The sequence below is a fragment of the Sapajus apella genome, unplaced genomic scaffold (assembly GCF_009761245.1).
Source record: "Sapajus apella isolate SASKATOON/1434 unplaced genomic scaffold, GSC_monkey_1.0 scaffold32, whole genome shotgun sequence".
NCBI lineage: Eukaryota > Metazoa > Chordata > Mammalia > Primates > Cebidae > Sapajus > Sapajus apella.
In genome coordinates this window covers 6,319,424-6,607,781 of record NW_022436972.1, presented here as the reverse complement: position 1 = coordinate 6,607,781, position 288,358 = coordinate 6,319,424, and the positions used below count along the sequence as shown (strand labels likewise).

The 288,358-nt window shown below is 38.0% G+C and overlaps 1 protein-coding gene, 2 long non-coding RNA genes and 1 pseudogene across 8 annotated transcripts; 2 read left to right on the top strand and 2 right to left on the bottom strand.

Annotated features, from left to right (window-relative positions):
- Positions 1 to 93,406: 93,406 nt before the first annotated feature.
- PDS5B (PDS5 cohesin associated factor B) lies at positions 93,407 to 283,194 on the bottom strand. Of its 6 annotated transcripts, none has more exons than XM_032294443.1 (35): positions 283,035 to 283,194; positions 228,578 to 228,704; positions 225,148 to 225,351; positions 217,210 to 217,296; positions 216,996 to 217,093; positions 216,225 to 216,351; positions 207,592 to 207,672; positions 202,195 to 202,335; positions 199,265 to 199,380; positions 196,574 to 196,668; positions 184,129 to 184,274; positions 180,700 to 180,851; positions 179,434 to 179,547; positions 173,950 to 174,031; positions 171,014 to 171,062; positions 168,003 to 168,142; positions 166,424 to 166,539; positions 160,871 to 160,976; positions 157,496 to 157,656; positions 139,451 to 139,574; positions 136,330 to 136,488; positions 129,949 to 130,017; positions 128,326 to 128,462; positions 124,944 to 125,067; positions 116,664 to 116,868; positions 114,266 to 114,380; positions 112,052 to 112,184; positions 111,612 to 111,731; positions 110,689 to 110,751; positions 109,961 to 110,106; positions 106,147 to 106,252; positions 100,997 to 101,436; positions 100,796 to 100,906; positions 98,215 to 98,353; positions 93,407 to 96,188 (listed from the first exon to the last, which is right to left on the bottom strand). In XM_032294443.1, the coding sequence occupies exons 2-35, from the start codon at positions 228,683 to 228,685 to the stop codon at positions 96,153 to 96,155; spliced, it is 4,350 nt and encodes a 1,449-aa protein (XP_032150334.1). In that variant the 5' UTR covers positions 228,686 to 228,704; positions 283,035 to 283,194; the 3' UTR covers positions 93,407 to 96,152. The 6 variants fall into 6 exon arrangements, with proteins under 6 accessions (XP_032150334.1, XP_032150337.1, XP_032150338.1 ...); XM_032294446.1 differs by having other exon boundaries at positions 106,153 to 106,252; XM_032294447.1 differs by having other exon boundaries at positions 100,796 to 100,903; positions 106,153 to 106,252.
- LOC116562295 lies at positions 125,130 to 128,318 on the bottom strand. The gene is made up of 2 exons (XR_004273865.1): positions 127,585 to 128,318; positions 125,130 to 127,529 (listed from the first exon to the last, which is right to left on the bottom strand). It is a non-coding gene; the product is annotated as an uncharacterized LOC116562295 (long non-coding RNA).
- LOC116562296 lies at positions 231,326 to 254,788 on the top strand. The gene is made up of 3 exons (XR_004273866.1): positions 231,326 to 231,401; positions 233,562 to 233,566; positions 254,764 to 254,788. It is a non-coding gene; the product is annotated as an uncharacterized LOC116562296 (long non-coding RNA).
- Positions 257,792 to 258,900, top strand: LOC116562293 (annotated as a pseudogene).
- Positions 283,195 to 288,358: the final 5,164 nt, after the last annotated feature.

Here is a 288,358-nt window from a genome sequence, read left to right as displayed (position 1 = left end):
AATAGTGGGAGACTTTAACACCCCACTATCAATATTAGACAGATCAACCAGACAGAAAATTAACAAGGATACCCAGGACTTGAACTCAGACCTGGACCAAGCAAACCTAATAGACATTTACAGAACTCTCCACCCAAAATCCACAGAATATACATTCTTCTCAGCACCACATCACACCTACTCTAAAATTGACCACATAATTGGGAGTAAATCACTCCTCAGCAAATGCAAAAGAACGGAAATCATAACAAACAGTCTCTCAGGCCACAATGCAATCAAGTTAGAACTCAGAATTCAAAAACTAACCCAGAACCACGCAGCTTCATGGAAACTGAACAACTTGCTCTTGAATGTTGACTGGATAAACAATGAAATGAAGACAGGAATAAAGATGTTCTTTGAAACCAATGAAAATGAAGACATAACATACCAGAATCTCTGGGACACATTTAAAGCGGTCTCTAGAGGAAAATATACAGCAATAAGTGCCCACATGAAAAGCAAGAAGAGATAAAAAATTGACACCCTATCGTCAAAACTGAAAGAGCTAGAGGAGCAAGATCAAAAAACCTCAAAGTCTAGCAGAAGACAAGAAATAGCTAAAATCAGAGCAGAACTGAAGGAGATAGAGACACAAAAAACCCTTCAAAAAAATCAATAAATCCAGGAGCTGGTTTTTTGAAAAGTTCAACAAAATAGACCACTAGCCAAATTAATAAAAAAGAAAACAGAGAATAACCAAATTGATGCAATAAAAAACGATAAATGGGATATCACCACAGATTCCACAGAAATTCAAACCATCATCAGAGATTATTACAAACAACTCTATGCACATAAACTAGTGAACCTGGAAGAAATGGATAAATTCCTGGACACTTGCCAACTCCCAAGCCTAAACCAGGGAGAAGCCGAAACCCTGAACAGACCCATAACAAGGTCTGAAGTTGAGGCAGCAATTAAGAGCTTACCACCCAAAAAAAGCCCAGGTCCAGATGGGTTCACAGCCAAATTCTACCACACATACAAAGAGGAGCTGGTACCATTCCTTCTGAAACTATTCCAAACAATACAAAAAGAGGGAATTCTTCCCAAATCATTTTATGAGACCAACATCATCCTGATTCCAAAACCCGGCAGAGACTCAACAAGAAAAGAAAACTTCGGGCCAATATCCATGATGAACATAGATGCAAAAATCTTCAATAAAATACTGACAAGCCGATTGCAACAGCACATCAAAAAGCTTATCCACCATGATCAAGCAGGCTTCATCCCGGGGATGCAAGGCTGGTTCAACATACGCAAGTCTATAAACGTAATTCACCACATAAACAGAACCAAAGACAAAAACCACATGATTATCTCAATTGATGCAGAGAAGACCTTTGACAAAATTCAACAGCCCTTTATGCTAAAAACCCTCAATAAGCTAGGTATTGACGGAACGTATCTCAAAATAATAAAAGCTATTTACGACAAACCAACAGCCAATATCATCCTGAATGGGCAAAAACTGGAAGCATTCCCCTTGAAATGTGGCACCAGACAAGGATGCCCTCTCTCACCACTCCTATTCAATATAGTACTAGAAGTTCTAGCCAGAGCAATCAGGCAAGAAAAAGAAATAAAGGGCATTCAAATAGGAAAGGAGGAAGTCAAATTTTCTCTATTTGCAGATGACATGATTGTATATCTAGAAGACCCCATCATCTCAGCCCCAAATCTCCTGAAACTGATAAGCAAGTTCAGCAAAGTCTCAGGATACAAAATCAATGTGCAAAAATCACATGCATTCCTATACACCAATAACAGACTTAAAGAGAGCCAAATCAAGAACAAACTTCCATTCACAATTGCCACAAAGAGAATAAAATACCTAGGAATACAACTAACAAGGAACGTAAAGGACCTCTTCAAGGAGAACTACAAGCCACTGCTCAACGAAATAAGAGAGGACACAAGCAGATGGAGAAACATTCCATGTTCATGGTTAGGAAGAATCAATGTTGTGAAAATGGCCATACTGCCCAAAGTAATTTACAGATTCAATGCCATCCCCATCAAGCTACCATTGACCTTCTTCACAGAACTGGAAAAAATCACCTTAAACTTCATATGGAACCAAAAGAGAGCCCACATAGCCAAGTCAATTCTAAGCAAAAAGAACAAAGCGGGAGGCATCACACTACCGGACTTCAAACTATACTACAAGGCTACAGTAATCAAAACAGCATGGTACTGGTACCAAAACAGAGATATAGACCAATGGAACAGAACAGAGGTCTCGGAGGCAATACAACATATCTACAACCATCTGATCTTTAACAAACCAGACAAAAACAAGCAATGGGGAAAGGATTCCCTGTTCAATAAATGGTGTTGGGAAAGCTGGCTAGCCATGTGCAGAAAGCAGAAACTGGACCCCTTCCTGACACCTTACACTAAAATTAGCTCCGGATGGATTAAAGGCTTAAACGTAAGACCTAACACCATAAAAACCCTGGAAGAAAATCTAGGCAAAACCATTCAGGACATAGGTGTAGGCAAGGACTTCATGACTAAAACACCAAAAGCACTGACGACAAAAGCCAAAATAGACAAATGGGACCTAATCAAACTCCACAGCTTCTGCACAGCGAAAGAAACAGTCATTAGAGTGAATCAGCAACCAACAGAATGGGCAAAAATTTTTGCAGTTTACCCATCTGACAAAGGGCTGATATCCAGAATTTACAAAGAACTAAAACAGATTTACAAGAAAAAAACTAACAAGCCCATTCAAAAGTGGGCAAAGGATATGAACAGATACTTTACAAAAGAAGACATTCATGAGGCCAACAAACATATGAAAAAATGCTCATCATCACTGGTCATCAGAGAAATGCAAATCAAAACTACATTGAGATACCATCTCTCACCAGTTAGAATGGCGATCATTAAAAAATCTGGAGACAACAGATGCTGGAGAGGATGTGGAGAAATAGGACCACTTTTACACTATTGGTGGGAGTGTAAATTAGTTCAACCATTGTGGAAGACAGTGTGGCGATTCCTCAAGGACCTAGAAATAGAAATTCCATTTGACCCAGCAATCCCATTACTGGGTATATATCCAAAGGATTACAAATCGTTCTACTATAAGGACACATGCACACGAATGTTCATTGCAGCCCTGTTTACAATAGCAAAGACCTGGAACCAACCCAAATGCCCATCGACGGTAGACTGGATAGGGAAAATGTGGCACATATACACCATGGAATATTATGCAGCCATCAAAAACGATGAGTTTGTGTCCTTTGTAGGGACATGGATGAACCTGGAAACCATCATTCTCAGCAAACTGACAGAAGAGCAGAAGATCAAACACTGCATGTTCTCACTCATAGGTGGGTGTTGAACAATGAGAACATATGGACACAGGGAGGGGAGCACTACACACTAGGGTCAGTTGGGGGGAAATAGGGGAGGGAGGGTGGGGGTGGGGAGCTGGGGAGAGGTAGCAGGGGGAGAGATGCCAGATGTAGGTGATGGGGAGGAAGGCAGCAAATCACACTGCCATGTGTGTACCTACGCAACAATCTTGCATGTTCTTCACATGTACCCCACAACCTGAAATGCAATAAAATAAATAAATGGGGGGGGAAAAAAAGGAAATGGTACGTAGGGAGATCCCTGGCCAACACTGAATTTAAGGAAGAAGCTGAGGAATAAGACTACATAAAGGAGGCAGAGAAGGAATAGTCTAATTGGTAGGAGGTGATCCAAGAAAGAGAAAGGAGTCACAGGACCAAAGTGACCCTAAGTTTAATCAACTGGCCCTTGGCATCTCACTCCCTGCTATTATTCTGTATTACAGAGGCTAAAAGACTAATAGCTGTATTTTCAGACTCCCTTGCAGCTAGATTCTATGTAACTTAGGTTCTGCCAATAAGATATACCTGGAAGGTGGATGGGAGACAAAGGCCTTCCTTCAGCCCTGGAGCTGGCTGACGGGCAAGCTCTAACACGTGCCAGTGTGGCAGAGGCCAGATTTTCCTGTCTAGGCACTGGCTTTGTGGGCCTGGGTGTCTGTGAAGGTGGTAGTGATGACAGCAGCAATTTTCTTGCTCTGATTGCACCTGTAGTGGTAACTTTTAAGCTCCATCCTGGCAGTGGCATCCCTACTTCTGCTCCTGCAGCTCTCCCAGTGGCTTTGCAGGCATATGATTCCCTGTATTTCTAAGACAGACAATTAGGTGGTATTTCCTAAGAAAAGTAACTACAGAATTTTCTGCAGCTTACACTGCCTTCTGATGGATACAGCTGGAAGGAAGGAGGGAGTCTATAGTAGTCCATGCTATGAGTCCAGTATGACAAGAACTGGGAAATCCCAGAAGTCCCCATTGATTTTGATGAAAAAGTGGTCAGTGAGAGTGATTTCCATAGATTGGTGAGGGTGAGACCTCAACTGTTGCGGGGGGGCGGTTAGTCAGGTAGAGGGTGAGGTAGCAGAAACGACTAAAGCTTTTAAGATGCTTGGCTGCCATGAAGGCTAGTTGGAGGAAGGTACAGGGCTGAGGAAAGATGTTTAAGGCAGTTGAGATGTGTGCCTAATTGTATGCTGAGGGGCAGAAGTTGCTGGGAAAGGTGGGTGTTCGTTCACTGAAACAATGGAATCTGCTGGAAAGTGAGTTGGAAAAATAGACTCAAGGCTGCTTCTGGAACAGTACCAAAACCATGCTGCAGAATTAGCCTGTTGAGGAAACCACCATCAATGTCACCATTAAGCACCAGGCACCAGAATCTCAGCCTCCTTGTCCCTGACATTGTCACCACCACGGAGGCTTTTGCAGATGTTACCAGGGCAGTCCCCTGGAGAAATAGCTCAAAATGTAAAACAGCTGAAAAAGCTCATTATTTTCTTAAGCAGTAGGTAGCTGAGAGGCTCAGTATTGTTTCTCAGTCTGTTTTAGTCCCTTAATCTCTAGCTATGCTCATTTACATTTAAAAGGACATCAGATGGGCCGGGCACTTCAGGACCCTTCATCACCATCAGAGGAAGAGAAGGCCTGCTCAAAACCAGAGCAAACCAGAACCAGCAACTCCTGTGACCTTCAGATCATTAACACGTCATTATAATATTAAAATCCCTACGTGTAGAAAAACATGGCCGCCATTTCCTGAACATGCATCCTAGGAAGAGGCATGCTCATGATCTGCGCCTGCACATCTAAAGTTCCTCCCAGCACTTACAAACTGCCCGCCTCCTATTTAACTCCTTAAAATTCCCCAGCTCCCCACAGCTGGGAGAGGAGGAGGTGACTTGGGAGCAAGTGCTCACTCATTCTCCTTCTCTAGCCATAGAATAAATCCTGCTTGCCTTTTTTTCCCTGTTGGATGTTCTTTCTTTGCGACCAATAAAAAGCAGGGAAATAACTCAGTTTAGCGATGACAAATGAGGCATCCTGCACAGGATGGAGGAGCTGAAGATGCAGGAGAGGACCATGCTCCTGGAGGTGATGGATTAGGGCAGGGAGGTCTGAACCACAGGTGGAGTGACTACCCTTGGCGGGTGGGAGGGACAGCTTTCACTTGATGAGCCAGGAAGAGGAGGCGTGATAGTAATAATAGTGATGATAACAGCAATGACAAGAAGGCAGAGGAGCCGCGGCCGTGATGCAGTCTATTTGGCGATGTCCAGACTCTACATTAAATATCCAGTTAAATTAGTCGCCCATCAGTTGGTGTTTCTGGTGATTGATTTGCTCTTTCCACGAGTCGCTGAGGTGTAATTTGGGCAGAGTCTTACATGCTGACGCCAGGCTCTGGATGAAACGGCACTTGCCTGGCCCCTAAATTGGCATGTGACTATGAGCCAGGAAAAAGGGTGAAAGCTGTTAGGCTTTTTTAAATGAAGGAGGGCCAGGTCTCAGAGCCCCGAATTTGTTCTAATGGACTTCTCTGATCAGAACCCCACCGAGGGGCAGTGACAGGCCAGGGGTGAGTCTCAGATTCTCCACCTGCCCTAGGGAAAAGCTGTAGGCTGGATTTAGAGCACAGGCAGTGAAGGGCATTTCTGCCCCCAGGCCCACAGTGCCAGAGGCACCCTCCTAGGGGCCATGGGGCTGGCTCTAGAGCAGATAATATGGTTGTGGGTCCTTTCTATTGAAAGACACAACGAAAACTCAATGGGCCCAGCACCCTCTGTAAATAACTCCTTACAGAAATCCTAGCTTCTACCCAAAACGTCCCACAGAGAGGGCCCCCTTCCTGCAAGGTCTGCCACAGGCCTCTTCCCAGGCCTGGCCTGCACCCTTCAAGCCCATTCTCTGCCAGCCTGGCCCTGCTCACTAGAGCCATCCCACGGAACCCAGTTTCTGCCTTCTCGGGATGACAATTCATTTCGGGTTTTTTAGATTATTTATAGGCTTATTAATAAATAATTTTAAAATGCCACCATCTTGTAATTCTCAGCAATAGCTCTGACCTAATTTTCACCACAAATTGTTTTCCTGGAGCTTTGGAAAATCAACCATGTGAAGACTGGGTTATTTATTTACGTGAACACTAGAAACTGTCTTGCCATTGTTCCTCAAGGAGTCTTGATTGCTTTCGTGGAGAGAAAGGTATATTAAAATGACCGTGGGGGGGACACGCTTGACTTTGACCCCAGATGGTCAGCCCGGCATTCTCGCAAGCAAGGCATGGGAGGAGAATGATGCCGCCACAGAAGAAGCCTAACCCAAGGGCTGGAAAGTGAAAGAGAATCTCATTTGGAATTACCAAGGTCACCGACATCAACAAATAACTCCCAGCTGCCTCCCGTTCTTTTCAAAAACTCATCTAGTTTTTCTTAAGCTTTGATGAAAAAGTTGTCTCCCTAGCGGCTCTGCATGACTGATGGGCAAACCTCATTCTTACCTGCAATGGAATAAAATTGGCTCTCCTCGAAGAGACACTGCCTGGGGCGTGGGCAGGCCCTCGTCTTGCCCCCCTTCTCCGTGTTCTGGAGGGGCACGCAGGCTGGCTCAGAGGCTGACGGGAAGAAGTGCTCAAAGTAATTGCTGAACTGAATTTGAATAAGTTCCCCCATTTTCTTCTAAAGTCCCCAAAGATGGTCCAACTCAATGACAAGCCTTGGGACTCCAGGACTCCTAAGACAGTGCTCCCTTAAACCTTGCTGCTCAAAGTGTGACCTGCAGACCCGATGCTTCCCCTGGGAGTTTATTAGACATCCAACATCTCAGGTACCATCCCATACCTGGAAAACCAGAAATCCCACTTCTAACAAGAGCCCCGGGTGGTCTCAGGCGTTTCAAGTGCAAGAAGAAGTACTTTAGGAAGGTCGCCCTTGATCTCCCGGGCACAGGTCCACAGCCTCGGCATTGGGTCACTTGGAAGGTGTTTACACAGCACTGCCTTCCTCAGCTCCAGCTGCCAGGAGCAGAAACCACAGATGGGGCGGCTTCAACAACAGGAATGTATTTTTCCACAGCTCTGGCGGCTGGAAATCCAAGAGCAAGCTGCAGCAGCGTCGCTTTCTTCTGAGACCTCGCTCTGGGCTTGCGCAGGCCTCCTCTGGCTGTGCGCTCCCCGGATCTTTCCTCTGGGCGTGCCCCTACGGTGGCTCCGTGTGTCCAAATCTCCTCAGCAGGAACCAGTCTGATTGGATCGAGGACCCCACTAGGGGCCTCGTTTTAACTTCATCACTTCTTTAAGGCCCTATCTCTAAATACAGTCACATTCTGAGGTGCTGAGAGTTGAAGCTTCCACATGTCAACTTAGGGGGAGACATGATTCCACCCATAACAAGCATTTACCACACCGGATGCTGTGCTAGACCTGAGGTTACAACCATGGAGGAAGCAAATGTGGGTCCTGCCCTCATGCAGCCTGAAACTCCTCACTGGCCGTGACTGCTTCTTGCCTTAGCTGCCCTGACCATGGCGTCCAGCTGGCCTCGCACTCATTGCTATGTCCTGCAGGTCTGACGGGTTGAGCCGTCTACACTGGCAGTTTCCCCAGCCCGGAGGAGAAGCAGCTAGTTCCCTCACTCCTCAGCTGCGGGGAGTGTGGAAGTCTATGCAGACATCACACAAGGGGAAGATCCCCTCCCCTGTGAACAATGGCTTTCAAGCTTTCCAGCTTGGCCAGTTCTGTCCTACAAAGCCGAGCATACACCAGGCCGAGTCTTATTTATCACATCCCCATGCCCAGCACACACCTGGTGTTCACTCATTCACACACCTCGCACTCCTGAGCATCAGCTCTGGCCAGGCTCTGAGTGAGCAAAGCCCAGCCCTTACCTCATGAAGCTTACAGACTATGAGAGAGTCATTAATCAAAAACTCACAGGCTCTCACACATTTACCCAACAGATATTACCCAGGGTCTACCCTTGCCAGGCATGATTGCAGTCCCTGAAGATACAGTGGCGAAGAAAACCAAGCCTATTCCCTCAAAGCTTATGTTCTAGAAGGATGTAAATGTGTCTGCTGTGTCATTAAAATAATTAATAACTAAAAAAAGCCCACTTCCACAAGAGCACCTAATGAGAATCTGACTCCATCAGAGGTCAAGAAAGGCTTCTCTGAAGAAGTAAGCATCTTCCTATCCACCCCCTTCATTTTTTTTTTTTAACATTTTAAGATAACTTTTATTTTATAATAGTTTTAGATTTATTTTTAAAGTTACAAAGATCATAATAGAGGGTTCCCATATAACCCACACCCAGTGTCTCTATTGCTGACATTAACATATACATTTATTATAATAAATAAAACATATTGCTCTGTCATTATTTAGCTAAAGTTCATGCTTCACTACATCATATCAGAAATACACAACAACAACATGAGTCATGACTGTTGAGGTTGCTCATCACCTGGTCAAAGTAGTGTCCATCAGCCTTCTTCACTGTAAAGTTACTCTTTCCCCACCTTTCCAAATTGTACTTTTTGGAAGGAAGTCTCTCTGGGAATCCCACACTTAAAAACTTAAAAGAGTGAGGAGTTACATTCCACCTTCTTGAGGGTGAAGTAGTTACACAAATTACTTGGAAGTATTCTGCATGGGAGATATGTCTAGCCTCTCCCCCGGCATTTAACTATATAGCATTTATTCGCTCTGGACCCGTGGATAGCTCTTTTATGCTTTGGGTTACACACTGATCTTGTCGCTCAAGTTGTCCCAGCTTTGGTTATTGGGAGCTCTTTCCGTCAGCTCCTGTGGCTCCCTGACACCCTCACACACCCACCATTGTGAGATCTTTTTTTTTCCTTTACTTTCTACTCCAGTCATAGAATCAACCGTTTCTCCAAAGAGCCCTGGTTCTTTTACTGGAGAATGCTAGTAGAAACCAAGACCTGGATTGCGGTCCTTCAATGCATATTTCCTTCTGTTCATACTACAGATTCAGCTACTCCTATATTAGAGTTCCTTTAGCACAATTGCCTAATTGAGGATGAAATTTGTTTTCCTTATTTTTTCTCTTGATGAGAAGGACAAGCACCTTTTCTTATAATTTTAGAAGCTGCTTATTTAGCTGGAAAGAACAGTGAAACTATGAAAATGAACCTCCTATACTAGTCTGGGAGTTTCAGATTTTAATATAATCAATTAAAATAGATGGTTTTGTACATGAAAGTATGCATAGGTCACTTAAAAAGATATGAAAATAAATAATAACTTAAAACTCCATCAAAGATTTTATATTCAAAAGAAGAAAAATGTTAAAGTTGTTTTAGATTTCAATTAAAAGATGACATTTGGAAAAAGGGAAAAAAGAAAGAGAGAAACGGATATCTGAGGCTAGATATGCTCATTGCTGCTGGGGTGTCATTGTTTCTAGGCGCCTGGCCCATTTATTTTTCATAACATTGATTCTTTTAAAGAGTCAGCCAGTTATCTTGTAAAAATTCTCATATTCTAGATTCATCTACTATTTCATTATTATTAGATTCAGTTTAAACATCTTTGGCAAGAGGACTTCATTGGTGAAGCTGTGTCTTTCTTATTCATGTCACCGGGAGGAACACCATGTCAGGCTGTCTCCGCTAGGAAGACTAAATGAGATCACTTGGCTAAGGCGGTATCCACCAGGCCTCTCCATGTAACAACACAGCTTCTTTTGGTAATATGAGGTGGTCTGTGGGGAGATACCTGGAGACCATGTATATATGTATTTGTGTGTGTATGTGTGTGTGTGTGTGTGAGTTCATAATTATGACTCTAATTCTATACCACATAAATTCTTCTTCCCTAACTTTTCATTTTGAAAAATTGCAAACAGGAGATATATATATAGACAGATAGATAAGATAGAGATACACATTCTGTTTCTCAATAACCCTTCCCCCAATGGTTTTAGCATCCATTGAGGATCCATAGCTTGAATCAATTACTATATCAGCAGTTGCAGAATGGTCTTTGACTAATTCTATCATTCCTTAGAATTAATTCAATTATTTATATGTCATTAGCTGGTCCTCTTCTAGGAAGTAAGTTCTGAGGTAAAAGCTAAAAGATGAGTAGGTGACACAGGCCTGCAGTCCTAGCTACTCAAGAGACTGGGCAGAGGGTATTACGTAAGCCCAGGAGTTTGAGACCAGCCTGGGCAACATAGCAAGACTCCATCTCTTTAAAAAAAAATTTTTTTTTAAGATGAGTAGGCCTTGACCAAGTACATGGTCAAGAAGTGATGCATGTGCAAAAGCTAATGCATTTGCAAGAGAAAAATGGTAAATTTGAAAGACTGGGCGAAAAAGACCAATGTGCTGCCACACGAGAAGCAAAGAGTGGTGTGTAAAAATCAGGCTGGAGTCACAGGCAATAGTTAGAGCCCGGGGGGTCTCCTAAGCCATATTAGGATGCTTGATTTTTATATTAAGAGACATAGTGAACCATTACATACTTTTGAGCACTGGAGTAACCTGATCGCATTTGAATTTTTAAAATATTTTGTCTGGAGGGTGGAGAATTAATTTGAGTGAATGAGGAAAGAGGGGAAACCAGTTAGGAAGCCACTATAGTAGTCCATACAAGAGGTAAGGTAGCTTGAAGTGTAGTGAAAGAATTAAGAGACAACCAAGAAGCCAAGTTAACAGGTTGGTTAATGGATTACGTATGGGAGGAGGGAGAATGATTTCATGGAAGCCCAGGGAAGAGGTTGTTGAAGAAGAAGGGAGGAGTCAACTGGGTTGAATGCTACTGAAAGCCAGTAAGATGAAGATAAAGAAGTTCTGCTGGATTTGATGATGTGGTGATCTTAATGAGAGCTGTTCAGGCTGATTAAAGCGGGCTGAGTCATGAATAAAAGGTAAGAAAATGGAGATGTGCGGGTAAGTCATTCTTTGAAAAAGTTTGGCTTTTAAGAAACTTTTAAGTTTCTGTTTTAAGAAAGAGAAGCAGTTGGAATGAATGTGGGACCAAGGCACTGTTGGGAAAGTGTTTAGTAAATACTTGTGCAATTCCAAAATTAATCCATAAAAAGAGACAGCCTGAGTAATAGCACTTTGTGTAACTATAAAACAATAAATATAAATGCACTGGTTTGTTTTTAACATTGGGAAGACGACACAGAACTATCTGTTACTGAAGTGGAGAAAAAGAGTCCTACTGTTTGCTGGTGAGTCACACATAGTCAAGAAAGCATTTTGAGCATTACAGTAACCTGGTCATATTTGAATTTTTTAATATTATTGAAAATATTTAAACAGTATTTAAAATTATACACAGCAGCTCTTTCCCGCATACACAAGTTCCCTCCAGGACATTTTTGCATCCATTCTTGCAAAGAGTCCTAGCTATATCCTCAATCTAGGACGAGTTTTTATGAAAAAAGAAAAAAATTTTGGTTTGGCTGCTGGGTAGTGGTGGTTTGGTTTGGACCATATGGGTCATGTGAATTCACTACCCAAAACTCGGGTGAAACATGCTCTTGTGGTTATGGATTTGGGGGAAGGAGGGTCTCTTTTTATCCACTCAAAGACAAACAAGCTTCCTTCATCTTTCTGTGCCAGTGCACAGATTTTCCTACTCAAACCTTTTGCTGAGGGCATAGCCATTTAAGCATCTGGATTAAAGGGCGGGTCTGGCTCATTTGAAGCTCTGTCTTTTTCATCAGCTCATAGCCTCAAGCCCTATCACCAAATGGACATTAAAATCCAAGTTCCTGGGCTACAGAGACCGACAGCCTTCTTGGCCGTCCTCTTTCCTAACCCAGGTAATAAAGAAGAGTTTGCCATTCTTGTTTTTAGTTTTCTCTTGCCATTCTCGTTTTTAGTTTTCTAGAACCAAAAGATTTCTTCTGTTTCTCAAAAAGCTAGCTAGTCATTCAAAAAAAAAAAAGGATTATTTGCTATATTTTTTCCAAATATCTGGTTATTTGCAGAAGGATTTGAGATTTTCTAGCTCTATATATTTCTAGACCCGGCGTGTTTATTGAAACAGGCCTGTTCACTCCCTGCCTCCACTTCTTCCCATTCCTTTCAGTTCCCAACTGTGACAATCTGGCTTTCTCTTTCCTCTCTCCGAACCACTCCATTCTAATAACACCAAACCACGCACCCAACTGATCTCCCTGCCTGAAATGCACCTGCACCCCTCTTGACCTGTTTACTGAATTTTTAGCATCCTTTAACCTGCAGGGCATATTTCATCTTCTCTAAGAAGCCCTTCCTTTGAATCTCTATAATCCCACAGATCCTGGTGGTTTGCCTAACTCACTTATTATATTATAATATAATGAATGTATCTTAGTGCCTCTCTCCCCACTGTAAGGTACTTGAGGTCTGGGACCATAATTCACTTGTCAAATCCCTGAAGCTAACATAGTATCTGACCCACAGTAGGTGTTTAATACATTAGTTAGCCAAATAAATAAACACAGATCAGTTCCACAACGATTGCCTTTAAAAAGTTTAACAATACCCTCAGACACAGAAAAACTCCAGTTCCCTGGAAAACATTTATGCAAAACCATCATATGGGGAAAACAAGGTAGAATACAGAGCTCAGAACACTACACGTCCGGGAGAGATGACACATCGTGCTCCCTCTCCCTCCCAGTGGGCAGCCTGAGATAAGAAAGACATGAAATCCCAACTAAACAGAGTGTTCAAAGCCCTCCGATGAATTACCATAAGAATGACTACAGAGCCTCAGCCTGTCATTCAAGGTCATCCAACTTCAAACACCTAGTCCATCTTTCCAGTACTGACTTCTGCTATACAGACCCTCAGTCACTTCCCTGAAATTATTGTGCCTCTCATATCCTACACTGCTCCTGGAACCTACTTCACTAGTCATGTTATGTACAAGAGCTCAAAAAGACATGATATTGTTGCAAGCATACTGTTTATTCATTTTATTACTTGCTTACTTTATGAATTTTAGGTATATATCAAGGGAAATTGAATGTATTTAATTCTGTTACTCTTAGCTGTAATAAAATCCCTCACTCCTTTTGCCCACGCGACCATAAACTTTATATTAGAGTTGGCTCCTTGTCTGAGTCACCTCCCACGCCCCACTCCCACGGCTCAGCTCCAAAGGAGAGAAGAGTGGGGAGGAAAAGAAGGCTGATTTTCAGGTCTAGCGTGGCTCAAATGGCAGGGTCATCTCCGCCTTTCCCCTGCCGCCCCCTAAAGTCAAGGACACTCACTGGTAAGCTCCCTGATTTGTGGTACCCCAGAGTAACTGTGTTCCTGAGATGTCACCTTTCCCAAGGAAATTTGCTATCCTGTCGAAAAGGTTTGGAATGAACTGATTACTTCAGAATAAGTATGCAATTATTTTTGTGGTTAACTGAGACAACTTCACATGGGAAATAAGAGCAGATGTTGCCCAAAAAAGAACTCAGTTTGGCAGATGCAGGAGCATGGCGGGGAGAGAACATACCCTGCCTGGCTAAGTAATTGCAAACAGCTGCTGGGCTGCACAGAGCTCAGACAGAAAATGTCACTGCAGAAAGGAATATTTGTGCCTCATTGGTCCCACCCCACCTTGGTACAGATGAGAAAACTGAGGCCAGAGAGGAGGTAGGATCAGAACCCTCATCTGCTTCTTTCATTTCAGGATGCCTTTTTCTGAAAAATGCAGAAAGCACTCACAGCCCAAAGCACTGTTTTCTCTGGATTTCTCTACAAGAAGAGTGGAAGTAATAATAAAGCATTGTCAAATATTCTTAAGCTACTGAGAAGCTTGTGAACTCCATAAACCATTAACATCTCAGACTGTCTTCTGTCCTCCAAATGAGAATGGAGTGCTGGCCACTGAGCTCCCAGCACTGAATATTCAGCATCAAGTGCTGAGTACTGAGCACCATGCCAGCGCCCCAGGCTCCAGAGCTTATCAGCTTTTCTGTAGAAGGAAGGCAGTCAGTCAAAGGATCCTGCCTAGTGCTCCAGCTCCAGTGGAACGTCTCAATGCTGCCAAAGATTATATAGATTTCCTCTACATTCAGAAAATATTCTGAATATATTTTCTGATCTCTATTTATAGTTTGTGACAGTCTCCATATGCCAATAGTATCCTGAATTTGTTTCAAGTCCCTGGAGCATTCCAAAAAGAGTTCTATTCCTCCCAGTCTCCCCCAGCTTTTCATCCGAGAGGAGAATGCAGGCTTAGGTAACAGCCTCCTGCAAGAACTCAGCTTCCTTCTCCTCCCTGAAGGCTTTCTGAAATTCTGGTCCCAGATATAATTACTCTCTCCTTCCTGCGGTTTCCCAGAGCGCTTATGAAACCTCTATTATGATACAGTGTTCCATGCATTCAGAGAGTTGCGATCCTCACTCCACTCCTCCACTAGACTCTAAGAAGCAGGTGGGAGGGGCTGAGTCATGGCATCATTGGACCCCATGGAGCCAGCACTTCACTCGGAACATTCAAGATGCTCAGTAGCAAAAGGTCTGAAGACAACAATGGAGGTGAACCGCTGAGTCACTCTCTCTCCTCTACCCACTCTTCTGCTCCTGCTTTCCATACTGTTCTCTGGGTCCCAGGCTTCTTCCACATCTGCACACCTTCCTCCCAAGACTCTGAATCAAGGGTTTGATGAGCACGTGCTCCTATGAGATCATCTAAGCCAGTGTTTCGGGCACTCATTGTTTTTCCCACCTTGGCCGTGACCCTGACCCACCAGAGATATTTTAGAAATTGTTTTCACAGATGATGAGAAAGAATCAACCTCATGTTCCATTTAAATATTTCTAGGCTCACAAATAGACTTCTAGGCCCTTAAGAAGATTCTTTAAAATTCAAATCCAAGGGATCCAGAAGTTTCCTAGAAAGCAAACTCTGGATGAGTAGGGTCTCACAGCTGAATGGAGCAAGTGTTTTATGTAAGGACCAATTTAGGGCTGCACGTCTTAGATGCACCTGCTTTTCTTTTTTGAGATGGAGTCTCACTCTGTCACCCAGGCTGTAATGCAGTGACACAATCTCAGCTCACTGTAGCCTCTGCCTCCCAGGTTCAAGCGATCCTCCCGCCTCAGCCTCCCGAGTAGGTGGGATTATAGGTGCCCACCACCACACCCAGCTAATTTTTAATATTTTTGGTAGAGACAGGGTTTCACCATGTTGGCCAGGCTAGTCTTGAACTCCTGACCTCAAGTGATCCACCCACCTCAGCCTCCCAAAGTGCTGGGATTATAGGCTTGAACCACCATGCCCAACATGTATCTGCTTTATTAATTAAAGGAATGCCCAGGAAGAAATCGCCATCATTTTTCTGCCACATATACCTACACACAAAGTGCATATCTAGGCCAATTTGAGGAATGACGCCATAGACTTGGCTTTCTCACCTTTCTGTCACTTCTTCCTGAATTGCAGAGAGAGCCATGTGCAGCCTGGGCTATAAGCCACTCAGCCCTGCTCTGAGAGTTTCTAACCCCAGCCAGCCTCATTTGCATCTGAAAACTCGTCTTTCCTGTGCTCTCTGTTCCAGCTGCTGCTTTTTCTTTCCTTACTGATAGTTACAGACTCTAGAATTCTGTAACAAGCAGCATCCTGCAGTCTTTTTGGTAGGTTTTTAGAAAATACAATGAATCAAAAACAGTTTGTTAGGAAAAATGGTCAAAGATGGGAAGGGAAGCTGGAATACCCATTCCCCTTGATATGCTAATCCTTTATCACCAAGTTACCTCAGAGTTAGAGGCCCTGTGGCCCAAACGGTGCCAGGGTACCCGTCTTTTATAGCCTCTGCTATTGTTAGGCACTGCCAAGGGAGAGAAACTGCTCACGTTTGGTTTGTAAAGAATTAGAGGCCAGGCATGGTGGCTCACACCTGTAATCCTAACACTTTGGAAGGCTGAGGCAGGTGGATCACTTGAGGTCAGGAGTTCAAAACTAGCCTGGCCAACATGGTGAAACCCCGTCTCTACTAAAAATACAAATAAGTTAGCGGGCAAGGTGCTGGGCTACTCCCCAGCTACTCAGGAGTCTGAGGCACGAGAATCACTTGAACCCAGTAAGCGGAGGTTGCAGTGAGCTGAGATCACATCACTGCCCTCCAGCCTGGGCGACAGAGTAAGACTGTGTCTCAAAAAAAAAAAAAAAAAAAAAGAATTAGGCTCCTTTTGAGGAGTAGTCTGTTAGTTCTAGTGATAGGCAAGTCAAAAAATTCTCAAAAATTGGCTCAACATTAATCTCTCCCTCTCCCTCCTTTGCACGTGCATGCACATGCATACACACACACACACACACACACACACACCCTCACAGACAAGCCTATAGTCTTTATTGTATTTTGGGGGGGAGGGGACAGAGTCTTGCTCTGTCACCAGGTGCCAGGCTGGAGTACAATGGCGCAATCCCGGCTCACTGCAACCTCCATCTCCTGAGTTCAAGCAATTCTCCTGTCTCAGCCTCCGGAGTAGCTGGGACTACAGGCACACACCACTACACCCAGCTAATTTTTGTGTTTTTTTAGTAGAGATGGGGTTTCATCATGTTGGCCAGGATGGTCTCACTCTCTTGACCTCATGATCCGCCTGCTTCAGCCTCCCAAAGTGCTGGGATTACAGGCATGAGCCACTGTGCCCAGCCGACAAGACTATAGTTTTTTAACTGGAAGAGCTACCAGAAGCTTTTTTTTTAAGCAGGCGTAAGAGGCACTATGGAGAGAAAATCATTTGTCAAAGTGAACCCTGCAAGTTAAGCAATGATTACATGATACGCACATGACACGAGGACACTTGTGTGACAAAGTCCATCCAGGTGTCCAAGCACCAAGCAGCACCAGAATTAAGAATAACAGCTTGGTGAAGGGAAGAGGCAGAAGAAGATGAAGGAAGACTGTACTTATTCCAGGAGTACGGTCCTTAAGCAAAGCCTCATCTGGCTATGGAGCTGGGACTGTGAAACCCTGAGTACCTATTTCTTGTTAGTATCCCGGTGTTCATCTCTCTAAAAACACTGCTGACAACATGATTATTGGTCTTATCCTTCACTATTGCCCTCACCTAATTGTCACATTCTGATTTGTATATTGAAATATGCATGACATACAATGCTATAAAGTGTTATTCTCCTGCTTTCTCCTGGTCTCCCATATGCTAGGTTCTTGTAGAAGGCTTCTGCTTCTGCTCCTGCCTCACGCTCTCCCCACAGGGAACCCCACTGAACTGTAGTTTGCTCATGAAAAGCCAGAAGCATGGAAGATAGCAGAGCTGAAGTCACCCCAGCTGTGGTTCAGAAGGTAACAGGTGTCTCCTGCTCCCCGGAGACCTGCCTGTCCATGCCTGGGAAGTTAATGACCAAAGAATCTTTAATGACCAAAGAATCACCCCTGCCCACTTGTCCCATTCATTTGTAATTCTCAGCCCTCCCAGATGTGTGCATGGTAAGTGCTCCATAGATACTTCTGGCTCAGGCTGCTGATAACGAATTCTTGAACGAGAAAATAAATTAGGTCATTCCTATAGCGCTGCTTGATTCGATGCAGATATGACTAATTAGCTCATAAGTCAGAGCCAAAAGTGAGAGCACCTTGAATTTGGATCTGAAATGTTTGCACACGGAGGAGTTGGACATTTTCTGCCCACTCTGATGCCACAGCACATTTCCCCCTGAGCTGTGAGCCTCCTGTCATTGAATCAATGTCACAGATGATTTGAGTCACACTCAGCAAAAGGCTGCAAGGAAACTGTGAATCAACAGTTCGGCGATGGAATTACAAAAAGAGTCAGGTTGTCAGCAAGGTCATATCTGCTTGACACGAACTGTTCCGTGAGTGGGAACAAGCCTGCTGCACAGGACGTTCTCACGGAATCATGTGGGCCAAAATCAAAGGTCCCCCACCTGCACCGCAGTGGGGTAGCTCACTCATGAAGGTGGAAACGGTCTGTTCTGTGTATTTGGACCTCTGCCTGCAGCTGGCTGGCGCCCACACGCAGTGGCTCTTCAGCCACATCACCGAATTAAGACCTACACTGGGAGCTGCAGGAGACATGCACCATCGGGCCTCAGGCCAAGCAGCTGATGCCTTTTATTTTAATCCACTCTGTCCTTCTCATTGTGCTTCAGTGCCCTAAAGAAAAAATAATTATGAGATATGGTCGAAGCTTCCAGTTTAATTGGGAAGACAAGGCTAATCAATGAAATGTCAGAGAGAGAAAGACATGAGGCTAATTGCTAAATGTTGCAGTGCAGAATTGATTGTTTGTGGGGAATCAGAGGAGATGGGGACAAGAAGTGAGAGACTTACTCACTCATGCTTCAGAGTCTTTGCATGTGCTGTTCCCTATACCTGACATGCATTTCTCATCTCTTCATCTAGTTAACTCTTATCCTCCACTGGGGTTTCTTTCACTGCCTACTTCCTCAAGGTACCTTTTCTGATCCTCTATTGTGTCTTTCCTCCAGACACTTTGACACAGTTTTCGGAATTGATTTATTTTGAGTATTTGCTACTTTCTCCCTCTTCCTGCTGGACTGTTAACACCTTGAAAGCGGGGATACGTCAGTTTTGCTCATGGCTGAATTTCAGGCCCTCAGCACACAGCCTGCACACAGAAGGTGCTCCAGTGAGATCTGCTACTGAGCATAGGCGATGGAGCTTCAGCTGGGCTTCCAAGAAAGTACAGGATTTGTATCCCCTCAGGTAGATTTCAACATGAATGAACACCTGATTTGTCTTATTTTTAAAGACAGGGTCTCACTCTGTCATCCAGGCTGGATTGCAGTAGGAAAATCATAGCTCACTGCAGCCTTGAACTTCTGGGTTCAAGTGATTTTCCTGCCTCAGCCTCCTTAATAGCTGAAACTACAGGTGCCCAGCACCACACCTGCCTAATTTTTTTATTTTTTAATTTTTTTGTAGAGATGAGGTCTTGCTGTGTTGCCCAGGTTGGTATCGAACTCCTGGCCTCAAGCAATCCTATTGACACAGCCTCCCAAAACACTGATTACAGGCATGAGCAACCACCTAAATGTTGGTGTCAATGAGGCACATGTGTGAGTGGTGAGGAGAACACCCTCAGGGTAGAAGGGACAGTGGGGGAAGGCGGTATTGTGAAAGGGGGTGGACCTGGGAGGACCTTAGAGACGGGCCAACATTGACCACCGATGGAGGAAAAGAAAATAGGGAGCCACTGAAGGGCTGTAATAAAAATAATTGCTGGCCAGAAGTGGTAGCTCACGCCTGTATTCCCAGCACTTTGGGAGGCAGAGGCAGGTGGATAACCTGAGGTCAGGAGTTTGAGACCTGCCTGGTCAACATGGTGAAACCCCGTCTCTACTAAAAAATACAAAAAAAATTAGCTGGGTGTGGTGGTGCATGCCTGTAATCCCAGCTACACTGGAGGCTGAGGCAGGAGAATCACTTGAACCTGGGAGGTGAAGGTTGCAGTGAGCTCAGGGCACGCCATTGCAGTCCAGCAGCCTAGACAACAAGAGTAAAATTCCATCTCAAAAAAAAAAAAGGAAGAAAAAGAATTGCCTAGAGAAAGTGATACTGAAAGGCTCCTTTGGTATCTTGCTTAGAGGAGGAAGCCTCTGGAAGGAGAGGAGCCCGATGATGGAGGCCTGGCCTGGGAAAGGGGAGGGAGCCTTCCACCTGGCAAAGGCCTTCGTGGCAGGCACTCTGCTCAGGAGAAAATAGGACCAGCACAAGAAGAATGAAGAGGACCCGAGATGTAAAAACACAGACGAGGGAGCAGGCGTGAGAAGGGCCTCCAAGCCTACAGACCGGGTGGATAGGAATTGAGAGGCCAAGAGCCAGGGCGGGGAGATTAGCAGAAGGAGCTGGTCAGGGGAAACTAGGGCAAAGGTGATGAGTTCAATCTTGATATTCCAGCAACAAAAGTCATGGCATATTGTGAAAGTTGTCAGAATTAAACTGGAGTCACCGATGTTTTTTTGTTTTTTGGTTTTTGTTTTTTTAACAGGAAAAGGTCTTTATTGCAAGATAAAAAAATTTCTTGGCATGCAGACTTTTTTCCTTTCAAATAATCAGCTCTTAATGGGTTTTCCCTCCACTATGGCAGTAAAAAGGAGTATTTTTGTCATTTTGATAAGGCACACACCATAAACCAATGAGTGCTTGAGACCACACAATCCTTGGCAGTGACACCTCCCCTGCGGGATGCTGCAGCCTTGGGAGGGCTGTGTGGACCTTGGAAAGCCACCCACACTGTTTCTCCATCAATATGATTTGGGTCTGTGTCCCTGCCCAAATCTCATGTTTAATTGTAATCCCCAGTGCTGGAGGTGGGGCCTGGTGGGAGGTGATTGGATCTGGGGGTGGTTTCTCATGGTTTAACATCATCCTTCCTTGGTGCTGTCTTCATGATAGTGAGTTCTCATAAGATCTGGTTGTTTAAAAGTCTGTGGCACCTTAAAAAAAAAAAAAAAAAAAAAAAAAAAACCTGACAGGAAAGGCTATGATGAGAGGATTTTCAAAAAACTGCAAAAACCACAAATTTGCACAAAGACCATCACAACGTCACACACAAAAATACTTTTTTGAGGACATCTGCCCAGCAACTGCCTGTGCAACCTCGAACTGGCATCACCCTTGTTATTGATCCTTGTACCCAAGGATAATTCTCTCAAAACAATTATGTAATCCCCCTGATTTTTCTTTAAAAATCTTTGTCCTCCTTTACCTCCCTGGACACACACATAGTTTGCAAATACATGTCTATTCCCACTGCAATGCCCTACTCCAGAATAAATATATTTTTCTTTTATAGAGCTTTTGTTTGGTATTTAGATTGACAGTATGTATTAGTTAATTGTTGCTGTGTAACAAATTATTTCAAAATATTAGTGGCTTAAAACAATACTCATTTATTATCTACCAATTTCTTCAGATCAGGAATTAACCCAGAGAAACTGGTAGATAATAACGGTTATCTACCATTATCTTCGGTTAACCCATTGGTATGGGTTAACATTATCAAATGCTTTTGTTCCGGGCTCTTTCACAAAGCTGTGATCAAGATGTCAACTGGCACTGCATGTTCATCTGAAGCCTCAGCTGGCATTGGGTCCACTTCCAAGCCAGCTCATACGGTTGTCAGGATATAATTCTTCATGAGCTGTTGGCCTGAAGACCCCAGCTCCTTGCTGGCTTTTGTCCAGAGGCCACTCTCAGTCCCTTGCTGTGTGGGCCCCTCCAACATAGCAGCTGCATGGAAGCGTGCAAGCCAAGGAGGCCACAGAAAGTGTCTTCTAACAAAGGGGACATTACTGTCTTTTGTAACCTAATCATGGAAGTGACATTTCTCATATTGTCATATTTGTTAGAAGCCAGTTACTCAAAGGGAATACAATCTTACAAAGTCATCAATACTGGGAAGCAGGAATCATCAGCATCCATCACAGAGGCTGCCAGCCACGGGGTATTTAGAAATGTGAAATTGAAGTTTCGGAGCACGGGAGAGTCATCTAAACATTGGTATGGGTTAACATTATCAAAGGAAAGAGGATTGTGTGTGTGTTGTCTGTGTGTATGTCTGTGTGTGTATACAGACTGAGTATCCCTTATCTGAAATGCTTGGGACCAGAAATGTTTCAGATTTCAGATTTTTTTTTCAGATTTTGGAATCTTTGCATATACATAATGAGATGTCTCAGAGACAGATCCAAGCCTAAGCACAAAATTCATTTGTTTCATATGTCCCTATGTGCGTAGCCTGAAAGTAATTTTATACAATATTTTTAATAACTGTGCATAAAACAAAGTTTATGTGAAGTCCTTATGTGTGGAACGTTTTACTTGTGGTGTCATGTTGGTGTTCAAAAAGTTTTGAATTCTGGATTTTATTTTTTCAGATTAGGAATGTTCAACCTGTTGTGTGTGTGTGTGTGTGTGTGGAGATGGAGGATTAGTCACATTTAAAAAATAGAACAGGGAGGTAGAGAATAAATAAAATAGGGAAAAGCAGAACCTAGGGAATAATTCAACAAATCCAAGACCACTACTTTCTTCAAAACCTAGGAGGAAAGTCCTCTCCTCCAGGGAGCCTTCTTAGATTGACTGGGCCCTATCTAATCCTCCACTAGTTATTCACTCAAAAGAGCACCAGAGTCTATTATGTGCAAAGGCTACTGAGTGGAGAGGGACCTAACTGAGTCTCCAAGAAGTTTAGAAGTTAAGAAGTAAAGATGAATTGGTAAATAACTTTTTTCAGTTGGAAAGGCAGTGTGGGCAAGGCAGTGTTACACAGAAGAGAGAGGAATCACCGCATTTCATGGTGGGAGACACTGTTTCCTGTAGGAAATGAGACTGGTGTGTGGGTCAGGCTGGTCTCTAGTTTTCACTCCTGTGAATGTGCCACATTGGCTGGGGTCCCAGGACATTTGGCATGGCTCCAATTTGTCTCCCCAGCTGGGTCATGTAGCCAAACTAAAGCACACCCAAGTTTTCTAGGCCTGTGCTACCTTCTTACAGGACCCAGATGGTGGCCTCAACTCCCTGGAACTGCTGAGGGTAGAGTTTCCCCTCAGGTGGTCGCAGCAGAAGCACAGACATTGCAGACCACCAGGAGACAACGGCAGCGCTTATGATATGCCTTCCACATTCTCAACTCATTCATTTCTTAGCAGACACAGGGCTTCATGGAAGGAGTGATTTCATTCCCCTCGCTGGTCAAGAGATGCTTTTGATGAATCATTTCTTTATTTGGTTTTTAGACTGCATTTCACCTTAGGGGCAAAGCTCTCCAAATGAAACCATTCATAAGACCTGGTAAAACTGCAACAACTGTGAAGGTCAGCCACAAGCCAGGGCTCAGAGTTCATTTAGAAATCTACCAGAAGGGATGTTCCTGGTTGCTGCATGCTACCCACGGGGTCCTCCTGCCTCTCTCTGGCAAGCCCCCTTGGGTACTACCTTGAAGAGAACAGTTTCTGAAAATATAAGAAGGAATAAAACTGGTCAGGCGCAGTGGCTCACGCCTGTAATTTCAGCACTTTGGGAGGCCGAGGCGGGATGGATCACTTGAGGTCAGCAGTTTGAGACCAGCCTGGCCAACATGGCAAAATCCCATCTCCACCAAAAAATACAAAAAAAAGTTAGTTGGGTGTGGTGGTGCACGCCTGCAGTCCCAGCTATTTGAGAGGCTGAGACAGGAGAATCACTTGAACCAGGAGGTGGAGGTTGCAGTGAGCCAAGATCGTGCCACTGCACCCCAGCCTGGGCAACAGAGTGAGACACTGTCTCCAAATAATAAATAAATAAATGAAGGGGGAAAACTGGACAAAAGGAAAATAGCCATCAAGGGTCAAATTTCCCATGAGAAAGGATTTTCTGCTGACCAAGGGCAGGATAAGGCAAGCGCTCCTCACAACTCCACAGAGGAGGAAGGACGGGGAGTCACTTGCTCTAAGCCCCAAGCAAAGTCCCAACTGTCCCCAGTGAAGCCAGCCTCTGAGCTGACCATTCTGATGACCTGCTCCCCATCTGCAGCCTGGAGGGGCACTATTAGCAACTGCCATGTTGCCAGTATCCATTTATTGGCTGGTTAATAATTCCTCTGGGTTCCTAGAGCAACTATTTGACTCCAAATAGATCACAAAATTCGCCTGAGATATCTTTACCTTTCCTGACATTTCATAAGGGCAGAGGCAGAAATTCACACTGGAGAGTCTTGGGGTTGATACTGGAGACTGGGGGTCAATTTTCTCCTTTCCCCAAATCTACAGGGGCCCATTTGCTTTAAGCTGCCTCCAGGAGGTGAGCCGCCACCCTGGCTGGGCTCTGCTCCACTTGCTTATGGTGTGTCTGGGTCCTTGCATCTTGAAGTGTGGACCCCAGACCAGCAGCACTGCCACATCTCAGATGCTTATTAAAAAAGCAGACTTTCAGGCCCCACCCCAGACCTGTGGAATCAGATCCTACACTGAACTAAGACCCACCCCACCAAGTAATTTATACACCCTAAGGTGCTCTAATTTATTTGTAAGAATAAATGAATTTTTCCTGAGGAAGTAATCAGATGTATGCCCAGCTTGCAGGTATACCCATGGGTCGAATGCATCATGGCTTAAAAAAGACAAAAACTGAGGCCAGGCCTGATGGCTCATGCCTGTAATCCTAGTGCTTAATCCCAGCAGATCACGTAAGGCCAGGAGTTCAAGACCAGCCTGGCCAACATGGAGAAACTTTGTCTCTACTAAAAGTACAAAAATTATCCAGGTGCAGTAATGCACACTTGTAGTCCCAGCTACTCAGGAGGCTGAGGCAAGAGAATGACTTGAACCCCGGAGGCGGAGGTTGCAGTGAGCCGAGATGGCGCCACTGCCCCCCAGCCTGGGTAACAGGGTGAAACTCTGTTTCAAAAAAAAAAAAGAAGACAAAAACTGAAAACAAACCAAACATACTAAAGCAACATTTATTTGAGGGCCTTCTATGTGACACTGAGAAAATAAGAGTGACAAAACAGAGAGTCTTAAAATTATGGTTCATTCTGGGGGGGATGGAAAATTGCATAGCCATTTTTAAATACCTCTTTAAAAAAAGAAACCAAAACCTACTCTTAGAGCTCTATTTCCTGCCTTCCAGGTTGGCTCAATTATCGTGACTGTCTCTCGGCAAGCAGTTCATGCTGGCTGCTAGGCTGGGGACATTTCCCTTTGCTAAACAAACAAGCAAATGCAGAAAGCGCTCAGCTGCTGGAGCACATTGGAATTGCGTGTGAAATGAATCAAGATCCATTTCCGGGGCTGCGCTGTCTGAACGTGACTCTGGCTTACCTTTCCCATCCCCCGAGGCATAGTTCGTTCAATCTCTGGGGCACCTGACCCCCTGGTTCTGATATCCGAGGTGCTCAGTGGATTTACATCGCCGTATCCATTATTTTCCTAAAAGGAAGACAGCTTAGATAAATGCCTTCCTTTAAGTCAAATGTCAACTACAACCACATGAAGGGTAGTAAACTCTGGAGAGGGGCCTTCTGGGGAACACAGCAATATTATCTTGCTGGCCCAGGGATGGGGTTTACACCTGCTCTCAATGGTTGCCATATATCATCACTTCACTGAGTATTGGCCAAGCACAGCAAAATTACTTAAGCAATACTTCTTATAATCAAGGCAATTGGTCAGTGGCTGCCTTAAAAAAAAAAAATAAATAAATAAAAGCCTGGAAATACAGTCCCCAGTCAGAACAAAGATCCTCCTTTGTGTCCTCACAGACCAGCTGGATGGGACCCTGCAGCGCTCTCACCTCTCTGCTCAGAAAAACGTGGCTGCTGCATGTATCAGCCCAGCCGAATCTGATCTTGTGGATTTCGTATCCAATCCCTGCCTTCATCACTCGGACTTGTCTGGCCTGTTCTAGTACGCTTAGCCTCGTTATTCCCTCTTGATTCTCTCCCATCCTTATTCATCCCTCACTGGTTGATTGATTAATTTAACAACCAAGCCCCACCCCCACCCCCACCCCGCTGTGCTGGATGTCATCTGTTCTGGATGTGCTCAAATGAAGGCCCTTTTCCTTTCCGGGAGGAGTTCACTTCCCATGTGGGGAGAAAGTAACATGAACAAATCAGGCTGCCTCGGTGTTCACGATGTCACCAATGTAGTATTTTAATAAAAATGGCCCTTCTGAGCTCAACTCCCTCCTCCTACTCATCTTTGGCTCTTAGTTTCTGCACCTTCCAAATTCCCTCCTCCGTAACTCACCTGGCCTTGTCACTTTCACAAACTGCTCTTGCCTACATCCTGGATCTCACTCTGGAAACCACTCTGCTGGGGTCATTCTGGCAGAGTACCCAGCTTCGCCTATCTCTCTGGCAGAAAAACCTGACTCTCTCTCATTTTGTTGTGAAAAGTTCCTTCCTTGCCCAAGTATCTCTCCAGATCTTACCTTGTAAATTAGAAGGCTCATTCAGTTGACTGCTAACCAAGAACCATCCAGTGGAAGACTCCAGGTTTTGGCAGTGAAAATTACAGTCTTTTAACAGGATCAGATTCTCAGGCAGCTCCTCCCTTTAATAGCTCCTCTGAGCAGAAAGATGCAGTCAAGATTTATTCCATGTATGCTTTGACTCGACACACACATACGTGCACACTCACACCTTTTCATGTACTCATTTACACATGCATTTACATACACACACATACACAAACAATACAAACACACACTCATGTACACACACATGCACTCATGCATATGAACATCTTTTAGAAGGAGAAAGCAAATTGTGTTAGGTTTCTAGTCTTTCCCTTCCTGCCATAGACAATTGCAATGCAAATACAACAAATGATACAGTCAGAAACAGATTTATCACGAAGATAAGGAAGCTTAAGCATCTGGGCTCTTCACTTGCACCAGACTGGTTCCTGGGGTGGTCTAGGTGGGGAGTGGAAATCACGTTGCAAACAGAAGGCATTTCTGAAAATGTGCCTAAAAATATCTCTGAAGAATGAGACCTGGATATGTAAAACTCCAGTAGTTTGTTAGGATTTTTTTCTTATGCTAGATAAATATATTTGCATTCCCAGCTGCTATATATGAATGTCTGTACCCCAACCCCCAACACATCACATTCATATGGTGAAACCTAATCCCCAAAGTAATGTGACTTGGAGGTGGGACCTTTGGGAGATGGTTAGGCCATGAAGGCAGAGCCCTCACAGATAGGATTATTGCCCTCATAAAAGAGGTCCCAGAGAGCACTCTTGTCTCTTCCACCTGTGGGAACGCGGTAAAAAGCCATTTACGAACCAGGAAGCAAACTCCCACCAGACAGCAAAGCTGCCAGCACCTCCATCCTGGACTCCCCAGCCTCCAGAACGATGAGAAGTCAATTTCTGTTGTTCATCAGCCACACAGTTTGTGGTAGCTTGCTATAGCAGCCCAAACAGACTAAGAATCTAGCCAATTTTCGGCCAGGCATGGTGCCTCACACCTGTAATCCCAGCACTTTGGGAGTCCAAGGCAGGTGGATCACTTGAGGTCAGGGGTTTGAGACCAGCCCGGCCAACATGGTGAAAACCCTGTCTGTACTGAAAATACAAAAATTAGCCGGGCATGGTGGCATGTGCCTGTAATCTCAGCTACTCAGGAGGCTGAGGCAGGAGAATTGCTTGAATCTAGGAGGTGGAGGTTGCAGTGAGCCAAGATCACACTGCTGCACTCCAGCCTGGGCCACAGAGTGAGACTCCATCTCAAAAAAGAAAAGAAAAGAAAAAGAATCTAGCCAATTTTCTATTTGTGATTTTATATTTTTTGCTTAAAGAGGGCCCCCCAAGTTTTTTTATTGTACTTTAGGTTCTGGGGTACATGTGCAGATCATGCAGGGTTGTTGCTTAGGTACATACATGGCAATGTGGTTTGCCGCCTCCATCTGCCCATCATCTATATCTGGCATTTCTCCCCACGTTATCCCTCCCCACCTTCCCCACCCCCACTGTCCCTCCCCTAGCCCCCGACAAATGACCCCAGTGTGTGATGCTCCCCTCCCTGTGTCCACGTGTTCTCATTGTTCAACCCCTGCCTATGAGTGAGAACATGTGGTGTTTGATTTTCTCTTCTTGTGTCAGTTTGCTGAGAATGATGGTTTCCAGATTCATCCATGTCCCTGCAAAGGACACGAACTCATCATTTCTTATGGCTGTGTAGTATTCCATGGTGTATATGTGCCACTTTTTTTTGTCCAGTCTATCGTTGATGAGCATTTGGGTTGGTTCCAGGTCTTTGCTATTGTAAATAGTGCCGCTATGAACATACGTGTTCATGTGTCTTTATAATAGAATGATTTATAATCCTTTGGGTATATACCCAGTAATGAGACCCCCAAATTATATTTGCTTCAGCTGCTACAAATTCTGAACTTGTTCCTTCTTGGATTAAAACAGAACTTCTCAGTCTTGCCACTGTTGACATTTGTACTCGGATAATTCTTTGCTGTGGGGCTGTCCTGTGCGTTGCAGGATGTTTAGCAGTATCCTTGGACTCTACCCACTAGATGTCAGTATCACTTTCCCCTACCCGCTTGCCAGTTGTGACTATCAAAATCTCCAGACATTGCCAAATGTCCCCAGTTGAGAGTCACTGTGGTAAAAGGTTACAAAATGGCTATAAAAGCAGAGGAAGAGAATCAAGATAGAGAGGTGAGTGTGAAAGGAGGGACAGGCGCATTGGAAGAACAGAGATGCTGTGAAGAACATAGTGAGCACTGGTATAGGGAAGACAAGGAAGTAAAGCAATAAAGGAATATGTGCAGATATATCGTCTGGGATGGATCGGGGAATGCCATGGCATAAATTTTAAAATTAGGAAAAATTAGGAAAGGTAATGAATTTGCCATTTTGTGTTAGGTACCCTATGGGGAGGGATATACAGGAGGAGTTGTGTAGTAAGTTGATGGCTATGGGGATCAAAAGAGAAATCAAGACTGAAAATTAATATACAAATTTGGTCCTTGTCAACTACGTGGAGATTGAAGCCATGGGAAAACAAATTTTTGCTCAAAGGCAATGAAGAAAGCCAAAGACTAAATCTTAGGGAACATAAACTCTAGGTGGGCAGAAGAGAATCAACCAGTGAGATACTAAAAAAGAGTGGACAAAAAAATAAAGAAATAAATAAATTAATTAAATTAAATTAAAAAGAGTGGACAGATTATGACTAAAAGCAAGTGACCACAGGCAGTAATTCAAATCTGCAAGAAAAAAACAGAGAGCAACAGTAAAGATAATTATGACATTATAAAAGATGGTATAAAGGCATTTTTTTCTCCTTTCTTCTCTAAACTGATTTTAAAATCAATTGTATAAAATAATATGTATATTATTATTATTATATGAGGGGCCTTCAGAGAGTTCATGGAAAAATGAAATTAAAAGATAAAAATGAAAAGTATAAACTTTGCCTTTCAACATGTGCTCCATCAAGCTCAAGATACTTTTGTAAGTGATGATACTAATCATTTAGTCCATCCCTAAGGAACTGTAGTCCCTGGTTAGTTAAACATGTCTCCACTTGAGAGCCAGTTTTTTACATTATAACTAAAGAAAAATGGATGCCCTTTAAAGATTTTTTTAAGATTAGGAAACAAAAAGAAATCAGAAGGTGCCAAATCAGAACTGTAAGGTAGATGCCTGATTTCCCATCAAAACTCCCCAGACTGCCCTTGTTTGATGAGAAGAATGAACAAAAGCATTCACAGTAGCTGAGAAGGACTCTGGTGAAGCTTTCTGGGCATCTTTCTGCTAAAGTTTTGGCTAACTTTCTCAAAACACTCTCACAACAAGCAGGTGTTACTGCCTTTTAGCCCTTCAGAAAGTCAACAAGCAAAATGCCTTGAGCATTTCAAAAAACTGTTGCCATGACCTTTGCTCTTGATTGGTCTGCTTTTACTTTAACTAGGCCACTTTCACCTCTTGGTATACATTGCTTTGATTGTGCTTTGTCTTTGTGATAGTACTGGCAAAGTCATCTTCCATCTCCTAATACAATTCTTCAAAGAAATGCTTCAGAATCTTGATACCACTTGTTTAAAATTTCCATTGGAAGTTCTAGCCAGAGCAATCAGGCAAGAAAAAGAAATAAAGGGTATTCAATTAGAAAAGGAGGAAGTCAAATTGTCTCTATTTGCAGATGACATGATGGTATATTTAGAAGACCCCATCGTCTCAGCCCAAAATCTCCTTAAACTGATGAGCAACTTCAGCAAAGTCTCAGGATACAAAATCAATGTGCAGAAATCACAAGCATTCTTATCCACCAATAACAGACTTAAAGAGAGCCAAATCAAGAACGAACTACCATTCACAATTGCTACAAAGAGAATAAAATACCTAGGAATACAACTAACAAAGGATGTAAAGGACCTCTTCAAGGAGAACTACAAACAACTGCTCAAGGAAATAAAAGAGGACACAAACAGATGGAAAAACATTCCATGCTCATGGTTAGGAAGAATCAATATTGTGAAAATGGCCATACTGCCCAAAGTAATTTATAGATTCAACACTATCACCATCAAGCTACCTATGACACTCTTCACAGAACTGGAAAAAACTACCTTCAACTTCATATGGAAACAAAAGAGAGCCTGCATAGCCAAGACAATTATAAGCAAAAAGAACAAAGCTGGAGGCATCACGCTACCTGACTTCAAACTATACTACAAGGCTACAGTAATCAAAACAGCATGGTACCGGTACCAAAACAGAGACACAGACCAATGGAACAGAACAGAAGCCTCGGAAGCAATACCACACACCTACAACCATCTGATCTTTGACAAACCTGACAAAAACAAGCAATGGTGAGAGGACTCCATGTTTAATAAATGGTGTTGGGATAACTGGCTAGCCATGTGCAGAAAGCAGAAACTGGACCCCTTTCTGACACCTTACACTAAAATTAACTCCAGATGGATTAAAGACTTAAACATAAGACCTAACACCATAAAAATCCTAGAAGAAAACCTAGGCAAAATCATTCAGGACATAGGCATAGGCAAGGACTTCATGACTAAAACACCAAAAGCAATGGCAACAAAAGCCAAAATAGACAAATGGGATCTAATTAAACTCCAGAGCTTCTGTACAGCAAAAGAAACAATCATTAGAATGAACCAGCAACCAACAGAATGGGAAAAAATTTTGCAATCTACCCATCTGACAAAGGGCTAACATCCAGAATCTACAAAGAACTAAAACAGATTTACAAGAAAAAAACAAACAAACCATTCAAAAGTGTGTGAAAGATATGAACAGACACTTTACAAAAGAAGACATTTATGAGGCCAACAAACAAATGAAGAAATGCTCATCATCACTTGTCATTAGAGAAATGCAAATCAAAACCACATTAAGATACCATCTCATGCCAGTTAGAATGGCGATCATTAAAAAATCTGGAGACAACAGATGCTGGAGGGGATGTGGAGAAATAGGAATGATTTTACATTGTTGGTGGGAATGTCAATTAGTTCAACCATTGTGGAAGACAGTGTGGCGATTCCTCAAGGACCTAGAAATAGAACTTCCATTTGACCCAGCAATCCCATTACTGGGTATATAACCAAGGGATTGTAAATCATTCTATTATAAAGACACATGAACACATATGTTCATTGCAGCACTGTCTACAATAGCAAAGACCTGGAACCAATCCAAATGCCCATCAGTGATAGACTGGAAAAGGAAAATGTGGTATATATACGCCATGGAATACTATGCAGTCATAAAAAACAATGAGTTCATGTCCTTTATAGGGACATAGTTGAATCTGGAAACCATAATTCTCAGCAAACTGACACAAGAACAGAAAAACAAACACCGCATGTTCTCACTCATAGGTGGGTGTTGAACAATGAGAACTCATGGACTCAGGGAGGGGAGCATCACACACTGGGGTCTGTTGGGGGGGAATAGGGGAGAGACAGTTGGGGGGTAGGGAGGTTGGGGAGGGATAATGGGGGAGAAATGCCAGATATAGGTGATGGGGGATAGAGGCAGCAAACCACATTGCCATGTATGTACCTGTGTTTTTTGCACAAAAAATCCTGCATGTTTTGCACAGGTACCCCAGAACCTAAAGTGCAATAAAATAAAATTTTTTTCAAAAATTCCAAATTAAAATAATAAGAATAATAAAATAAAATTTCCAATGCTCTGTTGCCTGTAGCTGATGTGGACACAACAGTTTTTGGCATTCACCAAGGAGAAAGTTTGCTCAACTTTAATTCTTCCTTCAGAATTGTGTAATCTGAGCCAATTGAGATGTCTATGGTGTTGGCATTATTTACAGTATTATTGTTAGTTCTCCTCAATCGGTGCATAAACTAGGGCATCAAAAATTGATGTAGATAGTCTGCCACCATGGTGGTATCATGGTCTCCCTCTTTGACATCAACTCAAACTACATCTTATTCAGACATGTAATAAAACATTAATAGAAGTTTATTTTGGTAAAAATAAGTTTGAAATCTATGCATAGTTTTTCATAATATTCATTTTCATGAACTTTGTGAAGATGCCTCATATTATCAGACCTATAACATACAGAAATGTAATATCTATATTAAATTTTCAAAATGTAACGCATTTATGTGTAATGTATTTGTCAATGACAGAGAAAAGGAGGTGGGTGGAAGCAAAGCTATATAAAAATGATTACAAATGATAAAATCTTTATAGCAATGTATATTGGGCTTGTAACATGAATAAATGTAACATGTATAATAATAATGCTACAAAAGGGAGAGGAAGAGAATAAAACTATACAGAAATAATGCTTCCATATCTCACTAGAATTAGCTAGTGTAAATCAGAAGCTGATTCTGATAAATCAAGGTGAACATGGTAAGCATTAGAGATACCACTGTAAAGATATTTTTTAAATATAGTGAAAACACAATTAAAGAAACTTAAATATATCACTGGACAATATTTATGTAATGCAAAAGAAAGTAGTAAAGGAGGAATTGAAGAATAAAAGACATGAGACGCATAGAAAAAAGGTACAATGGCAGATGTAAATCCAACTAGAAACATTAAATGTGAACGGATTAAACAATATAATCAAAAGGCAGAGATTGTCAGATTGAATTTTTTAAAATCCAACTATATGTTAGCTATGTATCTGAGACATACTTTAGATTAAAATATACAAATAGATTGAAAATAAAAAGATGGAAAACAATATATCATACAAACAGAAACCACAAGAAAACTAGAATGACTATGCCAATATCAGACAAAACAGACAGGAATATTTTACAACAATAAAAAGTTTAATCCAGCAGGTAGATACGACAATTATAAACACATATGTACCTAATACCACAGCGCCAAAACATATGAAGCAAAAATTGTCAAAAATGAAGGAAAAAATAGACAATTCAACAATAATAGTGGGAGAGTTCAACACCTCATTTTCAACAATAGATAGAACACCTAGGCAACAAATGAGAAAAAGAGATAGAAATTTGGACAACACTATTAACCAGTTAGGTCTAACAGCTACAAAACACTCCACCCAACAACAACGAAATATACATTCTTCTCGAGTACACATGTAACATTGTCCCATATACACCATATGCTAGACCATGAATCAAATCTTAATAAATTTAAAAGAATAAAAATAATATAAGATATATTATCTGACCATGATGAAATGAAATTAGAAATCAGTAACAAAGTAATTTAGGAAATTCACAAATCTATGGAAATAATACAATACACTTCTCAATTAAAAAAAAGGGTCAAATAAGAAATCAAAACCAAAATTAGAAAATACTTTGAGCTAAATGAAAATGAAGACACAACATACCAAAACTCATGGGATGGAGTGAAGGCATGCTCTGAGGGAATTTATAACTCTAAATGTCTATATTAAGACAGAAGAAAAATCTAAAATCAATAACCTAACCTAAACCTCTACCTAAAGACACAGAAAAAAGAGCAAAATAAACCAAAATCAAGCAAAATGAAGAACATAATAAAGATCAGAGTAGAAATTAATGAAAGAAAATAATAGAAAAATAATAGACAAAAACATGAAACTGAAACCTGGTTCATCAAAAACATTGATAAACCTTTAGCTTTATTGACCAAGAAAAAAAGAGAGAGAAGTCTCAAGTTACTAGAATCAGAAATAAAAGAGGGGACATTACTGCTAGTCTTACAGAAATAAAAGGGAGTATAAAGGAATACTACAAATAATCGTATGCCAACAAAGTGGATAACTTAGATAATGAAATGGACAAATTCCTAGAAAGACACAAACTACTACAATTGACTTGAAAAGAAATACAAAATCTGAATAGACCTATAACAAGTGAATAAATTAAATTTGTAACTGATAAACTATACACAAAGAAAAGCTCAAGCCTAGATGGCCTCACCACTGAAATTATACCAAACATTCGAAGAACTCAAACCAATTCTTTACAAACTCTTAAAAAACAGAGAAGAGCATGGCGGTTCACACCTGTAATCCCAGCACTTTGGGAGGCCGAGGCAGGTGGATCACTTGAGGTAAGGAGTGAGACCAGCCTGGCCAACATGGTGAAAACCCGTCTCTACTAAAAATACAAAAATTAGCCAAGCATGGTGGTGTGTGCCTGTAGTCCCAGCTACTCAAGGGGCTATGAAGGGAGGATTGCTTGAACCTGGGAGGTGGAAGTTGCAGTTAACCGAGATCAAGCTACTGCACTCCAGCCTGGGCAATAGAATAAGACTCCGTCTCAAAAAAAAAAAAAAAAAAATAGAAGATGAGGGAATACTTCCCAACTCACTTATGAGGCCAGTATTATCCTGTAACTTACTTATGAGGCCTGTCATCAAAACCTATGAGCTATGTTAAAATCAAGAAATTTTCCCCAAAAGATATCATTACGAGATGAAAATGCAAACCACAGAGTGGGAGAAGTTACTTGCAATATAAATATCCAGTCAAGGACTTGTGTTCAAAATATACAAAGAATTCCTACAAACTGTTTTTAAAATGGCAGTCAATTAACAGAAAAAAACACCTGGGCAAAAGATTTGAACAGGTACTTCACAAAAGTAGATTTCCTAATAATGGCCTACAAACACGAAAAGGTGCTTAACTTCATGAGTTATCAGGGCAATGCAAATTAAGATCACAATGTGATACCACTACATATACATCAAAATGGCTAAAACAATACAAACTATTCCAAGTGCTGACAAGAATATGGAGCAACTGGAACTTCCATTAAATGTTGGTGGGAGTAAACTGATATAAGCGCTATGGAAATATTTGGCAATATTTACTAAGTTGAACACATATATGACCCATGAACCAGCAATTCCACTTCTAGGTTTATTACACTCAACAGAAACACGCATATATATATATATATATATATATATATATATACCAAAAGACACCTAGATGAATGCTCCTAGAAGCTGTATTTGTATGTAATACCAAAACTGGAAACAATCCTAATGGATAGACAAACTGTGGAATATTCATACAATGGAAAACAGCAACAAGAATGAACAGTTTTAACCCACAACATGAAAGAATCTCACAACCATAATACTGAATGAATGAAATCAGATATAAAAGAGTACATACTGGATGATTCCACTTACATAAAGTTCAGACCATCTTTCCAGAAATCAGTGGTTCTCTGTGGGGAGGGGAGGGTGACTGAGACAGGGCATTAGGGTGGAGCACTGGTGAAATTCGATTTCTCACTCTGAGTACTGATTACACAAATGGAACACAGACACAAGTGCTGTGTCTATGCACTGAGGATTTTGTATGTTTCTGTGTTGGTTATGCTTCAGTAAAAATTTTACTTTTTAAAGTCCCATATACTAAAAAAGAATAAAAAACCCAAATGCAAAAATTAAAATGAAATGACGTAAAATCCAGGTCCATAAGTAGTCCCCACCTTGCACCGTCTGGCCTGGCTCTCTGACCTTCATGATCTGCAGAGGCACCCTTGCTCCCTAAGCTTGGTGACACTGCCTCTTCGTTGTTCCTCAGACACCACAGACAGGCTCCTACATCAGGGCCTCTGCCCTCACTCAGGGATTTCCTCCCCCCAGTAACCCGCACTCACTCACTGATGTATTCAAAATTCTACCCAAATGCTGAATCTTCAGAGAAGCCTTTCTGATCACCCTGCTTCCTATGATGTATCACTGCCTGCTATGATGGTATTTCCTGCCCCTGCTATAATGGAACACCACGTGGGCAGGAACTTTTTCTATTTTATTCACTGTGGTGTCACCAGTGCCTAGACTGGTATTTGTTGAATAGAGGAATGAATGAAACTCACAGTGAAGGATGGTTTCTTATTCATTACTGCCCTCCCACCACCACCTCGTGACTAACCATAACAGATACTTCAATATGTTTAATTGTTTTGGAGTTGAATTAAGAAAATTACATTGCCAATAAACTATTCAGTGGGGAGACCACAAGGCCTTCTATGGACAGTATATGCTTGTTACCATTGCCATGCAGTGCTCTGAAAAACAAGGCAAAGCTCTAAAAGATTTGCGGTTAGGCTATGTATCCCCTTCTCACTTAAAAGACACAAAGCCAGGCAAAAGAAGACAGATTGATGCAATTATTCAATATTGCTATCACCTAAGGGAGTAAGGAAACAACCCTTTTGTTTGGTTGAGAGTTTCCTGCAGGGAAGAATCTTGAGTGATAGGGGAGTGAGAACACACTGGAATGCTTGTTTGTCAGATGACACGGGCTGCCTTGCCGTCCACGCAATATTAACTCTCGGTGTCTTCAGGGGAAATGATAGAAAATCCATTTCACACCACAGCATTCGATGACTCACCTAGCTTTCTTTATGTATTGCATCACAGGTATACATAAGACTTGTGGAAAGAGGGCTGATGAAGGTGCGTGCAAGGTGTGTGGCTGCAGAGGCCACCTAATTAGCAGCGTTCAGACCCAGCAGAGGCTGTCAGTGGCTGACTCACTGCGTGTCTTCCAAGGGAGGTGCTGGAGATGGAACACAGCTTCTCAGGGACCTGCAAGTCACCCAGTAGGCATAGCTCTTGCCCAGAGGAAAACAGGAGCATGCCTGGCCCCTGACTCTTCCTCCAGGGCAGCCTTGGGCTCATGGTGAAGGGGTCTCCCCCTCAGCCACCCTTTCCCTACACCAGTGATGCAGAGAGCTCCCCACTCCTGCTGTTCTAAAACCTGCTCTGTGGAAAATGAAACAATGAAACTCATTCACAACGAGGCAGACATGCTGATAATCGCTTAAAGTTCTTCATCAAAGGCCGAGGCTGTAAACCAAAAGTAAAACTCTAAGGGCCCCCAATTATCTGAATGGATCCCTCTTCTTGGCCAAGGGCATTCCAAGGTTAACCTGAAAATCTAGCTCAGGCCATGATAAAAGATGACGGTGGCCATGCCTCATTACCTCCCTCTAGCCTTAACATCAACACAGACCTTAAGTCTGACAAGAAACACTTATGATCTAGTTTCTCTGGAGCCTGCTACCTAGAGGCTTCATCTACATGATAAAATTTTGGTCTCCACGACCCTTTGTCATAATCCAGACATTCCTTTCTACTGATAATAACTCTTCCCTGCCAGCTTCGAGTTGTCTCAGCCTTCCAGATCAGATCGAACCAACGTACATCTTACATGTATTGACTGATGTCTCACGTCTCCCTGAAATGCATAAAAGCAAGCTGCACCCCAATTACCCTGGGCACATGTGGTCAGGATCTCCTGAGGATAAACTTTCTAAACTGATTGAGACCTGACTCAGATACTTTGGGGTTCATAAGACAGTACAGATTTCTTTGGGGAGCCTAATTGAACTCCTCATTTAGTCTCTTAAACCATGTCTCTATCTTATCTGCCTTTACTGTGGTCCCATCCTTCGGTTCATTCAGACTCAACATTTGACACTTTGAACCTAGGGCATATCAAAAGCTTCACTCATTTTTTTTTTTTTTTTTTTTTTGAGACGGAGTTTCGCTCTTGTTACCCAGGCTGGAGTGCAATGGCGCGATCTCGGCTCACCGCAACCTCCGCCTCCTGGGTTTAGGCAATTCTCCTGCCTCAGCCTCCTGAGTAGCTGGGATTACAGGCACGCACCACCATGTCCAGCTAATTTTTTGTAGTTTTAGTAGAGACGGGGTTTCACCATGTTGACCAGGATGGTCTCGATCTCTTGACCTCGTGATCCACCCGCCTCGGCCTCCCAAAGTGCTGGGATTACAGGCTTGAGCCACCGTGCCCAGCCAGCTTCATTTTTATGTACAGTATGGAAAGCCTGGTGCCAGGTATGCATTCCCCACAAACGTGTGCTCCTCCTCTTCCTCATACAGAGTCGAAGCACTGACTGGGTGTGGTGGACCTGCTGTCTTTAATCCACTCACAGCAGAGAGAACCTCCCACCAGGGACTGAATGGGCAGTCTTTAGGTAGACCAGAAGAGCAGTCACCCTGAGTTAGGCCATCAGCAATTCCTTCAGGGTTCTCTTCCGCACATATAAACACACACAGACACACACACACACACACACACACACACACACACAGAGAGAGAGAGAGAGAGAGAGAATAAAATGAACAGAAGGCATTCAAGACACAGATTCCAGACCCAGTTTCAAACCAAGAGTATTACTCCAAACAAGTCCTTTATACTCCATCCAATCAGATACCCTGTAATGGGGCTACAGCTACAGACACCCGTAATGGGACTACACATGGAAGATGGGGGCCAGGCGCGGTGGCTCACGCCTGTGATCCCAGCACTTTGGGAGGACAAGGAGGGCAGACCATGAGGTCAAGAGATCGAGACCATCTTGGCCATGGTGAAACCCCATCTCTACTAAAAATACAAAAATTAGCCAGGCGTGATGGCCCACTCCTGTGGTCCCAGCTACTCGGGAGGCTGAGGCCGAAGAATCCCTTGAACCCAGGAGGCGGAGGTTGCAATGAGCCGAGACTGCGCCACTGCACTCCAGCCTGGCGACAGAGTAAGACTCCGTCTCAAAAAAAAAAAAGAAGAAGAAGAAAATGGGGTGCAGAGATACACCCCAAGAGGCTACCAAGAGACAGCAGCACCTCCAGAGAGGTCAACATCAGAAGAAGAAAGGGGCTGTGGGCAGCACCTATAATATCACCAAATCAGACACCCACCATGGGGCTACAGACAGACACTCTGCAGTGGGGCTATAGACAGACACACCCTGTGATAGGGCTACAGTGATGGATGTTTCCCCAGGACTATTTCTCCATTGCAATTTAATCCATATACATTGGATCAGCATTGCCCTGCCAATAGAGACGGTACCAGAGTCAGCCCCCAGTCCAAAAGAACTAGGCAGCCACTTGAGCTGACCTCTGGATCCATCGCCAGAGGGCGGGCTACAAAACCACAGTCAGGTAGCCACAAGTGCAATCTGGGAAAGCCCCCAAATTGGTAACCACCCAGTGGGTTCACCTTGCCCGCTGCCTAGACAGAGCTGATTTATCAAGACAGGGGAATTGCAATGAAGAAAGAGCAATTCACACAGAGCCAGCTGTGTGGGAGACCTGAATTTTATTATCACTCAAATCAGTCTCCCTGAGCATTTGGGGACCAGAACTTTTTTTCTTTTTTGTTTTTTGTTTTTGAGACAAAATCTCCCTCTGTCGCCCAGGCTGGAGGGTAGTGGCACAATCTCAGCTCACTGCAACCTCCACCTCCTGAGTTCAAGCAAGTTTTGTGTCTCAGCCTCCTGAGTAGCTGGAACTACAAGTGTGTGCCACCACGCCTGGCTAATTTTTGTGTTTTAGCAGAGACGGGGTTTTGCCATGTTGGCCAGGCTGGTCTCGAACTCCTGATCTCAAATGATCCACACGCCTAGGCCTCCCAAAGTGCTAAGATTACAGGCACAAGCCACTGGACCTGGTGTAGAGTTTCTAAAAATAATTGGACAAGTAGAGGTCGAAGTGAGGTTTTCTTGCTGTCTTCTGTTCCTGGGTAGGACTGTAGAACTGGTTGAGCCAGATTGCCGTCTGGATGGTGTCAGGTGATTTATCGAGTACTGGGTCTGCAAAATATCTCAAGCACTGATCTTAGGTTTTACAATAGTGATGTTATCCCCAGGAGCAAGTTGGGGAGGTTCAGACTCTTGGAGCCAGAGGTTGCATGACTCCCAGACTGTAATTTCTAATCTTGTAGTTAATTTGTTAGTCCTGCAAAGGCAGACTGGTCCCAGGCAGGGAGGGGGTCTTTTCAGGAAAGGGCTATTATCAATTTTTTCAGAACAAAAACAGTTGAGGAATCCATAAACTGAATTCCCTCCTAAAGTTAATTCAGCCTGTCCCCTGGAATGAACAAAGACAGCTTAAATGTTAGAAGCAAGATGGAGTCGATTAGGTCTGATCTCTTGCACTGAGGAAATTATAATTTCCTCCGTTATAATTTTTGCAAAGGCAGTTTCAGTCCTCCCTCAATATCTGAGGGAGATTGGTTCCAAGACCCCCAGAGACACCAAAATCTGTAGATGCTCAAGTCTCTGATATAAAATGGCATAGTGTTTGCATATAACCTACGCACATCCTCCCATTCACTTGAAATCATCTCTATGTTAGATATGATATGGTGAACTCCAAGTTTTTCCTCAAAGAATCAGGATGTCAGTATGTTCAGTTCTTTGTCCTCCATTTTAAAGTTTAACTTCCTTGTAGTTTCAGTAAACAGCCTTTTCTACCAGTTCTAATCAGTAGTTCACATCTGTTCCCCCAGTCCCTTGTCCATCCTAACTCATCCTGGTCACCTGCTCCAGTCACCTCTTTCCACCTAGGTCACCCGTAGCCACCTGCTCTGTCCTGTCCCATAACTGTCCTTCCCACCGAACTACCCACCCCACCACTCCCGCTGGTACCCCTGCTCTCCTTAAAATAGCCTATCGGAATTAGACTAGACTGTGTGGTCTAACCCTAGCCAATAGGGGAATGACACAGCAGTAGGGGATGCCTCCATCAGGAATAAGAACCCCTTCCCCTCCCTTGTCCAGGTGAGCAAAGATTGCCCAGAAAGAAAGTGTGTTCCAGGGACACAAGTCATCACAAAGCGTCCTTCGGGACAGAGTTGGTGTGAAGCAGTGGCATACCACAAGGCTGGAAAGGGAGACCGTTTTGCAAAGCCCACAGAGTTGCTGTCATAGTTCATCAAACCTAGAGCACCGTAGGTTATAAAGCACACCATTATGTTATGTCCCAACACCACCAATTGAACTATGACAGGCACTGACTGTAAGAGGCATCCTCATTTCAAAGATGCTCAAGTGTACCCAAAACGTGTCCTGGAATTGACAAAATACAGGAAGTGAAGAGACCGGAGCAGTGCAGTGGGGAGGAGAAGGCACGAAGGATGTTTTAACAAAGCAAGCTTGGTTGGTTTAGGATAAGGAGAATTTGCTCTGATATCACAGGCATGAGCAAGGCAAACATTTGTGGGAAATGGGACCCTAAAATTTCAGCATCCTACTCACAGACTGTTAGCACCATGGAGAATGGCACCGCTGCCCTGGAGCTGTGCAGCTTGACTCTGCCTTCTCCACCCCGCCCCAACCGTAGCAAACGCTTCACAAGCTTTTCTGCCGAGGAGGGAGAGGGCGAAATTGCAGAAGCACCGTCTGTCGCCTTCTCCCCAGGCCGACAGCCCACGCCTGGAAAGCTCACCGACTCTCCGGGCTCTGCTCCCTTGTCTCACTGTGCACAGCTTATGAAAACTGAGGAGGACAACGGGCTGTTTCCCAGTCATGCATTTCCTAAGAGAACAAAAGGGGCTTTCTTCTGTTTTCTTTCTTATAATTTTTAAAAAGGACCTTAGCGTTCTGGCTTCATAGCCCAGAGAAATCTAAGGGTTGAATTGTCAAGAATTATTGGTAGGCAGAAAGGGGAGCTGTGGAACTTAAGATCTGAACAGAAAACGCCGCCTATGAGCCCCTACTGCCCCACTCAGCCCCCCACACACAATATACACACACACACACACACACACTCACCCACCCATATACATACACCCCAAACACACACCCACACACACAAACTCACCCACACACATACAAACTCACCCATCTACATACACACACACCCCAAACACATACACATACACACATAAAAACTCACCCACCCACACATATGTGTGATTGAATAGGCAAAGAAAACACCATAATTGTGTGAAATGGTCTGATTTACAAATGAATTATAAGGAATGTAATTATCTACTAATGAAATATGCATGTAAGTCCTTGATTGGCTGCTTCTAGTGTCACTGTAGACAAATGTGTAGCCAGGAGAAAACTTGCATACCCATACAAACACACATACAAACTCACCCACAAACACATACACACATATACACATTCACCCACCCACACATACATATACACACACATACATGTGTACACATACATACACATCATATGCACGCACACATGTAAACACATGCATATCACATCTATACACACAAACATACACATATGCACATACACATTACATACATATACACACACATACACAGTGAGACACAGGTGAAAAATAGGTATTCTTTTTGATTCTGAAATGCTAGGTGTCATAAGATTTTCAGTCATAATCTAGAAATGGGTGATTTTCAATTTACTTTATGCAAGTTTTCTCCTGGCTACACATTTGTCTTCAGTGACATTAGAAGCAGCAAATCAAGGACTTACATGCATATTTCATTAGTAGATAATTACGTTCCTTATAATTGGTTTCTAAATCAGACCATTTCACACAATTATGGTGTTTTCTTTGCCTATTCAGTCAATTGAAAAGATAGTAAGAAAGTTCTTTTTTATCAAAATGCCATATTCTTAACCTCTATTATGGAGCGGAGGAGATAAACAAAAATGAAAAACAACTATTTTGCATACATAGAAGACTCCTCGTTAAAATGCATCCTAGATGCAAAAGAAAGAAGAACACTACAAAGGTGTTTCTAAATATATCTGGACTAACAAAATGCCAAGAGGGGAGTTTGATAATAGGGGCATATTTTTTAAAAAATAATTAATAATGAAGTCATGCTGTTTAAATGCCAAAATCATTTTTCACCCAAATGAAAAAAGAAAATTGGGCCATAATCATGGCCACAAAATAACTACTAACGAAGCAGCTACAGGAGCCCTGTTCTTAGAAAAATCTAAGTGTATTTATTCCTGCATCGATTCCACAAACATTTCCTGAGCACTGTGCTAGCTGCTGAGGACAAAGCAGTGAGGAAAACAGTCTCAGCTCAGCACCACCGGAGCTTAGTACTCACCCCAGGCTCACACACACATGCGCACGCACACACACTCACACACATACACAACCTAATGAATCGGCATGCTGGTGGTGTATGGAGACATTCTCAGCAAGATGGTGTAAGGCAGCAGTGGAAAGCATAATTCCTGTGAATCCCACCTTTACTAAGTAACGTTGGGCAACTAACTAACTCCCTGTGCCTCAGTTTTCCATCTGTAAAATGGAGATAACACAAATACACAACTACTCACACGGCGTCATAAGGACTCCACAAATTAATATATGTAAGCACTTAACACAGTGCTTGGTGTAACATACACAGTATTATACGTGTTAGCTCTCACAATATTATCCTTTCTGGCTTCTTACCAGCTCTCCTCCAGGATATGAAAATGCTGGCATGGAGCTTCCTAGGGACCCCCTGGCCACTTTTAACTCTCTCCAGTGCTTTGGGCCCCCTGCAATGACTCCTGGGTGAAAACTCTAAAGCCCTGGGCTTGACCAATGGCAGGTGCTCAATCCATGTTATTCTCACCCCCTTTCTACTTCTTCCTATAAATACCGTCTCCTCCCCACAGCAGCCCGCAAGTCTCTACTGCCAGAATTTCATCATCCCTCCATACCCATTTGGGGAAGGGGGACTATGTTCATTGATAGAATTTTCTTAATTTCAATTTACCCCCCTCGTGCCTGTAAAACCAGCACTTTGGCATTATATAAATGATATAAGTAAGATGTCATCATTTTCCAGATACGTTTGAGGACGCTTGTTGAAAAGGGTAGTGGTGGATGTCAGGGGTGTGATTCCCGTGGGCATTTTATGCTACAAAGAAAAGAAGGAGGGGAGAGCTAAAATACATCTGACATTTTGAAAAGCAGCCACATTTTGGGGTGTTTGAAGAAGTGAGGAAAATTTTAGGGATCAAAATTTTAGGGACAGGTGAAGCTGGTGGGTCTAATATGGACTTCCAAAATGCCTTTACCAGCCAGCGCTCAGAAAAGGCAACCGACACTGAGCAAGGCTGCGGCCGAGCCCCCAGGGATGAACCGCTGGTGAAGATGAAATACCCTCCAACAGCCAGGGACGGACTTGTCTCTGTTCCAAGCTCTCTTGAGCACTCCAGGGAGACTCCTTGTCAGGTTCTCAGTCCCCTGCATCCACTACCCAGAGAAGACACAAAGACACAGTGAGAGCGCCCTGCCCAAAGGATGAAGGAACTGAAGAATGAAGTTGCAACGTCAGGGCATTTTGCTCTCAGGATCCAGTGCAGACAATACTGCAGCTTGTCCAAAGACAAAGCTTGAGGTTCAGAGAGAGTAAAAGAGCCCACAGGAAATACACACAGCCGTGCTTTGAAGGCTCCCTTCAGAGGTTCCCCGGGGTCAGGACACTGCTGTGGGTTTGGAGAATGTCTGGTGTTGGCACACCGGCTCCCAGTGCCTGCCTTGGGGCATTTACTTTGCCCTTCACCTTGGCACAAGGCACTCTGGCCACCTCCTGCCATCAAAGGTTCATCGTCCCTTTAAATGCCACCCAGCTTCCTCCACTCCAAAAGGCTGCTGGCTTCCTCTGACCCACCACGGCCCGCTCTTGCCGCTCTTTTCCCTACCCTACCCCCAATCCTGACCCATGCTTCGTTTGTTTCTCAGCTCCTGTTTTAGCCCAGGAATGAAATCGAGACTCTTAATTAAAAACCAAAGAACCAAAAAGCCCCACGTCTTTGTACACTTAGGTGCGTCTACCCACCCTAGCCCTTTTGCAATGACACTCTTATTCCTGTGATGTTGTACTTGCCTAAAGCAATGTCAGCTGTCCTCTGTGGATTTGCCTTCAAATGTGTATCAGCCACAAAAGAACATGCATCTCCACAGGGCGCGGTGGCTCACGCCCTTAATCCCAGCACTTTGGGAGGCCGAGGTGGGTGGATCACCTGAGGTCAGGGTTCAAGACCAGCCAGGCCAACATGGCTAAACCCTGTCTCTACTAAAAATACAAAACTTAGCCAGCGTGATGGCAGGTGGCTGTAATCCCAGCTACTTGGGAGGCTGAGGCAGGAGAATCTCTTGAACCCAAAAGGTGGAGAGTATGGTGAGCCAGGACCATGCCATTGCACTCCAGCCTGGGCAACAAGAGTGAAATTCCATCTCAAAAAAAAAAAAAAAGAACATGCATCTCATTGTGTTGTATTAGAAATATCAGAAACACACTCACCCTGGGTGGATGCAAAAGGCACTGCATTTGGAATTACTTGGCTTTTTGTCTTAGATTTACTACCTGCTAACTTCGTCAGTCTAGACTCAAACCCACGGAGACTCTGGCCATTCATGTCTGAAAGGAAGTAGTGTTATCTGCTCCCATTTGTAGGATTTTGTTAGGATCAAATGAGTAATTATATAAGGAAGCACATGTAATGCCACAGAGCATCCTCTTAGATTTTTAAAATATTTAAAAAATATTTTTCTCACCTCTTCTCCGAATTCACTTGCCAACTCTCTGCTCACTTCTTTCTCTGAAGAAAACATTCATTCATTCATTCAAGAAAGATGTATTACATCCCCACTATGTGCTTGGAACACAAAGAAAAAACACATTTATTCTGTCCTCAAGGGGCCCATAAAAGAAAGAAGTAGCAATGAGTGAGGATTGAATGAGAGCCTTAAGAAAGGTATTTACACATGTGCTAGGAAGTGCCTAGTTGTGCAAATGTATGTATGGGGGCAGGAGAGTCAGTGAAAATTTTAAAAAAGAGAGACGTGATAAAACTGAGTTTATTCTTTTTTTCCAGCTTTACTGAGGTATGACTGACAAAAATTGTGTATATTTAAGGTATACAACATGATGTTCTCGTATATGTATACATGGTAAGATGATTACCACAGTCAAATTCATCACTTCTGGCCAGGCTCATGTCTGTAATCCCAGCACTTTGGGAGGTCAAGGCAGGTGGATCACCTGAGGTCAGGAGTTCGAGACCAGCCTGACCAACATCAGGAAACCCCGTCTCTAATAACACAAAAATTAGCCAAGCATAGTGGCTGGTGCCTGCAATCTCAGCTACTTGGAAGACTGAGGCAGCAGAATCACTTGGCCCTGGGAGGGGGAGGTTGCAGTGATTCAAGATTGTGCCGTTGCACTCTAGCCTGGGCAACAAGAGCGAAACTCCATCTCAAAAAAAAATTAAAAATTAAAAAATTAAATAAAATAAATCCATCACTTCACATAGTGTCCTTTTTGTGTGTGCCTGGTAAGAAAATATCTACTCCTTGAGCGTATTTCAAGTGTACAGTACACTATTATTAGCTGTAGTCATTGTGCCGTACTTTAGGTATCTAGATCTTATTCATCTTAGGACAAAAAGTTTGTACCCTTTATCCCAGCCCTGGTAACCACCATTCTACTCTCTGTTACCATGAGTTCTTTTTTTTTTTTTTCTAAGATTCCACATGTAAGTGAAATCCCATAATACTTGTCTTTCTGGATCTGGTTTATTTCACTTAACATAACATCCTCATGTCAATCCATGTTGTCAAAAATGTCAGGGCAGCATTTTTAAGGCTGAATAATATTTCATTATATATACAAAACATGCATGTATATATAAAATGAAATATACACACACACACACTACATTTTCTTTATGCATTCATGCACTGACTACCATTTATGTTGTTTCCAAATCTTGGCCTCTGTGAATAATGCTGAGATGAACATGAGGGTGCAGATATTTCTTCAAAATAGTACTTTCATTTCCTTTGGATATATACTCAGATATAGGATTGTTGAATCACAGGGTAGTTCTATTTTTAAGCTTCTGTGATATCTCCAGGCTATTTTTCATAAGGCCTGCACCAATTTACGTTCCCACCGACAGTTTATAAGGGTTCCCTTTTCTCTACCTCCTCACTAACGCTTAACTTTTAATGTTTTTACAATAGCCATCCTACAGGTATGAAGTGACACATCACTGTGGTTTTGATTTCTATTTCCCTGATGATTAGTGGCATCTTTACATATATCTCTTTGCTATTTATGTCTTCTTTGGAAAAATGTCTACTCAGGTCCTTTGTACATTTCTTACTGGGTGATTTGGTTTTTGTTACTACTGAGTTTTATGAGTCCTCATGTATCTAAAGATATTAATTCCTTATGGAAACATGGTTTGCAAATATTTTTCCCATTCTATAGGAAATTTCCCATTCTTTGCTGTGCTTTATGTGCCCTTTGCAACTTTTTAGTTTAATGTAGTTCTATCTGTTCAGTTTTGCTTTTGTTGCCTGTGATTTTGGTGTCAAACCAAAGAAACTCATTGTCAAGACTGTTGTCAAGGAACTTTTTCCGAATGTTTTCTCCCAGGAGTTTTACAGTTTCAGGTTTTACCTTCAACTCCTTACTCCATTTTGAGTTGATTTTTTTGTGTATGGTATAAGATAAAGGCTCAATTTCATTTGCATGTGGATATTTCATTTTCCCAGCACCAATATTTATGGAAGAAATTATCCTTTCTTCATTTTGTATTCTTTGTGCCTTTATTGATAATTCGTTTATTGCATATTTATAAATTTATTTCTGGGCTCACTATTCTCCTGGTCTATATGTCTGAGGATTTTTGGGGGGTGTAGCAATAGGATACTGTTTCATTATAGCTTCATAACATAATTTAAAATCCAGTTTTTTTGTCAAAATTGTTTTGGTTATTTGGGGTCTTTTGTGGTTCCATATCAATTTAAGAATTTTTTTCTATTCCTATGAAAAATGTCATTGGAATTTTCATAGAAATTTCATTGAATTTATAGATATTTTTCAGTTGTATGGCCATTTTAACAGTATTAATTATTTCAATCCATGAACATGATATCTTTCCTTTTATTTGTGTCTTCGTCAGTTTCCTTTATCAATGTTTTATAGTTTTCAGTGTACAGATCTCTTGCCTCCTTCATTAAATTTACTCCTAAGTATTTTATTCTTTTTAATGCTATTATGAATAGGGTTGTTAATTTCCTTGTTGGATACGTCCTTATTAGTGTACAGAAACACAACTGATTTTTTATGTTGATCTTTGAATCCTGCAACTTTACTGAATTTGTTTACTGGTTTAACAGTTTTTTGCTGGAGTCTTTTTATTACTTTTATTACTCGTCGATCTCATCACTTGTGATTGGTCTGCTGATTGTTTATTTCTTCAGCATTCTGAGTAGGTTATGTGTACCTATGTGGGTACATATAGAAACGTACCTTAAGAAATCTATCCATTTCTTCCAGGTTGTCAAATTTGTTGGCATATAATTGCTGAGAATAGTCTCTTATAATCTTATTTCTGTGGTGCCAGTTGTAATGTCACCTCTTGCATTTCTGATTTTATTTGAGTCTTCTTTTTTTGTTTCTAAGTCTAGCTAAAGGTTTGCCAATTTCATCTTTTCAAGAGCCACACCCTTGATTTCACTGATATATATATATATTTTTTTGGTCTTTCTAGTCTCCATTTCATTTATTTCTATTCGGATCTTTATTATTTCCTTCCTTCTGCTGATTTTGGGCTCCTTTGGCTCTTCTATTTCTAGTTTCTTGAAATGTAAAGTTAAATTGTTTTTTTCTTTTTTCTTAACATAGGCATTTATCACTATAAACTTCCTTTGTAGAATTGTTTTTGCTACATTTCATAAGTTTTGGTGTGTTGTGTTTTCATTTTATTTCAAGATTTTTTTAAATTTCCCTTTTGATTTCTTCTTTGATCCATTGGTTATTTAGAAGTGTTTTTACTTTCCATGTATTTGTGAATTTTCCAATTTTCTTCCTGTTGTTGATTTCTAGTTTCATATCATTGTTGTTAGAAAAGATATTTGATATAAATTCAATTGTAGCCTAAAATATGATCTATCCTAGGAATACTCCACATGAGCTTGAGAAGAACCTGTATTCTGCTGCTGTTGAATGGTATCTTCTGCATATATCTGTTAAGTACATTTTTTAAATCTTGTGTCTATTGATTAGAGAATATAATCTATTCACATTTAAAGTAATTATTGATAGGGAAGAACTATTGCCTTTTTTTGTGCCAAGAGATCCCTTTGGCCAGAACCTCCCCCATAATCTTCGCTGATGCTCACCTCAGCTGACAGAACTGTAAAGAGACAGGGGTCCTCAGCGGCCAAGGCTGCAGGTGTCTACAAAGACAGCAGTGGCTGCTGGGGTAGTGAAGGATGCTGGGCTCTTCCTGATCTCTTCTTCTCCCACAGATGAAGTTGGACAGATCCCTCTTGAACCCAGATCCAGCTCGCAGGCATGCTCATGGTTGCAGTGGCACTATGTCCAGTGTGCAGCACCTGTGAGGTCACCACAGAGCCAGGATTGGGAATTCAGGTACCTGTGGAAGAACCATGGCCCCTGGGTTTGAGGCAGCAGTGGCACTGGTGCCTGGGATGCAGGCACCACCCCCATCCCCGTTGCAGTGTTGGTGATGGTGTGCCAGGAGTGGGCGTTAGTACAGCAGCTGTGGAACCAGGGTATGGAGTCTGGGCTATTTATAGTAGTAGCCATGGGTCTGGAATGCAGCCTATAGCCCACTGCGGCAGTGGTTCTGTTGTCTGAAGCACAGGAATGCATAAAGTGCCCATCATTCTGGGACCCAGGGCATGCGTGGGGTGTGGTGCGGGAGCAGTCTCAGTTCAGGAGGGTGTAACACCAGTTTCTTTGGGGCGATGGTACAACACCAGTTGCTTTTCCTCTCTTGGAGTTGGGGGTGATCCACTATACCACTGGCTGTTGGCTACTTCCGTGGCAAAAGCTGTCAGTGTCCTCTTTGAAGCAGGCTGCTGGGGACTATGCAGCAAGCACTGTCCCTCTGCTGGGAAAACTTCCGGGCATTCACAGCTGCTGCAGGAACTGTTAAGGTCCTCAATGGTGAAAGCTGTCAGTGTCTCCACAGAGCACAAAGCCTGGAGACCACAGTGGCACCCACGGGGGGCTGATACCCACAGCCCCTACCCTTCTTCTTTATTAATAGTGATCTCCAGCTGTCTCCCGCATACCGATCTCCCCACCCATCTTTTCTGTGTGGTTATTCTTCATTTTTCACTCCACTATGTCGCTGCAGGTTTTTAATTGGACTCTTGAGCCCTGCCGGTGCTATTTTTGTTCATGGATAACCCTCTAATTATTGTTGGAGGGCAAAGGCCAGTATTGCCTACTCCACCATCTTTATGACATCACCTCCTATTTAATTTTTCAACAAATATTTATTGAACATTGACCACATGTCAAGACTTTCCAAGGCGTCAAATACAAAAGGAAGCAAGACAGGCAAGATGCCTGGTCTCATTGAGTTTCCCTCTTGGGCAGAGAAACAGACAATAAATATGTAAACAAATAGCTCAGAGAACTTCTGATTGTGACAAGAGATAAGATAGAAATAAAAGGAAAATATGGTAAAGGGTGACTGCAGCTGGGGGTGTGGGGCCACATTAAACGGGGTGGTCAACAGTGACTTCTGAGAAATGCAAATCAAAACCACAATGAGACACCATCTCACACCAGTCAGAATGGCTATTACTAAAAAGTCAAAAAACAACAGATGCTGGCGAGGCTGTGGAGAAAAGAGAATGCTAACATACAGTTGCAGGGAACATGACTTACCTTAGCCAATGTGTAAAGCAGTATGGAGATTTCTCAAGGAACTTAGAGCAAGCTCACGACTAGGTAGATATCCAAAAACAAATAAACTGTCTACCAAAAAGACACATGCACTCGTTATGTTTATTGCTGCACTATTCACAACAGCAAAGACATGGAATCCACCTACGTGTCCATCATCGGTGGACTAGATGAAGAAAATGAAGTACATATACACCAGGGAATACTATGCAGCCATTAAAAAGAATGAAGTCACATCCTTTGCAGCAACATGGATGCAGCTGGAGGCCATTATTAATGCAGGAGCAAAAAGCAAATACCACAAAGTCTCACTTCTAAGTGGCCGCTAAATGTTGGGCACTCATAAAAATGGCAACAATAGACGCTGGGGACTAATACGGGGAGAGGAAGAAGAAGGACAACGGTTGTAAGACTAACTATCGGGACTATGCTCACTACCTGGGTGACAGGGTCAATTATGAACCCCAAACATCAGCATCATGCAATATACACAGGTCACCAACCTGTACATGTACCCCTGGAATCTAAAATAAAAGTTGGCTTTTTTTTTTAACTATCACCTCTGAAAAGGTGTACTTACATGTGAGCTGATACTTGACTTTTGCTGAGAGGGTGGGATTGTTTTTTTGTTTTATGTGTGTTTTTCTGAGAGTCTCACTCTGTCACCCAGGCTGGTGTCCAGTGGCTCACTGCAGCCTCCACCTCCCAGGCTCAAGGGATCCTCTACTTCAGCCTCCCAAGAAGCTAGGACCACAGGTCCATGCCACATACCCACCTAATTTTGTAGTGAGGGGGCTTCTTCGTATGTTTCCCAAGCTGGTCTCAAACTCCTGGTCTCAAGTGATCCTCTAGCCTTTGCCTCCCAAAGCACGGGACACTGGGATTCCAGTGTGAGCCACGGCACCCAGCTGAGCTGATATCTTAAGGGTGAGAGGCAGGCACATGAAGAGCTGAAGCTCTAGGAAAAGAGTTGCGAGCAAAGGGAATCACGAGGGCAATGGCCCCGAGGCAGAAAAAGCCTGGGGTGTTCCAGGAAAGAGAGACAGAACTGGAGCTGGGGGCCAGGGAAAGGACGTATAATGAGGTCTGAGAGTAGAAAGTGCCAGGTTGTGCAGGGCCGTGAGCCCATGGCAAAGAGTGTGAATTTATTCCACGTGCAGTAGGCAGCCCCTGAGGAAATCAGGGTGGGGGTGAGAGTGACAGAATCAGATCTGCATTTTTAAAATATCAGGTCTTTTAAATCTTCCCTATTTCTGTGGGATGGATTTATTAGTAAAACCACGAAACACGTTAAAAGGCTATGGCTGTGCTTGCCTTGGCAGTACATGAACTAAAACTGGAACAAGACAGAGATTAGCATTTCCAGAGCCAACGCCCTTTCCACCTGCTCTGGAAGACGGAGCTCCTTGCAGGTAATTCCAACCTAAAAGTGTGACCGCCCATTTATACGTGCTGGACAAAAAATGTTACTCTTATTCCAAATCAGAAGAATAAAAACTGCTACACAGGCAGGAACAGGGTTTTTTGTTTGTTTGTTTTGCCTCTACTTTTTAACATCATCAACGCAATATGCTCAAAAGCCTGCAAGTCTCACCAGAGGTACTTTCTGGTGAGCACATAGATGGTTTACTCTGCTGCACAGAGCAATGTTGCTTGACATTTGCAGTATTGGCTCATCTTCGCAAACGAATCGACATGGCAGTTATGTTTAAGTGTCTGTGACATGGTGGTCTGCATGGTGTTGGGCCGTCTAGGCTGGCTCTGATCCTCTGGATGTAAGAACATGACTTTTACATGGGACCAGAAGATCAAGATAGGTAAGTCCTACCAACTCACAAGAGGCCATTAGTCCACAAGAAAGGGCACAGAGCAGGGTAGGAATCCAGGAGAAAGGCAATCTTTAAAGTGTCCTTTGCTCCTGGACCAGCCCAAACTATTCTGGGTATTTCTTTTTCTTTTTTTTCAGTAGAGGCAGCTTTGTGATGCAATCTTCACTGGTACAAAAACATTCTTGTGTGTTGTTGAGCTTGAGTGATATACTATATGGAAAAGCCACCAGTACAAGGAGGGTACTAATTCTTACACACCCTATGAAGCAATTTCATGCTTTTATAAGTTTAATGTTCTTACAATTGGGTCCAACTTTTGCTGTGATTCTTTTCTCAGAAGGGGCATTATAATGTGCGATCTGGGAGCCTATTTTCTCCTGTAGCCATTATAAGCTAACTGAACTACATTAAGATCCTGTTAGGACTGTATCTAGTGACTTCCCCCACGATGGACAAATAGGAACAGCTCCGGAGCGCAGTTCCCAGGGAGAGCAATGCAGAAGGTGAGTGATCTCACATTTCCAACCAAGGTACCAGGTTCATCTCAATAGGGCTGGTTGGACAGTGGGTATAGCCCAAGGAGGGCAAACTGAGGCAGGGTGGGGTGCTGCCTCACCCGGGAAGGACAATGGGCTGGAGGGCCCTCCCTCTTACCCAATGGAGGATATCAGGGACATTTCTGGCCACTCTGGAGCTCCAGAGCAGATGCTGTGCTCCTCCCACACTCTTTGCAGCCCACAGACCCGAGGTTCCTGCCTGCTGACAGGTGCCACAGATTTCCAGGGCAAATCTGAGCGGCTGATTCAGCTGGCACTGTGAGTTCCCAGCACAAATCTGAGCAGCCGTTTTGACTGGCGCCTGGAGCACCTGCGAGACAGAGTCGCCCACACCCCTGAGAGAAAGGGAGCTGAAGGCAAGGAGCCAGGTGATCTGGGCTGTGGGTCCCATCCCCATGGAGACCAGCAAACTGAATCCCACTGGCTTGGGATTTTCGCGGCCAGCACAGCAGTTTGAGCTGGACCCTGGATGGTCGAGCTTGGTGGGGGGAGGGGCATCCACCATTAAAAAGGCAGCTCTAACCTTACCTGTGTAAACAAAAGCACAAAGAAGTTTACACAGCAGCTGGGGGGAGCCTGCGGCAGCTCAGCAGTGCCTCTGCAGGAAGACTGTGACTAGGCTCCCCCCTTGCTGGGTGGGGCATCTCTGAAAAAAGGCAGCAGCCTCTCAGGGACTTATAAATAAAGCCCCACCTTCCCAGGACAGAGCACTTGGGAAAAGGAGCAGTTGTGAGTTCCACTGCAGCAGTTAAACGTCCCTGCCCAGCAGCTCTGTAGGCAACAGAGGTCCCAACACGGCAATTGAGCTCCGACAAGGGACAAACTGCCTCCTCCAGCAGCTCTCTGACCCCCGTATATCCAAAGAGTCACCTCATACAGGAGAGCTCTGGCTGACATCTGGTGGGTACCCTTCTGGGACGAAGCTACCAGAGGAAGGAACAGGCAGTAATCCTTGCTGTTCTGCAGCCCCCGTAGGTAATTCCCATGAAAGCAGGGTCTGGAGTGGACCTCCAGCAGTCCTGCAGCAGAGGGGCCTGACTGTTAGAAGGAAAACTAAAAAACAGAAAGAAATAGCCTCGAAATCAACAAAAAGGACATCCACTTAGAGACCTCATCCGAAAGTCACCAACTTCAAAGACCAAAGGTAGATAAATCCATGAAGATGGGAAGAAACCAGCTCAAAAAGAATGAAAACACCAAAAACCAGAATGCCTCTCCTGCTCCAAGGTATCACAACTCCCCACCAGCAAGGGAACAAAACTGGATGGAGAATGAGTTTGACGAACTGACAGAAGCAGGCTTCAGAAGGTGGGTAATAACAAACTTCTCTGAACTAAAGGAACATGTTCTAACCCAATGCAAAGAAACTAAGAACCTTGAAAAAAGGTTAGATGAAATGCTAACTAGAATAACCAGTTTAGAGAAGAATATAAACAACTTGATGGAGCTGAAAAACACAGCACAAGAACTTTGTGAAGCATACACAAGCTTCAATAGCTGAATCTATCAAGCAGAAGAAAGGATATCAGAGACTGAAGATCAACTCAATGAAATGAAACGAGAAGGCAAGATTAGAGAAAAAAGAGTGAAAAGAAATGAACAAAGCCTCCAAGAAATATGGGATTATGTGAAAAGACTAATCTACATTTGATCAGTGTACCTGAATGTGTTGGGGAGAATGAATCCAAGCTGGGAAACACTATCCAGGATATTATCCGGGAGAACTTCCCCAACCTAGCAAGGCAGGCCAATATTCAAGTCCAGGAAATACAGAGAACACCACAAAGATATTCCTCAAGAAGAGCAACCCCAAGGCACATAATAGATTCACCAGGGTTGAAATGAAGGAAAAAATGCTAAGGGTAGCCAGAGAGAAATGTCAGGTTACTTACAAAGGGAAACCCAACAGCTGCACAGCAGATCTCTTGGCAGAAACCCGCCAAGCCAGAAGAGAGTGGGGGCCAATATTCAACATACTTAAAGAAAAGAACTTTCAACCCAGAATTTCATATCTAGCCAAACTAAGCTTCATAAGTGAAGAAGAAATAAAATCCTTTATGGACAAGTAATTGCTGAGAGATTTCATCACCACCAGGCCTGCCTTACAAGACCTCTTGAAAGAAGCACTAAACATGGAAAGGAACAACCAGTACCAGCCACTGCAAAAAAGTACCAAATGGTAAAGACCATCGAAACAATGAAGAAACTGCATCAACTAATGGGCAAAACAACCAGCTAGTATCAAAATGGCAGGATCAAATTCATACATAACAATATTAACCTTAAATGTAAATGGGCTAAATACCCCAATCAAAAGACACAGACTGGCAAATTGGATAAAAAGTCAAGACCCATCAGTGTGCTGTATTCAGGAGACCCACCTCATGTGCAAAGACACACATAGACTGAAAATAAAGGGATGGAGGAAGATTTACCAAGCAAATGGAGAGCAAAAATAAAAAGCAGGGGTTGCAATCCTAGTCTCTGATAAAATGGACTATAAACCAACAAAGATGAACAGAGACAAAGAAGGTCATTACATAATGGTAAAGGGATCAAAGCAACAAGAAGAGCTAACTATCCTAATTATATACACACCCAATGCAGGAGCACCCAGATACCTAAAGCAAGTACTTAACAACCTACAAAGAGATTTACACTCTCACACAAAAATAGTGGGAGACTTTAACATTCCAATGTCAATATTAGACAGACCAACAAGACAGAAAATTAACAAGGATATCCAGGACTTGAACTCAGACCTGGACCAAGCAAACCTAATAGACATTTACAGAACTCCCCACCCCAAATCCAGAGAATATACATTCTTCTCAGCACCACATCACATCTACTCTAAAATTGACCACATAATTGGATGTAAATCACTCCTCAGCAAATGCAAAGGAACAGATATCATAACAACCAGTGTCTCAGACCACAGTCCAATCAAATTAGAACTCAGGATGAAGAAACTCACTCAAAACCACACAACTACATGGAAACTGAACAACATGCTCCTGAATGACTACTGGATAAATAATAAAATGAAAGCAGAAATAAAGATGTTTTTTGAAACCAACGAGAATGAAGACACAACATACCAGAATCTCTGGGACACATTTAAAGCAGTGTCTAGAGGGAAATTTATAGCACTAAATACCCACATGAGAAGTGAGGAAAGATCTAAAATCAACAGCCTAACATCAAAATTAAAAGAACTAGAGGAGCAAGATCAAACAAATTCAAAACCTAGCAGAAGACAAGAAATAAGTAAGATCAGAGCAGAACTGAAGGAGACAGAGACACAAAAAACCCTTCAAAAAATCAATAAATCAAGGAGCTGTGTTTTTGAAAACATCAACAAAATAGACCACTAGCCAGACAAATAAAAAAGAAAAGAGAGAATAATTGAATAGATACAATAAAAAATGATAAAGGGGATATCACCACCAATTCCACAGAAATACAAACTACCATCAGAGGTTACTGCAAACAACTCTATGCACATAAACCAGTAAATCTAGAAGAAATGGATAAATTCCTGGAAACTTACACCCTCCCAAGACTAAACCAGGAAGAAGTTGAATCCCTGAATAGACTAATAACAAGGTGTGAAGTTGAGGCAGCAATTAATAGCCTACCAACCAAAAAAAGTCCAGATCCAGATGGGTTCAGAGCCAAGTTCTACTAGACGTACAAAGAGGAGCTGGTGCCATTCCTTCTGAAACTATTTCAAATAATACAAAAAGAGAGAATACTCCTAACTTATTTTATAAGACCAACATCATCCTGCTACCCAAACCTGGCAGAGACACAACTTAAAAAGAAAATTTCAGGCCAATATCCATGAGGAACATCGATGCAAAAATCTTCAATAAAACACTGGCAAACCAAATGCAACAGCACATTAAAAAGCTTATCTATCATGATCAAGTAGGCTTCACCCCACAGATGCAAGGCTGGTTCAACATACGCAAATCTATAAATGTAATCCATCACTTAAACCAAACCAAAGACAAAAACCACGATTATCTCAATAGATGCAGAGAAGGCTTTCAACAAAATTCAACAGCCCTTTATGCTAAAACTTCTCAATAAACTAGGTATCGATGGATCGTATCTCAAAATAATAAAAGCTATCTACAACAAACCCACAGCCAATATCATACTGAATGGGCAAAAACTGGAAGCATTCCCTTTGAAAACCGGCACTAGACAAGGGTGGTGTATCTCACCATTCCTATTCAACATAGTATTAGAAGTTCTAGCCAGAGCAGTCAGGTAAAAAAAAAAAAAGAAATAAAGCGTATTCAATTAGGAAAAGAGGAAGTCAAAATGTCTCTATTTGCAGAAGACTTGATTGTTGTATATTTAGAAGACCCCATTGTCTTAGCCCAAAATCTCCTCAAGATGATAAGCAACTTCAGCAAAGTCTCAGGATGCAAAATCAATGTGCAAAAATCACAAGCATTCCTGCATACCAATAACAGACAAAGAGAGAGCCAAATCATGAGCAAACTCCCATTCACAATACCCACAAAGAGAATAAAATACCTAGGAATACAACTAACAAAGGATGCAAAGGAACTCTTCAAGGAGAACTACAAACCACTGCTCAAGGAAATAAGAGAGAACACAAACAGATGGAAAAATATTCCATGCTCATGGTTAGGATGAACAAATATCATGAAAATGGCCATACTGCCCAAAGTAATTTACAGATTCAATGCTATCCCCTTCAAGCTACCATTGACCTTCTTCACAGAACTGGAAAAAAAACACCTTAAACTTCATATGGAACCAAAAAAGAGCCTGCATAGCCAAGTCAATCCTAAGCAAAAAGAACAAAGCTGGAGGCATCATGCTACCTGACTTCAAACTATACTATAAGGCTACAGTAATCAAAACAGCATGGTACTGGTACCAAAACAGAGATATAGACAAATGGAACAGAACAGAGTCCTCAGAAGTAACGCCACACACCTACAACCATCTGATCTTTGACAAACCTGACAAAAACAAGCAATGGGGAAAGGATTTCCTGTTTAATAAACGGTGTTGGGAAAAGTGGCTAACCATGTGCAGAAAGCTGAAACTGGACCCATTCCTTACACTTTCTTACAAAAATTAACTCCAGATGGATTAAAGATTTAAACATAAGACCTAAAACCATAAAAACCCTAGAAGAAAACATAGGCAATACCATTGCCGACATAGGCATAGGCAAGAACTTCATGACTAAAACACAAAAACCAATGGCAACAAAAGCCAAAATAGACAAATGGGATCTAATTAAACTTAAGAGTTTCTGCACAGCAAAAGAAACAATCTTTAGAGTGAACCAGCAACGAACAGAATGGGAAAAATTTTTGCAATTTACCCATCTGACAAAGAGCTAATATCTAGAATCTACAAAGAACTTAAATAAATTTACAAGAAAAAAACAAACAACCCCATCAAAAAGTGGGCAAAGTATATAAACAGGCACTTTACAAAAGAAGACATTTATGCAGCCAACAAACATGAAAAAATGCTCATCATCACTGGTCATTAGAGAAATGCAAATCAAAACCACATTGAGATACCATTTCATGCCAGTTAGAATGGTGATCATTAAAAAATCTGGAGACAACAGATGCTGGAGAGGATATGGAGAAATAAGAACACTTTTACACTGTTGGTGGGAGTGTAAATTAGTTCAACCACTGTGGAAGACAGTGTGGTGATTCCTCAAGGACCTAGAAATAGAAATACCATTTGACCCAGCAATCCCATTACTGGGTATACACCCGAACGATTACAAATCATTCTATTATAAAGACACATGCATACGTATGTTCATTGCGGCACTGTTTACAATAGCAAGGACCTGGAACCAACCCAAATGCCTATCAAGGATAGACTGGATAAAGAAAATGTGGCACATATACACCATGGAATACTATGCAGCCATAAAAAAGGATGAGTTTGTGTCCTTTGCAGGGACATGGATGAATCTGGAAACCATCATTTTCAGCAAACTGACCCAAGAACAGAAAACCAAACACTGCATGTTCTCACTCATAGGTGGGTGCTGAACCATGAGAACACGTGGACACAGGGAGGGGAACATCACACAGCAGGGTCTATTGAGGGGTGGGAGTCTAGGGGAGGGATAGCAGCGGGTGGGGAGGTTGGGGAGACATAACATTAGGAGAAATACCTAATGTAGGTGACGGGGGGATGGAGGCAGCAAACCACCATGGAATGTGTGTATCTATGTAACAATCCTGCAAGATCTGCATATGTACCCCAGAACATAAAGTATAATTTTTTTTAAAAAAAAGAATATAAAAAAAAAAACGAATGCATCTAGTAATGTGAAAAACAAAACCAATAGCAGAAAACGTCTGCTCTAGATACTGAAAGTTACCATGAAGTACTTTGCCACCTCTTTCAGCAAACACACACATACACACACTGCAGGGGACTTTTACTTCCATTTCATCAATAAATTGAATAATGAATTCAGTATTTCCAATAAATTGAAAAGTAAATTATAATGAAACTGGGTATCTGTTCCCCCAAAGGTTGATGAGTACTCACTTAGAAGAGGCCACTTAGTTCATCCTCTGCCTCCAGAGAGAGTTCCTCCATGTCTAAGGGTCTCAGTTTCCATCATTAATCTGTCGGCCTTTGCTGAAAACCTATGACGTGACTCTCAGGCCCTATGTGGTCCCTGTCCCACCTGTGCCACAGTAGACAAGCCATGATGAGTGAGCACCGCTGGCTACAGGAGCTGCAGAGATGCCCACGGGGACATCCCCCACGAATGACAGACATTGCGATTCCCTACAACAGAAGATCATTAGGAAGTTTTTGTTTTGTTTAATTAAGGAAAAAATGATGCTGAACACAAAGCATCCTTCCTGTGGCTAAAGCAGGTATGCCATAGAGAGGCAGCTGAATGTGGGTCAGAGATGAGAAAGGAGTGGCAGGCCCCAGGAACGCGTGTTGTTTTATTTGTAGAGCCATTCCCAGGTTATGCGACACTAGCAGCAGCCCTGGGCGGTTAAGTCAGTGAACAAAGATCGAGAGTAAGTGGAGGCCGAGACTTTAATACACATGACAACAAAGGCTCGAAAGGAGGAAGCAACTTGCTGTGTGAGATCAGCACAGAACAGGATCGCTCCCAAGTCAGGGAGCTCGGGGAGGAGCAGGCTCAACAGGATCTAGCCAAAAACCATGCCCAGCCAGGATGATGAAGGCGCCCTCCAGCTCCCTCATGAGAGATGGAAGGTGACATGCAAATCCCACTGTGTGTTATGGTTTGCTGTGTCTAATTATGCTTGAGAGTGTGCGTGCGTGTGTGTGTGTGTGTGTGTGTGTGTGTGTGTGTGTGTGTGTGACAGAAACTGCAAAGAGATCTTATTTCCTAGTGTGGATTCTGTCACACTGAAGTAATTTTTCCTGTGACTTTATAGAGTTCTGAGGTTAAAACCCATCCAGGTACTGTGATAAATGACTGCCTGACCTTGGGGACCTGCAGGGGACCCTGGTGATGGCAAGCCTGTTTTTCTAAGAAAACCCACACAGCTAGATGTGTCCAAAGGGATGGTTCCCACTGGTCTGAACCATGGTAGGTTACCATGGTATTAAGATGCCAAAAATACAAAAAAAAGACAGGTAAACTTTATTAAAACTAACAACTTTTGTGCTTCAAAGGACAACATGAAGAAATTGAAAACACAATGTAAAAACAGGAGAAAATGTTTGAAAATCCTATTATCTAATAAGGGACTTATTACTAGAATATAGAAAGAACACTTAGAACGCAACAAAATAACCTAATTTTAGAATAGGCAAAGGATCTGAATAGACATTTCTTGAAAGACACATATAAATGACCTATGAACCCATGAAAAGATGCTCAACATCATTAGTCATCAGGGAAATGCAAATCAAAGCCACAGCGAGACAACACTTCACATCCACTGAAATAGCCATAATCAAAAAGAGAGACGATAATAAGTGCTGACAAGGATGTGGGAAAATCGAAACCCTCATACACTGATAGTGGGGATGGAAAATGGTGCAGCCTCTTTAAAACGGTTTGGCAATTCCTCAAAAATTAAACATAAAGTTTCCATATGACACAGCATTTCTACTCTTAACGTATACACTCAGGAGAACTGAAGACATTTGTCGACACAAAGCTTGTAAATGAATGTTCAGAGCAGCCTTATTCATAACAGCTACAATGTAGACAAACCAAATGCTCATTCATTGACGAAGGATAAACAAACTGTGATTCTGACAGATTGAAGAGTGGCCTCAGTGGCCCTAATTCCTGGAACCTGTGGTTATTATCTTATACGGCAAAAACCACTCTGCAGATGTGATCACATGAAGAATTTTTTTCAGACAAAATACTCTGCCACCCAAGGCTGGAGTGTGGTGGGGCCATCTTGGCTCACTGCAGTCTCAGCCTCCTGGGCTCAAGCAATCCTTCCACCTTGGCCTCTCAAGTTGCTGGGACAGCAGTTGCATACCACCACACCTGACTATTTTTTCTTTCCTCGTAGAGACGTTTCCCAGTCTGGTCTTAAATTCCTGGACTCAAGTGACCCTCCTGCCACAGCCTTCAGGCATGAGCTGCCATGCCTGGCTACCTTAAGGCCCTTAAAATAGGGAGCACATCCTGAATTATCCAGGTGGAACCAATGTAATCTGAAGGGTCCCCATATGAGGGAGGTAGAGGAGGGTTTGACTACAGAACAGAAGGCAATGTGACAACTGAAGCAAAATGCTACATGCTGCCTTGGAGGATGGAGGAAAGGGCTGTAAAAGCCAAGGAATGCCGGCAGTCACTGGGTGCTGAAAAAGGTGAAGAAATGGACTCTTCCTCAGCCTGTAGAGGAAGGATGGCCCTCTTGACCCTTGATCTCAGCCAAGAGAAATTGATTTCAGATTTCTGACCTCCAGAACTGTAAGACAATAAATGTGTGTTGTTTTAAACAACCAATTTTGTGGTAATGTGTTCTAACAGCCATGGGAAACTAATGGAATGGTACATCCATACAATGGAAGTATTGATACAGGCTATACAATACGGACGAATCTTAAAAATATTATGCTAAGTGAGAGAAGCCAGACACAAAAAACCATGTATTTTATGATTCCATTTATATGCTATATTCAGAGTAGGCAAATCTATAGAGGCAGAAAGTAAATTAGTGCTTGCCACAGGCTGGGGGAAGGGGGAAGTGAGTGTGAGTATGAAGTTTCCTCTACAGGTGATAAAAGCGTTTTGAAATAAAACTGTGGTGATCAATGCAGCATTCTGTGGATACATGAAAATCTACTGAACTGTATATTTTTCAAAAAGTGAACTTCATGATATTAAACTGTTATGAAAAAATCAAAACACACAGGTTGCCCATCCCACGCTCAGCATAACAAAAATTAACTAGGACTAATTGGACTAAACAAACTGTTTTCATTATGATTAATATTTTATTTGAATCTACATTAGAAAAAAGTTTTTAATCTATCCTTCACCCTCAATTTAACAGGTTATACCTACTCACACACTGGAATAAAGCTCTCTTTACCTGGTATTTTGTCCCAAAGCAACTGTCAAAATTCAGAAGAAAAAAAATCCTATGAGTGATCTTATTCCGTGACATATAAATTATAAGCTAATATGTTATCAAGACAATTTTAAAATAACAATTTTGTAGAATATGACATATATTGATTGGCCTTGTCAACAAAACAGTAACAAAGGTTAAATAATATGAATAGTGCCCTTACTAATGTCTTCATTTTTCACAATGAAATTTTCTATTTCATAAATTTGAAAAAAATAGCTGAAGAAATTGATATCGCTTATTCACCGGAGGAGATAATTAATACTTATGATCATTTCCTTTCTTACCAGAATATAATTGGGTATTGCCCATGCCAAAAATTCCTTTTAATTAGATGTGATAAGCTCACTATTAAGGAACAAAGCCTATATTTTACATGTGGGAATGACATCTACAAAGTCTTCCTAGGAAACTCATCTACTTGATGACCTGTGACATTAGGCCTCACAGACAGTAAATTCATTTCCTAGCAGGCCAGAAATATTAACAAATATGAAGATCTCAGAGAAAATCATGCTGATAACAATGATAAAAATTCTTCTCACACATATAAGTAATTTACTCCTCTAGGGGCTATGCAAAGCCTCCAGAGAGAAGTTCATTCCAAAGCTTTAATATCATGTGGCTCTAGCTTTATCAGCCACACAAATAAAAAAAGGTTTTCAGGTATTAGTCAACACCTCTTATTATGCCTATATGAATAAACTGGTGACACAAAACAGGACAGCAATTAAATAGGAGCTTACCAGTAACTGGTAACTGGTGAGGGTATGGGCATCAAAATACTAATAAAAACCTGGTCATCAAAATACTAATAAAAATCTGGTGGTCGGGGAAAGCAATACAGAAAAGGATTTTTTTTTTTAACCACACACACACACACACACACAGGAAAATTGCCCTTCTTCTGCTGACATGATCACAATTACATGTGATGACTGAACTGCTGCAGTCATTTTGCAATGATGAGGACAAGCAAGGATGCTGAGAGGTTTAAACTTGGATTATTACTTATTAGCCACCCGGGGTTCTAAAGGATGTCTTTAGCTCATGAGTCAGTCGACACTGGAGCCAGACTTCTTGCTATATGTGATACATCTTCTTTTTGTGTACGCCAATTGAGCTGGGAGTTGTCTTTTTCTTGTAGCCAAACCAGACTTTCTATTAAAGACCCCAGTAACTACTCTATTACCATCAAGATTCTGGTGCTCAGAGCATGCAAGCCAGGTAAAGAGCACCAATAATATAAAGTGTCCTGGATATTTATACATGCTCTTGGAGATTTTACAAAAGATAGATATGGACATAGATATAGAATTAAAAGGAGAGAGTGTTTCCGGATACATATATGGCGTTAAAATAGTGTGGTCCAAAAGACAGCCAAATCCATGTAGAAAAGATTCCCAGCATCCCCAGGGAAGAGGGAAGAGGAAAGGTAAACTAACAAATTATCCCAAGGGTCGTGGTTAGAGGAAAACTTCTGATGAGAAAGTCATGCTACAGAGAGGCATCTTCAGAAACATATAGCACTTCAACCCAGGTCATGAGTCATGAATGCCAAGGTCATGAGTGACACGAAGCTGCACCTCTGTAATGCATGACAGCACGGTACAGCCCAAAGCCTGAGGTTCCCACATGGTATAACAGTTTCACTCCTCAGGATAGCCAACACATTGAGTGCCCAATGGCAAGAAGGTGAAATGTAGAAATGTTCAGCAACTCTTGAAGACGTCCGCCCACATCATTTTTCATCCACAGGATTGAAGAGCAGAGTGATTCAGAGGGACACAAGTGGGCATCTAATGAAGAGAGTTGCCGTATGGCTGCATCTCAGCACAAGAACAATCTTCTTTTATGTGATGTGGTCATCTCGTGTACCACTAGGAACCCTAGCAATTCTTCTGTATTTTAATGTAATGAATCCTTTCTCTGTTTTGCTTCGGAGAAATCATTTTTTCTTACTGGGAAGATACATTACAGACTACCAGGTCTCATCAGCCATTTCACACATAAGGAAACTAAGGCCAAGAAAGGTCTGGCGAATTTTTCAGGATCTTTTCACTCTTCATCCATGGCTCTTTTCACTACCTTAGGCTTTCCACTCAAATATACTCTTGTTCCCAATAAACATAATTTAACTTGTTTTGCCAACAATTCATCTTTTTGATATTTTGAATGTGAATTTGAATTTTATATTCAAAAATGCTAACAACTCTACTTCTAACCCACTGGAAATTAGTTTGTTTCCAGATCTTCTTTTTTTTTTTTTTGTTCAGTAATAAAGCAAAGAATGAAAACCTGATAAATAAACACAAAGCAGCTAAACCTAACAAAAGCTCTAACTAGAAAGAAATGTGTATTCTCTTTGCTATGCTCTCACAATGTCAAGGTCTTTAAAACTGATTTTGAAGGTTTAAAACCAGAAAATATTCACAGCAATTATTCCTATTAACAGCAGGGTTGTTCTGACCACACATGTACTATTTGTAATCAGAACATTAATTCTCTGGGTCCACAGAGATTAGACAGCAATCAATGTTCATATCATGTTGACACAAACTTAATATTCTAATAAGTAGCCCAACAGAGTTCATGTAATTAACCAAGCTGTTGCTTTCTGCTAAAATCTAAGGATGTCTCCAGACTTCCTGTGGTAAAAAGGTGACCTCACAAAAGGCAAGTTTTAAACAGCCAGCTATAATTGTCTGAATGGTGAGACTGCCATTTCAGAGTTTCACTGTATTGATCTGACGATCTCAGTTCAAACTGATCTAAGAAAACCGAACTCTGAAAGGCCATGTTGCCTGTTGAAGACAGTAGTGCATCCTTACATTATAGGACAATCGATGGCAACAATCTCTAAAAAATGCTTCAAAATTTTCATATTTAGATTATCATCGCCTGACATAAGTGACTATTGTTAAGGCTTGACAATCATTAGCTATGCAGAGATTTGCATTATTCAATCAGATTGAATCTGCATCGTTTGAATGGAATGACACACTTAAGCTTTTGCCATCAGAATCAATTAATATGTGCTCAGCCTCTCTTGGGGTCTAGCATCACATTATGTTCTCTTTATGTGTAAATATATTGAGGAGCAAATAAAATACCACTTTCAATTTTCAAATACGCTTACTCAGTTTATAATTAAATTTTCTCAGAGCAGTTTGTCAACCTTGGCATTTACACATAAAACACTAACAATTGTGTAAAGATTCTTAAGAGATTTGTTTAGAATATGTTAAGAAGCACAATACCAGAGAAAGGGCAAAATTAAAACACTAAAATAGTCGTATTCACATCACAGCTCTGGGAACAAAAGCGGTACAGCGGAGCATACGCCAGCAGACGTGATTCATGCCCACTGAGGCCGAGGCAGCGTGAGGGAGCCAGAGGGGAGAGAGGGCACGGGGAAACCAAGGCCAGCACAGTCTTCCTACTCAAAGGACGGACGGAGATGGGAAGAGAGGGAAGAAGAGCTAGATACAGAGGGATAGAAACAGACAGAGAGAAGCAGACAGGGAGTTATGATTCATGCTGACACTGTATGACCCAGTAAACAAAAATACAGCATTTTAGAAACCTCATTCTCTTAAACAGAAACGTAACCTGGGTTGTGGATATAGACAAGGACAGAAGATTAACTGTCACCAAGTAACTCAAAGCATTTCCAAGGGTCTTTCTCTTTTCTTGTTATTATTTTTTCTCCAGCTTTATTGGGGTATACTGGACAAATAAAAAGTGTATACCGTTGAAGTGTACAATGTGATGTTTTGACATATGTATATATTGTGAAATGGTTGCCATAATTAAGCTAATATATCCACGCGTCATCTAGTTAGTGTGTGTGGTGACAGCACTTCATCTCTGCGCTCTTAGTAAATTTCAGAATATATATAGCACAGTATTATTAACTATAGTCACCATGCTGTATAATGACTCTCCAGAAGGCATCCATCCCACGCAACTGAAACTTTAGATCATCTGACCAATGTCCCCTTATTCCCCTCTCACCCATCCCCTGGCAACCGCCATTCTGCTCTCTGCTTCTGAGTCTGATTTCCTAGATTCCACATATAAGCGAGATCATACAGTATTCACTTTTCTGAGTCTGGCTTATTTCATTTAACATAATGTCCTCCAGGTTCATCCATGTTGTTGCAAATGGCAGGATTTCCTTCTCTTCTGTGGCTGATTAGTACTCTGTTTTGTGTGTGTATATACATATATAAATTAATTGTATATATGTATATATTAATTGTATATATATATGTGTGTGTGTGTGTCACATTTTATTTATCCATTTATCCATCAACAGACACTTAGGTTGTTTCGATATCTTGGCTGTTATGAACAGCACTGCAATGGGGGTAGAGATATCACTTTAAGATACTGATTTCCTCTCCTTTGAATATATGCCCAGAAGTGGAATTGCTGGATTATATGGTAGCTCTGTTTTGAAGTTTTTGAGAAACCTTTATACTGTTTTCCACAGTGGCTGTGCTCATTTACATTCCCACCAACAGTGTGCATTTCCTTTGCCACACACCCTCACCAACACCTGCTATTGTTTGTCCTTTTGACAACAGGCATTCTAACAGGTGGAAGGTGTGTCTCATTGTGGTTTTGATTTGCATTTCACTGATGAATAGTGATGCTGAGCACCTTTTTATACACCTGTTGGCTATTTGTATGTCTTCTTGAGATAAATGTCTAATCAGGTCTTTAGTCTTTTTTTTTTTTTTTTTTTTTTTTAGCTATTTGGGTTTTTGTTTTGTTCTGTTTTGCTATTAATTTTAGGTTTCTTATATATTTGAACATTAACCCTTTATCAGATGTATGACTTGCAAATATTTTCTCCCATTCCCTAGGTTGCTCTTTTGTTTTGTTGATTATTTTCTTTGCTGTACAGAAGCTTTTTAGTTTGATGTCATCCCACTCACTTATTTTTGCTTTTGTTTCCTGTGCTTTTGGTGTCACATCCAAAAAATCACTGCCCAGGCCAATATCAAGAATATTTATCCGTATGTTTTCTTCTAGTCATTTAGTTTCAGGTCTTATGTTTAACTCTTTCATCCATTTGAATTGATATTTTTATGTGCTGTGAGATAAGGATCCAATTTCATTCTTCTGCGTGTGAGTATCTGGTTTTCCTAGCACCATTTATTGAAGAGGCTGCCCTTCCTCCATCGTGTGTTCTTGGCACCCTTGTCAAAGATCAGTTGGCCATATATAAGTGGGTTTCTTTTGGGGCTCTTTATTATATTCCAATGGTCTACATGTCTGTTTTTTATGCCACTATCACACTGTTTTGATTAGTGTAAGTTTAAAATCACAAAGTGTGATGCCTTTATTTCTCTTACTTGTTCTTGTGGATACACAGGATCTAGTCTCATGCAACACTACCTGGGCACTGAGCCTCTACCCAGCAGAGTTCCATTGGCACCTAAAGTGTCCAAGGGGTACTGTCACACGGAAGAGGCATGAGGGCCACTTCCCCAGACCTGTGCCCTCCTGTTAGGGCACTGTGGGTTTCCACTTCCACCTCAGAGACCTCACAGTGCACTCAGAGCTCTGCAAAGAGAGGGAAGCCTGTCTTGTCTTTTAGATGATATTCAGTTAGAGGTGTTCCAAATCAGGCCAGCTTTTACCCCAGAGACTTATGAGGTTTTTGACAACAGACCTTTTTCTCTTTGCTTATAGGCCTCTCTCTCTTTAGGACACAGATATGGGCTAAGAGCAGATCAAGTGAGAGAAAACTATAAGCCTTACTGAAAATGCCTCTTTGCTTTTGGAACCCTAGGCTCTGATGTGAGGGTGCAGGAGGTGGCTCATTCTTCTTCGGGTGGAAGGGCCTCAGACCCTAACGCTGAGGGTCTGAGCTCTTGTAAGCTGCCTTCCCCGTTCTACCCACCAAAGCCACCTGATATGCACAGTTACATCTGTGTCCAGAATTAAAGCAAGCATTTGTCACATGTATCTTATTTAATGCATTTAATAAACAAGAATATATGCAATGTGTCACACAGCCTAATAATAAATGAAATGCCCATTATTAAGCCATGAAATTTAAGCAGCAGAACAGAAACACTACCGTTGCTTCTATGTATGTAGTCCTTTTATATCCCAATCTTATGATCCCAGCAGGTATAACCTCTTTCTTGAATGTTAAGTTTTATCATTTCCTTTTTTATATATACATATACAAAGTCATATACATATACACTTACATATATAGTTTTATAACATATGCATCACTAAACAATATAGGGTTTCGTTCTTCTTGTTGAACTTCATAAAAATCTCTCCTTAGGTATGCAGTCTTCTGAGACTAGCTTTTCTGACTCAACATTCTGGTCCTAAGATTCATCCATGCTCACTCATTTTCACTATTTCATGCACAGGTTGTATTAAACATTCTCATATTTCATGATGCTCAGGTACAAGAGTTTCTCTAGAGTGTATACTAGGAGTTGAACTGCTCTGTCACAGGATATACAAATGTACAACTTTACAAAATGATGTCAAGTTTTTCCAATGTACCAATTCATTTTCTCACGGGTAATGCATGTGAGTTTCTTTCATTTATATCATTTCCAAAACTCAGATTGGCAAACTTCCTAATTTTTCCAATCTGCTGGGTATAAAATGTTTTCCCGTTGAGATCTAGATTTCCCTGATTTCTGATGAGGTTGAGCGTGGTTATTTACCATCTCTGTTTCCTCTGCGTGAAACATCTGTTCAAGTTTTTGGCCTGTTCTTATGCTGGGTTGTTTTGCCCTTGCTATACAGGAGTTCTTGATAACTTTGGATGTTAATCTTTATCAGTTATATGTGTTGCAGTTGTATCCAAGATTGGGGCTTGATTCTTCCCTTTATGGTGTCCTTTAATAAACAAATTTTTAACATTAATATAGTCAAATTTAATATTTTCCTTCATGTCTTAGTTAAGAAATCCTTATTCCAAGGTAATAAAGACATTGTCCTCCATTTTCTTCTAAAAAATTTTTTTCACTTTTTTTCTTTCTTGAGGCAGGATCTTGCTCTGTCACCCAGGCTGGAGTGCAATGACACAATAACAGCTCCCTGCAGCCCGGACCTCCTGGGCTAAAGCAATCCTCCCACCTCAGCCTCCCGTGTAGCTGGGACTACAGGCACACACCAGCTGGCTAATTTTTAATTTTTTTTGTAGAGACAAGGTCTCACAATATTTCCCAGGCTGAAAGTTTTAAAATTTTTATTTTCACACTTAAACACTTAATCCACTGGGGATTTATATTGATGTATGATGTGAGAGATACAATTTCACATTTTTCTATGCGGATAGCCAATTGTCCCAGCATCACTTACTGAACAGCTCCTTCTCTACCACTGTCCTCTCCATTACAGATCAAATTTCCAAAGACTGACATGTGCATTTCTAAGTACATTAATCTGTTCCATTAGTCAATTTTCTATCCCTGCACTACACCATATTGTCTTAATTAGCAAAGTTTCATCCTAAGCCTTGATAGGGCAACCATTCCCATCCTTTTCTTCTTCTACATTGCCTTGGTTATTTCTCTTTGTTCTTCTACCTAAATCTTAGAATTGTCAAATTTCCTGAAAATACAAATGAAATTTGGATTCAAATTGTTTTGAATTTGGAGACAAATGACATTTTTTGTTATTCTTCCTATCCATTAATATGACATATTTGTAATTTACATCTTAATGTTTTTAAATGAATTATATTATTTTCTCCATATTTTGGCAATTTTTCTTAGATGTATTCCTTAGAATTTCTGTTTGTGTGTGTGTGTGTGTGTGTGTGTGTGTGCGCGCGCATATACAGCTTTATTGAAGTATAATTCGTATATCGTACAATTCACCCATTCAGTGTGCAATTCAATGGATTTTAGTGTATTCACTAGTTAATTGCCTGAACTAGAGACTAAGTGTCCTCTTGGGAGACTTCTTTGGTGGTGACCAGAAATGAGCAGAGAGGATGATGAGCTACCCCTGGACAAGAATGCTGATGAATGCGTTCATTCTCCCACTGGACACCTATTTCTCCTAGGCCTTGGTAGAGTAGGCATTTGCCTTGGTGGGGTTCTTTCTGGAGATTTCTGCCTTCTAGGAATGATCTTGATTGGGATCTCTGGCACCATCTAAGTTCAGGATGAGAAGGTGAGCCAGCTGTGTGGGGGATCTTGATTTGGAGTGTGACTGACATCTTGGTGGGGGTATTTTCCTTTCTTTTTTAGGATTTTTTTTCATTTAATCTTCTAGCTGTGGCTCCATGTCCTTGAGCTCAAAACAGCTCTATATCACTGACTGATCTTTAAACACATACATCTCTGAAGGAAGCTCCCTATTTGAAATCCTTCTGCCAAGTAAATAAACCTCATCAAATACAAACCATTTTCTTTTTCTTTTTTTTTTTGATATGGAGTCTCACTCTGTTGTTGCCCAGGCTGGAGTGCAGTGGTGCGATCTTGGTTCCCCACAGCCTCTGCCTCCCAGGTTCAAGCAATTCTCCTGCCTCAGCCTCGTGTGTAGTTGAGATTACAGGCATGCGCCACCATGCCCAGCTAATTTTTGAATTTTTAGTAGAGATGGGGTTTCACCATGTTGGCCAGGCTGGTCTTGAACTCCTGGCCTCAGGTGATCCACCTACCTCCCACCTCTCATAGTGCTAGTATTATAGGCGTGAGCCACCATGCCTGGCCTCAAACTATTTCCTTTTAAATTAATTGCTGTAAAGACGCAGATGAGGTTACTGAGCCAGAGAGACTTACCTTCAGATCCAGCCTTGACATTTTCTGTGTGGCCCTTGGCAAGAGTAACAGTATTAGGTGCAGCTCTTCCAGTTGTCCCAGAGTTTTGTCTAAAACTCCATGGCAGAACAAAGTATTCTGTGTCCCATGAACCATCTGGAAGGCAGAAAGCACCTACCGGGATCCCTAAGAAGCCCAGGTTCACACACTTAGGCTGGTAGGGAGAGGACACCATGTTCCATTCTCTGCAAGTCAAGTGGGGGACGGAAGGGGAAGAAGGAAGGGAAGGGAGCTCTAGTGGTGTCTAGGAGTTAGAGGCACCAGGGGACCAAGCTGTGAAGGTGAGAAGGAGCCTCTCTGTGTGACCCAGGAAAACTGTGGGACCTGTAACATACCCTGGTGGGAAAGAAGAGAGTGGGTTTGAAGTGACAGGGGAGGAGAAAAAAACAAAGTCATTTTCTCCTTGTTCCCTACTAAGCTTGGAACCTGCGATAAGCCTATCACATTTGTTACTCAAAACCCATTGAGACTCAGTTTCCTCATCTGTAAGGTGGAGATAAGAACAGTAGCCATCCCACAGGGCTTCTGAGTATTTGAGATAATAATGAATTTAGCACGCAGAAGGCACCCAGTTGTTTCTTCCCTTCAAAATTAGAGTATTGTATTGTAGAAACAGTTTGTATTCTGTTTGCTAATGGTTTTCTTCCATTTATTACTGGATTAAACCATGTGAAATTGCTGATATTCAACCATTTTGTCATACGAAAACAGCAGTTTCATGTTTTGACATCATGTATCAGGTGTGCTTTTCATATTATCAAATATCTTCGAAAACACAATTTTTAATGACTGCATCTTGTTCCATCATATGAATAAACTCCGACTTACTCAGTTCTACTCCCTGTTCTGTACATTTAGGTTGTTCGAATTTTCCATTGTTTTCTACAGGTTTCTGACTTGAACATATGTCATTTAATGAGATTTAAAATGTGTTGTGTAATGTATGTATGCATCATAGAAATTTCCAGAAGTGCTAACATTTTCTTTCTAACCCATATGGCCTCTATTAGTCTGCACTCTCCCTTCTTGGCCCTGGCCCACCACTGCACAGAGCACTGGACTGGCCCTTCCCTCTGCTTCTCTCCAGCTTCACTGAGTCTTTCCTGAGAACCATGGGAAGTGGGACTGTAGGAGCCCAAGGGTCTGGGTGCAGCCATAGAACAATCTTACCAAAGTTCTTGTTACCAGTACACTGATGTGGCGTAATTCCTGAGGTGCACTCCAAATCCATGTTTATTCTTCTTGTTTTCCACTCTGCATTATAACCTAGACAGTGAGGGGAGCATTGCCCTAACCTCAGAATGGGAGCAAGCCCATGGCCTTTCTCACCACTACTAGGTATACAAAACTCTACGGTTACTTGAAGCCCTCCATCTTCAGTTCAAACTTGCAATGTTTGGTCCAATATATTAATGAATATTTCACTCACCTCCCTTCCCTTTGCCGTCCTCCATCAAGCTAAGGCTGGCAGGTGGGTGGCCTCCTTTGGGGAGACGATGTGCTGTTTTCTCTCTTCCTACACACGTCCACAATGGCTGAAAGCCATTTCTGAAGGCTCCATGGCAAATCCAGAGGGTGAGATAAGGAAGGAATAGATCCGGGAAAGAAGGCTCCTACCTGTGTCTTGGTGGTGGGCAAGCTTTCTGGGCTGGGCAGATGCTTCTGGCAGATTCTTTCCCTCTTAGGCTTTCCTTTCTCCCCTGCTGGGCCATGTACCCACCCCCAACTCCCCTCCAGGGTGGCTCTCCTTCAGTCAGCCACTCTAGAATCCCCTCTTAATTTGGGAATCCCCCACAACTCTGAGCAGTCCTCATCCTGAAAGGCCACAGTCTGGGACAACATCTCTTTCCAGTGACCCCAGGACTTCCTCTCACCCAGGTTCCACATCCACTGCACAGGATCCAAGATTGCAGACCAGTCAGGCCAGCAGAGGGGAGGGTAGCACTTCCCAGGCACTGCCCAGACTGGCTGCTCTCCCTCCACCTTCATGCCCACCCCACCCCGGCCCCTCTCCCCTGACCCCTCAGATCTTGCTAGGTAGGCCAGGCAGCAGGATGCTGAGCAAGCCACTCAGCACACTATGGGGGAGAGGGGGCTCACAGCACAGCATTTTCCCAATATATCCCCTCCCCTCTCCATATAGTCAGCTACTTTACATCTTCCCTTATGTGGAAGATCCCTTATATCTTCTCTAACCAGTTCTCAAATTCATTCACACTTTCCAATTCACAATCATACCATCTTCTACTGGCTGTGGCTCCACATCCTCCAGCTCTGAACAGCTCTGCCACTCACTCGCTTATCTCTAAACACGTAAATCTATGGAGGACGCCCATACTTGAAATAATCCTTCAGTCAACTAAATAAATCTCTTCAAATGCAAACCATTTCCATTTAAATTCATTGCTCTTTGTATTATAATTAGCTTTAGGTTTTGTGGGGGTTTTTTGAGCAGGAGTAGGGGAAAGTTGTCTGCCTGTAGAAACTTTACGGGCAGAGGGATGAATTACTTCTGTTGTACTTTCCTTTGTATTAAATTACTGTAATTGCAAGCAATACTTTTCCTTCCTAAGATCTTTGGGTGTATTAAAGTGTCCATGATGCATGAACTGAGGGTAGCAGCAAAGTTCAAGAAAGAAAGTCACAGGGAAGGGGGCTGCCACTGGGATGGGACAGGAGCCAGTGGCTCTGTCCCTTTTCTGACAGGGTCAGAAAAGCCAACATTTCCAAAGGCTATGAAGAGCACACAGGACAGAGGGAGTGAGGAATCAGAGGCCAGGCAGGGAAGGAGGGCCACGCAGCTGAAGGAGGCAAGCCCATCTATTTCGTCACTCACCTGTGGCCAACTGAGTCCTCCAGGGAGCCACACCACTGTTACTGGCACTTCTTAGAGAAATGGGGTCTGCGCTCCCAGCCAAATAACAATCAAGTGTGAATGTAGAATAAATGTATTTTCTGACATCCAAGTACCCACAAAATGTACTTCCCGTAACCCTTTCTTAAGAACTTACTTGAGGATGAGTTCCAGCAAAATGAGGAAATAACCTAAGAGGGAGACATGAGATCTAGGAAACAAACAGTAGAATCGACGCAAGAGAGGGAAGGTCACAGAATGAGAGCCGTGTATCGGTCCTGGAACAGAAAGACAGAAAGCTGAAAGAGCCAGGTTCAGGGGAAGGCATGGGCGGGGCTGGGGTGGGGGTAAGGATTCAATAATATACTATCCTTGAGAGTCTGGGACATTTCATTACAAAACATTTTATTTTTTCAATCCTATGAATATATTACTTCATAAAAATTATAATTATCTTAATAAAAAATAAAGCACTATTGGTGTCACTAACAGTCCAGATGCAGCCACTGAGTCAGCAGAGAAACGCTTTGTATTTGGGGGCCTTGTTAATGATACTGGCAATGCAGGTTAGGATTAGACTAGACTAGTGATGCAATGATCTAAATCAGCTATTAAGATAGAAACAGGCTATGCGCAGCGGCTCATACCTGTAATCCCAGCACTTTGGGAGGCTGAGGCGGGCGGATCACTTGAGATCAGGAGTTTGAGACCAGCCTGATCAACATGGAGAAACCACGTCTCTACTAAAAAAAAAAAAAAAGAAAATACAAAAAATTAGCCGGGTGTTGTGCATGCCTGTAATACTAGAGAGGCTAAGGCAGGAGAATCGCTTGATCCTGGGAGGTGGAGGTCATGGTGAGCTGAGATTGCACCATTGCACTCCAGCCTAGGCAATGAGAGCAAAACTCCACCTCAAAAAAGAAAAAAAAAGAAGCAACCTTAGGAAGGAGAAGACAGACTTTAAAATGAAAATTAAAATCTGTATCTTAAGCTTTAATTAGCATATATAGATGTCACTATAGCAAGGAAAATATTTATGGTCTGGTTACAACACAAAGAGCTTTGAACCAAGAGGGCTCCAAGGTTCTACTCCAAGCTCTGTCACTAACTTACTGTGTAACCTGGAAAAATGCCTAACTTCTCTGTTCTCCAGTTGCAACATTTCTAAAATAGAATTCTTTTATTTAGCTTATGTATTGACTGTCTGCCAGTAGACAGTGTGCTAGACCCTGAGATTGCAACAGAGAGCAAACCCACTGGGCCACATTCTAATGGAGGGGGCAGACAATAAGCACAACGTGAGTGTCTATTTTACTGTACCAGAAGTAGGTGAGTGCCGCGCAGAAAAGTAAAGCATAAGAGAGCAGCACAGAGTGCTGGGGTAGGGGGTCATTTTAAATAAGAAAGTCAGGAAGTCCGTGTTGAGTCAGAAACATCTGATCGGACTTGATGGAAATGAGAACAAGACTCACCTCCACCTGGGTGAGGAATATTCCAGAAAGAGGAAATACTACATATAAGCACTATGATATGGAAGGAAACTAGCCTGGTAGGTTAGAGGGGCCGTGAGGAAGCTTGGAAGCTGAAGCACAGCATGTGAGGGGGCAGCACTGGAGATGAAGTCAGAGATATCATGGAGACCGGGTCACAGAGGCCATTGTAAGGACCTTGGCTTTCACTCCAATCTTGATGCATTGGGGAATTTTTTTTTTTTTTTTTTTTGAGACGGAGTTTCGCTCTTGTTACCCAGGCTGGAGTGCAATGGCGCGATCTCGGCTCACCGCAACCTCCGCCTCCTGGGTTCAGGCAATTCTCCTGCCCCAGCCTCCTTAGTCGCTGGGATTACAGGCACGCGCCACCATGCCCAGCTAATTTTTTGTATTTTTAGTAGAGACGGGGTTTCACCATGTTGACCAGGATGGTCTCGATCTCTTGACCTTGTGATCCACCCGCCTCGGCCTCCCACAGTGCTGGGATTACAGGCTTGAGCCACTGCGCCCGGCCGCATTGGGGAATTTTAAGCAAAAGAGAGATGACCTGAATTCTATTTTACAAGGATAACTCTGGCTGCTGTGTGGAGAATGGGCTCTGGGAGACAAGAGAAGCAGCAGAGAAACCAGGTAAGAAGCTTCTGCAACAATCCTGATGTTATGGGTTGAATGTGCCCTACTCACCCAAATTCATACATTGAAGTTTTAAACCCCACTACCTCAGAATGTGACTTATTTGGAGTTAGTCTTTACAGAGGTTTTAAGTTAAGGCAAGGTCATTAGGGTGGGCCCTAATCCAGTATGACCGGGGTCCTTATAAAATGGGGAAATTTCAACACAGATACCATAAGATGATATAAACAGATGCATGGATGAGACGGCCATCTACAACCTAGAGAAACCTGGAATAAATCCTACCCTCAGAAGGAACCAACTCTGCCAACACCTTAATTTTGGTCTCCGGAATTTCTGGCCTCGAGAATTGTGAGATAATAAGTTTCTGTTGTTTAAATTATCCAGTTTGTAGTACTTTTTATGGCAGCCCTAGCAAACTGATAAACCAGGTAAGACAAAACAGTGGCTTGGATGGAAATAGCAGCGGAAGCAGTTAGGTCCTGGATATGGTCTGCAACAAGAGTCAACAGGATTTCCTGACAGATTAGAAAGGATGTGTGAGGGAAATGGAGTGGACTTCAGGGTTTGGGCATGAAACACTAAAAGGATGAAATTGCCCCCGATGGAGATGGGGAAAGCTGAGGCTGGAGCGGGTTTGGAGGTGGGCATGGGTAGAAAGCCCAGGAATTCAGTTTTGGATATGTTATTAGAGATTGAATCAGGGATGATTACGACACAATTGTGAGAATCAGATGAATTCAGTACATACTTGTTTGCTACATGCAAAGCACTGGGGCAGTTTTATGTAGTATACTTAAATGTTTAAAGTCTCTGTTTCATATACAGAAGCATAGGCAACAAATTGCTTGCGTATGATGTTCCACCTCAAAATGGTGAAAACACCAAAATTAAGTGGCATAGGCTATGCATGGGCTGGCCATAAAGTAATCAGTTTCTTTACTGGATTGTTAACTTCCTCTACAGATAATTTCACAGCTGTAGTTAGCAGGATGATAATGACAAGTCGTTACAGTTAATACTGAGGTATTCATTTAGAGTCATATGCTCTAATATGGCTGGTTTTCTCAGTTCTGTTACTATCAAGATATGCATGCTTTGTGGGCTCAAGAATCAGAAAGATCGGGGAAAAAAATAATAATAAAAACAGACATTAAAAAAAAATCAGAAAGATCTAAATCCAAATTCTGGCTTTGACGCGAGTCGTCTGAACATGGCAAGGTACTCTCTGAGGGTTGGTTCCTTTATCCGTAAAATGGCGATAAAAATACCTCATTGGATTGGTGAGAGGAGTAATTACATGACACACATAAAGTGCTCACTCTAATGACCAGTTCACAGCAAGTACTCAATTAAACTATTACTATTCATTTCTCATGGGGCTATCGGAATCCAGGTTGAGGCGAACCACTATCACTGTATGGTCAGAAAAAAATATAATGGGACAAGTAACCCCTAGGCTAGGACTTAAAGCAGAAGGGATATTGGCACAGACAGCAGAGACCAAGGCTTCTCAAGTTTTAAGCAGAATTTCAATTATCCAGCGATCTTACTGAAAATCAGATTCTCAGGAGGTCTGGGATTGGCCCTGAGATTCTGCATTCTTAACAAGCTCCCAGGTGATGCCCATACCGCTGCTTGACTCACATTCTGAATAGAAAGGGCCTAGATCACTGGCAAGTAGAATGATGTAAACCAGGCCTAAGGGTGTAGATATACAGTGTGTTAATGACAGGTACAGTCAGTCTGCCAGAAGTAAAGGTAACAGAAAATACCAAGAAAAGTTTGGAAAGTAGGATGAAACTATATTCAGCAGGCTGTGAAGGGCTTGTTGATTTTATATTTCATTGTGTAGCAGACAGCTGTGAGCAGGACAACAATAGCTTGGTGGAGGCCAGGCATGGTGGCTCACACCTGTAATCCCAACATTTTGGGAAGCTGAGATGGGAGGATTCCTAGAGTCCAGAAGTTCAAGACCAGCCTGGGCAACATAGTGAGACCTGGTCTCTACAAAAAATACTGAAAAATTAGCCAGGTGTGGTGGCACGCACCTGTAGTCCCAGCTACTCAGGAGACAGAGGTGGGAGGACTGCTTGAGCCCAAGAGTGCAAGGCTGCAGTGAGCTGTGATCATGCCTCTGCACTCCATTCAGGGCGACAGAGCAAGACCCTGTACCAAAAAAAGAAAAGAACAGCATGGTGGAGACAGCACCTTCACATACTCTGGTATTTACCTGTACAACACATCTGAGCAAAAAGGGGCCAAAGATGAAGAGGTCCAAGGAAAATTGCTCCAGGCAGAGTCCTTTCATCTGGGAAAAAGTGAAATCCTTTCAAACCAGTTTGAGTAACAGTAAGGGAAGAGGTGGTTACTGCAAGGCCACAGGGCTCAGAAGGCGCAGGGGTGGATTCAGATCGAGGCCTCTCACAGAATCTCTAGGGGCTTCTCTGCTTCTCTCCACACATCTGCTGCACCAGCCTTTGTCCTGCAGTGGGCTTTCCCTTAGCTTCCTCTCACATATGGCCCAGAGTAAGCCATGGATTTTGTATTTACTGTCCACAACTCACTGGAAATGGTTGTCTGTGTCTTTTGATTCAAATTCCTAAAGGAAAATCCAAATGGGCTTAGCTCATCTCTTGAGACAGGTCACACAGTGCATAGGTCATGGTGAACGGGCTACTCTTCCCTGTGAGGTAGGATCAGAGGGAGGACAGATCATGCAATGCAGTAGAGGCAAGAGGCCAGGGCAGAGTTTTTAAAAAGGCTGTGGGCAGGTACCCCAATATATGTATAAAGGGAAAAAATGTTCAAGTATAGTTTATCCTTTAAAAAAAAAAAAAAAAAGACATCTTGTCCCTCCTCCTCAAGACTTCTCCAAATCAGTCTCCACTACCTCCATTTCCTGACTTCACATTTGCTCACCACACTGCAGTCTGGCTTCTGCTTTCTTTTTCCCGACCCCAACAGTGCCCTAAATCTGTCCTATCAAAAGTCACCTGTGATTTCACGAGTTAATAAATACCAAAAACCACAATGCCAGTGTCTCTGTGGCTCCGATTCTGCCTTGTGTCTATTAGCACAGAAAACCTAGTTTCTCTACCAAATATGCCCAAACAAATCCAATCACATCAAATATATCGTTTGAATGATGTAGTAATAAGGTGAGATTACACAATGAACATAATTTCATTTGACAAATTCTTTCCTCTGACATTTGCCTTTACCCAATTTGCTCCTCTCCATATTCACCAAGGATAGCTCCTAGTCCCTCTTTGAAAGCTTGAGGCCAGCTGATCCCCAGAATCAAGGCTCAGTATTCTCCAACTTGAATGGCGATCTCACAAGGAGGAGTTCTCATCCCATACTCCTACCAATGGAGAAAGTGTCACCTCTTGGTTTCTTATAGCACCATCTGCCAGATGCGCATGACTGTCCACTGTCCAATTATTTGAAGATTCCTCTAGGCTGGGGGCTATCGTCTCATGAACAAGGTGAATAGAGGTTCCCTGGAGTCAGCTTAGGCTCCGGTCCCACTGAGGTCACCTATGAGTTAAGTCCAGCTCATAACTCCTTGGAGATTTCAGAATCCAACCACATTTAGGGAAAACTATTTATTCTCTTACTTTGGTTTAGCCTTGTTTTCTGGTAGTAACAGGTATCCCACAGTTGATGGCAGCTCCTCTCTCCAGTGCTTGGACGGTGCTTTCTCTCAGTCCATAGCCAATGTATCAGCAAATTCTGTTGGCTCTACCTTTAATATATATCCAGAACCTAACCACTTTTCACTACATCTATTACTATCATCCCATCCACCAAGGCCATTCCAGTCACAGATAACCCAGATTAGTGCAACCACTTAACTAGTCTTTCTGCCTCAGCTCTCCTCCCTCACACTAGCCAGAGGACCCTTTTAAAATGGAAGTCTGAGAATATGACTCCTCTCTTCAAAACCTCAGGTGGCTTCCCATCTCACTCAAAAGCCCAATGGGTTTTGCTTACAGTCCTTGTAACAGCCTAAAGGTCCTTCATCTGTGCTTCCATGCCTCTGACTTCACATAAAGCTCTCCCACCTTTACTCCATTCTAGCCACACTGGCCATCTTGGAAAATAGTAGCCATGAGTAATATTTTTTGAACACTTACTACATGCCACGTACTTCTTTACATTTACATAATCCATTAGAACTGAGACTCTGAGGGGTTATACAACTTGCTCAAGGTTGCACAACTGGTAAGCAGCAAAACTGAGGATGAAACTGAGTCAGAGTACGGCTGTAGAGCCGCAATCTCAACTGTATTTATAGTATAGCTATGTAAGTGACATGCAGTATTTTTATTAGAGTCACTTTCTAAATATTTATTTTTCCTTAACCTGAGAACATTTTTAAAAATTCCAGGTAGGTATTTTATTTTTAATTTTGGAATCTGAGATTCTTTTGGCTTCATAGTCAATTTCCATACATGACTTAGAGTTTCTTGAAAAGGTGTGTTTCAAAATTACGATATTTAACATCTCTATTAGACCTACCTTATTTTGATCCCTTATATACTTTAACTTTTTGCAGAATCAGTTCTCATCTTTATCTCATCATTAGTTCTTTGAGGTCTTTTTCAGAATTCAAGTTCTCCAATTTCTTTGAAAGTATAGAGAATATCTGAAGTCTTTCCTGGGATATTGTTTTGATACCTATTCTTATTTTTTTTTTTTGTAAGGGGACAGAAGTGGGTAGGAGGGCAGACATATTGGCTTGTGGTGACCATTCATAGTTCCCCTGCTGGTTCCTTTTTGCCATTAGTCACCTCCTGAGAAGGGCAAGTCTGTCCAGGCCCTCTGTTTACAATATCCACGTTGCAAGAGATACTGGCCACCTGAAACAGCTAGTAGCTTCAATTTGGGTTTTATGATATACTCTCATTGAGGAGTAGGGGGCAGATCCCATCCTTAGTTTTTGCCTTGCCTCTGCAGAGCAAGAAGCGGGCATGGCTGGCAGTGAAGTCTGTCATGGGTTCTCTAGAGACCCATCTGGTGTTTCTCTCAGCTGAATTCAGTCTCCACCTGCAAGTGGTTTGTGCAGCTGTGTTTTCCTTAGTGATTTCTCACTTCAGGATCTATTTGAAGGCTAGAATGCAGAAAGTGCAGTGTTTCAATGAGATTTCTCATCAATTTCACATCCCTTGTCACTAATGAATGAATGGAAGTACTGCAGGGGTGTCCAAAATGTGTCTTGGGCCCAGTGAAGCCCTCTAATAATCTTTGTCACACCTAGGAGAGGATCTTGGGTTTTTCAGGGTGGTGACACTTTCAGAGAATTCATTCTCAAGCTTGTAAGTTCTATCCCAATTGATTTTGGTTTTAGTCCAAAAATATTTAGTGGATATTCTTCCTACTTTGTGGTATGAACTTAAAGAGTTTTGTTTGTTTTTGCCCTTAACTGAAGTTTCCTACTTATTTAAATCCTCCTGTTTTCAACAGTTGCAATATCATGGAAAGTTAAATATCTTCTGGTTTAAATGTGAAATAATCAGGACTCTTTGATATTCTATATCCCAGGTAATTGAAAAAATGATGTATCACAATGATGATGGTGGGCAGAAAGGCTATAGTGGGAAGAGAAAAGGAAAGTGAAGTCACAGGAAATCCAAATAATCAGTAATTAATCCAGGCATGCTGGCTTATGTCTGTAATCCCAGCATTTTGGGAGGCGGAGGCAGGAGGACGGCTTGAGGCCAAGAGTTTGAGATCAGCCTGGGAAACAAGAGAGATACCCTGCCTCCATGAAAAATATTTTAAAAAATTAGTTGGGCCTGGTGGTATGTGCCTGTAGTTCTAGTTACTTGGGAGGGTGAGGCAGGAAGATCGCTTGAACCTAGGCATTGGAGGCTGCAGTGAGCTATCATCACACCACTAACTCAAGACTCTGTGACAGAGCAAGACTGTCTCTAAAAAATAAAAATAAGTAAAATAATCAGTCACTAGAGATCATAATTAAAGTGCAGAAGTCAGTAAGGGACATAGACTGGGAGTTACTCATCAGAGTTGAAGCTGCCAATAATTTGTAGCACAAATAAAGTTTATTTTTTCTAAGAGTCACAGTAGTCTTCTCTACAGTGTAATCAAGTTGGGCCATTTAAAATGATATGCTCAAGTTTAAAAGGTCCTAAGTAGAAGAAGGTAAGGCAAGGAGACACAGAGCTTGGTCTCAGAATCAGGTTTGGATGAGATTACAGCCTAAGACATTATAAATAGAAATCAAAACCAAACCAGTTGGCAAGAAGAACTGCAGTTTAGGCGATCAGCAAAGGTCCAATATTTGAGAGCCAATGAGAAGTGGATATTAGAAGATGGTAACATGGCTTGGATATTCTCTACCTTTCACTCACATAAATCTCAGTGAGATATATCTATACCTACATATCTGTATCTTACCTCTGCAGTTAATGTTTTCTTTAAAGACCAACTATTACCCTCTTGTCCACAAGTGGGCAAGGATCCCATGAATTGAATTCATGACATATGTTTTGATAACTAAAGGCTAACAATTTTAACTGTTATTTGTAGTGTCCTTTATCCTTTAGAAAAATTTTTTACACACACATTTTAGTTGACGGCTCTTAAGTATTTAAAAGCTATTTTTGCCTATCTGACAGGTGAGGAAACTATAGTGCGGGCAGGTAAATGCCTTGCCTGCGATCGTACACCTTTTACATATGCAGAGCCAGGAGAATGAAGGCTCCATCGGCTATTTACACTTTCCTTTACATCTGGAGTTAACACAAGTAATAAACACATACACCGATATGAAGTGTCAAATATTTTTCCCATAATGTAATATCAGTCAAATGTACGTGGAGAGGAGTAAAAACTTTACAGACCATGGCAAATCTAAAGCTACTGCCTAAGTTTAGGTACAGTCAAAAGTACCCTTGAGGCCAGTGCAGTGGCTCACGCCTGTAATCCCAGCACTTTGGGAGACTGAAGTGTGCAGATCACTTGAGATCAGGAGCTTGAGACCAGCCTGGCCAACATGGTGAAGCCCCACCTCTACTAAATATACAAAAATTAGCTGGGCATGGTGGTGCATGCCTGAAGTCCCAACTATTTGGGAGGCTGAGGGACGAGAGTCGCTTGAATTCAGGAGGCAGAGGTTGCTGTAAGCCAAGATCCTGCCACTGCACTCCAGCCTGGGTGACAGAACAAGAGTCCATCTCAAAAAAAAATAAAGTACCCTTGAGAATAGGTAGATTTATAAAATGTTATTGCTTCTTTGCAAGATTTACTTCATTTTGTTATTTGCTTTATATACTTATCCGATCATACTATATGTTATGATGATTCAGATCTTTCAAAGGAAGTGTTTTCAAAATCAGTGCATATTAATTATATGGCTCTACCAAAGTATTATGACTATATCTATATACATATATATTTTCTAGAGGGATAATAAAAGTACAATTACTATTGTACAAAAGTCAGCAAAATTATTTTTTACCTTTAAAAAGAGGACGAAAGGCTGATGATTCTTATCTTAAGCTGCAATGCCAATTAAGTTATGAGTAAAGAAAAACCACCAGTGAAATAAGGGGCATTCAGAAAGGAAGAACACTCTATTAAAATAGTGTCGCAGGGGCCAGTAAAAAGCAAGTGATATACAGAAGTCATGAACAGAACCTAGAAAAAAGGACAGGACACAGTCACTGAAACACTCCAAAAACAGCTCCAAAAAATGAGCTGCTCTGCATCTGCGGTGGCTAGCAGAGCCCTGAGGAACTGAAGTGACTCCAACTTATGAGATGAACAGTAGTAGCATAATGACACGCTATAAGGTAAAAGCCTTTTAAAAAGCAGCTCAGGAAGGCTCAAAGATGATGGATTGAATACAGGTTTATGAAACTCTTGTTCCCCAAACAAAATAGGTAAGAATAAGACCTAAGTGCTGGAATCAGGGAGGGACACCAAAGGATCGAGACAGAACAATGATTACTGGCAACTACCCTCCCTCATAAAATGATGGGAGATAATACAAAAACATAGACATATACTAGATAAATCTACTATGGTAAGAAAAAGAAATGTAAAAACCTTGACAAATTCTGGGGGGGAAAGTATTTCTTGAGAAAGAATTACAGCCCAAACCACACACTGGCTTAACCAACCATAAAAGCAGCTAAAAAAAAATAAAAGTTTCAGCTCCTAAAAAAAATCTAAAGTGTTGCCAATGTAAAGCTGAGATGTGGAAGACAGCTGGCTCTAAAATCTCGAAAACTCCTAAGACTTCCAGAAGAAGAAGAGAGAAAATGGAGGCAAAATAATAATAAAAATAGCTAAGTGCTATTTTCAGATCAATGGAACACAAAAAAAGGAGGATCAAATACTAATAATAAGTGTAGCAAGATTAAGACCAAACATAGAATTCAATGAAAAAGCATTCAAGAGAAAAACAGGTATTTAAAACTGCCGACATGACGCAATGCATCAAGAATGGATATCAGCCAAAGGACTCCTAAGATCAAAACTTTGAAATATATAAAGTAAAAACTGATACAAAGAGAAATATTCATAATCTTTATGGGAGACATTAACAGAACTGTCTCCCCTAAATCAGAAAGTTTGAAAGACAATAAAAACAAGATATAAAAATTTAAATTACCCAAATAAACAAGCTCAATCTAAAATACAGATACACGCAAACTGATATAAGACACTGTGAATAAAACTTCTTTTCAGACATACATAAAAATACAGAAAAATCTCAGTAATATAAACAACCAAAATTACACAAGTGACATTCTTAGCCCATAGCTATATCAGAATAACAAAAGGATAATAAAATAAAAAATACGCCCCTCTCTTCAAGTCTATCCCCAAATTTTTAAAGTCCTTAGGGAGGAAAAAAAAAAAAAAAACCACTAGGCTTAATAATCAAAACATTTAAAATAACAAACTATTTAGCAATGAGCAAAAAGAGGAACACCACCAGACAATACCTATGTGATATAACTAAGAAGTACTTAAAAGAGGAATGCATATATTAGAAAATAAGAAAGACCAAGATGTAAGTGAACTAAGCATTCAACCCAAGAGACTAAAAGAACTACTAAGTACAATTGACATTAAAAAAAAAGAAATAAAGATCACTGCAAAAATTATAGAAATAATAAATGCTCAATCAATAAAACCAAAAGCTGGTTCTTGAAAATTTGTAATGAATCCAATGATAAAGGAATAAATGTTGACAAAAAACTTAGACTCAAGAAAACAAAATATATAGAGATGTTGCAGATATTTATGAAATAAGACACCCTATGTTAAAACTTTTCCTAACAAATTTTCAAACCCAGAAATGCATGATTTCCAAGAAAAACATGATTACCAAAATTGAACCAGGGAAAAGTAACAATATGGCTCAACCAACTATAAAAGCAGCTACAAAGACAGTAAAAGTTTCAGCTCCTAAAAAAATCTAAGCACCAAAGGAGTCTCACAGTTTTTAGTAAGATGATATGGAGACGGAAATGGTTCTTATCCACCAACAACAAACAATTAGAAAGGTACTTTTAAAGATAAAAGTTACAATGTACAAAACTGTTATAAAGAAAATTGTAAAACTTTATTGATAGAAAAAGAAGTAAGATCGGTACAAAGAAACTGACCGACTAACCAGCCATATTCATATATAGGAAGATTCAATATCATAAAGATGGCCATTTTCTCCAAATACATATTTTTAAATTCAAAGTAGTTCTAATAAAAATCCTAAAGATTTTTCCCCAGAATTTGGCATCCGGATTTAAAAATTCTTCTAGAGGTATAAAAAGGCAAGAGCCAGGACAATTTTGAAGAGTATTAAAAAGGAAATGCCTTACTATAAAACTACAGTAATTAAATATACTGGTTCAGGAGTACATGCATAAGCTAATGCAATAGGAAAGTAAGCCTAGAAACAGATCTCAATCTATAACTGCCTGCATTTGTAACATGGCAGATAGAGCATTCTAAGTCAAATAGAAAGAATAAACTTCTCAATAACTAACGGTACTGAGGTGAATGGCTACTCATCTGAAAAAGAGAAAATAAGATCCTTAGCTCACAACATAGTTTCAAATTAATACAAATCTAAAAATGAAAAGCAAACAGGAGCTCTTATACATTGTTGGTAGAAGTTTATTATAAAGTAATATAACTACTTTGGAATGCAATTTGGCAATACCTAGGAAGCAGAATACCCATATACACAAAATTCAACATTTCCATTCAGAATAATTGTTTGTAAGACAGGAAGACTGCTTACTTTGGAACTGGTTATAAAAGTGAAAGTACAAATAACCTGATTATCCACCAATAAGAAAAATGATTAATTGTGATAGAAAAATGGATTATTAACTGTGGTATATTCAAACAACAGAATGCTTTACAGCAATTAAGAGGAATTAACCACTGGATTTAATCAAATCTAAGATGACATTAAATAAGGTACAGCATTATTCTGTCATTAAGAAAGAAAATGCTGCCAATTTTAAGACACCACTGGTTTAGGAAGCATCCCAATTTTAAAAGATGTTATATTGTGAAGAAATAGAGATAAACATTTGTCAACATGGCTATAGTTCAAAGACACAGTGTTGGGTGAAAAATAGGTTTCAAAATAACTATAATGTCTTTTTTCCAAATTTAAGAACACAAAATAGTCCTATGTATTTTAAATACACATATGTAAAACGAAGATGAACATATGCATAAGAAAGATATACATTATTCTTAGGGTAAAAAAAGGACTGCAGCTTGTGCACAGCTTTTGTATATGCTAAAAGTGAGCTTATCTTCACCAAGGGACAGAGACAAATCAATCACTCCACAGCCTCTGTGACACACACAATTATAGAATATTTGTCCTTCAAACACAGTGAAGAAACACAGCTTGCTAAATGTTCCTGAGATTTTACTGCTCACTCACAGAAAGTGGGTAGGGTGTGGGTGTGGGTGTGTATGCCTGTGTGTGTTGAGGGGGAGAAGTTCATGCAAACTGAAACACAGCATTGTTATTATCTTTTTAACTTGGGAAATGAGATCATGAATATCTATTAACGAGATCATCAATATCTGCTGTATTATTTACTGCATGTCTGAAACACTTTTGTACTTATAATTTTAGAAGGCATCAAATAAAATTTTTAAAAATTCTATTAAAATTTCAGGAAGCAAATAACTCCTGCAACTACATAAGCATTCATAGAAAAATACAAACACCTTTCCAACTTATTCTAGAAGGCTAGCAAAACCCCTTATATCAATACTGGAATTTTGCTAGTATGACAAATTATAAAGCAATCTCACACAGACATGAGAATACTAAGTAAAATGTTAACAAACTGAATCTAGTAGCAAGACCAAGATGAGTTAGTCCTATGAAAGCAAAGATGATTCTATATATGAAGTTTAATAATATAATTCATTAAATTAATAATTATATATCTTAAAAAACATAAACTTCCAAACATGGAATTCAACACATATTCCAGATTTTATTTTTTAATAACCCTAATTAGAAACTTTCTTAAATTAGAAAAGGCAGAATGCTTTCTATTTAACAATGTTCTAGAGGAGCCAATCAATGCTAATTAGACTAGAAAGACATTTTATATTAAATATCAGAACAATTTGAAATAATACTGATAAAACCATTTGCTGATTCTATTATCTATCTAACAAATTTAAGAGAATTAACTGAAAAACTATTAGAATTAGAGTTCAACAAAGCAGCTAAAAACAAAATAGCAGCTGAGCTCAGTGGCTCACACCTGTAATCCCAGCACTTTGAGAGGTCAAGGTGGGTGGATCAACTTGAGGCCAGGAGTTCAAGACCAGCTTGGCTAACATGATGAAACCCCATCTCTACTAAAAGTACAAAAAATTAGCCAGGTGTGGTGGCATGCGCCTGTAGTCCCAGCTACTCGGGAGGCTGAGGCAGAACTGCTTGAGCCTGGGAGGCAGAGGTTGCAGTGAGCTGGGATTGCTCTACTGCACAGAACAAGACTGTCTCAAAAGGAAAAAAAAAAAAAAAAAAGCATAGCAGCCATACCAATTAGAAAATAATGGAATAACAATGTTAGTAGTAATAAACCCATAAAATATTTTAAAAGGTGCAAAGCCTATGCTTATGAAGAAAATAAAAACTGTATTAAAAGGAAAGCCTTAAAAATTTTCAGTGTAAGACTCAATGCTGAATAAGCAAAAATAACAAGAAGAGCCAAGGAATGACCACGACATTTTTTAAATTAAGACTTGGAGAGTTTTGGGACCAAATATAAAAACTTATGAGTATAGCAAATTAGATATTGGTACAGACAAAAGAGGAAAACTAGAAAAAGAGATCAATGAAATAAAGCACAAAAATATGAAGGAAGAATTAGCTACACTGGAGTGACCCACGATGCAGAGGTTCATAGGGCACATTATCCTAAAAGTGACGGTAAATTATTGAAGGAATATAAAGTTTATATTATTTGCTGCTGCTGCTGCTGTTGTTGCTGCTGCTGCTGAGGGGTAGATGAAATAATGGTATTTCACAATCTGGCTATGTTATGAAAAGGAATTTGAGGTGGAGCAAGAGTAAATGTGAGACCAATGCAGAGGCAAAGAAATGACGAGAAGGGAGACTGGTGAAAAAAAGTAGAAAAACTCAAGGCATAATCAGGAGGTAAACTCAACAGGACTTGATGACAAACATACAGAAGTTAGGGACAGGAGTCAAAACAAATTTCTAGGTTTCTGGTTTGCATTACCAGTTGGATACCAATTCCATTTTTAGACATAGGAAGATGATCAGATTTGGGAAGGGAAGGTTATTCATTTAGTTTCAGACATGCTGAATTGGAGATATTTTAATAAATTTCTTAATAGTTACATGCTTTCACATTTTGGAAATGCCAGATGATGTAAAATGTCTACGTTTTTAAGAAGCTGTTTCCACCTTCAAACAAAAATTAACATAAAGGACTGGAATGCAAATATCTAAAGTGCCCAAAGACTATGTAAATATTGTAATAAATCACATGCGAGATAGATGAACCCTGACACTAAATATTTTATCCTGAAGAGTATGTCTCACCTAGCTTCCCCCATGTCAGTAAATGACACCACTCACTCAGTTTCTCTGGCTCAAAGCTTAGGAGTCATCTTTGATTCATCTCCCTAATACTTCCATATCCATCAGCAAGCGCTACTAACTATAACTTCAAAATACATCGTGAATCCAAGTACTTCTTACAATTTCTATCACTCCCATCGTCAAATGAATGACCAAACTGTCTAGGCTACTACTATAACTTAATAAAACTGGGGGCTTCCAGTCTCACACTCTATTAGCCATTCTCAACAATATCCAGAGTAGTATTTTAAAAAATTAAAACAAGCAAACAAACAAACAAAAAAACTTGCCACTCTCCTACTCAAAGCCTACAATGGATTCCCTCAACCTTTGAACAAAATTCCCCAAAGACATCACAGGTGTAGTCTGGCTCTTACTTATTTCCTGACTATCCTATTCCTTTTCCCTTGTTCAATTCCACTCCAGAAACATCAACGTTCCTGAAATCCCTGAGGCACAAAGTTCATTCTTGCCTAAGGACTTCTGTACTTATCTCTCTGTCTGGAATACTCTTCTCCCAGATATTCATATGGCTTGATGTCTCACTAATTGAAGTCCATCCTCAGATTTCACCTTCTCAAAGAAGCTGCCTTTGACTACCCTGTATCAAACAGCATTCCTGCTTGGGGGCTGGGTGGAAGAGCCTGAATGAAATCTGCAGCAGGCTTGCTATGCTAGTCTATAATATTAATCATGTCTTATCATTAAGACATTTGAAACAAGCGGATTAAGTCTAACTAAACTTGCAACCCAGGCTCAACAATCTCTATTAAGCAAACAACAACAAAAAAAGGCAAATCTTCTCTTTGGAGAAAAATCACATCAACTTCAACCCTTTAGTAGTTTTCATTCAATGTCGTCAAATTTTTTAAAAAGTTACAAGATCCTTAAGAGGAAGGAAAAACAAATGTAACTAGAAAATTTTGACTGACACTCAATCGAAAAAAGAAAGAATCAGATCCAAAGATGACTGAGAAGTTGTAGTTAATTGGTAAAGATTTGGACTACATAATTAAGTAAAAAGAGGAAAAGATGAGTAAAAAGAGACTTTCAATTGAGAACTGAAATTTATAAAATATTTTAACCAGACATTCTAGAACGGAGAAGTACAATATTTGGTTTTTGTGTTTTTTTTTAAAGACAGAGTCTCACTCTGTCCCCAAGGCTAGAGTGCAATGGTGCAATGATTTTGGCTCACTGCAACCTCCACCTGCCAGGTTCAAGTGATTCTCCCACCTCAGCCTCCTGAGTATCTGGGATTACAGGTGCCTACCATCATGCCCTGCTAATTTTTTAATTTTAGTAGAGACAGGGTTTCACCATGTTGGCCAGGCTTGTCTCACACTCCTGACTTCAAGTGATCCACCCACCTCGGCCTCCCAAATTGCTGGGATTACAGGTGTGAGCCACCACACCCAGCTTGAAAAATACAGTATTTGAAATTAATAACTAATTGAAAAATTAACAGGAAGATCTTACATAGCAAAAGAAATCTGAAGATGGATCAATAGAAATATCCAAAATGAAGTACAGAGGAAAAAGAAAGTAGAAAAGAACAGAAAATAAAGGCATATGGATACAAGCAATCTAACACATTTATAATTGGAATGTCAGAAAGAGAAAATAGTGTAGAATATGTGAAGAAATAACAGCCAAAAATATTTCAAAACTGATGAAAGACATGGACCTACAGATACAACCGGTCAGTAAACCCCAAACAAATTAAATGAAAACCATATCTAGGCATATCATAGTCAAACTGCTGAAAACAAGAAATTTTTTTTTAATGAAGAAAAATGAACTAAGATGACAGCACAAAATGATTCTTAAAAAATGAACACAGAGAAAATGAAAAATCTACAGGTAAATATAAGAGAACGTCAACTATTCAACAAGAATACTGTGGCATTTTTATACTGAAAATATACAACAACTATAGCACAAAGGATACAGAAGCAGATAGAGTTGAATTGTTTTAAGCTTTTTGCATTGTTCTGATGGTGGCAAAAGCATTAATCACCAACTATAATAAGCCAAACATAAATACTGTACTTCTAAAAGAATAACACAATCGGGTTTAACTAAAAAGCTAATGGAAGAGATAGAATAATAAAAAATACTTTGAGCCAAAAGAAGGTAGGGAAGGAGAAAATAGGCCTTAAAAAAAAATAACAAAATGGTAGATTTAAAATCAACTATATAAGTAACTACACTAGAGCTTAAACACTGTTAAAGAACAAAGATTCTCAGATGGCCGGGCACGGTGGCTCAAGCCTGTAATCCCAGCACTTTGGGAGGCCGAGGCGGGTGGATCACGAGGTCAAGAGATCAAGGCCATCCTGGTCAACATGGTGAAACCCCGTCTCTACTAAAAATACAAAAAAAAAAATTAGCTGGGCATGGTGGCGCGTGCCTGTAATCCCAGCTACTCAGGAGGCTGAGGCAGGAGAACTGCCTGAACTCAGGAGGCGGAGGTTGCGGTGAGCCGAGATCGCGCCATTGCACTCCAGCCTGGGTAACATAAGTGAAACTCCGTCTCAAGAAAAAAAAAAAAGATTCTCAGATGAAAGAAGGGCCAAGTATGTTTACATGATACACATTTTAACCATGAGAACACAAATAGGTTGAAAATAAAAAGCCAGAAAAAGTTTTATCATGCAAACAATAGCAAAACAAAACTCATATGGCTACATTAATATCAAGCAAAGATTAAAAATATTCATGAAGATACCAAGTGGCATTTTAAATTATAAACATATCACTTCATCATGAAGATATAACAATCCTAAATTGTATGTACCAAATAACAGTTTCAAAGTCTATAAAGTAACTTTTCCACCAATCATTCATACTCTCTATCCTGCTTTTCCTTTTTTTCACTGCATTTTTCACAATCTGACGTTTAAAAGAAAAAATTTATACATATATATATTATATGTATAATATATATATATATATGTATGTTTTTTTGGCTTATTCACCCACCTATAACACAATGAAAGTACCACAAAAGCAGGGACTTAATCCTGATCACACTTTATCCTTTGCAAAAATACGTAAAAATTTTGAGTGCTTAGTACACAGTAGGCATTCAATAAATGTTTGCCGAACAAATTAATAAAACTGTTACTGGCAACTTATTTATTTAGTGCTTATTTTTAAAGTTTATAGTATACATTAATTTTGTTCGGTTATGCAATTATTTAATTTAAATAGTACTTAGAAAAATCTCTGTCTGCCAACATTTTGCGTGAGAAGTTTAAACAAAAGGTTTGGAAAATGTTACTGAGACATGTTTCCACTTCATTAAACAAAGGCTCCAAAATTAAAAATCATCAAATGTGCCTTTCTCCATTTAGTATTTAAATATATATGTTGATTTAAACAAAATAATACAGTTATATTAGCTTTCACGTTTATTCAACTTCACAGAAATCCAAAAATGTGTCTGAAAATTGGTTATCTATTTAAATACCAATTGTTCATTATGGTGACATAATACTATGTGGTGGCAGAGATATGCCTCATTTAAACAAACTCTTAAATTCCTGACATTCTTGCAAGTGGACAACAGGAAATCTTAAAAATCAAACTTACAAGTTATAAGAAGATATAGAAAGTAATTTAACTTTTAATACCTGGAATAAGTTTTACAGCCACATTTGTAATTTACATATACAGTGGAGATCACTGAAAAAGCTTCCTGTTGCACTGCAGCAAATTTTATTATAATGTAGATTAAACGAATTTGCTACAGAGTGCAGCAAGATAACCTCACCGAGGAACAGGATTTTCATAATGGAACTTGTACAGGGAGTTAAATATTTTTTTAATGTTATACAGTACATATTTTCAAAATGAACATTATCACTGAATAGTTTGCTAACAATTGTTAGCAATTAATGTTTTATAAACACTTAATTCTGCTGTAAAGTATGTGGCTCTCCAAATGTTAGTACATGAAATGTTAAGTTTAAACGTAAAATAATCCCCTAAGATGGAGACTCAAGACATCCAAACTTTGATCATTATTGCACCTATTTTTCTACCAAAAAAAAAAAAAATTACATTGTAATCCACCCAAAAAAAGAACAGACAGGTTGTAAAATTACAGACTCATTGGCATTGAACATAACAAAATCTACAATGAACATTTTTTTTGTGAACTAGCATTACAAAAATGTGCAATGAAATCTGGTTAACTATGATCATGCAAATAAAAATCCTTCACAATCATTTTATCGTATGTTTTATAAAATGGTCTTAAAGATATATTTCCATAAACATTTCTGATGCAATTTAATCAATGACAAAAATACAAAGCTATTCCTTATTCTTTATGTTATAGATTTTAAAACATGCCTTTGTACTGCTGAAATAGAAATTATGTGTTTGGGAGAACCGAGCCAAGGAAACATTTAAAAACCAATGTATCTTGATCCAACCTGAGCTGCTTTGATATACAGCAGTCTCTCATAATTACTGTTATCAGTATTGTTGTAAATGAAGAATAGCTAAATATGGAGAGATTAAGACACAATTTAAAACACTTTTTTAAAAATAAATGGCTGTTTCATAAGCTCGAAGAAATCTTTAAAAGAAAAATAATCACATCAATTGCAATATACATTGGCAAATAGTAAAATGTCATTTTCCAAAATAGTAGCTTCTTTATTATATGCCCCATCTATTCTAACCAATCTTGGAAATATACCTTAAACATAATGGTGTATCATATGAAAATGTTCCACTATTCAATGTGATAAATCTAATAAGTTAGAATATGATTTTTTCCCTCTGGTGTTAACCGTGAAAAAACATAACAGCACCTAAAACACTAAAATGAATTTAGGTAAGCATTAAGTAGTAACCTATATGTTTTGGTTCAAAATACAGTTTATACAACTGTATAAATGATACTGCTGTAAGTAATTTATTTCTATATTTTGCAGATTACAATGAAGAAAAAAAAAGACCTGCTCTAAACCCAAATAAATTTCCTCTTCTCCCAATCTGAACAAAGTGGAATTTCATTCAAAGTTCACAAGACTGTGACAACTACAGTAGCTGATACAGTTGGATATACCACTTCTACCCTGCCCCCACCCCCCAGAATCAATTTTTTGGCTCCAAAATAAAGTACAATAATAAACTCTTGATGAAAAACTATGTTATGGGGCAATCTATCATATACTATGGCTAAACATGAATTTACAGAAAAGAGCACATCCCATTTTCAGCACTTTTTTTCATAAACATGCAACTCACTATAAAATACAAAACACTTGGCTTTCAAGAACAGCTTTATAAAGACACACTGCATCAATAAAATTTTTCTTTCTGATTAACTTTACACTATTATGGAGAGCTGAAATTTTTCTAAGTGTATATATCAGATTTTATATTATAGTGTAATAATTTGCATTTTCTGAACATAATGTTCAAGAGGAAATATCTATACACAATAACATTCTAGACTATTAAAAACTCATTCAAATTACAGAATTTTATTGATACAGTAGATTAATAAAAACTGAAAGGGATAGATAAAAGGGGATAAAGAATTCAGTACATTATTTTATAACACACTCTTTAAAATTAAAATACTTTAAATCATTCTTCTTAAAATTTTCATTGCCATGAATGGCCAGAAAATTCTGGGACCAATCAATACTGAGGTGTAAAGTAATCAAACAACTTCTGGACTATTTCACAATTTGCATGGTTGTCCTCCTATCAGAGGCATCTTTCCGGGTGTAATGGCAGACAATTTAGCACCTCTGAAGATTAAGGGTGCCCAGGAGTAAACACTAGGTAAGATACACAAGGGGAGGAGACCATTTAACTCTCCAACAAATAGTGACATCAACAAAATGACACCAATTGTTGGAAAAAAAAAAAAAAAAAACCTTTTTTCACAGTAAAATTGCAGAGAATACAAATACAAACACTGACAGATTACTGCTTAAGATCTATCCTAACAAATTCTTTTCAAATTAATAGATCCAATAAACAGCTGGGTACTGTCAGTTTAAAGCCGCAGATAAAAGCTATACAAGCACTTTAGAAGTCAGAAACATTAAAAAAAGAAAAAAATATTTACAAGTTTCTTCTTTATGTCTACATAGCCATCGCACATTACACTTTCACAAGACTCCAAAGTCAATGTTACCAAGCGTATGGCTAAAGCATGTGACCACAAATGTATGGGGTCACCAAAGTAAGGTCCAACTGTCCACTCTTCAGCAGTCCCATTTTGTGCATCAAAGGCTTTATTCGGCCTCAAGCTTGACCCAAAAAAAGAAAAGATTTTTCCAAAGCTTTTACAGAGAAAGTTATTAATTACATTTGTTCATCGCCGTTCCCTTTTAACACTTCGCCGTCGTACCTTAAAAGGAAAGTCATCAGATGCTTAATTAAAATGTGTATATGTATATAAGACATGTAGTAATCATTTTTAACCAATCTTTTTTCTAATTTGTTCCTGATTTCCTTTGCTTTCCTTTCCCTGAAACTTTTTGTATTTGCTTTCTGCCCTGGCATCATATATTTAGACTTCTATAATATTTGAACCCTTAAATGCTCATAGATTTTCCCAGAACAGCAAAAGAAAAAATTATTTTACTTTCCTATCTAATAATTTTAAAGAGAAATGAACAGAAGTCAATGTCCACAGCAAGAAAAACAGCTGCAAACAGATTAATCATCTTTCTACTTATATTTCATGTGGTAAATGAAAACATTTCAGATTTATGAACTTACACTACCTTTCTGGAAAAGTAGTTACTGAGTTTGGATCTTAACCAACTATCAATACAGTAAAATAACCTAAATTTCAAACATACTAACTGGCAAGCACTAATGAAAGCATAAGACTTTAGATCAAAAAATGTCAGTATTAACAAGAATATAAAAAAGGCAGGGTTTTAATTTACTTTGTAGTTTTTTTCTGATGAAGACATCAATCGTTGACTCTTCAGCCTTACTTTGATGTCCCCCTAAAACCCTTAAAGAAACAAACCAAACTAATTTGAGACCACAATTGAGCATTTTTTCCTGTTTACTTAATTTACTCACTCACAAAGATGAATCCTGGTACAGACAGGAGTTCTGATTCCATTAAATAGGACAGAACAGCAGAGACCAATTCTGAGACTTGATTACAGAGCTTGGGTTTCTCAAACAAAGATGGCTGGCTAAGCAGATCTAAAAGTTCAGCATTAGTACACCAAAAGAGGAGCTCCTACTTAAATGTATTATATTTTTTCCTAAGAGAACTATCTGAGTTGTATTAACTGGTAAAGTTATTTATTTGTTTATTATTTTAGAAGTCAGGAAGGGCCGGGTGCAGTGGTTCATGCCTGCACTTTGGGAGGCCCAGCAGGCAGATCACCTGAGGTCAGGAGTTCGAGCCTGACCAACATGGTAAGACCCGGTCTCTAATAAAAATTAGCCAGATGTGGTGGCAATGGCCTGTAATCCCAGCTACTCGGGAGGCTGAGGCAGGAGAATTGCTTGAATGTGGGAGATGGAGGTTGCAGTGAGAGCAGATCGTTCGCCACTGCACTCCAGCCTGGGTGAGAGTGAGACTCTGTCTCAAAAACAAAAACTTTTTTAAAAAAGTCAGGAAGTAACACATCCCTATTTTTGCAAAGTAAGTATGTATTACCAATTTTATGGATTCTCATTCAGCTCATACTTCAATTCCAAAGGCTGATTTTATTCTGTGTAACTAACTTGTAATTTTTATTATGAAACCCCAATAGAAATACGGAACAGAGTTGCAAAATATAAACAACGGTATACAGTTATCAGTACCCTAAAATCAAGGTACAACTTAAATGTTTAAAGTGTCAACATTGGAATGCTTCACATTCAGTTCATACTTAACATGTACATTCTCACTAAGCTACACCTATTCATTTAGTTTAGGTTTCCATAAAAGATGTTCTCCATTATCTAAGCTGGTAGATAAAATAATGCTATAAATTAATGAAGAAAAATACACAAATATTTACAATTATAACAAACAACAAGTGCTAAATGATCTAACCAAATATTTACCAACTCAAAAAAAGTTTTTTTTTGTTTTTTTAAGATGGAGTCTTGCTCCGTCACCCACGCTAGAGTGCAGTGACACAATCTCGGCTCACAGCAGCCTCTGCCTGACGGGTTCCAGCCTTTCTCCTGCCTCAGCCTCCTAGGTAGCTGGGACTACAGGCACACACCACTATGCCTGGCTATTTTTTGTATTTTTAGTAAAGATGGGGTTTCACCATGCTGGCCGTACTGGTCTCGAACTCCTAGCCTGAGGTGATCCGCCCGCCTCAGCCTCCCAAAATGCTGGGATTACAGGTGTGAGCCCAACTCTATTTTTATATTCCACACCACTCACAGAGACTTTAAACACATACATTTACTGTGGAAATTTCCTCTTCCTCTGTTTCTTCCTGTGGAATATCATCATTGACAGGAGAGCTACCCTGAAACACATCTACTTCTTCACTTGAATCATTTTCCTTAGTAGCTGCTTGTTTGGAGCGTCCTACACGGCTAGAGTAAAACACACATAAAATACAATGAACGTTCCAATCTTTCAGTAGATTACCTCATTAGAAGAAATGCTTCAAGTATTTCATCAACTGTCATCATGTTTACCCTCAATACCTTATGAAACAAGAAAATTTCTTAATATTCTGAATCCTAAACCAACGTTTAATCATAGAATTTCACAAATTATCTACCAAGTAACAACAACAACAACAAAAACTGTAACTGAGACCTTCCCATAAAGGAATGCAAAACACAACTCAAAGTTGCTTTTCCTTTCCATCTTTCCTAAGGCAGTAAAAGGCATCAATGTCTAATGAGCTGCTCAAAGCAGAAAGGAATTCTAATTTGAATATAGTGTACCAGTCTTTGTCTGGCCTGACAGATTCTTAAAGACAGCTCAAATCGATTCACTTCTCTCCACATCTCCATTGCTACCAACTAATTCAAACCATTCCCATCTCTTACATCTTCTCTTTACAAAGTTATCTTTTAAAAGTAGAAGAATAGATGATTTTACTACCACTACAGTAAGAATAATCTTGTAAATCTCCTTAACACAGTATACAAGGATCAGTAGATGGTCCTTGCCTACTTGTTCATTCTCATCCCTTTCTGGTCCCTAAGTCCCCACAACTACAATCCAGCAAACCCTTGCCTTCCTTTAGCTTTCTGATTTTGCCAAGATTTTTCTCACTTCAGAAAATTCAAATACAGTGTTCTTGCCAACTGTTCTCTTTCTGTCTGACCCCTACTATTCTCAAGATATCAATTCATTGTTACTTTCAAAAAGTAACAACTCTTTGAAGTTGTTTGGAGTTACCTCCTCACTCCATTAGACAGTGGAAGACAAGAACCATGTCTGTTTTGTGTCCCTAGCACCTACTACTCTCTGAAACACAGGAGGCATCAAAAATATGTAATGGAACCATCGAGTCAAATGGATCCCTCTTGAAAAATATTTATTTTTAAATTTGAAATGTAACTTATCACTTCTATAAGCAATCCAAAATATGTATTATTTAACTCATGCTCAAACCAAACAATTTTTTTACTTGGTTTGGTTTTTCAGGATTAATGAAACTATAGAAATTACATGAAAAATAATGACAATCTTTTTCAATTTCATTGAGGTCAGAACAAGATAAAGAGACAAATCCTAATATATGTTATCATACTAGCTCTAAAAAGAGCTTCCCAGTGAAAGGAAGATAGGCTTCCAAGACAGACTTCAGAATCTTCTTCTGTACTGATTTTTGCTTTTTTTTTTTTTTAAAGCAATACTTGTTTGGTTTAGAACTTTCATAGGAGGATTTGTGTAATTTTAGGAGAACACAATAATCATTTAAACCCTGAATTTTATCATGTTCAAATATAAACAAACTAAAGTTATGAGGTTTGTTATTTCATTGTTACATCATGTATATTTTATTAAATAAAGGATTCCTTAAGAATCTTTTGTTTAGAAATAGTGATTTCCTTTGGTTGAATCCAAACACAGTCATAAAGCTGCCACAAAAATGTACTTACCTTTACTTTTAACCTGACAGAAAAATTACATGGAAGATGGCTAGACACCCAGGCAACTTTTCCTCTTCCTGTGGAATACACAGGAATAGGAAAATCTCTAAGATAATTGAGTATTTAAGGACAGTATGTTGGTAACTCTGAAAAGTCGGGCCACTGATGTAATTATGTATGGGTGGGAATATGCTCAGAAAAAGTATGCTAAATTTCCAAGAAATAGAAGACATAACTAAGGAGAAAAAATGCTGTCAAATCCACAAATTATAGCGCTGATTCTCTTGTGACCTTAAAATTTGGGGTAAAGATTGTTACTATACCTCTCTTATAATTGTGTTTGTGTGAATATCTAAAACTATATACATGTTGATATAGATAAATGAATTTGATTAGAAAACAAAACCTTGAGACCAACATGTCAAACACCTGAGACCAACACTTGAGACCAACATGTGATAATTTCTATGGACACAGTTTAGGAAAAATGGTACCTGTTACTTTCCTACTACAAGTTCAAAGAACAAAAGCAGAAGCGTAAGACCTGTTTTCTTTTTTTAAAGGAAAAGGTGCTAATGAGAAACATTTTTTAAAAATTATAGCATGGAATGATGAGGCAACCTGGTCAATGTGTGGTGATTTTTTTTTTTTTAATGCCTTATCATTTCTTTAGATATCATCAAGTCTGTATAGGAAATAAACTATTTGTTATTCATTTATAAAGATTTGCCTACACCTATAAAAATGTACAAAATAGTTCATTGGGGTATCAATCACCAAGGTAAGTTTATAAAAATTTTATCTTACCTAGTGTAATGGGTTTAAGTATATGGAATTTAAATACAGCAGTATGTATGTTTATAAATTTAGGAACTTTTGCAAAATAATTTGAAATTGGTTTGAAATTTAATATTTACAACTTACACATTTTTTTTTGGTTGTGATGGTGATGGCGTTTTTGATGGTCTTCCTCGTCCTTTCTGTGGGGTGGATTGTGTGGATTCAATTGCACTAGATTCAGGAGATTCTGCTCTGCTTTGGGGAAGACCCAAATGTGGATAGCATCAAATTATGATTTATAATATAGTAACGAAATAGATGCAGTTTAGAGTTACACATGTTTACCTCTGCTGTGCTCTCCTTGACGCTCGGTGCTGTTTGCTTTTGGACTTCTGTTCTGTATTTCCACTTTGTCTTTCTTCTTCTTCTTCCTCCTCTGTTGCTGGAGGTCCAGATTTTTTTTTGCTTCCTTTTTTAGAAGTTTTCATTATTGGCTCTTCTTTTGGTGTACCTCCACCAAGAGGTTTTGGTGGTCGGCCTCTCTTACCCTTTTTTGGTGGACTATTCTGTTCATCCTCATTTTCTAATATATCTTCTTTGAGCCTCTTTTCCTCAGGCCACTGCTGTTCATCAGATTCTGAAGCTGTATGGCCTCTTTTCCGACCTCGCTGATTGCCTTTAGGTTTCTGTTCCTGTACCAACTTAGTTAAGTCATCCATACCTAATTTCTCCTCCTGTTCTGTGGCGGGTGTTTTCTTCCTGCTTCGAGGTTTCTCCAATTCAGACTAGGGGAAAAAAAAGTCACAATTTATGTTTATGAAGCTGTGAGTGTACATATTTTGAGGAATGAAACAAAAAAAAAATCTGGTATCTACTCTTGTCCTAAACATGTACCTCAAGTATACAGCTCTTAAATACACCAGAACTGTAACTATTTTAGTTATAACTGATTAACAACAGAAACAACAAAAATACAGTGGCTTTCACATTTAAAGTAAAATCCTAGTCTATACTCAGAGAATTTATTCAAAATAAATTCTAGAATTCTCCAAAGACCCAAGAATAAATTTTATGTTTCAACACTTATGATACAAAGTTAATTTCCAAAAAGTCTGTAGCAATTGGTATTTTCAAAAATCACTGGAAAGAAAAACAAAAACTATCAAATTATCTGTAACTTTTTCTAACTTTAAATTGAGTTTCCTGTGTGTGAACTGCCTAATTACATCCTTGGTATTGTGTCCTTTGCCAGCTTTGATTACTGGGGTGTTAGTGGGTTTTCTCTATATTCATCTATGCTTTTGTGTATGCTTCTATGCTTATTTTTAAGTGTTACTTCATCATCATTATTATTACTACTACTACTATTTGAGATGGAGTCTCGCTCTGTCACCCAGGCTGGAGTGCAGTGGTGCAATCTCGGCTCACTGCAAGCCTTCTCCTGCCTTAGCCTCCTGAGTAGCCAGGACTACAGGCGCGTGCCACCACACCCAGCTAATTTTTGTATTTTTAGCAAAGATGGGTTTCACCATGTTGGCCAGGCTGGTCTCAAACTCCTGACCTCAGATAATCTACCTGCCTTGAACTCCCAAAGTGCTGGGATTACAGGCGTCATTGCGCCTGGCCTTTAAGGGTTACTTATTTGCTATGGACTGAATTGTGGCCACCACCACCAGAAAAAATTTGTATGCTGAAGCTCTAATCCCAGTGTATTTGGAGATGGGGCCTTTGGGAGGTATTTGGTTGAGATAAGATCATGAGACCAGGGTGGAACCATCATGATGAGATTAGTGTCCTTATAAGAAGAAACATCAGAGAGCTTGGGTGCCTTTCTTCTTCCCCTCACCCCACATCTCCCCTGTGAGAACACAGTGAGAAGGTGGCCAACTGTAACCAAGGAAGAGAGCCCTCATCAGGAATCAAATCTGCTGGCACCTTGATCTTGTACTTCTAGCCTCCAGAATGGTAAGAAAATGCATTTCTGTTGTTTAAGCTACCCAGTCTGTGGTATTTTATGATGGCAGCCTGAGCTGACTAAGACATTATTGTGTATTGTTCTAGAATAGACTGTGAGATGAGATTCTAAACTGGATTCTCCACTCCCAAAGACACATCCAACCATTTCAGAATCGTTGACTTGTAATGCTTCATTTTGTATGTTTTAAAAAAGCAAAATATTTGTAGGCTATTATAATAGAAGCACAATCTTTTACTAAGTATAACTATGTATCTGGTAGGGCTGATCCTACCTTTATTTTTCCTCCTTTTATATCTATTTATTCCTCCACATAGACTTGAAACAAAATCACACTGGAATTACACACTGGAATTTACAATTATATATTCACTTGGAAAAAACTGTCATCCTTTTTTATTCCTTTTTCCCATACAGGAACGTGGCCTGTCTTCTCTTTCTTCAAGTCTTCCAGTTTTGAGATTTTCTACATATAGGTCCTCCCTATTTCTTGTTAAGGTTATATTTAAATCTATGAATCTATCAATCTACCTAAGTCTGTTGTTGCAGTGGTTCTTGTAATGAAAAAAAAAATCCCTTCTCCCCTAAATGTACATCTGATGCAATGCAAAATTATCAGAGTAATGTTAGTTATAAACATAAATATATATACATAGGGATAGATTTTCAATGGCTTCTTTTATTTTCCTAAGATTACAAAAATAACAATTGGTCAAACATTTTAGAAAAATTTTTTAAAAAACAGTGGTGACAGCAGGCTGCTAGTTTTGTTCCTGATTTTTTAAAAGAATGCTTCAAGTATTTTGCCTTTAAGAAGAAAGGCACTGACTACTGATTTAAAACAGACAAAACTTTTAGCACGTTAAAGAAGTATCCTTCTGGTACTAGTTTACTAAAAGTACGTATTTGTCAAGAATGAATTTTAAGTTTTATTTATGTCCTCTTGGCATGATCTGAAATTATTTTGTTTTAGTTTTCCCTTTTTTATCTATTTATTATTATATTAAAAGACTGGTAACATTAAGCTCTCCTTACATTCTAGGGAGGGGAATATCTACACATGACTGGATTTAGTTTATTTACTTAAGAATTTTGTGCAAAAATTAAAAATTAACTATTGTTACTCAAAGATGAGAAGGCAAAATAAATGTTACATTAAAACTAAATTTAAAATGTCACTTATTTTAATTGCTACAATTCTTTTTGATGTCCAAAGATCTAAAAAAGTTGATGATTTCCTTTATGCTTTGGAAAAGGTTGGTGGTAAAAAACCCAATGTCCTCTTTCTTGACAATATTAATCTAGCTTCCTAAAGCACCACTACCTCTCATTTCTTTTTTATTTTGCATTGCACTGTTAAGAATAGAGGGAGTATAAAATTGAGGTGAGAAGCAAAAGATAGGGAAAATATGTTATAAAGCTAAATATTTAAATACAAATGTATATGGAAAATAATTCCTGTGCTGTGAAATTTCAATGTGAAGCTGGTAACAAGCAAATGAGACCATGTTCTTTCATTATAATCTACTGGTCTTTAAATTCACTTTGTGTCTCATAATGCTCATCTCTTTGAGGGCACTTCCGTTAAAATTAGCTTATTAATAAGGTTCTTCTAGTACCTCCAAAACTGGACCTACTGTTACACACTATACATACCACAACAGACAGCAAAAGGCCTCCATTACAGTTATACCAATAGATCTGAAGAGCTCAAAAATTCAAAACGGTTCTTTGAAGAACAGAGTAGACTTTGCTCTGCACTATTCCAAAAAGTAGACATAGATGTCAAATTTATAGGATAACAGAATATTAAGAATTAATAAAAACCAGGTTTCCCAATTTTTAGGGGGTGGAAATACCACGTGGGTATGAGTGTAGTACACTAAGGATGTGGGTATGAATGGCCTAGTTGACTTTTCCAACAAATAGAATACATCATGAGCTCTCCACTTAAGGCATTTTCAAGCGCGTGGTGACCAGCTCTCATAAATGATATTAAAGGAATTTCTGCACTAAGTGAGAACTAGGACTAGAAGACAGAAATATCTTTTCCAATTCAAGGATTTTTCTTCTGTAAATCCAGATAACAAGATTCTTTTCAGGCTAAGTGATCAATTCTTAATTTTACTCATATGAAATTTTTAAACAGCCAATAAACATCATAACTTACAGTATACACAGTGAGAATTTAAAAAGATTTTAGAATAATTATTTCTTGGCCGGGCGCAGTGCCTCAAGCCTGTAATCCTGGCACTCTGGGAGGCCAAGGCAGGCGGATCACCTGACGCCAGGTGCTTGAGACCAGCCTGGCCAACATGGTGAAACCCCATCTCTACTAAAACTACAAAAATTAGCCCACATTCTGGTGCACATCTGTGGTCCCAGCTACCCAGGAGGCTGAGGCAGGAGAATCACTTGAACCCAGGATGAGGAGATTGTAGTGAGCCAAGATCGCGCCACTGCACTCCAGCCTGGGTGACAGAGCAAGACTCCATGTCAATAATAATAATAATAATAATAATAATAATAATAATAATAATTCCCAGTGGAAACAAACACTCTGCCAAAATAAGTTACTAGAGAAAATAAACTTCTTAGCATATGTAATGTTGGGCCAGTGGGAGACAAGACAGGCAGTAATATTTCAGAGAAAATAAAAGTAATAATTTTAGTGATAACCTCTCACCTCTATTAAAGTAGATTCAAACATTTTAACTTTTCTTATTATGATAACCATAATCAAAAGTCCTAACAATAAACAGCAGCAACAATTCACTTGGGCTAAGCCACTTTTCTGATAAAGCTTTCCAGCTAAGTATCCATAGTTTACATACAAACAAGAAAACTGATTCTGATAGCCTAATTAGTTACGAAGGAAATGATCTGAAGCTGACGTAAAGTCAAAATGAACCCAGTTAAGTCCACTGGGCTGTGTTGGAAGACATAACTGTGTTTTGTGACTATACTAAAACTTTAGCAAACTTGTCTTAAAATAACACTTACAAACTGTGTCTATCATGCAAGTTATCATTTTATCATTTCTATTAAGATTTAAAAACTGAATAAGGACTTTACAAGAACTATAGCATTTTCTACCTTTAATAGCAGCTTATTTAGTAAAGGCTCAGGAAATAAATGAAAGAACCTTTAAGGATCTTCATTCCATTCCCCTTGTCTATGGCTAAGTCTAAATATACTATGTAAAAAAATAACAACGACGAAACCCCAAGCAAAGGAGGAAAACAAAAAAAACACCAAGAAGCTGAGTACACAACTGGCAAGCCTAATACCAAAAGCCTGAAGAATTGAGATTACTTATTACAATGACAAGAAGCACAGATTCAATATACTTAAATTACATAGTAAAGGGTAATTGTAAACTGAAGTTTGTGATTAAAACCACTAAAATAAAATCAAATGTCAAATTTGATAGTCTGTTAACTAGTTTCAGTGTAAACATTACTATTTACAAAGTAAAATTATTATTAATATTATTATCAAATCAGTGCAAATATCTCACCCTTACAAGATCAGAGTCGTCTCTCTTGTCACTTTTTTTCCCAGGCAAAGGTGAAGACATTGTGTAATCTTCATTTTCACTGTGATCCATTTCAGAACTATCAAGCCTTTTAATACAGACATTTGTAATGTTATTATAATCAAATAACCTTAAAAGCTTTTTCTATTCCTAGTGTAGCTTTACAGATTTGTGGCAAAGTTTCATTCTTTTCAAAAATGAACCAGTTTTATTCTACTATATTTAATACCAACTCAACAAGCAATGAAGCTCATTTAATTTAATATTGTGAGAAAATTTAAAACAACACAAATTTAAATCTAGTTTTTTTCTAAGTCTTTTTAAAACCTAAATTCTATTTAGACTAGTCTATACTGCAACCTGCCCTGGTCCCTTACCCTATTCTATTTTTTCTTCTCTCTGTAGCATTTAACACCCCAACACACTATAATTATTACATTTATTACTTACTGACTGCCTTCCCCTGTTACAATATAAGCATGAATCTTTGTCAATTTTACTTACCAATGTATGCCAAGCACCTGAATCAGTGTCAGGCATAGAGTAGGCATTCATATAAAGGTCCAGGCTTCTGTCCTGGGTGGTCTCATCTTTATCTAGCTTTTAAAACTAATCATACATTGTTGAACTCTAAATCTCAATCTCCAGTCCGGCTTACTCTGAGTTCTAAACTCACATATCCAATTGTCTACTCAACACCTCACATGAAATTCTAACAGGCAACTGATCTTTAATGTAGCCAAAACAGTTAGCTGAACACTCTTCTTATTCCCACCTCCCCAAAACGCACACATACAAACACAGCCTGTTCTTCCTCAAGGCTTCTGTACCTCAGTAAAAGGTACCACCATCTCTCCAGTTATTCAGGTAAAAAGCCCAAGATACACTCTTAAATCCTCCCTTTCCCTAACTGTTCACATCTGATCCATAAGCAAGATCATTTCCATCTAACATCAAAATAAATCTGAGGCTGGTCTAAAGGTAGTTATTCTCAGCTGATTGTTTACAGTTAGTTAGATTGTTCACAGTTAGTTACACATCAAACTCCTTGTTCAACTCTTTCCTCCTTCTCACTACTACACTTGACTACTCTTTAAAAAAAAATCTGGAATTTGACATTTACCATCTTCTTCCCTCTTCGTCCCTGTCATATATTAGAATTTGCTGACCCCTAACTGGTTTTTCTATCTCAATTCTAGCTCCTCTATAGTACATTCTGCACAAATCATCAGGGCAATTTTTTTAAAACACCACAAATTAGATTGCTAGACTCCCTGGCAAATCTTCCAGTTGCTTTTAAAATCAAACCCAAATTCCTTACGATGGTTCACAAAGTCCAGACATAATCTGGCTACCTCTCAACTTCCTCTGATAACTTTTCCCTTATTCTCCAACCAAACAGGTTTCTCAAACATACCTACTTTATTCCCCTGGAAACAGTCCCACTGAACTGAAGGAATTTGGAAGAAAAAAAGTAACAGAACAGATTGGTCAAAAGTTAAAAGTTTAAAGAAAATTATATTGAAAAAGTATAAATTAGGAAACTTTTGTGTTGAATAACAAATTGATGATAAGGAGAGGGTAAAACTATATTGTCTTGAAAGCAAACAATAGAAGCCAATTAAGATCTCTGAGCAAAAAAATAACATCACAACAGTAGTATTTTTAAAAGATTATCTAGCAGTGATACAACATACACAGTTGAGATAATAAGGAAGGAAACTAGTCAAATAACAAGGATAATTAAAGAAAGGAAATGAACTAAATGATGACAGTAAAAGAGAAGCACAAAACATTGCGCAGAAAAGAGTTAGCAAAACTTAGCAACTGAACAAATATAGAGGGAAGAAGAGTCAAACACAATTCTGAGGCTTTCTGCCTAGCTGACTGGGTGAATCAGATCATCTTTGATTATAACCAAGAATTCAAGGAGAAAAGCCAGTAATTTAGAAAATGAGTTGATGGAAATATTTCTGGTCATGTTAATTTTGAGGCCACTTGCTAGAAAACGTCCAACTGATATAACTAAAGAGTCACTTAGGTATTAGCCACTAATGTGCAGTAATACAGGAATCTAGAACAAACAAAAGTTATAAATGCAATTTCTTCCATTTCTATCATACTATATATCATTCAACAATTAATTCATTATAAGAAATTTAGTAAGATTTTAAAATATCACCTATCTTCTTCACTGATTGGTTATGAGCAGTGAAAAACACAGCCTAGTCTTTTAATAACTTGGCAAAAATCAATAAATAGTGGCAGTTTAGCCCTATACAATGCTCTGTGCTAACAAATGTACCCTAAGCACTTATGCTAAAATGAGTGAAAGGATGAATTAACTTTCCTTTTATTTTTTTCTCAAAGAAGAATCATTTTAAAAACTAAATGAGCAAAGGACACAAACAGACACTTCTCAAAAGAAGACATACAAATGGCTACCCATGAAAAAACGCTCATCATCACTGATCATCACAGAAATACAAATCAAAACCACAATGAGATACCATCTCACATCGGTCAGAATGGCTATTACTAAAAAGCCTAAAAAACAACAGATGCTGGTGAGACTGCAGAGAAAACAGAATGCTTATACATAGTTGGTGGGAATGTGAATTAGTTCAGCCACTGTGGAAAACGGTTTGGAGACTTCTCAAAGAACCTAAACCAGAACTACAATTTGACCCAGCAATTCCATTACTGGTTATATTCCCAAATGCAAATAGATCATTATACCAAATAGGCACATGCACTCATTTGTTTAATGCAGCACAATATCAAAGATATGGAATCAACCTAGGTGCCCATCAATGGTGGATTGGATAAAGAAAATGAAGTTCACATATACCATAGAATACTATGCAGCCATAAAAAAGGATGAAATCATGTACTTCACAGCAAGGAGTCCAAGTCCAAAGCAAATTAACACACGAACAGCAAACCAAATACTGTATGTTCTCACTTATAAGTGGGAGGGAACATTGAGCACAAATGGACATACACATGGGAACGATAGACACTAAGGAATACTTGGGGGGGGGGGGGCAGAAAAAGGAGGATGTGGGCTGAAAAACTACCTACTGGGTACTATACTCAATACCTGGATGCAATATACCCATGTAACAAACCTGCACATGTACCCTCTGTATCTAAAATAAAAGTCAAATTTTTAAAACCCCAAAAAGCAAAAACACGCTTTTAAAACAAAAAAGTTTATACATGTACATGGTACTATAGAAAGAAATCAAATGATATCAAAAAGTATAAAATAACCTCCCTTCTATACTAGGTTATCATAAACACTGTTAAGATTTTGTATATTCTTCAAAAAACTTTCTATGCATATGAAAACAAATGTTAATATAAATCTGCTTTCAAAACTTAAGAGTCCATAATGCTGTTTTATATACTCTGCCTTTTTCACTCAATAATATACTATGGAAACTCTTCCATGCTAACTCAGACCTCATCATTTTTAATGACTATGTATTCCATTGCATAGCTACATTATAACAGTCTTAAAATTGCTATACTCTGAGATTGGAAACTACTTTATGTGTACTAACACAGATTACCCCCAACAAGCTAAAGAATGAAAGGCTAAGATGGAGCACCCACCCAATATAAGCAAGCAAATGAATATGAACTTTTGACTACCAATGTTAAATGGCAAAATTAAGTAATGTATTACTTTCCACTTACTGACATGAAACATTTTGGATTATGTTATTTCAGATCTCACAGCTTTGCTGGAATCCTTAAATGGAAATTATGGCATTTCTTCTGCACTTACCTCCCCTTTATTCTTCCAGGAGAGCTTGGATTTGAGCTGCTGCTTGCATTGCTTACAGTTTCCATTCGTGATGATTTGGTCTGAGATTGTTTGCCTGCTGATGAAAGTGGCTTATTAACAGCTCCCAGAACATTGGTTGTTTTAGGCTGAAATGAGAAATGCACATCTCTTTTTATTTGGTTAAAGCCAAAAGAAAGCTACGTGTAAAGAACCATAAATAACATCTCTATCAAAGTATTTACTTACAAATCATGAAAAATGTGTCTACCTTAAGCAAAATAAGTATAAACTGAATATCACTTTAACAAATTAAAAACGATACAGATAGCATAACAGTAGAATTTCTTAGTTATTTGGAGAAAATGGCTTACACAGAGAACAAATGAAATGAATAATCAACAATAAAAACGGATCATTAGACTTGCCATGGAAAGACATAAGAAGATGCTTTTTATTTTTAGACTTTTCATCTTGACATTAGCCTAAGAAGTCTAAGAATCAGGTCTCCTGGGACTTTATTACAAGCTAAAAAATAAGTTTGTGTATTTCAGCTTGCATATATCTAGTAAATATAATTATTTCTTACTAGCAAATGGAATATAATTAATACTTATATTTTCTAGTTTGAATATACAAATTTTTGAAGAAATACAAAATAACACAATTCTGCCAATAATCACACTAAAATAAGCTATCACATAAAAATTAAAATGATTCTCCAAACATACTTTTCCAGGAGTGAAAAATGATTTCATTTCAGGAGGCAGATAATTTTTGGTGTTACTGAAATTCTACAAGCAAGAGAAAAAGTAGTAGTCAGTGGATATTAAAACACTATGTATGAAGTGGTTCAAAAGCCAACAAAGCAAAGAACAATTTTTAAATTTAAACTAAATTATCATTTGAAACACAAAATTTCAGTCACTGATTTTAACTACTGTAATAAGCTTAAACTAACTTCATGCCAACTCTAATATTAACAAAACAAATTTGAGCTCTAACATGTTAGAGCAATCCTATGGGGCTGTTCCAAATCTCTATACACTAGTAAGGTCTTAACTGACATTTTGATTTAAAGCAAAAAGAGGAGAGTGGTCATTTCCAGACTCTGTTACTCAATATGCTCAGCTAAATTATGAGGAATTAAATAAATAAATTATGAGGGAGTAAGAGGGATTGTGAAAAATATTTTTTACATCTCATATCACACTTGAGTTTTTTGGAAAGTGGGAATAATACTCCTGTAGTATTCCCAGGGTCTTAGGCATGTTCCAGTGTCTGTTCTCTGCTTGTTTCCTCAAACCAATAATAAATCCCAATAAAGGGCTTTTAACTTCAGACTGTAACTCTATCAGCACTCTCCTTCACATTTTGAAAAATGGCCATTAATTCGCAAATTCACATGCTTTGATCACATTTCTGCCTGTGCTCTAAGACTGTCTTAAAACTGAACATAAACACTAGATCATCCTAATAGCTGAACCTTAAGTGTGTCCTCCAGTTTGACTCATATTCTAGTTCTGATCTTAAATCACATTCTTAAGACTCACAACAATCTTTCCATGATCCTTCCTGGTCTTCCTGCAATACATTTCTCTTCCTGAGAATACATTTTATTTCAACTTACAAAAACAAACTGTAAAGTAACTACCTTGTCAGGTTGAGTGAAAAAACGAGCTGGCAGAACTGGGTCTTTAGGAGATTCCAAACTGTATGTGGTACTCTTTGACATGATGATATTCATGGCAACATCACACACGGTGTACAATTTCTGCAATAGTATTTTTTTAAAAAACAGATACTTAAGATAGCAATCTAGACTCTGTAAACTAGGAATAATTTTAGAACATGAATCCAGTCTAAACAGTAAACTAATCAAAGCAATAGTCTGTGTAAGCATTTTAGCTTACACTATTGGTTTTGTTCATTTACTAGTAATAAAATTACTGCTAATTCTACGTTAGTAATTTTAATTTCTAATTACTAATAGAAAAATCTGATGCTGTCTATAAATACTACAGAAGTTTCATACCTTACACCTATATTTGAAAATCAACATGGAACCATAATCATTTACAAAGAATTACATACTTCATTCATTTTTGCATCATCTGGTCCTTGGGCATCTTTTGTTTGTTTAATATTTTCTACCATCTTTCTGATAAATGCGTGACTGTTATTTTCATTTTTCGCCATTAATATTTCCAGAACAAACCACAGACATCTAAAAATAAAGGGTGGGGGGGGGGGGGGGGCAGAGAAATATAGAAGAAAATCACCCTTTGCTAAATATAGACACAATAATTCTAAATATAACAAACTTAGATTATAACTCCAGGAAGAAAAAAAACAATTACAAACTAGCAGGGAAAAAGAATATGTCACACATATATATAACAACAGGTCAACAATGCAGACATGAGCTTATAAGATCTCACTAGATTTCCAAGGAGGCAGGTTAAAGAAGAAAGATATATGGTAGAAAGGATGAAGTCATCTTAACCCCAGCTATGACAGGGAGTTAAAGACTGTCAAAGGAATAGTCGAGCCATGGATCAAGTGAGGCCTCAGATACTTAAGACTGACTACAGTTCTGATAGGAAGTCTTCAAGAGAATATAACTGTCTTATTAAATGTAAACAAATTTTCATTAATAGAGAGGACAAGGTCATGACTGACAACTATAAGCACTGTCTTTGCTTAAAAAGAGAAAAATTAAAAGAAAGTTTTAGTAGCTCAGTTTTAAAGTTAATTACATAAAACTCTATTCAATAAAAAATGAAAAGTGCTTTGTCTATGTACTACACAGAGAAAAAGGAACAAAGTTATAGTTGATACACAGAGGAGAAAAGTAATGGGAGAAGGAAGAGAGAAATGTGAAGCAAGGGATTATTCTAGAACAGAAAAAAATAACCTTTAAAAACTTAGGTATAGGATAAGTTCTTCGAAGTGGCTCCCTGATATGAGGCAGATCATGCATGGCTACACTGGGGCAACTTAGAAATACAATCACAGGTGTCTAGTAAATTCCAAAGGATGTTTTATTTATTTTTAAAAACCCAATGTTCTCAAAAAGAGGTGACTAGAAGTTTTCAACAGTTATAATCACTCTAACAACAGAACTAATTTCTTTTTCTTTTTTACTAGAGATGGAGTTCTTGCGCTGTCACCCAGGCTGGAGTGCAGTGGCACTATCTCAGCTCACTGCCAATCTCTGCTGCCCAGGTTCAAGGGGTTCTCTTGCCTTAGCCTCCTGAGTAGCTGGGACTACAGGTGCACACCACCACGTCCAGCTTATTTTTTTGTATTTTTACAAGAGACAGGATTTTGCCATGTTGGCCAGGCTGTTCTCTAACTCCTGACATCAGGTGATCCACCCACCTTAGCCTCCTAAAGTGCTGGGATTACAGGTGTGAGCCACCACGCCCGGCAGAACTAATTTCTTATTTTTTAAAAAAAGGAAACTGCAGTGGGAAAAAAGGGCGTCTTTTCTATTGCCATGAGAATTTATTAGTAACTTGATTTTATTCTCCTAAGGCTTCTCAAATTATTTAACTATAAAATATTTCTATGAATTGAGACATTAAGAATTATTTTAGTGTTACAGGAAACTAAAAGCATCATAAACTAGCTGATTCAAAACCACAACGGTAATCTTTTATTGTAACTGAGAGAGGATCAGGGTCTCTAGCTTATTTAAAGAATTATGCTGGTCTTAAAAAGACTTCTCTAAATATCACTATATTCCTATTCCCCATACAGATACGTACAGTGTTTTCAGTCTTTAAGCAAAAATCTCTGAAAGAATTGCAAACACTTTAAACTCTAGTTAGAGAGTCACCAAGGAAGTAATAACTGGGAGTAGTTCCCCAGTTATAAACTTGGCTCATCGTTAAATCGACCATTCTCTTTCTACAGAGGAAGACAGTTATTGCAAAGAAAAATGTGCTTACTACATGAGTAAAACAGACATTATTAATTCACCTCACATGAAAATCTACACAGTTTCAGAAGGAAGAAGGAAAAGAAATGAAATGGAAATTTTAATGAATTACTTTAACAGAAAAGGAACACCAGGCTGCTAAAGAAACATAACTAATTATGATTACGTTTTGGGAAACCATATTAAAAACATAATATAAAGAAATGGTATGAAAAAAGAAAGACAAGAGAGCAAATAAAGAACCTTAAATGCCTAAGAAATGAAATATATCAATAAACTAATTATAATTGAGATCCCACTATCAGCATTAAGGAGAAAAATAACTTTCAGAAAATATGAGAATGTGATGGAAAAAGGCTTACTCTTTAACATCTTTAAGCTGTTCAATATCCTGTACTTTGACATAATCTGGGTCATGTGCCAAAAGGTGAATTGTATATGGAACAACATACTCTGGTAGAAGAGACAATAATTTTTCTGAAAAAGAAAAAAAAAAAAGATAAAAAAGAAAAAAAAAAAATCCAGGTTAGAAGCCAAATCTTACACACTCTTTCTTTGATACTATATTTTCTGCATCCCAACAGTTTACCACAATGACTTGAAGAAAAATATATTGAAATACCCTGTGTTGAGGTACATGATAAACGGTCTACCATTCATCCACCATGTTCAATACTGAAATGGCCTAATAAATACAATATGGGCTAAGGGTACAAAAACAAATATTACAGTTTTAAAATGCATATGGAAAAAGTGACCCAAACAAACTATATTCAAGAGTGGGAGACATAACACCTATTTTTCCCATTACAAGTGACCCTATGTTTAACAGTCTCTTGCAAGCTGCTGAGCAAAACAGTAACATCTCATATTTTTCAGAGTCAGTATGGAACTAAAACAAGAGGTTGATACTATTTGTAATAGAAGAACAGAATAAAGAAACAGACAAGAGTTTCTAGGGCATTTTAAATAAAGAAACAGCTATTTAGTTTAAATTCAATTATTTTTGTATATTGGCTGACAGTAGTATATTCTGTTAGAGAGGTCAGAATGGTAATCCTAATTGGTTTAATACAGGGTACACACAGACTGGGACTCAAATTCTGGACAATTTCCAACTATATTTCATATTTCTCAAATATAAATATAAATTGGATGTTTTAACCTCGGGTATATGTGTCAATAAAGCACCAAATTTTCTTTATTTCCATTGCTAAATCTATAGAGAATAGTTTGTGTGTAATGTCATTCATTTCAAGGCAGACATGGAAGGAAAAAAGTAACACAGTTCAAAATTCAGTGAAATTAAAATTAAATTCTATCAAATAGCTATTTAGTGCTTACTATGTTCCAGGCCTATATTAAAATCTAAAAATATAAAGATGAGTAAGACTAGGTAAAGAGCTTACACTAAAGCATAAACAGAGGCAGAAGCTACACTTCAATGTGGAAGTACACCAAAATAAGCATGGCTAACACATACTGAGTACTTCTTTGGGTCATACATTATGCCAGGCACTGTATATTATTTTTTAATTCTCACAACAATCATAAGCAATTAGCATAATTATATCAATTTTGCAAATAAGGAAACCAGGGCAAAACTGATTAAGTAACCTGCAAAAATACAACCTGTAAACAGCAGAGGTGGGATGTGACAGCAAAACCCTCACATTTTCCAAAGTAAGGAAGGAAGAAAAAGAAAGAGCTAACAGTGATGTGGTAACCTCAAAAGTGTATTTTAAATGATTCAAAAGGTGCCAACCATATTCCTTGGTTTTGTTCATTTGTTTGTCTGGAAGTGGGAAGCAATTTCCAGATAGAGTTGACAACAGAGAAAAAAGACTGTTATACAAATTTCAAGTAATCCAGAGTTCATGAAACACAGAATGCATGACAGGGAGCAGACAGAAATTTTGAAACTCAGGCTGAGAGCAAACTATAATGGGCTATGATAAGGCATTTTAACTTTATCCCATGAGCAACAGAGAATCAATGGGAAATTTCAAGCAAGGTACTGATGTGCTCTAATCTGTTTTAGAAGGATAATTCTAACAGCAATGTGACACAGCAGGTGGTGAGTCAGAGGCAAGGGAACAATTACAACAGGGAGGCAACATATACAACAATCTAGGTAAAAATACAGCAAGGTCAGAGAGTAGAAGATAAATGTTCAAGACATTTGGAGAAAGAATTAGGAGAATTTGGTGACGGATGAGAGGGGGGAAAAACAGTATGAATAATGCCTCTGATTTCTGACTGAAATAACAGGATGGATTTTAATGCTGTTTGTTAAACAAATCACAGAAGTCAAGAGGCATACCAACTAACCTCAATGGGGTAAAGTGAGTAGATGAAAAGTAGGCACACAAACACCTGATATTAATGTCAGCTACAGGTGAGAACAACAAAGATCAAAGACTTGTAATTTTTTTCAACTAAAAAAAGATCATGCTTAGACAATCTATATACATGTACAGATTTTATTATTCTATTAAAAGTACCTCTAATGTCATTGTTTATTTTCCTTGGCCATTTAGTCCTTTACATAAAGAGATATAGGTTGATATTTAAGTATCCATGCATTTATATTTTTTAATGACCTTTATATTAAATGAAAAGCAGTTATCAAAAAATGGTAACTTAATGAGTGTCAGTTACAAATAATAATTAACAGTAATATCATATGTCATGTTGTATTCTATAAAACTAAAACTAGCAGGCTGAAAAAGTATCCTTTTCATTTTCTTATATGCTTACCACTAACAGCTGCATGCTGCTTCAGATACTCCCGCCTTACATTTATATTTTTCACCAAACATTGCCTAGCATGAGCTCTTCTCTCCTTTACAGGATCTTTTGCACAAAGTGCACAGATTGCCATATACTCAAGTGGAAGCCGTAAACGGGAAAGGCCTTTGTGAAGTTTCTGGGCAAACACTTGTCTTACTTGATAGCATTCATCCTGTAAAGACAGAATTATTCCAGAGATTATTCACATGGCAACAAACAGTAACTTCAGATATAAAATTTGCTATTTTATAAAGAAACGAGTAAATAGTATCAAGTTTATCTAAAATCATTGCTTCACTGCTCACAAGTGAGATGTTGTGACTCAAGTTCATTTCAAAGCTGCAATATTCATCTGGTACCAATCAGATGTGTTAAAAAACATCTGACAAAGGGCTGATATCCAGAATTTACAAAGAACTAAAACAGATCTACAAGAAAAAAACTAACAAGCCCATTCAAAAGTGGGTGAAGGATATGAATAGACACTTTACAAAAGAAAACATACATGAGGCCAACAAACATATGAAAAAATGCTCATCATCACTGGTCATTAGAGAAATGCAAATCAAAACTACACTGAGATACCATCTCACGCCAGTTAGAATGGCGATCATTAAAAAATCTGGAGACAACAGATGCTGGAGAGGATGTGGAGAAATAGGAACACTTTTACACTGTTGGTGGGAGTGTAAATTAGTTCAACCATTGTGGAAGACAGTGTGACGATTCCTCAAGGACCTAGAAATAGAAATTCCATTTGATCCAGCAATCCCATTACAGGGTATATATCCAAAGGATTATAAATCGTTCTACTATAAGGACACATGCACACGAATGTTCATTGCACCACTGTTTACAATAGCAAAGACCTGGAAACAACCCAAATGCCCATCGATGACAGACTGGACAGGGAAAATGTGGCACATATAAACCATGGACTATTATGCAGCCATCAAAAATGATGAGTTCGTGTCCTTTGTAGGGACATGGATGAACCTGGATCATCATTCTCAGCAAACTGACACAAGAACAGAAAATCAAACACCGCATGTTCTCACTCATAGGCGGGTGTTGAACAATGAGAACACATGGACACAGGGAGGAGAGCATCACACACTGGGGTCTGTTGGGGGGAAATGGGGAGGGACAGCGGGGTGTGGGGAGTTGGGGAGAGATAGCATGGGGAAAAATGCCAGATATAGGTGAAGGGGAGGAAGGCAGCAAAACAGGCTGCCATGTGTGTACCTATGCAACAATCTTGCATGTTCTTCACATGTACCCCAAAACCTAAAATGTAATTTTTAAAAAAAGTGAAAAAAAAGAAAAAAGAAAAGGAAGAGAAAAAAAAACATGCTTTTAAAACAGAAAAAATACTAGTAAATATAAATCCGCCCTAACTTAAATAAAATACAAAAATCAAGGCTTAAACATCAACTCGTATATATCGTTTTCATTTAATGGGCAATATAAAACTGTTCAATTTTTATTAGTTCTATCGCTGATAAAAACTATTCACATGAAAATGTACAACTCTAGCTGGGCATGGTGGAATACACCTGTAGTCCCAACTATTTGGGAGGCTAAGGCAGACAAACCAAGATCCTATCTCTTAATAAAGAAATAAGAAGCACAACTCTGAAGGTAAGAATTACTAATCCATTTCAGAAACATCAAATTACTTCAACTTCTATAATTAAACCAGGCTATTATTACCACCCATGTGCCTGCTTAACTCATACTACTCCCCTCTCCTAAATCACCCACCCTACTGTCCTAGCTAACTCCTACTTAACCAAAAAGACAGCTCACATACCTGCCAGAAAGCAGTGTGTAATTTGTATCCAGCATCCACCTCTGTGCTCTTAGAATTCTGTACTTATCTCCAGCATAGCGTTTTGTATAAAGTATTAAAATGATGGGTTTAAATGTCTGTCTTACCCATCAGTACTTGTTCCTTGAAGAAAAGAATTATGTCTTTATCTCTCTAAGCCTAACACAAAACCTGGCACACAGACGATCAGAACTTTTTCTGAACTACCGTAGTTCCCCTTTATCAGCAGAGGATACATTCCAAGACCCACAGTGAGTGCCTGAAACTGAGGACAGTACCAAATCCTATATATACTATGTGTTTTTCTATATATATATATATATATATATATATATATATACACCTCTGATAAAGTTTAATTTATAAATTAGGCACAGCAAGAGATGAACAACAACAAATAATAAGATAGAACAAGTATAATAATATACTATAATAAATGTAATGTGAATGTGGTCTCCCTCATTCTTAAAATACCTTACTGTGGAAAAGCAAAACTACAGATAGGGGAAACTACTGCATAGGGAAAAGTTAAAACTTTTGATTACACCTTACTTTCCACCAGTTAAATAAGGTATGGTGTTTCTTACTGTTGTTAACAATTTCTTCATGTAGAATGATCATTTAGTTTATCTTCCCCAGGAATCTTAGTCATAACATTTTGCCCTTATCTTTAAATCCTTATTTTATACATCTTCTTTCATTGCATTTAAATTTTGGTTTATGAAAATATCAAACATCTACTTTAAAGTAGTAGTCTAAACTAAAGAGCTTCTGCACAGCAAAAGAAACAAACCATCAACAGAGTAAACATACAAACTACAAAACGGGGAAAATTCTGGCAAACTATGCATTCAACAAAAGTCTAATATCCAGAATCTGTAAGAAAATTAAATAAGAAGAAAAAACCAAACAACTCCATTAAAAAGTGGGCAAAGGACACGAACAGACACTTTTCAAAAGAAGATACACATAAAACTGACAAGCATATGGAAAAAATGTTCAACATCGCTAATCATTAGGGAAATGCAAATCAAAACTACAATGAGATACTATATCATATCAGCGAGAATGGCTATTACTAGAAGGCCAAAAAATAATAGATGCTAGTTAGACTGTGGAGAAGGGAACACTAATACACTGCTGGTAGGAATGTAAATTAGCCATTGTGGAAAGCAGTTTGGCGATTTCTCAAAGAACTGAAAGCAGACTACCATTTGGCATAGCGGTCTCTTTACTGAGTATATACCCAAAGGAATATAAATCATTTCTACCATGAAGACACATGTTTGTATATGTTCATTGTAGCACTAGTCACAATAGTTAAGACATAGAATCAACCCAAATGTCCATCAACAGTAGACTGGATAAAGAAAATGTGATACAGATACACCATGGAATACTACATGTGCTTTTTCAGCAATATGGATGGAGCTGGAGGCCATTATCTTTAGCGAATAAAGGAACAGAAAACCAAATACTGCTGTTCTCACTTACAAGTGGGAGCTAAACAGTAAGTACACATGAACACAAAGAAGGGAATAACAGCTACCAGAGCCTTCTTGAGGATGGAGGTTAGCAGGAGGGTGAGGATGGAACTACCTTTTGGGTACTATGCTTATTACTTGGGTGATGAAATTATCTGTACACCAAACCCCAGTGACAAACAGTTTACCTGTATGACAAACCTGTACATGTACACCTGAACCTAAAGTCAAAAAATAAAAATAGGCCAGGCCCGGTGGCTCACTGTAATCCCAGCACTTAGGGAGGCTGAGGCAAGCAACCTAAGGTCAGGAGTTTGAGACTAACCTGACCAACATGGTGAAACCCATCTCTACTGAAAAATACAAAAATTAGCTGGGTGTGGTAGCAGGTGCCTGTAATCCCAGCTACTCCGGAGGCTGAGCCAGAAGAATCACTTGAACCTGGGAGGCGAAGGTTGCAGTGAGCTGAGATTGCACCATTGCTCTCCAGCCTGAGCTACAGAGCAAAACTCCGTTTCGGGAGGGGGTGGAAATTAGCTGTGGAGAGGCAAGGGGAAGAAGCAGTCTAGCTCACAGAAAGTTATCTACCCTCATACTCAACAAAGCAAAGTTAACGTTAACTCACTCCTCCCTCAGTATCAGTCTCACAGAGGAGTCTCTGTTACAGAATTATTATGAAAATACTCAATTTCAAAGTGGGTAAGTAAAAACCCACATATCACAAGTGTATTCACAAATGAACAGGACATTCATTAAAACCCCAATCACATCCAGATTTTTGTCCCTCTCTGACTAATCATTCAGGGTGCAAAAATACAATACAAATTAATTGCAATGTTAATCCTTGAATCATCACACAAGTAGCAGGTTTTCAAAAAGTCATCAAGGTGATGTTAGAGAACTGGGAAATCACAGGCAACTCAACTAACACAAATAATTAACAACTGAAGAAGAGAAAATTGACAGGAATAATGACACACACATAGGTACTTTAAGAGAATCATGTGAATAAATATAAAAAGTGCTAATGGGAACTGAGGGAGTCGTCAAATGTTTTTCTGCAAAGATGATTATCCTTTTGACTGCTACTACAAAAGTTAACTGTGAAGTAAGGAACAGAGTAATACAATTCTATCCGAATAAAATGTCCCCTCAAAAAAGCAAACACTGGTTACTTTCATGATCATGGTTATAAAAAATAATTGGTTAAATATAAGAAAAAAACAGATGGTGTCTAATACTACAGTTTTCCCCCAAGACAAAGTTCCAATCAAAGCTTTTATTCACTACTGACTATGAAATTAGTTTTGTCTGCAACTTAAGTAAATTCACTTTTAGTAGCCTTTTCTAGTACAAATTATCCTCAAAACTACCATTAGTACCATGTAAATGGTTCAATTACTTTGCGTATCTCATTGCATTATTGACACATCTCTATTTTCTGTTTTCCTAAGTAGCAGCTTCTTTGGGCTACAAGCAGACTTACTCATCTTTGTATCTCCAGAACTTAGAACAATGTACAGCACACAGAAGTACAGAATACATTTTTCATGAAGTGATTTCCATGTTCTAAAATATCTAAGCAATTATTAAATTATGTTAAAATTCATAGTTTTATTAAATTTCTCCAAATGTACTTTCTGTTCAACTATATAACAGCCTCCCAGATACAGTACTGCCTTTAAAGAGCCTCAGCTCAAGTAAAAGAAATAAAGTACATGTAGTAAAGCGCAAAGCATAGCCTTGTATGTATCAGAGGACTGCAGATGAAATCCACAGGAAATCCATAGGAAAAGAGACTACTTCCAGCTAAAAGAATCAGAGCAAGTTTTGTGGAGAAGGTTGTGTCTGAGTATTAATTTGCAGAAAGGGTTAGATTGGATGTGTGGAAATGGGAGAGTAAGGAGAAAATTAAAGGCAGCAAAGTACAAGGCACATAAAAGAAAAAAAAACTGTTCAGCTACATGAAATGAGTTTAAGTAAAGGAGAGTGTGCTCAACAAGATTTTTATAGTTGGGTATAATATAAAAATATTAGAGGGGCTCAAACACCAGGTTGTAAAATATGTGCAGTTGTTTTTACAAGTATAAACCCCCTAAATATTTTTTGAAAAGAGAAATAACATGATCATAACTGTAACTAGGGAATTTACCAGCAATAAACAAGACTCAAAGTAGTCTTGGTGAGAGCTAATGATGGTTACAGCAATAAGAATGGTCAAGAACATATGAACAAAAATGATATAATAGATATCAAAGAATATAATTATCTGTACTTTGCAACAAGGTGCAAGGACAAGCCAAAAGTCAAATATAAACTGTTTTTAGGTATAAGAAATGCCATTTGAATTTACTTAACACTTATATAAGCTCTACATGTCAAGAAAGAATAGACCTGGGAAACATTATAAATCTCTGTATTATATTCACAGAACATAAAAGTGTAAAGTTTCTGTTTAGCATTTGAAGTGGGACCAGAGTCTTGAAAAAAACTTAATGTTGCTGATGTAATAGTCACTTACAGAGATGATGAAACAGCCAAAGAAGACTGTGTAAGTGAAGAAGTTGATCCCAGACAGATCCTCATAAAACACATACATTTGAAGAAAAAGAGGAAGAGTAGAAAATATAATCAGAGAAGTAAAGCAATAATCAAGAGACAGAAACCAAATAAGACAGTTTTAAGAATAAAGGAGCAATGAGCTGAGTTAAATAATATAAAAAGGATAAGGAAGACCGGTATCATTGGACTTGAGGAGTTCAACAGGACATTTTTGGAAAACAACGAAGGCAAATGACAAACTATGAGTAGAGAAGAGAGGATAAGAGAGTAAAAGAGACAAAGACACAGATTATTCTTTCTTGCGGCTTGGAGGTTTGAAAAGAGGAGATGGGCATGTAATTTAAAGGAAGAACAGAATGAGAGAAAAGCTTTGTTTCAAACAGGGTAATTTGATATGTTTATAAGTTGTGAGAAGATGCTAATTATTGATTTTTAACCACTGACAAATGTTCCATAGTCAACAGAATTCCAAGGCAACCTTAAAGCTTAGGCCATTTGAACTTTCACCTTGGGAATTTGGTGCTTGAGGTGGCAATGTTTAACAAATATTGTGCTAGAAAAGGAAGTCCTTAAAAGTCAGTAACTGTGGATGCTTTTAACTCATAGTGGACATCTACCTAATGGCTGACACATACTTCTTATACACTGTAAGTTTCAAATAAAGTCCATTTCTTGTATTTCCATACTTTGTGCTTTTTAAACATCTCCACTTCAATAATGATAACAGCAAATGCTCTAAGAAATATCATATCAAGAACCTGATAAACAGACTGCAAGTCTTAACAATTTAATAAAATAATTACATATGTTGCTTTCTTCTAAGAAATATAATAGATACTTTTTAAACAATTTTCAGTTTCTTATAAAATAAGATTATCTCCAAAAGTAAGTGGGGAAACTAAACCAAGGAAATTATGGGCTCCCCAAAACATCATTTCTCAAATGGTTTTGTCTGAACAATAAAACTAAAATCATAAACAGAATCTGAAACAGCTATTTTTCAAAGACTGAAGTACCAGTCTTGACAAATCATTTGACAAAAATGATCACTATTTAAAAATAGATAACTGTGTCTAGAGAGTTATATGTAAGTGGCAATTTTAAAATACATACTAAAGGGTGGGGAGGAATAATTACAATGATCCCTGAAATAGATTCTTAAGACTTCTTGGGGAAAAAAACAGAAAAACTACATGTAAAATAATCAAATTATTAATGAAAAACTCATATTGAGATTATCTTATTTACTAATGTGAAAGTCCTTTTTACTTTTCTCAATGATGCTAAAGACTTCTAAAGTTGTACAATCCAAATATAAAGTTACTCTAATAAGAAGCCTATAAAACTGGAATAGGAATCTGAAAGTTTCACTGCTTATAATCTGAAAACTTAATTCACTGAGTAATAAGGAATGCTTCTAACATGAAATTAGTTCTGTATCAAGTCTTTATAAAACTATAAATTTCTATACTGTTATTTTCCTTTCAGGAACTGAATATATACAACCAGTCTTCATTATTTGTGGACTCTATATTTAGGAATTTGCATACTCATTAAAATTTATTTGTAACACCAAAATTCATACTTGAAGCAATTTCTTGGTCATTTGCAAAGTAAATGCACAAAGCAGCAAAAAATGTGAATAGCCAGATGTGCACATTACAGCTAATGTCAAAGAAGGCAACACCATGCCTTCTTGTTTTAGCTTTCATACTGTAAACAGTGTCCTTTTTGAGGTCTATTTAGTGCCACATTTTTCACAGTTTTGTGGTTGATGTTTTTGTTATTTCATGATGAAGTATTGTCTGGTGCTCCAAAGCACAAGCATAGTGATGAACTGCTCTCTGGCGTTCCAAAGCACAAAAAGGGTATGATATTCCTTACAGAGAAAATGTGTGTGCTAGATAAGCTTTGTTCAGTAATTTGTAATTCACTGCATGAATTACAGTGCTATTGGCTGTGAGTTCAGTGTTAATGAAACAACTATATATTATAAATAGGTTGTCTTTAAACAGAAACATACATAAAACAAGGTTGTATATTAACTGGATGATGAAAATGTGGCCAGGGGCTTGAAGGAACCTATCCTTGTAGTTCTCCTAAGAGCAATTGTTCAGGATATGCTAACTGAATGCCTGTGATAACATTATAGAACAAAACTATCGCAAATAACAAGTGTCAACTGAACCATGTTACCAAGCCAAAACTTAATGACAGTTTCAGAACTCTGAAATATTTCTCATGCATAAATTTTTCAAAAACAAACAAACCAGAAACATTCAAAATTTTAATCTCTGTATCACAGTGGATTTTTTCCTTCCTAAAAGTCAAAGGCCTTCTATAGCGGTTGTACACAGCCATTTTCCTTACATTGATAGCTAACGCGCATAGCTGATATTGTTCTAATGTGATGATTTCATGGTAACAGGGTTCTTGTGCCAGCTTCACAATAGCACTCCCAGCAGCAAGTCTCAGACGTGACATATCTGGTTTACTGAAAAATGAGCAAGAATGAATATAGATTAGAATTTAAAATGTTTGTACAAAATCTTCTGTACATCTAATTTTATTAAAAATTCTGGCAAAAAAAAAAAAAAAGTAAAAAATGTTGCAATCTGAATGTTTGTGTCCCCCAAAATTCCTATGTTGAAATGCAAGTACCTAGAAGATAGTATTAGGAGATTGGGCCTTTGGGGAGGGAATTAGGTCACAGTGGGGAACCCTCATGAATGTGATTAGTGCCTTATAAAGGTAGCTGGCCTGAGCAGGCTCATTTACTACTTCTGCCATTTGAGGACACAGCAAGTAGTCAGCAGTCTGCAACCCTGAAGAGGGCCCTCACCAGAACCCAACCATGCTGGCACCCTGATCTTGGATTTCCCAGCCTCCAGAACTGTGAAATATAAATTTCTCTTGTTTATAAGCTACTTAGCCCATAATATTTTATTGCAGTAGTCTGAGCAGACTAAGATAATAATTTAGTGGTACTGAACACCACATTATGCTCATTTAACTTTGGAAGATGTTGTCTAATACTACAAAATTCTTCTTTTAAACATAAGTCAATGCTAGCGTCACTCAAGTCATTTAATTCCCTCATTCTAAATAAAACAGGTCTTAATCAAGCATAGAAGAAATCTGTATGTTTAGTTGTTAGGTTTTATGTATTCTACCATGGATTTTGTTGAAGATATGTTTATGTATACATGAGGCACCAAATATGTTCTAGCTTGCTAATAAATCAACCACAACTACTGTGCTAAGCACAAAAGAAGTAGAATGAAAGCAGGTATGGTAAGGAAAACATTACTATTCTTAGCTATAATTCAACTTTTCAAATATTACCAAGAGGATTTAAGTTCGAGGAAAGACAACTGCTAAAATGAAGCACAATTCATAGAATTCTAGATTAGTAAATACATCTAAACAATACTTCCTAATATAGTAATATATTAGCTGAAATGCAGGCGGATCTTGAACAAATATAAGAAAGGAAAAGTTCTAACTCCTTAAATAGAACCCCCTTTGTAGCTCTATAGTAAAAGATTGTTATTCAACATCCATGCAACAAATCTATGTCTATTGTGTATATATAGCACTGCAGGGTATTTAAAATAAAAGACACAGTCTTAGTTTTCCAAGACTTAATAATTAAGTAGGCCATGTAAAAATATTCACTGAATGCTAGCCAACATTAGTAAGGTTCTAAAGTTGTAGGACCTTGTCTCAGAGGTGTGTCTCATCTCACCAACAATATTCCAAGTAGCTACTAATAGGGAAATTATAGTTCTTAATGCAAAGAGTACAAACCACCTGCTGGATGTTCTCCTCATAGATTATGGATAACAGATGCTTCCTGTGTATTCATCCTTAAAATTTCCTGTCTAGACGAGAAGTTTCTATTTGACCTAGTAAACATTTTTGTTGTTTTTGTTTTTAGCTTTATTAAGCAGAGGAAACTTTTCTTCAAATCAAGTCTTACACAAAAATTTAAGGTGTAAACACAAAAAATCACTTTTGCTTAAATAATACAAGCTTCCTATTTAAGGAAAGGACAGAGACCCCCACCTACCAACTCCCAAGACTCTCTCTGTTCTGTTTCTACCAGAAATAATTCTTATTCAAACTCTAGGCAGCCCCTAAATATTCCTGAATGTCATTGGGTTCCACAAAACACAGCTTAAGTGACATTATATACTGGGTATCATTCCAATTACATTACATATTTTAATACATATAATCCTTACATAATCTCTATAAGAAGATATTATTATCCTCATTTTACAGATGAAGAATCTAAGATATACAGAAGTTAAATAACTTGCTGAAAAATAAAAGCAGCTGATAAATGGTGAAACCTGAATTTGAACTTGTGCAGTGTGTCTTCAATCTGCCTCCTTGTCCTAAACCACCAAAGTATTTTGCCTCTCTGATAAAAGTTTATATCGCTGAATATAACTGGGCAAATAAGAAGTATAAAATAATGTAATTAATAAATTGATTTATAAGACAAAACGTATTAACACTGAGGAAAATTTCTTTACCAGGCTGAGCTGATCAATACAAAAGTATTTCAAACGCAGTAAAAATTCTAAATCAAAACATACTTATTATTTGTAGCTCCTAAAAACTGGCATATATAAATTATGGGAGAGATGAAAACAATTTATTAGAATTAAAGAAAGTAGACAGATCAGTTGTATATACAGAATGAATACCAAGTTTTTTTTTTAATATGTTTGGTTTAAGAAAGATGTGTTTCTGTTAATATTCTATGAAAAGAATATAGTATAAGCAAAATATACAAGATGGAAAGGCAGACGGTAGCAGGTAGTCATCTTTTTATGTTGTCTTATCAAAGTCTTTAGATATACTAAGGAGGTATAGAGCTGTTCTCCTATTTTGTATTACCAAGAAGGGGCGCTAAATGGCACTTGGTTTACATAGAGGAAAAACCTCTAAATTTTAATTAACAATGACATAATAACCACTATTAACATCAATGCTTAACCTCTAAATTTTAACTAACACTGACATAATAACCACTATTATCATCAATGCTTCTAATTATTATGTGCTAAATAGTGTTTTTAAAACCTTCGATATCCTAACTTACCTAGTTATGTCATAATAGCTAGATGAGCTGGGTACACATAATTATTACCTCTACTTTAAGGAAAGTGAGGGACCAAGAAGTTAAAACAACTTTCTGAAGTTCACCTGACTAGTAAGTGGTGGAGCCAGAATTTGAATCCAGGCACCAGAGTCCAGTAGTTTTCAATCACTGCACTATACTACATCTTTCAAAGAAAATAAAACAAAATAAAATAACAAAAACCAAAAAAGTGTGTTTGTTTTCAATAATTTACTTCAAGTAAATTTTTAAAGTATGCATTTATTATAGTTCTGGAAATAGATTCAGTAAGTTGCCTTCCACCCAGTCTGTTTTTCCCCTTAGATGTTTAACAAGAATGTGAAACACCAGTTACTGACTGGTACACTCACACTTTCATATGAAATATTCTAAAATATAAGACTCTATTATTTAAAATATTTACAATGTATAATAGTATCCTGCACCAGACATGTGACTGCCATTGTAAAATAACCACTGTACAAAAGCACACTACAGTTAAAATATATGCACATGTACAAATACTATTTTTTAAAAAAAGAAAAGCACCATTCAACAGTTACACCAAGAGTTGAAATATCGTGCAATCCGAAGAACTGTGAAATAGTAATTGCATACCTAATTTTCCCCTGTTCTGTCAAGTCTCCATCACTATGCAATATTGTTGTTAGCAATCTTAAGGTAGAAGTTCCTGATTTACTGTGATTATTTTTCATTCCAAGTAGCCATCGAACCATCATTTTAATAGCCTGAATCTATTTAAGAGACAAGTTGAGAGATAAAACATTGGTACATTTTGAAAGAATTTCTGTATCAACTTTTTTGAAAAATAAAATGTATTTAATGGATGCTTTTTAAGAAAAGAAAAAAATTCTTTTCTTATATATGAAGATAATCTTGAACATTTTGAAGATGCTTCAAATCTCCAAGAAAGTGGCAAAAGAATGATTTGACTAAAGACTAGTTTGTTCTTTGCTGCTGTTTTAAAATGTTTCCCCAACATGCATTTGATCCTTTAGAACGTACAGTAAAATTATGCTTAACCTCTCTAATCAGAAAAGTTAAGTTCCCAACTACAAATTACATTTATTCTTTTCTGCCTAAAAAATTATACCACTCATATTTATGCTACATTTTATAATTATGAAGTATTTAAAGTATTTTTACACACATTACTTCCTTTAATGTTTCCAATAATTCTTTTGAGGAAGTATATATTACCTCTTTTTAAAATGATGTACAAATTATCTGTTTTTCACATCTTATCTCAGCTTTTTACAGAGATAAGACTCAGGTGCAAAGAGTGTCTTCGATAATGTCTGGCTCACAGCAGACACTCTGAAGATCTCTTTCCTGGCCAGTTGGTAAGTATGACTTACCTACCAACTGGTAAGTTGGTAACTGGCAAGTTGTTAAGTGCCCTACCTTCTAGTCCAGTGCTGCTCTCAAGTATACAAAAACTGCAGCTTGAGACTAATGCTGAGAAAAACAGGTTTATACTGAGACTCAAAGTATCAAGCATCATTCACTGATGTAAAGGTGGGGCTACTAATATAAGTCTGCAAAACTAGCATCATAACCTCAGCTAAAATAATGTGAAAAGATAGTTCTTAATACGAACTATAAACACACACACACACACACACACACAGAGAGAGAGAGAGAGAGAGAGAGAGAGAGAAAGAGAGAGAGAGAGAAAGGGTTTATAAGAAATTACAGCTAGAAAATAACAATATTTAATATACTTATTCCTGGCTTTCGTATCTTGGTAGTGGACTGAGATGAGGTCCACTACAGACCAGAGATGGTTTTAATAAATCAAGTGTCTATACCCATGATGAGCAATCTTATAAAACTCCTAATTCAATAAATTATAGGTTGAATTTTTTAAAGATAAAAAGTTTTATTAAATCTCATGGAAAAGATGAACAGGCTTAAAATTCTGGATTCTCATCTTTAAGGAACAGAGGAAAGTCCATAAACTAGCATTGCCTTTTGCCATCAGGGAAGCAGCTTTTAAATCTTTTTTTCCCCTCAAAGTACATTATGTGCAGCTGTCCACAAAACCTAGCTTTCTCATTATTATCCTATAGAGTCACAGCACATGATAATGCCATACAATAAATATAAATACACTTGACTGATTTTAACATCTTTTCAATAGAAATAGAAACTTTAATACCTCAAATATTATAATATGGAAAGTGTATTAAAATCAATAGATCTATGCATATTACTCACTTTGACCATTGTCTCAGGTGACACTTCTTCATCTGGAACCCAAAGTTTAGTTGTCTTTTTTCCTGGAAGCTAAAAAAAAATCAAGGTTTTTAAAACATAAATATAAATTCTCCTTTTCAATCAGCACTTAGAAAATGAATGAAATCCCTATCTTCTGCAATGACATTTGTTATGTATGACTAAAGTACCTCATCTAACCCTATTTACCTTTTTAAAAAAGGTTGAAAGGCATACCTTCACTAGCACCTATGTACAGCACTTATAGACCATCTCGACTGGTTCTTTCTAGGTGTGTGTAGGACTAACTCTAACTTCTTACAAATCACTCCCTTACTTAGCCCCTTTTGAGATTCAATTATTTAATACAGGTGGCAAAAACTAGGATTTAAAAAAAAAATCCATGGAGCCAAAAGGTATACATCTTAAACAAGAGGAAAGGTACTTAAAAAAAAATCTTGAGTTGGAGGGTTTTTGTTTTTGTTTCAGTACAACCCCAAACTAATTCTGAGGTAATTGGAGTTGGATGTTTATAGTGGTAGCCAGGAAATTAAAATAAGTTGGCAAAAGAGCTGAACCCAATCTTGGAACACTTGAGATCCCATTTTTACCCTCAGGTCAAAGAACAGAAATTGAGTATCACCTCAGGTAATCCTCTGGCAACAAAACTGGTAGCCCCAACATCTAAAAAGGCAAACTCCCTCAAACACAAAGAGCTACAGATTCACACATAGTTTAAGACTCATTTCTTCAGTTGAGAAGTGCCTTCAAAGTATGAAATAAAAATAATAAAAAAGGAATCACATTAGGCACCTTGCAATGAAATTTCTAAGGATGTCAAGATCCTAAAAGCTTCCATAGAGAAGCTACCAAAAAGGAATAAGAGTCAGATTAACTTCAGGTTTCTCAGCTGCAAGACCAGATGCCAAAAGCAATGCTCTGAATTTTCAAGTGACTTGAAACACAGAATTCTAATATCCAAGAAACAATATTGAAGAATGAAGACTAGAATTTCAAGACAGAAAGTTTCTAAATTACAATCCATGCTGAAAGAATTACTCAAAGATACACTAAAATACTTAATTCACAAGAAAAAACTAAGGTAGTATAAGCTATTACAAAGAAAAATGAAAACAAAAACCTTTCATAAATAAGAAACTATTAGATACTACCAGAAACAACAGAGACAATCAGATAGATTTATAAATAATAAAATTACAAAAGATATAACAAAAACAAATTACATGAAATCTCAAAATTATGGGATGGAAAAATATACCAGTCAAGATAAAAAGCATTAAAGAGGATATGGACTTAAATGGGATACTGATATACTTTATCTTATAACACCAAATAAAATACAAATTCATGAACATTTATACAACTAGCAGAAAAACACCAAAATAAACCAGAATAAGGATGATTAAAAGGAGAAGACTGGAAATTTCATCATAGCAAAAGATGTGAATATATCTCTTTCAAAAACTGATAAGTTCAGATGAAAAAGGATAAATATCTAGAATGTTAGTAAATATACAGAAATAAAATACACAAGGATTAGAAAATAAAGCTATCATTCTTTATAATTGATATAATGAAAAACAGAATTTAGCAAGAAAGATGGATATAAATCGGAACTACCAAATAATTCGCCTCATCAAGCATAAACATAAAACATAATCTTAAAAACTTTAGTGCCTAAACTAAGGGTGTGAGAGAAATTTAGAATTTTTCCTTTTACAGAAAACTATAAAACTTTAAGGAAAGACATCTTGTGGATGGGCAAAGGAACTACTGAAAAAGAATAGAGGCTCTATAGGAGACATGAGTGGTAGAACTGCAGATAACTAAGAGATGGTAAGATAGTTAATAAACAGTACTGGTAAATTTGGTAACCCTAACTTGGAGCAAAAAGAAACAAACTCCTTATATCATAGCATATAAAAAACAAATCAATTCCAGAGGGATTGATTTTTAAAAGAACATATGGGAGGCTATTTTTATGACATTAGAATTGGAAAAGGTTTCTTAAGTAAGATGTAAAAAGTATTATCTACAAGAGAAGAGTGATAAATACAGCTACCTTAAAAATAATAAATTTGTTCAGGCTAGGTGCGGTGGCTCACGCCTGTAATTCCAGCACTTTGGGAGGCTTAGGTGGGTGGATCATGTGAGTTCAGAAGTTAGAGAGGAGCCTGGCCAACATGGTAAAATCCCATCTCTACTAAAAATACAAAAATTAGGCAGGCATGGTGGCAGGCACCTGTAGTCCCAGCTAGTCGGGAGGCTGAGGCAGAAGAATCACTTAAACATGGAAAGTGGAGGTTACAGTGTGCTGAGATTATACCACTGCACTCCAGCGTGGGTGATAGAGTGAGACTCCGTCTCAAAAAGAAAAAAAAAGGAGTAACATTTGTTCAAAGGATCAAAGGACACAATAAAGGAGTGAAAAGACACACGTAAAAGGTTTTACACATTTTATGATGATACTGCAACATTTACTGGATAAAAGATTAATGTAGGTAAAGATTACCTATGGGGGAGAAAACACCTAGGGAATAAAAGGCAAAATACACCAAAAGGCATTTCAGAAAGTAGGCAGCATGAATGGTGATGAGATATACAAACTTAACTAGTAACCACAGAAATGCAAATTAAGACTATAATGAGCTATAGTGAGATACTATGTCTATCAGATTGGCAAAAACTAAGAAATCTGACAATAATGTTATACACTGTTAGTAGGAAAATAAGTTTTAACAAACATTATAAAAAATGGTTTTTAAAAGGGAAAAGTTAAGTATGTCTATACACTGTGATTCATCAACTTCACTCATAGGAATAAAACCTAGAGAAATTCTTGCTCCTATGTAGCAGGGGGCTTCAATAGAAACATTCATAGCAGCACTGTCCAAAAGAGTAAAGAAATTGAAATATTCCATAATCTGGTAGGAGAATAAACAAATTATGAAATATTTTCCACAGTCAAATTATATAGTAACAAATGAATGAATCATAATTAGATTTATTAACAAAGATTCTTAGAAATAAATATGGAGTGGCCGGGCGCGGTGGCTCAAGCCTGTAATCCCAGCACTTTGGGAGGCCGAGGCGGGTGGATCACCAGGTCAAGAGATCGAGACCATCCTGGTCAACATGGTGAAAACCCGTCTCTACTAAAAATACAAAAAAAAAAATTAGCTGGGCATGGTGGTGCGTGCCTGTAATCCCAGCTACTCAGGAGGCTGAGGCAGGAGAATTGCCTGAACCCAGGAGGCGGAGGTTGCGATGAGCCGAGATCGCGCCATTGCACTCCAGCCTGGGTAACATGAGTGAAACTCCATCTCAAAAAAAAAAAAAAAAGAAAGAAAGAAATATGGAGTGATAAAAGCAAATCATCCAATACTATACAGGATGTGATATAACTCTAATAAACCTCAACAACAAGCAAAACTAAACAAGTATGTGGTAAATTTTGTTGTTGTTAGAGAAGAAGTCAAGATTCAAGAGAGTAGATACTAAGGATGGGAAGGAAACAGAAAGGATTGAAGAGTAATAAAAGTCCAAGAACTCTAAGGAACTGAGTTCATGGGTGTTCACTGCATTATGAAACAGGTATACAAATGTTATATATATTTGTACATATCAAATACATAATAAAACAAGACAAATTAATGGATTAAAAATGGTGAGGAGTTCTATTTCTGGGAAGATGTAACTAGGTTGTTTTGAACCAATTTTCATACTGAAACAAACAAAAAGTCTAGACAAAATATTTTTTTTAAATAGTCTGAAGGGAACAGACAGCTACCAAAGCAGTGAGAATTTGAAGGACAAAGTTTCAAATGTGGAGAGAAAGCAAAAGATTTGAGTGTGGCATTGAGATTAGTTTTTTCACATAGACGATTAATGATTCTAAAAGTGAAGAAAAGAGGATAAGTTGGACAAAGCTTTCCTGTCACAGAGCTAGAAGAACAAGATTAAGAATCCTGGGCCCATTAAGGAGTAAAGGCCTTGTTAAACAACCTAGACTTCTGGGTGGATCCCAGACAAATATACTCTAGACATAAGGTGACTAGAAAAAAAATAAACTTGTCAAAAACTGAAGCCAAGTTTTCACTGGATGGAGGTGATCTGACGACAGTTTAACTGCCTGACAGAAACAAAAGCAAAACTCTGGAAGAATATAAACTCATCTGAAGCCTCAAATTACCTCAACAACTTTTCACACACAAAGTCTATCACTCGATCAAAAGCAACATATGAACAAGATAAAACTTCACCAAAAATTTAGAGAAAAAAATAGACAAGAGAAAAAGTTACAAGAGACCCAGATGATGAGCCTAACACATATAAACTTAAACATAATTAAGATTTTTCAAGATTTAATGACAAGCAAATTCTGCAGCAGAACAAAGAGCTATGTTTAAAAACTATAGAATTACAGAATTGGGCCGTGCATGGTGGCTCATGCCTGTAATCCCAGCACTTGGGGAGGCCAAGGTGGGCAGATCACCTGAGGTCAAGAGTTCTAGACCAGCCTCGCCAACACGGCAAAACCTCGTCTCTACTAAAGACACATAAAAAAATTAGCCGGGCGTAGTGGCGGTCGCCTGTAATCCCAGTTACTTGGGAGGCTGAGGCAAGAGAATCACTTGAACCCCGGAGTCAGAGGTTGCAGTGAGCCGAGATCATGCCATTGAATTCCAGCCTGGACGACAGAGTGGGACTCTATCTCAAAAAATAAAAAAAATTACAGAATTGAAGTATGTGTACATATATGTGAAATTAAGAATTCAATGCATGAGCTTTACATAAGATTAGACAAAACTGAAGAGAGTGAACTCAAAGATAAGTCAGAAAAAAAAAAAAAAAAAAAAAACTGAAGCATGGGGAGGCTGGCAGAAAAATACAGAAAAAGTGTGCCAGACAGCTAGGTCATAAAAAAAAAAAAATCTGTGTTTAAAATGTGTTAACAGAACTGCTGTAAGAGAGGAAAGAGAATATGAAATAGAAATCATATATGTAAAGATAAAGCCTGAAAATTATTTAATATTTGTAAAAGACTATACATATAAGAAGAGCTACAAGTTCCAAGTACAGTAACTATAAAGGAAAGAATACCCAGAAACACTAAAGTAAAACTGGAAACCAATGGAAAATAGAAAAGACAAAAAGCATTCACAGCAAAAAGACAGAAGACCTTCAGAGGAACAAAACTGTCAGTAAACTTCAAGAAAAAAAATTGGAAAATAGAGTAATATATTCAAATCATTGATGGAGGAAAATAAACCAGTCTAGAATTCTAAACCCAAAGAAAGTATCCTTTAAAAAACTGAGGTAAAATAAAGATCATTCCAGACAAACAAAAACTGAGAAAATTCATCAGTGGAAATCCAAAATAAAAAAAAGTACTAAAGTAGTTCTTTAGATAGAAAGAAAATCATTACATAGAAAGGAATGAAAAACAAAAGGAGAAAATATGTTGGCAAATCTAAATAAATATTAATTGTATAAAATAACAGCAGCAATAGTATTGTGTGACCAAGAGCACAAAAAAGCACCAGGGAATAAAGGGGATTTAAGTATTTTAAGGTTCCTTGAACTGTACTCATGAGTAAAGTTCAAAGCAGATCAGTTGACACTGGCTTTTAATAAGTCAAAAACGCATGTTGTAATTTCTAGGAACACTATTAAAGGAATAGTAAAATATAAAACTAACAGGCCAGTAAGAAAAATGAAATAAAAATATTTAATGAAAAATAAGAAAAGAGAAAAATGAACAAAACTGACAGAACAAATTGAAAATAAAAAATCAGGTGGCAGAATATCCCTACTTACATTATGTTTACTTTTTAGAGGAGAAACTGTATCTCATGTTTCTTTTAATTCTCCAGGAAACCTAGTACTGTGCTGAGGTCACAGCAGATAGAAACTAACTGGAGACTTAACAAAATCATTATTTCCTCTCCCAATGTTTTCTCATTCTTTTCAAATGTAGGAAAAAGAACTTTACATAGAAAAAAGAACAACTACAATCATGACAACTATACTGTGAACTGGTTTACCATTTCTGCCTATTTTTTAAAATAGATGTCCTGTCAAAAATTAAACCTCTTTAAATCCGAAACAGATAGCATCAGGTTATAGTTTATATTCATCAAGGAATGTATTAGAGGTCATATGCCTATTCTCAACTAAAAAGATGTTTCAATATAGTTTGGCTTATAATGGAGACAAGGCTTATTTTTTTTACAATAGGAAAACCTAAAATAAAGGCAGTCAAAAGGAAGTATTATTGACATCATTTCACTTCTTTCCTTGTTGGGCAAAATTCTAAAAGTTAAAATTACAAAGAACATGAATCTAAAAAGTATGAATTACCCGATCATTCATGAGAAGATCTTTCACAATGAAAGTAGCTACCAAAGATTTCAAAGGAGCAGCAAATTGATCAGGTGCAAGGAGAGCAATATGACCAATAGTAACCAATGGTGTTATGAGATGTTCCAGGTTGCTTGGATCTAGGCTCTTATGCAGAGGCTGAAAATGAGGGAAGAAAAATATATCAGCTCTATACATACGTAAATAATGTTTACATATTTCATTTTTAAATTACAAAAATTATAAAAACAAAAATTTCAACAAATATATACAGTATAAGCAGTAACTCAAGATTTTTATATTATCTATGTCCAAAAGGCATCAGGTTCAAACATTTTCAGTTTTGCCCAATTCACAGTTTAGAGGTAGGGTAAAGAAACATTTCAGCATGGACAATCATTATGAAGCATATGGTTTATGACCATATATATGAATATGTTAGAGACTGCTAGGGCTCACCAATATCCACTTCTCTTCTATTTCCTGGGGATAAGGTGACTCCACTTGCAGTTTCCTGTGCAGTTAGGTGAGGATATATGAATGAGTTCTGGTCAAGGGAGTGGGAGTAAAATGAAGTATGTCACATATGCACTGAGGTAGGTATGAGCGATGTGTCTTCTCCACAGGCTCTACTCACTGGCTGGCTTAATGCCAAGGATCCCGTGGGATTTAGAGAGAAGTCACTAATCAGAATCAGTCTGTGACCCTAAGTCACTGATTAGAGGGTCATTCAAATACCAACTGGACTTTTCAGAAGCAAGAAGTAAGCTTTTACTATGTCTAGTCACTTGAATTTGGAGAATCTTCATTATAGTATCAAATATTAAATAACTTAACAAATAAGATGATTTTTATTATTCTGATAGGAAACCCAACCATTAATATGCATTTTGCCATGACAAATAAAGAAACTCTTCGTATACTCATCTAAAATGATATCAGAAATACATTGTTAAGGCTGGGCACGATGGTTCACACCTGTAATCCCAGCACTTTGGGAGGCCGAAGCAGGCGGATCACCTGAGGTCAGGAGTTCTAGAACAGCCAGGCCAACATGGTGAAACCCATCTCCACTAAAAATACAAAAATTAGTCAGGTGTGCTGGCATGCACCTGTAGTTCCAGCTACTCAGGAGCCTGAGGCAGGAGAATCACTTGAATCCGAAAGGTGGAGGTTGCAGTGAGCAGAGATCACGCCACTGCACTCCAGCCTGGATGACAAAGCGAGACTCCATCTCAAAAGAAACTAACTCTCTCTCTCTCTCTCTCTCTCTCTCTCTGTCTCTCTCTCTGTGTGTGTGCGTGTGTGTGTGTGTGTGTTTGTGTTTTAATTCTTGAAATTAGAAGGGTGACTAAAATAATTCATTGGCATAAGGGGATAAGGGGGAAACAAATTGTGTGTGTGTGTGTGTGTGTGTGCGCGCGCGCGCGCGCGCATGCATGCATGCATGCATGCATGCGTATTTATATGCCCTTACCTGTATATGAATAACATATCTCTGGAAAAGTACATTTAGAAACTAATAACACTGGCTCGGCCTTTGGGAAAGAAAACTAAGTGGCTGGGGATACATCAGGGGGGCGAGGAACTTTTCACTGTATATTCTTTTTGGCATCCTTCTGATTTTGAAGCAAGTGAATATATTTTCTATTAGACATTTTGATGCCACATTTTAATGAAAAACTGGTGCTCTATTCTCCCACACTGAACACCAAGAATTGTAGGCTTGAAAGGCAAAGCAAAACTGTTCTTTCCCAACACATTAGGGCAATATGAAGCTTCATTTAGTCAAAAATATGTTTAAATGAGTTTACTTCTTGCTTTTCTTGATGACTTCCCTCAATACTTCCATTGCACATCTTGCCAGCTTATTATTCATATTATAAACAAAAATATCATAGTGTAGTTTTTTCACTTAGTATATTGTAAGTTTGATAATTTTACATAATAAAATCATTTCTAAAAAGTAAAATTAATTGCCAGGCCCTAGATTAGTGGAACCTCAAAAAGGCCAGTTATCTCTATGAAACCACTTCTCAGAAAGCCAGCTAACCACATGCTATAGTAGGACTACAGAGGTTCTTGTAAAGATAAAACAGCAGGTACAATATCAAAATGAAAACAAAACAACTCTGAAATTCAACTTATATCATGGTTACTCTTATCATCACTGTAAGGAACAAAAAGAAGAGCAACCAAGAAAAAAAAACTTTCCTAGAAATTAACATCAATTTACTGAAGCCATTCTCATACACAAACACAGACTACAGAAAATACCACTCTCCTCAAATACACAAAAATTAAAATAATTATTTGCTATCTACAGAAAAGACGGTGTTTAGAAGATAAACTACTTTTCTTCCTTCAGGTCTTTAACATAATACATGAAAATATGACAAAAATACCATAAGAGTTTCTTAAAAAAGATATTAAGTATTTATGGCAAAGAGATTCAGAGTAATTTCTAAATTGTTTTGACTTTACTCAAGGCTCTTCAACTAAAATTACAAATTAGGATTTTATGAATTTTCTGCTTAGCTTTTATTTGCAATAACAGTATTAGCATTAGGTCCTAATTACAATAGACAGCAATATAACTGCAATGCCTGGGTCAAGGTTATTTAAAATGTGGGAAAAAAAAACCGCAAAAAATATATATTGAAAAGACACTTTATACCTGACACAAAATTAGGTCAGTCATAAAAGCATAAACTGTATATTGCCAATTAGTACTGATTTACAAAACCTCATACTTCAATAGTTTCTCAAACAGAATTCAAATTTTTTGATCCTGTAAATTGAGACAATAATCATCTATTACCTACTATCTGTAACTATGATTTTATACTTTACCTGTTAACAAAAAATAGTCTCCAAATCCAAATATATAAAGTAATGTACAAAAATATACAATGTTTGATTTCTGAATCTGAGTTATCATTAAACACCTGAATACTCAGATATTTTTATATTTTAACCCTTATCAATGCTGATTTTATTGATTCAAATTCTGAAAATATATTACAATATAATGCATCACCAAATGTGAACATTCCATAAACTCATCAATATTTGTTTTGTAACTACAACATATGGAACAAGAAAATTTTTTTCTCATTACCTCAAATATCTGTGCAAACTGGGTCTCTTTACTAGAAAATATCGCATGGATACAATGAATGGCATATTTGGCTTGACGGGGGGGTCCTTTTTTAGATTTGTGATGTAAAACAGGAAGCAAGGCTCTATAAAAAAAAAAAAAATCAAAGAAAAACAAAACAATAAACCAGAAAAATCAAGAAGACTTCTGATAGATATTTTAATATTTGTATTTTTAAGTAATGATTTACAAGAACAAAAAAAAGTCATCAAGATTTACTCAAATTCACTTTCAAAGGCCTGTGATTTTGCTTTATAAATATTTATATTAAAAACGTAATCCAAATACAAGTGTTATGTTTTTTACTTTTTAATCAGCAATAGCAAACATTAACAAGGCTGGTGACCCACACTCTCCTGTTAATGTCACTCCCATTAGGCCTTTCTCTTTTATTCTTACTGCTATCATTCTGGCTAAGCTTCTGCCATCCTACACATGTATTAAAAACTGACACTGTTTCTTCTTTCTCAAGTCTCTGCCTCTTCCAATTCACCTTTCATTTTGTGCCAGAACAAGCCACATAAAGGAAAATCTGATTAAACAATGCTTATTAAGCAGTATTACATGCCAGGTACTATTAAAAGGCTCTAATACTTAACTTCATGCTACTAGCATTTTACAGTTAAGATAAATAATAACATATAAATTAACAAAATATATGTTACGTTAAATTGTGAGAACTGCTACAGAGAAAAATTTTTTAACAGGAGGAGGATAGAGATAGGAAACAGGAAGAAAAGTATAAGAGAATTACAATTTTAAACAGAAGATCTCCCTGATGAACATGTGAGCAGAGTTCTGAGGGAGGTACTGAGTATGTCATGTAGCCACCTGGAAAAACATTCATGCATCATATTATTTTATAACTCAAAAATTTTAAATGAATACTGAATAAAGGAGCTCTTAGTTCAACTATTATACAAACATCTCACAGCAAAAGCAACTTCCATATCTTCCTCATTGCCTGATACTAACCATCATTCTCAGCAAATTAACAGAGGAACAGTAAACCAAATACCACATGTTCTCACTTATAAGTGGGTGTTGAACAATGAGAACACATGGACACAGGGAAGGGAACATCACACAGCAGGGTCGGGGGATGGGAGACAAGGGGAGAGCATTAGGACAAATACCTAATGCATGTGGGCCTTAAAACCTAGATGATGGGTTGATGGGTGCAGCAAACCACCATGGCCATGTGGTATACATCGTATACCTATGTAACTATGGTATACATGGTATACCTATGTAACAAACATGCATATTCTGCACATGATCCCAGAATCTCAAGTTTAAAAAAAAAAAAAAAAGACATACAAATTACCCTAAAATGTATGAAAAAATGTTTGTCTTCACTCATTGATGCTTCAGATTACAATAGTGTAAAAGACTATTTACTCTCCTACCTTAAACACCCAGAAGAGATAAATATGCTAAAAGTTTCAGACACTATGGCATGGGCAGCAGAGAAATGTTATCCCTAATAAATGAGAAACAAACTAGAAGAGCTTTACACCTGCCCAGCTTACTGCATGGAAATATTAGTTTCCAGGCTGTAGTACAAGTGACCCAAATAGAGCCTGAGTTGAGGGAGATAAAGATGAGAGTTCAGGGAGGCCAAGGAAGCTCTGATTTCTAGAGCACAATACCAGAAAGGCAGGAGTTACAAAGAGAAAGACAGTATGAACTCTGCTAACCTGCAGAGGCTATCCCTGAGTCTTTGACTGGATAAATGATCCTCACTCGTGTTATGAGGCAAAAACTACCTGAGACCAGGAAAAAGACCATGGAAAGTAAGAGGACAAAAAAGTTCCCTCGACATACACAGGGCAGGTAATTACTCATTCCTACCAGTCATAATAGAAAGCCCTTATAATATACAACCAGGAGAAAAATTACTCAACAGAAATAGACCCAGAAATGACATAAGCGATGGAATTAGTGTAGACATTAAAACAGCTGTTACAAAGATGTTCAAAAAACACTATACTGCATAGGCTTAAGAAGGTAGAGTAAAATCAGGAATATAGTGCTAGAAATGAAAAATATTTTTAAGAAACACAAACAGAATTACTAAATATAAGAAATAAAATAGAAATAGAAAATAAACTGATGGGATTAAAAGCAGATTATACAATGTAAGAGAAAGGTATCAGTGAACTTGAAGACGTAGCAATAGAAACTATCAAACTAAAATGAGAAAAAGGGGCAAGAAAAAAATAACAACACGGCAGCTGTGCTATATAAGACAGTATCAAGTAGTCAAAAATATTTGTAATTGGAGCCCCAGAAAACAAGAAGGCAGATGGAGAGAACAGAAAAAAAGCACTCAAAATAATAATAGCCAATTTTATTCCAAATCTGATTAAAATAAACTTAGAGAACCAACAATCTCAATAAATATCAGGCAGAAAAAAGCTAAACCATTTCAAAGCATATTATTATTCATTTGGTAAAAATTAATGAAAAAAATCTTAAAAACAGTGCAAAAATCATATATATATAGAAACAATGATTGACAGAACACTTTTCATCAGAAACTAATGGAGTGATATCTTTTAAATACTAATGAAAATAAATGTCAATCTAGAATTCTATTCCAAGCAAAATTATCTTTTAAAAATATGGAGAAAATAAAAATTTTTTCCAGACAAAAAATTAACTATAAGCAGAATTCACTATAAAGAACTATACAGCAAGAAATATTAAAGAGAGTTCTTCCAGAAGAAAAATGATACCAGATGAAAATATGGAACGACATCCAACAAATGCAAAGTGACAGAAATGGTTATTATGTGTGTAAAAGAAATCTGTCGTTATTAATCTGAGATACACTAGAGTAAAAATCTCAAAAACATGGAGTTTATAACATATATAAAAACAAAATATAAGACAACAAAACATAAAAGACTAGAGGAAATAGGCATGGAAATATAGTGCTGTAAAGTTTTTACACATGAAGTAGTATAATTTTATTAGATGTAGATAAAACAATACTAAAGAGAAAAATCATAATACTTGATTAATCTCAAGGAAAGCAGACATAGAGTAAAAGAAGAACACAGAAAAGATGAAAACTATCAAGATGGTAGATTGAAACCCACCATATCAATAATTACAGTTAAGTGTAAATGCTCTAAGCATCCCATTGAAACAGCTTGTCAAACTGAATTAAAAACAACCAAAATAAAAGCAAACAAGGAAACAAACAAACAAAAAAAAAAAACAGAAAGACAACTAGGACATTTATTTTTTAAAAATTATAGGCAGTGGCTCAAGCCTGTAATCCCAGCACTTTGGGAGGAGGAGGCAGGCAGATCACATGAGGTCAGGAGTTTGAGACCAGCCTGGCCAACAACATGATGAAAACCTGTCTCTACCAAAAATGCAAAAATTAGCTGGGCATGGTGGCAGGCGCCTGTAAACTCAGCTCCTCAGGAGGCTGAGACAGGAAAACGGCTTGAACTCAGAAGGCAGAGGTTGCAGTGGGCCAAGATCACACCTTTGCACTCCAGCTTGGGAGACAAGAGTGACACTTAGTCTCAAAAAAAAAAAAAAAAAAAAAAAAAATTAAATTAAATTAAATATATATGTCTTTTTAGGATCTTGCTCTGTTACCTAGGATGGAATGCAGTGGTATAATCATAGCTCACTGCAGCCTGAAACTCCTGGGCTAAAGTGATTCTCCTGCCTCAGATTCTTGAAGCACTGAGATTTACAAGTGTGACCCACCGAGGCCAGCCATTTTAAATACCAAGTCCCAGGAAGACTAAAAATGGAAAGGAAAAACATATGCCTTACAAACATTAGCACCAAAGAAAAGTACAAATGGCTACACAAAAGCCTGCAGAACAAGGGAGATGACAGTTAGAAAGAGATATATTTCATAACAACACTGTCTATTGGCAAGGCTGTGGGGTAGCAGACATTCTTATATTCTGCTAGTGAGAATCCAAAGTAGTATAACCGCTATGAATAGGAATGCAATAATACCTAGCAAAATTGTATACGCATTTACTCTTCTATTTCTAAGAACAGTTCCCAAAAGTAACTGTCAAAAAACACAAAAGGTGCAAATACAAAGCTATTCACTATAAGACTATAATACTAGAAACAACCCAAATGTCCGTAAATAATGAACTGATTAAATAAATTATGATACAACCACACAATAAATGGAGATCTCTTTGTATTTAAATACAAGATAATTGCCAGTACATGTCATTAAAGAGATAAAAGGTGGAGAAAAGTATATATAGCACATCTTATCGTTCATTTATCAGATGTGCATACATGTACATATGCAGACAAATATGTGTATGGAAGGGTACTTTTTTTAAAAGTTTATGGGGAAGAAGGGAATAGGTTGGAGGGTTGTGGAACAGAAGCTGCAATTACTGAAATTTATATTGCTTCCTTTAGGTATTTTAAAAACCATTTAACATTTCATATAATTAAAAAACAAAATTAAATTTTAAAAGAGCAACCTCTCAAAAAGAATGAAACACATGAGGAAGGGTATGTATCCAAGTGGTAGCATAACCACCCAAAGAAGTATTCCAAATAACTTTAAATGGGAATTTGACTGCAGATCTCTAATATGATACATGCTAAACAAAAAACAGAACTAGCTAAAAAAGTAAACAAATTTCTACTTTTAGGAATCATATTGGTGGCACTATTGCTATTATGAGACTGCTATGGATGTATAACGGGATAAAGCAATTGAGTTATTTTGTAATATTTTAGTGTTATAATCCTGTGCCATGAGGGAAAAAAGAGATGCAAATGTAAAATTGAAGTTTAGTAAAAACCCTGTAATCCTGAATTTGAACTGGAAGAATCAGTATAAACAAATATAAATTTCACCTTTCAAAAAAAGCTATGTCTACTAAATTATCCTAGAACAACGACTTACACCATTAGCAGTTAGTACCCACAGGACTCATGTTGTGATTTATTAATACCATTCCCATTAAAAGGAACCAGAGCCCCTCAGAGAATTGGCCAATTCCAGGTCTGGGACAGAACAAGTACAAGATGGTCTTAGAATAGCTTGTCATACCAGATAGCAAAGAAATAACACAGATTACTGAGACTGTTCCAAGGGAATCAGGGACTAACTTGAAGAGGCTCCCAAGATTATACATGGAATAATCTGGATATCAATGCATGCGATCACTGAAACTGACTGAAACACAAATATGTGTAAATACGTGAGTTTACTATGATTTTTTTAAAAAACAACAATCACTGGTCACCTTTGAAGGATACTAGTAAACCCAATCTTTATTTTGAATACTACTAAATAACACTCAAAACAAAAAAATCAAGCATTTATCCTGCCTTCCCTAAACAAATATAACATTGGGAAATCAAAGAATAGATAAGAATTTCCTTTTTACAAAAAGTATTCAGCTAAAAATTGAAGAAGAATGACAAAAAGAATATCAAGACTGATTACTAATATCAACAGTTGCAAACATCATAAATGAGAGATGGCCAGCTATTAAGCATCTCCTGACAGAAAAGCATACCAATCTTACAAAATAGTCCTGTAAAAATAAAAAAGTTGAGCTGGAATTCAATCAGGCATCTGGATTCAATCATCATTTTAGAGAAAATAAAGAAATATGGCCAGGCACAGTGGCTCACAACTGTAATCCCAGAACTCTGAGAGGCTGAGGTGGGCAGACTGCTTGAGCCCAAGAGTTTAAGACCAGACTGGTCAATAAGGTGAAACTCTGTCTCTAGAAAACAACAACACAAAAATTAGCCAGGCACGGTGACATGCACCTGTAGTTCCAGGTAATCAGGAGGTTGCAGTAGGAGGATTGCTTGAACGAGAGGTCAAGGATGCAGTGAGCTGTGATCACGCCACTGCACTCTGGCCTGGGCAACAGAGCAAGACCGTGTCGCAAAAACAACAACAATGACAAAGAACAACCTATCAAATTATGTCTAAGAGATACAGTTATCAAAAATCAGTCTACGAGAAACTCTTCAAGAGAAGCCACCTGATTCCTACCGCAAGCAGAGTGAGAGCTGAAGAGAAAGCCCACAAGAAACAAGGTACTTAAAAGACACAGCAACCAATCACAATGTATAAACCTTACTTGCATCCTGAATTAAACAAACAATTTTTGAGGAGGGAGGATAGCTCAAGCCCAGGAATTTGAGACCAGCCTTGGCAACATAATGAGACTCCATCTCTATAAAAAGTTAAAAAAGCCGGGCGCGGTGGCTCAAGCCTGTAATCCCAGCACTTTGGGAGGCCGAGGTGGGTGGATCACGAGGTCAAGAGATCGAGACCATCCTGGTCAACATGGTGAAACCCCGCCTCTACTAAAACTACAAAAAATTAGCTGGGCATGGTGGTGCGTGCCTGTAATCCCAGCTACTCAGGAGGCTGAGGCAGGAGAATTGCCTGAACCCAGGAGGCGGAGGTTGCGGTGAGCCGAGATCGCGCCATTGCACTCCAGCCTGGGTAACAAGAGCAAAACTCCGTCTCAAAAAAAAAAAAAAAAAAAAAAAAAAAAAAAAAAAAAAGAAAGAAAGAAAGAAAGAAAAAAGCCAGGTGTGGTGGCATGTGTCTTTGGCTCCAACTACTGAGAGGCTGAGGTGGATCACTTCAGCCCAGAAAATCAAGGTCACAGTGAGCTGTGATTGCACCACTGAACTCAGCCTCGGCAACAAAGTGAGATCCTGACACAAACAACAAAAACAACAATAATACATTTTTTGAGAAAACCAATTGGATACTAAGTCATTAGTGTTAATTGTGTTTGGGATAAAGATATATAGATGAAACAACAACATATGAGATTTGCCTTCAAATAAAAAGAACAGGGAGTGTGTAGAGGCACAGACAAAATAAAACTGGCTATAAGTTTATTCATTGTTAAAGCTGGTTGGTGAATACATGGGGATTTGCTATAGTATTCTCTCTTCTTCTGTGTAATGTTTGAGATTTTCAATAATAAAACATGGAGAAAAAATTGTGTAACTAAAACAGTAATCTTTTAGTCCACGGTTTGTGGCTTCTTTGTGAAATAAAAGATTATTATTCTGTGGTTACTTCAGTAACTAAACTTCAGAGATAAGACCCATATTCTCACAAATCAGATTCGATAATTCAAACATCCATAATCTCTTTCCCCAATAATCAAGAGAAAAATTATAGTTCATGCAAGAAGCAACATTAGTTGAGATTTTTAAAGATAGTTAAGTGAAACTTTAAGTTCATTCAATGTGTTACATACAGTTATTTTAACAGAAAAGAAACTGAAATAATGAAACTAGAGAAAAAACAATTTTTGGAATTCTGCAGTACTAAGTCAATGAAAATAAATAACTACCTTTGCTGACTGCTTTTCCTATTAAAAAGACTTTCTTACTCCTTTATTAAATTGACTTTCTTCCTTCAAGTTCAAGTTTTTTTCCTTGATAACAATCACACAAATATTCAAACTGAAAAGTAAATGAAAATTCTAAAGAAAAAACTCAGCATCTCGCTACCCTAAAACAATACTGTCAAGATTTTGGTGAACACTCCTAAAATTTCTCTAGACATATTATACACACATTAATAAGTGAGGATATAAAATATATATTATCTGGAAACATTTTTTTCCACCAACAATGTATGCAGAACCTGATTTGTCAAATATTGCTAAGCACTATTCTTTTTAACAGTCACATAGCTCTTAGTGTATATATAGTGTATGGCTATATCAAACTAATCTCATACTGAAAAGCATTTTAGATTTAAAAATTTTAAAAACACCTTAACAATACCATGAATATCCTGTGCTGGTTGTTTACATACTGTCTCTGAGCTTTAAACCTACACTTTTATAATCTGCTCTGAGGTTATGTAGCTGTAAATCTGCAAACTTCTTTGCTCAGACGCCCTTAAGAGTTTATTTCCTATTAATTTCTTCCACTAAGAGACCCTAGGGCTTCCTTTTTTTTTTTTTTTTTTTTTTTTTTTTTTTTGAGATGGACTCTGGCTCTATGGCCAGGCTGGAATGCAGTGGCACAATCTCAGCTCACTGCAACCTCCGCCTCCCAGGTTCAAGCAATTCTCCTGCCTCAGCCTCCCCAGTAGCTGAGACTACAGGCATGTGCCACCAAACCCAGCTAATTTTCTGTATTTTAAGTAGAGACGAGATTTCACCCCGTTAGCCAGGATGGTTTCCATCTCCTGACCTCATGATCTGCCTGCCTCAGCCTCCCAAAGTGCTGGGATTACAGGTGTGAGCCGTGGCACCGGTGTTAGGTGTTCTCAGTAGCAGTTTCACTGCTCCCTAGCAACAGCCAGGCTACACCATACTTTGCTGGTCAGTTGGGTGATACTGATAGGGCTCCTCCACCTTTTAACACTACTTATTCCCAATTATCCCACCAGCCCTAGGGGTAGTAGCTGCTTTCACCAATTCGTACCTCTGGATTACCAATGCAACTTTTTTCTCTTCTGTCCTTTAAACATATGTATTAATTTGTTTAAAATACAGTCATGCATCACTTCACAACAGGGATACATTCTGAGAAATGTATCACTGGAGGATTTCACTGTTGTGGGAATATCACAGAGAATACTTACATAAACCTAGATGGCATAGCCTACTGCACACCTCGGCTATATGGCATGACCTATTGCTCCTAGACTACAAACTTGTACAGCATGTTACTGTGCTGAATACTATAGGCAATTATAACACAGTGGTAAATATTTCTATATCTAAACATAGAAAAGTTACTGGAAAATACGGTATAAAAGATAAAAGTAGTACACCTGAATAGTGCAGCTCCATTATAATCTTACGAGACCACCATCATACGTCTGATCTATTGTTAACCAAAACACTATTATGCAGTATGTGACTTTACCTAGCATAATTTCTGTTTCTCTCACTAGACTCTGAACTACATGATGATTATATGTACATCTTTTCTAATTATCTCTAGGATAAGTTCCTGAAAGTACAGAGTCAAAAATTATAACACATTTAAAGTTTGCATATATTACCACATTACCAACCCAGAAGTACAGCATCATTTTATACTCCCACCAAGAGAGCATTGTTGGAATGCTAACACTGGTTGTATCACGTAATTGCTTTTATTTGTATTTCCTTGATTACATAAGCATCTTTTCATGATTTGGAAAGCTGAGAGACTTCTTGCTTATAAATTTCCTATTCATCCTCTTTGCTAGTATTCTATGAGACTTATATTTTTTATTCCTTCATTAAGAATCTTTACATAACACATTGTAGCCGGGCAAGGTGGCTCACACTCATAATCCCAGCACTTTGGGAGGCCGAGGCAGGCAGATTACTTAGGGCCAGGAGTTCGAGACCAGCCTGGCCCACACAGTAAAATCTGTTCTCTACTAAAAATGCGGGGAAAAAAAATTGCCAGGGATAGTGGCACATGCCTGTAATCCCAGCTATTTGGGTGGCTGAGGCACACAAATTGCTAGAACCTGGGAGGCAGAGGTTGCTGTGAGCCAAGAGATCACACCACTACACTCCAGCCTGGGAGACAGAGTAAGACCCTGTCTATTAAAAAAAAAAAAAGTCTCAAAATAGTTTTCCAGCATGTTATTTGTGTTTCCAACTTATTTCAAGATTTTGGCTTTTATCTAAATAGTGATTTCTCACCTCCACTAAACTATAAAAGTACAGAAATCTTCTTCCTTTCCATCACTTTTATTTCTTATTTTATGTTCTTACATAATTACACTAGCTAATGCTTCCAAAACAATGTTAAACAATAGCAGAGATAGTGTGGTTTCTCACCTTGTTCATGATTTTACTGGGAATGCTTCTGGTATTCTACTACATGATGCTGCCTATTGGTTTGAGAGATATTAATTATGTTATAAAGGTACTTATTTCTATCTTATTAGATTTAATTAGAAACAGGCTGATTTTTTTTAAAAAAATCACAAGCCCTTTCAGCATCTAACAAAAATATCTATTGTGTACCCTTTTCCCTGCTTATATAATAAACTGCAAACATTAATAGTAGACTTATGAATATTATACCAACTCTCTCTGTATACTCCTAAAATTAACCATCTTTGGCTACCACATATTCTCATTTTACTATTTAAATTCTTTTTTTGCTAATATCTTACTTATACAAAAATCATACATTAGTAAGATTTGTCTTAAGGGTATTTTTTTGGGGGGAGGGGGCGGGAGGTATATCTTTTGTTAGGTTTTAGTATCCATGTTAGTTATCCTGGCTTTAAAGACAATGAGTGCTTTCTTTGCTATACTCTGAACAATTACAGAAATTAGAATTCCTGGTTTCTTGTATGTAGATTTGAAATATCTCCCTCAGGACACAATTTGCACTGGTGCTTTAATTAGAGAATGATGTTTCAATTTATTTTGTAACTATAGCCTATTAAGTTTTTGTCTTCCCTTATCTTGAGATTAATTTACTTACATCATTCTTAAAAAAAAAAAAAAAAGTCATGTTTTCAAATATATTTACACAGTCATATCTAAAAGTTAAATAACTAGAATAAAATGATAGGCGAAGACAAATTAGAGAGAGACAAACAAAAAGAAAACAAAAGCCAGATTTAGAGGGCATAAGCAAAACTGAATTTCAGACAGAAAAGCATACATCTATGTAGATAGGGTAACCTCATAAAAAAATGGGGTGATACATTTACTGAGTCCTGTATAATTAAGAATATCCTTCATTTGCCCCTACTTAAACATAACTAGGGCTGCCTAGGAAATTATTTAGTTACACTGTTTTTTCCATCAAAATTCTCCAGCTGTTGAATCATTAACTTAAGAAATTTTATGTGGTTTGAAGTCAGCCAGCTTCATTATTTTCCACTGTACTGACCTATTTTTTCTAGATTTTTGTGAAATAACTTTTGCAATCCCTGAATATTTAGCAAACTTCACCAGTATATTTTCCTAAAATGAATCTTCAACTCCAGATTCATATTATCAATTGTTAAAAACAAATTTATTATTATTCTCTTGAATATCTTCCATTTCCCATTATTCTACTGTTTTCTCCAGAGAAATCAATTACGTTTTTTCTGCAATTCATTTCTCTTTAACTCCCTTTTTTTTTTTGCCCAAATTCTCCATATTCTATGTAGATTTCCTCAAGCCAAATCTCTAGCTCACTGATTCCATCTTCCATACTGTTTATTCTGCTCATTGCTACCTATATTACATTTATTCTATAATCAATATCCTTAGCTCTTTTTCATGTATTACCTCATTTTTGTTGTCTCTTTTTTTTCTCTCATCACTTTCTGTTTATCTTCCTTGGCAGCTTAAATAACTGTCTAAGACTTTTTATACTACAAAAATTCAATTCTAAATATTGCTTATCAGTTACTTTTAAATGCTAAGATATTTACTAAGTATTGTGTTTGTTAACTTGCCTATTTGTATTCTGTCAATTCATCTTTGAGAAAGAAAAATTCTCTCTGGCTTTACTATTTCCCGGATGAGTGAACACTTCTCTTAAAAAATTAACATCAAAGCTCCCAACTCAGGCTATAGTTGCTTCATCAACTGGCTAAGCGGCATAGGAACAAAAGTTAGGAATAAAGGTAGTAAGTCCTTTTTCTCTGTGTAATTTATCTACAAGTTTGTTAAAACTCTTGCCAGGATACGAACCAGTCACTTGAGCTATGGCTATATCGCATGCTAAGAGCGGACCCTCAGTTTTGGCACATCTAACTACTGTTAGGGGAGCCAGATTCCTGAGTCAGAATGGAACTCATATAACTCGTGATAGAACCCCATAACATCATTTTTTGTTTATTGGGTCAAGCGTTTAATTTTCTTCTGTTCCTGTAAAATCAGTAAAAAGATACCTCCTTTATGATTTTCCTTAGTCTTACCTCATCACTAAGCTTTGCTCTTCCTGGTAAAAAGGTTGACCTAAAGAAAAACAGCATAACCACAAAGTCTCTCCTTAAGTCCTAAGACAACTAAAATCAGGTTTTCTTTCTTTCTTTTAGAGTGTGTCCATATAGCAATATCCTCCCTCTAAATTAGCAAGTAATAGGACACTTACAATACACTGCCAATACATATCCCTTGTCAGTGTTTTCACATTCGATACAGTCTAAATGGCACATTTGGTGGCAATTCTGTCCAGTTTGTCGTAGCTTCTACGTAGATACATTTTTCTTTAGGTTCTTTTTAATTATGTTGATGAATTCAAGGTAAGATTTTTTTTTTCTTACCTCTTTATTATATATCATCTTTTATTTTTATTTATTTACTTTTTCTGAGATAGAATCTCACTGTTACCCATGCTGGAGTGCAGTGTCATGATCTTGGTTTGCGGCAACCTCTGCCTCCTAGGCTCAACTGATCCTCCTGCCCTCATCCTCCTGAGTAGCTGGGACTACAGGCATGTGCCACCATGTCCGGCTAATTTTTTTGTATTTTTGGTAGAGATGGGCTTTTCTTTTTTTTTTTTTTTTTTAAGAGAGGAAAAAAAGAAAAAGAAAGAAAAAGAAGAGAGAAGGAAAGAAAGAAGAAAGAAAGAGGAAGAGCAAGAGGGAGAGAGAACGGGAGTCTTGCTTTATTGTCCAGGCTAGAATGCAGTCTAAAAATGGGTACTGAAAACCTCTTTTATGTCAATAATTGTGCTTAACAATGGAGACGGGAAAGAATAAGGGAGGAAAATAACAAAGAAGCAGCCAACCAATATTTCATTTAAACCTGTGAAATGCTATGCAATTACTGTGGAGTGATTTACTTCCAATTATGTAGTCACTTTTAGAGTAGGTGTGATGTGGTACTGAGAAGAATGTATGTTTTGTGGATTTGGGGTGGAGAGTTCTATAAATGCTTAAGTTTACTTGTTCTGGGTCTGAGTTCAAGTCCTGGATATCCTTGTTAATTTTCTGTCTCAATCTGTCTAACATTGACACTGTGATGTTAAAGTCTCCCACTATTATTGTGTGGGAGTCTAAGTTCCTTTATAAGTCATTAAGAACTTGCCTTACATATCTGGGTACCTTATGTACTGGGTGTGTATATATTTAGGATCATTAGCTCTTCTTGTTGCATTGATCCTTTTACCATTATGTAATGTCCTTCTTTGCCTCTTTTGATCTTTGTTGCTTTAAAGTCTACTATATCAGAGGCAAGAACTGCATCTCCTCCTTTTTATTTAGTTATTTATTTATTTATTTGCTCTCCATTTGGTTGGTAAATCTTCCTCCATCCCTTTGTTTTGAGTCTTTATGTATCCTTGCATATGAATGGTTCTGGATTCAGCATAACGATGAGTTTTGGCTTTTCATCCAATTTGCCTGTCTGTGTCTTTTGATTGGGGCATTTAGTTGATTTAAATTTAGGATTAATAATAATATAGGTGAGTTTAATACTGCCATTTGATGCTAGCTGGCTGTTTTGCCCATTAGTTGATGTAGATTCCTCATTATGCTGATGTTCTTTACCTTTTGGTATATTTTTGGAATGGCTGATACTGGTTGTTCCTTTCCATGTGTAGTGCGTCTTTCAGAAGCTCTTGTAAAGCAGGTCTGGTGGTGATGAAATCTCTGAGTACTTGCTTTTTCACAAAAGATTTTATTTTTCCTTCACTTATGAAGCTTAGTTTGGCTGGATATGAAATTCTAGGTTGAAAGTTCTTTTCTTTAAGGATGTTGAATATGGGCCCCCACTCTCTTCTGGCTTGTAGGGTTTCTGCTGAGAGATCTGCTTTGAGTCTGATAGGCTTCCCTTTGTGGGTAACCTGACCTTTCTCTCTGGCTGCCCTTAGTATTTTCTCCTTCATTTCAACCCTGGTGAATTTGACCATTATGTGCCTTGGGGTTGCTCTTCTTGAGGAATATCTTTGTGGTGTTCTCTGTATTACCTGGAGCTGAATATTGTCCTGCCTTGCTAGGTTGGGAAAATTTTCCTGAATAATATCCTGAAGAATATTTTCCAGCTTGGATTCATTCTCTCCGTCACATTCAGGTACACCTATCAAACATAGATTAGGTCTTATCACATAATCCCATATTTCTTGGAGACTTTGCTCATTCCTTTTTACCCTTTTTTCTCTGATCTTGTCTTCTCATTTTATTTCATTGAGTTGGTCTTCGACCTCTGATATCCTTTCTTCTGCTTGATCAATTCAACTGCTAAAACTTGTGCATACTTCGCGAAGTTCTCGTATTGTGTTTTTCAGCCCCATTAATTCACTTATATTCCTCTCTAAATTGTCTATTCTCGTTAGCATTTCGTCAAACCCTTTTTCAACGTTCTTAGTTTCTTCACATTGGGTTAGAACATGTTCTTTTAGCTCACAGAAGTTTCTTATTATCCACCTTCTGAAGCCTGATTCTGACAATTCATCACACTCATTCTCCACCAGGCCTTGTTCCCTTGCTGTTGAGGAGCTGCAATCCCCTCAAGGAGGAGAGGCATTCTGATTTTGGATGTTTTCAGCCTTTTTGCACTGGTTTCTTTCCATCTTTGTGGATTTATCCACCTGTCCTCTTTGTATTTGCTAACTTTCAGGCTGGGTCTCTGAGTAGACATCCAGCTTGTTGGTGGTGATGTTATTTCTGTTTCTTTGTTTTCCTTCGGCGGACGCCCCTCCCCCACAGAGCTGGACCTTCCCAGGTTCAGCTGTGCTTACTGTGAAACTCTCAAGCATCAGTGTTTCCAATTGCTGTTTTTTTGTGGGACTGGGACCAGCCGAGGCTGATCACCTGGCTCCCTGCCTCGGAGCCCCCTTTTTTTCTTTTCCTAATTGAACGGTCAAGTGTCTCCCAGGTGCCCCAGTCGCCCGCCAAAAAGGCGCTGGGATCTATGCAATTTCCCTTTTGGCAACTATGCCGGCTGAAACAGCGGCACTGAGATTTGTGGCACTTTTCTGCCCAGGAATCTCCCGGTCTGGCTCCCGGCTTCAGTCCCTTCAATCAGCTGAATGGGCGACTCTGCCTTTCCAGAGCTCCAAATGCCAACCAAAAGGGCACCCAGTCCAGCATACTCTGCACTGAGAACCGCTGCACGTGTGCTGGTGGACGCTGGCAAAACAGCCGCGCAGGTCAAGGGTCGCACTGGCGACCCTTGGGGCTCCTCCGCTGGGAATCTCCTGGTCCCTGGGCAACAAAAATTCGTCTGGAAGTCTGGCGTCCTCTCACTCCCTGCGCCTTCACTGGGAGCTGCAATCCTGAGCTGCTGCTAGTCGGCCATCTTGGATGCGGTAAGATAGGTTAATCAACGTTCTCTTATCTAAATCATTTTTCCTCAAAATCAACTCACCCAATTTAATAATTTAAAACATTAAATCTACATATATAGTTTATCTCCTGGAAGAAATTATTATGAGTTATTTCATCCAGAACAGTGTGTGCACACTACAGGAATTCATTATCAGCTGAGTTAATTCTCCTCATGAGAGGTACGTGAAATATATTCAGTATAGAAATCAAGTAATTTTAAGTACCTCAGTTCCATATTAAACCAATACATTTTAAAATGCCCCTGTATGTTTTTAAATGTCCACCTTTTGACCTTGTTCTTGTGGTTCTACAAATGTATCAAACAATGTTTCTTTAAAATATAAATGTTACTAGGAAAAACAACCTAGAATGAAAATTTAAAAACCTCCAGGGAATAAGCCAAACTTGAACTTTGTCAATGCTCTAATTAGAAAAGAAACTGCCACAATGGATATTGTACCATAGGCACTGGAGCCAAACAGGCCTAAATTCAAATCCTGGCTCTGTCACTTGCTAGCTATATGACCTGGATCCATTTACCTCTGAACATTAGATTCCTCATTTGGAAAACTAGAATAATAACCACACTTTAGCGAATTGTTACAGTGTTTAAAAAAGATAGTATAATAGGTAGGCATTCAGCAAATGGTATATAGTTATATACAGTTTCTATGTAATGGGTATGTATGTATATGTATTACATATGTGTGAGAAATACACACATATACATACATAAAACCAAACTGATAGCTGATCTGACTAGGAGAGCCATAGCACCATCCAAAGGGAAAGTTATGCTCTGAGATTATTTAAAAATTAAGAAGTCGGCCGGGCACAGTGGCTCACGCCTGTAATACCAGCACTTTGGGAGGTCAAGGCGGGCAGATCATGAGGTCAAGAGATCAAGATCATGGTGAAACCCCATCTCTACTAAAAAATACAAAAATTAGCTGGGCATGGTGATATGTGCCTGTGGTCCCAGCTACTCCAGAGGCTGACGCAGGACAACTGCTTGAACCCGGGAGGCGGAGGTTGCAGTGAGCCAAGACTGCGCCACTGCACTTCAGCCTGGCGCCTGGCGACAAAAGAAGACTCTGTCTCACAAAACAAAACAAAACAAAACAAAACAAAACAAAACAAAACAAAACAAAAAAATTAAGAAGTCAGGGCCAGGCACGGTAGCTCACACCTGTTAATCCCATTACTTTGGGAGGACGAGGCAAGTATCACTTGAGGCCTGGAGTTTGAGACCAGCTGGCCAACATGGTGAAACCCCATCTCTACTAAAAATATAAAAATTAGCCAGGCGTGGTGGCACACGCCTGTAATCCCAGCTACTTGGGAGACTGAGGCAGGAGAATTGCTTGAACCCAGGAGGCGGAGGCTGCAGTGAGCTTAGATCGCGCCACAGCACTCTAACCAGGGCAACAGAGTGAGACTCTGTCTCAAAACTTAAAAAAATTATAATAATAATTTTAAAAATTAAGAAGTCAGTTCCAAACAATAAGGTTTCTTACTCTTGCCAGAGAGACTACAGTTATAAAATTTTAGTATATTTCTATTACCATTTAAATAATGCTAGCCAGACATGATAGCTCATGCCTGTAATCCCAGCACTTTGGGAGGCGGAGGCAGACAAATCACTTGAGGTCAGGAGTTCAAGACCAACCTGGCCAACATGGCAAAACCTTATCTCTACTAAAAATACAAAAAATTAGGTGGACGTGGTGGTGGCCACCAGTAATCTCAGCTACTCAGGAGGCTGAGACAGGACAATCACCTGAATCTGGGAGGTAGAGGTTGCAGTGAGCTGAGATCACACCACACTACACTCAAATCTGGGCAAAAGAGTAAGACTCCGTCTCAAAAAAAAAATAGTATCAATAGTAATAATGCCTTTGTCCTATTTGTCAGCAGTCTCTAGAATTAAGTACACACAAACAGAAAGGTTTAACAAAAATTATACCTGAAACTCTAATAGCAAGCTAGTTTTCCTCCCAGTGTCTTTCTAAGGAAAAGAGCAATAGGCAATTCTTCTGCACGAAAAAGCATGGTATTACAATCACAACCAACCAGGCTAATATTAAGCCAAAAGTGATGACGTAGAGGTGTAACCAACCACCTATGACTACAGCACTAGCAGAACCACCTATTCCATCTTCTCTCCAAGAACTAGAAGAGATACACGTAAAGAATAAGTAGTGACATATGAGAAATGAAGACGACTTATTTTTTTGATTATAAAATCTTGAACAATGATTATCCTGGCATAACAGCTCAATTCCCAATTATTGGAAATACTGGAACATAGAAAAAATTGCACTGCTGTTAAGATAGCATTCCATGCTTCTCTGTGTCAATTAAAGCACTGCTTCTGAAATTTTTTGTTCCAGTACCCTAAATCACAGAGGAAACTAAAGAATATTACGGATAGCCCTGCTGAAATTCCTTTGAATTTTTCCATTATACCTTAAATTGATGTGAATTGTTTATTCTATGCCATAATATACCAGGGACTATTAAACTGATGCATCAGAAAGATATGTCATGTTTATACCCCACATTCATGAATCTTCTACAATACTAATCAATGCTTTCTCCCAGGAAAGGAGAATCTAAACTGAACATTACAGATTTAAGATAACCTAGACAAGTTTTTCCTCAAAACTTGAAAGATTCCAATTATTATATAAATCAAGAGATAATTTTTACTGATGTCCAGAATATTTATCAAAATAAACTCAACTCACGATCTGATGTGTGGGAAATCCTCTTCAATTTTGCTTCCTGTGTTTTTGAAAATTTGTAGTGCAGCTTCTGCTACTTTCTCATCATCCATTTTCAGACAAGCCAGTAATGATTCAAATGTTTCAGCAGAATGAAATGAGATGGGATGTGTAAATGAGAGTACCTATAAAATGAATCATAAAAATGATTTGTAAAACTTTTTCATCTATATAATAAAAATCCAAAATATTACATATTATAAATACTATAAATCAAAGTCAATACAAAAATAATTACGTTAATCAAAATCTGAAAGCACTATAAATAAAATTTAAAACAGAAATGTTCCTGTGTAGCAAGACTGTATGAAATAAAGAAGTCATTTCTAGGCTGGGCGTGGTGGCTCACGCCTGTAATCCCAGCACTTTGGGAGGCCGAGGCAGGTGGATCACGAGGTCAAGAGATCGAGACCATCCTGGTCAACACGGTGAAACCCCGTCTCTACTAAAACTACAAAAAAATTAGCTGGGCATGGTGGCGCGTGCCTGTAATCCCAGCTACTCAGGAGGCTGAGGCAGGAGAATTGCCTGAACCCAGGAGGCAGAGGTTGCGGTGAGCCGAGATCGCGCCATTGCACTCCAGCCTGGGTAACAAGAGCGAAACTCTGTCTCAAAAAAAAAATAAAGAAGTATTTCTTCTAAAATTAAATTACATGTTAATGTAATTTCAGTCAAAATAATTTGGATTTTGATTATTGTTCAAGTTTTTTGGCGGGGAATGAGAGGAGCAAAAGGGACATGAAGAGAGAATTTAACAAAACATCTTTCATCTTCCCAATAAAGATCATTAGCAGAGACTAATGATCTATGACTAAGAATATTTTTGAGAGTAAAGTAGGGAAATGGGTAAAACACTGACCAGATAGTGAAAAAGTCTATGAAGTTCCAATAACCAAATCACGATGGTACAAACATTAGAATAATCACGAAACAGAAAAAGTAAGGCAGTAATAAGGCAGTAAGTAGACTCTAGAATATATAAAAATTTAGATTATATAAATTGTAATAGATTACAAAAGGTCAACAGAAAACAATCCTGGGAAAACTGAATAGCTATTGGAAGAAAATCAAATTAGGCCCCCTGCTGCCACAACGCACTTTCAAAATAAATTTCAGATGAGTTGTGTTTAATATTTAAAAAAACAAAAACGCTCTGAACAAAACAGGGTTTTTTTAAGCATAAAATGAAAGGAATCAAATGTGGAATGTAAAAAAAAACAAAAAAAACAAGCAGCAGAAAAATATAATAAGTATAATGCCATATTTGTACATTTCAAAAATAATCAAAATAAGCAACATATTATTTAGAGATATATACATAGATGATACAACTATAAAGATATCAAAATAATAATAAATTCAAAATTCAGGACATGATACCTGGTGAGGGGAGGTGAGTAGGTGAGAAAAAAAAACTACTCAGGGAACTTGATCAGTATTTTTAATATTTACTTTGACACTCAATTTAGTTTTCACCTACATTCACTTGGTTACTATACTTCATAATTTACATATAAAAGAATACTTCTTTATACATATATCAAATATGTCCCAGGAAAAAGCAAAGGAAATAAAAAGCTCATTTAAATCAGTTTAAAAAAAAAAACAAAAGATAGAGAAGTCAGTAGATGGATGAATAAAGGATAAAAATGATGAATTTACCATAGGGAAAACACAAATTGATAAACATTTGGATGGTGGTCCTCCCTAGTATTAAATGTAAAAATTAAAACATTATTTTTGCTTATCAGGTTAGCAAATCTTTTAAAAATGGATTATATTCCATTTTGTGAAGGTTAAGGAGGTGGGTTCCTTCACACACTACTGATGGGAAAAATTTCTCTTTATAGCAATTTAAATATATATTGCTCCAAGAATTTTGAAGGTGGTCACTCTCGGTAATGCCCTCCTAGTTTTCTAAAAAATAAGACATCACCAAGAGACCTTAAGATAGAAATATTCACCTTAGTTCTGTTTATAAAAATAAAAGTAGAAAAATCAAAATATTCAACAATAGGAAAACACTAGTGATCCAGAGAAAGTAGAGTCCCGGGAGAGTCCCAAAGAAAGGCTTAGCCCACAAGGGTTCTTGACTTTGCCCAGGCAAGACTTCAAGGGCAAACCAGTGATAGGGTAAACGAAAACAGCTTAATTGAAGCAGCAATGTTACAGCTCCAGAGGTGTTACAGCTCTATGACTGCTTCTACAGAGCAGGGCTACCCCATAGGCAGGGTGCAGAGAGTTGCAGCTCAGGGCAGTTTTACAGTAATATTTATACTTACTTTTAATTATATACAGACTAAGGGCAGTTTATGCAGAAATTCCCAGGAAAAGAGGAGTAGCTTTTGGATCATCAGGTCATTGCCAAGGAAAGGGGCAGTAACTCCCAGGTATTGCCACAGCAATGGTAAACTGACAAGGCACATTGGTGGCTGTGTCTTACAGAAAGCTGCTTCTGTCTCACCCTTGTTTTAGCTGGTCCTCAATTTGGTCCTGTGTCTTAGCCCCACCTCTGGGCTGGGGCTGCCTCCTACCTCAGTAGGATGCCATGATAACCCAAATATGAACTAAACACAATTTCAAAAAATGTTTATTATTTTTACTATGACCTAGACATTAAGAAATTCATGTACATGACTTAATGTCCTCTGTGAGATAAGCAATTAGTTATTATCTTCATTTCATATGAAAAAGTGAGGCAAGTAATGTGGTCAACAACACACAGCTACTAAACGCCAGCCAAAAATCAGATCTGCTTTAGACACTCAAAAAAAAAACTCTTGAGAAACACCGAGAAAAATGCTTATACTTTAATAAGGGAAAATAGTTCAGGATACAAAATTGTATATTCAGCTTGATCTCAAGGATCCCAACTATGCATTTGTTGAAGATTAAAAGGAAACAAAAGAAACTAATGTTTATGTGTAATGAATCTATAAATGTTTTTATAATTTTATATATTCCAAGTTGTCAATAATGAACTAATATTTTTACAATCAGTAAAAGACAGAAAATCAAACAACAACAAAAAAAAATAGTTTAAGAAACAATTTGGCTCATTCTGCAGTAGAGTTGTACCTTCTTTGCTCACTAATGACACCTTGAATTATACTCCATTATTTTAATATAATTAGTACTAGGCTAGATTATAGCATTTAAACCCCAAAATAATCAGATTACATGTTAGAATAAATATACAATTTCTAAATCATCTAAAACAATTGAGAAAATTTTACTTTGGATTACATAAACTTAAGAAGCAAACATCAAGAACAAATAATATAAACCGTATGTTAAACAGATATCTAATTAGCCACTTAATTTTAAATAGATATTTACCTTAAGCAGTTCAAGACCTGCCCTGATGGCCTGATCAGTTGGAACACCCTCATCTTCATCATCTGCTGTTCCATCTATTGATTTGTTCACTTGCTTAATAAGAGCACTAAAAGGACAAAAAAATAAGTCATTTTTTTCAAACGGTGCTAACAATGTCTAAGAAAAATAATCCTAAGTGTTATACATATGTGTAAATACATATATATACATGTCTGAGCCAAATACAAATTTGAGATAGCTGTTTAACACTATTACAAAACAACTATAATAAAATATTTTCAGATGGTTCTTTTCAAAAAGTTCTTTTTCCTTGCCCATTCAAATGAGGTCAAATGTTATTCAATTTGCTCTTTATTAATGCTATCAATATCTTTATTATTGTCCTTTCCATGGAAGGTCTGAGCCCAAACACATAAATGATACATTATTTTTAAGTATCTAAAGCTGATTATTAGTCCAGCAAGTAGAACAATATACATTGAAATAAAAAAAGATAAAGGACATTAAGCACTTTCAAACCATTTACCAAATATCACTGTGTGTGAGACACAGCTGTCAGAGTCAGAAACAAACCTAGGCCTCCTCCTAAAAGGTACAAAAATACCTAGGTAACACACATATAATAAAACCTCATTAGAACATTAGAAAAGGAACCATAATAGATCAAAAGGAAACATGATGTTTTCAAGCTTTCTTCTAATAACAGCAAGCTTTATTTTATTTATTTATTTGTTTGTTTGTTTGTTTGTTTGATGAAGTCGCTTTGTCACCCAGGCTGGAGTGCAATGGCATGATCTTGGCTTACTGCAACCTCCGCCTCCTGGGTTCAAACGATTCTCTTGCCTCAGCCTCCCAAGTAGTTGGGATTACAGATGCACACCACCACATCCCGCTGATTTTTCTATTTTTAGTAGAGATGGGGTTTCACCATGTTGGCCAGGCTGGTCTTGAACTCCTGACCTGAAGTTATCTGCCCACCCTGGCCTCCCAAAGTGCTGGGATTACAGGCATGAGCCACTGCGCCCGCCCAACCTTATGTTATTTTAAAATAAACATCTATACCCAGGCACAGAGGCTCACTCCTGTAAACCCAGCTATTTAGGAGACTGAAACAGGAGGATCACATGAGGCCAGGAGTTCAATACCAGTCTGAGCAACATAACAAGACCCTGTCTCTACATAAAATTTAAAAAATTAGTTTGGCATGGTGGTGCATGCCTATTGTCCCAGCTATTTGGGAGGATCACTTGAGCCCAGGAGTTTCAGGTTACATTGAGCTATGATGCACCACTGCACTCCAGCCTGGGTGACAGAGTGAGATCCCATCTGTAAAAAAACATAAATATTTGTAATGCATTGACAATTATCTAAAATAATCATTTATACTGGTGGGTATGTATTTATTCTTTTTATAAAAAACATCACCAGGTTAGAGACAGAATACATAACAAAATACAAGAAAATTCAATTATTCAATGTTCCTTAAAATGTTTAGTAAATATATGTTTCTACAAAATTATTATATGTTGAAATTTAAGGTCAAGTTAGGAGTCAAATATATCTGTCCCCATTACAGGATCCCCTTAAATTGATCATCTCTTTAACAGTTGGTATTTCTGAGGGTATTCTGTCTTTTTCTGTTCATTTTCCCTAATCAACTTATTCTCTTATCTCCAACTATCCGAAATACAAATCTTCAATCTGAATTCTCTTTCCATATTTTCAGTAGCCCCAAGATTTTTTAACCTAGACATACTGCAGGAATGAAATCTATCATATTTCCAAAAGTAAAATCATTGTCTTCCATGACTGAGACTATGAAGCTCTCAGTCCAGTGAAGAAAGTAAAAGTAAACAAACACATTAAAAAGATCATCAGAGAACAAGAGGAACTACTACAAAAAAGGCCACAACAAGAAGTGAAGTTCCTTAGCCAGGGTAACTAGGAAAGGGATGACAAGAAGTGAAGTTCCTTAGCCAGGGTAACTAGGAAAGGGATTTCTGAGGAAGGACAAATGAACTACTAACAGCCAGTCATATAAAAATTTATGGGAAAGCACCTACCTGAAAGATCAAAGAAAATCAAGTGAAGTATTGTAAAATAATAAGAACTCGGTGGGGCAAAACAAAACACTCAAAAATCAATAGCACTTTTCTGTATCAGCAAAAGCTACCTAAAAAATAGGAGAAATCTATTCACAATAACACGTCAAAATATATAAAATAACTGAAAAGTTCTAACGTACAGAATCTGTATGTCATTTGATATGGGACAAGATTCCACAGACGCATACTAAGAATGTATCTCATATGGAAGAATTACTTAGTGCTTCGGAACAGTCAATAAATTTTAGGGGAGGAGGGATGAAAGAACTTCCCCTAATGTATCATAACCTTAGCAGACAAAAGAACCAAAGAGAATCCAGTAAGGACCCAAACCATGTAAGAATTTATGCTATAATAAAGGAATATCTCAAATCAAATGAGAATTAATTTTTAGTAAATGGAGTTGATACAACTATCTATCATGTGCCTTTAAAAAAGACTGGGAAAAGGCTGGGCACAGTGGCTCATGATTATAATCCCAGCACTTTGGAAGGCCAAGGAAAGCAGATCAGTTGAGGCCAGGAGTTCAAGACAAGCCTGGGCAACATGGCGAAACCCTATTTCTACTAAAAATAGAAAAATAAACTAGGTATGCTGGCACATGCCTGTAATCCCAGTTACTTGTGAGGCTGAGGTGGGAGAATCGCTTGATCCCAGGAGGCAGAGGCTACAGCGAGCTAAAATCAAGCCACTGCACTCCAACCTGGGCAACAGAGTGATACCTACTCAGAAAAGACTAGGTCTCTGTGTCCACCTTACACTAAATTCCAGGCTAATTATAGATTTAAATGTAAAAAAAACAGAGCTATTAATATGATATCAAAGACTGAAACCACAAAGGAAATGACTGGCATTTAATCATACAATTTAATATTTATTAATTGCGAACAGACTTAAAAGGTGATTCAACTGAGTGAAAAGCCTTATTTTATAAAGCAATCTTATTAGTCCCTATGGAAAAATAAAAGGCATTCCCCAAAGGGATAAAATTAGCCAACACATAAATGAAGAAAAAAAAAAGTTCAATCTTATTAATAAATGCTCAACTTTTCTATCTGAAACACACAAAAAAATGTTTAAAGGATACATCATTCATTCACCCATAAAATGACAAAGAATAAGATTAACAGCCACTGTTGGGAACGGTCAGATGAAATGGACATTCACTGATTATTAGAGGGGACTAAAAGTAGAATCTTTCTGTACAGTGTGGTGGTTAACCAGGTAGGTTCTAGAGACAGACTTCCTAGGTTTAAATACCGTTCTCCACACTCCAGCAGAGGGAAAGTTACCCACCCTATGTGCAATTTACTGCTCCTTACCTGTAAAATGGAAATAATAATAGTTCCTATCTCATGAAGTTAAGAAAGTAGTTAAAACATAAATTCTTAGAATCACACCAGGTACATTATAAAGCACTAACTGCTACCTGTCCTTATTATGTTTTGACATATCTTGTAAATCACTATGACATCCTGATTCCTAAAGCCAGGATCTATTCTTGGTTTTCATTCTCTCTGTCCACAGTATACCTTACTTGTGAAAAACTCCTCCATCTTAACTCAAACATTACAATAACCTGGTCTTCTTACATTTCTATAATTGCTCTGCTGTAAAAAAAAAAAAAAAAAAAAAAATTTCCAAAGTTCTGTCCATGATCTTTTTACTTCTATACAATCTGAGCAAATTAATCCATTCTCACAGTTTCACATCAAACTTGACATGCAAAAAAAAAAAAAAAACAAAAAACTGTCATGTCCAAGTAGGAAGCACATCCTTTCTCACCTCCTTCAAAACCACCTCCTTTCATTCTTTTTAAGGTATTACTATTCTCCACATCATATGGACTTGAATCCTATATTTCTGGTTCTTCCTTACCTTTATTCCCCATATCCAGTAAACTGGCAATTTTTCTAGGTTGTTCTTTTAAAACTTCCCTCAAATATGTTGTCTCCTTTCCATTCCACTACTATCCATAGACAATTAAAACATCTTTGCAATCTATGTCTTCTACTTCCCTCCTCCTATCCATCATCTCCACCCTCCATAGTTCTCAACAGATAAAGTAAAAGCAAGCTCAATGTTAAAGGCTTTCACAATCTGCTCCGAATCTGCTTTTTAAGTTTGGGACACTACAAATGCCACACTACAGTATAAACAGATGACAATCATTTTTTAAACAGCCTTCTTCTTTACTATCAAGTTAGCTTAATTTATGTTAACTTTAATGGCAAGAATCTCCCACTTCTGTAAAAACAAAATCTTACCCATTCTCCCCTCTTAGGTGAAATATTACCCCTTAGAGATAACCTCTTTCAATCCTCTGAACTCTATCTGCAATAATCTTACTGAAGTACAATATAATCTCCTGATTTAAAATCTTTATTCCACTACTAGACAAAAGGTAGAACAGCAGACTATGCTTTGCCAATACCTAAACAGTAGTGCCTTGAATAGAGAAGGCACAGGATTACTTAGTGGACTAATAAATTTGGGTCAGATTCAGAGTCTCCCTTTTACAAATACAGAGCCTTCTAGTTTTTGTCTTGCTTTTTAAACCTCAGAACTACCTCTTCAAATGAAAACTGATGCAAGAGGAGTCCAAAGTGACTAACAGGTAACCAAAGTAGGGTCTCTCTATTTGTAAGGGGCCAATGACCAAAAGTTATGCCCAAAGCCCTCTCCAACAAAACATTCCCAAAAGGGCTTCATTGAGTACAAGATGAAAAATCACTAGTATTATTTATTTTAGCTTCTAATATACACCCCTCAAAGAACACTATTGATGACTAACTAGTAAATCAACATGCCCTATCTATATTGTGTAAGTACTTTACTTTTTCAACCAGTGGAAAACATTTCACAGAAAAAGCCTCTTCCCACATTTCACCAGAAGGAATGCAGAGATAAAATGAAATAAGTTTCCAACTTGTGTCACAAGTAGACTCAAAGCTGAAACTTTAAATGAGGATTGTATTAGAAAACAATATTTCAGTTCTCAAATGTCTGTGAAAATGCATCATTTGTTCCTTTGCAACAGATCCACCTGGTTTCCCAAGGGTAAAAATAAAATTTATTTATATCATAATACCTAATCTATGCAAGCTAATAAAAAAGAAATGTCTGGTGTACTGTTAACAGATAAAATTAGGCTTAGATGGACAATTTCTCACACAATTTGAAACAATCCTTAAAATTAAGATATATAACAAGAAAAACAACAAATATACAACTACAGATGAGTGTGTATGTGTGTGTGTGTGTGTGTGTGTGTGTGTGTGTGTACAAATACAGATATACACAGAGTATATACAGGGGAGTATACAATACACACAGATGTGTAGCTAGTTTGGTGCCTTGTATATAGCAGGTACTCAATAGTGACTGACTTCCTGAATGCATGAATGAATGAATAGTAATGAGAACTTAGTATCTTATATACAAATACCTGATAGATTCAGTATCTATGTGCACAGGTGCTATCCTCTCCAAGAGAAACTTGATCATTTCCAGGAAAGGATTTGTAGGCTGTTTGGGATTGCCCAACTTCTTAGTTATTTCACGCTGTAACACAGATATTTTTCAGTATTACAAAAGTACATTTAAACAAATCATTATGTTAAAATATTAAGAACCAACAATACTTAAAACCATGTAGTACTGATGCTGGAATAAACAAATCAGTAAGAATTAAACAAATCCAGAAAAAAAAAAAAAAGACTGAATTAAGGATTCAGCATATGAGAAAGGTAGTATTCCAAGTAATCAGGGAAAAGGTAGACTAGTCAATACATTGTATTGAAATAAATGGATAGACATTTGGAATAAAAACAAAGTAAGGTCCCTGTCTCATATCTTACATCAAAAATATTCCAAAAGGATAAAAATACGAAAAAACAAAACCAAGAGTCACTGGATGCACAAACTTGAGCAAGTAAGATTATCAGAGGAGCTTGTTACAACTACAGATTCCTGGATTTAATGCTGAAGATTCTCATTTAGTTGATATAGGATACAGTCAAGAATCACCTTCCTCTAAAAAAGCATTTCAGAAGGTACATAGGTAACAGATTAAGAATCACTGACAACAGTAAATATTTTCATTGACTTGTAACAGAATAGGATTTCATAAGCAAGACAGCAAAGCCAAACACCATGAGAATACTGATTAACCTAGATAATATAAACTATGGTATGTAAAGAACATAAAAAACAAAATAAAAGGATAAACTAAAACTGACAGAAAATTACCTGCAACTTAACAATGCCATATGACAAACTCACAAATCAGTAAGATGAAGACAAATACCATTTCTATAAAAATAGGCAAAGATTATAAACACAACTTATAAAAGAAACATGAATGGCCAATAATCCCAAGGAGCAAAAATGGTCAGATGACTAGCAACTAACAAATGTAAATATTATCAAAATAATTGCATTTTTGTTTTTACTTGGGTTTTGTTTCCAGCAATAATACTAATCAATATTGTTATGTGTGAGAAAATGGTCACTCTCATTACTGGTAATTAACATAAAATTAATTCAGTTCTGGAAAGCAATTTGCCAATGCACATTAAAAGCTTTAAAAAATGAGCTATTAGCCTATGCAATTTTATTTCTTGGAATTTATCCTAAAAAAAGATTAACACTGTGTAAAAATATTAATTATATCTTTCTTCACAGTAATCAAAAACTAGGAAAAAATCTAAACATGTAACATAGTGGACTACTCAATAAATTATAGTACATGTAGTCAATGGTATGCTATGGAGCTATTAAATATAATACTATAAAAGACTAATAAAAAAGTAAAATGTAGGAAACTGTATGTATAATATAATCTCATTTTAGAAGGACATACACGATATTAATAGTAATTGTCTCTACAGAAAAATTATAGTTTATCTGCATTAAGTGACATTTTCCAAATTTTATACAATGAGTATAAATTACTTTTATAAAAGAGGGAGACAATAAAGAAGGTTTGGGGGCTTTTTCAAACATTAGCTCTTTTCTCTCCTTACCACACAACCTTCAGCCTGCTTGCAGGAGCATGTTGGACTAACAAGCACTTCTAACTGCTTTCTTATTTTCTCATCATCTTCTAACACCTGTGTGAATTTCTTCATGAAATCCTGAGCCTTACCAGGATCAGGCAAATTTCCTTAAAATAAATTAAAATTCAATTAAAGTTGATTTTTTTTAATTTTTAAAATAATAACATCAATATTTTTCATTCCTTTTATTGCTTTAAAATCCTTACCTACAAATTCAGTTTAGTTTAACAAAATAAATTGTGAAACACCTTCAATAATCAATTTTCACAAATAAAAATATATTTTCTAGAAATATAAAAAAGGATCATTGTGAAGGGACATATATGCAAGGAAAAAGTAAAACAGCTACTTCTAAATAATCTCTTGTAATATTTAAAGGCATCAAATGTTAACCTGAATAATGCCAATTTTATTACTGTCCCCTTGAGCATGTTGCATACATTGTTTTCTTACAACTTAAGCAACAGATTAATCACTATGTTTTACCTTTAAGAAACTATTTTCTTGTATTTCCCTGTCTGTTGTTAAAGACAACAAACTGTTAAATCCCAGACAGTTTACATATACATGCATGCTATCTAGCACTAACATATACTGAGCAACCTATTTCAGGCATTACTGTTGAATAACTCGTTAGTGCATGAGAAAGGATGAGAATCAAAATGATTTTCATACTATTTGTAGAATCAAAAATGATTTTCATACTATTCTGCTTAATGTGCCTAGGTATGAAAACACTTATGAAGGATAATAAAATGTTGACTCTGATATTTTTCTGGCTTCTTAACTACCATAGCGAATCAGACTATATATAGCATCTCTAATAACAGAAATTGTAAAACAGAACTTTGGCACTTTGGGAGGCTGAGTGGGTGGATCACGAGGTCAGATGTTCAAGAACAGCTTGGCCAAGATGGTGAAACCCCCATCTTTACTAAAAATACAAAAATTAGCCAGGCGTGGTGGCAGGCGCCTGTAATCCCAGCTACTCGGGAGGCTAAGGCAGAGAATTGCTTGAACCCAGGAGGCGAAGGCTGCAGTGAGCGAGATTGTGCCACTGCACTCCAGCCTGAGCAACAGAGCAAGACTCCGTTTCAAATAAATAAATAAATAAATAAATAAAATCAGAACTTTGGATTATCAAAATAGTTGTAGAAATTCAAACGAACCCCAACATACGAATATAGTAAATGTAGTCTTCAAGTTCACATACAATTGTGAAATCCCTTTTTATGTCTTGGTGAGATACTTAAATGACTTAACGTAGTTAAGAATCTAATAATATATTCATCTTCCTAAATACTTCTATATGACCTTTTCAAGTTTCTATAATAGAAAAAATCTGCTGCAAAGGAGAACCACATTATACTACAATGGATAAACATGATCACTTATAGAAGATAAATGAAATGTTTATATAAGTTTACATAAGCACCTGAGGGCAAGCTGAAATACCGCTAGTGCAGCACTTAGCAATCTGTGTTCCAAAGATCACTAGCAGTTCAGTGGAGTTTAACAGTGCTCAGGAAAAGGTATTTTTTTCAAGTAATTTTGGAAAATGTTATTTTACAGCCCTCATAATGGATGGGCATCACAATAAAGGCTACAATAAGGCCTATTATTTCAGAAAACAAAAGCAAAAGGAGGGAGGGAAAAGAAGGGAGGAAGAAAACTGCTTTAATTTAGCATTCTATAAACATATGACAATGAAACCCTTTTTTCTCATAATACTATTAACACCTGCAGGATACTAGCATTCGTTGAAGCTGAATCTGAGAAATAATGGACTTACTGGAAGAAAATTGATAGGAAAAAAAAATAAAACATAGGGAATGATCTCTTTTAGGAGACGGTATCTACAGCCAATCTACTGAAAAGATGGTTATAAAAAGGCAATAGGCCAGGCACAGTGGCTCACACCTGTAATCCCAGCACCTGAGGCCAGCAGTTCAGCACTAGCCTGGACAATATAGCAATATGTAGTCTCTAAAATATATATATTTTTAATTAGCCAGCTGTGGTAGTATGTGCATGTAGTCCCAATTACTCAGGAGGCTGAGGCGGGAAGATGGCTTAGGCCCAGGAGGTCAAGATAGCAGTGAGCTATGACTGTGCCACTGTACTCCAGCCCTGGGCAAAAGAGTGAGATAGTATCTCTAAAACTCAAATTATTTTTTTTAAAAAAGGAATAGTACAAAACAACTTGCTTTAGCAAGTTATCCAGGGACTGGAATAGTTTTCCCAGGACAGAAAGACATTTTGGTCTTAAAGTTCGACTCATTCTAAAACTTCCATTACTTAATCCAAAACCCAGTGAGTTAGGTTTACTGTTATCTTCAGTGTCTTAACATTACTTTCATATACATCACGGAATATTTAGCATCTCAGATCCATCTTAAGATCTCTTCATTATCACCAAGTGGAAGCTCCGTAGAAGCATTCCTCCAGGTGTTCCTGATTATCCCTCTATCCATATGCTATATACGGTGACCTCTGAGATGGGAGGAAAAGCAAATGACCTGCAAAAATAGCAAATATTCCCTACTTTTCCACTGAACAAAGGAGATGTTCCACATAATTCTTTCGTATTTACTGTTAAATGAAATACCATTTTGCTAACATCACCTAAAGCAAAAACAGCAAATTAATATTTTTTCAAAGAAGCTGTTATGTATGTAGTTATTAGGTATATTCTTTATATTTTGGCTTGGAGTGAATTAGCTTCAGTTAGAGTCACATTAGAGCAAGCAACACTAAACACCAATTCAGTTTTTACAGTAAGGTTACATGATTGAAATAAAACTCTTAAAAACAAATTTATGTACTAATCCTTTCTCCAGCTCTAGCTCATATAAGACACTAAAGAAAATTTAAAATTCCTATGTTATCATAGTCTTTAACGAAGCTGCGTGAAACACTTTAAATTATAAAAAAGTTTCAATTAAAACATATTTTATACATATTTTAAAATAACTTACTTGTAATAACCATCACTTTTGAAAATATGGCCTTGACGCTGGCATCTGTCTGTAAATCACATTTAAAAAAATGCAAAATTAGAATTTCCTGACAAAAAAACTTCATCACACTCTGCAAAAAATTAGACAAGCATAACCCACTAAATGCTCCAAACCCATGCTCTTACCAATACTGTCTCCTTCTTTATTTTTTTTTTAACTTTAGATAAACCAGATAGGAGGTGGAAGTAAACTCCTTCTCCACTTTCATCACCGCTTATCTCACCCTGTTTTATTAGCCTCCAAAAAGAAATCAGGTGGCTGCACTGCATTTTGTAACAGGTAGATATTTTGGGGCTTTTTTTTTTTGGAGCTAAAAGAATAGGGAAAACTCCTACAATGTTTAGATCCGAGAATTATAAAGCATAGTCATGAAGCTTATGGGGAAGACACTGGAGAGGCACAATTAACACGTGACTGACATGTATAAAAGATGTTTCTAAGAGTTAGTTATGGATTGTCATCAGGGAAGTGTTATTTCAGTGAATTAATATGCTCACTACCTTATACTGCATGTAATACATTCATATACTACTGCATGTAAAGTCATATGTATAAAAGACATTTCTTAGAGTGCTAATTATTCACTACATCAGAATAGTGTTATTCTAAACAAGAAAAACAAAAAATGTCATTGAGTAAGTTTATTTAAAGTACTGAGCTGAATAAACATAGAACTGAAAGGAAATCAAATAAATAAATAGACTACCCATATTGAGAATGAGCTTGCTAAGAGGAACTAAGAGGTAAAGCATAATAAAGTTCAAGAATTCCCAAATATTTGGAATTTATAGCATTGAACACCTGTCTAGAAACATGTAAGATTGCTATAGTTGCTGTCTTATTTGGGGGAAATGAAATGGCGCTTGGCTATCCTTCTGCATTCTGTTACTTTTTCAAACCTGTCACATGTGAATGAGAACTCCATTTTTTTTCTATCTTTCTTTTTTAATTGCATTTTAGGTTTTGGGGTACATGTGAAGAACATGCAAGATTGTTGCATAGGTACACGCACGGCAGTGTGATTTGCTGCCTTCCTCCCCTTCACCTATATCTGGCATTTCTCCTCATGCTATCTCTCCCCACATCCCCACCCCCCCATCCCTCCCCCATTTCCCCCCAACAGACCCCAGTATGTAGTGCTCCCCTCCCTGAGTCCATGTGTTCTCATTGTTCAACACCTGCCTATGAGTGAGAACATGCGGTGTTTGATTTTCTGCTCTTGTGTCAGTTTGCTGAGAATGATGGTTGAGAACTCCATCTTTAATGTGGATAACTAGGTAATTATTTCAACACAGGCAAAAAGAAAATTCCACTGTAGTAGAAAACTAAACATTCTAGTTGAATTGAGACTGTATTTAGTGATTTCATGTATGACTCAGCAGCAAAGTCATAAGACCCAAGTTTTTAACAACAGGCAAAATGAAGAAGCTCCAACTAAATGCATACATTTTAGAGGAACAGTGAGAATCAAAAACAAGGCTATATTTGATTACAATCTCACACATCATGCTTGTTCAACATATGATTTATACACTTAACATACTACCTGGATGCTATTATGATTTTGATAATGCCTAAAATTATAAATAATTTTATAAGCAAGTAAGAATGTCTTACGTTTTTAATTAACACTCTTACACATTTGGCCAGAAAAAGGGAAATATATAGAGCTCTAAGTAGCAAAGAAAGGCACTTTATCCAGGGATTATTAACTAAAGCATACTAGCTTACTGCATTATAACACCAACTGAAACATGCTTACTGACTAAATCATACTAATGTAACAGGCTTTAAGAGAAAGAAAACAGTGTTATCACTAAATTAGTTTTAAGTCATTTATTTTAAAGAAAAACATATTGACAGATTCGATATACTCAATAATCACAGAAAAAATGTTCAATAAAGGTTCAATAAAACACAAAGAGGTCATTGTTAGCCTATAAAACAAAAATGCTACTCAAAAGTAAGCTTCAGTTAGGCAAACAAGTGGTACAAAATGCCTTATTACTAGTGATCTGAAGGTTAAAAAAAAAAAAACAGTGAGAGGGTCACTATAAACCACTCAAACAAATGGTATGAGTTTACTGTTTTGTAGAGCAATTGGTGAATTTATGCCAGGGGAAAAAGTGAAAATTTTCTCCCCTTAGATGAAACAATACTGCTCCTCTGTCCTATGAAGTATATGTGAGGAAGGGAGACTGAGAAAGAGCACTAGAAACTGAAAAAGCAAAAATAATACTACTACTGTTTTCCCTGAAGGCAATTTAAAATGACCAGGAACACTGCTTTTTAGATGAATATGCCTTTTACACATGTCTACATACAGCATTTCAATGGGAAAAAAAAAAAAAAAAAAAAGAAAACCCTAGAATCATTCTAAATGTCCAAAAAATAAAATTACATCCACTGGATGAATACCACCATTAAATTATAAATACCAGGAAGTACATTTAAAATCTCCATAAATATTAATTTTAAGTAAAAATATCAAGATACCTAACTAAAATTACATAATTATTGAAACTTTCTAAAACCACAAGCATATACAAAAAAGTAGGGAACATCTTAGAGTGGCAACATAATTTCATTATATTTTCTCCGATTTCAATAAAGCTGAGTTATTGTTTACATCTTTAAAGCTATCCAAAAAACTTTAATTTTGAGTACATAAAAGCACTCTTTTTAATGGTGGGTATTACCTTTGCAGATAAAAACATTTATCATTTTCTATGTAGTAAGTTTCTTAAAAATTAAGAGTTTTCGAAGCAAGGAATCCTAAGTTTTACAGTCAGAACTTTAGCAAACAGAATGAATTGTTTAACATGTAACAGCAACAGTAAATAGTTAATTAAAATACATATGTTTTAAAAAACATTGAAGAAAAAAATTCTTACTTTAGGTTGCTTAATTAAGTCAAGCAAATCCTTTACTTGATGTCGGAGCAGATTTTGACATTTCCACATTTCATTCAATGCCCTGAAAAACACAAACATACACATTTAAATAACAAAACAGGATAAAAATCTTTCTAGAATATTACAACCATATAATTTTTTAAGGTTCAAATTATAAAAGGAGATGACAAGAGATGAAGTAAAATTCACAGGACTAAGCAACTGATAATGTGTAGAGGAAAAGAATGGAATCAAATACAACACAGCAGAATCAAAAGAAATAATCAGTGGTTGTACCTGGAGAAATCAGAAATTTTAGAAATAAAGGAATTAACTGACAGAGTAAGGTGCTGCGGCAGGCAGGATAAAATAGAATCAAAGTCATAAAAAGAATTAGTTATGAGAGAATGGAGATACTTTTAGACAAATCTTAAATTTTAAAGTCTGCAATTATTTATAAGTGAATATTATTTTTATATGTCAAAAACTCTGATGTCCTCTTAATAGCTGTATTGTTCTCAGGCAGAAATTTAAATTTAAAAAAATTATACGGGTACTTAAGAAATTATATGAAGAATATAATATATATAGAATAATTAATATTATTGAAATACTTGATTACAGATTAGAACCACACATTTAAAATTTTTTACGAAAATTTCCAAAAACAAGGACTACTTTTCATCAGTTTGTTTTCCATTATTCTACACTTCCATTAACCTTTATTACCACATATACGAAGCACTGCCCAAAAGCAGTAATACAGATGCATATAAAAAACTCTTTTCCTTTTAATAAACCAAGAACACTGTTTAATATTTTAATTCTCCCCTTTAACAATATGTTTAAAAAAATACCTTTGGATTTTTTTAAAGGAGACAAAGTAGTTTAAATTTAGGACACTTGAATTCTTTTACAGTAGTCACGTCAAAATGGTAAAAACAACACTTATTAGAACATTTTCACCTTAGAAGTTATATTTAAAACAGCTATACTTCATTAATTTCAAGTTACTAAGTTCTATAAATTTTCATAAGCACAGTTTAAGAACATTGAAAGCAAAATGATCATATTCCAAAGGACTAAAAATCTAACGAGTTTTATGATTAAAATAATTGTCAAAGAAATGGAGTAGTCATTGTAAAATTACTTCTGAACTCCAAAATCAATATATTTTCTCTCTCCTATATACTTAATCATTATAATTTCTGAAAGGTTTAGATTTTGAAGCCTCCTTTCACTTAAAGAGGAAATTACTTTACCTATTACAGTTAGTTATTCATTAAAGATGACATTTCAAGCTATTTTAAAGCCTCTTATAAACTATTATGGCTATAGCTTAAATCAAAAAGTGATCATCTCTAAGAATTTGTATTGTAACATGTTTACAGAAACTGTCATTTTAAGTATTTTAATAAAATTCTATTAATCAGCGAGGCAATCTGTCCCTGTTTATTGCCTTTCTAAATAATTCTTTAAAGGAGGGGGAAAAGTTATACTAGGAGAAACAACATTACAATAGGAAGACAAATCTCTATTTATTTCATCTTAGTCTGAACTGCAGTTCTGTTCTTTAGTAAATGTAAAAACTCTAGTTATAGCCTGGATATTCTTATATTTGTTATCTGACATTTTAAATAGACAGTTAGTTCCCTGAATTCTCCTTGTTACCAAACCACAAGTTTACAGCAACTCAAAGAAAAAGACAGCTACCATCAGGTTTCAGTCAGTGGCCTGTCCAAATGTTGAGGAGGACCTTCCTCCAACCTTTTGCTCCCAGCTGGGCAAATCACACATCAGACTCAGAAGTACAAAACTATCTAGACACAAACTTTTTTAATAAAAGAGAAGATCACAACAAAAACCCTCACTAATAGGAGTTCTGGGGACCTTGTGAGAGGCAGAACTACACACTGCTGTCAGAAGTTCTCAAGAATGCCTCTGTTCTTTTTTTCAATAATCAAGGTATTTCATTAACTTAGGACCTTAACCAAACACAGATTCACATAAAAAAGTCTGAAGTCTAAGAAATACTTTGTCTTCCCCAAAGAAAAGTAGTCAGAGAATAAAATATTCCTTTTCAACGATAAGAAACAATCCTTACCAAACAAGTTCTCACCTAAATAGACAAGCAGCTATTTTTAAGTCCTTCTCAAACTAAGTCAAAGTCATACATTTAAATGACTTCAGGGCTAGAGTGTAATTAAATTGAAACAGGTGTTACAATACAGAGTGGTGGGGAGTGTGGTGAAATCAGAACTTTAATGGACCATAAAAGTATAAAGTTTCAGTATTATCTGTTTTCAGGAAAATTAAAGATAAGAAAATTTGATACTCAGAAGATTAAGAAAATCTAATAGTCTGATAATATACAGGAGGATATAGAAATTCATAAACCACTGGTAGGAGTATAAACTAGTATAATCATGTTAGAAAACAATTTGACACTAGTTTACGTTGATGAAAAGGCCCATAGTCAGAAACTCCACTTCTAGCTATATACTAGTGAATATGAACCTTGGTTGCCCATTAAAATCTCCTGAAAGGCTTTTCTAAAGAGCCCAATTCCCAGACTACACTCCAGTAAGTATCTGTGAAGGAGGAACTTAGTTGTCAATTGTTTAAACCTCCCAGGGTGATTTCAATAAGTAGCTAAATTTGAGAATCACTCATAATCATACCTTAGAGAAACTCTTGCATGTGCATATTAAATTGAAAAGATGAATGATGTACAGCTATGTATAATATTATGGATGAGTCTTGGATATAGAATAGAAAAAAAGACATACAAAACTGTATACACAATTGTCTCACTTTATCATAAAGTTCAAAAACAAGCAAAAATATATTACTGAGGAATACACACACATATACACATAGATATGTTAAAAAAATTTTTTAAAGGAAACAAGAAACAAGGGTAGAGGTTACCTCTGGGAGGAAGATGAATGGGAGAAAAGTTTATAAGTTGGGTAATAGATTAATAGATATTTTTATTTTATTAAACTTCATAACATACATATCTGTTTTTTTAATTATTACATAATAAAAAATGTAACGGATTTTGGAGAAAACCACCACAGATAAACATAAAGTACTAAAATACTGGTAAGTATAAGTTGGTCAGCTAATTATAAATGTTGGCTAAACTGAAAATCATCTAAAAAATGATATACAAAGACCTTAAATATTTTATCTTAAAACAGATAAATATCCAATCATTCACCAACCATTTTTGTAGAATCAAAGCCTTTCCTTTTGAGTACTGGTCCAGATTGGAATTTACTTTCAACTTTTCAACGGCATTATTTTTCAACATATCTCTTGTGAATAGCACTGTCTCACTTTTGAATTCAATCAAATATACTTATCACTTAAGTGATGAGTGATATCTGACATGCTTCATTTTATAACAGCTATTTATAATTTTTATTTCTACTTACTGTTATTTTTCTTGTTTTCTATTTTGTTTCTGGTATTAAAGCTTTCATTAATCATTTTTTGTTCCTCTGTGTTTGGAAACTATACATTTTAACTGCTTTGAGAGGTGATTGTTAAATGCACACTTATAATTATTCAATAATCACTATCACTAATATGATAAAAGAACCCGGGAACACCTTCATACTCATTACTTACCTATCACCTTATATGCTGTTATCCAATACGACCCACCTATAGTCAAAATTTTTGACAAAAGCATCAACCAATCAGAACCGTGGGTAGTGGAAGAAGGTCCTGGAGACATTCCAGCCCTGCCCAGGCATGGTAGGGACATAGGAAAGAGGGTTCCAGGGACACTCAGGAAACCTCATATAGTAAGTACTGCAGTGGTATATGGTACTGGCTAAATACTGGCCTACGTGCTACCTACTTTTTAATCCACACTCCCACCCCTTGCAAATAAAACTATTAATACTGTTTTTAGAGTCCTTGATTATTTACATTTACAGAAGTGTTTCAAATTCTTGTATCTTATTACTTCTTTATAGATTTAATTTCCTTTTTTGCCAAAAACAAAAAGAAAATTATTCTTTAGTAATTTTTTCAAGCAGAACTGACAAATTCTTCATTTTTGCTTAAAAGTGTCATTTCACTATTACTCTTGAATGACAGTTGGGCTGAGTAGAGAAGTCTAGATTTACTATGATGTCCAATAGGTTGTTTCAATAGAATATAAATATGATATTTCATTCCATTTAAGAGGCCATCAATTCAATTTGCCATGAGGAAAAGAGCCACCAATTAGGCTATGACAAACCGAGAATTTTAGGATGTATTCCAATTCCAGAGAAGAGTTTACAAGTAATAAATTTAAATATAAGAGTAATGTATTTTACTATGTGTAGTGGAAAAAGAACAAGCTTTGGAACCAAGCAGGATCAAGTGCAAATCCTGGCTCTCTCTCACTCCTTGTGTGATTCTGTGCAACTTAACATCTGTGTGATTCATTTCATCATGTGTAAAACAGGAAAATATCACTTAAACCAGGGTTAGCAAGGTTTTCCTATAAAAGGCCGGACAGTATTTTAAGCTTTGTGGGCAATCAGTTCTCTTTTTCAACATATTTTTCCACTGTAGCACAAAAGCAGCTATACATGATACAAATCCCAGTGCCTGAAATACAGCAGGCGGGAAAAAAAAAATGTGTATTTCTTCCCTCTAGAATCTTTTCCTCAATATTTCTGTATAAAACATAAAAAGAAAATACAATTATTTCCATGGAAGAAATGAAGTCAAAAGTCTCATTAAACAGTGGTACAAATGAAAATTACATATAGCCACTTAGATCTCTCCAATTTCTCAACATTTAATCCCCAATAGTTGTAAACTACATTTGCTGCAATACTAAGGGTCTACATTTCCTAAAACCTAAAGCAAATCTCTAAGACCTCAATTTCCTAACCCTTAATATGATTCAATTAGACTAGCAATATCTTTTCCATGTCTAAAATGCCAATGCCACTTTACCTAAACACCCAAAAGTACTTTTTGAATGAAATGTGGCAGAAAAAACATATTTGTGCTTACTCTTATGTCAAACTATAACACTGTGCTGCTCAGGCTATGCAGCACAAAATTTGTAGCCTACTGCTCTGCATCATAAGACAAATGAGTACACCAAGTGAGAACAAAAAGGTAGTATTTTCATAATACAAATGCTTCTAATGCCTTAAGGAAAGCAAACAAACAATAGGTACATCAACATTTCTTGAGACACCAACAATATGAATAGAAAACTCAAATCCTAAAAGATTTCATGTCAGTCAGCTCTGTTTTTCAATTGCTTACAATGGCTTAATCTCATGTTTAAAGTGGTACTTTCTGAAAAAATAGCCAAGTAGTATATTATAACATGACCCTTTAAACAATATTTACACTACACAGTTTACATTTTAAAACAAGGTGTCTGTGGTTTCTTTTCCATAAAATTCAATATATTGCAAAAGATGAAAAGAACAGAGTTTGATATTTGAAACATACTTCACAGCATTTAAATCCAGTGTGGCATACAAGTAATATAAGCACTTCATCCGTTCTGTAGTTTCTAAATTGTGAGGAACCATGTATTGAGCAAAGATCCGTTCAACAAGTAATCTACAAAAAAGCAGAGAAGGCATTGTATTGTCCTTTTTGTAATTTTCTAAATCTGCATATAAAATTCCAAAATTATGTAAAGAACATATATTAAAGAGGTTCCTGCTGCTATGGGTGGAAATGAGATTTCCAAATCAAAATCTTCTATCTGTAGAAAGAAGGGGACCAAAACAAGATTTAGCTGGATGTACTGAAAACAGCCCTATGCCCACAGCTAAGACAACTATCAGCTTCAGGACATTGGGCACATTATATATCAGGGATTTTTCTTTAATTTGAACCTTAAAAAATTATGTAGTTGTAATATAATACAGAATTTTAAAACACACCAGGTCCTTTCAAATGCCAAGCTCTAAATTTCTAAGTCAAAACTAAAGAAACTTTTAAGATTCTTTTGCATTTTCAGAGGCATCATCATGAAAACAGACCCGGTTAAAAGTACTAAAAAAAAAAAATCCTACCAAATCATAAAGTATATCTTTATGCACTGATATCATACCCTCAAAAAGTATAAAAGCTTCAATTTTATAAAAACAACTATGACGTTTCATAGATAATGTTAATGTAAGATACTCAGTTTTTAGTTTCTATGCCTCTTAACATTATAGGATGACCTGCATAACCTCTTAAATCATTTCAGACTATAACCAGGATTTAGAGCTCTAATCACTAATAAATGACTGCAGTCCATGCAAGATCCAATCTTAGCCTGGAATAGAAAAAATATTAAGATTATAATCAGATAATGTGTTTTTATATAAATTTATAAAATGTTTTCTAGCTTTCAGTTGAAATTGTTTTTAAATGTCTAAAATCCAACATGTTTTTAAAGTTTTATTTGAAAAAAACTAATGAAGTCTTTGTAACACAATTACCTATAAACTAAAATTGTAATTATACACATTCCTACTTTTAGATATTACTGTTCAAATACACTGTATAAAAATGAACGTAAAACCTGTGCCGATCCCTAAAGTTATATATACATTACTGCTTCATTTATGGTGCTGGTGGGAATGAGCCCAGTCACTCACTACCATTACTTAGTACTAAAAACTGAGGAAAGGGTGTAAGATCATAAAGAAAATAGTTGGCATAAATCAAGTTATAAACATTCAAAGTCACCAAATATTTATGGTATCCTTAACTTACCGATCATCAATACTATTTTGATAATATATATGTAGCAATTTGTCTTTGATCCACGCTATCTGTTTTGCAGCATCTTTTCCAGCTGCTGATTGTAAAGCATATTTCTTATAAATCTGGGCAAGTCCCATCATGGCTTCTTTGCGTACTCTCCACTTAAAAACAAAAGAAGTTTTATTTATAATGTAAAAATGCTTCTATTATATAAATTAAGGAAAAGTCTAGTTTCCTAGTTTTATGTTTTCCTTCCCTTTATACATTTTTTTCAAGTCTCAGATAAGGAACATCAATTTATAATTACTATATTTATTTTTTAAAAGCACAAAACTATCCCATAAATATTTCTACTATGTAAAGTACGGGAGACAAGTCAACATGTATAAAGAACTTTAATGCTTTAATGTCTTAAACCTATCACCTATGCTTGAAAACTAAAGCTAATCACACTCTACATATTGTTACTTAAAATTGGTAAGGAAAAACAAGCTACCAAAATTTTTGTTCAAGCATTTTTAAGAGACAGGGTCTCTGTTGCCCAGGTTGGAGTGAAGTGCTGCAATCACAACTCACTGAAGCCTCAAACTCCTGGGCTCAAGCAATCCTCCCACCTCAGCCTCCCAGGTAACTGGGACTACAAGCATACAATGCCACACCTAGCTAATTTTTTATTTCTGTAGTAACAGGGTCTCACTATGTTGCCCAGACTGGTCTTGAACTCCTGGCCTCAAGCGATCCTCCCACCTCAGCCTCCTAATGTGCTGGGATTACAGACATGAGTCACTGCAGCCAGCTCAAGCAACCAAACATTAAAAGGCAAAGACAGAATTAAAAGGATAAACTGTGACCCATCCCTCATAAATTTTTTCTAAATTGTGGTATATATTTAACATACTTATACTATTAGAAATAATAATAGTAATGAAGATGTATTAAAGGTATATATATTGGCTTTATCAAATGCTGAATGTAAAGATACTTATCAGTGGTCCATTTGGTCAACTCTGGGAAATGAGTTGAAGTATAAGTGAAATGTATTCAACTTTTTTAAAACAAGTATATATTTGTTACAGTGCATCTGACACTAATTATCTTAAGTTCATTCTTTAATTTTACATAAACACAGCACTGTAATCAAAAGGAAGTTGGTAATGTTGAAAATATGAATTTGCAGAGATTATTAATTTTTTCCTTTGTGGTCCTTTTCTCTTTGCTATGGTCTGTCATTCATAGCAACAAATTATTCCCTTGGTTTTTCTTTCACTTAATTACAGTATATTAAGAATAGTTCTTATTTCATTAATCCACCAACTACATATTGAAATAAAAGACTTCTAAAAGTCTAATAAGATTTCAGGCCAGTTGTGGTGGCTCATGTATAACACTTTGAGAGGCCAGGGTGGGAGGATGGCTTGAGACCAGGATTGGAGACCAGCCTAGGCAACACAGGGAGGGAGGGAGGAAGGAAGGAAGGAAGGAAGGAAGGAAGGAAGGGAGGGAGGGAGGGAGGGAGGGAGGGAGGGAGGGAGGGAGGGAGGAAGGAAGGAAGGAGAAAGAAAGAAGAAAGAAAGAGAGGAGAGAGAAAGAAGAAAGAGAGAGAGAGAAAGAAGAGAGAGAGAGAGAGGGAGGGAGGGAGGGAGGGAGGCAGGCAGGAAAGAAAGAAAGAAGGAAAAGAAAAGAAGAGAAGAGAAAAGAAAAGACAAGACAAGACGGCCAGGCATAGTGGGACGCATCTGTAGTCCCACCTACTCAGGAGGCTGAAGTGGGAGAACTGCTGGAGCCCATGTCAAGGCTGTAATGAGATTTAAATTTGTTTATATAAACTTTGTATCTCTAACTCCCTATGTTATATCAAACTTTTAATTCTCTCTTCTTCAAAGGGAATTTAAAGATACATCATAGCTAATATTGTCAAGAACATGTATATAGTCAATTATTTTTCAGTGCTCAATTTTTATGTGAATGAACCAAGCAACCATACAATGAACATAACATGAATAAAAATATACATTATGATCCCAACAATACACAAAAACAGTTCAAATTCTAAGCCTACCTGAGAAAAAGGTTATTTAGAAGGCTATTATCCTATGAACAATGCAAATATCCTTCCCTCTTCATGCCTTTTGGCCCTTTTCACTGATTAATGCCACAACGAAATATTCAATAAAGATAAGTCTACATTTATCAGTTAAAATAAATTGTTCTGGATACCTATAGATTTGAAGGGAAAACCATGTGCTTCTGGCCCATGTATCCTCCACCCACAACCAGCATTATCAAAGACAGTATTAACAAGGGAGATGGCACGATCAACCTGTTACAATGTTTTAAATAATTTACCTAGTCAAAGCTATTCCAACAATCAATAGGCAAGGCCTCCCACTTTCGTTGCTAATTAGTGCTTAAATAAGTTAAAGGCTCTAATCCTTCACCAAAATTACTCTTATGCCTAAATGAGGCTTAGATGCCATTATGGCAATCAGGAGGAGAACGGAATGAACATTTATTAAAGTATTTCCTGAGCACCTAATATATTCCATGCAATATGAAACAAAAACATAACAAGACACAGTCCTCTCTCCAGAAGTTTATTGATAAATGTGAGTGGGGCTAGTGGGTGCTCATTCAAAAAAGCTGGATTGAAGTAACAGAAAATAGGCTAGAAGCATAGTACTCTATTGAGTTTAGCTTTGCTAAGTTGAAAACATCTTTCATTTTCTATTCCATGTTAATTATAATACAACCAATTAGACAACTACCAATTCATACTTATATAACAATAGCCATGAAAGGAGAAAGAAAAAAGAGTCAACAATGTAAGAGAAGTTGTGTCTCAGACCTTTACAAAAGTCTGTTACCATTAACACTGGTATACAGGCCAAATATCTGACTACCATTAAGAGCTGCTTTATGTTATGATTGGAACAAATATCTTAATAAAGAAAAACTGATACAATTTTTTTTTTTTTTTTTTTTTTTTGAGACGGAGTTTCGCTCTTGTTACCCAGGCTGGAGTGCAATGGCACGATCTCGGCTCACTGCAACCTCCGCCTCCCGGGTTCAGGCAATTCTCCTGCCCCAGCCTCCTGAGTCGCTGGGATTACAGGCACGCGCCACCATGCGCAGCTAATTTTTTGTATTTTTAGTAGAGACGGGGTTTCACCATGTTGACCAGGATGGTCTCGATCTCTTGACCTCGTGATCCACCCGCCTCGGCCTCCCACAGCGCTGGGATTACAGGCTTGAGCCACCGCGCCTGGCCGATACAATTTAATTTTAAAAAGTAAAACCTCATAAAGTTAATTTTAAATATTAAAATGCCTCCCCCCCAAAAAAAAGGCTAATTACATTTAAATCTCAATATTTTCAAATACTGTTAAACTTCAAGTATTAAAAATGAAAACTTATTAATAATTACTTATTCGTACTTACCCGTTTGTCTAATGTTCTCTCTCTCACAAAATTAAGTAAGTGATCATTGACCAGAAGAATATCCTTTTTAGCAGCTGTAACTATTGACACAATAACATCATGTCTAATAGCTTCCTCAGGGTCATGTGACCTCACTTTAAGATACTCTGAAAGATAAGATTTTATTTTATTACAATGGAAACTTTAACAACCAAAATGTTTTTAAAAGACTGCATGACACCTCTGAAAACAAGCCTTAGCAAAACAGTACCTAAGGAGAAGTATCAAGAAAATTAAGAGCCAGGAAAGAAAGAGAAGGAAGAAAGAAGGAAGATTAGTTCTTCAGTCAAAACACAGTGGTGACATCTAATTGAGTAGTAAGAGCCTTCTCCCCACTTGGTAGATTAGGAACTTGAAAAAATTCACTAACCTAGCCGGGAACAGTGGCTCACACCTGTAATCCCAGCACTTTGGGAGGCCGAGGTGGGAGGATCACCTGAGGTCAGGAGTTCAAGACCAGCCTGGCCAACATGGCAAAACTCCATCTCTACTAAAAATACAAAAATTAGCTGGGCATGGTGGCAGGTGCCTGTAATCCTCCCAGCTACTTGGGAGGCTGAGGCAGGACAATCGCTTGAACACGGGAGGCAGAGCTTGCAGTGAGCCAAGACTGCGCCACTGCACTCCAACCTGAGCAACAAGAGTGAAACTACGTCTCAAAAAAAATTCACCAACCTCATTAATTAAACAAAAGATATAAATGAACTGAGAGATGCATCAACGTTGACTTTTTTTTTTTTTTTCCATTTAAATGATACAATATTCAAGCCAAGTGTGCTACTGGGAAAAGAATACTCAAGTTTCTAGACCTTGAGGGCAACCCAGATTAAGGTTACTGAAAGAATAAAATTGAGATACTAGCTGCCAAGAAATAGGACACTAAGATCATAAAGCAGTTTCACTTAACCGAACCAAGAGAAGGCAAAGAGCAGATAGAAAAAAATGAAAAAGATGTAACAATTATGAGTGATTGAAGGAAGTTGTTAAAACCAAAAACATGGAGTTCTTCACATGGCACTGAGTGAAAGGAGGGACATTAACTTCAGTAATGTTATCTTAAGCTTAAGGAAGAGGAAACACAACTGAGCATAAATTTAACAAATAAAATATTATTCATCTTTTATTATGGAACCAGTAAGATAAAATTTGGTTGTTTGAATATGCATTAGCAAAAACAGTCATGCCTATCTATATAAACACTGCTTATAACTGGAGTAGATTTACTTTCTCTATAAATTAACAGTTAAACAGATAAGTACAACAGAAATACCATAAAACTAATGCCCAGGTCTTAACCCCTTCAATTTGGGCATTCTCTACCGGTAAAAACTATTCTTAAAGTAAAAAATATCTTGTGATCTTAAAAAAAAAAAAAAAATCTTCTAAAGAAACACAAATGTTATCTTACCTAACCCAGTAAAGAAAGTTTTTAGTATTATGACTTCAAATGGAACATGTTAAACAGATCAAGTTCATCATTGTACTTGTTTCAAATGCAATACGTATTATTTTATGTGTCACTAAGAAAGGGAAAAAAATGATACACCAATTTTAAGATACATCCTAATTTCCCTAAATCTAGTCACTCATGTTAAATAGGTATACACAGAGCTATTAATGCACAGATATTAACTGTAAGGAGAAGAGATAACAGAGAAGATAGATCAAATTATCAGAGGTTAGCATGACAAAGCATCTACATAACTTTCACAATACGGCTATGTCCTTTAAATTTTGGCTCAAGGCACAAGGATGAATCTCACAAACATACTGTCGAGCAAAAAGTAAGACAAAGGTGTGTTTATGTCACACATATTTAACTCTGCTCACTCCTAATTAAAAAAAATTTAAGGCCAGGTGTGGTGGCTCACACCTGTAATACCAGCACTTTGGGAGGCCAAGGAGGGTGGATCACCTGAGGTTGGGAGTTCAAGATTAGTCTGACAAATATGGAGAAACCCCATCACTACTAAAAATACAAAAAATTAGCCGGGCATGGTGGCACATGCCTGTGATCCCAGCTACTTCGGAGGGTGAGGCAGGAGAATCACTTGAACCCAGGAAGCGGAGGTTGCAGTGCGCCGAGATAGTGCCATTGCCCTCCAGCCTGGGCAACAAGAGAAACTCTGTCTCAAATAAAAAAGAAAAAAACAAAAAACAAAAAAACATTTAAAAGGCTGAGTGCGGTGTCTCACACCTATAATCTCAGCACTTTGGGAGGATGAAGTGGGTAGACCACTTGAGGCCAGGAGGCTAGCCTGGCCAACATGGTGAAACCCCATCTCTACTAAAAATTCAAAAAAAAATAGCCGGATGTGGTGGCACACAGCTGTAGTCCCAACTGCTCAGGAGGCTGAGGCAGGAGAATCGCTTGAACTCAGGAGGCAGAGGTTGTAGTGAGCCAAGATCATGGCACTGTACTCCAGCCTGGGTGACAGAGTGAAACTGTTGTCTCCAAAAAAAATTTAAAACGTTTTTTATGCCTGTAATCCCAGCACTTTCGAGGCCAAGGCAGGCAGATCACGAGGTCAAGAGATTGAGACCATCCTGGCCAACATGGTGAAACCCCATCTCTACTAAAAGTACAAAAAATTAGCCGGGCATGGTGGTGCATGCCTGTGGTCCCAGCTACTCGGGAGGCTGAGGCAGGAGAATTGCTTGAAACTGGAAAACGGAAGTTGCAGTGAGCCGGGATCATACCACTGCACTCCAGCCTGGCGACAGAGCGAGACTCTGTCTCCAAAAAAAAAAAAAACATGTTTTTAAAAGGGACAAATAACAAGAGAAGTGATCACAAGAGAAGAGATCACAGCAAAAGATGTGTCAACAAAATTTTGGCAGATGGACAAGTAGTAAATGTCACAGGACAAAGAAAAAGGATAAAACCCAAATGGGAAGGAAAACAATAAACAAGCTTATTTCCAGAAAGAACACTGAAAACATGTAAAATAGTTAACAACCTATAAAAATGGTCAAAAACAAAAAGAAAACACAAAATGTTGTCAAGGATGCTAAATGACTGGAACCCTCATTCACTGCTGGTACAAATGTAAAATAGTAAAACTAATATGGAGAACTGTTTCATCGTCTCTTATAAAGTCAAACATGTACATACACTATGACCAGCAATTTCGTTCCTGTTTTCAAAAAGAAATAAAAACATAAGTCCACCGAAATACTTGCACAAAACTATTCACAGTAACACTATTAATAGCCCCAAATATAAAACAACCCAGACAGCCACCAAAAGAAGTGGGTAAACAAATTATGGTATATTCATACAACAAAATAGTAATAAAGAATAAATTAACAGTACAGGGTAAATTTCAAAAACATGTTATGTGAAAGCACCCAGAACTCTCTCCATTCCCCATCCTCAAAAAGAATAGAATACATTGTACAACTCAACATATATGAAATTCAAAAACAGGTAAAACTAACCTACAGATTTAGAAATCAAAAAGTGGTCAGAGAACTAACTAGAAAGGGATATAGGAGTACTTTTTGGCATCATGGAAATTCACTGTATCATCAAACATGTCAAACTGAACACTGAGGATCTAAGTTAACTACACTTCTTTTTTTAAGTTAAAAAAAGAGACTGTAGAACAGACTCTGATATTTTCTCTTAAAATATAGATAAATCTGGGTTAGCTGTCCAGGTAGTCATCCAAATAACCTACCAATTAGGATTCACAGAGCTTTCTATATCCCCTGTGGCATAGAATAACTAAGTGAGAAACTTGTGGAGGCATTTGTTATCTCTATGTGTCATATCCAAACATTTAAATATCAAAATATATACTATTTTATTATAAACTACTTCCCTTTTGCTTCTCCTGTATACTACAATATGGGCAATTGACTTTTTTAAGCTTTTTTAAGTGAATTGTTTTATCTATCCACTTTATTTAAGGATCTCGAAGGCAGAATTACAAATTATTTGCTTAAAAAGGGAGTTACTGGTCTGATGAGGCTGAGAAGCACTACAGTATAAGGTTCACATGGAGAAAGTGAAATGATTCTGCTAGTCAGGAATGAAGCCGGAGGAAATTAAAATGGAACAGGGTATATGAGGTTTAAAATAAAATAACTGAAGATGTGATTACGACTGATAAAAAATCAAAGCCTCACTCTTTCTTTTTCTTTTGAGACTGAATCTTGCTCTACCGCCCAGGCTGGAGGGCAATGGCGTAATCTTGGCTCACTGCAACCTCTGCCTCTTGGGTTCAAGCAATTCTCCTGCCTCCACCTCCTGAATAGCTGGAATTACAGGCGTACACCACTACGCCTGGCTAATTTTTGTATTTTTTAGTAGAGACAGGGTTTCACCATGTTGGCCAGGCTGGTTTCAAACTCCTGACCTCAAGTGACCCGCCCACCTCAGCTTCCCAAAGTGCTGGGATTACAGGCGTAGGCCACCAAGCCCCGCCTCAAGTATCACTCTTTGAAACAAAAGCAAGGTTTGCTTTATTAGTCTTATACTTTTATCACTTTCTCTAGCAGTGAAAACCTCTGAAACCTGCCACCATATTTCAGGTAGGGGAGAAAGAATCTTCTACAGAATAAGATAACAGAAAGATAAAGCAAACTGTCATCTGCAGTAATAGGGAGTAGAAGTAAAAAAGCAAGGAGACTGCCTCTCTAAGGCTACTGGGAAAGAGGAGACGGGAAACCAATATGAGCCTAAGCAGGAAAGGTATACACTGGCAGGATATTCCTAGCATTGCCTCTCTCCTGCTCAGTCAGTATAAATCCTTTGGCCTATGTAAACCTAACATGACAGCAAGTTCAATGAAAGAGAAACTCTATTTAGCCATGTACAAATCAAAATGGTGCACACTGCTACACAATGGCAACAGCAAAACGCAGGGGTCTGCTTTTACTGAATAAGTGAAAAACATGATTTAAATATTTCAATAAAAAATATTCAAAATCAGCTTGGGCAACACAGTAAGACCCTGTCTCTTAAAAAACAATTTTAAAATGACAACTAAGCAATAAACCTTACTCTTAAAAAACTCAAAATCTAAAATGAAAGCATGAAAATAATAATGTAGTGTGAATAAATATTATCATTTTGATTATACATCACTAAAATTATTTTCTAGAAAAAAGATAAATTTTAAGAGAAATGTGAACAATTATTGCATGCTGAATTACTTAAAATTCATTAAGCTCCTTAAAGATGAATGATAAAATTTAAAATATTTTGGAGATATAACACACCTAAATACTTTGGAGAACAAATCCATGGGAATGGTATAAACAAGTAAGAGACAAGAAGAAAAAAAAAAAAAGGCTCTGAAAAACAGATGAACAAATACAACCAACCTTGGATTCCCAAGAAAACAAAATCCTATGCCAGTAGAGGAAAAACAGGTGAACCAACTCAGTATATACTACACTCTTCAAAAGGCAGAGGGACTAGCAACAAGTCCCTCTGGATCTTAAAACAAGGAAGAGAACGAAGGATTAGGCGAAAGCTGTTTGAGAAAGTCATCTAGAAGATTATCCCTATTCCACACCAAAAGAAGTCTGGAGATAAATTCTATAAAAATAAATAAATAGGCCAGGCACAGTGGCTAACGCCTGTAATCTCAGCACTCTGGGAGGCCGAGGTGGGTGGCTCACAAGGTCAGGAGACCGAGACCATCCTGGCCAAAACTGTGAAACCCATCTCTACTAAAAATACCAAAAAATTAGCTAAGCGTGGTGGCGCATGCCTGTAGTCCTAGCTACTCGGGAGGTTGAGGCAGGAGAATTGACTGAACCCAGGAGGAGGAGACTGCAGTGAGCTGAGATGGTGCAACTGCACTACAGCCTGGGTGACAGTGTGAGACTCTGTCTCAAAAATAAAATAAAATAAACAGTAGCACTAAACAACTGGCATGGATACCATACCCCAAAAGGGAATTATGTGACAACTAATCTGAAATGTGAATGCAGAAACCCATCATTCTTTTCCCAAACACATTAGTAACTAGCCTTTAACTTCCAGTTAAGTACCCAGATACATAAAGCAAGTTCTTAACAACCTAAAAGGAGATTTAGACTCCCACACAATAATAGTGGGAGACTTCAACACTCCACTGTCAATACTAGACAGATCAATGAGACAGAAAATTAACAAGGACATCCAGGACTTGAATGAACAGCTGGACCAAGCGGACCTAACAGACATATACAGAATTCTCTACCCCAAATCCACAGAATTTACATTCTTCTCAGCACCACAAAACACTTACTCTAAAATTGACCACATAATTGGAAGCAAATCACTCCTTGGCAAATGCAAAAGAACAGAAATCATAACAAACCGTCTATCAGACCACAGTACAACCAGATTAGAACTCTGGATTAAGAAACTCACTCAAATCTGCACAACTACTTGGAAACTCAACAACTTGCTTCTGAGTGCCGAATGGATAAACAATGAAACGAAGGCAGAAATAAAGATGTTCTTCGAAACCAATCAGAATGAAGACACAACTTACCAGAATCTCTGGGACACCTTTAAAGCAATGTCAAGAGGGAAATTTATAGCAATAAATGCCCACATGAGAAACAAGGGAAGATCTAAAATCGACACCCTATCATCAAAATTGAAAGAGCTAGAGGAGCAAGATTAAAAAAACTCAAAAGCTAGCAGAAGACAAGAAATAACTAAGATCAGAGCAGAACTGAAGGAGATAGAGACACAAAAAACCCTTCAAAAAATTAATAAATCCAGGAGCTGGTTTTTTGAAAAGATCAACAAAATAGACCACTAGCCAGACTAATAAAAAAAAAGAGAGAGAAGAATCAAACAGATGCAATAAAAAATGATAAAGGGGATATGACCACTGATTCCGCAGAAATACAAACTACCATCAGAGATTATGACAAATAGCTCTATGAACATAAACCAGTAAACTTGGAAGAAATGGATAAATTCCTGGACACTTGCACCTTCCCAAGACTAAACCAGGAAAAAGTTGAAACCCTAAATAGACCAAGAACAAGGGCTGAAGTAGAGGGAGCAATCAATAGCCTACCAACCAAAAAAAGTCCAGGTCCAGACGGGTTTATAGCCAAAGTCTGCCAGACGTACAAAGAGGACCTGGTTCATTCCTTCTGAAACCATATGAACAATACAAAAACAAGGAATCCTCCCTAAGTCATTCTATGAGACCAACATCATCCTGATACCAAAACCAGGCAGAGATTCAACAAAAAAAGAAAACTTCAGGCCAATATCCATGATGAACACTGACGCAAAAATCTTTAATACTGGCAAACTGAATGCAACAGCAAATCAAAAAGCTTATTCATCACGATCAAGTAGGCTTCATCCCGGGGGTGCAAGGCGGTTCAACATACACAAGTCCATAAACGTAATCCATCACATAAACAGAACCAAAGACAAAAACCACGTGATTATCTCAATAGATGTAAAGAATGCCTTCAACAAAATTCAACAGCCCTTCATGCTAAAAACTCTCAATAAACTAGGTATCAATGGAACATGTCATAAAATAATAAAAGCTATTTGTGACAAACCTATAGCCAATATCATACTGAAAGGGCAAAAGCTGGAAGCATTCCCTTTGAAATCTGGCACAAGACAAGGATGCCCTCTCACCACTCCTATTCAATATAGTATTGGAAGTTCTAGCCAAAGCAATCAGGCAAGAAAAATAAAGAGTATTCAATTAGGAAAGGAGGAAGCCAAACTTTCTCCATTGGCGACGGCATGACTGTATATTTAGAAGACCCCAACCTCTTAGCCCAAAATCTCCTTAAACTGATAAGCAACTTCAGCAAAGTCTTAAGATACAAAATCAATGTGCAGAAACCACAAGCATTCTTATACACCAATAACAGACTTAAAGAGGGCCAAATCAAGAACAAACTGCCATTCACAATTGCTAAAAAGAAAACAAAATACCTAGGAATACAACTAACAAAGGATGTAAAGGACCTCTTCAAGAAGAACTACAAACCACTGCTTAACGAAATAAGAGAGGACACAAACAGATGGAAAAACATTCCATACTCATGGTTAGGAAGAATCAATATTGTGGAAACGGCAATACTGCCTGAAGTAATGTACAGATTCAACGCCATCCCCATCAAACTACCAATGACCTTCTTCACAGAACTGGAAAAAAACGCTTTAAACTTCACATGGAACCACAACAGAGCCCATATAGCCAAGACAATCCTAAGCAAAAAAAAAAAAAAAAAAAAAACAACAAAGCCAGAGGCATCACACTGCCAGAGCTCAAACTATACTACAAGGCAACAGTAATCAAAACAGCATGGTATTGGTACCAAAACAGAGACACAGACCAATGGAACAGAACAGAAGCCTCGGAAGCAACACCACACATCTACAACCATCTGATCTTGGACAAACCTGACAAAAACAAGCAATAGGGAAAGGACTCCCTGTTTAATAAATGGTGTTGGGAAAACTGGCTAGCCATGCGCAGAAAGCAGAAACTGGACCACTTTCTGACACCTTACACTAAAATTAACTCCAGATGGAGTAAAGATTTAAACATAAAACCTAACACCATAAAAACTCTAGAAGAAAATGTAGGCAAAACCATCCAGGACATAGGCATAGGCAGGGACTTCATGAATAAAACACCAAAAGCAATGACAACAAAAGCCAAGAAAGACAAACAGGATCTAATTAAACTTCAGAGCTTCTGAACAGCAAAAGAAACTATCATTAGAGCAAATCGGCAACCAATTGAATGGGAAAAAATTTTTGCAATCTACCCATCTGACAAAGGACTAATATCCAGAATCTACAAAGAACTAAAACAGATATACAAAACAAACAAACAAACCCATTCAAAAGTGGGCAAAAGATATGAACAGACACTTTTCAAAAGAAGACATTTATGAGGCCAAGAAACATATGAAAAAATGTTCATCATCACTGGTTATTACAGAAATGCAAATCAAAACCACATTGAGGTATCATCTCATGCCAGTTAGAATGGTGATCATTAAACAATCTGGAGAAAGCAAATGCTGGAGAGGATGTGGAGAAATAGGACCACTTTTACACTGTTGGTGGGAGTGTAAATTAGTTCAACCATTGTGGAAGGCAGTATGGCGATTTCTCAAGGATCTAGAAATAGAAATTCCATTTGACCCAGCAATCCCATTACTGGGTATATACCCAAAGGCCTATAAATCATTCTATTATAAAGACACATACACACGTATGTTCACTGCAGCCCTGTGTACAACAGCAAAGACCTGGAACCTGGACAAAGAAAATGTGGCACATATACACCATGGAATACTACGCAGCCATAAAAAACGATGAGTTCGTGTTCTTTGCAGGGACTTGGGTGAATCTGGAAACCATCATTCTCAGCAACTGACACAAGAACAGAAAACCAAATACCACATGTTCTTACTCATAGGTGGGTGTTGAACAATGAGAACACATGGACTCAGGGAGAGGAGCATCACACACTGGGGCAGTGGGGGGGGAGGGGGCAGTACGGGAGGGACAGCAGGGAGAAATAACATGGGGAGAAATGTTGGATAAAGATGAAGGGGGAATAGAGGCAGCAAACCACCTGGTTATGTATGCACCTATGCAACAACCCTGCATGATCTGCACATGTACCCCAGAACTTAAAGTAAAATAAAATTAAAAATTAAAAAAAAAAAGATATTCTTGTATTGGAAATTTGACAGGTTGAAGAGGAAGTATCTAAACTAAGTGTTCCCGACAAACAGTTCAACCTGATCACCCAAAAGTGTAGTTCAAAGTTGACAGACCCAACCATATACTCAGAGTGTTCCAAACAGTTTACAGCTTTTTATTTAGTTCTCCACTCTTAATCACAAGCAGAAAGCCACAGATGGCCAATCATTTGAGGAAAGCATATACTCAGGGCTTTCCAAACAGCTTTTTATTTAGCCCCCTCAACTCTTAATAATGAGCAGATGGCCACGGATTGCAAATCATTTGAGGAAAGCCTTTAACATGGAAAACAAAGACAAAAGCAAATAAAAGGTGAGGGGAAAAAAACAACAACAAATTAGCAAGAAACAGACATTTTGGAAGAAAAAGAAAAATTCCCCAAAAAACTACCATTTACACTCTCAGAGAAAATATCGTATTGGCAACACAAGAAAAGGATGCTAAAGAAAAAGGAACATCCAGAGAAACAGGGAAAAAGAAAGGCGAGGTAGAGAAACAGACACACACACACACGCACACAGATGAAGAGGAAAGGAGGGGAAAAAGAAGGAGATGGATGGAAGGGGAGAGCAAAGATGCGAGGATGACCCTAAGATTAATGCTGTATAGCAGAAGCTCAGAGCAAGCAGTCTAAGCAGTACAGATGTGAGCAGGAAATTAGAAAGCTCCAAGTGGGATGCCTCCCAAAAAGGATAAAACTGGTAAAATATCTGCTGTGTTTTTTGTTTTTGAGACAGAATTTCACTCTTGTTGCCCAGGCTGGAGTGCAATGGCACAATCTCAGCTCACTGCAACCTCTGCCTCCCAGGTTCAAGCGATTCTCCTGTCTCACCCTCCCAAGTAGCTGGGTACAGGCGCCTGCCACCAAGCCGGGCAAATTTTTACATTTTTAGTAGAGACGGGGTCTCATCATATCGGTCAGCCTGGTCTCAAACTCCTGACCTCAGGTGACCCACCCGCCTCGGCTTCCCAAAGTGCCAGGATTCCAGGCGTGAGCCACTGCAGCCAGCCAATATCTGCTGTTTCAGATCTGAAAAATAACAGTTCAGCAAATCTGAAAGGATTACTATAGCAAACGCTGATTAAAATATCACAAATGATATATGTTGTGACTTTATCAGAAACTCAGTAGTAGAATTTAAAAAGCAATAGTAGGCAAGACTGTAAAAAAAGCAGCAGTTAAAAATGTACAGTAAGTTAGGAATGTTTAAAAAAAGAGCTAATGACTGAAACAATGTGAAAGATGAGAAAATGATGAGTTAAAGATATCTAGTCCTTTATCACTCAAAAAAAAGCTAGAAAGTTCTGATTCACTTTAGATGTCATTAATTACACAACAAAAACACAAAAGAATGTAACCTTTTGAGCTCATTGAGAAAAAGAAAAATAAGATAATCAAACAGAAGAGCAGCAAATAGAAAAAAGATGCAAAGAAAAAAATGAAACATGTAAGACAGTAGAAATAAGTTCAACACAATCAAATTCAAATAATATTGTTTCAATGAAATTTTTAAATTCATGGCAATACTAAATATAACTTGTAAACAGATACACATGTGGCATAGTTATAAAAACATAAACAGGTTGCAGACCAAATTCAGCAGTGATGCCCTCTGTAAACATAGAAAGGAGAACTATCTCTAAGGAGTATTTCAAGTATAATTTTTTTAACCCTCTTAAGAAAATACAGCAAATGCTAACATTTGTAAGGAAGACATAAGTGGTTGTTATATCGTCTGTATTTTCTGAACTATTTTGTAATTTTTTTTTTTTTTTTTTTTTTTGAGACGGAGTTTCACTCATGTTACCCAGGCTGGAGTGCAATGGCGCGATCTCGGCTCACCGCAACCTCCGCCTCCCGGGTTCAGGCAATTCTCCTGCCTCAGCCTCCTGAGTAGCTGGGATTACAGGCACGCGCCACCATGCCCAGCTAATTTTTTGTATTTTTAGTAGAGACGGGGTTTCACCATGTTGACCAGGATGGTCTCGATCTCTTGACCTTGTGATCCACCCGCCTCGGCCTCCCACAGTGCTGGGATTACAGGCTTGAGCCACCGCGCCCGGCCACTATTTTGTAATTTTAAGAAATTTAACAGAACAGTAATAGATACATTCTCATTACTACACAAATGCAACGTTCTGAACTACCTTATGCTTATACATATTTCTCTAATGATACACCTCCACTTAACATGGCTAAATTAGTTTACCATGCCTCACCTAAGTTCTTAAAATTTTAAAGAACATTAGTCTTATAATCTAGTCAAAATCAAGACCTGTTCAAATACAAATGTCTAAAATAATTTTAGAATTATCCTTAAAAAAAGAAAATCGTTCCTGGAGACAGGCATTTCATAGATGCTTCCAGCCAAAGTAGGAAATATGGTGTAGAAATTCTAGCTTCAGGCGGAGCACAGTGACTCACACCTGTAATCCCAGCACTTTGGGAGGCCAAGGCAGAAGGACAGCTTGAGCTCAAGAGTTCTAGGCAAGCTTGGGCAACATAGCGAGACCTTGTCTCTATTTAAAAGAAAAAAATCTACCTTCAGAGAACAACTTCCATGACTTTGAAATGAAACAAGACTTCACCTACCGCCCCCCAAAAAAGGGATTTTTCCGCTATAAAACTTATTTTTTTCCACTGAAGTGCATTTAATAATATTTGCTGTTACATATATATAGTACCTGTTAAATCCTTTGCTAAATCAGGATGGTTCATGAGACAATGGCTAGCAAATTTCACACATTCCAGGCGGATTGGTACATGGATATCATTAAACCTGATAAAATACAACGGCACAGAGTGATCTTTAAAATAAGAAAAATAGACATGCATTAAATCTGTACCCAATTTATACATATTTCTATAATTAAAGAAAAAACAGCTTATGAAGGAAAATGCAAAGTAGAACCAAACCATTTTAACAAAGTTTCTGATATGTATGTCTGAATGCTCTGGAACCTCTATATAAACTACGGCAATCTCCTGTGAGAACAATGTCATCTTAAGGAAACTGATCAAACCACATACATTTAGTTCAAATATAAGAATTACAAAAAGATTCCTATAAATATTATACTTTCAAATACATCTATTTATGGCAAGTGTGTATATATAGTTCATAGAAACATCATAAATCCCAAACTATGCTTGAAAGAAAACTTTCCTTCAAGTATTCCTTTTTAAATATAGGGCATTCACTAATGTATGGCAGATCTCACACCAAAACCTATACTATTTTATATTACATGACTCTAAAAGCGTACCCAAATTACTGCTATCCAATTAATCATCACAATTATTACATTGCCACTAATGGCAAAGCCACTTTTTGTGCTACATATGTAAATATGTATCCCTGAAAAGTTAAAATTATTTGGCTGACATGTCACTTGAGCCTCTTTTAATATTTTATTTTCCCTCCAACTTTTTTCCTGTAATTTGCTAGAGCAACTGCTGTGTGTATATATGCTTTTATTCCATAATTTAGATTTTGTTAACTGATTCATTCTGATGTCAATTAACAGGCTCCTCTCTCTCCTAAATGCTGTCAATTAGTAGTTGGATGTAACGACTTGATCATATTTGGGTCAATGATTTTTTTAGCCAGACTACCAAAATACCATAGATGGCAACTGTGTTCTTCTGTCAAGAAACACATGGTGTTTAGCTGTCTCTCAACCACTGATGTTCAAAGTCTGTATACAGTACTTTATCACAGAATGTAAAATAGTATTTGACAAATGTAAGTATCAACAAAATTAAATTGAAGCCAACATTTTTCCATTCAATATTTTCATATGTCTTGATTCTATGAAATCAAAAGGCTCCCAAATCTTATATCACTCAACACCTAAGAAACAAAATTTGGCAGTATAAAGGAGGGGGGAAATGTCTTCAAAATCAGCACCAAATTACTCATACAATTTAGAAAAAAGCATATGCTCTATGAAGTATATTTCCCCTCCCAAAAGTTATAAAATCTAGCCTCTTGTCCCATATAGTGTCCTGAATGTTTTGAATTCAGATACTCAATCCTATATACTTTACTGTTTCTCAGGTAAACATGCACCTTACAACAATTAAAAATAAATACACTAAGTTGTCTTTTAAAAAACTAACTCCTTAAAGTTGGTAACATTTAATACTGTGTAAGTTTTATGTCATTAATATTAAAAGGAAAAACTACAACATAATAGAAACATGACATATACATTTACATTAGGATTTCTCCAGCTAAAAACCAATAAAATACATACAGCCTGGTTAATCCAACTCTTAATTTAAAGATATAATAAATATATGTTAAAAGTATTTTTGTTTTAAAATTAATAAGCTTTAAATCGAGTTGCATAATTTAAACTGATATTCTTCCCTACTGTCTAAAATTTTCCATTGTATTTAAAAGAAAAAAGTTGGCTTGACTCACTAAATATAATTATTGAACTAAATAAGAATCAAGAAATCAGACTGGAGATTTGAAACATAATAAACATTAATGACAACTCATCTCTTCATTAAACAAATCAAAAAAATGAGACCAAAATATTAAATTTACTGTAATCACCGATAGTTGTTATTAAAATGTAAAGAAAGTGGTGATACCAATGCAAATATTTCAACACAAAGAAAATAAAATCAGGGTCTTCAAATCTTACGTGTTTGTTTATGACTTAACTGCATTATTTGTTATAAGGATAATTTGAGTGGGAAAATCCTTTTTCTGTCTGAGTCGAAGGAGGTTTTAACCAAAGCACTTCTCAGTCTTTTAATATTTCCAGGTCAGGGATTTCTTTAGAAAAGGTAATAAAATGAATACCTCTCACAGAAAAGTAACATACACAAACACACTCAAAATTTTGCAACCATTTCGGGTATTTTGTGCATCATTTAAACCATGTAAGGAATCCAGGCCACCATTTCCTTTAACTGAGAAATATAGAAAAGAAGTTAGGAAGAGAAATATAAGTAGTCATTTCTTTGTTCACTCTGTGAACACTTTTATCCTGTCAATATCTCCAAATACTCTAATTAACCATAATTAATTTGTGGAGGGGCTATGTCTCTCAAAGAGGTATTTTCAGTTGGAATTAATCACTGCTTTGAAGTAACAATATTAACTCATGGTCATAATACCATAAGAGATAGCTTTAAAATGTATTATCTTTTAAAAATTACTAAGGATAAAGATGAAAAAGAATGATTATAAAAATACCCAGTCATTAACAACTTTCAAAAATTTCAACATATAAAACCCTTCATTCTTATGATTCCAGAAAACACAGTTAAGTGTGGATAATGTTTAAAAAAAAAAAAAAAAAAAGTGGTCAGTAGAATCACATATTCCTTTTAAATGGGAAACCAAAATCATATACCTGCCCAAGTAGCACTGCCAAAGTGGTTTGTTTTGAGAAGCCAATTCTGAATCTTTTGCCCCAAACATTTTTGCTAGTAGTTTAACAACTTGTAGGCGCTCCTCATTATCATTGCTCTAAAATAAAACACAATCACAGCTTTAAAACCATGCAGCAGATATTCAGAATAAGGCTGCCCATTCTTTGCCATGATTTCCCTGATACTCCAGTTCCACAGAAAATCTTTCATGAACTCTAAATTAAAAATTACATAAAAATGGTCACTATACTTTTCACAAAATTAAATGTCAACATAAATGCTCAAATCATCTCAAATTCCATTAAAGAAGTACCCTCTCAGGAAAATACATCTTTAAAGTTTGTTGCAATGTTAGAGGCCCCTCCTACAATTGAGGTGTATTTCTACTCAGAGTCAAAATAAAAAATGAACTCTTATAAAACCTACCTAGGACCCTTAAAAAACTCTGTGTTGTTTTTCAGAACAGACACTGGTAGAGGCCAGGCCTACAGAAAACTGTGAGATCATACTTTTTAGTTATTTAAGAAATAAGTATGTGCTAAAGTCTCCCAGTAAGACAGCTCATCCACATAGACCAGATTTCTAAAAGGAGCTCAAGAGTAAAAGGAAGAGGCCGTAAACATGTGAAAACTAAAATGTTTTATATACTATGCTGGGGCATCCTGGGGATGAGAACTTAATTTTACTATTGATTCTGGCACTGTCAACAAATGACTCAATGGATAAGTGAATGAGCCAGCCACAATACTATACTTGAACATAAAGTGTGGCAATCAGGTATATCAAAAGGCATTAATATTCAAGGTGTTATGAATGGCACTACACAAATTGTTTTTAAATTTTAAACCAATGCCACAGCCTGCCATGCAAAGAGCCTCCACAATATGACCTAACTTGTCTCTGTTATTTCTCTTATTCCTATAATTATTTCTCAAACCTGGCTGTACATTAGAATTACCTGAAAAGTTAAATTTAAAAAAAAATTAAAACAACAAGAACAAAACTCTATTCCCAAAAACTCTGAATCAATTAGTCTGGTTTAGTGCCTGGACAGCTATTTCTTTAAGGTTTAACAAGCAAAAATTCTAATATGCAGCCAGGAGTGACTTAAACTTACTTTACGCTATCTTCCAATTTTAATTCTTTGTGTTCCACAAATTCACCCGGAACCTTCCTACCTCTATATGCTTCTGCATGCTGTTTCCTTTGCTTCAATTGTACGCTGTTTGTATCTCTTATGACACTTATAATATCTGGCCTCATATTAGATCTGGATTTTTTTTCCTCTTCCTCTCATACTAGATGTTAAGTTTGCTGAAAGCAGGGATAATTTCCTTATTTTTATATTTCTCATAGTGTGTAGGAACATGCATAGCATTTAGTCAATTACACTTGAGAAAATCACATAAACCAACAAATAATTAGAGGTGTGACTAGCTGCTGCCTCACCCAAATCACTGATCACATTAAAAGGGGACAGGAAGAATGGCTTCCTGTTAATTGAATGGCTTATTTGAGAAATATACCAGAAACATACTCCAGAATATAGGAAGGATACTTATTTACTGGTTACTTGGGATATTCACATTACCAATGTGGACTGTTCATTTTTGAAAGAAAATCAAAACTTTTAGAAACAAGAAATATAATACAGAAATCATTTAAGAACTTCTCTGGGTCCACAAAGATTAATAATTATAACCAGGTTTAGCCGGGCGCGGTGGCTCAAGCCTGTAATCCCAGCACTTTGGGAGGCCGAGGCGGGTGGATCACCAGGTCAAGAGATCGAGACCATCCTGGTCAACATGGTGAAACCCCGTCTCTACTAAAAATACAAAAAATTAGCTGAGCATGGTGGCGCATGCCTGTAATCCCAGCTACTCAGGAGGCTGAGGCAGGAGAATTGCCTGAACCCAGGAGGCGGAGGTTGCGGTGAGCCGAGATCGCGCCATTGCACTCCAGCCTGGGTAACGTGAGTGAAACTCCGTCTCAAAAAAAAAAAAAAAAAAAAAAAAATTATAACCAGGTTTATTTAATCTTATTGTAATGATTTGAAAAGAAAACTAGATTCTCCAATTCTGCAAATAAAGCTCAATTTTACAGCATAATTTAATGTCAAAGCAGTAGGAACAGTCTACCAAAAAATTTCACTGGGTCATGCATGGTGGTTTATACCTGTAAACCAACACTTTGGGAGGCCGAGGCAGGTGGATCACCTGCGGTTAGGAGTTTGACACCAGCCTGGCCAACATGGTGAGATCCTGTGTCTACCAAAAAATACAAAAATTAGCTGGGGTGGTGCCGCATGCCTGTAGTCCCAGCTACTTGGGAGGCTGAGGTGGAAGAATCGCTTGATTCCAAGAGGCGCAGACTGCAGTGAGTCAAGATCACACCACTGCACTCCAGCCTGGGCAACAGAGTGAGACCCTGTCTCAAAAAAACCAAAAAACAAAAAATTCACAGAACTATGTAAAAAGCAAACACGCCTTCAACAGAGGCATCTATGAAATAATATGCATAAAGGGAAAGCATTTCACGCTATGTGGATAACGAACTCTAAACTATTTTTATGGCCTAAGTGGTCAAGGGAACTACTATAAATTGTGCCTTGAAAACATAAGCTTGATATATAGCTAAAACCTCAAAAGTTAGTCAAATCCTAGAATTTACCTGGAAAATATCTGGAGGAAAATACCATCTTGCTAATCTTTATTAAGCAGTTTACTATCTACTAGGCACCTGCCAGGCATTGGAGATTCACAGACAGACAAGGTACAAATACGTGAAGAAATAATAGTAACATATCCCTTCACCTCTTACATTCAGTGAAAACTACTATAAGAATTAAAAAGCTATAAATAATGCTCTTTGCTAACTTGGTTGGCAGAATCATATTACTTCTACAAGTTACCTTTAATTTAAATTCAAGCTGGGGTAAAACAGAAAGCAGCAAATGACTATCAATATTGTAGAGCTCCAAAATTAAGTCAAAGACATGCTCTGACAAATCGCTGATAGATGTTTTCCCGAGCATCAGAACCTGATTAAAAAACTTTTGAGGAGAAAGAAAAGTTATTATTAGTAGAAAAACCAGAGACAAGATGAATGTTTTAAAATCTTATTCAACCAAATTCATCATTATTTTATACAAAGTCAAACTAGGCATATCAAAATATTTTCTAACATTACAGGGGAAACCAATACAGGCTACATGAAAAGATAAAACATGGAATCCATCTTGTATACAATAAAACAGATAGGAACATTTCAATAAACATACTACGTTCCAAATATACTCTGTTCCCCATTATGATACTGACTATATTTATCCTATATTATTATCTGTGTATATTTCTGGATAGTTAATTTTATGTGTCAACTTGACTTAATTAAAGGATACCTAGAGAGCTGGTAAAGCATTGTTTCTGGGTGTTTCTGCAATGGTGCTTGCAGAGATTGGCTTGTAGACTGAGTGGGAAAGATCTGCCCAGGTATCATCCAAATAGGCTGGAAGGCCCAACAGAACAAAAAGGCAAAGGAAAGTGAATTCATTCTCTTCAGGATTGGGACATTCATCTCCTACTCTTGGACAGCAGAACTCCAGGTTCTCCGGCCTTTGGACTCCAGGAATTGCACCACGGGCCTGGTCCCCTGCTGAGTTCTCAAGCCTTGCCTTCTGCCTCTGAGAGTAACACCACTGGCTTCCCTGGTTCTCCAGCTTGCAGACAGCCTGCTCTTGGACTTCTCAGACTTTATAATCTTGTAAGTAAATTCCTCTAATAAATTCCCTCTCATACATACATATGTGTCTGTGTGTGTATATACATACACTCACTGTGTGTGAATATACACACACATATATGTATATGTGTATCTATATATACATAAACTCACTCACTGTTGGCTTTTACTCTAGAAAACACTGACTAATACAATGTCTTAATCTCCCCAAGGGTGAGGGATAATAGCTTGTTTGCCTTAGTACATATGGGAAACAATATTATCCCATAGATACAGTCTTCTTACATTTTCATAGAAGGCAATTCTGTGTTTGAAATATGTAATTTTTTAATGAAAAACTACCTCTTTCCAATCCTTTGTCTTCTTTTACATTCCAATGTGTACATATCTACACAGTTTACCACACTAATTAAAATCCAATTAGAAGAACACACAAACACAAAGAAAATCCAAATTTAAACAATTTTTTCCCTACCATATAGCTAGCTCTGACTCGTTTCCATACTCAGACCATTTATCATATTATTACTAAAATGGTGAAGATGCATAGCCTGTCAAGCTTCTATTTAAAATCTTCCAAAAATGTTAAAAATTAACCAAAAGCATACCCCATGTATCCTCAATAGTTTCCTGAGTCTCAATGGAGGAGGAGTCAAGAATTGTTCTATACCATACAAGCTGGCCTAATCTCTTGAGACAGTTAACACACAACTGGATAATTAGGCTTTAGCTTTCTACATTGAAAATACAGTGGAAGATTTCACATTTCTATGTCTCTTCTGCTTACTTTTACTTCTTGGGTTGTTTTTATGTAAAGTTTTTTAGGTCTATGAACAGAACAGACTACCTAGCCATGAAGAAAGAAGAACAAATTCTATTTTGCTATTTGTTCTTTATTGGTTTTAAAAAGAACTTATTTGTCCTTCCCATTTATCAATTTTAAGTGAAGAGAATTTCATGATATCAAAGGTTAAATTCTTACTGAGGTTCAAAATAAAGTGGCTTTTATGCTTCCATTCACAAATTTTCTCCTGCTTAAAAAATAGTAAAATAAATAATTCCCGAACTACTTTTCCTTAACAAAGAACAACAATCCCTTCCAATCTCACCACCGTAGTGGTCAAACCATCGCCTTCTTCTAACAGTATGGGAAAAACTTATTTGAAAAATTAAGGAAAAAAACATTCCTTGGTTTAATTTCTCACAAATTCCATAAAAACATGTATTGAACACTTTTATAATCTCCAAAAAGGCAATAACCAAGTTGGTCTTCTCCAATGTGTAAAGCCTACCTACCACAGTGCCGGACACAGAGCAGGTATAGTATTATGTTTGGTAAATGAACAAAAAATATGCAAAAGACGGTAGGGTACAAATATGGGTAAAATAATCCAACCCCTTCATAAGGGCTGAAAATTTAGTGGAGGCAGATTTAGATTTGACTAGAATATTTCCTTCCAAAAATTCTTTCATTTACAAATGGGTAACTAATTACATACTACAAATTAATTTTTTGGTACAGCAACTGCCTCCTAATGAAAGATGTCACCAGTCAGTAATAAATTCTACCTTAAATTTACATGGCTAATTTTAATTACAAAGTGCTTTCACATTAAGTAACACATGCTCTGCCACCACCCAAGCATTACAAGTGAAAAAACAAAGGTTCAGTGGAATTAAGCAATTTAACTAAATTTTACCTATTCCAACAAGGATTTGATGTACTTTTTCAGTTCAACAAAATAATTTTTTGCCATATCCTAAAATTTGTGATAAAAAAGAACTGGTGAAAAAATATCATTAAAAAGTGATCCGTAAGGAAATTTTTAGAATTATCACTATGTACTTTTTGTTCTTGATGCTCCATTTTACCTTTAAAACAAATATGTATATATGTACTATTTAGCTTCCTGGGTTGTTGTGTTACAACAAATTTAAACAAATTTTTAAAAATAACCTAGGTTAGGCATGGGCTCACGACTACAATCCTAGTACTTTGAGAGGCCAAGGCGATTGCTTGAGCTCAGGAGTTCAAAAACAGCCTGGACAACATGGTAAAACCCTGTCTCTATAAACAAATTTTTAAAATGGAAAAATTTGCCAATGTTGGCTCACTCCTGTGGTCCCAGCTACTCAGCGGGCTGAGGTGGGAGGATCGCTTGAGCCTCGGAGGCTCAGCTGCCATGTGCCAAGATCACACCACTGAACTCCAGCCTGGGTAACAGAGCAAGACTCTTGTCTCAAAAAAAAAGGAGAGAGAGAGAAAACATAATGCATAAATAAAATAACCTATTAAAAAAAAAAAAAAAAAGAATGTATCTGTATGTGTGAATGAAAAAGAAACACAGAAAAGAGAGAGAAGTGGGGTTATTATCTCAGTATCTTACGCCTATTTTTACTTGCTGATTCTCAACTAGGAAGGTAAGTAAATAGTGGCTGTTTCAAATGTAAGTCCAAAAGGGCTAAGAATGATTTCTAACACTGAACTAATTTTACCCCACTACAAGACAGTTAAGTTCACTAGAAAGTGATTTTACATGCAATTACAAAGGTTTGAAATGGAAAAATAAGTAAAAATAAAGAAATTAAAGGGAGGAAAAAAGCAATTCATATTTCTTAACTTAAAAATAAGGCACAGAACAAGAAAACAGGAAGAAATAAGAAAATAATGGACAACGCACAGTGAGAAAAGTATGTAACGGCTCTGAATATGTGCTCAGAACACTCTGCTTGGATCCTGCTCCACAGCTTTTGATATAGAGATAATATGAAAGTTTAGGGGAGTTCAGGGGGGAAGGATTCTATTTGTGCAAGCGAGAATAACATGAAATTAACACAAGGTATAAATAATAAAGAAATGTTTTTTACCCTGATGTATTCTGGGACTGTTAAAAATATTTCCTCAGCCTTTTTTTTCTTTAACTTCCAGTATAAATATTTTCAAACATACAACATTTGAGAGACTAGTATAACAAACCTAATCAACTAACTCTAACAAGTAACATCATTTATTGTGGGTTTTTTCCTTTAATTGCCCCAATCTAATATTGATTTTCCCCAATCACAGGAGATATCAATATGGCATAGTGTTCTTTTTTTATGCCAGAAAAAGAAATCAAAATAAGGTAAGTGTTCCCCTAAAAAAAAAAAAAAAAAAAAAAAAAAAAACTAGCTTGGCAATATGAGCTAAAATAAATGGCCACCAGGAGGAGCTCACCTAGTGTGCTCTAATGGGCCACAGAAATAGTCATTTAGAAGTACTTGAAGCAAGGGAAAAGAGTAATTACAGAATGTTTAAGTCTAGGTCTACACATTTCAAGTGCCACTAAGCCCATCATGAAAAAACTCAACCTAACCAATTTATCTCAGCCAATACTCATAACTTACAAAACTGCAAAAACCAACATTTGGAGTTCCCTGACAATCTTGGAGCTATTAAGTTAGATTACAGGATTTGATTTCACATCTTCTGAAAGTTTACTCTTCAAAACAATTTTCTTACAAATTAAATTAATTTTTTCAAGTCATCGTATGTTTAGGATTCTCTAAGGCTATAAGCCAGAAACAAAAGCTGGGATTTATTAAGGTACTGTTTTATGAAGTATGTTAGTTTTCAAAGTACATCATTTCATGATATATTTCATATACTGACTTTAAATCTGTGTATACTACAAGAAAAACTCTCCCTCAATAAATTTTAGTAGAATGCATAAGTAATCATTAAAGGCTTTCTTTCTTACTTTACTCAGAAACGCAAATGTATATCCTTTACTTGTCTGGAGGTGAGTGAAACTGAAAAGCACGTGGAGGGACTGAACTGTTACACAATTCAAGGGCCACCATTAACACTGTATTCTACATCTGTATTCCAGGAGGCATCATTCACATAGAATACAATACGAATAGTGCCACCTAAAGCTGTACAATTCAAAAGAACTGTGGAGAGAAAACAAAACTTACCATAAGCTTCTGTCAGTGAACCTAGCAGCTAAAGAAGATGGTGAATCATAAATAAGTAGATTTGGGGTGATACTGAAAGGGCTCATTTCATTACAATTCTTCCTCTTTTTCAGAAAAGATAGATTTATATGGAATGTACCCCAGTAATAGCAATAGATAAGCAACTTTACTAAATCACTACTGCTATTCATACTTGCCTTCAACTTCTAGGTCTTAATATTATTTCATATCTTCTTCTTGTACAAATCAATTTAATCTCCAAAAACCTGTAAGCAACGTCTCTGAATAATGAAAAGTTCCATACGTTTTATCTGATTACATTTAACTCTATTTCTATCAGTAGAAACAAAGAGAGTATCTTGCTGACCAACAAAAAAGCTGTTTAAATTTTCAGGCAATTTGAAAGAAGATAATGAACAAATAGGATAAGAGCAAGCCTTCCAGAAAATATTAGCAAGAATAATTTTAAGAAGGAGAAGGAAAACACATTACTTAAAGGTTAAAACAAATTTCTTGTTTTTAAAACTATATACTATCCAATGAAATTTAGCAAGTCTTTAAATTTTCGGTTTAATCCTTCTGACAACCAATTACAAATAAGACTTACATTGGTAATATATGGCTCAATAGCTTGAGCGGTCCTCTTCAGTAAAGCCTTTGCCAAATCATATGCTTGTTTGTTTAAATTCTGAAAAACATAAATAATATCTATATTATATATCTCTAACTATGAAAAGCAAAATACTACCTGTATTCAAAATGATACTCTTGAGTAAATGAAACTATCTAAGATTCAATTAGAATAAAAGAGAGAAGGCAAAGCCATTTTTCTTTTTTTGGGACTAACTGGTCTACTAGATCTAAGATTCCTTCCGTGTAAGGATAGTTATATTCTTTTCCTATTTTGTTCATGACATAATGTAAACCACATAGAAATGGTCAATAAGTGCTTATTAGATAGAGGAGGAGATACTTAAGTCATTCTAAATCTAGTCCCAAAATCAAATCTGTTAAGTACAAATACAGTCTGTTCTACTTCAGGTCCAAAAAAAGCAAAACATACTAAGAGAATGAACTATGTTCTAGTGTGGACAGCAATGGGGATCCCATAGGTGAGGAAGCACAAAGGATTTTGGGGCAGCTGTGGGAAAGCAGATTACTCAAACACATTTCAGAGCACAGGTAAGTCGAAGGATACAACGGAAGTACAATAAATAGTAAAGTATGAAGGGAAAATAACAAGAAAAAATATCATAAGAAAATATGTTTCTAAGAGACTCTGATAATGATACAAGGAAGTAAAGATCAAAAATGGAGTCACTACTCCAGTTTAAACATATTCCAGAGAACAGGAATACTGTATATATCTTTAAACTCATACTCTTTACACAGCATATTTTTAGATTTACCTGCCTTGATGCTTGTACTTTATTATTTCGTCCATACTAACTGCTGTTTAGATATGATATACTAAAGATTCTTTACTGATTCTCCTACTCATAGACATTAAATTATATGTCCTGTACAAGTCTCTTTGTGTATATGAGAAGTAATTTTCTGTAAATTCTCTTTGCCATTTTTCAATTATGCTATTTAGTCTTACTTTATTTTTAGATTTTCTCCAAAAAGTCTATGGACTAAGCTTGTGTCAATTATAGATGTTCCTTGACTTATGGTGAAGCTACATCTCAATAAACCCAAAGTAAGTAACCCAAAATGCATTTAATACCCCAATAAACCCATCATAAAGTAAGTCAAACCATTACGTCAGAAACTGTCTGTACATGTATAAAATACCTTAGTCTATATTTCTCTTTTCACAATGTTTATAATGTCTTAAAGTACAGTGACATTTTTCATTTTTTTAATTGATATATAACAACTGTGCATATTTTAGGGGAACATGTGATATTCTGATACACGTATACATTAAATAATAATCAAATCAAGGTACATAAAATATCCATCACCTCAAATATTTATGTTTTCTTTGTGCTGGGACCATTACAAATCTTCTCTTTTAGCTATTTTGAAATATAAATTATCGTTAACTATAATGTCCCTATCGTACTATCAAATACTAGAAGGAGGCTGGGCGCCGTGGCTCACACCTGTAATCCCAGCACTTTGGAAGGCAGAGACAGGTGGATCACCTGAGGTCAGGAGTTCTAGACCAAGACTGGTCAACATGGCGAAACCCTGTTTCCACTAAAAAATAAAAAAATTTAGGCAGGCGTGGTGGCAGATGCCTGTAATCCCAGCTATTTGGGAGGCTGAGACAGGAGAACTGCTTGAACCTGGGAGGCGGAGGTTGCACTGAGCTGAGATGCACCACTGCACTCCAACCTGGGTGACACAGCGAGACTCCATCTCAAAAAAAAAAAACAAAAAACAAAATACTAGAAAGAACTATTCCTTCTATCTAACTTTATTTTTTTAAACCTTAACTTCTCTTCATTCTTCCCCACCCCAGTTCCTTTCCCAGCCTCTGGTAACCACCATTCTATTCTCTACTTCCATGAGACCTGTTGCTTTTTTTTTTTAAGTCCCATATGAGTGAAAACATATTTGTCTTCCTGTTCTCAGTTTTTTTCACTTTACATAATAACCCCCAGCAGTTCCATCCATGTTGCTTCAAATGTTAAGATTTAATCTTTTTTTTGGTGCCTGGAATAATGTTCGTGTGTGTGTGTGTACATACACCACATTTTCTTTAATACTTATCCATTGATAGACACAGGTCAATTCCATATACTGGCTACCACAAATAGTTTTTATTTTTAATATAATCAAATTTATCAATCTGTTCTTATACGGCTTTGTTCTCTATATCTTTCTTAAGAAATTCATTCCTATCTTGAGGTTATAAAGATGTATTTTCAAAGAAAATTTTAAAAATTTACTTTTCGCATTTAGATCTTTCTCAACCTGTAATTTATTCTTACGTATGTTCTGAAATAAGTATCTAATTTTTATTATTTTCCATATAAGTCATAAACTGTCCTAAAACCATTCATTAATTTCTTATTCCCCCTTTTATAACTTGTAATACCCACTCTGTCAGCTTCTACATAAGGATGCTTCCATTCAGAAATTCTCCATTATTTCCATATGCCCCTTTGTCTATCACTGACCGATTATTGTCAGAGGGACACATGAAAATAATGTCAAAAGTAGGAGATCCCTGCTTTCTTATTCTTCTTCAAAACTGTTTGGCTATTACTGGTCATTTGCTCTTTCATGTGAATTTTAGATTCAGCTTGTCAAATTACACACAAGTGCACACGCTATCGGTTTCTTTCTTTTTTCTTTAGTCTCACTTGGTCACCCAGGCTGGAGTACAGTGGTGCGATCACCGCTCACTGCAGCCTTGACCTCCATGGTGCAAGCAATCCTCCTATCTCACCCTCAAGTAGCTCGGACTATAGGCATGCACAAGCATGCCCAGCTAATTTTTGTAGAGACAGGGTTTTGCCATTTTGCTCAGGCTGGTCTCAAACTCCTGAGCTCAAGCAATTCTCCTGCCTCAAGTTCCCAAAGTGCTGGGATAATAGGAGAGAGCCACTGCGCCAGGCCTCAGTTTTTATTTTTGATTGAATTATTGATCAGTATGCAGAAGATTGACATCATTATCATACCAAGTCTCCCATAAACAGTAAATCTCTCAACATATGTTAAGTCTTCTATTATGCTTTTCAGCCAACTATAATAATTTTCAACACAAAGGTGATACACATTATGGTTAAACTTCTAAGTATCTTACATCTTCATTAAAGCTACAAATGAAAATTTTTGCAATCAGGCTACCAGGTTTTTATATCGTGTTATGTCTTGTAACATTCTAGAATGTTCTTTTATTTTCTATAAATTTATCTGTCTACCATTTTGTGTTTTCTGCACAGGTAATCATATTTTGGCTTAGTTTCTTCTTTCTAATCCTTTTATATTACATTTGTCTTGTCCTATTCCACTAATGTAACACACCTACTACAATGCTAATTTTAAAAAGCACGCTTAAGATATGGAACCAATCTAACTGCCTACTGACTGATGAGTGGATAAAGAAAATGTGGTTTTCCATGGTGATGGAATACTACTCAGCCATAAAAAAAGAATGAAATAATGTCTTTTGCAGCAACTTGGATGGAGCTGGAGGCCATTATTCTAAGTGAAGTAACTCAGGAATAGGAAAGGCCATCCTGTATGATCTCATGTATAAGTGGGAGCTAAGCTACAGATACACAAAGGCACACAGAGTGATATAATGGACTATGGGGACTCAGAAGGCAGAGAGGGAACAAGAGATTAAAAAAATTACAGATTGGGCACAGCGTACATTTCTCAGGTGACAGGGATACTAAAAGCTCAGATTTCATATAATTATATAATTAATTATAAACCATATAATTAATCCATGAAACCAAAACCACCTGTACCCCAGAAGCTACTGAAATTTAAAAATATACATTTAAATATAATATAAAAATTTTTTAAAGCATGTTTGCCTTTTCACCTGAGTAGAAGCAGTATTTTTAGTGTTCCTCACATCAAAGAGAATGCTTCAACATTTTACCATTAAATACTGCATCATACATATCTCCTTATTAGTTTAAGTTCTATTTCAAATGTCCTAAGTTATCATACATTATAATTAATTGTATCATCTTTTTCTCTATTAAAATTTTTCTCTTTGATCTATTAATTTAAACAAATTAATCTTAGTCTATCACTAACATTTTTAATGTTAATCCATCCTTGTATTCCCAAAATAAAGCCAATTTGGTGATTATCAACAGTACTTTATATCATTCTGGAAATTACTATTTTATACTGGAAATCAATTAGCCTATTTTTTTTTCCCTTGCTTGGTTTTTTCCTTGCACCTGGTTTCCTTAGGAAGATTATTCTCTGCTCATTAGAGTTATGGAGTAGTCCTTTCTATAATTTGGAAATGTGCTGAAGATTAGGAATATTTGCCACTTAAATGATCAATAGAAATCTCCTGGTAACGGATTCATAAGTTCTTTTGTTGTTGGTTTGAGTTCTGCTGCTATCATTATTGCTGCTGTTATCATTGCTATTACTGTTTGAAAAGAAGAGTTTTGTTTTATAGGTAGAGTTTTTAAAACCAATTAAATGTATTGTTTATAAACTATTTGTCCCAATTTTCTCTCAAGACAAATTTGATAGGCTATATTTTCTAGGAATTTATTCTAATTTCAAATATTTTAGCATAAAATATTGCTCATGGAATTGTCTTTTGATCTTTTCCATGTCCACTGTTCCTCATTTCATTCTAAAACTGCACATAGATACCATTTCCCTTTCTGTGATCTAACTTTCCAATCATTTGCTTATTTAACACATTTTTCAAATTACTAACTTTGGGTTTTGGCGCAATGTCACTGTGTTTTCTATTTCACTAATCTCATTTCTTCACTATTTTCTTCCTTGCATAATTTGTTTATTCTGATAATGTTTTTATTACTCCTTGACATGGACATTTAGCCATAAAGTTACACTTAAACTGTATCCTGCAAGTTTTAATATGTTTCACTTATTTCTAAATATTTTAATTGCCATTATGACTTAATGTTTTGTCAGATTATATGCTTGTTATTAAATTAGTAGTTTTGTATTTGAAATCCTCAATATTTTTATAAACTCAATTTACCTCATTTATAATCACTAAAACACATGTTAAAATGGAACACGAATAGTGAATTCGCTTCTGTTAGTTATGCTTGCCATTAAATTAGTTTTGTTTCAAATTCTCAATATTTTTATAAACTCAGTTTACCTGCTTTATAAGCACTAAAACACATTAAAATGGAACACAAAAGGTGAATTTGCTTCTTTCTGTCCATAGTTCTTTCAATTTGTGTTTTATACATTTTGAGCCTATGTGCATACAAGATATTAGATATCTTCCTGAGTACTGAATCTTTTCTTATTATATAAAGCTCTTCTTTATCCATTAAAGACTACTATGTCTAATATAAGCTATCTAGATTTTCTTTTCATTTATATTTGCCTAGCAAGTCTTTTTCCATCCTTTTTTTTTTTTTTTTTTTGAGACAGAGTTTCGCTCTTGTTACCCAGGCTGGAGTGCAATGGCGCGAACTCGGCTCACCGCAACCTCCGCCTCCTGGGCTCAGGCAATTCTCCTGCCTCAGCCTCCTGAGTAGCTGGGATTACAGGCACGCGCCACCATGCCCAGCTAATTTTTTGTAGTTTTTTAATAGAGACGGGGTTTCACCATGTTGACCAGGATGGTCTCGATCTCTTGACCTCATGATCCACCCGCCTCGGCCTCCCAAAGTGCTGGGATTACAGGCTTGAGCCACCGCGCCCGGCTTTCCATCCTTTTATATTCAACCTTTCGTGAATGTGTTCTAGTTGTATTTCTTAGTAACAATAACCACCCAGATTATGTTCAATCCAATCTGAGAATCTGTCTTACATGGTAAATTTAGACCATTTACATTTACTGTAACTCTTCCTTTTTTAAAAAATCCTTAAAATTTTAACATAAATGGTTCATTTAAAGTTCAAAGTTAATCAAGAGCTCCAAATACTCCTGATCATCCCAGGATCATATCACTTATTAATTCCATTAAACCACTCTATCTTACATAAAATTACATTTATTCTCTAGCACTGAAATTGAGAGGTCAGCAATCAGTTTAGCCTTCATTCTATGATAAGTGCCATGCTTTTATATTCTGGGTGCTTTATACATGATTTCTCATTCAGTATTCCGCAATTTCAGGATGGACCTGGACAGGGATTTCCTCTTTTTATTTTTTTTCACTCTAGTCATGGTACTTTTTCTCACTAATCCATAAATTAACGACTTTAACCAATTCTGAAATATTTTAAGCTAACTTCTACTTGAATATCATCTCTTCTCAATTCTCTATTTGTTGTTCTGAAATTACTATTAAATATGTCAGACCTTATCTTTCATCTCACTGTGTCTGTATAATTTCCTGACATCTATTCCAGTTCTCTAAATATCTTTTACATATAATTCAATCAAGATTTCTATTTTGATAGCCATTGTTCTTTTCTTTTCTTCTTTTTTTTTTTTTTTTTTTTTTGGAAACAGAGTCTCACTCTGTCATGCAGGCTTGGGTGCAATAGTGCAATCTCGGCTCACTGCAACCTCTTCCTCCCAGGTTCAAGCGATTCTCCTGCCTCAGCCTCCTGAATAGCTGGGATCACAAGTGCAGGTTGCCACACCTGGCTAACCATTGTATTTTTAGTGGAGAAGGGGTTTCACCACGTTGGCCAGGTTGGTCTTGAACCCATGGCCTCAGGTGATCCACCCAACTTGGCTTCCCAAAGTGCTGGGATTACAGGTGTGAGCCACCGCACCCAGCCATTTTTCATTCCTAATGAGTTTTTCTCCTAATTTTCTCTTTTCATATGTCTAGTTTTTATGTTTTTTAACTCAAACATTTTATCATCAATCCTTTCAAGAGTGTTTATGATATTCTTTAAAAAACTTTGTCAGAATGTTTTATTCAGTGTCATTCACTAAACTACAAGGAGCTAAAGTTATGCAAAGGACTGCAAAATAGTAATTGCCTTGAGAAATTTCCACCGTAAGCTAAATGGACTAAGCAAAAGATTGAATCTGTAAGTAGTTGGTGGAAAGATTCCATCTCCTATACTTAGAGATAGGAAGTTTAGTAGATCCTATGATTCTAGTTTCTGGAAGTACCTACAAGTCCTCTTCCTATAACAAGGCCAAGTAGAAATGTGCATTCAGGAAGGGGGAGTTTATTTTCCCCAACAAAGTCTTTTCCATGACAATTGATGGACGGAGACCTCAGATGCCTCTGGTAGGCAGCTGCTCAGTGCAGAAAGCCAAGATAGATACTTGATTTGTGTCTAGGAGAGTTTATCTTGGCACAGTTGACAGGTGGGTGAGGTTCCAGAGAACTAGAAGTCCAGTCAAGCACCGCCTATTTGAAAGGCTTAGCAGGTCTTCTCCTGGGAATTCAGCCTTCCTCCCTACAGCATTTTGTGGCTGGGTTCATTATCTCTGCCTTCTCACCTGAGCACACAAACAGTAGAGCTTGTGGCATCAGGCCAGGTGTTCATTTGCCCAGAGGAAGTCAGTAGGTGGGCCCCACGCTGATTTTTACAGCTCACTTAATAAAATGGATTAATGGCAATTGTAACTAGATGTGGGCATCAAGGTGAAGGAGACAATGGGACAAGCCTCTGCAAGCCTACTTGTCAGCTTCCCCCCTCCCTCTTGCAGTTACCAGAGGCAGAAGTGAGGCTGGTCTGGTAGAGTCAGGACATGGTGAGCTGCATTCAGAAAGTGCAGCTGGAAGAAGGGAAGGGTGGGAAGAGGAGCAAGATGGCAGCTGACTAGGAACCCCCAGCACACCAGAACCTGTGGATTTTATTTAATAAATATATTATCTGAATTTCTGAGTTCTAATCTTGCTATTTATTGTGTGTGCTAAGTCTCAGGATTTAGAGACTATTTTCTTTAAGAGTATGGAATTTTTTAATTATGAGATCATTTTCAATGAAGCATTATTTGTGACAATGCTGTATAGCTCCACAATGAGACTGTGTCTTGCCAGAGAGGTCTTATATTTGCACAGATAATTACACTGGTGATTCCTGTGCTCCTCTCCTTAACCCAAACCCCTTCCAAATTACAGAACCATATTTCTAACTGGAGAGTGAGTCATTTTCAAAAGTCAAAACAAACGCGCGCACGCACGCGCACACACACACACACACACACACACACACACACACACACACACGGCATCCTGATTAACATCACACAGGCAAGAGACAATGTCACCAACATATCACTTCTCTCCCATTTAGTAGAGACTTTAAATTTACCAGTCCTCTCTATTACATTACCACTGTCTTTTAGTTATGGCCCTACTTGGTTCCATCTTCTGACAGATAAGTTATGTAACAGCATCTAAGTAGCTACTAATTCATTCCCTGAAATACACTCTATGTAAAACTGAATTATCACAAACGTTATTACATGAACTAAATCGACGATTTATTAGTGACTAATAAGTGTATCTTTTTATTACACATTAAACACAATAATATGTATTAATATAACTAAACCAACAGGACCTCTAAAACTAAGGTTAAAGCAGGATAAACCATATTTAGAACCTTAGCACAAATTTTAAGCCTTAATATTAATGGGCATTAGACACATTATACATTGTTACTCACCTTATGAGCAGGTACCAGATTTACTAAAACTGTATCCAAAAGCTCCTGAGACACTGTATCACCTTCACAAATAATAGAGCTCATAAGGTCTACCATATGCATATGAACTTTCTGATTGTGGCCATTGCTGTAATTCAAAGCAGATTTTGTTTCAATTATGACTGAGATATAAGAATTTACTCATAAGATGATACTAACAAGCATTAAACTTTACAAAAATAATACTGCAATATTAAATAGAATTCTATGTAAATTCATTTAAAGCTTCCCTCTCCCACAGCATACGATAGTATAAAAATTATATTTTTAGACTACATTTCTTAGATTTTTCCCTAATTTTCACCTGTCTCACAATCAAAAGTGATTACATCAAAAGCAACTTCAGTTCTGCCTTAAATTCAGAAAACAGAATTGCTTTGAAATTAATTCTAGTAAATAATTTCAAAGAATACACAAAAAGCTCAAATAGCCACATGCATTAAGAAGTCAATACACATTTTCAATAGACAAATAATGCAATCCAAAAGAATTTTATATTGGCCTTATACCACTCCTCTAACCAGTAATTCCATATAATACAAACTTAAGCTCTATTCATTTTTGAAACATCTATAAAAATAAATTTAAATGTGTTAAAAGTTACATCTCTTCTAATATTCATCATATCCTTCTAATATTCATCTTAACAGTTTATGCAGGTCCACCTGCAGGTTCAAAATTTGTTATCTTTACATTTTTTTAAATGTTATACACTTAATAAAATAAACTTACTTTATAACTGAAAATAAGGTTCTGTATAGTTGAGTAAAAATTTCATTGCTATCTTCTAACTCAAAGCATATGTTATATGACTTCACCCAAGCAATGTTCTAAAAATAAGAGGTAAAAAAAAAAAAAGTGAAAGGTAAACATTCTGATTAGTAAAAATATACAAACACAAAAAATCAGTTTAAAATGTCACCTCAAGGTACAAGATATTGCTTACCTCAAGTAAATAAAAATACCTATTGAATTGTGGGCTCTTTGTATCCTCTAGCCCCTTCAACTGTCTTGTTATAAACATAAATATATCCTTAAAAAAAAAAAGACAAAGTGCCATTTAGGTTATGAACACTAAATGAAAATATCCATGAAACTCCTAGATTTTATTCAGGACTTGTGTACATATCAAAATAAACTATAACGAATCAGAAAAAAAAATTTATTTGGCTAAAATTTTTTTTAAGTACATCTTTATATGAATAACATTAAATATCTTACTATCCTTCATAGAAAAACATAAATCATTTACCATAATCTTAAAGTCAAAAAAATTCATCTTATAGCAAAAGTTAAACAAATAGACCTAAAAACCAAGCCAGCTAAGATTTATGCTATTTTTAGAATAAAAAATGTTGCAGTGACTGAGAGCTGATCAGGTTTCCTGGAACAGCAAAATACATGGTAATTACATAGCAAGAATGGTTTAGGAAACAAATTTTTTTTTTAATTGCCAAATGACAATACAACAGGTACCACAAAGAAGCTTATACTCTTAGAAGTCAACTTGTCAAGCTTCCTACTAATCATTGTAATTACTTGCTTTTCCCCACCTTCCTAAATCTATTCCCATCTCATGTTTTTGATTTATTACTGTATCTGCATTTGTACCTGGGTAAAGACAACACTCAATGTCACTCTGAGTCAAGATTTTGTGGAAATAAGTTTCAAGAGAAATGTAGATGATATTCTCAAAAAGTTTTAAAAAAACTTTTTAAAGCTAATTCTGCAAAGGAAGCATGCCAACAATAAGAGAAAAAAATAAAAACATTTCCCTAGAAGTAAAATAATAAGCATATGTTAAATGAAAAAAATTAATATGCAAATAACTGAACAGCTTTTAAGAAAAGTCCTATCAAAAGGACACCCTTCAAAAATGGTTACTTAAGAAAGAACAAACTGAACTTACAGAGCTGAAAAACTCACTTCAAGAATTTAATAACATAATCACAAGTATTAACAGCAGAATCAGCCAAGCTGAGGAAAGAATCCAACAGCTCAAAGTCTGGTTCTCTAAAATAATTCAGTCAGACAAAAATAAAGAGAAAATAATAAATAAGAATGAACAAAACCTTCAAGAAATATGAAACTATGTGAAGAGACCAAATCTACAACTCATTGGCATCCCTAAAAGAAAGAAAGAAAAAACAAGCAACTTAGAAAACATATTTGAGGATATAGTTTACAAAAATTTCCCAAACCTCACTAGAGAGGTCAACATTCAAATCTGGGGAATACAGATAACTCTTGCAAGACACTATACAAGATGACCATCCCCGAGACGCATAGTCATCAGATTCTCCAAAGTCAAAATGAAAGAAAAAATGCTAAAGACAGCAAGAGAGAAAGGGCAGGTCACCTACAATGGAACCCTATCAGGCTAACAGAAGACCTTTCAGTAGAAACACTATAAGCCAAAAGAGACTGGGGACCTATATTCAGTATTCTTAAAGAAATTCAGCCAAGAATTTCAAATCCAGCCAAACTAAGCTTTGTAAGTGAAGAAGAAATTATTCTTTTTAGACAAGCAAATGCTAAGGGAATTTGTTACCACGAGACTTCCCTTACAAGAGGTCCTTAAGTGCAAATACGGAAAGAAAAGACTGTTACTACACATCACAAAAAGACTACTTAAGTACACAGACCACTCACACTATAAAGCAATCACACAATCAAGTCTGCATAATACCCAGCTAACAACATGATGACAGAACCAAATCAGCACATACCAATATTAACCTTGAATGTAAACATGCTAAATGCCTCAATTAAAAGGCACAGTGTGGTCAGTTGGTTAAAGAAGCAAAGCCCAACTGCATGCTGTCTACAAGAGACTCATTTCATATGCAATGATGCTGATAGGATCAAAGAAAATGGATAGAGAAAAATCTACCAAGCAAATGGAAAACAGAAAAAAGCAAGGGCTGCCATTCTAATTTCAGACAAAACAGACTTTAAACCAACAATGACAAACAAGAACATTACAAGCTGATAAAGGGTTCAATTCAACAAGAAAACCTAACTATCCTAAAAATATATGCACCCAACAAAGGAGCACACAGACTCATAAAGCAAGTTCTTAGAGACCTATGAAGAGACACAGAAGACCTACGAAGATGACGACAGAATGATAGTAGGAGGCTTTAGCACTCCACTGACAGAATTAGATTATTGGGCAGAGACAACTAACAAAGATATTCAGGACCTGAACTCAGCATTCGACCAAATGGGCCTAACAGATATCTACAAAACTCTCCATTCAAAACAACAGAATATACATTCTTCTCATCTGCACATGGCACATACTTTTCAACTGACCACATAATAAGCCATAAAACAATCTTCAGCAAATTTTTAAGATGTGATTCACTACATAATGATTATCACATATTTTGAAGTTGACAGCTAAATCAAAAACACAATCCCAGCCAGGCACAGTGGCTCAGCCTGTAATCCCAGCACTTCGGAAGGCCAAGGTGGGTGGATGACTTGAGCCCAGAAGTTCAAGACCAGCCTGGGCAACATGGCAAACCCCATCTCTACTAAAAATACAAAAAGTAGCCATGTGTGGTGGTGTAGGCCTGTAGTCTAAGCTACTCAGGATGCTGAGACAGGGAATTGCTTGATTCCAGGAGGCAAAGAGTGCAGTAAGCCAAGACTGTGCTACTGCACTCTAGCCTGGGTGACAGAGCCAGGGTGTCTTTAAAAAAAAAAACAAAAGGAAAAGGAAAAAGAACACAAAACTCAATTCCGTTCACAATAGCCACAAAAAGAATAAAATACCTAGGAAAACAGCTGCCAAGGGTGGTGAAAGAGCTCCACAACAAGAATTACAAAACACTGCTCAAAGAAATCACAGATGACACAAACAAATGGAAAATCATTCCATGTTCATGAATAGGAAGTATCAATATTACTAAAAAGGCCATACTGTCCAAAACAACTTACAGAATTAAATGCAAATCCTATCAAACTAACAAGGACATTCTTCACAAACTTAGAAAAAACTATTTTAGCCGGGCGCGGTGGCTCAAGCCTGTAATCCCAGCACTTTGGGAGGCCGAGGCGGGTGGATCACGAGGTCAAGAGATCGAGACCATCCTGGTCAACATGGTGAAACCCCGTCTCTACTAAAAATACAAAAAATTAGTTGGGCATGGTGGCGCGTGCCTGTAATCCCGGCTACTCAGGAGGCTGAGGCAGGAGAATTGCTTGAACCCGGGAGGCGGAGGTTGCGGTGAGCCGAGATCGCGCCATTGCACTCCAGCCTGGGTAACAAGAGCGAAACTCCGTCCCCTCCAAAAAAAAAAAAAAAGAAAAAACTATTTTAAAATGTGTATGGAACCAAAAAGAGCCCAAACAGCTAAAGCAATCCTAATCAAAAAAAAAAAAAAAAAGCTGGAGACATCACATTACACAACTTTGAAGTATACTACAAGGCTACAAACAGCATGGTATTGATACAAAAACAGACACATAGACCAATGGAACATAATAGAAAGTCCAGAAATAATGCTGCACACCTACAACCATCTGATCTTCAACAAAACTACAAAAACAAGCAATGAGGAAAGGACTCCCTATTCAATACAAGGTACTGGGATAAGTAGCTAGTCATATGCAGAACTGGACCCTTTCCTCACACCATACACAAAAATCAATCCATGATGGATTAAAGGCCTAAATGTGAAACCTAAAACTATAAAAACCCTGGAAAATAACCTAAGAAATAAGATTCTAGACACAGGACCTGGCAAAGATTTCATGATGAAGATGCCAAAACCAAATGCAACAAAAACAAAAATTGACAAATGGGACCTAATTAAACTAAAAGGCTTCCGAATCACAAAACAAAGAGACAACCTACAGAATGGGAGAATATACTTGCAAACCATACCTTCAACGAAGGTCTAATATCCATAATGCATAAGGAACTTAATTAACAAGCAAAAAACAACCCCATTAAAAAGAGGGCAAAAAACATGAAGAGACACTTTTCAAAAGAAGTATCTCTTTCACACGCTTATGGTTAGTAAGCGTATGAAAAAATACTCAACATCACTGATTACAGAAATGCAAACCAAAACCACAAGGTATCATCTCACACCAGTCAGAACGGGTATTGTTTAAAAAGCTTAAAAAAAAAAAAAAAAAAATGGTGCTGGCAAGGCTACAGAGAAAAGGGAGTGCTGATACATAGCTGGTGGGAATATAAATTAGTTCGGCCATTGTGGAAAACAATTTGGCAATTTCTTAAAGAACTGAAAATAGAACTACAATTTGACCCAGCAATCCCATTGTTGGGGTATACCCAAAGGAATATAAATCACTCTACCATAAAGACATATGTATGTGTATGTTCGTAGCAGCACTATTCACAATAGCAAAGATGTGAAATCAACCTAAATGCCAATCAACAGTAGACTGGATAAAGAAAATATTCCATATACACCATGAAATACTATACAGCCATAAAAAAGAATGAGATCATGTCCTTTGCAGCAATATGGATGGCACTGGAAGCCATTATCCCAAGCAGGAACAGAAAACCAAATACTACATGTTCTCATTTATAAGTGGGAGCTAAAGATTGAGTACATATGAACACAAAGAACAGAACAGTCACCAACATCTTCTTGAGGGTGGAGGGTGGAAGGAGGGTGAGGATAGGAAAACTACCTATTGGGAACCAAGTTTTTACCTGAGTGACAAAAATAAATACACCAAACCCTCATAACATGCAATTTACCTACATAATAAACCTGCAAATGTACGCCTGAACCTAAAAAATTTTTTTAAAAGGTTACTTAAAACAAAAAAAAAGTTACTTTGACAGCAGTACTGTGGAAAATATGTTCTCTATGAATGAACCTTTCCTGGATTGTTAAAAGAGAATGCATGCCATACTGACCCTATGTGGCAATGGAAAGACAACAGTCACTTACAACCTCACCAATTACTGTCTGAACATGAACCCAACTGTAATAAAGGGGTTTGCTGATGACAATAACAAACTGAAAGTGGAAAGGTAAGACTCAAATATCACAATTTTCTTTTTTTTTTTTTTTTTTTTTGAGACGGAGTTTCGCTCTTGTTACCCAGGCTGGAGTGCAATGGCGCGATCTCGGCTCACCGCAACCTCCGCCTCCTGGGTTCAGGCAATTCTCCTGCCTCAGCCTCCTGAGTAGCTGGGATTACAGGCACGCGCCACCATGCCCAGCTGAATTTTTGTATTTTTAGTAGAGACGGGGTTTCACCGTGTTGACCAGGACGGTCTCGATCTCTTGACCTCGTGATCCACCCGCCTCAGCCTCCCAAAGTGCTGGGATTACAGGCGTGAGCCACCGCGCCCGGCCCACAATTTTCTAATATGTATTTAATACTACTGTAGACAAAATATACACAGATATATATACATATGAATTTGGATGCTAATCAAAACAAAGTGAAATCTCTTAAATATTTAGAAAGTATCCTCAAAGTCAATAATGTTTAATAATTAACAATTTTAATAATTTTACAGTCCCCCAAAAAGAAAAAAGAGGCATTCAGAATAAGGCTCAAAAATTCAGGCAGGGGCAGGGGCTCTTGCCTGTAGTCCTAGCACTTTGAGAAGCCAAGGCGGTTGGATGATGAGGTCAGGAGTTCAAGAAGCACCTGGCCGAGATGGTGAAACCCCGTTTCTACTAAAAATATAAAAATTAGCCGGGCATGGTGTGGGCACCTGTAATTCCAGCTACTCGGAAGGCTATTACTTGAACCTGGGAGGCAGAGGTTGCAGTGAGCCGAGATTATACCAGAGACAGAGAAAGACTCTGTCTCAAAAAAAAAATTTTTCATCAGAAAAACTAAATACTTAAAATTTTTCAGCTAGGGAATAATGCACAAAGACCCTAATTTCAGCTATTTTATAGTCTTCTCATAAACTGTCCTGTTATAAACAGAGCAGATATGCAGCTATTTTTTAGAGAGAACTTCTCATTACCCCCTAAGTCCTGAAATAGGTCACAGATCACGCAAACTGGAAAATCCCCAAGAGACGTTAAGTAAATTGTATGGCAGCAGTCTTAAGTTAGGCTTCCCCATCATGAGAATGCCAACAAAACATCTAGTAAGGGAGAGCGACAGCCTACAGCCAAACAAATGGAATCATTCCTTAAACCGATTAAGTATCTGCAAATGAGAAGTTCACATTTAGAAATCAAGCCAGTACCTGGGTACACAACTACACGGACCAGCTTGTATTATCTACTTTCGTTAAAGTCTCTGACCATTCTCAAATCTTACAATTCAATTCCACCTTTAAATGACAAATATTGCCCTCTTCCTCCCTCATCCTAAGATTCTTTCACCAATCAAAATTTAAAACAAGAATGCCAAAAACAGGTTTCACATTCTCTACTTGAATATTGGTAGGCTTGATCAAATAAGCACATTCCTCACTTCAATTATCAAGAACTCCATGAGTCCGAGAACCACGCCTCTTTTTTTTCACCACTGTAAATCCAGTTCCTGACATGTAAGTAACAGTAAGACTTATTAAGTGAAATAAACATACACTGTCTTTATTTTTTCATACTGTGAACTAATAATCTTTCTACAGACTCATTCTCTAACCCATAGTTTCCACAGTTATCTTTCTTTTTTTGAGACAGAGTCTTGCTATGTTGCCCAAACTGGAGTACAGTGGCACAATCTTGGCTCACTGCATCCTTCACCTCCCAGGTTCAAGTGATTCTCCTGCCTCAGCCTTCTCAGTAGCTAGGATTATAAGCATGTGCCACCACACCTGGCTAATTTTTATATTTTTTGTAGAGATGCGAGTTTCGCCATGTTGGCCAGGCTGGTCTCAAACTCCTGACCTCAAGTGATCCACCCACCTTGGCCTCCCAAACTGCTGGAATTACAGGTCTCCACAATTATCTTTTATTGTTGCTGCTTTTAATTCCTACCTGACCTGCCTTATAAACATTCAGCATCTTTTGCACAGCTCTAATTACTTCATGCTTTCTACCAGCATTTTCCTAAATAGATTACTCATGCTATTCCCCTTCTCTTCTGGTCTTTTAAAGATCCTGCATTCATACAGTTTTACTTACAATTACTGTAACCAAGTACTACATGTCTTTTGTACCTTTCCTTAAAATTTTGTTCACTGAATTTTTTTTTTTTTTTAATAGAGACTGGGTCTCACTCAGCCCAGGCTGGAGTACAGTGCTGCTATCTTGGTTCACTGCAACCTCCACCCTCAGGGCACTCAAGCAATCCTCCCACCTCAGCCTCCCAAGTAGCTAGGATTACAGGTGCACAGCACCACACAACGCTAATTTTTCTTTTTTTTTTCATTAGAGACAAGGCCTTGCTATGTTGCCCAAGCTGGTCTCAAACTCATGATAACCCAAGTAATCCTCCTGCCTTAGCCTCCCAAAGTGCTGGTATTACAGACCTGAGCACTGCACCTGGCCTGTATTTTCTTCATAACAATTTTTATCACATCTCCCATTAAATAAACTAGGATTATATATTACAGGCTCATGTTTATACTAGGTATTCTTTTAAATAATGGCCATGATCTTGAATATGGATTTTCAAAAATGAAAAGGAATTGCCCCCAAAATATATTGAAAGAAACAGAGCTAATGATGACATAATACAAAAAAAAAATTATACACTGCATTAATCTACTTCTTAACTTCAAGACTAGAAAGTTTTTGAAAAGTTCTTTAAAAAAAAAAAAAAAAAAAAAGATGAAGTTTAGCAAAAGATTACTGTAGCTAATGTCAAAGAACCCAAGGAAATCATCTAAATGCCTTTCCTCCTATTTTAGTTAGAAAAATAAATCAAAGTATCCGTCAATCTCAGAGTTGTTTAAATCAGTACTTGCCTTTAGTTTATCAGGGGATGTGTAAGGAGCTTCAGGAGCATAAATCCTGAAAATATCAGCAAGGCAGCAGGCTACCAGTAAGCGAACATCTTTATCAGGATGCTTGAGAAAAAAATCTGAAGCAAGATGTAAAGCTAGGTTTAAATAAAGTTCCTTTTCTTCTTCAGAGTCCTGATCCATGTCCATGAAAGTTTTCACAACCATCTATACAAAAACAAAAAAAAATCAAATAATGAAATGCTCCATGTATAAATACAGTCATGTGAATTAAAGGTCATATTAATTGCTAAGGTTAACTTCAAATGAACATACTTTCATTTTTCTGCAGAAAGTCTCTATTTGAGAGAACATAATCCTTCTAAAACTAAAGGTAAACTTTTCTTTAAAAGACTAAAATATTTTTTCATTTACCCAAAATATCTGCTAACCAGATTTTTAAAGTTTAAATTAGCCTTACGTAGTAGTCATTATTGGAAGAATCCCAATAGAATATTTGTGGAAACTTCTGGGTTCACTTGTAAAACTGGACTAAAAGGAGTATGTTCTTAAGAATATCACTTTTTTTTTAATAATATTTCGAATCCTTTCTTGAGAAGAAAAAAAGAAAACCCTAAGATGACAATTTTCCATTTAAGCCATTAAACCACTCCAGTCACATGGTTTTATTCAAGAAAGGATGTTTAAAGATGCATCCCTAAACACTGAAAAGCTACTATGAAGTAACTACCATAGCATCCAACAAAATATTTCTTGTGCTGCAGTAAAAGAGAATATGAGATGGATAATTCATTAATTCAGTGGCACATGTAAGTTAAGCCCAAGGAAGCTATAAGAAGTGGTTCATTTTTCAAAAATATTTCTATAAAAGGTGAATAGAAAATAGAATGGTGAGGAATGGTATAGTACAAATGCTGAGAAGAGCTTTCTCTGATTTCAATATTAGTAATTACAATGATGACCTCAGTCTGCACTATTCCTACATCAGATGAAACAAAAATTGCCTAAATTTGACAGGAACCAATATTTAAATAGAACTCCAAGGGAAAGGTGACCATCCAGCATCCACTAGGTGGTGCTGCAAATACTAGGCAACAAGTGGCACTGGCCACAAAGGATCAATGTTGAATGTCTTGGTCCTTTATGCTGCAAGGATTTCCACTTGCCATCAAGCTAGGTTTCTGAGTAATAAATGGCTCAATTTCATACTGAATTCTCAGAGCAGCTGTGGAAAACACTGTTCCTCACAGAGCAACCTCTCAGTTCTATTATGCCAGATACCAGAACCAAAGCAGACTAATCCTTCTGACCTGGCACTACAGTTAGATAAGGGTATGATGTGCAGGTCTTACAACTTTTTTATTTTATTACTTTTAAGATTTATGGTTTGATTGCCTATGTGTTTAGGAAAAACCACAAAGGGGAAAAAAGAGCTACGTGCATGTGCATGGAACTATTTATTTCTGTAGATCTCTTAACAAAAGAGTAAGAGATTAAGCATATTTTGAATAAAACATCACAAGAAAAAAAATTTATAAACAGTGTCACCTTACATGTTAACAAATGGTTATAATGTATAAAACTTACATGGGTACTTGTACATATCATCCCACACAATTTTTTTTTATATTTTTCTAAGAAGGAGGATGTTAAAAATAATAGGAAGTATAAATTAGGAAAATAAATGAGAAAAAAGTATAACTGGATTACTGTCAGACATAAATGTCCACAAAATAATGAAAGCATATTTACAAACACTAAATATGAGTACTGAGGCAATCATTCCACCAACAATAACCACAAAGTTTGTTAAAGGTCCAGAAAACGAGAATTCTTCACTACTATATACAACTCAAATGCTATTATAAAACTCATTAATAACTCAAGAGTCCTCCAAATTAGAAAAGATGTCTGAGGAAAAACATCTCTAAAGGACACTAATGCTAACCAGTTTGTAAGTGTAGGGACTGGCTGAGTTCAAGATTAGTTTCTCAGCAAACAACAGGAATGTTCACTTATTCTTAGTATAAACAAATCTAAGGTAATAAATGTATTAGTTTCTCTAAAAATGCAATAGGTCAAGAGAAGGTAAATACATAAAAATGAAGCATGTCACATACAGAAGGGGTTTATAGCTTGACTATTCTTAATAAAATATACACAAGTTCCCAACTAGGTAAAATATACACCTATTAGTAAATTTAATCTGCTCAAAGATGATTTTCCTTTGAATAATAAACATCTGGCACCTGACATTCCAACACTTTAAGTATAAATAAACATATATATTACAATATTAAGACTTTATGTGAAATGTATGATAGTATTAGCATCTTTTTCTCCTTATAAAAATTCCTATACACCATGTAGCAATAAAAAAGAGTATTTGTTTTTAACCCCTGGATCTTCAATGATTAATTTAGGTAAGTTTTTCAGCCCTGACATGCAGGTAAATAGTAATATATCAAGCAACATACATATCTAGGTAGATACAACCTCGAAAGGAACAAAATGCTCAAAAATGAAGACCATCTAAACTAACTGATCAGCTTAACATTCTCCTTGGACACTACGCTCCTTTATCCACTTTAACAATTACAGCCGGGCGCGGTGGCTCAAGCCTGTAATCCCAGCACTCTGGGAGGCCGAGGCGGGTGGATCACGAGGTCAAGAGATCGAGGCCATCCTGGTCAACATGGTGAAACCCCGTCTCTACTAAAACTACAAAAAATTAGCTGGGCACGGTGGCGCGTGCCTGTAGTCCCAGCTACTCAGGAGGCTGAGGCAGAAGAATTGCCTGAACCCAGGAGGCGGAGGTTGCGGTGAGCCGAGATCGCGCCATTGCACTCCAGCCTGGGCAACAAGAGCGAAACTCTGTCTCAAAAAAAAAAAACAATTACAGAGACCATCAACACCCTAAAGGAAAAGGTGAAAATATTATTCACACACATATGAAGACAACCTAGTTTCATCTATAGAAGTTCACCAGCAATCTTGAACTTACTACATGTCAGAGGGAGAAGCTAAAAGTGAAGCTCTTTGACCTACTTTGAAAATAACTTACAAGAAAGTAGTATACAGCCTGATTACTCAGTATAAAAACTCCCTTAAAGTGGTTGTCTTTAGAAACTAAATGATATATAGGAGAAAGGAGACAACTTTGTACAGACAAATAGAAATATAAGAGTATTGTAGACTTGTTCTTTATAATCAAGTACAGGAGATCCTAGAAAATATAAGCTTTACCTTTCTAACTGCTGTCCCATTAATCACAGACAAATAATCTCCACTGTTCCTATATACCCTACTCCCTTAGATCCTTTCTATGTCATTTGTGCTTTGCTTTTTCAAGTTACCCTAACAAGATATATTATAGCCCCATATGATTTACACAGATTTACACAGATGTCCAAAAGAACATAATTTTACTCACCTTTAATCGTCTCACCATCTCCTCTTTAGATATTTTATCAGAGATTTCCTTGACCCCAGGCGGATATGTAATTTTTCCATCATTGGTCCTAGTCTTTGAGTGAGCCATGACAGAAATATTTCTACCCCTAAAACAAGAAAACTATTAAATGTAAACCAAAAAACAGATATAAGCATTCTTAACAAACATGAATGGTAACCTTCCCCACCAACCAAAATTTATAACTACATCCTAATTATAGTAATTTACTTTACCATTTAATGAAAATCACTATACTGAACATTTCCCAAAATTATTTTTAGAAAAACAAAACTTATTTTTACTTTTATTTCCTCAGTGGCAAGCTATGCTATTTTTCCCTAACCCTCCAACCTATTAAAAAAAAAAAAAAAAAACTACATATACTAGAGAAAAAGAATCAAAAATAAATCTGTTTTGAAAGCACCACAAACTACCCAAACTAGAACCTAAGAGAAAATGGGAATCCAGGGAAGTAAGTGGGAACACTGGAACATTATAGCTACTTATACTCTGAAAGCATTTGTCAATTCTGACAAATGTGGGATTCAGTTTTGATGGTCTTATAAGGCAAGGGAAACAGAGGTAAACCTTTATCTGTCAAGGCAGAGTGTCAAATAGGAAACTCTCCTGGCATTAATGTAGACCACCACCCTACCCAAAGAAAATATACCTGCAATGGAGAGGGTAAACTAGAAATGAACACCTCTTTCTCCCAGCCTCCCCCCACTCAGGGAACCGCTGAGAAGACTGCTTTGGTGCTAAACAGAGAAAGGCAATATGAATACAGGGAAAGAACAGGTAATTTGTTTTGACCATGGGCCTGCACACTTGCTGAGGTTCATATGACCTAAGTGGCCCAGAGACTCTCAAAACATGAACTCAGAGACTCCCAGTTAATAATGGCCCCAAGCACCTAACGTAAGTAAATCCAAGTCCTGCCTAGAGAAAGGTGTTTTCATCCTAAGTATCAAAGAATCCCCACTATGATGTTTCTAGAACAATGAGCAGTATCAAGTCAAAAATAACCAAGCAACTATGAGGGAGAACCAACAAAAACACCAGACAACAAAAACAGACTCACAATTTTTGTTATACTACTACTATAATCTTTAAGATTGCAAAGATTGCAAAACTACTATAATCTTTAAGAAATAAAAGACGGCCAGGTGTGGCTCACGCCTGTAATCCCAACACTTTGGGAGGCCAAGGCAGGCGGATCACCTGAGGTCAGGAGCTTGAGACCAGCCTGGTCAACATGGCAAAATCCAGTCTCTATTACAAATACAAAAATTAGCTGGGCATGGTGGTAGGCGCCTATAATTCCAGCTACTTGGGAGGCTGAGGCAGGAAAAAACACTTGAATCCGGGAGCCGCAAGTTGCAGTGGGCCAAGTTCACACCACTGAACTCCAACCTGGGCGACAAAGCAAGACTCTGTCTCACTAAATAAATAGATAGATAGACAGACAGACAGACAGACAGACAGACAGACAGACAGATAGATAGATAGATAGATAGATAGATAGACAGACAGACAGACAGACAGACAGACAATTCCAAAAATATCTGCAGGAAATAAAAAATATGTAAATAATAAACTAAAAGTTTAAAAAATATATTTAAAAAACAGAGCTTCTAAAAATTAAAAAATACAATTACTGAAACTGAAAATTCAACAGGTGAATGTATTTGCAAACATGAAGGTTTAATCATTAAAGGCCAGGTGCAAAGGCTTATGCCTGTAATCCCCGCACTTTTGGAGGCCCAAGCAGGCAAATCACTTGAGCCAGAAGTTTAAGACCAGACTGGGCAACATGGCAAAATCTCATCCCTACAAAAAATATAAAAATCAGCCAGGCATGGTGGCACACCCTGTAGTCCCAGCTATTATGGAGGCTGTGGTAGGAGAATTGCTTGAACTTTGGAGGCGGAGGTTGTAGTCAGCTGAGATTGCGCCAATCCACTCCACCTTGCCTCAAAAAAAAAAAAAATAGATTTAACGAACTGAAAGAAAGGTCAGAAGAAATCTGGAGTGCAACACAGAGAAATATACAACTGAAATACAGAATAGAAAGGCTTAAATGTAGCCTACAATTCATGGAAGTTACAGAGGGAGAAGAATGAGGGATTCATACATGGGATTCATGAGAGTACCAGAAGCACTAGTTTGAAGCAGAAGCCAAATACCTACAGAGAATATCATAAAATACGAATCCACAAATTCAGTAAGCCAAACAGAATTAAATTTAAGACAATAATAATTCCAGAAAACAAACAAAATCTTAGAGCACACACAGTACCTCAAAAGGAATAGCATTTAAATAGATGACTTCTCAACACCAACAATATAAGCCAGAAAACAGCAAAATGTTATCTTCAAAGTGAGGAAAGAATATAATTGCAAATCTAAAGTTCACAACCAAGAAGTATAATTTTTAAGTACAGAGTAAAATAAGGACAAATTAGCCAAATGAAAATTAAGAGGTGTAAGTATATCTAAAGTACTTACAACACTGTTTAGCACATACTAAGTACTATACATGTATGTAATATACACAATCAGGTTAAAAGAACAAGATTTTTAAATTTCAATATAAAGACCTTAAAAGACAATGAAAAATGTGGATATGATATGCTGAAAGTAAAAGGGTGAAAGAATACGCCATGCAAACACTAAAACCAGTTAAACTAAATATCAAGTTAAAAAAAAAAAAAAAAAAGATAAATAGGCCCCAGGACTCATTCTGTGCTATTTACTAAATAGAAACATATAGTTCGTCCACCATATGACATATAAAAAAAAAGTTCACAACAATACCATTCAGTTGCCAATACAGAAAACACAAACGTCCATCAACACTAAAATGAATGACAACTTGTAGTATAGTCATACAATGGGGGGATAAAACAGCCATGAAGAGTGAAGAAATCATTGCCTCACACAATAATATGGATGAACATTACAAACATCAGGATGAGCATGACGGTTCACACCTGTAATCCCAGTATTTGAGAAGGCTAAGGCAGGTAGATCACTTGAGCCCAGGAGTTCAAGACCAGCCTGGGCAACACAGTGAGACCTCATCTCTACAAAAAATAAAAATAAATTAGCCAAGCATGGTGGTGTGCACCTGTGGTCCTAGCTACCTGGGAAGTTGAGGTGGAAGAACTGCGTAAGCCCAGAAAGTCATCGCCACAGTAAGCCATGATCACATCACTGCGCTCAAGCCTGAGTGACAGTGCGGACCCTGTCTCAACACACACCACGCACATGCACGCACACGCACATGCACACACACACCAAAGTGAAAGAAGCCAAACACAAAACACTACATGAGAGTATGATTACATTCATAAGCTCAAAAACAGAGAAACCTAATCCAAGATGGTAAAAGTCAGGATAGTGATGTTTTAAGGGGACAGATGTTAATGGAAAGAGGGGAAAAGATCCTTCTGAGATGCTAGTTACACAAGTATTTTCACTTTGTGTAGTCTCAGGGCTAAAGACATACTTTTTGCACTTTTCTGAGTATACTTCAACAAAAAAGTAAACCAAATGGTTAAGAAAAGCTCCAGACATTTAAATTTTTTAAAGCACTTCTTAATAATCAATGACTCAAAAGAAAACAAATGTAGGATAAACAAAGTCAAAATCACAGGTCAATCTTACAAATTTTATAATATAACATTTGAATATGTAGATAAAACTGACAAACTACATATCTTATTACCAAACCTAACTCAAGAAAGAAAAAAGAAAACTATTAAGAAACAAAATCAATTATCAAGAGATCTTTCCACAAGGAAAAATATCCAAGTCTAGATGGCTTTACTAGTAAGTCCTAACAAATAAAGGAAGAAATATTTCCCTTGTCATACAAATAGGTCCAAGAAATGAAAAACAAGGGAATCCTTCCCAACTAACTTTAAGCAACTAATTAGCATAACTCTGATACCAAAACCTAATAAGAACAGTCAGAGGCCAAGCACAATTGGCTCAAGCCTGTGAACCTAACACTTTAGGAGGCTGTGGCATGATGACTGCTTAAAGCCAGGAGTTCAAGACCAGCCTGGACAACAAAGTGAGACCTCGCCTCTACAAAATAAATAAATAATAAAAAATTAGCCAAGCCGAGGCAACAGGATCACTTAAGCCAAGGAGTTCAAGGCTGAAGTGAGCTATGATTGCACCACTGCACTCCAGCCTAGGCAAGAGAACAAGAGTCTGTATCTGAAAAAAGGAAAAGAAGAAGAAAAGAACAATCAGAGAAAATAAATCACAGACAAATCTTATTCATAAGTGCAAAACTCCCAAACAAAATATTAGGAAACCAAATGCAGCAATATATTTTTTAAAAGTGTTTATCCTGGGAAGGCAAGGTTAAATTCATTACATCAACAGGATTAAAAGGAAAATCATATTTAAATTATATACTAAACAGACTTTTTTTAGTCTTAATAAATGAAGAAAAATTTGGTAAAATTCAACAACTCATGACTGTAAAACAAAAAAGAAACAAACAAGTTTAGTAAACTAAGAATTGGGTGAAAGTTTAGTTTATCTTAGAAAAGTAGGTGCTATAGCATATATAGTAGCCTATAGCATAATGTTTACTGACAATCCATTGAAAGCTTTTTATTTGTGATCAGGAACTGCAGGAGTATACCTGCTATCATCACTTTTTTAAAAAATTTGACACTGCAATAAAGACACTAATTAACAAGGGAAGGAAAGAAAAAGAAATAAAGGGTATAAGGATTAAAAATGAGCCAGTTGTTATTCACAGATATGTTTATGTACATAAAAACTTCAAAAGGATTTACAGATAAAACATGTGAATTAGTAAGACTGAGTTTAGCAAGGATGAAGAGTAAAAACATCAATATATAGACGCTCCTCAACTTACAATACAGTTATGTCCCAATAAACCCAATGTAAATTTAAAATATCATTAAGTCAAAAGTTCATGTCCATCATATGTCAAGGAGCATACCAAATGTGTATTGCTTTCACATCATCATAAAGTAAAAAAATTGTAAGTCAAACCATCATAAGTCAGGGACATTCACACAAACATAAACCACTAACAGGTAACACAAATGCTTAATGGTAAAAAATTAAAAGCTCCCCCTTTAAGGTCAGAAACAAAGAAAGGATGTCTACTCCCAGCATTTTTACTCAACATAACGCTAGAAACCCTACGCAGCACAAGAAGGCAAGAAACAGAAAATAAAAAAGCATATTACTGGAAAAGAAGAAATGAAACTGTCCCTAGATCCAGACAACATGATTGTCTACACAGAAGATGCCAAAGGAATCTACAAAAAATAAACTATTAGTTTATCAAGGTTGCAGGATACAATATTAACATCCAAAAATCTACTGTGTTCCTCCTGTACATAGCTATACATTACTTAATGATGGGATACTTTCTGACAAATACATTGTTGGGGAATTTTATTGTTGTGCAAAATAGAGTGTACTTACACAAACCTAAATGGGATAGACTACTACAAACCTAGGATATATGGTATATTGCCTTACTGCACCAGGCTACAAACCTGTACAGCATGTTACTGTACTGAATACTGTATGCAACCACAACACAATGGTATTTGTGTATCTAAATATTTCTAAACATAAGAAAAGTACAGTATAAAGACAGTATTATAAGCTTATGGAACCACCATCATATACACAGTCCACCACTGACAGAAAAGTTGTTATGTGGTACGCAACTGTATATGAAAAAAGTAGTGGCCGGGCGCGGTGGCTCAAGCCTGTAATCCCAGCACTTTGGGAGGCCGAGGCGGGTGGATCACGAGGTCAAGAGATCGAGACCATCCTGGTCAACACGGTGAAACCCCGTCTCTACTAAAAATACAAAAAATTAGCTGGGCATGGTGGCGCGTGCCTGTAATCCCAGCTACTCAGGAGGCTGAGGCAGGAGAATTGCCTGAACCCAGGAGGCGGAGGTTGCGGTGAGCCGAGATCGCGCCATTGCACTCCAGCCTGGGTAACAAGAGCAAAAACCCCTACTAAAAAAAAAAAAAAAAAAAAAAAAAAAAAAGAAAAAAGTAGTAGGGACGACAGTAAGGAAAGAACAGAGAGAATACAATAAAGAGTTCTGAAGATATTTTCATATCTATATTTTTTTAAAAGGACACTGTACCTACATTTCACACCATACACAAAATGAATTCCAGGTATAGTAACAACCTAAATATAGAGGTAAATTGTTAAAGGCTTTTAGAATATGATATAAGAGAATAGCTGCATGACTTATGGTTAGGAAAAACACTATCTAGCAACAACCAAGTACATAATTATGTTCCTTCAACTAAAGAAGATACTCAGCCAATGCCTAGGACAAAGCACTCCAGGAAAAGATTGATAAATGTGATAGGCTTTTCTTCCACTAAGTCTGGAGTGGAAGAAAGTCTCTCTGCCTTATCTCAGAGACAAAAGCTGTTCATCATCCCAAATACATGAATATGGCCACAGACCACAGCTAAATAATGTAGACAGAGTGACCTTGTAAAATATACTGTGAACATACACAGGCTATTTTCCTCTGAGTAAAACATACTGGCCCTTGTCTACTAAGCAAATTCTACAGACCTCCTTCTCATTTTAACTTTCCCTAACTTCAACCAGGGGGAGCTAGGCTCCTCCCCTATAGCTAGTCATACTTTGAATTAATTACAATTAGCATTTATGACATTGTATCTCTTCTACTTATTTCTATCTTTGTCTCTCCCACTAGGCTACAAGCTCCTTAAGAAAAGTAGCATATAACATTTATGCTAGCATCTATCAAATACAACAGCTACTATTAGTAGTAAGTACTCAGGAAATACTGAATGAATGAATGAATGAATGAATGAACAGAACTATTCTAAGAAATTATCGTTACAACAGAAAGTAGGGCTAGACATAGGAGAAATTAAAACAAGTTAGGAAACTACTATAAAATTCCAAGAAAGAAGTAATGAGGAACTAATGTAGGCAATGACTACCAAACAAGAAAACTGATTCAAAGACGTATGAATGATAATAGAGAAGCAAAGATGATTTTAAGATTCAAAATCTTTGTTCCTAGAAAACCATTTATTTAAATATTTACTGATAATTTACTTGGTGCAATATACTAAGTACTAGGAATGCAATGATAAGCAAATGTACAAGAAAGAACTCTGCCCTCACTGTAATGGAGAGGGGGGAAAACCCAGAGAGAGATCAAGTCTTGGTAAAAATAAAGTTTGCTCTAGAAGGCAACTGTACATCTAAAGTTCTAGAAAAAAAAAGTCTAACATGAGAAAATATTTTAGAACCATTTATTGCTCATGCTTTATGGGTTTACAGGTTAAGTAAAGAAAATGAGTAGGGTGAGCTGAGACACCAACACCAAACCTTAAAGAAATATCTATAGTGATTGGGGGGGTGGAAGCCCACACGGGAGATAAAGAAGAAAATAAGAAAGTCAAGAAAATATCTTTAGAAAAGTGACAATTGTTACAAACATCTAGGGAAAAAATTGTTTGAAGATGGAGGGGTGATATATAGTGATGTGGCAAAAAGCGTTTGAAGATGGAGGGGTGATACATACCAATTACCCTCAGTGAAAACATACAAAATGACCTCAGTAAATACTCCCTTGAAATTGACAGGATGATCTTTGAGAAAAAATTGTCCAGAGAATGATAGGAATGAATACCAAATTGCAAGATAAGAAAAAGGTGAAAAGAAAAAAGAAGCAGAAAAGGAACAATGTAGAGGAAGAGGAATCAATCATTAAGTCAATGAGAAATAGGTCTGCTCCTTAAATAGAATGCCAAATAAATGATTTGACATATAATAGTTCCTTTCATCTTTGGGGAATCTCAAATATTCACTATTATGGTAGAGCAAACAAAAAATGAAAAATAACTGCACTTAGAAAACAGTTACATAAAACTGACCTATATCAGACTCTATTTTACATGCTATGAACAATGTGCTGATTTAGCAATTTCTCCATTTAAAAAATACAAATTTTAAATTTACCACCATTTTATAGTAAAACCATGATAACCTCAAATTTCCCTACTTTCAAAGGGTTATTTAAAACAAGGATTTTCGGAAAACAGTTCAGTTTAAAAATTATCATATGCATAGTATTATAGTTACATTTTTATGTCCAGTATGAACAGTAAACATAAGAAAATATTCTAATACTAGGCCAGGCACAGTGGCTAACATCTGTAATCCCAGCACTTTAGGAGGTCAAAGAGGGCAGATCACCTGAGGTCAGGAGTTGGAGGCCACCTGGAGACCCCATCTCTACTAAATATGGCACATGCCTGTAATCCCAGCTACTCGGGAGGCTGAGGCAGGAGAATCACTTGAACCTGGGAGGTGGAGGTTGCAGTGAGCTGAGATCTTGCCATTGCACTCCAGCCTGGGTGACAGAGTGAGATTCCATCTCAAAAAAAAAAAAAAAAAGAAAAAAGAAAGAAAAAAAAAAGAAAAAAAAAATTCTAATACTAAAGAGCTTTTAAAAGGTTCAAATGAAATAATCATTAATTAAAGGAAATATAGGAGTATCTTTTAATCACACTGAGTATTAGGAAGAAAAATCAATGAAATATTCATTCTTTAGTATTATCAGACATAAATAAATGTTCATAGGTGCAACTGAACAAGAGACTGCAGTAAAAAATAGGTAAGATCTTTTCATTGAATGGAAAAGGAAAACAAAGTATTGATGAGCAGGCATAACAATAAGCAATCCAATTTTTTAGTTGATCTAGGCATCCAAATCAACTAATGAAGACTGGCATCTGCCAGTTTCATGCTGATTTTTCTTAAAAATTCACAGCGTGACATTAAATTCACAGTCACAGAAATCAAATCAAATCACTACTAGAATCCATACTTGGCCATATTAATTAAAAGCTGTTTTTCCTTCTGGGATTTAACTCCAGGCTTGAGGTGGAATTCAAGGAAAAACATAAAATTTTGTGAAGAATCTGATAACTGAAGAAGGCAGTCTTCTTCACAACTGGTACCTCTTACAACCAGCAGATGGTGCCCTCCATAAAGACAACTCTTTAGTACACGGTAATTAAACAGTGTAAAAGTTAGGCTTATTCTTGTCAAGGGACAACCAAAAATCTAATGGGAGTTTTTCTTAAGAGAAAAAAATACTAAGTAAATTATGTTATTCTCCCCTAAGCATATAACTTGAAGTCCATGTTTACATATTTCCCAACTGTTTAAACAAAAAGTTTTTTCAATATACAATTTTATGACTAATCCACCATGCAGCCTGAATTAATCTTTATTAATTCAAAATAAGTGTATTTAAGTTATTCCTTATGTTTTCTGGTAAGACAGCATAACGGTGAATACTTTAGGAAGTTCTTTTAGAAACTGGACCCTTACTTTGAGTACATATTTTTGTTAATGTTTATTTGTAAAAGGGCAAACATGGTCACTCGCCTACATCATTTTTTAAGGGCCATCAATGTTATGAAAGACTCAAACATTAACTGGCTCAAACAGAAAAGGATCCCCAGGCCCTGGAATATCTCAATCTGCATTAGTTTCTAACAGCACAGAAAGTATTCTCTTAAATATCTTTAAAGTAATTCTTGTGTATTAATAGTGATAGTATCTCTCATTTATTAGTATTTCTCTGGTCAGTAGTCAACTCGTTAACCCATGGTAGGGGCAAATAAAATTATGAATCTTTCTATTCACATCAAATCTCAAACACACATTCTTGTACAATCCCCCTCTCAGAAGACTGCTGCTTCTTCATTAAGAAAACAGAAATGCCATCAAATAGAAACTTTCTCGGCCTCTCATCACCAAATTTACATGCCTATGTACATCTGCACCCATTCCCTCCCTCCTTCCCTGATACCAGAAAGGAAATAGCCCTCCTTACATCAAAAAACTAACCCCTTCATGAGTACACAAAATCCCATCCTCTACTGGTTTCTCAGAGACTTTTACTTGACAAGTTATCTCCTCTTTCCCCTGTATCAGTATCCTCTGTGTCTACTAGATGCTTTATCTTAGCATACAAATATATTCTGTTATTGGATGGATGAAAGACATTCAGGCAGGAAGGGAAAGAAAATGTAACGTACCTGTTTAGACTACAAATATCTCCCCAGGCTCAGCTATTGTCCTCTCTCCCAAATTACCTTCACAGACAAGCTTCTCAAAAAGTAATTTATATTATCTCCTTTTAATTCCCATTCACTATTCATACGAATCCAATCTGGCTTCCAAACAGTTCCCCACCCCCAACTCCGCCTCATCAACAAAATGCTTTTGCCACAGTCACCGTGGCAGATCGCAAAAGATGGCAACAAACCTTTCCATTCCTTGTATCTACACCCTTACAGTGTGATTTTGTTGTCCATCAAGAAATAAAAGTGTTTTTTCAGACCTAGAATCTGAAATGGTCTATGAATCTTTTGGCCAATGGGACCCTGAGAAGCTTAGTGTTTGTGCTACAGGTTACCTCACCTACTCTCTTGGAATTCTGCTAGAAAGATGTGAGCAAGTCCAAGCTATCTCAACGGAAAATGAGAATGTATATGCACAGAGGCAGGTGCATTGTCCCAGCCATGGTCATCATGAACAAACCAGCCCTAGCCAAACCACCAGGTGACTGCAGAGGCATATCTGTAGATGCATGAGCAACCTCAGCTAAAATCAGCTAAACCTGGCCCAGATCAGTAGAACTGCCTAGATAAGCCAAGCCCAAATTGCCAATAAATTGCCAATATACAGAACTGGGAATGGTTGTTTTCAGTAATTAAGTCTTCAGGTGATTTGTGATGCAGTAAAAGCTAACTAAAAGTCATCAGTTGGCCTGTATGTTGCCTAATGAAGTGAACCTTTTTCTAATCCTTATTTTATTGATCCCAACAGTATGATACACAGTTGACCACAGTCTCCTCCTTGAAACATTATCTTCCTTCTGTTTCTACTACATTTTACCTTTGCCTGATTTTTTTCCTATCTTACTGGTCATTCCTATCTCCTTTGTTGACTTTTCTACTCAACCTCCATATATCAGTAACTCATCAGAGCTCAATTCTCTTTTTACTGTTTTTTTCTTCCAAGGCTTTTGTCCTAAGCTTTCTTTTAACACATACTCCACGAAGATCTTTCTTTTCAACTCCAGTCCGCATATACAATTGTCTACTTAACATTTCCACTTGGGTATTCTCAAAGAAACCATCAACTTAGGATTCTCAAAACTAAACAAAATGTCTCCCAATTTTTTTCTCCCTCCAAAAAAATCCTCATTCTTTAATCCTCTCCCTCTTCAGTGTGTGTTGCCTTCATGTACCCATTTCTTCATCCCAGTTCTCCAGGAATGAAGCTTGGCTATTCCCTTTCAACATTTACAATTAACAATCAAGTCGTATAAATGCTGCCTTACAAAATGTAAATGAAATCCACCCTTATTTAGCCATTACTTTGCCACAGCATAAATCTATGCCACATCCAATTCATTCTTCAGAGAGCAACCAGAATGATCTTAGTAAGCTAATCTCCTCATATCACTGCCTTACTTAGAATTGTTAAACAGGTTCCCACTGACCTTCGAATAAGTTCCAAATATACTAATCTGACCATTTGCTCATTACACTCCAGCCACATCTCTATTCCTTGAAGACATTAAACCAAGATCCTTCTGTCTCAGGCTGTGCTATTCCTTCTGCTTCAAGAAACTTTTTATCTCTAGCCCTCATGCCTGGCTAACACTGCTCTTTCAAGTCTCATCTGCCAATCAGGGAAACCGTCCCAAATCTACTCAGTCTAAATAAAATCTCTACTATATGCTCTCATGCCATCTCTGCACTTTTCCTTCAAAGAATTTATCATAAATGTAAACATAAATTATCTAATGTATTTCCCCTTATGAACTGTAAACTATATAAGAACAGTTTAGGGATCCTAATTTGTTCACTGCTACATACCTAATGCATAACACAATGGTGGTTAAAAAGCAAAAGCTTAATATATGTTCTTAATAAGATGAACTATATAATTACGCCCATTTATAAACAAGAAAACTGAGGTTCAAAGAGGTTAAATAACTATGCTAAAGTTATCAACTACTAAACTGAAATTGATCCATATCTGATTTCCAAATTCCCTTAACCTAATGATTTTCCAATCTCTGGCACACTGTTGAATCCTCTAATAATCAGACCCAAACACTTCTATATGAAAAAAGCTCGATGAGGAAATTTACATGCAAAGTTTAGTAACATTACAATATATTGCCAATTCTGCCCACTATCCTTGTAAGCATTTCTGATACTTTATATACATAGGCATGACAGGTTTAATTTTTTAAAAATAAATCATGGTTTTCAACGCTCTTTCAAGTACACACTTTTCTCCAAAATTCTATAAAAATAGGAATTATCCCCATTTTTCAGATAAAGAAAATGAAGTTCAGAGAGGTTCAGAAAGCTGACGAACTTGCATACAGTCACCCTGTAGTAAGTGGCAGAGCAATGACAAGACATCGAGTTTTCTGGTTTCTACTTCAGGCTCTTTAGGGGACGCTGAATTGGAAATTAAGAATCAGAATACTGAAAAATCAGAGCAAACTGAACAGAAACAAAAATGTTAGCCCATCCAAAAACTCAAGGCACAAAGATATTTTAGCTTAATTAGAAGAGTAGAATGGCACTAATTAAAAAGAAAGGCCAGGCATAGTGGCTCACACCTGTAATCCCAGCATTTTGGGCGGCCAAGGCAGGAGGGCCACTTGAGGGCAGGAATTCTAGACGAGCCTGGGCAATACAGTGAGATCCCTGTCTCTACCAAAAAAAAAAAATTTAATTGGCTGGACATGGTAGGGCATGCCTGTAGTCCTGGCTCCTCAGGAGTCTGGGACAAGAGGATGGCTTGAGCCCAGGAGTTCAAGGCTGCATGAGCTATGATTGAGTCACTGCACTCCAGCCTGCCTCTTAAAAAGACAGTAATAAATATTGTTGAAGTTGTGAAGAAACTGGAACCCTCATATTTTGTGGGAATGTAAAATCCTGCAGCCATTTATGGATAACATTTGACAGTATCTGAAAAAGTTAAATGTAAATTTACCATATGATCCAGCAATTCCCCTTCTAGGTGTCCATCCAAGAGAAAACCTATATCCACACAAAGACTTTTACTGGAATATTCAGAGCAGTATTATTCATAATATCCAAAAGGTATAAACAATCCAAATGTCTATTAACTGGCGAATGGATAAAAAAATGATACTAACTGGAATAAAAAGGAAAAAAGCACTGAAACAAAAGTGATTCAACTAGATTCTGTGCATGTACATATACATGAACACATATTGGTGAAGGTGTTATAAAAGAAGGTGGGACCAGTTAATCTAAGGCTTTAAGTCTCTGATAAGGAGTAAGGAGTTTGGTCATTATCACATAAGGCAGTTGTCCGTCCATCTGTCCGTCCTTTCTTTCTTCCTTCCTTTTCCTTCCTTCTTTCCTTACCCTCTTTTTCTCTTTCTTTTCTTTTCTAAGAAATATAAAGAGCAATTAGATTCGTATTTTAGAAAGAGAATTTCCAAAGACAAAGAACGACGCACCAGCTAGAACATAGGAAGACTATGGGAATGTATGAGGAACTGCAAAGGGCTCGCTGAAGCAGTAACAGGAAGCTCTGAACAACTGGAAGACAACATAAAAATATTCAAAGAGATGATATAATAGAAAACAGGACAGAAGTGTAGTTTAGTAAGAGAAAGAGGTTGAGACAGAAGTAAAATCCAGTAGACACTGCATAACACTATGATGTATCTCTTTAAGATAACAATAAAATGGGCATAAATGTACCATCCATATTAATATCTAAGGACCCAATATACCATACTGTACACATGGCAAATTAGAGTGCAACTGTTAATTCTACCTAACTAAAAATAACACAGTATCCATGATAATAAATATTTAATTAACAAATCTGCTTACAAAGTTACACACCTTGTAGATAAAAAATTAATAATGAGTAAACTGGGGGGAGGGGTTACAAGAAAAATTAGGGTGTCAAGTCCACCAAAAAGTTTAATTTGATAAGTTTCTCAATAAATTTCCCTATAATGGGAAAAACTTACCAAAATCATTACAGTACATAAACACTTGATATATTCCTGAAAGACATTAATTCTGAGGGAATGCATATGGATTAATATTACTAAATCTAATCTAAATCTAGTCTCACTGATTACATCTACCTTATAGGCTTCCTGGCTAAAATCAACTATGTTTTGTGACCATGTCATCCAAACACAGATAGCTGGTTTCACTTCTGTTTTCTTAAACAGTTTTATAAGATATAATTCACATAACAAGTAACTCATCTTTTAGAATGTAGAATTCAATAGTTTTAGATCTACTACATTAATTTTTTGTGTAAAATATATGTGACATAAAATCTACCATTTTTAAATCTACAATTAAGTGACAGTAATTATATTTACAATGTTGTGTAACCATCACCATTTCCAAAACTTTTTCATCACCCGAAACAGAAAGAAACTTGTGACCATAAAGCAATAACATCCCATGCCTTCTTTTCTCCAGCCCCTAGTAACTTCTAATATACTTTCTGTCTCTATGAATTTGCATGCAAGTAGAATCACAGTTATTTGTCCTTTTCTGTCAAATTTCACTTAGTATATTTTCAGGTTCATCCCTGTTATAGCATGTATCAGAGAGCCTCAATTCTTTTTATGACTGAAGATTATATGTATAAACCACATTTTGTTTATCCATTCTTCTGCTGGTGGACACTTGGGTTGTTTCCATTGCAAACAATGCTACAATAAACACTGCTGTACAAATACCCATTTAAGTCCCTGTTCAATTCTTTTCAGTATATAGCTAGCAGTGGAATTGCTAAATTTATGGTAACTTCATGTTTAGCTTTTGGAAGAACCACCAAACTGTTTCTCACAGCAGCAGCTAGCTACACCAACAAATGAGGGCTCCAATTTTTCCACATCCTTTCCAATAGTTTTTTTCTGGTTTAGTATGGTTTGGTTTATAGTCATCCTACTAGGTATGCAGTGTAACCTCATTATGATTTTGAGTTTCATTTTCCTAATGATTAATGGTGTTGAGTATCTTATCATGTGCTTATAGGTCATTTGTGTATCTTTGGAAAAATGTCTATTCAAGATCACTGCTCACTTTTAAATTAGGTTGTTTTTTTGTTATTGACTTGTAGCAGTTCTTTATACATTATGGACATTAAATCCTTGTTAGAGATTGACTTTTAAATGTTTTCCTCTGTAGGCTGTGTTTTCATTTTCTTGATAATGCCCTTTGATGCCCAAAAGTTTTTAAGTTTTATAAAGCCCAATTTATATTTTTTTTTTTTTTTTTTTTTGAGACGGAGTTTCGCTCTTGTTACCCAGGCTGGAGTGCAATGGCGCGATCTCGGCTCACCGCAACCTCCGTCTCCTGGGTTCAGGCAATTCTCCTGCCTCAGCCTCCTGAGTAGCTGGGATTACAGGCACGTGCCACCATGCCCAGCTAATTTTTTGTATTTTTAGTAGAGACGGGGTTTCACCATGTTGACCAGGATGGTCTCGATCTCTTGACCTCGTGATCCACCCGCCTCGGTCTCCCAAAGTGCTGGGATTACAGGCTTGAGCCACCGCGCCCGGCCACAAGATTTAAGCCTATATACTTGTAGAAGAAAATGGAGGAGTAGAATTTCATGACCCTGAATTAATTAGCACAAACAATAAAAAATATAAATTGGGGCCGGGCGCGGTGGCTCAAGCCTGTAATCCCAGCACTTTGGGAGGCCGAGGCGGGTGGATCACGAGGTCAAGAGATCGAGGCCATCCTGGTCAACATGGTGAAACCCCGTCTCTACTAAAAATACAAAAAATTAGCTGGACATGGTGGCACGTGCCTGTAATCCCAGCTACTCAGGAGGCTGAGGCAGGAGAATTGCCTGAACCCAGGAGGCGGAGGTTGCGGTGAGCCGAGATCGCGCCATTGCACTCCAGCCTGGATAACAAGAGCGAAACTCCGTCTCAAAAAAAAAAAATTAAAATCTTGTATTTACATCATTGATCATTTTGAGCTCATTTTTAACTACTATGTGAAGTAGAGGCCCAACATAATTCTTTTGCATGTGGAAATCCAGTTGTCCCAGTGTCATCTGTTGAGGATTATTCTTTCCTTCTTTGTTTCTAATAAGGATATCCTGGTTCCTTATCTAGAAATTTTGATTCAGTAGGTGTGAGGAGAAGCTTCAGATTCTGCCATTTTTAAGGAATGCCTCTGACAATTCCTATGGTCAAACAAGTTTAGAAAACAGAACACAGCTTCAGGTGCTCAATTCATACTGTAAGGCAGACAAAGAACTCTGTTTTCTCCTTAAGTCCTGGCTTTGCCTTCAGATACATATTCTTAGCCTATACTATATCCAGCTGACAACTTAGGTAAGAACTCTTAATTATCACAAAAAGCTATCAACTTCACTGCACCTTTGATCTCTAAAACATAGGGCTGTCAATCAAACTTGCCACAATACAGACTCATATCATTTATTCTTTCAACAACAAATATTTATTGAGCACCTATTATACCCAAGGCACTGTTGACTGGGGAATACAACAGTAGAAAACAGCAAAGATTATTGTTCTCATGGCATAACTTATATTTAAGTTGAAGAAAAACAGACAACAAATGTCAATGTGTATTTAGATAATGTAAAATGTCAAGAAAAATAAGGGCCACACACCATGGCTCATGCCTGTAATCCTAACACTTTGGAAGGTCAAGGTGGGTGGGCTGCTTGAGCCCCAGAGTTCAAAATCAGCCTGGGCAACATGGTAAAACCCCACCACTACAAAAAAATACAAAAAAAATTAGTCCCAGCTAATTGAGAGGATGAGGTGAAAGGATCACCTGAGCCTAAGGATGCCAAGGCTGCAGTGAGTTCCGATCCCACCACTGTACCCCAACCTGAGTGACAGAGTGAGACCCCATTTCGAAAAAACAAAAAAAGAAAAAGAGTAAGTAGGGGTGGCTAGGCATGGTGGCTCACTCCTGTAATCGCAACACTTTGGGAGGCCAAGGCAGGTGAATCACTTGAGATCAGGAGTTCAAGACCAGCCTGGCCAACATGGTGAAACCCTGTCTCTACTTAAAAAAATTCAACTAGCTGGCCATGGTGGCACACGCCTGTAATCTCATCTACTCGGGAGGCTGAGACAGAAGAATGGCTTGAACCCAGGAGGCAGAGGTTGCAGTGAGCTGAGATCGCATCACTGCACTCCGGCCTGGACAACAGAGTGAGACTCTGTCTCAAAAAAAAAAAAAAAAAAAAAAAAAAAAGTGGGAGACGGAGCTGTTTTACCTTGCAAAGACTGGAAAGGACTCTATTATGAGGTGACATTTGAGCAGAAACCTGAAAAAGAATGATGATAAACCATGCAAATACCTGAGGGACGAATACTCAAGACATAGTGAGGCCCAAAAATTTTAACACTGCACCGTCCACTATGCAACTATTATCAAAGAAAGCCAGAGAACAATTATGTTTCTGAAGGATTTTTTAAAGAATTCCCATTCATGTCTTCCTCTAGATCAGGGCTTCTCAATCTCAGCACTCTCAGATTTTTTGCCAAAACTTCTTTATTGGGGATAGGAGCCAGGGTGCACCTGTGCATGGTAGAATGTTCAGCAGCATCCCTGGGCTCTGCCCACTAGACACCAGTAGCACACAGACAATCATCACCATCCCCAGCTGTGACAACCAAAAATGTCTCCAGACCTTGCCAAGTGTCCCCTGCAGGGCAAAATCATACTACACTGAGAACTACTGTTCTAGATCTGTTCTTACACCCAGGTTCCACATAGGAAAACCATAAATGGTCTTCAGGAGGTCTATGAACCATCTATAGTCATCTAAAAGAGTACAGAAAGTTTGCATGCATATGATAATGTACATCTTTTCTGGGGAGAAGGATCAGAGCTTATGATGTATTCTCTAACGTCTACAGTGAAAAAAGAAAATTAAGGAACACTGCTTCTAATATCTCTAGGTGTTAGAGAACAACAACTGGAAACTCCAAATTTGAGCTACATTTGTCTTGGCCCCTACATATTCACTTTCAGTGAGTTGAATGCACCTGGATATCTTCTTTCTTTTCTTTTTGGCTTTCATTAAGTAACCCATTAGCCTGAAAACTAGTCACTAAATTTACTGAAAGATGCTTTTAGAAAATCATCAACCCTGGTTTTATTATCATTCATATTTAACAAATGAAGAAAATTAGTTCAAGAGAAATTCGCTGATTTTGCCCAAGATCAGAAAGTTCCAAAATGGCAGAATTAGAACTACACCATACTTGTTTACAAGGTTATATGGCTGGAAGTGGCCATAGAGGCACACCCAACTTCTTGGTTTATTTCAAAAATAAACTATAAAAGCACTGTAAGGTACAAAACCAATAAATCAAAGGGCATAAGATGAATAAGAAATGCAGAAATATCAACCATTAAGATTAACACTAAGAGCTGCTGAGAAGTGAAGCTTTATGTAACATCTGCATCCTTGCTGAAACCTAATGTGTCAGTGAGTAATGTAACAGATAACTCTATCAAGAATAAACACAGAAGTGAGTTTTAGTCACTCCTTTTTATCCCTCAATGCAAGCCAAAGTACAATTCAAAGTATGTACTTAAAATACAAGGTATCTAAAAAGCCAATGATCTCATCTCAATATCTGGTTTGACCTAGAAGAAAAGGAAAAAAAAAAAAAAATCAAACAACTTAGAACAATGATTCTTCAAACTTACTTTAATCATGAAACACACTCTTCTAACCAAAATATTATAACAGTGTACAATATATCAAACAGGTTAAAAGAAAGCTGCTCTGGCTGAATTAAGTGATGGGTATTCCAATGTCCCCAACTTCTCTTGTCAAGAAGGTCCACAGAGAAAAATTTGAAAACCAGTGATCTGTCAGATGTTATTGGAAATGTGAATTATTACAGCCTTTCTTAAAAGAACTACATTAATAATATCTATTAAATTTTAATGACACAGTCCCTTCAACCAAGCAATCCTTCTCTTCCAATTCTCACAGGAATAAAAATGTCAATATAAAGGTACTAGAATACTTATTTCAGCACTATTTATAACAAGTGGAAAAAAAAAATCTGACATCAACAAGGGAACAGCTACATGAAGTATGGTAAATCTTTACCATTGAACATTATGCAGTCATTACAAAGGAAAAATTACAATAGTATTAGCCAATAATACTAATGTACTAGCGAGTGGGAAAAGCATTATACTTGTGTGTGTGTCCACATGTGTGGGTTTAATAACTTTTTTGTAAAATAAACACTACTATAACATACACCAAAGAAGTACCTATGGGGGGGAAAAAAACCACACACACACAAAATGTAAAGAATTAAATTAATGAGAAGTATAGAATACAATTTTTTTTTTATTTTTTTTGTTGTTTGAGACAGAGTCTTGCTGTCTCGCCCAGGCTGGAGTGCAGTGGCACAATCTCAGCTCATTCCAACCTCCACCTCCCAGGTTCAAGCAACACTCCTGCCTCAGCCTCCCAAGTAGCTGGGATTACAGGCACCTGCCACCACACCCAGCTTGTATTTTTTTGTAGAGATGGGGTTTCACCATCTTGGCCAGGTTGGTCTTGAACTCCTGACCTCAAGTGATCTGCCTGCCACCACCTCTCAAAGTGCTGGGATTACAGGTGTGAGCCACCACGCCCAGCCCAGGGTTACTGTATTATTATTGCAAGTATGTAAAAATAGAACATAGAAATAATCTGAGCATGGAATGGAAGAAAGGATAGATCTCTTATAGATACATTATTTCAAAGTATATGTAATAAAGTATTTTTTTTTTTTTTTTGAGACAGAGTTTCGCTCTTGTTACCCAGGCTGGAGTGCAATGGCACGATCTCGGCTCACCGCAACCTCCGCCTCCTGGGTTCAGGCAATTCTCCTGCCTCAGCCTCCTGAGTCGCTGGGATTACAGGCACGCGCCACCATGCCCAGCTGATTTTTTGTAGTTTTAATAGAGACGGGGTTTCACCGTGTTGACCAGGATGGTCTCGATCTCTTGACCTTGTGATCCAGCCGCCTCAGCCTCCCAAAGTGCTGGGATTACAGGCGTGAGCCACCGCGCCCGGCCCGTAATAAAGTATTTTTTAAAAGCAATCCTTAAAGAAAGAAAACTAATAATCTATAGGTATTATGGACTGCCTATCCTTCAAGACTTTTCTCTATTAACATTCTTTCCCTTAAAACTGAACTTTACATGAAGACTGGCCAGTAGATATATTCTAGAGTATGTACTCTGGCAGGAGCCAAGAGAGTAAATATTCTGATGTCAAAAATGCTTCTGCCTTTAACGAATACAATCACACAATATCACCCTCTCTCCTCCTCCTCCCCCGCCTTATCTTTCTCTCCCTTCTTACTTTCTCCTCTACCTCCCGCTATAAGATCTTAAACTGGGCCGGGCGCGGTGGCTCAAGCCTGTAATCCCAGCACTTTGGGAGGCCGAGGCGGGTGGATCACGAGGTCAAGAGATCGAGACCATCCTGGTCAACATGGTGAAACCCCGTCTCTACTAAAAAAAATACAAAAAATTAGCTGGGCATGGTGGCACGTGCCTGTAATCCCAGCTACTCAGGAGGCTGAGGCAGGAGAATTGCCTGAACCCGGGAGGCGGAGGTTGTGGTGAGCCGAGATCGCGCCATTGCACTCCAGCCTGGGTAACAAGAGTGAAACTCTGTCTCAAAAAAAAAAAAAAAAAACGATCTTAAACCGTACAGAAGAATTCATTTAGATGACCCAACCCTCATCCCCATCCTCATCCCACCTAAAGTCTCTTCCAGGTCTAAAACTCTACAGTTCTATTATCTTACTGTATCATGTATTGCAGTTTTTGGCAATCCTTAATACTTATCACTCCAACAATATTAAATATCATCTGTTCTTTACAGATCAATTAATGTAATCACTGCAATTACTAATTTGCAAATTAATTTTTCTCTTTTTTCCTTCATTTTCTCAGGAAAACAAACTCACTGGAAAAAACTGCAATATAGAAAATGGTTTTCCTAGAAGAAAAAATATTTCTTTTCAAACCCCATCCAAATATAAAAAAGTTAAAAACTTTCTTCCTCAAAAGGTAAAAACACAAACAAGAAATGAACTATATTTTTTAAAAGTACCAATCAGAAATAAACATAAAATATATACTGCCTTGTGAGATGCAAAAAACTCAATAGAGCAGCTTTGTACAAGTTATCTATAACTAATTCTACAAAGTTGACTCCATTATGTCTTCTATAAAATGTATATAGTATGTATCTGCTTCATTACTGTACAAATTGTAAAGCACTGCACCTACAGTTACAAACTGTACAACGTCCCCTAGATACCACAGCAAATTCATAGGCATTGAGGGATATATTAAGTTCTCAAGGAAAATACAGCTGTTTTCAAGATCTCTCAGACACCAGGTAAACTTACGAGCTCAAGGTAGTTCCATTTGAACATGAGATCATTGTTCCATCTTCCTTTTGAAGGTGATATATATTTGAGAAGCTGGGTTTGAGGGCAGCTGATGTGATAAAAAGTACTAGATAGAAATCAATGGGAAACATTTAGGTGGCAGTGTTCAATCTGATTCCAAGACTTAAGAACTTAGCATATGCCCAACAGGCACACACATCGGATCAGTAAGTATATGTTATTATTTAAGCATAAAAAGGAAATGTTTTTATTTGAACGTATAATTTTTAAACCATAAATACTTATTAGGCTACTTGTATCTAACTAAAACAGAACTGCTACTTGTAACTAACTAAAACAGAACTGTTACATATTCTATTTTGGCTCCATGAAAAAATGATGAAACACTAAGGACACCATGAACAGAAAACATTTGAAAATCTCTCACTGTATATTTATAAGGGATTCTCATAGATGTTTGTAAGTTGCACTACTGTACAAAATCTATATTCTTTCTTCACTGCAGACAGGGCAAAGAAAACAAACAAAAAAAAAATCAAGACTGAAAACATGACAAAAATGAGTAGGATGGTGACAGGATGCTCATTACCACATTTTGTCCTAGAAAAGCAGGAGGCAAAACTAAAGTCTGACTACAATAATTAGAGGAAAAAAAATCCCAAATGTTGCCTATTTAATGGTTTATTTAAAGTCAAGGTCTAATTCAGTCCTAAAGCCTTGATTATCTTGGTTTTCCTACACTCTTTAGCAGATGAGCCCTCTTTTGAAGCCAAATCTCCCACTAAATCTAAATTACAAAATACAGAAAAAGCAAAGTTCTGTTTGTGGTTGAGAAGGATCACAGAACCACAGTCTGGCTTATCTCCCTCCACACCTGTAACTACATTCACAGGGGCCTCTGGCACTTCAACCACTCAGTAGGGAAGGGATTATGGGTGCCCCAGAACTTCAATTAGGGCAGCTCAGCTTTACAAAACATCTCATTTGAATACTGGTCTGAGGCTGGGTGTGGTGGCTCACACCTGTAATTCCAGCACTTTGGGAGGCTGAGGCAGACAGATCGCTTGGGGTCAGGATTTCAACATGGCAAAACCCTGTCTCTACTGAAAACACAAAAATTAGAGGGGTGTTGGTGGTGCGTGCCTGTGATCCCACCTACTCTGGAGGCTGAGGCACAAGAATCGCTTGAATCTAGGAGGCAGAGGGTGCAGTGAGCCAGATCATGCCACTGCACTCCAGTCTGGGCAACATAGCGAAACCTTATCTCAAAAAAAAAAAAAAAACAAAAACAAAAAAATGAATACTGGTCTGGGCTACAATTCATAGACTAAAAGCTAGGACAATGACTTTCAACCTTTTTTTTTTTTTTTTTTTTTTTTAAAACTGCAACACAACCTAGTACATAAATACACTGGGGGGGAAAAGTCTCATTAAACAAAATCCTTGTGTGTACTTCATTCTGAGGTTTTCTACCTTAACTGAAACCCAATTTACAAATTCTAGCCTAAGAAATTATCTCAATGACTTCTCAAAATACCCAAAATTAATTAATTAAAATAAAATTCCACTTACACATAAAACACCATAAGGATAAATCAACAAGTACATCAAGAGACTCAAGTAGTCCAGAAGAGGTGCACAAACTGAGAATCATAACAAACAGGTTACATAAAATTAAACATTAATACAGAAAAACACAAAAGAATTTTTTTTTAACTTTTAATGGTGTCAATGAAATGTCCAGAGATTTGTATATGTAAACTAAAATAGGTTATCGAGGCATAGTGGTGCACACCTGTAGTGTCACTACTCGGGAGGCTGAGGCAGGAGGATCATTTGAGCCCAGGAATTCAAGGTTGCAGAGAGCTATGACCTCGCCACCTCACAGCCTATAGTCCCAGCTACTCGGGAGGCTGAGGTGGGAGGATGGCTTGAGCCCAGGAGGTCAAGGCTACAGTAAGCTGTGATCATACCACTGAACTGCAGCCTGGGATACAGAGTGAGATCTTGTCTCAAAATGAATGAATAAATGAATTAATGGATATGGCTTAAAAACTGAACATCCATTTCCAGTAGTATATATATATTAATACTATTTACCCTGAAGGGCCCAGTAAATCTAGCAGAAAACTGTTTTCACATTGCTGAGTTCACAGAAAGTAAGGAAAATCTACAAGAACCTACCCACACCCAACCTTCATTTCCACACTCACCATCTCTCTCCCATCTGCACAAAAGCAGGGTAAATTGAAACCCAAACAGTAAGCAGTATGTACTTGGAGATGCAAAAGAGCAAATGCTGATATGCCAATTAAGCTAGGACCCTAGAAAGTTCTCAGGTAGGTGACAAATCCTATTTCTCAGTAGAAGCAAATGCCAATCTTCTGTGGAGTTAAAAAAAAAAATCTTCAATTTAGGCTCCCAAATTTTCGACACATCAAGCTCAATAAAACATGAATGAGTCCTTCCCAAGGACCACCACACACATAAGAAAACCAAACACCAAGAATGATTCATGCCCCAATGAATTCAGATACTGAAATTTCATTGCCAAAACATAAAATAGGAATGTTTAAAGAAACTTTTAAAAATGAAATCAAAAAAATCAGCAAGCAACAAGAGGCTACTGCAAATAACAAGAGAGACTGGACAGTAACAGAAATGCTTTAATGACAAGTAATTATTGATTTTAAAACCTAAATGGACAGGTTAAGCAAATTAAACATGTCTAGAGTTTTATAAAAATTAGTAACTTAAAGAAAGTACCCAAAATGCAGGGCCAAGAGACAAACAGACGAAAAATTTTAAATGAAATTAGGAGATGCTGGAGGACAGAAAGACAACTTTGAAATCTCAGTAAGAGAAAATAAAGAAACTCTAAACATGAGAGCAAAATATAAATACACAATCACAAGTATAATCTAGGGGATAAAAGGGAGAATAAAATGCTAGGCCACATCAACATGGAAGTTGGAAGGGAAGTGTTGACCAGATTGGTAAAACAGCCTTTGCGTCAATTTTGCAAAAGGCTAAGGAATTACGTATACAAGGTAGAATTTTATGTGCAATAATATTTTTTTTAAAAGGGAAGAAATAGATTATAAATGGTAATTTCCCTAACAGAAAGAAAAAAGAAATAGATTGTGGAAAAATGAAAGTAACTAAACTTTTTTAAAAGCAAAAAAATTCAAGCAAAGAAAAAGGAAAAATAGGGCAAGTAGAAAATGAAATTTATGGCCAGGTGTGGTGGCTCACATCTGTAATGCTAGCACTATGGGAGGCTGGGGCAGACAGATCACCTGAGGTCAGGAGTTTGAGACCAGACTGACCAACATGGAAAAACCCTGTCTCTACTAAAAATACAAAAATTAGCCGGGCGTGGTGGCACGTGCCTGTGGTCCCAGCTACTTGGGAAACTGAGGTGGAAGAATCGCTTGAACCACTGCACTCCAGCCTGGCGACAGAGCAAGACTCTGTCTCAAAAAAAAAAAAAAAAAAAAATACAAAATTAGCCAGGTGTGATCGCACGCCTATAATCCCAGCTATTCAGGAGGCTGAGGCAGAAGAATCACTTGAACTCAGGAGACAGAGGCTGTGGTGACCCGAGACTGCACCACTGCACTCCTGCCAACAAGAGCGAAACTCCATCTCAGAAAAAAAAAAAAAAAAAGAAAGAAAAAGAAATTTATAACAAGAAAGGTAGGTATGAAACCTCTCTTGCAAAATTATAACAGTAAAAGAAAGCTAACATAACTGACTCCATCTTGCTTCTAACCTCACAAGCAAATTGCCTTTGCTTATTCCTATACACAGGTCAGGCTAACTGGCAGGAATTTAGTTTATAGTTTAACTTTAAAGCACGGAGGATAACGGTCCCTTCCCAAAACTAATCCACCCCTCCTTGTTCAGGGACTGAAACCAACTTTGTAAAATGAACACCATCTCTCTCCCACAAGTTTAGAATTATGGTAGGGGCCTGAATTCTACTAAGATATAGGCATAGTTAAACAGTACCAGTCACTGTTCCCTAACCCCCTTTTTTATAATTACTTGCTGATCAGGAATGATGTAGCCGGTGGTCAAAGACATGTAACTACCCCAATTGCTCTTATAGATAAGATCACTACTATGAAACCCAAAACTAATGTTTGAGATATTTTTCAGACTTTGCATTCTGTTCTACCAACTGATGCCATGCAGGCCGGTGACCCATACCAAGAAAATTACTCAAGTGGTCCTGCATCTCTCACCCCGGAACTGATTCAGCACATGAGAACAGTTGACATCTCTGTGATTTCATTTCCAACCCAACCAATCAGCAGAACTCATTCCTTAGACCCCTGCCACCAAACCATCCTTAAAACCCTAGTCTCCAAATTCTTGGCAAGGCACATTTAAGAACTATCTCCCATTCTCTTCACTCAGCTGCCTTACGATTAAAGTCGTTCTCTGCTGCAATACCTGTTGTCTTAGTGTACTGGATTTTTCTGTGCAGCAGGCAAGAACCTGAATGGGCTGTAACAGGTATCTACATTCTCATCAGACCAAACAAATTTTTAAAAACATAGAATTATAGGCCGGGCGCGGTGGCTCAAGCCTGTAATCCCAGCACTTTGGGAGGCCGCGGCGGGTGGATCACGAGGTCAAGAGATCGAGACCATCCTGGTCAACATGGTGAAACCCCGTCTCTACTAAAACTACAAAAAATTAGCTGGGCATGGTGGTGCGTGCCTGTAAACCCAGCTACTCGGGAGGCTGAGACAGGAGAATTGCCTGAACCCAGGAAGCGGAGGTTGCGGTGAGCCGAGATCGCGCCATTGCACTCCAGCCTGGGTAACGTGAGTGAAACTCTGTCTCAAAAAAAAAAAAAAAAACATAGAATTATAAAGCATACAGAAGCCATCACAAAATAATTTGAAGATTCAAATTATCAGAATTTTTTTAAATTTATATTAACTATTAACATGAAAATAACAAAAACTGATAGACCCAGAGGGACAAATCAGCATGTCCACCAACACAGTACCAAAGTTTTTTTTTTTTTTTTTGAGACGGAGTCTCGCTCTTGTTACCCAGGCTGGAGTGCAATGGCGCAATCTCGGCTCACCACAACCTCCGTCTCCTGGGTTCAGGCAATTCTCTTGCCTCAGCCTCCTGAGTAGCTGGGATTACAGGCACGTGCCACCATGCCCAGCTAATTTTTTGTATTTTTAGTAGAGACGGGGTTTCACCATGTTGACCAGGATGGCCTCGATCTCTTGACCTCGTGATCCACCCGCCTCGGCCTCCCAAAGTGCTGGGATTACAGGCTTGAGCCACCGCGCCCAGCCGAGTACCAAAGTTTTAACACACTTTTTCCACTACCGATAGATTATACACCAGAAAAACTAGAAAAGACATAGAAGACTTAAACAAGATAATTAACAAGTATGCTTTGTTGGTCATTTACAGAGCTTTGTACCCTTACACAGTCTTTTCAAGCACACATATGACATTTACAAAAACTAATGACAATCTGGGTACATAAGCCATGTCTCAAGAAATTCAAAATAATCCAAATCTCACCCACCATGTATTCCTTACTAAAGTATAATTAAGTCAGAAAAAAAACAAGTCATTTCTATATTAGGAAATGTAAAAACACACAAATAATTATAACTGAGTAGTAAAGAAAATAATATATATAAAGCTTGTAGGAATTAGGAAAAGTGGTATAGTAAGGGAAATTTATAGCCTTAAATGTTTATACTGAAAAGAAGAAAGGTTAATGCAAATAAGCTAAGCATCAAACTAAAGCGAGGAAAAGAAATTAAGAATAAAGTAAGAATGAATTCAGAGAACAGAGAAAGAAGATAAAAAAGAGCAGAAATTAGTTAGTTAAATAAGAGAATGCATCTAAATAGCCCAAAATTAGCAAGTCTCTAGCGAGGCTGATCTAGGGGGGAAAAAAAAAAAAACTAACATTGGGGGAAAAAATGAGACGTTAAATATAAATACAAAGATTAAAAGATATTGAAAGAATGATAAAGAATAGTTCAAACCAGAGACTGGCAAATTTTTTCTTAAAAGACCAGACAGTAAATGTTTTTGGCTTGGGGCTCATACCTTCTGTCATAACTACTCATCTCTGCATTTATAGCACTAAAGCAACCAGACAATATGACTAGGTGTGGCTATATTCCAATAAAATTTTATTTAGAAAAAGAGGCAGACAGCCTGGGGCCACAGTTTGCTGAATCCTGCTTTATGCCAATAAATTTGCTATTTTAGATGATATTTCCTAGAAAAAAAATATAATTAACAAAATTATTCAAGAAGAAATTTAAAACCTGAATAGAGTAGTAATCATTAAAGAAACTAAGTTAAAATCTTCCCAAAAAGAAACATCAGGCTTGATGAGTTGTTCTAAATTTTCAAAGAACAGAAGTGTCTCCATCTTATACAAACTATTCCAGAACACAGAAACAAAGAGAACACTTTCCACCTTCACTTTTTTTTTGAGACAGGGTCTGGCTCTGTTGCCCAGGCTGGAGGACAGTGGCACAATATCGCTCACTGCAAACTCTGCCTCCCAGAATCAAGTGATCATCCCACCTCCGCCTCCCGAGTAGCTGGGACTGCTACAGGCACACACCACCACACCCAGCTAATTTTTTTATGTTTTGTAGGGATGAAATTTTGCCATATTGCCCAGGCTGCTCTCAAACTCCTCAGCTCAAGCAATCTGCCCACCTTGGCCTCCCAAGATGCTGGGATTACAGGCATGAGCCACTGCACCTGGCCATTCCATCTCTTTCAATGAAGCAAGTATAAATTTGACATGAAAACTCATAAACATACATAGATTAGCCAGATAATTCCAGCAATGTATTTAAAAAGACAACTGTACCACAGGGCTAACAGAATTTTCCACAAAAATGGAAATGTTCTGTAATTTCTGCTTTTCCAATATTATAGCCATAACCACAATTAGCACTTGAAATACGGCTAGTGGTTACTATGTTGGCCAGTGTAACTATATCACAATCGACCTTGGTTTATTCTAATAATGCAAGGTTGGTTTATTATCAGAAAAATTTATTATCATTCACTACACCACCAGATAGAAAGAAGAAAACTATGTTAACAGATGTAGAAAACAGTACCCATTTGCTAACAACATGAAAAAGAACATGTTTATCTGACACAGGTTATCTACCAAAAATTAACAATAAACATCATTCTTAATGTTGAAACACATCAAGCATTTCCTCTAAAGCTAGAAACAATCAAAATCCCATTATCACTACCACTTTTTAGCAGTCACCAAAGGACCCTGGCCAGCACTAAGAAAAGAAAAAGAAATCAAGAACATAAGGACTGGAAAGAAACTATAGTCTCATTACTTGCAGGTGATAGTAATGTCTATACAGAAAGACAAAAAGTATTATGAAAATTAAAGCTTAGCAAGGTGGACCAAAAAATCTGTTTGATTTCCATACACCAGCCAAAGCAGCTGAAAATGTAATTTTAAATCAAAGTTTATTATAAGATACATTTTTAAAAATCTAACCAGGCGGCCCCAGACACAGGCTTCCCGCAGCAGCACCCTCGGCCCACCCGCTGTGCCACTGCCCCGACCCCCCAGCTCTGGGGGACAACGAGGGAGCAGTGGAAGGGGCACTGCTCCTCGGGCATTACTTAAGAGATGCCACACCGTTCCTCCCACCCGCCGGCCCTCCCTCTCTCCCACCTGGACCCGCCAATTCTCTGCCAGAGGGACAGCTGGCCCAGTATGTCAAGACCTCTGACCACTAGATCCCCTGAATCTCCACTGAACAACCAAGGCATCCCTACTCCAGCACAACTCACAAAATCCAATGCGCCTATCCACATTGATATGGGCAGCCACATGTACACCAGCAGCCTGGCCACCCTCATCAAATACTCTGAATCTACAACAGGAAGACTTTTTGATGGTATGGAGCCCCCTGTTTTAGACAGTCTCAAACAGCACTATTTCATTGACAGAGATGGTGAGATGTTCAGATATACCTTGAATTTTCTACGAACATCCAAACTCCTCAATCTGATGATTTCAAGGACTATACTTTACTATATGAAGAGGCAAAATATTTTCAGCTTCAGCCCATGTTGCTGCAGATGGAAAGATGGAAGCAGGACAGAAAAATTGGTCACTTTTCAAGGCCCTGTGAGTGCCTCATCGTGCATGTGGCCCCAGATCTCAGAGAAAGGATCATGCTAAGCGGTGACAAATCCTTGATAGAAGAAGTATTTCCAGAGATCGGCAATGTGACGTGTAACTCTGTCAATGCAGGCTGGAATCACGACTCGATGCACGTCATCAGGTTTCCACTAAATGGCTACTGTCACCTCAACTAAGTGCGGGTCCTCAAGAGGTTGCAGCAAAGAGGATTTGAAATTATGGGCTCCTGTGGGGGAGGCGTGGACTCATCCCAGTTCAGCAAATATGTCCTTCAGTGGGAACTGAGGCAGGCACCCCACGTACCCTCCGTCATCCAGACAAAGCAAGAGCCTCTGGACTAAGCAGACATATTTATTATGCAAAAAGGAAAACACACACAACCAGTAACTCAAACAAAAAAAGGGACATATATGTGCAGTTGGGACAGCAAACCAAGTCCTGGACCTAAAATTGAATAAAAGACACATTTATATCCAATAGTGACCACACCTGTATTCCTGGGAACAACTGGAATAGTGATATCCCGAAGGTGCAAAATATATATATATACATATGTGTCAAAAGGTAGGAAATAGAAAAAAGAGGAAAAAAAGGTGATAGCTGCAGCTAGTGCTGTGATGGCCAAGTGTCCTGGGCCTCCCTCCTGAGGCCTCTGACCAATAAACAAGCCATGAGTGGTGAGGACACAGTCTCCTTCCAGTTTCCATTGCCAACAGCCATCTGTTATTTCTTTTTCCTTTGTCTTTCCTTTTCCTTTTTTTAAAAAAAAAAAAAAAAACACCTTGAATAGAGTTTCTCTGTATATGGAGGTTCCATGTCTCTCTTTATGCAGGGACCAGGCAGGACTTCAGAAAAACCCTCATGAGCACACTGCATTGGAAAGATGTTAGATGTGAAATTTTAAATGTAGTTTGTACAGAAGTTACGCTTTTTTGTCCGCCTCACAGATGTGAACTTTACTTTGTTTTCAAACTGATCAGTTTTGCTAAGGGGCCAAAATTATTCCTTGTTAGAATTGCTCCAGTTCAAGTTTGCTGCTTTCCTACAATTTTTCAAATTTTATAATGTATTAAATACAAGACACTCTGTTTAAAAAATAAGGTCTTAAGAAGAATAAAAAAGAGAAAAAAATAAGGTCTGTGTGAAACACACATGTGGGTGTAAGTCTGGATTAAAATGAAATTTTTCTTTTTGGGGGGAAAAAAAAAAAAATCTAACCCGTGCTGGGTGCAGTGGCTCATGCCTATAATCCCAGCACTTTGAAAGGCTGAGACGGTTAGAAGTTTGAGACCAGCCTGACCAACACATGGTAAAACCCTGTCTCTACTAAAAATACAGAAATTAGCTGGGCGTGGTGGCAGGCCCCTGTAATCTACTCAGGAGGCTGAGGCAAGAGAATCGCTTGAACCCAGGAGGCAGAGGTTGCAGTGAGCCAGATCATACCATTGCTCTACGGCCTGGGTGACAAGAGGAAAACTCCGTCTAAAAAAAAAAAAAAACTAACCAAAGATGTCTTCGACCTACACGGAGAAAATTATTACATTTTTGGGGCCATGTAATGTTTTAGTCAGCAACAAGCCATATATAATGGTGGTCTCATAAGATTATAAGAGAGAGAGAAAATTCCTATCATTTAGTGACATCATAAACCATCATATCATACTTTATTTTTTTAAATAAATTTAACATAGCCTAATTGTACAGTATTTATGAAATCTACAGTAGTATACAGTAATGTCCTAGGCCTTCACATTCACTCACCACTCACTCATTGACTCATCCAGAGAAACTTCCAGTTGTGCAAGTTCCATTCATAAGTGCTCTACATTTTTTATCTCTTATACTGTATTGGTACTGTACCTTTTCTGTTTGGATACGGTACCACTGTGTTACAATTGCCTATGGTACTCAGAACAGTAACATGCTGTACAGATTTTTGGCCTAGGAGCAATAAGCTACACAGTATAGCCTATGTACACCCTACCATGTTCACATAATGAAGAAACTGACTAACGAAGCATTTCTAGAATGTACCCCTGTTGTTAAGAGACATGTAACTCTACTATGTTTATATCATAAAGATGCTCAATATCATAAAGATGTCAACTTTCCCCCAACAGCGTACCTCAAAGACCTTAGCACCAAATTTTTAAGTCATTTGGATATCCAAAGAGCCAAAAAAACTTCTGAAATACAAGGTAGGAGGATTTGCCCTACCAGATAGTGAGACTTGTATAAAGCTATAATAATTAAGGCACTGTGGTATGACAGTGAAGACAATCAGGCCGCAAAACAGAACTCAGCCCAGAAACAGACACACATGTATATGAAAACTTGATTATGAGAGAGTTCGTTCTGCACATCACTGCAGAAAAGATGGACTCTAAAAAACGGGGTTGTGAAACTATCCTTATAGCAAAAAATAAATTTCAATCCCTGTTCCACTACTGGTGGAGAAAAAAGAAAAAAAAAAGCATCCCCAGCAGACTGAAATGAAAGACAAAGCTTTAAAACAGGAGATTATTTTTATTACCTAAGTTTGAAGAGATGACTTCTTAAACAAAAGTAAATATAAATAAATACATGAATGCCCATGTAAACCAAAAAAGACCTTACTGCATTAAGACTATTTTTCACAAGACACCAAAAAAAGTGAAATTATTAACTTCAACAAGAGAGAAGGTACATGAGGGATATGTTCCAAGACCACCATCCCCAAAACATACAGTACTGCACCCTATATACACATTTTTTTTCTACACAGTAATGAGCTAGCAGTATTACACTGGACGGATAACTGGACAAAGGAATAATTTACGTCCTGGACAGGATGGAGCAGAATGGCACGTGATTTCATCATGCCACTGAGAACAGTGGGCACCTTAAAACAGGAATTAAATCTAACTATTTTCCACTTAATATTTTCAGACCATGGTTGACCACAGGTAACTGAAATCACTGAAAGAAAAACCTCAGGTAGGACTACTGTATCTGCAACTCACAAAACTGATTTTTTTTTTTTAATTAGTGAATTCAAATTAGTAGAATGTGTCCCCTCCAAAATTCTGATGTTGAAACTTAACCAATGTTATAGCAGTATTGTGACGCTGGGGCCTGGGTGATCAGGCCACGAGGGCTTCTCCCTTATGAATGGGATTAGGCCCTTATAAAACCGGCTCCTAGCAGCCAGAGTTTGGCTATCTGGCCCTTCCACCTTCCTTCCATCATATGAGAAAACAGCATTATTCACTGCTTAATGTTTATGGGGACACATTCAAACCATAGCAAAGGACACTGGCTAAGAGATGCAGGGTTTCTTTTGAGGGTAATGAAAACATTCTAAATTGATTGTAGTGATGGATATACAACTCTGTCAATATACTAAACCACTAAGCTGTACAGCTTTTAAATTAGTGAATTATACAGTATTATATCTAAATAAAACCATTCTTAAAAACAGTGTTGCCCGGGCACGGTGGCTCACGCCTGTAATCCAAGCACTTTGGAGGCCAAGGCGGGCGGATCACCTGAGGTCGGGAGTTCAAGACCAGCCTGACCAACATGGTGAAACTCTGTCTTGAAAAAAGAAAAAATAAAAAACAGTGTTGGTCAGGCACGGTGGCTCTGTAATCCCAGAACTTTGGTAGGCCAAAGCAAGTGGATCACCTGAGGTAAGGAGTTCGAGACCAGCCTGACCAACATGGTGAAACCCCATCGCCACTAAAAATACAAAAAAAATTAGCTGGGCATGGTGGCTGGCACCTGTTATCTCAGCTACTAGGAAGACTGAGGCAGAGAATCGCTTGAACCTGGGAGGCGGAGGTTGAAGTGAGCCAAGATCACGCCATTGCACTTCAGCTTGGGCAACAGAGCGAGACTCTGTCTCAAGAAAATAAAAATTAAAAAATGAAAAACAATATGATAAATGCTATAATAAAGGCATATACCAATGCAGGTAAAGATTCCGGGTGTCCGAATATGTGTGCACTGAGGTAAGGAAAACTCCCTGAGAAATCACACCAATTAAATCTTTAAAAAGATGCACAGTCTGAAAGTCTGCCAATAGAACAAATCCAGGCAGATTTTATATGAAATTAAAAGTACTGAATAAGAGCGTATTCAACAGCTTCATATAGCCAGAACTCAGAAATTCTGTTGAAAAGTAAAGATTCGGTATATATCCAAAGGATTATAAATCGTTCTACTATAAGGACGCATGCACACGAATGTTCGCTGCAGCACTGTTTACAATAGCAAAGACCTGGAACCAACCCAAATATCCATCGATGATAGACTGGACAGGGAAAATGTGGCACATATACACCATGGAATACTATGCAGCCATAAAAAACCATGAGTTCGTGGCCTTTGTAGGAACATGGATGGACCTGGAAACCATCATTCTCAGCAAACTGACACAAGAACAGAAAATCAAACACCGCATGTTCTCACTCATAGGTGGGTGTTGAACAACAATGAGAAAACATGGACACAGGGAGGGGGGCATCACACACTGGGGTCTGTCGGGGGGACACAGGGGAGAGACAGCAGGGGTGGGGAGTTGGGGAAAGATAGCATGGGGAGAAATGCCAGTTACAGGTGATAGGGAGGAAGGCAGCAAATCACACTGCCACATGTGTACCTATGCAACAATCTTGCATGTTCTTCACATGTACCCCAAAACCTGCAATGCAATAAAAAAAAATAAAAAGCTTAACTTCAAAAAAAAAAATAGAAAAGTAAAGATTCTGCTGGAGAGGGAAGCAGACACAGATGTATCAGGAACCTTGAATGATCAAACTTATTTTTTCTGGCAGACAGTGGGAAGTTAACAAAAAGGGGAGGTAACGGGGACCAGGCACAGTGGATCAAGCTTGTAATCCCAGCACTTTTGGAGGCTGAGATGGAAGGATCACTTGAGTCCAGGAGTTCAAGACCAGCCTGGGCAATGAGGCAAAACCCTGTCTTCACAAAAAATACAAAAAAAATTAGATGGGAGTGGTGGCATGTGCCTGCAGTCCCAGCTACTCAGGGGGCTGAGGGAGGACAATCACTAGAGGCCAGGAGGCAGAGGCTGCAGTGAGCCAAGTTCGTGTTATTGGACTCAGGCCTGGGCAACAGAGCAAGACCCTGTCTCAAAAAAAAAAAAAAGTTTTAACCAAAAGAATAAAATGATCAAATGTCTTTCACAGAAACTATTTTAACACTTACTGAAGGATGGAGTAGAAGACAAGACTGGAATTGGGAGACCAGTTAGGAGGCTACTACACTAATGAATGAAAAATCATAATAAGGACCTCAAGTAAACTGAAAGCAACAGGCATACAGAAGGATTTGAGATAATAGAAAAAGTAAATTTAGTGACTAATTGAAGAAAGAAGAAAAGAAATCAGTGAATGAAAATGAGAAATGAGGTAAAACCTCAGATGCTGATTTCGGAGTAACCAACATATAACGGAAGCCATGGAAATGAAGACTATGCAGAAAAGGCTTAGAAAGGAGGTGGAAAAAAAAAAAACAAAATCCTGTGGCGTAGTTTTTCTCCAACTGAAATGCCCCATTTGTAAACAATTCACATAAGTAAAATTCATAATTATAATATTAGAGAACTTAACCATAAAGATTAATACCACTTTATGAAAAAAAAAAGATGGCTCTAAGAAAAAAAGTGTGGTAATTTTAGCCTCACTTAAACTTTTCAATAAGAAAGGTTTTAAAAGGTCTGAACTAAAGGCAGCATGGTATAGCACTAAGAGGAGAGGAGTAACACTGAGCATCTACCCAGTGCTCAAAATTCTAACCACTTAATACGTATTAATTCATTTCACCCCTACCAACAACTCTGAGGTGAGGCACAAAGAGGTTACATAATTTGCTTTCCTGAGAGTGAGGCACAAAGAGGTTACATAATTTGCTCAAGGCTGTACAACTAGTAAGGGGAGAGGCAGGACTCAAACACAGCAAAGTTCCAGAGTCCACATTTTTAACTGCTATGCTATCTCTCAAAGGAAAAAATTAGATTTTTAAAGCCAAAAAAAACAAATTTTTGGTTCAAATGTTGGATCTACTAAATTGTATTGCCATTAGCATAGAAAGGTATTCTCACTTCTCTTGTGTTTTTTATTTCTTTTTTTCTTCCCATCTCCACAATTTTAGCCTCTGCTAAAGATCTTAGTTCCCAAGGAAGAAACACCAAGAGATGTAGCAATGGTTCCATTAAACTGTAAGTTAAGACTTCCACCCAGCCACTTTGGGCTCTTCATGACTATTAACCAACAACAACAAAAAAAAGATGATTACAGAACTGAATAGAGTGACTGATCTTGCTATCAAGGGGAAACTGGGTTGCTACTACACAAGGGGGCTAACAAAAAGTATGTCTGGAATGCAGGAGTTCCTCTGGGACACCACTTAGTATTTCCACGGACTGTGGTCAAAATCAGTGGAAACAATCCAGGCAGGACTGCTAATGGTCCAGAATTATAGAATGAATGAATGAATGAATGCAAGCAAGCAAGCAGGCAAGCAAGCTTGGGTTACCTCACCAGGCAAGAAACCACAACTAACTGAGTTGCTAGCCAAAGACAGAGGGAACATGCGATGGCAGAGGAAGAAGGTAATTACACATAAAAACTACAAGCATATAACTTGATGCAGAAGTAAGAACTCTAAGTATTTTCCTCTAATTTTAATGTAAAAAAAATTATGTATATAATTAACCGATTTACTCTTTTCTCTCCTTTTCTACAACCATCTAGTAGTAGCTAGCCTCATATTTCAGTATTTAAATTAAATACAAAACGTGACTTAGGTAAAAGAAAAAGTAATCCAACAACGGATAAAGGGATTTGGATCCTCTCTTAAGGAGAGGATTTATGTGTTATTTGAACTAAGGATAGTTGCATTATGCACAGTAAAAGTATAATTTTTCCAACTGTCGTTATTTGCAAATTAAATATGATCAAAAGAGGTGTGCAGCTGGGTGCAGTGGCTCACACCTGTAATCCCAGCACTTTGGGAGGCCAAGGCAGATGGATCAAAAGGTCAGGAGATCAAGACCATCCCGGCCAACATGGCAAAACCCCCGTCTCTACTAAAAATACAAAAATTAGCTGGGCGTGGTGGCGAGCGCCTGTAATCCCAGCTACTCGGGAGGCTGAGGCAGGAGAATAGCTTGGACCAGGGAGTTGGAGGTTGTAATGAGCCAATATCATGCCGCCCAGCAACAGAGCAAAACTCCGTCTCCAAAAAAAAAAAAAAAAGCCGGGCGCAGTGGCTCACACCTATAATCCCAGCACTTTAGGAGGCTGAGGCAGGCGGATCATGAGGTCAGGAGATCAAGACCATACTGGCCATGGTGAAACCCCATCTCTACTAAAATACAAAAAATTAGCCAGGCGTGGTGGTGCGCACCAGTAGCTCCAGCTACTCAGGAGGCTGAGGCAGGGGAATCCCTTGAATCAGGGAGACGATGGTTGCACTGAGCTGAGATCATGCCACTGCACTCCAGCCTGGCAAAAGAGCAAGACTCTTGTCAAAAAAAAAAAAAAGAGGTGTGCATAGATGCCATGGTGACAAGGGAGTGAACTGTGAGGGCTTTAGATTGTATCAATTTAGCTAGGTTGCAACTACCCTTCTCTAAATTCTGTTATGTGAATGGGTGTGAGTTAGGGTTTGCCTCAAAAGCAATTTCCATGAGATTTAGAAGACAAAAGTGAAGCAGTAGCCGTGTTTGTGTTCAATAAATCAACATAAGATCAGGCACTGCCACATTCTCACCTGTTGTGATGGATCTTTTGGCTCACCTTCAGTGGCATGGGGTAGCAAGTGGGCTCACAGCTCCTCTAGTGCCTATCAGATCTCATTCTCCAATTTCTCCAAAAAGTCCTGGTACCAGTTTGTGTGCAGTTCCATGGTAAAGTGTGCCATATCTACTGCCCACATCATCAAAGCTGCAGGTTTAGAAGCAGTGAGACAGCAATGCAGGTTCAAGTTTGGGCTTATGGGTTAGCTCACTTCCATGACTTGCAAACCTCTGTAGGTTCCAGTTTAACCATGCTCTCCCCCACTTCATGTCTATCTTACCTTCTCAACTGCCAGCCCTACCAACTTCAAGTCTAGCACCAGACTCAGGAGCATATAAACAGTGCCTACAATTGGTTAAAAAATAAAAATAAAAAAATTTTCTTATCAGCTACTATAATAAATCTCTTAAACACATAATAATTTTGCTTCTCTAATCAAACCCTAATTGATAAAGATGGAAATGTAATTTTAGGGTTAGACTACTGCAGAAAGGGCTGAATATGTCCACCTGTCTCCTCTCTACCTCACATAACCCCAACCAACTTTTAAAAGTTAAAAGTTGGTCAGGTGCGGTGGCTCACGCCTGTAATCCCAGCACTTTAGCCGGGCGCGGTGGCTCACGCCTGTAATCCCAGCACTTTGGGAGGCCGAGGCGGGTGGATCACGAGGTCAAGAGATCGAGACCATCCTGGTCAACACGGTGAAACCCCGTCTCCACTAAAAATACAAAAAATTAGCTGGGCATGGTGGCACGTGCCTGTAATCCCAGCTACTCAGGAGGCTGAGGCAGGAGAATTGCCTGAACCCAGGAGGCGAAGGTTGCGGTGAGCCGAGATCGCGCCATTGCACTCCAGCCTGGGTAACATGAGCGAAACTCCGTCTCAAAAAAAAAAAAAAAAAATCCCAGCACTTTGGGAGGCCGAGGTGGGCGGATCACCTGAGGTCGGGAGTTTGAGACCAGCCTGACCAACAAGGAGAAACCCTGTCTCTACTAAAAACACAAAATTAGCTGGGCGTGGTGGTGCATGCCTGTAATCCCAGCTACTCAGGAGGCTGACGCAGGAGAATCGCTTGAATATGGGAGGCAGAGGTTGCGGTGAGCCAAGATTGCACCACTGCACTCCAGCCTGGGCGACAAAGCAAGGCTTCACCTCAAAAAAAAAAAAAAAAAAGGTAAAAGTTGCTAAAAGTTAGTTGGGGTTATATGAGGTTAGAAGAGGCAGGTGAACATATTCAACCCTTCTGTGATAATCATGCACATGGCTTTCCTTCCATCAGCAAAAACACTTAAGAATTTAACTTAAAACATTGTTTTGAATGCATTTACTTCCTAAAGGAGCAAGTTCAAACTTTAAAATCTAACTTCTTACTGTTACATTTACATTAAAACAAAATAGGCACTGTCCAAATTCAGAAGAAAAATCAACACACTTTAATAAATGCATTTAAACTACACTGTTACCCTTACACTTGTGCAAGCAATACAAAAGAATAAACTTATTAAAAGATGTATGTGCCATCTCTAAAACCAACTGAATCTAGTTCTCTCTTGAACACACCTTTTCTTTAATCTGCTTAGCTAAAGTCAGAGCCATAAACAAATTTTTGTAAAATGATCCTAAAGGGTCCTCTGGACTTGGGCCGGTCCTACCTAACCATTAAAGACAAATGTCCAACAATCCGATCTATTTTTAGACAGAAGTAGTTGAGACAATTACATTTTAGTATTTTTTCCTCAGAGTAGAAATACCAAGAGGGGTAAAGGTCAAAGAAGGCTGAAAAATGATATTTTCTTCCAGTATCATCTGGTACCATGTGTCCCACTGCTGTCTGTCAGGTTGCTGTTAATAAAGAGGGTAAGAGACAACAGTAGAAATATGGCTATCCCTTTCACCAGGCTTTGTAAACATTCATTAGCTCTTAGCTTTCCACCGAATAACCTATTCTTATCAAGCGTGTGTGACTGAAACAATACTGAGTTTCTTTTTTTTTTTTTTTTTTTTTTTTTTTTTCCTGAGATGGGGTTTCACCATGTTGGCAAGGATGGTCTTGATCTCTTGACCTCATGACCCGCCCGCCTCGGCCTCCCAAAGTGCTGGGATTACAGGCGTGAGCCACAGCACCCAGCATAATACTGAGTTTCTATCTTATTCTAAAACATGGTGTGTGTTAAGTGAGTACTGTGTTTAACGCCCAGTTTAAAATGAATAAAAATGAGTCTGAACAGTTCTGGATATGGTGGAGAAGAATTCAGCGACTCATTGAAATAACCCTTCCACAAATAACAATTATAAACCCTGAAAAAAATACTCTTAATAATTTGAAAACAGAGGAAAGCAACCAACAGTGGAACCTGGAGATCTGACCATAAAAGAAGGGAAGTACACTGGAGGAGACTCAAATTTGTACAGCATTACTCCTGAGGGCACTCCCAGTTTGCAGCAGCACAGGGCAGATAGAACTCAAGCAAAACGCTGTTTTATTGAAATTCGAGGCTACAAAGTGGCTGGAAAATCAAAAGGGAAATTCAAAAAAGGAGAGAGCTACCGTAGGGAAGCCACAAATACTAATGCGTTTATTTTTTTCATCCTTCAAATTATTTGCTGATCCCCGAACTTCTTATGCTCAGGGAAGATTCCAAGAAGCTTAGAAAACAACTAAAAAGCTCAAAGAACTCGGCAGCAATTTCAGCTGCTGCCCACTGCAGAGGAGACATGAGCCTGAAGTTTAGACAAGTGAGAAGGGCTTGGTAAACATCTCAGACTGTTTTGTGTGTATTTTGTGTTTTGTTTTGTTTTGTTTTGTGACCAAGTCTCACTGTTGCCCAGGCTGGAGGGTAGTGGCGCAACCTCAGCTCACTGCAACCTCCGCTTCCCGGGTTCAAGTGATTCTCCTGCCTCAGACACCCAACGAGCCGGGACTACAGGCAACCACCATCACAGCCAGCTCATTTTTGTATTTTTGTAGAGACAGAGTTTTGCCATGTTGGCCAGGCTGGTCTCAAACTCTTGACACCTCAAGTGATCCACCCACTTCAGCCTCCCAAAGTGCTGGGATTACAAGCATGAGCCACTGCGCCCAGCCAATACCTCAGACTTTCTATAGACCCATCTTAAAACAGAGGACCAAGATTCCACAAATTCAATATAATCAGCTACTAATTTTAACATTCATCAAGGGAAGATAAAAAGAGTTTAGAGATATATCATGTCCACTCCACAACAAAAATTTTCTATTCGTGAAATGAAAAAGGAAAATGTGGCCTACTATCAAGGGGGAAAAACAGTCAAAAGTTCATCAATACAGATAAAGGAACAAACAAGGACTTCAAAACAGCTATTATGAATATACTCAAAGACATAAAGAAAAATATGGTCACAATGAGGAATCTCAGCAGAAATATTTTAAATGAAATACCATAACTGAAGGGTGCATTTGTTGAAAACAGGCTTCCCTACACATTAGATAAAACATTTAAAAGAGTCACTGAAAAACTGAAAGAAAGACTGAAAAAAATTAGTACATACTCATGGAATGTGTAAACAAAATCTCAGGAGGAAAAACAGAATGCGGCAGAAAAGGTTTTTTTTTTTTTTTTTTTTTTGAGACGGAGTTTCACTCTTGTTACCCAGGCTGGAGTGCAATGGCGCCATCTCGGCTCACCGCAACCTCCGCCTCCTGGGTTCAGGCAATTCTCCTGCCTCAGCCTCCTGAGTAGCTGGGATTACAGGCACGCGCCACCATGCCCAGCTAATTTTTTGTAGTTTTAGTAGAGACGGGGTTTCACCATGTTGACCAGGATGGTCTCGATCTCTTGACCTCGTGATCCACCCGCCTCAGCCTCCCACAGTGCTGGGATTAGAGGCTTGAGCCACTGCGCCCGGCCAGAAAAGGTATTTTTTAAGTAATGTCTAAAACAAAGCAAATTTTGTGAAAAAGACTTACAAATCAAATAGGCCAAGCACAGTGGCTCACGCCTGTAATCTCAGCAGTTTGGGAGGCCAAAGTGGGCAGATCATGAGGTCAGGGGTTTGAGACCAGCCTGGCCAACCTGGTGAAACCCTATCTCTACTAAAAATACAAAAATTAGCTGGGCATGGTGGTGCCCGCCTGGAGTCCCAGCTACTCGGGAGGCTGAGGCAGGAGAATTGCTTGAAGCCAGGAGGTGGAGGTTGCAGTGAGCCGAGATCGCACCATTGCCAAGATCGCACCATTGCATTCCAGCCTGGGTAACAAGAGCAAAACTCCATCTCAAAAAAAATAAAAATAAAAATAATTTTAAAATTAGCCTGGCATGGTGGTGTGCACCTGTAATCCCAGCTTACTCAGGAGGCTAAGACAAGAGAATCACTTGAACTCAGGAGGCAAGATCATGCCACTGCACTTCAGCCTCCGTGATGAGCAAAACTTCATCTCAAAAAAAAAAAAAGAGACAAGGTCTCAACCAATCCTCTTGCTTCCCAAGTAGTTGGGACTACAGAAGCATACCACTACACTCAGCCATTCTCACCATTTCTCTTCAATGTTGTATTGAAGATTCTAGATGCTGCAATAATACATGAAAAAGAAATTAAAGGGCCAGGCACGCAGGCTCATTACAGTGCCTGTAGTTCCAGCACTTTCAGAAGCTGAGGTGGGAGAATCACTTGACCCCAGGAGTACAAGACCAGCCAGGGCAACATGGTGAACCCCATCTCTATAAAAAATACAAAAAAAAAAAAAAAAAAAAAGATGAGCCAGCCATGGTGTCACTCATCTGTAGACCCAGCGACTCAGGAGGCTGAGACAGGAGGGTGGCTTGAACCCAGAAGTTCCAGGCTGCACTGAGCTATAATGATGCCAGTGAACAGTAGCCTGGAAGAGTAAGATGCTGTCTCAAAAAAATAAAATATAAAAAGAACTCAAAAGCACAATCCATAAAACAAAAAGTTAACTGGACTTCATCAAAATTTAAAACTTCCACTCATGAAAATACACAAAAGATAAGGCAAGCTACAAAACAGGAGAAAATATCCTTAATACTCTACATTAAGAATTCCTGCATATCAATAGTAAAAAGATAATCCTTTTTTTAATGGACAGAGAGCTTGAAGAGGCATGCTACAAAAGAAAATACACCATCATTAACCATGCAAAAAGGTGCTCAACAGCACTAGATTATCAAGGAAATCAAAAATAAAACCACAATGAGATACCATGCCACACCCAGTAGAATAGCTAAAATTAAAGAGATTGACTACCAAAGTGTTGGTGAGGATGTAAAACAACTAGAACACTCATATATTCAGGTGGGAATATAAAAAGGAAAACCACTTTGAAAAACTAGTTTCCTGTAAAATCAAACACACATATACCTATAAACCAGCAATTCCATTCCTAGGTATTTACTCAAGAGAAATGAAAACACATGCTTGCAAAAAGACCTGTATAGGCCTTATTCATGATAGTCAAAAACTGGATTCAACCCAACTGTCCATCAACAGAAGATAAGGTGTGGAATATTACCCAATGAAATATTACTCAGCAATAAAAACTACTGAGATATCCAACCCCATGGTTGAAATCTCAAAATGTTACACAAAAGAAGCCAGATACACAAGCGCACACACTGTATGAAGATAGAACAAAACTAATCTACATTTAGAAATCAAAGAGTGTTTGGGGGCAAGATAAATTGAATGGAGAGGGCAACGAAGGAACTCTGTGGGGTAACAAAAATGCTCTACATCTTCTTCTGGTTATTGGTTACATGTATATAATCATCACATCTCATCAAAGTGAACAGCTAAGATCTGCACATTTTGTGGTATTTTAATTACATCTCAATAAAAATAAAATTTTAAATTTCTAAATCTGTGAGCTTAATGTTGTATTAATTTTCATTTTCTTGGGTTGTCACATGTTTAGTGTATATACACATATTCTTAAGCATATTCAATAAATATTTATCATCTACAATGTGCTGAACTCTCTGATAGATACCAAAGTAAATGCAAGTCTATGCCCTCAAGAACCCCACCTCAGCCTCCTAAAGTGTTGGAATTACAGACGTGAGCCACCGTGTGTGGCTGCCATCATTTTCTCTTATTTCCTTACAGGTCCTTTGAACCCCTCCAAACAATGAACTGTTCCAGCTCCCTATTGTCAGATCCTTTGTCTCTGTGTCTTTCTAACTGATATTTCTCTGCTTATTAATAACTCGGTTTGGGTTGTTCACATGTCCAAAGTTCTGCTTTTCATCTTCTATTCAGGACCTAACAGGAAGGTTTTTCCAATATGTAACTCTTCTTTTAGGGAATGCAAGGTGCTTCTTTCTTCTTCTCACAGACCCTGTGTATACCTCTATTGTGGAAATCCCATATTGTGTGTTATTATTTAAGTATGTGGTTCCTTGTATATGGTCATGTTTTTAAATCCCCAGACGGATATAAGATATCATTAACATATATAAACTTTTGCAGGAGTCTGAGAATGAGGCAGATGGGGAAAGAATTAGAGATTTTTAATTGTATATCTTTTTTCTTTTTGCCTCCTTACTTTTGAAGTACATACATGCATAGAATTAAAAATAAAAATAACCTTTTAAGGCCGGGCGCAGTGGCTCAAGCCTGTAATCCCAGCACTTTGGGAGGTCGAGGCGGGTGGATCACGAGGTCAAGAGATCGAGACCATCCTGGTCAACATGGTGAAACCCCGTCTCCACTAAAAATACAAAAAATTAGCTGGGCATGGTGGCGCGTGCCTGTAATCCCAGCTACTCAGGAGGCTGAGGCAGGAGAATTGCCTGAACCCGGGAGGCGGAGGTTGCGGTGAGCCGAGATCGCGCCATTGCACTCCAGCCTGGGTAACATGAGCGAAACTCCGTCTCAAAAAAAAAAAAAAAAAAACCTTTTAAAATATTATATCAGAATCAACAGTGTTTGGTAAATGTGAGAGGTAGGGGAGATGGAGAAGTCAAGATGACTCCCAGTTATCTTACATGATAATAATTCTAGTCATCCTCTACAACTTTTTTTTATTAAAAAAAAAAAAAAAGAAACCTGTTATTAACCAAGGTAAAAGTTGAAAAGACATTAAAGAGTAAGAGAAGGTAGCTCAGTTTGGGACAAGTTATACTGGAGGGGCTGTGTCCAACAGTGGACGAGAAAAAGACGATGGGAAATTCAGGAGAATGGCCAGGGGACAAAATTGTTACTAGAATCCTTGGAGAAGAAAACGTGTATATGAGGCTAACTTATTCAGAAATGACTTATTCTGTAAGACCAATTAACAGGGATGAAACCAAGACCCACAGAATAAACTAAAAAAGGAACCATTTCAATGACAGTGTAAGACCACATATTGATATCCTTTTCTTACAGACATCAGGCTCTCACTAAAAGATTATTTAATAATTTAGTCTCTCAGGTTCACAACAGATTGGAAACATCAGAAAAAGGTGTAGGAATAACTTCCACAGGCAATCATCTGGCAGCAGCACGAGGGTACAAAAACAAAAACAAAAAATTTAAGACTTCAAAAAGCATAGCAGTCTTCAAGCACTCTTCATGAAAGCCAGAAACCCCATCTTTCCATTATCTAAGACTTGGTCAAAATGGTTGCTCCTTCAAGAAGTTTTTCATAGTTCCTATACTATCAGAGTAACATGATTAATCTCCATTTGTCAAGTTTCTAATTCCAAATATTTTCTTGACACCTTCCTGAAGACATTAACAATACCCTCACTTTTTTTTTTTTTTTTTTTTTGAGACGGAGTTTTGCTCTTGTTGCCCAGGCTGGAGTACAATGGCACAATCTCAGCTCACTGCAACCTCCCTCTCCCAGGTTCAAGCAATTCTCCTACTTCAGCCTCCCAAGTAGCTGGGATTACAGACTCGTGCCACCACAAAAGGCTAATTTTTTTTTTTTTTTTTTTTTTTTTTTTAGTAGAGACAGGGTTTCACCGTGTTGGCCAGGATGGATCTCCTGATCCACCCACCTCGGTCTCCCAAAGTGCTGGAATTACAGGCGTGAGCCACCGTAGTCTCGCTTGTTTTATAATTATTTTTATACCAGCCTCTTTCCTCCCACTTGAATATACATCTCTTGACTGAATATCTTTCATCTTTATATCTCTTGTCAGCACTGTGCGACAATATACTTGCACAATATAGTATGTAAATATCCTTTCAGTAATTATTCCATTTTTGCATTCTCTAAAACTATGTAAATGGACTTTGTCACAAATAGTCCCCCTGCAAAAAGTTATAACTGATTTTTTACTGTGTACTTACATCTTGGTACCAAGCTAAGCATTTGACCTGGCTTATCCCAAACCCAAATAAAATAAGAGGTGATAGAAAGTGACAGTGAGTAGGTTTTATTTAATTTTTATGCTTTTTAACCAGCATATAATTGCACGTTTATGAGTATATGGTGATATTTCAATATATATGATGTGTAATAATCAAATAGGGGTAATTAACATATCCATCACTTCAAACATTTAACATTTATTTGTGCTGGGAACATTCAAAAGCCTCTCTTCTAGCTAGTTGAAAATATGTAACACCACAGGCTTGAACTGTGCTGGTTCCCTTATACATAGAATTTTTTCAGTAAAAGTTAAGAGTGTGCGTGCCTCTCCTGCCTCCTCTTCCACCTTGCCACCTTTGAGACAAGGCCAATCCCTACTTTTCCTCCTCCTCAACCTACTCAACAGGAAGGCAACAAGCCTAAAGAACTTTATGATGATCCATTTCCACTTTATGAATATCAAATATATTTTCCTTCCTTATGATTTTCTTAATAACGTTGTCTTCTCTCTAGCTTGCTTTACGAATACAGTCTGGCCGGGCGCGGTGGCTCATGCCTGTAATCCCAGTACTTTGGGAGGCCGAGGCGGGTGGATCATGAGGTCAAGAGATCGAGACCATCCTGGTCAACATGGTGAAACCCCGTCTCCACTAAAAATACAAAAAATTAGCTGGGCATGGTGGCGCGTGCCTGTAGTCCCAGCTACTCAGGAGGCTGAGGCAGGAGAATTGCCTGAACCCAGGAGGCGGAGATTGCGGTGAGCCGAGATCGCGCCATTGCACTCCAGCCTGGGTAACAAGAGCGAAACTCTGTCTCAAAAAAAAAAAAAAAAAAGAATACAGTCTGTAGGCTAGGTACGGTGGCTCACACCTGTAATCCCAGCACTTCAGGAGGGGGGCAGATCACCTGATATCAGGAGTTTGAGACCAGCCTAGCCAACATGGTGAAACCCCATCTCTACTAAAAATACAAAAATTAGCCGGGCTTGGTGGCAGGCACCTGTAATCCCAGCTACCTCTAGAGACTGAGACAGCAGAATCACTTGAACCCAGGATGCTGAGGCTGCAGCGAGCCAAGATCGTTCCACTACATTCCATGTGTTAATTGACTATTTATGTTATCAGTAAGGCTTCCAATCAACAGTAGGCTATTACCAGTTAAGTTTGAAGGAATAAAAGTTATACGTGGAGTTTCAACTGCACAGGAGTTGGTCCCCCAACCCCTTCACTGTTCAACGCTATAGTCACCAGTATAATACTAGGATGTATTCCTCCTATCTAGGTAAATTTTTTAGCCTTTAGCCAACCTCTTTCTATCCCTTCTCTCCTCTGGAGGAGCGCCCATAATGTTCTCCGCAATGGCTATACTAATTTACATTTGCTTTGGCATTTTTCACAAGAGACAAAAATGTTCCAAAATAAGACTGTGATGATGGCTGCACAAACCTGTGAGTATCCTAGAAAACAACTGATTGTATATTTTCAATGGATTATGGTATATCAGTTCTATCTCAATAAAGCTGTTTTGAAAAATGAGGTTTCTGCTCTTAGTACCACTGTTCTGATTAAGAAGTTGAGATTTAGCAATAGGTAATTGGTTGTTTAGCTAGAGCAGATAAACACCCAAGCTTGACTCTCAAGTCTATATGTTTAAATTAACCACCATGCTCTTTCTGCATTCCTCAGAAAGGGACCTCACTTATCAAGCCTCACATCATGATATATCATAGAAGCATATATCACAACACAAGCTCCTAGGAATGTTCAAGTCTTAAATGCCAGGGACCTTCCAAATTCCAACTACACTTATAAAGACTTGACCTAGTTATGTTACCCCATAAGGCTAGGAAGAATCGAAAGCTGAAAAGAATGGTACCAAAGAGAGGCGGGGAAAGTGCTCTATAGCTTCTACTTAGGCCAGACGTGGTGATTCACACCTGCAATCCCAGCACTTTGAGAGGCCAAGGAGAGCGGATCACCTGAGACCTAGGGTTCGAGACCAGCCTGGCCAACATGGCAAAGCCCCGTTTCTACTAAAAATACAAAAAATTAGCCAGACGTGGTGGCATGCACGTGTAGTCCCAGCTGCTTGGGAGGCTGAGGCAGGAGAATCACTTGCAGTGAGGCAAGATCACATCACTGCACTCCAGCCTGGGCAACAAGAACGAAACTCCATCTCAGAAAAAAGAAAAACAAAAACTAAGCATCTCATCTCGGCGGCAACTGAAACACCCAGGTCCAGGCTGCCATGCCTGACAGGAAAAGAGAAGAAAGCCAAATGACAGTATGAATAAAAATGAAATGATAGTTGAAGGTCTGAGGGAGGAGTGATGAGACAGGATAAGCAGATGGTACAAGGCAGGGCTGACTCTATGCAAAATGTATTTGCCCCGACTCTCAAACCTCCCTTCCTGTCTGTCGCTTCTGCTTCTCTTCTACCTTATGTTAACACCAAGTCAAGGGCTTTCAATACTCTCTCATACTTACCCAAAGTTGTTCAAAGCCTGGCACTGCAGCCTCTCCATTCACAGCACTGCTCCCCGTCAAGTTGCCACAAGCCCCAAAATCTTTTTCCTCTCCTAAAAGTCCCACCACTCTCAGACCATCTCAGCTCTTAGGTAAGGGTCAAGGTAGGGGGTGGGAGCAGCAAGTAAATTAAACTACCATTAAACCACTTGATTAAAGAATATGTTGCAAATGACCTCCCTCTAATAAGCATATAAACAAATGTTTGCCTTCACTCACAAAGAAATATAAACCCAAAATAAGACAAATTTCACATATCAAATTGGCAACATAGTTTTTTAAAGTTCAATGTTGATAAACAGATGTCACAGACATTCTCACACACTGTTGGTTAACATAAATTGTTACAACATAATATTACTCAACAGGAGTCAGAAAAAAAATTATAATAAAATATTCTAATCATTTCTCAATTATGTTTATCTGTATGTGCCAGTATGAAAAGAGATCGTGACTTAATTAAGGAAAAAAGTAAACTGCAGTTAAAAAATAAAATAGTAGGCCAAGCCCAGTGTCTCACACCTGTAATCCCAGCATTTTGGGAGGCTGAAGCAAGCAGATAATGAGGTCAAGAGTTCGAGGCCAGTCTGGCCAACACAGTGAAACCCCATCTCTACTAGAAATACAAAAATTAGCCAGGCATGGTGGCACACATTTATAGTCCCAGCTACTCAGGAGGCTGAGGCAAGAGAATCGCTTGAACCCAGGAGGCGGAGGTTGTGGTGAGCCAAGATCACACCACTGCACTCCAGCCTGGGCAACAGAGCAAGACTCCATCTCAAAAAATAATGATAATGAAAATAAACAAATAAAATAGTAAATTGGCCGGGCGCAGTGGCTCAAGTCTGTAATCCCAGCACTTTGGAAGGCCGAGGTGGGCAGATTACGAGGTCAAGAGATCGAGACCATCCTGACCAATTTACTATTTGGCCGTCTCCACTAAAAATACAAAAAAAATTAGCTGGGCATGGTGCCGTGCACCTGTAGTCCCAGCTACCCCGGAGACTGAGGCAGGAGAACTGCTTGAACCTGGGAGGTGGAGGTTGCAGTGAGCCGAGATGGCACCACTGCACTCCAGCCTGGCGCCTGGCAACAGAGACTCTGTCTCAAAAATAAATATATAAATAAAATAAAATAGTAAATCACAGTACAACAGTGTAACAATACTCTTTCTATAATTTTTGTTAAAGTAAACTTTTGAGAAACTGTTAACAGTGGGTTACCTGTGGGAGGAGGAGAAAAGTAACATTTTTTACTCCATGTACCATTAAAATATTTTTTTTTTTTTTTTTTGGGGGGACAGGTTTGCTCTTTTTACCCAGGCTGGAGTGCAATGGCGCAATCTCGGCTCACCACAACCTCCGCCTCCTGGGTTCAGGCAATTCTCCTGCCTCAGCCTCCTGACTAGCTGGGATTACAGGCATGCGCCACCATGCCCAGCTAATTTTTTGTATTTTTAGTAGAGACGGGGTTTCACCATGTTGACCAGGATGGTCTCGATCTCTTGACCTCGTGATCCACCCGCCTCGGCCTCCCAAAGTGCTAGGATTACAAGCGTGAGCCACCGCGCCCGGCCTACCATTAAAATATTTTTTACCATAGATCTGTATAACTTTTAACTTAAAATACACAATTCTTTAAGTACTCTATTCCCTTACCCTTAACCCCCACTCTTGTCCCTGCAACTCTCACCCTCACACCCCACCCAACCCAAACCATTCCATATCTGAAAGCTAGCTGAAATTACCTGGTAGAATTTCAGCTACTAAGGGGTATATTTTGGAGACATGGAGCTTTCCTTCAAAATCTCTTCAATTACTTCCCTAAAATCACCTCTGAGGTGAAAGAAGAGAGAAAGAATCCTATCTTACCTAAGGAACCACAAGATTTCATTTTCTTTCAGGTCCCTAACCATTCTCTTCTAGAGAAAGACAATGGTCTTGGTTATAATATGCCTCCTTCTCCTTATGCGATCTAATCTTGGCTAATTTCACTCTCTCACATAAAGAAGAGAACCTCAACAGTCACTAAAAAGGAAGGAAAGCCTGCTCCTTCCAGAACTAAGTAACAGCAGAGATCCTACTGCTCTGGTCTGTCTCAGCTCTCATCACCTTGCTGCAGGTGGCCAACTACTACTCTATACTTCTACAGGACACAGTGTCTCAGTCCTGTTTACTGCATCATCCCTGGCACTGCATGTATATGGAAGCTTAGTATCTGTTCATTTTAATGGAATCAGGTCAGAGCATTATCTGTCAAAAGACAGGGCGGCAGGCTAGTAGAATACTTTTAGGCCTTATAAAGATGCCTCAAAATAGTTTCTTTCTTTAATCAGTCTTTCCCCCATGCCTATTAGTTGTTTTTTTTTTTTTTCTTCTTCATATGAGCTGTGGCTTTGTTGTAACCTGTTAGTTTTTAAGTTTTACACAGCTATACCAAGTATTTTCAATTACTATTATTGTCTATTAGAAATACCAATTATGGATATTTTCTAAATCTCAATGGCTTTAAAATCTGAACAACTAAATTTTATTCATCTAACTTTTATTATTATATTCTCACTCATGCCAGCTAAAACAATTACAGTCTCAACACAGCAGATTTATTCTTAATTCTAAACTAATTAATGAGAAAGGATTCTAAAACCTTTTTTTTTTTTTTATCAGCAGCATGAAAGGATTCTAAAACCTTTCTCAAGTAATAGGAGGAAATGGTTATAATCAGGTGGCTTATAACAGAATAGTGTGAGGAAAGGGCTGACCTCTACTCTCCAAGGAGTCAGAATTGTGAACCATTTGGCAGCTTCGAAAGCTTAAAAAGTAAATACACTCTCAGAGAAATCACTGGGTTTATTTTTAAACTAAGTATTTTTGGAATTTTTAACATTCCCGAACAGGAATACAAAAAACAAATAAAGTGCCTATTATAATTGGAAGTGACAGATGACTTGCATAGCAAACTTAGTTTAAAAATTAAAAAATACATACACACTCATACACGCACTATATCTTGTAACAAAAGTCAATACTAACTTTTCCAAATTACACCTAGAAGTTGCACAAAGAATAAATAAATGCCATGTCAAGTAATTATATAATGAAAGAGCAGACAGCTCCAGGAGACAGAAACATAAAAGAGGTTATCTTCTGAGACAAGCTAAACAGACTGAATCCCGAACAAAAATTATTAAAAACGCTGAAACAGATGGCCAACCGTAAAACTTTATTTTTGGTTAAATGAATGAAAAGGTGGGAAGGGAATGGAGGGTAATATGCTACCCTGAATTTTACTAATAAATATTGCTAAATCCTGAATAAAACAAAAAAAGACAATGGGAAAACTTCTAAGCTTCCAGGATTTCTAAGGGCTGTCCGAATTCTACCATGTGAATATGACTGTGACCTTAGATAAATCAATGAAATTACAATCTGAACCTGATTTCTCATGTATAAGTGAGTTAGAGATCACCGTTAAGTTTTCTTGTTGCTCTTTAACACTAACAAAGGAAACACAAATGTATTCTTTTCTAATATAAGTTATATACAGTCCATGTCATTCAAGAGTCCATAAGCCAAATCACAGTGAGCACTACTCCTGTTAGTTCTAAGGCAGTCTCTAAATTTTCCAAGAGAAATAAGCAGAAAGAATACAACGTCCCAAAATATTCCTTCCCCACAGTTTTGAGTATTTTCTGCCATTGCATTCTTCTCCAGGGCAAGCCTGTCTAATACAGGGTATCACTTTATCTTAGGCCTAACAAATTATTGATAAAGCCTACTCCTCAAAATGTTACTTTGTTAAACAAAGCTGCAGAACAATTTAAACAACTTTCATCCAACAGCCAGCTCAGTAGAACCTTATTACAAATAAGCTTAATACAAACATCTCATGACGAGAATCACTATCATGACATGTCTCTCTAATTTGAGGGGGGGAGGGGAATTAGAGGGGGAGAGACATAACCTGAGAGAATAAAGGCGACAAAAGTAACAAAAGCTGCAGTAAAATCAGACTCAACCAAAACAAGGAGAAAAGGAAAAAAAATAAAATAAGGCCAAGACAAACATACCTTCCCATTTAAAATACACCTTGAAGTAAAAGCCACCTGAGAAGAGGACAATTTTTAAAACCATCAGAAAAAAGAGGAAAAAGTCACTATTCTGGTAATTTTTATAAAGTCCAAAGTGCATTTTTTATATGTTTGTAAATGTATAATGTTCTTAAGATGTGTTTTACAGTTAGGTTTCTGAGAATAAATCTATCTTAACATAAAAGATCCCATGTAACTTTCACCTACATATTCACCACTATATACATTTTAATTAGGTTTTCTGCTATCACCATGAGATACAAGATTAATTGTTCCACGAACTGACCTGCATACACCAGTGAATACTCATTGTCCCTAAAGATGGAAACATCTCTTACATGTATGCTGCATAAAGAGCTGTCTTTCAAGTGCATGTCTGTGGTTTTTAACTACTTTACCTGACCACTACAGGAGTTAAAAAACGTTCTGTCTGGGAACTCTGTCTGGATGTGTTAACCGAGAACAATGACTTATTGCCATTCAAGTATTAGGTAATTACAATTTATTTACAGCTCGCCTCCTGTATGTAAACACAACTTTAGTTTTTAAAGTTTATTAGGATGATACAGGATTATCCAACTCTGCACAGCGCAGACCAACCCTCTAAGTTAAAGCTATATCCAAAGTTTCTGAAACTATTTCATCAACAAGGTAGGATCAGTCGGGGCACCACTGCCCGTCATCACCTCATAACAAAGTACGAGAAGCACTTTCTTCGACATAAAAAAGGGTTGACCCTTGCCAGGGAAGAGAGGATGTTGAAGACGCGAGTGGAGTGGGAGGGTAGCTGCTCTTTCAACCCTTCCCGGAGCTCACCCAGTCCGCGGCAAGGAACGCAGCAGCCTGCAGTTCCGAAGACGAGGGAGGCGTTTCAGGGTTCAGTCATTCCTCCAAATAACTGTCGAGCTACTTAGAGTTAGCTTTCACGTCTCTACCAAAAACCAACAGCAGCACCAGCAACAGCAGCAAACAAGGTTTTTCTCTAAACCGAAACTTTTAAAGTGGCAATAAAATAACAGTGAAAAAACATTAACGAGTCACAATTGCACACCATTTTCCCCGCCGTTCCTTCCGAAAGGAAAGCTAGAACCCAGTTGTCGCCTGGGAGGAGTCCCTCCACGCCAGCGCTGAGCTCTTCCTCAACTGGGTCCTCAGGTTCCCGGAGCACCCGCTCAGGGCGGCGCGGCGAGCGCGATTTCCCTGCGGCGAGCGGCGAGGAACAGTGTAAAAATGTCACGCTCATCCCGTTCCCTGGCCCAGAGCGGAGGCCGGGCGGCGCGCGGGGACCAGGCGGCGGGGGCGAGGGCGCCCGCGGTCCCGACCCACGTTCCCCGCCCGTCCCTCGCCCGGAAGGGGGAGAAGCCCGCCCGCGGGAGGATTCAACAGGAGCACCGCGCCGCCCGCCTGCCGCCCGGGAAACAGCCGCCGGCCGCCCGGCCGGGGCGCGGGGGGAGGGGCGCGGCGGCGGCGGCGAGAGGGCGCGGGCGGCCGGTCAGCCCCGGGACCCCCGCCCGCGCGCAAGGTCACCGCCCGCCGCCGCCGCCGCCGCCGCCGCCGCCCCGGCCGGGATCAGGGCGGCAAGTTTAATTTCCAGAGGCTGCCGCAGAGCCCGCGGCGTGGAGGCGCGAGCCGGCGCGGGGCCCTCCCCACCCCCACCGCTCAGCCCGGCCCGCACCCCGAGACCCCCGCCCCCGGCCGCCGCCCGCTGCAGCCCCCGATGCCGGGAGGCGAGTCGCGCCTAGCAGCCCGGCGGGCGGCGCTTCAGCCCCGCCACAGAGACACACACACACACACAGAAACACACACATATACACACACACACACGCACACACACACACAGAGCGACGGTGGCGGCCGCTGAAAAATGGAGCGCCGCGGCCTGAGAGGAGAGACATTTTCTTTCCGTTAACTGAATTGTTTCCTACCTCCGGGTGCCCGACTCGCTACTCCTCTCACTCCGCGGCTCTCCGGGATCCACCGCCGCCGCCGCATCCAATCGCCTTCTCCCCCCCTCCCCTTCCGCAGCCAGCCCGGCCGTTCCTCCTCCTCTCCGCTTCAAAATGGCGCCAAGCGCTCTTCGGCGGCTGCTCCAATCGAACCGCGGCGGACAGCACCCGGGGGCAGCCAGAGCGCGCCATGGGTGCGCAGCGCCCCCTGCCGACCAGATGGCCCCGCGCGCGCCCGCCCTCCGAGCCCCGCCCCGCCCCATCCGCGCGCGCGCGCGCCCCTCCTCAGCCCCGCCCCGTCCGCGCGCACGCAGCCACACGGGCACGCCGCCGGGGGGCCGCGAGACGGGCAGCTGTCAAGGCGTCCACTGCCCGTGCGGCTGCCTAGACCTCTACCGAAAAAAAAACACACCGATTGTTATGTAGCCCTATCTTTTTAGATAAAGGTTGAGAGATTTTTTTAAACACTGACATTCCGCACTGATGTTGTGCTGGGTAAACAGACTTGGAATTAACTACTTTGCAGTTTACTTGTTAACTCGGCCTTCGTCTCGGAATGCCGTACAAATAGTGTTCCTACACTTTACGTGCTACGTCTTTATTAAATCTCCCCGCTTTCCTAATTTGAGGAATTGTATATAGGTGGTAGCCTGGGAGTACACACCGTAATTCAGCCCGTGACGAAGCATCCCATTCCTTTGGCGGAATTGTCCTTATTAGAGGAAGACATCATCTAGAGACCACAGGGACACATTCCAGGAGGTGGGTCTCCTCCCTCTTTACCTCCAGGAGATGGCAGTCCCTCCTGCAGCTGTAGTGGACTTAGCCGGGTCACCTACCTTGGGGGAAGGTTTCCTCCCCAGCCAGGTTTCTGCCAGAGCTAAAGAAGGGACTGCCTCCTCTTTGTACTTCAATACCATCCCTGCAGTAAGGAAGTTTCTCCTGATAGGATGTGTATGGTTACTAGGATTTTATTCTAGGGAGAATTTGTTTCAACAATGAACAAGCAAAGGGTAAATGAATGGATTACAGTAGGATATTTATCAACTGAAACAAAAGATAGGTAATGCTGATGTATAAACTATTGTTACTGTGTTAGAAAAGGTGTGCCCATCTGTATTCCATCGGGCCAGGGCCCGTAGAGTTACTGAGACCTCTTCATTTCCGTTTTCGTGAGATTCCCTGGACAATTCCGCTTCAGTCTCCGCCAGTGCTTACTAGACCAGTACTGTATGTTGTATGTATTACATTATCCAAGATTTTGCCACTGAATACTCCAGGTGCTACCTATTTTATACATTCCTTAATGAAGTCTACTGCGTTTTTTCTGCCCTCTTTTTAGAATTATCTCAGGAATTTTCTTATTTTGCATTGTTGTTCCACCAACATAAATCTTGCAGGGAAGAAGAGAGTAGGATATCTAGACCTAGAAGAAACCTTTCCTAACTCTTTGGTTATTTTTTATTATCTTTTTTACTTTATTTTCTTCAATTCCCAAACCTCCAAAGCCAGGGAGCAAGAAAGTTTCAGAAGAACGGCAGGATGAGGGCAAGAATTTTATTTTATTTATTTATTTTGAGACAGAGACGGAGTTTCGCTCCGTTGCCCAGGCTGGAGTGCAGTAGTGGGATCTCGGCTCACTGCAACCTCCGCCTCCCGGGTTCAAAGGATTCTCCTGCCTCAGTCTCCTGAATAGCTGGGACTACAGGTGTGTGCCACCATGCCCGGCTAATTTTTAGTAGAGACGCGATTTCACCATGTTGGCCAGGATAGTCTCCATCTCCTGACCTCGTGACACGTGATCCGCCCGGCTCAGCTTCCCAAAGTACTGAGATTACAGACCTGAGCCACCGCGCCCGGCCAAGAATATTTGTTTATTCAGTGCTCTTATCCCCATCATTTGACACCCAGAAGCCTCGGCAAATATTTTGTTGAATGTATGAATTGTTTGTCACTCTACGTCTTGTATATGGCAGTGAGTCCTGAAACGGCTAAAGGTGTCACATCAAGTTTGTGAGCAGTTAGTTTTGCCGGTTTAACCATTTACCCTCTCTATTATGAAATGGTGCCATGAGTTTCAATAATGAAGCCCAGAATACATATTGCCCATCTTAGGCTGCTAACACCACAGGATTAAGCCCAAGAAAAGAGTGAGCAGAAAGGAGATAGCCTCAAATGAGCTAAATGGTAAGGGTCAATTGGGCAATTACCATTAGGACAGACAGAGGAAAAACTCTAAAACCTCAATGAAGCATAGTTTCTAATGAAAGAGTTTACTTTTATATGACTACAAGTGACTTTACAGAAATCAGTAATATAAACCTTCTTTAAAACAATACTGTTTAGGAAAACTAAAATCTAAAGTTGATATTTGGACAAAAATAATCTACTGTGTTTAGGACTTTTAAAAATAGCCAAGTTGCAAGTCATTAGAAGCAACGTAATTGAATGCGACATAATTTAAGGCAGTTAAGAGTGTGAGCCACTGAAAACTCAGTTGTAAATGCTTTCTACTCCAAGAAAGAGAAATTATGTGGGAATTATGTCCAAATCCTGGTTTTACACAGAAATGGTTAGGAGAATTGTGTTTGATTATGAAGAACCACAAATGCAGTTCCCACCTCTACTCATTTTACATTGCTGCTACAACAAATTATCGCAAAGTTTGTGGTTTAAAAGAGCACAAACTTACTGTCTCCTTAGAGTGCCGAAGTTTGACACATACCTCACTGGGCTAAAATCAAGGTGTTGGCAGGGCTGTGTGCCTTTCTGGAGGCTCCAAAGGATAATCCATTTTCTTACTATTTCCTTTTTGTAGAGGCTTCCCAGATCCCCTGGCTAGGGTACCCCTTCCTCCATCTGCAAAGCCAGCCCTGTGGTGTCTCTCTGACCTGCTTTTGTCATCGCAGTTCTTCCTCTGACTCCCTAATTCACTTTTAAGACCCTTGTGATTATATTGGCTCACTTGGATAGTCTTTCTAATTTAAGGTCCATTGATTAGTGACCTTTATTCCCCTTTGCCATGTAACATAATATATTCAAAGGTTTGGGGATTAGGACATGGATGTTGCAGGGGGACCAATATTCAGGCTACCACATCACTCATATTTGGGTTACCTGGGATTTTTTAAAATACAGTCTAAAGTTGAGGTTAAAGAGGTTAGGAAGTTGGAAGACATAAGGAATGCACACAATTAACCTGGATGGTCCTAAGTATACCCTCATGGCCCCTGCTGCATTTTGAGTGCAGACTTGCTACACTACAGCATGGTGATAATATATTTATCATATTACACATAGTATAGCACACTGGGCAGCTAATTAGTAAATGAAGAGACTGGGCCCTACCTAGACAAACATTACCTGTTCAGCATAATTCAAGGTATATCAGGCCACAAATATGATCCCTGTGAGCCTGCAACAGTGCTGAAATTCCCACTAGACTAATTTAGTGGGTTAAGGCATTGTATTCTCAGAAAATATGTTGGAATGTGGTTGTGTTACCTGAAAAAGATAGGCCAAGCTAGGTGGCTCACGCCTGTAAACCTAGCACTTTGGGAGGCTGAGGCAGGTGGATCATGAGGTCAGGAGTTCAAGATTAGCCTGGCCAAGATGATGAAACCCCGTCTCTACTAAAAATGCAAAAATTAGCCAGGCATGATGGCGGGCGCCTGTAATCCCAGCTACTTGGGAGTCTGAGGCAGAGAAGTGCTTGAATCTGGGAAGCAAGCAGAGGCTGCAGTGAGCCGAGATCACACCACTGCACTCCAGCCTGGGCAACAGAGTGAGACTCCATTAAAAAAAAAAAAAAAATGACAACACACTAACCCATTTGTATCCATTAGGAGAGACTAAGCCCAATAGAAATTAGCTTTGTGGTATTTCAGGCATTAGGCAAACAGGTGAGGCATTATGATAAACTCCAAGCCCCTGAAGTTGATCCTTCATTCATAACATCGCTACTGCTGAGAGATAGCATAAGGGCTATTTTCCTTCACCCTCATCCAAGACACAGCCCTTGGTGCCTCAAGTTTCTTCCTCCACAATTAATCCCCTACATGAAGCGCTGCACCCATCTGGTGATCCTCTTTACAATGCAAATATTCCTGAAAGGATGCCACATTCATCTGCAGTCCCAGGGTAGTGATTCTCAACTGGAGTGGAATGGAATAATACAAAAATCATCTGAGAAATTTCTGTAAACTAGATATTCAGAAACTATATTGGAATATGTTTAATAGATCTAACTTTTTAAAAGAGTTCCAAAGATAGATGACAGAAATTTTTTACACAAAATATCATACCTTGTGTTATCATCCAAAGAGAGATTTGGGTTTAAGAAAGCATTTGTCGGCCGGGCGCGGTGGCTCAAGCCTGTAATCCCAGCACTTTGGGAGGCCGAGGCGGGTGGATCACGAGGTCAAGAGATCGAGACCATCCTGGTCAACATGGTGAAACCCCGTCTCTACTAAAACTACAAAAAATTAGCTGGGCATGGTGGCGTGTGCCTGTAGTCCCAGCTGCTCAGGAGGCTGAGGCAGGAGAATTGCTTGAACCCAGGAGGCGGAGGTTGCGGTGAGCCGAGATCGCGCCATTGCACTCCAGCCTGGGTAACAAGAGCGAAACTCCGTCTCCAAAAAAAAAAGAAAGCATTTGTCACTCAGTTCAACCTCTGGAAATAATAAAGAGATACGAAACCAAGAGCAATTTCACTTGAAAAGTAATGAGAATGACAAGAAGAATTTAGACTGCTGCCTGGAATATTTGTGCAAAGACATATAAATTCCTTCAATATAATACATTTCACATATGTTCACATGCAATCACTAGCCAATGTTTTTTACTTTTGCACTGTTAAAAAATCAGCAGGCTGGGCACGGTGGCTCATTCCTTTAATCCCAGGAGGCTGAGGTGAATGGATAGTGTGAGCCTAGGAGTTTGAGACCAGCCTGGGCAACATAGCAAGACCCTGCCTCTACAAAAAATAAATAGCCAGGCATTGTGGCATGCATCTGTAGTCTCAGCTACTCGGGGGAGGCTGAGGAGGGACGATCACTTGAGCCCATGAGGGAGAGGTTACAATGAGCTGTAATCACACCAAGGCACTCCAGCCTGGGCAACAGAGAAAGACTCTGCCTCAAAAAAAAAAAATTGTTTTTAATTTAAAAATTAGCATTCCAGCGGCCGGGCGCGGTGGCTCACGCCTGTAATCCCAGCACTTTGGGAGGCCGAGGGGGGTGGATCATGAGGTCAAGAGATCGAGACCATCCTGGTCAACATGGTGAAACCTCGTCTCTACTAAA

Coding starts and splice junctions, on each gene's coding strand:
- PDS5B (XM_032294443.1), bottom strand. CDS start 228,685: ATGGCTCACTCAAAGACTAGGACCAATGATGGAAAAATTACATATCCG. Junction 199,381..202,194: donor AGCTTGAATTTAAATTAAAG/GTAACTTGTAGA, acceptor GTTTTATTTTAG/AGCAATGATAATGAGGAGCG. Junction 101,437..106,146: donor ACGACTCTGATCTTGTAAGG/GTGAGATATTTG, acceptor TTTTTCCCCTAG/TCTGAATTGGAGAAACCTCG.